The following is a 270,759-nucleotide window of genomic DNA, read 5'->3' as shown; positions in this document are numbered from 1 at the left end:
GCCAGTAATACTGTAACATCTAGTGTAATCTGTGTAAGAGGAAAAGAGAGAGATCCAGAGAATGGAAGCTGTGCCAGGAAGAAGCTAGATAGATAGATAGATAGATAGATAGATAGATAGATAGATAGATAGATAGATAGATAGATAGATAGATAGATAGATAGATAGATAGATAGATAGAATAACTTCTCATTTCTTTTGTGGCTGTGTTGAGGAGAGATAGGAGGGTACAAGAGTGAGGAAAAGGAGAGAGGAGCCAAGTTAAGAGGCAGGTAATGCATACAGCGAGGAAAGGCATTATTCAGTGACCAAATCCATCAAATGCAGGGACAGACAGAGTGAAAATGAAATATTGATCATTAAATGACAATAATTCCCTTATCAGTGTTAAACAGTAACATGCTCACTGGCAGCAGAGATATTTCTCAGCATGAGGACTAGGAGGTGTGGGAAGTGCTGCCCGTGTACCTAGCACTGTGTGAGCATACACTGCAGGTGTGAGGGAGAGAAGGAGGAGAGGGGACACAGAGATGGTTGCAGCAGGGAGGAGAGAAAGTGCTAAGGAGGGAGGCAGGAGACTTGTCAGCTGCTGGACATTATAAAACCAGGATTGTGACTCAGAGTGACAAAGCGAAGAACCGGTGTATTGATCCATGAGGGAATGTCTGTCAGGGAGAGAAAATGAGGGAGGGAAGGAGGGAAAGAACGGAGTTAGGGGGGAAGAAATTGAGAAAAATAACAGGTTGGTCATATGTAAGAATGGTACAGGGGCATAAAGGATAGACAGATGAGATAATGCCCACTCCTCAGCAAAGATCCATGTATCTGGATTATAATTAAGATGGTACTGCCCCCCAATGGACACACTTATAAACACTTTTTACAGTATATGTTTGTAGACCATGCCGCTTTATATGATTAGCCTTTTTGTAGTGTCACCATTGATATGCAATAATAAAAAGTCTTCACCATGATGGCATCTATGGGAATGTTGTGAACCCTGCTGTAAGAAAGCTGTAGAGGACATAATCATTATTACATATCCTTAAAGGGGTTGTTTATTTTGAAAAGGGCATATGGAGGTTATAGTGGGGGAGGTCCCTAAGAATATCCCCACCTATTATATAGAGCATCGGGTCAGTAAAGTGAACAAACACTGTTACCCTGAAGGACTCTGCTTCTTTACATTCTACCTCTTAGGCTACCCTCACACGAGCAATAAAATCATCAGATTTTGCGCGATGCGAGAGTGAGTAAGAAAGCAGCATTATGAAACCGATGATTTTCAATGGTTTCCTTCCTATTAGCGATGTTTTCACTGATCCGATGTTGTGAGAAAAAAAATCACTGCATACTCTATCTTTCTGTGATATGCGATTTTTTATCTCCCATGTTTCCCTATGGAGCCTCCTTTTTAACGCATCGCAACACACAAACTTTTTATGCAATGCGTTTTCAACATTAGGATGTCCGTTTGAGGGTGCCGTCACACTTGTGATCGCGATATCACTGCGTTTTTTGACGTAAATATCAACAGGACTTTCTAATGTAAACAATGTATCACAAAAATCGCAAGTTTCTGTTTTCCGATTTTTGTGTAATGCGTTTTTAACACTAGAAGGTTCCATTGACATTTGCGTTAAAAAAATGCAGCGATATCGCGATTTTAAGTATGAAGGCACCCTGACTTTTCTGATTAAAAAAAAAAATCACACAATTTTATCGCGGGCAGCAGCGATGTGATATAAGGTTACTCTCCAGAAAAAGCGCTGTTGATGCTCAAAAATCATGGGGAAAAAGACACGATTATGCCATAATTTTCGTCCATGTGAAACTAGCCTTACTCTTGCCTCTTTTCCTCTCCCCTGTCTACTTATTTCTTTTTTCCAGACCTGTGCATCCACTGATTTAAGTGAACATAAGCCTGGTGTAGACACGATTATCGCTCAAAAGATGTCTTTTGAGCGATAATCGTTGTGTGCCTTTAAGAGCAACAAGATCGCTTAAATGTTAAGCGATCACTTGCGCTCCGAGCGGGGGATGCAGAAGACAAGCGGGGCCGCTTGTCTTCTGCATCCAGCTGTTCTCTGCCTGGAGCGTCCGGCTGTTATACAGCTGAGCGCCTTGAGTGGGGGATGCAGAAGACAATTTTGGAATGCATGCAACTTTTTTATCGTTTATTATTGAATTTTTTCTTTGAGATGGGGTGACCAAAAAAGTTGAATTCTGGCATTGTATTTTTTCTTCTGACGACATTCACCATGTAGGATAAATAATGTGTTACTTTGATACACCAGTCTTTGATTGACACAGCAATACCAAATATGTTTTTTATTTTGAAAAAAAAATGTTTATTTTTGCAGTTCCTTTAGGAAACTTAAACTTGTTAAACCATATACTGCAATATTTCAGTATTGGAGTATATGGTATTCCTGCCACAGACACCTGAACAAAGATTGCAAGGGGGCCACTTGGGACCCACAAACATTGATTGGGGGCATTTAAAGGGTTAACAGCTGATTGCAGTTGTTGATGCCGGGTGTCAGCCGTCAAAGACAGCTTACACTAGATGTATATGGAGCAGGCTCAGTTCTCAATGCCGCTCTATACAAATCCTGGGCAGCCAGGATGCACATATACATTCTGGTGTATGAAGGGATAAAGATAATACAAAGGGTCCCCTGATCAGGAACTAACCCTCTCTAAGTTAAAGGGGTTGTCCAGTTGTAAACTATTGATGGCCTGAATTCAGGTTAGGTCATCAATAGTAGATCAGCTCTTTCCTGGATCAATGTGCTTGTACAAACTGATTTCTCCAGGAGACAGACAGCTCCTTTCCTACTGCAGTGCCTAAGCTTGGTATTGCAGGCCAAGTTACCATACATTTTAATGTCTGCAATACCAAGCCTTACCACTGCAATGGGAACAGAGCTGTCTGCCTGCAGAAATCAGCTCAGTGCCCGAACATTTCAGTCCCAAGAACGACTGATTGGCGGGGATCCCTGGTGATGAATCCTCGTTGATCTATTATTGATGACCTATCCTGAGGATAATTCATTAATAGCTTACAACTGAAAAAAAACCTTTAACAGCCACATTTATTGCAGCTCTTGATGCAGGAAGACTGTTGGTAGCAATGAATGTCCATTGATTTCACTGGAGAACTTCTATGAAATAAGAGAAACTGCAGAGCACAAATAACAGCCGACTCCAGGAACTCCCAGCAGTGTAACCCACCATGATCACATCATGTCAGGCTGTAAAAGTCTTCTCTAATTAGAAATATTTTTCAAACCATTGACATTTGTTCTGATTTTTTGATCAGTGGTATGAAAAATCGTTCCATATGTAATGAAGGATTTCCATCAGACTGATCAGAGCAGAGGAGTTTTCTGTCCCCAGGTAGCAGTTTCATGATTGCATGGTGATGGCCTTCACAACAGTTGTGCATCAGTCAGGCATATGTACTGTAAATGCCGCTGTGAGTAGCATTAAAGTGGTATCTTTATTCTTCCATTACAAAAATCATGTTTTACCCTATATCGGGTTTTTTCAAAGACCTGATCTAGTTCAAACAGTTGCAGGTTTTGTAACGGAAGAAAAAAGATACAACTTTTGAGACTACATGGAAGCTGTCACGTATTTCTGGAGTAATCGTTGTCTTTGTGATCTTAGATTTCACTCAAATAGAAGAAATAAGACTTCATGGTATAAAATGTTATATAGAGAGTTCCCATACATTACACTGGCAGTCACGACTACCAGGTTGCATGAAAATAAATTAATGTAAGCTAGCATGTCTGGGCTTAGCTATGTGCAACCTGCACAGTCACACAGGTTGCCAACTGTTGCATGCACACAAAAAATGCTGCATCATCTACTTTTGTGAGTATTCATGCACCAAAGCTTCCCATAGAAGTCTATTAGGGGTGGGCAAATACACAATGGGATGTGCAATTGCACAATAAAAAGAACACATCTGGAACTCATTAGGCTAAATAGCCATTTCAATTAGGGCATGGTTGTTTCCGGAGCGCAAAAAGTGCAAAAAGTACAGTAAAATACACTCACGCACGCACAAAAAAGATTTGTTCATAGTGCAAATGCGTTGCAGTGAATTGCGCGCAAAGACACATATGCTAGAATAAAGTGCACACCATCACTGTACTGGAGCTCTTTCAGCAGGCAGGGATTTAAAATCCCCGCCTCCTGAAAGGGCTGCATTTCATTGGCTGAGCGCTCAGCCAATCACAGGCAGCATTCAGCGATTCATTGAATGACAACTGAGCGCTGCCTGTGATTGGTCACAGTGCTCAGCCAATCGCAGGCAGCGCTCAGCCATTCAATTTGATTGAATTCAATGAATGGCTGAGCGCTGCCTGCGATTGGCTGAGTGCTCAGCCAATCAGAAGCAGCCCTTTTAGGAGGCGGGGATCTTAAATCCCCGACAGCACCAGAAAGGTGAGTATATATATTTTTTATTTTTGACACAAGCTAGGGATGATTTTCAGGGAAGGGCCTATATTTAAAGCCCTTCCCCGAAAATCATTGCAGGGGTAGCTGGCTGCCCCATTGAAAGCAATGGGAAAAAATTACGTTCCTTTGTCACAGCTGTGGCAGGGGATTCTTTACTCTCTGCGGGGAGTCCCATAATCAGTGAACTCTGTGACAGTGCTGTCACAGTGTTCAGTGATGAGGGGACTCCCCACGGGGAATATTTACGCGCAGCACGGACCTATGCAGTGCACGCATGTCTGTTTGCATGCCTGTAAAACACAGACATGTGAACACACCATAGGAAAACAATAGTTCTAATAGGTGTGTGGATTTGTACGCACATACGCACGTGCAAAACAACGCTTGTCTGAACGAAGCCTAAGGGCTTCTTCAGATGAGTGTATGTGCAAAGCAACGTATTTGCTCACAAACGAAGTTGGTTGAGGTACATTTGCGTGCGTGTCTGCATATAGTACTGTACTTTTTGCGCCCGCAGTGTCAGTTCACATGTGCACACGACACACACTTTTCATGGATTTAAAGGCTATTCAGCCTAATGAGGTCCAGGTATGTTCTTTTTGTTGTGGTTTTATGCAGTGTTTCTCACATTCCCTTGCATATTTGCACATCACCCATACGTTTATGAGGGCCTTTACTGCACAAAACTCTGAAAGATAGAGCAAGTCCTACTTTTTTCTGCTTGCATGAAATGTGTGTGAAAAACACATTCCTGAAAAAGAATCCATTGAAATCAATGGATTCTATTTTCTGTCTTTTGATGCCTTTATTTAACGTGCACAAAAACATGTGCAAATACAGTCATGAGAACAAGCCCTAATATTGTATTTTTAAGTGGCAAGAGTCACAGCAGAGAAGCCATAAGAATGGCGTTCACAGTGCAGAAAATGTCTGTGCTTTGAAATGACTATAATATGTTGTTTCTTCACAAAAAAAAAAATACTTTGATGAGAAGAACAAGGCCAAATTTGAGGGTGATTTATGAGATTTGCAGAAGTATTCAGCATAATGTTACACCTACTCACTGAAAGCAGTATTCAGTCATTTCTGGAAGAATATGTCCGTTTTATGAGAGATAAGGAAACATGAAGTGAGTGTGTAGTCTTTTGTAGTGACATGTAACATATGATGTCATGCGGGGAGCAATTCTCACTACTACCATTAGTAATTTACCAATAAACTATAACAATAGAGGCCATATGTGAAGTTTCAGTCTTCAGCACCCTGATGCAAAATCTCTTATTGGATTCCACAATTCATAGTATCCCTGGTGTCCTGCTATGTGACAGATTGTTGGTATTGATCTTGCAGAGTACAAAGTGCCCATGCTACTGCTATGGTTCACATATTTGTTGTAGAAATATCTGAATGGGATTTCTTCTGTACCTTCTGAATTGACTTTTAAACGCAAGGCCATTCAGATGTAGAAAATAGTCTGAGAGAGTTCTGAAATCTATAGCGTGTGAACATCAGTTCTCAAAAATGGTGGAAGACCAGTCTGTGCAAAACACCATATTTATAAACTGCACATATAATTTTACCAACAAAGAACATCGAAACAGCTGCAATCTACATAGGAAATTACTGCAATTCACTAACATTGCTGTTCTGACTGCAGCTGTAAAATACCAGAATGGCCAAACCATATCAAAAAAACATGTTTTAACATATTTAATAACAATTTCCATGTCTGAATTATCAGTATGAATCGTTTGTTTCCTTGAGACCATAAGAATAATTGCCCCATATAAAGACATAAAATGGTAAAACATAAAAGATTGTTAATTATTAGAGATGAGCGAACACCAAAATGTTCGGGTGTTCGTTATTCGTAACGAACTTCCCGTGATGCTCGAGGGTTCGTTTCGAACAACGAACCCCATTGAAGTCAATGGGCGACCGGAACATTTTTGTATTTCGCCGATGCTCGCTAAGGTTTTCATGTGTGAAAATCTGGGCAATTCAGGAAAGTGATGGGAATGACACAGTGACGGATAGGGCAGGCGAGGGGCTACATGGTGGGCTGCATCTCAAGTTCACAGGTCCCACTATTAAGCCACAATAGCGGCAAGAGTGCCCCCCCCCCCCCCCCCCCACTGTCAGCATAAAGATCGTCCTCCTCTGGCACAGCTGTAACAGCTGTAGCAGAGAAGAACGATGTTTGCCCATTGAATTCAATGGAGCGGCAATACAGCATGTTCCACTGAATGCAATGGGCTGCCGGCGATCGCAGGATGAATGGTCGGAAAGGGGTTAAATATATAACCCCTTTCCTGCAATTCATCCAGAAATGTGTTACACTAAAAATATATACCGGCGTATAAGGCGACCGGGCGTATAAGACGACCCCCCAACTGTCACCTTATACGCCGGTAATACAGTGGAGCAAAGAATAAAAAGCATTACTTACGTTTTTAGATGATCTGCGGCGCTCCTGCAGGCTGTCACTCCCTCCTGGTCCACGGCAGACAAGCTTTCTCCACGAAAGACTTTAAATCCCTGCCTCCAGAAGCACATGTGCCTTCAGCCAATCACAGCCAATGACAATGATGTCATTGAATGGCTGTGATTGGCTGTGTTTCTAGAGGCGGGGATTTCAAGCCTTGAAATCCCCGCCTCCAGAAACACAGCCAATCACAGCCATTCAATGACATCATTGTCATTGGCTGTGATTGGCTGAAGGCACATGTGCTTCTGGAGGCAGGGATTTAAAGTCTTTCGTGGAGAAAGCTTGTCTGCCGTGGACCAGGAGGGAGTGACAGCCTGCAGGAGCGCCGCAGATCATCTAAAAACGTAAGTAATGCTTTTTATTCTTTGCTCCACTGTATTACCGGCGTATAAGGTGACAGTTGGGGGGTCGTCTTATACGCCCGGTCGCCTTATACGCCGGTATATATTTTTAGTGTAACACATTTCTGGATGAATTGCAGGAAAGGGGTTATATATTTAACCCCTTTCCGACCATTCATCCTGCGATCGCCGGCAGCCCATTGCATTCAGTGGAGTCGGCTGTATTGCCGGTTCCATTGAATTCAATGGGCAAACATCGTTCTTCTCTGCTACAGCTGTTACAGCTGTGCCAGAGAAGAAGGATTTGTCTTCTATATGTTCTCAATGGGGTCAGCGCTGCTGCCGCTGGCCCCATTGAGCGCATATAGAATGCATCCATAGCGAGCAGCGGGAGGGGCAGATTTCAATACTCGGGTGACACCTTATCTCCCCAGCCACTCACAGCAGGGGGGTGGTATAGGGCTTAAACGTTGCAGGGGGAAGTTGTAATGCCTTCCCTGTCTTTATATTGGCCAAAAAAAAGCGCTAACGTCTCAGGGAAGAAAGTTTAATTTACCAGAACACCGCATGGTGTTCGTTACGAATAACGAACATCCCGAACACCCTAATATTCGCACGAATAGCAAGCTCGGACGAACGCGTTCGCTCATCTCTATTAATTATTGTTTAAAATGGACTATTCAAACTGTACATAAAAATGGCTTCTGAAATTGTATAATGTAAATACTCTTATTGAGACACATTAAAACTACAACCAGGTATGTGTATAATAAAAGTAGGAATGCTATTAAAAATGATAGAAATGATTGTAGTAATGTTTTACACAAATCACTCACCAGAGGTTTAACAGGCTTAAAGTTTACCTAAAGTTTCAGATGGCTTATGCTCATTTCATAGCATTTGTGTGTCTTATCAATCTTGTAAAATACTTTCATTAAAAATGTTTTTGTTTTACAGTTGCAAATCAAGTTTGAAGTACCAGCCCCTCTGCAATCACTGCCTGTCATACTGCTATGAGATCTGCAGTCAGTGTGTACGCAATCACTGCCTCTCCTGATATTTTATTTATCAAACCTGGTATGTTCAGTTAGCTTTATGTTATAGCATCATATGTGACTCCAGTTTTCTGCGAGCAAAGCAGCATTGTTCTTACTGAATTGTTCTTTATCAGCTAAATCTCTCTCTCTCTCTCTCTCTCTCTCTCTCTCTCTCTCTCTCTCTCTCTCTCTCTCTCTCTTTATATATATATATATATATGTATACTGTGACCATACAAGCACACAAGACCTAGAAAAGAAGCTGGTAAGGATCAATCAAATAATGATTATGTTGCTTTGCCTACAACATAAGTTGCACATACCAGGGCAGGTAAATCTAGCATCAGGAAAGAAAAAGATTGTGTACACACTGACTGCAGATCTAAGAACAGTGACTATGTGCAATGCAGATATCACAGTACAGAGTTAAAACCAATTACACATTTAATAGTGTAAGAACCATATACATCCAAGCAAAAGAAATGAGCAAACAACATTATTTAAATAAGATTGCCTGATTTATCATAGAGTTTCATAAAAGCAGATTCAGGGTGGCTTCACACGAGCGTGTTTTTGTGCGTACATAAGTGCGCACCCATGTACGTGCAAAAACACGTGTGAATGCAGGTCCGTGTATTGTTTTCAATGGAGCCGCAGTTGCTGCCAACGGCTCCATTGAAAACAATGGTCTACCCGCACCTCTGCATTCTTTTTCAGGGAAGAGCTTTACATATAAGCCCTTCCCTGAAAAAAAAAATGTAAGTGTAAAAAAAAAAATTCAAAATATTCTTTTTACTAGCGGGGATGAAGGAAACATCTCCCGCATGCGGCAGATGTCTTCTTCATCCCCACGGGGGTCATGGCAGCGGCGGACAGGTAAGTATATATTTTTTTTTTACACTAAAATTTTTCTTTTTCAGGCAAGGGGTTTTAAATGTAAAGCCCTTCCCTGAAAAAGAATGCAGGGGTGCTTGCAGAATGGCTCCATTGAAAACAATGCGTGCATTCCCTATGGTGCATGCATGTCCTATCTTTGCAGGCACACGCCTGTAAAGCACGGACATGTGCACACACCATAGGGAATGCAATGTTGCCAATAGAAGCGTCTTTTTGTGGATGCATGCTGGTGTGGAGCCACCCTTAGGCTGGTGCTAGAGGATTAATTCAGTGGAGTGCTATGGCTTTCTGGGTAAAAAACAGTAACATAGTAAGGCCAAAAAAAGACATATGTGCAACCAGTTTGGCCTATTACCCCCCAGTGTTGATCCAGAGGAAGGAAAAAAAACCACAATGAGGTAGAAGCCAATTTTTCCCATTTAAGGGAAAAAATTCCTTCCTGACTCCAATCTGGCAATCAGAATAATCCCTTTTTTACTGACCCTCCTGAAGTTATTAATGATTATAACATATAATATTGTATCGCTCAAGAAAGACGTCCAGGCTGCACATGAATTCTTTTAGCAAATTTGTAATCACCACATCCTCAGGCAGAAAGTTCCATAGGCTCACTGCTCTTACAGTAAAGAACCCTCTTCTATGTCGGTGTAGAAACCTTTTTTCTCTAGACAGATCATGGGAGAGATCTCTGTATTGTCCCCTGATATATTTATACATAGTTATTAGGTTGCTCCTAAACCATATTTTCTCTAAATGAAATAATGCCAATTTTGATAATCTCTCTGGGTATTGTAGTCTGCCCATTCTATTTATTACTTTAGTTGCCCGCCTTTGTTCTGATATGTCCTTCTTGAGTGCCGCTGCCCAAAGCTGTTCACAATATTCCACGTGTGGTCTGACCAGTGACTTAAAGAGGAAGAACAATGTTCTCATCATGTGCCCCTAGACCTCTTTTGATGCACGTCATGATCCTATTTGCCTTTGCAGCAGCTGCCTGACACTGATTGCTCCAGTTAAGCTTACAGTCAACTAAAATCCTCAAGTCTTTTTCAATGTCAGTGCTTCCCAGTAGTTTCCCATTTAGTGCGTAATGGTGACATATATTTCCTTTGCCCATGTTTGTAACTTAACATTTATGAGTGTTAAATCTCATTTGCCCCTTTTCTGCCCAAGCTCCTAACTTATCCAGCTCCTCTTGCAGTCTCCTGCGTTCTCTCTTGTGTTAATATCTTTACATAGTTTTGAATCATCTGCAAATATTGATATTTTACGGCACAATCCTTCTACCAGATCATTAATAAATATATTAAAAAGAATAGGGCCCAAAACCGACCCCTATGGTACCCCACTAGTAACAGTGACCCAATCAGAGTACAAACCATTTATAACCACCCGCTGCTTTCTATCACTGACCAGTTACTTACCCACTTACACACATTCTTGTCCAGACCAAGCATTTTCATTTTATATACCAACCGTTTATGCGGCACATTATCAAATGTTTTGGAAAAGTGCAGATACACAAGATCCAATGGCTATTCAGTCCAGTGTAGAACTTACCTCCTCATAGAAGCTGATCAGGTTGGTTTGACAGGAACGATCTCTCACAAACCAATGCTGATACAGAGTTTTACAGCTATTTTCCTTGAGGTACTCTAGGATGGCATTTCTTAGAAACTCTTCAAACATTTTACCCACAGTAGCCAGCTTACCAGCCTGTAGTTTCCAGGTTCAATTTTGGACCCTTTTTGAATATCGGCACCACATTGGCTACACGCCCATCCAGTGGAACCGCCCCCATCACTATAGATTCCTTAAATATAAGAAACAAGGGTCTGTGTATCACATTACTTAACTCCCTTAAAACCCAGGGGTGTATCCGGTCAGGCCAGTAATTTGTCTATTTTAATCTTGTTAAGACAGCTTTGCACTTCTTCCTGGGTTAGACTGGTGACATTTAGTGGTGAGTTTACATTATCACTCTGCATCTCATCTGACATTTCATTTTCCTCTGTGAACAACTGGAGAAAAAATGTATTTAATAGATTTGTTTTCTCCTCAGCACCAGCTACAAATTCTCCTATGTTATTTGTTAAAGGATCAACACTCTCAGTATTAATTGTTTTACTATTTATATAGTTAAAGAACAGTTTAGGGTAGTTTTACTTTCTTTGGTAATAAGTCTCTCTGTCTCCATCTTTGCTCCTTTTATTTGATTTTTATATAATTAATTTTTTTCTGTTATAGATTTTTAGTGCTTCTTCACTGCCTTCTTGTTTTAGTAGTTTAAACACTTTATTTTTGTTGTTTATTGCCCCCTTTACATCTTTATATGCCATATTATTTTTTCCCATTATTAAGTCTTTTATTACTGTAGGGTATGAACTGCTCTCAGTAAGTAACTACAATGTTTTTGAACGTTTCTTATTTTTGTTCGTATTGTTATATCCGTGCTCAAAAGAGAAGATTTGCTGTATGTAGATATCACATATTGTGTGGTAGTATTACATTAAATAGTACACAATTAAATATGTATAGAGGACTCACCTGGTATGGAGCCTGTCTATATAGACAAGACTCCACACCTATGGTCCCAGGGTCACAGTATAGTATCCTCATAGGTAATCCTGCTTGGGTGATATATTTCAGGAGAGCAGCAAAGGAAGAAGATCTGGTTTCAGATAGGCCTTGGTGTAACGTGATATAGTAGAAGTCAAAAAAAGACCAAAAAAAAAAGCTATCCTTGCGCTACTAGTACAGTGGAGGACCAAATACTGAAAAAATACTGAAAAAGTTATGACTTGCTTCACTGAGGGGGTTTGGACTACAGCCAACTCCCCCTCAAGCCCAGGTTCGCCAGGAAGTGGAGAAGAAGGATCGTGTCACAAGTCTTCATCCAATAGATTTATTTGGCAGTACACAGCAGTTTACATATAAATATAGTACATATACTGGGTATAATGGCAACGCGTTTTTGTGGTGCACTATGCCCCTTTTTCAAGCCTTACACAGAGGGATTTACTCACATGTATAGCATGGTGTTCCCAATAGTTAGTCTCATTTAGATGATATCACTGGGCTCCGTTGAGTCAGCTAGCAGTCTGGGACACTGCGTTCAATTTGCGATCCACTTGGCATATGCGTGATGACATCATACGCACACGTTGTACTACATGGTTGCCGTTGCATCTCATTTGCGTTCAATTTTGATGCCATTTTTGCTCATTCAATCAATAACATTATTAGACAGGGATAGAATAGTTCAAACATGTTTGTACTCAGTTTTAGTTTTATATGAACAGATTTTTTACAGCACTCTGGGAACAGTCTTATATTGATTTCAGTAGGAGGACGATTTAGTTGTAAAAAGTAAGCAATTCATTAATCAATTGATAATCTATATATGGGATCCAAATAGATAAATAAATGAATAGTCCCTGTGTGAAATACATATATAAAAATCACTATAAGGGCTCCTTCACACAGGCTTTTTTTTGTACCGGTGTTTGTGACCCAAAACCAGGAGACGGTCCAAAATATGGAAGAAATGCAAATCTCTCCATTATACTTTCTCTCTAAGTTTCACTCCTGGTTGTGGCTCACAAAACACTGATACAAAAAAAGCCCATGTGAAGGAGCCCTTAGTGATATATCCTGGATATCTATTTTAAAATCATGAGAGAAAAAAAATACTATGAATTTATTTTTAATTAATAATTAAATTAATAAAATTCTGACCATATAAATATGTGTTAAAGTAATCAATAAAATATATAATGCTGGTTATGAAGTCATTTTTTCTACAATCCTTAATGTCGTAGAACATATAAATATATTTAAAACGATTTATCATGTTCTCATTTAAAAATTCTCCAGTAGTCTATTTAGACCTTTTGGTTGCAGCGTATCTACAATGTATAATAATAATCTTTATTTGTATAGCACCAACATATTCTGCAGAGCTTACATAGACAGGGGGAATACAGAAAGACAAAAGATACAAAAATTACACTGTTACATAGTAATCAGTAGATGGAAACAATAGGGGTGAGGGTCCTGCTCCAACGAGCTTACATACTACAGATAATGGGGTGAAACAGAAGGTAAAGGGCTGGAGATGTGCACTGTATGACGAGGTGGAGAGTGAGGGATGCTATACATAAACAATGATCAGACAATCAGCCATGTTCCTGCCGAATCAGTATGACTGCAGGGGCAGTTTATGGTGGCTAGCAGGTATGGCAGTCAATAGGTCAGGGAGCATATTATCAGGCAGAGTACAGGGAGGTTTAGTTTAGGGGATATGGTATGCCTCCCTAAAGAGGTATGTTTTTAGAGCACGCCTGAAGTTTTGAGAGTCTTGGATTGCCCGGATAGCCTTTGGTAGTGCATTCCAGAGAAAAGGTGCTGCTCTGGAGAAGTCTTGAAGGCGGGAATGGGAGATTCGAATTAAAGGGGTGCTCAGTCTGGTTTCGTTAGCAGAGTAGAGAGCCCGGGCTGGGTGATGGATTGAGATGAGGCGGGCAATGTAGGGTGGCGCTGCGCTGTGGAGGGCTTTGTGGATGAAGGTAGTGAGTTTAAATTGAATTCTGTATTTAACGGACAGCCAGTGCAGTGACTGGTACAGGGAAGAGGCGTCCGAGTACTGGCTGGACAGGAAGATGAGCCTGGCTGCCACATTCAGAATGGATTGGAGGAGGTAGAGCCTGGAGAAGGGGAGGCCGATCAGCAATGAGTTGCAATTAGAGATGAGCGAACGTACTCGTCCGAGCTTGATACTCGTTCAAGTATTAGCGTGTTCGAGATGCTCGTTACTCGTAACGAGTACCACGCGATGTTCGGGTTACTTTCACTTTCATCTCTGAGACGTTAGCGCGCTTTTCTGGCCAATTGAAAGACAGGGAAGGCATTACAACTTCCCCCTGCGACGTTCAAGCCCTATACCACCCCCCTGCAGTGAGTGGCTGGTGAGATCAGGTGTCACCCGAGTATAAAAATCGGCCCCTCCCGCGGCTCGCCACAGATGCATTCTGACAGAGATCAGGGACAGTGCTATCTTGTTGGAGCTGCTATAGGGAGAGCGTTCGGAGTATTTTAGGCTTCAAGAACCCCAACGGTCCTTCTTAAGGCCACATCTAACCATGTGCAGTACTGTGGAGGCTGCTTTTTGCAGTGTTGCACTTTTTTTTTTTTTTGGTATATCGGCCGTGCAGAGCATTGCGCCCTGCAGTAATACTCCAGGGCCAGAAGTGCTTAGGCAGGGACAGAAGACATATTATTGATTGAATATAGGCAGTGCGCCTTTGCTAAAAAATTTGAGGCAAAAAATCTATTTCGCCTGCCTGTGACTGTGCTCAGTGTTCTGGGTCTGTCTGTGCTGGGTGTAGTAGTTCTACAAAATCATAGGCAGCCAGCTAAGTGTTACAGCAGGCTTGCGCCAAATTATTTCCTGGCTCTGTCTGGGCTGTGAAATCACTGCTGTATTGCAGTCCACAGTGCAACACTCTGCAGTTCTGTGACATACTCCAGGGACAGAAGTGCGTAGGCAGGGATAGAAGACATATTGATTGAATATAGGCAGTGGGTCTTTACTAAAAAATTTGGGGCAAAAAATCTATTTGGCCTTCCTGTGACTGTGCTCAGTGTTCTGGGTCTGTCTGTGCTGGGTGTAGTAGTTCTACAAAATCATACACAGCCAGCTAAGTGATACAGCAGGCTTGCGCCAAATTATTTCCTGGCTCTGTCTGGGCTGTGAAATCACTGCTGTATTGCAGTCCATAGTGCAACACTCTGCAGTTCTGTGACATACTCCAGGGACAGAAGTGCGTAGGCAGGGATAGAAGACATATTGATTGAATATAGGCAGTGGGCCTTTACTAAAAAATTTGGGGCAAAAAATCTATTTGGCCTTCCTGTGACTGTGCTCAGTGTTCTGGGTCTGTCTGTGCTGGGTGTAGTAGTTCTACAAAATCATACGCAGCCAGCTAAGTGTTACAGCAGGCTTGCGCCAAATTATTTCCTGGCGTTCCGTAAGCGAAGTCAGCCTCCAACCACAGGCCAATAAGCGGCACATTTAATTACAGCGTTCTGTTTCTGCATTACTGGTAATACACCATGCTGAGGGGTAGGGGTAGGCCTAGAGGACGTGGACGCGGCCGAGGACGCGGAGGCCCAAGTCAGGGTGTGGGCACAGGCCGAGCTCCTGATCCAGGTGTATCGCAGCCGACTGCTGCGGGATTAGGAGAGAGGCACATTTCTGGCGTCCCCACATTCATAGCACAATTAATGGGTCCACGCGGTAGACCTTTATTAGAAAATGAGCAGTGTGAGCAGGTCCTGTCGTGGATGGCAGAAAGTGCTTCCAGCAATCTATCATCCACCCACAGTTCTGCGCCGTCCACTGCTGCAACTCAGAATCCTCTGGCTGCTGCTCCTCCTTCCTCCCAGCCTCCTCACTCCATGAAAATGACACATTCTGAGGAGCGGGCAGACTCCCAGGAACTGTTCTCAGGCCCCTGCTCAGATTGGGCAGCAGTGGTTCCTCTCCCACCAGAGGAGTTTATCGTAACTGATGCCCAACCACTGGAAAGTTCCCGGGGTCCGGAGGATGAGGCTGGGGACTTCCGGCAACTGTCTCAAGACCTTTCAGTGGGTGAGGAGGCCGATGACGATGAGACACAGTTGTCTATCAGTGAGGTAGTAGTAAGGGCAGTAAGTCCGAGGGAGGAGCGCACAGAGGATTCAGAGGAAGAGCAGCAGGACAATGAGGTGACTGACTCCACCTGGTTTGCTACGCCTACTGAGGACAGGTCTTCAGAGGGGGAGGCAAGGGCAGCAGCAGGGCAGGTTGCAAGAGGCAGTGCGGTGTCCAGGGGTAGAGGCAGGGCCAGACCGAATAATCCACCAACTGTTTCCCAAAGTGCCCCCTCGCGCCATGCCACCCTGCAGAGGCCGAGGTGCTCAAAGGTCTGGCAGTTTTTCACTGAGAGTGCAGACGACCGACGAACAGTGGTGTGCAACCAGCCTCACCACCACCAGCATGCGCAGACGTATGATGGCCAAGCACCCCACAAGGTGGGACGAAGGCCGTTCACCGCTTCCGGTTTGCACCGCTGCCTCTCCCCCTGTGCCCCAACCTGCCACTGAGATCCAACCTCGCTCTGAGGACACAGGCACTACCGTCTCCTGGCCTGCACCCACACCCTCACCTCCGCTGTCCTCGGCCCCATCCAGCAATGTCTGTCAGCGCAACGTCCAGCCGTCGCTAGCGCAAGTGTTTGAGCGCAAGTACGCCGCCACGCACCCTCACGCTCAAGCGTTAAACGTGCACATAGCCAAATTTATCAGCCTGGAGATGCTGCCGTATAGGGTTGTGGAAACGGAGTCCTTCAAAAGTATGATGGCGGCGGCGGCCCCGGGCTACTCAGTTCCCAGTCGCCACTACTTTTCCCGATGTGCCGTTCCAGCCCTGCACGACCACATCTCCAGCAACATTGTACACGCCCTCACCAACGCGGTTACTGCCAAGGTCCACTTAGCAACGGACACGTGGACAAGCACAGGCGGGCAGGGCCACTATATCTCCCTGACGGCACATTGGGTGAATTTAGTGGAGGCTGGGACAGAGTCAGAGCCTGGGACCGCTCACGTCCTACCCACCCCCAGAATTGCGTGCCCCAGCTCGGTGGTGGTATCTGCGGCGGTGTATGCTTCCTCCACTAAAGCACCCTCCTCCTCCTCCTCCAACGCAACCTCTGTCTCGCAATCAAGATGTGTCAGCAGCAGCAGCACGTCGCCAGCAGTCGGTGTCGCGTGGCGTGGCAACACAGCGGTGGGCAAGCAGCAGCAGGCCGTGCTGAAACTACTCAGCTTAGGAGATAAGGGGCACACGGCCCACGAACTGCTGCAGGGTCTGACAGAGCAGACCGACCGCTGGCTTGTGCCACTGAGCCTCCAACCGGGCATGGTCGTGTGTGACAACGGCCGTAACCTGGTGGCGGCTCTGCAGCTCGGCAGCATCACGCACGTGCCATGCCTGGCCCACGTCTTTAATTTGGTGGTTCAGCACTTTCTGAAAAGCTACCCACGCTTGTCAGACCTGCTCGGAAAGGTGCGCCGGCTCTGCGCACATTTCCGCAAGTCCCACACGGACGCTGCCACCCTGCGCACCCTGCAACATCGGTTTAATCTGCCAGTGCACCGACTGCTGTGCGACGTGCCCACACGGTGGAACTCTACGCTCCACATGTTGGCCAGGCTCTATGAGCAGCGCAGAGCTATAGTGGAATACCAACTTCAACATGGGCGGCGCAGTGGGAGTCAGCCTCCTCAATTCTTTTCAGAAGAGTGGGCCTGGTTGGCAGACATCTGCCAGGTCCTTGGAAAGTTTGAGGAGTCTACCCAGGTGGTGAGCGGCGATGCTGCAATCATTAGCATCACCATTCCTCTGCTATGCCTCTTGAGAAGTTCCCTGCAAAGCATAAAGGCAGACGCTTTGCGCTCGGAAACAGAGCCGGGGGAAGACAGTATGTCGCTGGATAGTCAGAGCACCCTCCTGTCTATATCTCTGCACGGTGAGGAGGAGGAGGAGGAGGAAGATGAGGAGGAGGGGGAACAGACAGCTTGGCCCACTGCTGAGGGTACACATGCTGCTTGCCTGTCATCCTTTCAGCGTGTATGGCCTGAGGAGGAGGAGGAGGAGGATCCTGAAAGTGAACTTCCTAGTGAGGACAGCCATGTGTTGCGTACAGGTACCCTGGCAAACATGGCTGACTTCATGTTAGGATGCCTTTCTCGTGACCCTCGCGTTACACGGATTCTGGCCACTACGGATTACTGGGTGTACACACTGCTTGACCCACGGTATAAGGAGAACCTTTCCACTCTCATACCCGAAGAGGAAAGGGGTTCGAGAGCATTGCTATACCACAGGACCCTGGCGGACAAACTGATGGTAAAATTCCCATACGACAGCGCTAGTGGCCGAAGGCGCAGTTCCGAGGGCCAGGTAGCAGGGGAGGCGCGGAGATCAGGCAGCATGTACAGCACAGGCAGGGCAACACTCTCTAAGGCCCTTGACAGCTTTATGGCTCCCCAGCAAGACTGTGTCACCGCTCCCCAGTCACGGCTGAGTCGGCGGGAGCACTGTAAAAGAATGGTGAGGGAGTACGTAGCCGATCGCACGACCGTCCTCCATGACGCCTCTGCCCCCTACAACTACTGGGTGTCGAAGCTGGACACGTGGCCTGAACTCGCGCTGTATGTCCTGGAGGTGCTTGCTTGTCCTGCGGCTAGCGTCTTGTCAGAGAGGGTGTTTAGTGCGGCTGGGGTTATCATCACAGATAAGCGTACCCCCCTGTCAACCGACAGTGCCGACAGGCTAACACTCATCAAGATGAACAAAGCCTGGATTTCCCCAGACTTCTCTTCTCCACCAGCGGACAGCAGCAAAACCTAAGCAATACGTAGGCTGCACCCGCGGATGGAAGCATCGTTCTCTATCCCCATCAAAAACAGGGACCTTTTTGCTTCATCAATCTGTGTATAATATTCCTCCTCCTCCTCCTGCTCCTTCTCCTGAAACCTCACATAATCACGCCGAACGGGCAATTTTTCTTAGGCCCACAAGGCTCAGTCATATAATTTTTCTAAACAATTTTTATACGTTTCAATGCTCATTAAAGCGTTGAAACTTTCACCTGAACCAATTTTTATTTTAACTGGGCTGCCTCCTGGCCTAGTTACCAATTAAGCCACATTAACCAAAGCGATTAATGGGTTTCACCTGCCCTCTTGGTTGGGCATGGGCAATTTTTCTCAGGTACATTAGTACTGTTGGTACACCAATTTTTGGGGGCCCCTCGCCTACAGTGTAATCAAATTAATTTTTAGCCCACCTGCATTACAGCTGACGTTACATCAGCTGTGTTGAGCACTGCAATGGGATGTATTTATGTACCGCCGGTGGGTTCCAGGGAGCCACCCATGCTGTGGGTCCACAGGGAGTTGTAACTGCATGTGTCCACTTCTAAAGAACCCCAGTCTGACTGGGGCATGCAGTGTGGGCCGAAGCCCACCTGCATTAAACATGAATTTATTACCTCAGCTGTGATGGGCAATGCAATGGGATATATTTATGTACCGCCGGTGGCTTCCTGGCACCCACCCATGCTGTCGGTCCACACGGAGTTGTAACTACATGTGTCCACTTCTAAAGAACCCCAGTCTGACTGGGGCATGCAGTGTGGGCCGAAGCCCACCTGCATTAAACATGAATTTATTACCTCAGCTGTGATGGGCAATGCAATGGGATATATTTATGTACCGCCGGTGGCTTCCTGGCACCCACCCATGCTGTCGGTCCACACGGAGTTGTAACTACATGTGTCCACTTCTAAAGAACCCCAGTCTGACTGGGGCATGCAGTGTGGGCCGAAGCCCACCTGCATTAAAAATGACATTATTACCTCAGCTGTGATGGGCAATGCAATGGGATATATTTATGTACCGCCGGTGGGTTCCAGGGAGCCACCCATACTGTGGGTCCACAGGGAGTTGTAACTGCATGTGTCCACTTTTAAAGAACCCCATTCTGACTGGGGCATGCGGTGTGGGCCGAAGCCCATCTGCATTAAACATGAATTTATTACCTCAGCTGTGATGGGCAATGCAATGGGATATATTTATGTACCACCGGTGGCTTCCTGGCACCCACCCATGCTGTCGGTCCACACGGAGTTGTAACTACATGTGTCCACTTCTACAGAACCCCAGTCTGACTGGGGCATGCAGTGTGGGCCGAAGCCCACCTGCATTAAACATGAATTTATTACCTCAGCTGTGATGGGCAATGCAATGGGATATATTTATGTACCGCCGGTGGCTTCCTGGCACCCACCCATGCTGTCGGTCCACAGGGACTTCACAATAGGGAGTTGTACCTGCCTGTGTCTATGAATTAAAAACCCTGGTCCGGTTGGGGCATGCAGTGTGGGCTGAAGTCCACCTGCATTTAATCTGACGTTAGCTCTGCTGTCCAGGGCACTGCAATGGGATACATTTATGTACAGCCGGTGGGTTCCAGGGAGCCACCCATGCTGTGGGTGCACACGGAATTCCCATTGCGGAGTTGTACCTGCCTGTGACTATTTATAAAAAAACGCGGTCTGACTGGGGCATGCAGACACCTTGACAGAATGAATAGTGTGTGGCACATAGGTTCCCCATTGCTATGCCCACGTGTGCAGCTCCAGATGGAGGTGGCACTGGATTGGATTTCTCATTGCTTCTGTACAGCATTGTGGACTATCGCCCCGCCCCTTTTAAAGAGAGTCGCTGCCTAGCCGTGCCAACCCTCTGCAGTGTGTGCCTGCGGTTCCTCTGGCAGACACACTTATAAATAGACATGAGGGTGGCGTGGCATGAGTGCAGCTGAAGGCTGGGCAGGGACAGTTTGGTGTGCGCTGTGGACACTGGGTCGTGGGGGGGGGGGTTGGGCAGCATGTTACCCAGGAGAAGTGGCAGCGGAGTGTCATGCAGGCAGTGATTGTGCTTTGTTGGAGATAGTGTGGTGCTTAGCAAAGGTATGCATTGCTAGTGAGGGCTTTTCAGAAGTAAAAGTTGTTGGGAGGGGGGGGGGCCCACTCTTGCCGCTATTGTGGCTTAATAGTGGGACCTGTGAACTTGAGATGCAGCCCAACATGTAGCCCCTCACCTGCCCTATCCGTTGCTGTGTCGTTCCCATCACTTTCTTGAATTGCCCAGATTTTCACAAACGAAAACCTTAGCGAGCATCGGCGATATACAAAAATGCTCGGGTCGCCCATTGACTTCAATGGGGTTCGTTACTCGAAACGAACCCTTGAGCATCGCGAAACGTTCGTCTCGAGTAACGAGCACCCAAGCATTTTGGTGCTCGCTCATCTCTAGTTGCAATAATCAAGGCAGGAGTGGATGAGGGCAACAGTGAGCGTTTTTAGCGTACACATGGTGAGAAAAGAGTGGATTCTTGTGATGTTCTTGAGGTGCAGCTGACATGTTCGGGCCAGAGATTTGATGTAGGGGATAAAGGAGATATCGGCATCGAATATGACCCTAAGGCATCAGGCATGCTGTCTGGGAGTTATGGTTGTGCCACACGCTGAGATGGAGATGTCATGATGAGGTCGGTTAGTAGAGGGTGAAAATACCAGTAGGTCAGTTTTACAGAGGTTTAGTTTTAGGTAGAGAGAGGACATAGTGTTAGAGACAGCGGACAGACAGTCGGTGATGTTTTGGATGAAATGTGCAGAGATGTCATGGGAAGAGGTGTATAGCTGGGTGTCATCAATGTAGAGGTGGTATTGGAGGCCAAATGTCCTGATGGTCTGTTCGATAGGGGCTGTGTAGATGTAAAAAAGGAGGGGGCCCGAGGACCGACCCCTGGGGTTCCCCAACAGCAAGGGGAAGAGGAGGGGAGGTAGAGCCAGCAAAGGAGACGCTGAAGGAGCAGTCAAATAAATAGGAGGAGAACCAGGAGAGAGCGGTGTCCTTTAGGCCGATGGAATGAAGAATACTGAGGATGAGTTTGTTGTCAACAGTGTCGAATGTTGTGGAGAGGTCGAGAAGGATCAGTAGGGAGTAATCCAATACATTTCTTTTCTCTTCAATGTATGGAATTGACCTATAGGGTCTTGTTCTATTGGTGTGATGCACATTACTGAAGCATCTTTGTCATGTTAGTTCAGGAAATGTCCAGAAACTCCATGTTTAAAAAAAAACAACATTTTGGATGTTCCAGCGGTACTTGCTTACTCTCATTCTTAATGTACATACATATCTAAGCCCATAGGGCATTCTAGAAGATAGATGACGCATTTGAAACCACAGTTTAGTAGTTTATTTATTTTAAAGTTATTATAAGGTTTGTTTTAGTTTTTCTTTTTAACTTTATCTTCATCACCTTTCTCTTCTTTCAGCATTATGTCTTTGCTTCTATGACAAATATTTGTGCAGCATTTGCACTTATTTATCCCGTATTTGTATGCCTCACACAGAAGTTTTTTATTTATAAATCGATTATATGTTTGTTCTTATTTTGTTTTTTTAGAAGTAATGGTGCTAGTATATTTCCAATTGTTTTATTCTTTATGTACACAATAGAAGGTTTGAGTTTCCATTTTTTAAGATAACAGCTTTTAAAATCTAAAAAGCTGTCAAAATCAACAGTTTTGAAGTGAGTTTTTGCTTGAATGACAATTCTAAGTCTAAGAATACAATTTTTTTGTTGCTGATATTCTCTGAAAATTCCAATCCCCAGGCATTATTATTGATTTGGTTTATAAATACTTGAGCTGTGTTTCCTGGACCATCCCAGATTATCAATATTTCGCCTATAAACCTTGTATGTAGGACAATAGACAAATTGTTCATGTGCGTGTCTTCAAATAGGCCCATGCACAAATTAGCGTAACATGGTGCAAATGTGGTGCCCATCGTGGTTCGTCATTTTTCTCTTTCAATACTTTTTATTGCATTGTATAATAAGCAAAGAATAACAGAAAGTTTACATATTTGTTGCATTAGAATACAATTTCTGTACTGTGACAAATATTTTAAACATACAATGCATTGCTGAATAGTTTTGAAGCTAATGTTCCTTCTTGCAAAAGAAAAGAAAATAATTGTCAGGTTAATGCTGTGCGTCACTTGAGTACTAAATATCAACTATGAACCAGAAACTAGAAACTTGTGTGTACCACTTGAAGGCTTTAATCTTATGGCAAAACGATCTGTTAGGGAAAGGAAGGGGTTTAAGACATGGAGATATTTGAAAGGGTGGTATGTAGAGGGATTTGTATGCTTGTTAGTTGAGGGATGATTTGTCAGCCATATGTTCTATTTGGATATAAAGGGATTGAATGTTTCATTTTGGATCGCCAGCATTTTTTCATAGGTGCAGTCGCGTGTAGTATATGGCAGATAACTGTTCTGCATTCCAATGAGAAATTACGTATCCCTAACAGTAAAAGAGCCAAATCAGGTGTATTTTTAGTTGCATTAGGATGGAGTGTTTTTATGATTTTAAACACCATCTTGCATAGGGTGGAGATTAGGGGGCAACTCCAGAAAATATGGAGCAGTGACCCTATTTGTCCGCAGTTTCTCCAACATTGAGGGGAGAATACTTCATTGTAGGTAAAGTAATTATTTGTTAGTGTGAACTCTATGGCTTTAATTAGAAACTGTTTATGTGCTAGTGGCATTAATGGATCGAAATCCAAATAGTGATTAACTGATTGTAGGCCTTTCTCATGGGGAATAATGGTATAGAGCTATTTGACATCTAATGTTATCCACAGATAGGTGTCTTTCCATGTAGCATGTTTTAATAAGTTCAGCAAGAGTTTCGTGTCTTTCAGATATGTGGTAAGGTCAACCACAAATTTCTGTAATTGCCTGTCTATATAGGCAGATAGATTACTAGTTATAGAGCCTATTCCGGCAATGATAGGATGTCCTGGTGGATTACTGAGGGATTTGTGTATCTTTGGTAAGTAGTAGAAATATGGAATCTCCGGTGAGGTAATACAGATGAAATCCTTTTCAGCTTTAGTGATTACTCCTCGATCTAATGCATGCTGTATAAGAAAAATATTTATTGTTTGTACTCTTATTTTTGAGAACATTGTGCCAGTCAATAAGGTTAAAAGCATCACTAAACTGATAAAACTTGGCCTTCCTAAAGTTTAGTATTTTTGTAGCTCCCCTATAAAACTTTCTCTTGAAGCACAAGTTGAGATTTATTATATTATGGTCACTATTTCCCAGGTGGCCTCCAATCTGCACCCCTGTTATTCAGTTAGGTCTTTTAGTTAATATTAAGTCCAAAATGGCCGCCCCAGTCGGGTCCTGTACAAGTTGTGTAAGGTAATTATCTTTAGAAATAGACAAAAGGTGTTACCTTTATGAGATCCACAGGTTTCAGCTTCCTAGTTTATATCCAGATAGTTAAAACCCCTATTCTAAATAATCTGGTACAGGCCTTTTTATGTGTTTCTCTATCTTCTGGCTCTGAGGGGAGTGGTGTTAGGTGAGACATGCTTGGCCTCACCTGTGGATAGTTTGTCAGGTTTATTTAGCTTTACCTGGTGCTTAGCTCAGGGCTGTTTAATCTCAGTCTTTCCCTCGCTTTGCATGAAGTCACAACTTGAAGCTCGATGACGTGTTTGCCTGAGTCTTCTCAAAGCTAAGTACTGTGGTTATTATCTTTTCATTTAGTTTACTGTGGTTTTCTCCTATTCCACGTAGGGTTAGCTAGTGGCCAAGGTACATGACCATGTTTGCCTTTCTCAGTGTTAGGATGAGCTGCTTGGACCTATAGTACTATAGTTTCTAGCAACACAGCCCCACACGTGTGGAATGATTGAGCTGGCTGGGTGTGGTGATCTCCTGCTAGCCATTCCCCCAGGTCTTTGCTCACATATATAACCAGTTCCTGTCAGTGTCTGTTTGGTGTCCAGAGTGAGCAGTCATATATCCTTGTCTGTTGCAGCTTGCTGTGTGTTTGGTGTCTTGTTGGTTCATGTACGTTCTTACATTTATTTTCTGTCAGTTTTATGTCAATTTGTCCGGCTGAGTCATTTGCCATTGCTCGGCTAGTGTGTCCGTTATGGTCCTCTAATAGATGTTTCTTCCTAGTGTAGGGACCGCAAGACAGGAGGAGCCTTGTCATGGCCTTGCAGCTTACGTTCATTGGCCAATGTACGGACCAATACCTCATGCTTTCATAACTATTGCATCTGCTTATGTGTACAAGAATGCAATAGTGTTTTGGTCATTTGTCAGTCCCTATGTTATGTCTGTCCGTCAGTCCAGTCCGCAGTATGCAGTGCTCTGTCCAGTTGTTGTTTCTGTCAGCACATCCAGTCTGAATTCCATTTTAGGTCCCCGTTTGAGGTTCCCTAACCCCTGTCTGGGCACATCTGCGTAGGCCCTGTGCTTATTTGCCCACGCGAACATAACACGCAGGGTGGGTTACCTGCGAATAGACAGGTCCCTTCCCTGGGTTAGGTTATTTAGGGGCAGTGTTTTCCTTGTTGTGGTTGTCTGTATTGTTTACCACTGTTTGGTGTGTATTTGTGTGAGCATTTCAGGTTACAGATCCAGTGCGCCCTGTTTGAACGTGACAGTAGTATTTCAGAAAATACTTCTTTGGAGGTCCTTGCCCTAAGATTACATCCTAGTTCCCTGAAATTGTTTTTAAGGACCTTCCATCTACCTCTAACTTTGTCATTGGTGCCAATGTGTACCATGATCACTGGATCCTCACCGGCCCCTCCCAGTAATCTGTCAACCCGATCCGCGATGTGTCAAACTCGAGCACCAGGAAGACAACACACTGTTTGATAACCCCATTTTTTTGCGGCAGATTGCCTTGTCTGTTCCCCTAATAATTGAGTCTCCCACTACCAGGACCTGGGTAGCCTGCCCTGTGCTTCTATTCCCCTCCTTACTGAAGCAGACATCACACTGGCGGTCAGAGGGCATGTCGTGCTTCAGCAGTGCTAATCCTGTAATGGCATCCCCCTCATCTGCGAACTTTGCAAACTTGTTGAGCTGTGCCAGTTCAGGACTAGCCTCCATGGATCTTTTCTAACTGTGACCCAGCTAGCTGCCTGATCATCCTTCTCTCACAAACTGCCATCCATCCCCACATCTACCCCAGCAAGTGCCTGCTCAGTAAGCAGTAAACTACTTTCATGGTGCCAATGGATCTCAGTGTTGCAGGCTCCTTATTTAGATCCAGGATTTGGGCTTCCAAATGCTCAACACACTCACATCTCGTACGGCTATTCAAGGAACACATACATGGCACAAGATGTACACTGAACGGTAGAGATGAGCGAACGTACTCGTAACGAGTACTTACGCACCCGAGTACCGCCATTTTCGAGTACTTCAGTACTCGGGCGTAAAGATTCGGGGGGCGCCGGGGGGCGGGGAGAGGCGCGGCGGTGCGGGGGGGGGGGAGCAGCGGGGAACAGGGGGGAGCCCTCTCTCTCTCCCTCTCCCCCCCACTCCCCACTGCTACCCCCCGTGCCGCCACGGCGCCCCCCGAATCTTTACGCCTGAGTACTGCAGCACTCGAAAATGGCGGTACTCGGGTGCGTAAGTACTCGTAACGAGTACGTTCGCTCATCTCTACTGAACGGTATTGTCAATCATGGAGCACATTCTAAATGGGGATCGTACAGATAGATTAGATGAAAGTAAGATATGCAAAAATTCAGATAAACAGTAATAAAAAAAGAATGAGCTTCCCAAAGTTCCCGTTTCCAAAGTCACTAATGCTAAATCACACTTATGACACAGTACAGTTATGTCAGCCACACACACTCACTCTTACCTGTAGCACTTTATGGTGGTAATGTTGCCATCATTCGCTGTCTAAAAAAACAAATAAATAAATTAAAGGATATGGTGGAACAGGAATCCCCAAACTATCAGAAATAAGGTCTATTTCCTGACCCCAGAAGGTGCTTAGAGACAGACCATCCCAAATCATGTTCCAATCGGCATACATCAGCACACATATGATAACATGTGAAAAAATGTGATTTATATAATAGATGATGAGGATGACACATTCCCTTTATGTTGTAATAATGCACAAGTTATGGAATCCAAATTATCTCACCTTGTTAAGTCAATGATTTGTTTACTTCATGTGCGATCCTTTATAAAAATAAAAAAAGACATTTGAAAAAAAGAATTATCAGAATTTTAAATCCATAGACTGAAAAGAGACTGCCAAAACAGTGCGAATAAACCTGGTTAGAGCTGAGGATCTGGAATTACACATATTCACATGTGTACTATCAGAATCCTCCCATTGCTGAAGGGAGCTATTGCAGCAATAAGATTGTAATACAGATTTTCTATTTATGTCATTCACTGCTAAACTCTCTCTGGTTAGAACACATTTATCCAAATTATTGTCAAAGTCAATTAGAATTCTGAGGAGCAGATGCAATATGAATTCCAGCGATCTACAAATTTCAATAGGGAAACTCAAAAGGAACACGGAACACTGTTGTTTTGTGATGTCATTTATCTAATTTTGCGCTCCTAGTTTTTACCAAAGTGCATTATAAGATGACAGAGAAGAGGAAGGTAAACTGATGGGGAGTTGTTGATGATGGTGTTTGCAGGATTAGAGTTTTCCATTGACAAGTAAAAAGTTTTGCTTACGTAAACGGACTTGCAAGCATGAGCAGGCATTAAGTGCTGGGGATAGGTCATCAATACTATAGTCCCGAAAAACCTCTGGAAACAAGTGAAGACATACACAGCGAAGTAGTTGTTGCAATGACCACAATAATAATATTTATTTCCTATTCAATTAGCCCATGGATGTAATGTAACTGAATGCCATTGGTGACATAATGTGTGTGCACAGATGCGAATCGCACAATTAATGTTTAGTCCTATTCAGGTAGCTTATGGATAAAATACACAGGACTAATCTGTGGACTATATCATTCTACGGTACAGAGACAGGAGTCAGCTGAACTGGTACAGAAATTTATGTGAGCAAAATTTTAAACACATTAAGGGTATGTTCACACATAGTAAAAATGTATTATTGCATCAAAATACCATCCAAATCCGCATCATCATATACACAGCTGGTTTCAGCCTACACTGTGCTCCTCTCACCAGGCAACTGCTACTGAGCACCAGGGCTGGTGATGTTACATGATGCCGCTTCTGCATCACATGACCGGCGGTGGTGAAGCTCAGCAGCAGTTGCTAATGTGTGGCGCAGTCTGGCTGCAGCAACACACAGTATTGGGAGATGAGAAGAGTGCTGCACAGGTTGGGGGTTAATTCAGAAATGCTGCATATTTTGCTGCAGAATTTTCCTCTGCAGAAAATCCACTGCATTTCAGCTACACGTGAACATCGCCTTATGTTAGAAAATTGTATGCTTCCCAATGCTACGAATTTGGCTTTGGGCTGAACTGAAGAGCAGGGTTGAAAGGACACTCTGATATTGATCATTTAACTACAATGCGAGAATCTGGACTTTGTTGCAGGGAACCCCCAGTTAGTACACCAGGAATGGTATTTTATATCAACAGCCAACATGCACCGAGCAGATGACACCAAAAACAGTACCGAATCAGTACACAGAAGAAGTCAGATGAGCATGATCAAGCCAGGAGAAGTTGGAACACATAAGTAGACAGACTGGGGTTAGAACCAGCAGCATACCCTACAAGCTGTACAACAGTAGACAGGTGATAGGTTAGGATGAGCAGTGGACAGGTAACCATGATCAGAGGTCCAACTGGGAGAAATGTCAAGAATCAAAACTGAAGAACATCTATGCACTTCAGTACCTAAAACACTTTATTTCTCAGGCACAAGAAAATGTAGGAAGGGTCCTTATAACGTCTGTGCCAGCTCTGACATTGCTTGGAGAACTGGTGCATTGGCTTATGCTGGCCCCTTGAGAGCTGGGAATAAGCATGCATGGTCATAGACAATAACAGCAGCAGAGGACGCAGTAGAACCACAGGGAAGAAGAAACCACACTTGGAGGCCCTGAGCAGAAGGGATGCCTGGATGCCAGGCCTGGAGGCATATTTGCCATGGATGGCAAAGAAGAGCAGGAGGGTGGCTCTGGGCTGAGCAGGACACTTCATACCCCTTTAATCATGACCTACCATATAGCCAATGCATGCAAATATTTGCAGGTGACATCTAACTGATAACTTTATCATGTGATTGATAAAGTCTTTCCCAGATAAGTAAAAGGACTTGGATATTGATGGCTTATCCTTAGAACCATACAAATTCCGTGCTACATTGCTAATTGTACTTGCTACTTTGCAAAAGCTTTGCTGCTCTGAGAAACACAGGTGTTCAGTGGATCTTTAAGAACTCTTTTATACAACTTTGAGTGCCACTTGGGATGGGATTGGGGAAGTATTATATTAGGGCTAACTGTGGCAACATCTGATTTTTTGTCTTCAGTGATGGTATAGCTTTCTATACAGCCATACAGGGAAAATCACATCGGCCCAACTTCAATACACAGACTAGGAAATAGCTAAAACTCTTCTGCAACATAGAAATGGACATCTCCTCTGCTCGGACACTTGTTACTCACTGTGGCTTGCTAATAGTACTAACAACAACAATTGTAGTCTGTCAACAAAAATCAGCCGAACTTGTGGGAATTCAAATACATATTGGGGTCTAAAGGCCCATTTACACATAACGATTATAATCGCTACGTGTAATCAAATAACTGAAAATGAGCAATTTTGTGCACTTTTCATCTGAATGATGATTTTAAAGTGAACTTAAAATTAGAGATGAGCGAACGTACTCATCCGAGTTTGATGCTCGCTTGAGTATTAGGGTGCTCGAGATGCTCGTTACTCGAGACGAGCACCACGCGGTACTCGAGTCAATTCCATTTCCTTCCCTGCATGTTTAGCGCCATTTTCTGGCCAATAGACATGCAGGGAAGGCATTACAACTTCCTCCTGTGACATTTCAGCCGTATCCCACCCCCCTGCAGTGAGTGGCTGGTGAGATCAAATGACCGCCGAGTATTTAAAGCGGTCCCGCCGGCGGCTCGCCTCAGACACACGCTGGCAGAGATTAGGGAGAGTGCTGTTCCTGCTGTAGGGAGAGTGTTAGGCTACCGTTAGCATCTTCAAGAACCCCAACGGTCCTTCTTAGGGCCACATCTGACCATGTGCATTACTGTTGTGGCTGCTGAAAGCAGTTTTGCAGAACATTTTTTTTTTTTCATCAGTCTGCAGTCAATTATACAGAGTATAGGGGCAGTACTGGTGAGGCAGGGACAGTGGTAGTATAGAATCCTGTCAACAAGTACCCCAACGCTCCTTCTTAGGGCTAGATGTGACTGTGTGCATTACTAGTGGGCTGCTAGGAACAGTTTTGCACAATTTTTTTTTTTCATCTTGGGCTGTGCAGGCTATAGCGTTCTCAGTCTGCAGTCAATTATACAGAGTATAGGGGCAGTACTGGTGAGGCAGGGACAGTGGTAGTGTAGAATCCTGTCAACAAGTACCACAACGGTCCTTCTTAGGGCTACCTGTGACCGTGTACATTTTAGTGCGTGGCTGCTGGGAGTTGTAGTGGCTCACTATTACCCAGCTAGGCCTTTTTGCAGCCTTGCATATAATTTTTTTTGGACTACAGTGTGCATAACATAACCGCTGTCAGCCTCCAACTGCATAATTTATTACACCGCTCTGTGCGTCCCGTCAACTTCACGCACAGCGTGCGGTGACAGCCCCTTATAGAGGGAAAGACATATACATGCTATCTAGGATGTGTGCTTTTTCAAATAAATTTGAAAAAAACCCTCCTTCTTAGGGCTATCTATGACCGTGTGCATTTTACTGCGGGGCCGCTGGGAGTTGTAGTGGCTCACTGTTACCCAGCTAGGCCTTTTTGCAGCCTAGCGTATAATTTTTCGCGGACTGCAGTGTGCGTTACATAACCGCTGTCAGCCTCCAACTGCACGCCAATAATTGCATAATTACTCAGACCGCTCTGTGTCTGCTCTATTGGTAATACACCATGCTGAGGGGTAGGGGTAGGCCTAGAGGACGTGGAAGTGGACGCAGGCGAGGACGCAGAGGTCTAAGTGAGGGTGTGGGCACAGGCCGAGTTCCTGGTCCAGGTGAATCGCAGCCGGCTGCTGCGGGATTAGGAGAGAGGCAAGTTTCTGGGGTCCCCAGCTTCATATCACAATTTTTGGGTCCACGTGGTAGACCTTTATTACAAACTGAGCACTGTGAGCAGGTCCTGTCGCGGATGGCAGAAAATGCATCCAGCAATGTATCGACCACCCAGTCTTCTACGCCATCCACTGCTGCAACTCTGAATCCTCTCGCTGCTGCTCCTCCTTCCTCCCAGCCTCCTCACTCCATGAAAATGACACATTCTGATGAGCAGACAGACTCCCAGGAACTGTTCTCGGGCCCCTGCCTTGATTGGGAAAAAATTCCTCTCTCAGCTGAGGAGTTTGTCGTGACCGATGCCCAACCCTTTGGAAAGTTCCCGGGGTCCGGGTGATGAGGCTGGGACTTCCGGCAACTGTCTCAAGAGCTTTCAGTGGGTGAGGAGGTCGATGATGATGAGACACAGTTGTCTATCTCTGATGTAGTAGTAAGGGCAGTAAGTCTGAGGGAGGAGCACACAGAGGATTCGGAGGAAGAGCCGCTGGACGATGAGGTGACTGACCCCACCTGGTTCGCTAAGCCAACTGAGGAGAGGTCTTCAGAGGGAAAGGCAAGTGCAGCAGCAGGACAGCTTGGAAGAGGCAGTGGGGTGGCCAGGAGTAGAGTCAGGGCCAGACCGAAGACTCCCCCAACTGTTTCCCAAAGCACCCCCTCGCGCCAAGCCACCCTGCAGAGGCCTAGGTATTAAAAGGTGTGGATGTTTTTCAATGAGAGCGCGGACGACCGACTAACAGTGGTGTGCAACCTGTGTCGCGCCAAGATCAGCTGGGGAGCCACCAGTACCAGCCTCACCACCACCAGCATGCGCAGGCGTATGATGGCCAGCACCCCACAAGGTGGGGCGAAGGCCGTTCACCGCCTCCGGGTCGCACCACTGCCTCTCCCCCTGTGCCCCAACCTGCCACTCAGATCCAACCTCCCTCTCAGGACACAGGCATGAGCGCCTCCCGGCCTGCACCCACACCCTCACCTCCCCTGTCCTCGGCCCCATCCAGCAATGTCTCTCAGCGCAGCATCCAGCTGTTGCTAGTGCAAGCCTTGGAGCTCAAGCACAAATACGCCGCCACGCACCTGCACGCTCAAGCTTTAAACGTGCACATTGCCAAATTGATCAGCCTGGAGATGCTGCCGTACAGGCTTGTGGAAATGGAGGCTTTCAAAAACATGATGGCGGCAGCGGTCCCACGCTACTCGGTCCCCAGTCGCCACTATTTTTCCCGGTGTGCCGTCTCAGCCGTACACCAGCACGTCTCCCGCAACATCAATTGTGCCCTCACCAATGCGGTTACTGCGAAGGTCCACTTAACCACGGACACGTGGACAAGTACAGGCGGGCAGGGCCACTATATCTCCCTGACGGCACATTGGGTGAATTTGGTGGAGGCTGGGACCGAGTCAGAGCCTGGGACCGCACATGTCCTACCCACACCCAGAATTGCGGGTCCTTCCTCGGTTCTGGTATCTGCGGCGGTCTATGCCACCTCCTCTAAACCCTCCTCCTCCTCCTACGCAACCTCTACCTCTCAATTAAGAAATGTGAGCAGCACGTCGCCAGCTGTCGGTGTGGCGCGGCGCGGCAGCACAGCGGTGGGCAAGCGTCAGCAGGCCGTGCTGAAACTACTCAGCCTAGGTGACAAGAGGCACACGGCCCCCGAGCTGTTGCAGGGTCTGACTGAGCAAACCGGCATCTGGCTTTCGCCACTGAGCCTCGTGTGTGACAACGGCCATAACCTGGTGGCGGCTCTGCAGCTCGGCAGCCTCACACACGTGCCATGCCTGGCCCACGTCTTCAATCTGGTGGTTCAGCGGTTTCTGAAAAGCTACCCGCACTTGTCAGACCTGCTCGGCAAGGTGCGCCGCGTCTGCGCACATTTCCGCAAGTCCACCACGGACGCTGCCACCCTGCGCACCCTGCAACATCGGTTTAATCTGCCAGAGCACCGGCTGCTGTGCGACGTGCCCGCACGGTGGAATTCTACGCTCCACATGTTGGCCAGGCTCTATGAGCAGCATAGAGCAATAGTGGAATACCAACTCCAACATGGGCGGCGTAGTGGGAGTCAGCCTCCCCAATTCTTTATCGAGGAGTGGGCCTGGATGGCAGACATCTGCCAGGTCCTCGGAAACTTTGAGGAGTCTACCCAGATGGTTAGCGACGATACTGCAATCATTAGTGTCACCATTCCTCTGCTATGCCTGCTGAGAATTTCGCTGCAAAGCATAAAGGCTGATGCTTTGTGGTCGGAACAGAAGACAGGGGAAAAGAGTATGTCGCTTGATAGTCAGAGCACCCTCATGTCTATATCTCAGCGCATTTTGAAGGAGAAGGAGGAGTGGGAGGAGCAGAAGGAGGAGGGGGAAGAGACAGCTGGGCCCACTGCAGAGGGTACCCATGCTACTTGCCTCCCATTTGCTCAGCGTGTATGGCCTGTGGACGAGGAGGAGGAGGATCCTGAAAGTGATCTTCCTAGTGAGGACAGCCATGTCTTGCGTACTGGCACCCTGGCACACATGGCTGACTTCATGTTAGGCTGCCTTTCTCATGACCCTCGCGTTAGACTTTTTCTGGCCACTACGGATTACTGGGTGTACACACTGCTCGACCCACGGTATAAGGAGAACCTTTCCAGTCTCATTCCCAAAGAGGAAAGGAGTTCGAGAGGGATGCAATACCACAGGGCCCTGGTGGACAAACTGATGGTAAACTTCCCATCTGACAGCGGCAGAAGGCGCAGTTCCGAGGGCCAAGTAGCAGGGGAGGCGCAGAGATCAGGCAGCATGTTCAGCGCAGGCAGGGGAACACTCTCCAAGGCCTTTGCCAGCTTTATGGCTCCCCAGCAAGACTGCGTCACCGCTCCCCAGCAAGACTGCGTCACCACTCCCCAGTCAAGTCTGAGTCAGAGAGAGCACTGTAAAAAGATGGTGAGGGAGTACGTAGCCAATCGTATCACCGTCCTCCGTGATGCCTCAGCTCCATACAACTATTGGGTGTCAAAGCTGGACATGTGGCACGAACTTGCGCTGTATGCCCTGGAGGTGCTGGCTTGCCCTGCTGCTAGTGTCTTGTCAGAGAGGGTGTTTAGTGCAGCTGGGGGAATCATCACGGACAAGCGTGCCCGCCTGTCAACCGCCAGTGCCGACATGCTTACACTCATAAAGATGAACAAAGCCTGGATTTCTCCAGACTTCTCTTCTCCACCAGCGGAGAGCAGCGGAACCTAAAGAATCTTTTCGCTGCAACCGCAGATAAAAGCACTCTTCTGTATCACCGGGAAAACGGGGCATTTATCTTTGTCAATCTGTCTCTGACATTAGTCCTCCTCCTGCTACTCCTCCTCCAGAAACAACATGTCATCACGCTGAATGGCCAGTTTTTCGGCGGCCCAAAAGGCTCATCTACATCTACCAATGTTTTTACAATTTTTCTAAGTTTCAAAAGTATTGAGACTGTAACATGAACCAATTTTTTCAACAGGGCTGCCTCCAGGCTCTGTTACAAGTTAAGCAACAGTGAGCTGTATCTTTAAAAAAATGTTTATGGGTTTCACTTGCCCTCTCGGTTGATAAATTTTTCAGAGGTACACTTGTACTCTTGGTACATTAATTTTTCGGGCCCACGCCTACACTCTTATCCAACTAATTTTTCCGGCCTTCGCCTACGCTCATGGTATCCCAATGTTTCAGAGGTTGGCCTATACTATTACTACAGAAATTGTACTGGGGTCTACCTGCCTGCCTATACTTCTGCTACAAGAAAGTTACAGGGGTCTGCCTATACTGCTGCCACTTACATGTTACAGGGGTCTGCCTATACTGCTGCCACTTGAATGTTACAGGGGTCTGCCTATACTTCCGCTACAGAAATGTTACTGGGATCTGTCTATAGTGTTACTACTAAAATGATACAGGGGTCTGCGTATACTTCTGCTACAAAAATGTTACTGGGGTCTGCCTATACTTCAACAGCAGAAATGGTGGTGGGGTCTGCCTATACTGCTGCTACAGAAATGATACTGTGGTCTGCCTATACTGCTGCTACATTACTGTTACTGGGGTCTGCCTATACTTCTGCCACATAAATGTTACAGGGGTCTGCCTATACTGCTGCCACTTAAATGTTACAGGAGTCTGCCTATACTTCTGCTACAATAATGTTACTGGGGTCTGCCTATACTTCTGCCACGTAAATGTTACAGGGGGTCTGCGTATACTTCCGCTACAAAAATGGTACTGGGGTCTGCCTATACTTCTACTACAGACATGTTACAGGGGTCTGCCTATGCTTCTGCTACATAAATGTTACAGGGGTCTGCTTATACTGCTGCTACAGAAATGTTACAGGGGTCTGCCTATACTGCTGCTACATAACTGTTACTGGGGTCTGCCTATACTTCTGCCACATAAATGTTACAGAGGTCTGCCTATACTGCTGCCACTTAAATGTTACAGGAGTCTGCCTATACTTCTGCTACATAACTGTTACTGGGGTCTGCCTATACTTCTGCCACGTAAATGTTACAAGGGGTCTGCGTATACTTCTGCTACAAAAATGGTACTGGGGTCTGTCTATACTTCTACTACAGACATGTTTCAGGGGTCTGCCTATGCTTCTGCTACAGAAATGCTACAGGGGTCTGCCTATACTGCTGCTACATAACTGTTACTGGGGTCTGCCTATACTTCTGCCACATAAATGTTAAAGGGGTCTGCCTATACTGCTGCCACTTAAATGTCACAGGAGTCTACCTATACTTCTGCTACAAGAATGTTACTGGGGTCTGCCTATACTTCTGCCACGTAAATGTTACAGGGGATCTGCGTATACTTCTGCTACAAAAATGGTACTGGGGTCTGCCTATGCTTCTGCTACAGAAGTGTTACAGGGGTCTGCTTATACTGCGGTGACAGACACGTTACTGGGGTCTGCCTTTACTTCTACAAAAATGGTACTGGGGTCTGCTTATACTGCTGCTACAAAAATGTTACAGGGGTCTGCCTATGCTTCTGCCACATTAATGTTTCAGGGGTCTGCTTATACTGCTGCTACATAAATGTTACAGGGGTCTGCCTATACTGCTGCTACTAAAATGTTACTGTGGTTCTGCCTATACTTCTGGCATGTAAATGTTACAGGGGTCCGCCTATACTTCTGCTGCAGAAATGTTACAGGGGTCTGCCTATACTTCTGCTAATGAAATGTTACTGGGGTCTGTCTATACTGTTACTACAGAAATGTTACTGGGGTCTCCCTAGACTTCTGCAACATAACTGTTACTGGGGTCAGCTTATACCTTTGCTACAGGAATATTACAGGGATCTGTGTATACTATGAGTGCACTAAGTCTTCCCATCGCGGTGTTCTACCTATCTGGCCCGAAAAAAACCCAGACTGACTAGGGCATGGCGTGTGGGCCGCAGCCAACATGAATTTCCTCTCACATAACCTCAGCTATCCGGGGCACTGCAATGGGATTTCTTTCTGTACCGTCTGTGTGTTCCTGCTAGCCATCCAGACTTGCCATAGTGGAGTTGTACCTGTCTGTCCCCAAAACACTGACAGACTTGGGTAGGGTGCAGAGTGCAGATGGTTTACCCCTTGCGTTGTCGATGAGGTATCCGACACCCAAACAGAATGAGTAGTGTGTGGACACATGGAGTCCCCATTGCTATGTCACTCGCAGCATCTTGGGCCACACAAGGTGTTTGCTGGGACAGAGGCTGACCCAGGGCCCGCTCACATACTTCCCACACCGAGTATTGCTGCATTGTGGAGATGTGTAGAAGTGCTGGGCTGGCAGCAGAGTCCCCTTTATGCCCACGTTTGCAGCTCCTGACGGAGGTGGTAAAGGATTGGAATGACGATGGAACGTCAATCTATTATCAATTCTCAACAGCATTGTGGGCTATCGCAACCCCCCCCCCCTTTTGAAAAGGGTCGCTGCCTGGCCCTGCCAACCCTCTGCAGTGTGTGCCTCCGGTTCCTCCTCATGGCAGGCGCACTTATAAATAGACATGAGGGTGGTGTGGCTATGAGGCCAGCATGTGGCATGAGGGCAGCGGAAGGCTGCGCAGGGGCACTTTTGTGTGCGCTGCGGACGCAGAGTCATGCCCCCCCCCCCCCCCGTTGGGCAGCATGTAATCCAGGAGAAGAGGCAGCAGTGTGTCCCACAGGCAGTGATTGTGCTTGGTTGGAGGTAGTGTGGTGCTTAGCTAAGGTGTGCCTTGCTAATGAGGGTTTGTCCGAAGTAAAAATTGTTAGGGCAGGGGGCACTCTTGCCGCTATTGTGGCTTAATAGTGGGACCTGGGAACCTGAGATGCAGCCCTGCATGTTGCCCCTCGCCTGCCCTATCCATTTCTGTGTCGCTTCCATCACTTTCGTAGGTTTTGCAGATTTTCACAAATGAAAACCTTAGCAAGCATCGGTCATATACAAAAATGCTCGAGTCACCCATTGACTTCAATGGGGTTCGTTACTCAAAACGAACTCTCGAGCATCGCGGAAAGCTCGACTCGAGCAACGAGCACCCGAGCATTTTGGTGCTCGCTCATCTCTACTTAAAATCCATTCTTCAGCCGCAAAGAGATAAAGTATGTCTCAACAGACCACATGCTGGTGTTCTCTGCGGGAGTCTGGAGATTACATTGTATTTTGCTGGCAGACCGAAGGAAAACAATGCAGCTGTGTGCAGAGTCTAGCTCACACGCTGGGCTCTGCAAACAGCTCCTGGATGCCCTTTTACATGCAAATGAAGATGATAAAGTGTTAATGGGCATTTGTGTCCATTAACACTCTTTGCAAAATGATTGCTAAGACTTTCAATCTTTCAATCATTTGAAAGATTATCTTTGCGTGTAAATGGGCCTTAACTCCACTCATAAGCAGGGACGCTTAAGTCAATGTCACTTGTGCTTGGCGTGAGTATTTCTTCTTAATGAACACTGTACCCACATAATATGATATAACCCATGTCTAGTAACATATAGTATGTTACGAGACTTTGGCTGTACCACTGACCGACATATGAATTATATACCGTATGTATATATCAAAAGAGTAAAACATATATATAATTAATGTACCAATAAAATATACTTATTGCAGGGCACCTTATGTTTCCTGCACCAAGCATAAGTAAAACAGGCACCAGTTTAGAGAACTCTCTCAGACAGTAGAGTCGTGAAGTAACTACTGCCAAGGAAAGCTTTTCAACTGGTACATCCACTAAGCAATAGAAATATCCTCTCAAAGTGACAGTAGCATAAACTTTTCTGGCAGTATTGCCCTGGAAAGAAAACTCAGACGCAATGTATACAATACTGGGGGTGTTAAAGTCACAACCCATAAATCAGCACATGAGAATCAGTTCAAAATAATAAGCATATAAACACAACAATCCACATTTCATTACTGTCTCCTTTAAATCTGACAAAGGCCACCCCCTAACCTTACATTGGCATATACATTTAGCATTCTAGGTAGGATTGTGCCCAATGCAGTCGATTACTAATATTCATCATCTGTGTTAACACATCTTTCCTTGGACGTGCATGATGCTCACATTGATATAAATGCATTTAAAAGTCTTCTTCTAAATTATAGTGTCTGTCACCCAAAATTGTAGGTTTAAGACTATTTTTACTTGCACAAAATTGCCTACTCTTACTACCTGCCCAATGGTAAACAAGACCAATTGAATGTAATTGTAGATCCATTTTGCTTTCACGTGGCTGTTTCTGACAAATGGAAATAGGGCGTATGCATTTACAACTCCAAACTGTATCTTGAGGACTAAATACACAGAAAGAGGAATTCTGGCAGCTCATTTTCCATCCTAAATGAACTTTCTAGATGTCATGAGAATGTTCTCATAAACTGTAAAAGGTTTAGATGTACAAGCTTATGCTCTGAGTTATTCTTCTCTATAAAATCCTAGCTTCTTACTTGTTATTCACCCTTCCTTGTAACACATTTTGCAACTTTCACACGGCAACCTATGTTTATGAAAATTTACTTCTTAATATCAAAACACTTCCTGAGAAATAAATAGCTGAATTTTAACTAAGACATGTCCTAGTTCACAGTTTTCAGTTTTTTTTCTATTTTTTTGTTGTTTTTTTCAACAGCAGCTAGCTAATACTATCGTTGCATGTTGTACTTTAACGATTTTCAAACTTACTCGAATGAGACACCACATAGTGAACCCTGGTGACTTCTAGACTTCACTAGTAGCAATCGAAATATTAAGGCCTCCTTTTCACGAACGGATTTCCACCGCGTAATTCGTGGCGGAAATCCGCTGCGTTGCCAGCAGCTATTAGGTTCTATTGAACCTAATAGCTCAATGCTCACGGTGCGGAATTCCACCGCGGAATTCTGTACCGTGAAATCACCCGTCCTCATCCGCGGCATGCTCTATTTGCCGCGGGTGTCCGCGCGGACGGCTTCCATTGCAGTCAATGGAAGCCGTCCGTTCACGCTATCTACCTTATACACTGTCACTTGCCCACAAAAGACAACGAGTTAGCTGCTCAGCATAAAGCATGATGCATCTGGGCTGTACACTGAGTTAGTTGCAATGACAATGAATGTAATGTCTGGTGCATTGGTACTCTTTCCCCATGCAATAGTAGTGAAAGTGGCCACTGGATGCTCCATGACCACAGCATGACTTCCAGTTGCAAGTGATAGCCATGGGTCAGACAGCCCAAAACATATACTTAGGAACTGGCTTGGGGGGCTCCTATGTCACCTTTCTAACTAAATCTCTGCAGCTTTAGCTTTAACCCGACTACAATAGGTTAATTGTATTCATCCCATTTACAAATGTATTTATAGTTTATTTTCTTAAGGGCTTAGTCACACGGACGCATCCGGGCGCCGATGCCCGCGTCTTACTGCACGAAGAAGACGGACGCACCTGCAGTGCGGACGACTCTCCGCAGCGCTGGAAGAAAGAACACATGACCGGCAATGGATCACTGCTTTACACATATAAATACTTTTATTTTTATATAGTTATGCAGCAAAATGCATGAATGGTAAAAAGCATATAAAGACAGTAGTAACAAAAAAGAAAAAGTTTAAAGAGAGCCACCTGTCTTCCAGCTGAAGTGTATCTGAGTGTTAACAGAAAGATCATGTCATAATTATACTTCATTATTTAATGCTTTATTTAACAAAGGAAGGATGCCAATGCCGCAGTTAGTAACATGAAATAAAGAACAAGTACACTGTATAGCAATGAGACTGATGCAGAGAAATACAGAAAAAGATCAACTAACGACAATCTCCAAACAATTCACTTTTGTTTAAACATACAATTAAGTATCCATCCATAAGAAATATAAGCTGAAGCAGCCACCAAAGCCTCCTAGGTGCCATTTGAAGGAATATATGTGTTTTCCCACACTGCAAATCTCATCCTTAACCTCAAGAATGGAGCCATGTCTGATTAGTCATCCTTAGGCTTCTTTCACATGAGCGCATATCGGCTGGCCGTTTTCACGGCCGGCCCATATACACTATCTTGGGGGGAAAAAAACTGGTGAACGGGTGCACAAATCAAGCGTTTGTGTGTCCGTTCATATGACCTGGTGAGGCCGGCGCAAATGCGCCGACCTCACCAGGCCATCTCCCATTTCCCCTCCCTCCCCATTGCAGGCTTACCCTTTCTTCCTCCCCGCTCGGTCTGTGCAATGGGAGAGGGAGGAGAGGGGCAGAGCTAAGCGCTGGTCCGCCCCGCCTCCTCCCATTGATGGCTATGGACAAGGGATGGGGAGAGGGCGGACGCTTAGCTCCGTCCACACCCTGCCCCTTGTCAATAGCTATCAATGGGAGGAGGCGGGGCAGATCGGCGCTTAGCTCTGCCCCACCCTGTCCCCTCCCATTGCAGAGACCGAGCAGGGAGGAGAGGTAAACCTGCACGGGGAAGGGGAGGAGAACAGAGGGAGGTAGTTTAGCAGCCACACTGCTAAACTCCCTTTCACCTACAGCCGCTGCCATGGCCTTCCATTGGAGCCCATGCAGCAGCCTGACGTATTCCGGCCCAAACATCGTTCCAGAACTATGTTTTGGGCTCGACGTGAAAACGCCCGGTGCTATATTGGCCGGCCGGGCACTTTTACGTCTGGCAAATACGCCCATGTGATATGATGCATTGGAATCCAATGCATCAGATCACAGCGCATATCGGGCGGCTGTGAAAACAGCCGGCTGATAGGCACTTGTGAGAAAGAAGCCTTAAGTTCTGATAATTTAAAAAAAGGACAGCGGCTTGGAATCAACAAAACCAAAAGATATGTAAAAACAATGTGTAAAAGCCCATTTACAGGGACTGATGATCGCTCAAAGATCGCTCAAACAGCAGTTTGAGGGACAGCTTTGAGCGATTTGCATAAACTATTAAGTAGCTACTCAGCTACTTAGTAGCAATTCGGTGTGCAAATGAAGGCTTTAGCTGGATGCAGTTAATAGCCTGAGGGCTCTTATCTGCATTCAGATCCTTTGTTCTCCAAGGGGAAACAATGCTATCAGCACTACCTGTGGAGAACTGCTGATAAGGCTGACTGATGATGTTTAGATTGGACTGAATTTAATGATCAGTTAGCAGTGCACGAAAAGTGCATGATGGGCATACATTTGGGCGCAATGATTATCGCTAAAATGATCGCCTTTTAGCGATTTTTATCGATCATCTCTCCATGTAAATAGGCCTTAAAAGAGCACTCACCTGGTGTCAATAACTATGCCTAAAAATAGGCTAATTCTCACACTCAAAGTCTCCATTAGCTGACAACATATGTGATCCTTAGACCTTATAGATCCACAGGTAAGGACAGTGTCAGGAAAGGTCCAAAATTCCCAAGGAAATTTAATAGAGGAAGAAACAAACAATAAAAATTCCCATGCACAGGAAGATCCATAGGAGAGCAATCACATAAATAAGGAATTTTCACTTACATCGGGGGTGAGGTCTAAAGGTAGAATAGACCTACTCCTAATAGGATTCCCAGAGATGGGTGAACAACCAGTTAAACAGGTGAATTCCAATATAAAATAATTTAATGATGCAAAATACCATACTGTGGGACAACAACATTTATAACCATATGCGAGGTGTTTCAGGTTCTGTCCCTTTTCTCAAGCACAGATAAAGTATAAAACATACTTAATTAATGAGGAATTATATGGAGAAAAGGACAGGAGTACCTCATCCCGCTTGAAAAGCACTGTGCTGCTCAGAGCGAGGGAACACCGAGCCCCCACAAGCATGTGTCACACAGAATGAGGGGACGTAGGGAGTGCTGCACTCCTGCGTTCCACTACCCAGAAATGGGTGGATGCTCACGCCACCCTGGGAGCACTCACGTGATTAGAAAAACTTTATTAACAAATAGCAAAGAAATAAAGTTATAGTAATTATAAGGGGGTCAAGGAAGAGCAATGCAACACTTAAGAAGACATGAACAGGAGAACAAATCGTATATTAATGATAAAAGTACTTAAAAGAAATCATAGATAAACAGTGTGGTAATTGGGCTAAATCAGATTGCAAGAAGTAACTAATTAGCACATAAAAGAATAAAACAAAATAATAAGTGAAAAAATATATATAAAATACACTTTTTATATTCAATTTATTTTATCCCATTTCAAAATTGTCTTATGATTCTATAAGTGATATATTTTGTTGTTCCAACCTATGGTATTTGGCATCGTTAAATAATTTTGGAATTCAGCTGTTCAACTGGTTGTTTATCCTTCTTTGGGAATCTTATTTCGGGGTCAATTGTACCATTAGGTAAGTAAAAATGCCTTACTTATTCATGGTATTGCTCTGCTATGGACCTTCCTGAGCACAGGAATTTGTACTGCTTGTTGTTTGTTTCAGTCAAAACCTTTTCTGGCTAGCCAAGGAACGTGTAATTGTACACATGCAGTAGTACTATGTCCTCCATAAATCTAATAGTACCATAGTATACTTGTCCAAAAAGAGATATATGTCTATTTAGTTCAGCCTATCACCTCCCCTCCTCCCCCTTCTGCATGTGGGTCCATAGGAAGGCAAAAAAGCCTAACGATCTTCTTGAATATCATTGACTTGTCTTGTATCACTGTTGAAAGAAAAATGTTTCCGTTCAAATGCAGCTATAAAAAAGTAAAAACTAGTTCACTGTTAAAAAGGGTAGCCCATACCCCTTCCCTACTTTGCTTCTATCTGACTTAACTGGTGATTCAAGTCCATCCATCTGTTACTCAAGCTGGCTATCAGACCTTTGAAAAATCAGTCTAAGGGTGCATTCACACATGCAGTTTTTGTTCAGCGTTTTGATGCAGTTTTTGAAACCAAAGCCAGGAGTGGATCCTAACTACAGGAGAAGTTGCATCCGTCCATTACATGCATCTGTATGCTGTCTGATGTCAATATGGCCATGTGCCTTTGGCTTAAGGGGCATGACGATAATATGCAGCATTCAAGCGGGGTGTGCCAAAGTAGGTAAGACCATAGAGAAGCAAGATGGATGTCATGGGTGGCTTTGCGATCTCTCCCAGCAATGGCGGCAATAGTGCCCTACTCGGTCACCGCACAGTGACAAAAGGGTTTTACAATCTCTGGATATTAAAGGGTGGTTGGTTACATGATGCCAGCACTTCACCTGGGACTCCAAAAGTTAATGGTGAAATAACTGACACAAGTCCTTGTAGCTTTGATTTAGTAAACTGGAAGTGCACAGTTTTACCTAAGCTCAAATTTGTAAAGTAACACAACACAAATGGCAGTCTTGCAGTAGATAATAACATTGCTCCGCACTTCACTTTGGGATGCAAAGACAATTGACAACTTCAACACTCTCTCTCTTAGATGTTACTCAGAGAAATTCCTACAGTCCAAGTTATCTGTAAGGAGACTCTGGCACTTGTTATACAGCTAGCGCAGATAGGTTAAGCTATGGGCCACTTCCCTGGCTTCAATGTTAACAGGGTCTCATGCAACTCACTGTTGTATTGTTAGATCCCACAGTTTATCCTCCTCACTGCAGCTTGTTATAGAGTCCATATTTCTCTGCTGGAGCTCGCCAAATCTATTTCATGTTACTGCACCTCCTTTCATGTCCTCCGACGACTGCCTTCTCTTCCTGTCTATTTCCCACACTTTCTCTAATCACTCCCTCATCCTGTCTCGCTCTGCCTATTTTTCCCACTCTTGGATCTCATCATCCCCCTTTACCAATCAGGGTTTGACTGACAAACAGCCAATGAGGAGCCAGCTACTGCAAGCAGTTAAGCTGTAGCTTGAGAAGAAAGGGGAGAACGGATTTTCCCACGTACAGCACTTTCTATGTCTCCTAGGAGCACATAGCCAGGTATTACAGGACTGGTGACAAAATGACTACCCTGTAGGACCCCCGAGCCACTACAAATACTCTACCCACGTGACTGGAAAATAAAAGCCATGCCCATTTCTGTGCTGCAGAAGTTAAGAGAGATTATGGCTTATGTGTTTCTTCTCCTCAGTCATTAGCAGAAGGGCAACATCTGTATGGAGTTTTTATGTTCTCTTTGTGTTTTTTTTCATTCAAATCTGACCCAGGGCAACATCTGTATGGAGTTTTTCAAAGTCCATGCAGATGTTGTCCTTGATAAGATCTGATCCTAGTACCCCAGCATAGCAAGACAACAGTGCTAACATTCATTGAGGAGGTACTACCACCACTGTCGTTCAACATGCATTATGGGAAAGCCAATTTTCCACTGATTTTCGCCCAAAATCGGGTTAGGCTGACCCGATCTGATTGTGCAAAAATTGGCTGATAACAATGAGCAACCTTAATGAGGATACTCCAGCAGAGCTGCTGTTGAGATAGGACGGTCAGACAATCTCTTGACTTTTTAATCCTGTCAAGTACACAAAGAGATCGCTCATGTGGTGGTTAGTGCTGAAGTACAGCAAATCAGCGATGGGTGACAGTAAGCATAGAAGCAACTCAAATATTCTGGACAGCAGAAGTTATAAAGCCGTTTACCTAATAGAAAGGGAATGAGAGCTGTAGTTAATGACCTGTGGCATTTTCCTCATCTCCTGCAAGGTATCTTTTTAGTAACATGTTTCCTGGCATCTGTATTGGTACAAAACGCCACAGCCAGACGTAAGCTAGAAGTCAATAGGGAAATATTTAGCACTTTACAAACAGTGCAGTTTTTGTTCCATCTTTGTTTTACTTGTGAAGTTTTTAGGTCAGTAGTATATTTTTACACTTGCAGTAGACTGTCAATTTGGCATCTTTTTCTGGTGTTTATTACATTTTGGTGTTTTTCTTACTATATTGGGCTAGGATTTCAGGCAACCAGGTTTAAAGCGACCCTCCTGTTCCAGAATAAAATTCTGTCCTGGGACTGAGGGGGTAGGGTTTATTACTAGCTGTCATTCTTTTATGCTGATGTCCCCTGATCCACCAGATTTGGAGCCTGCTTTCAGCTATCCGAGATGGCCACTGCCATTTTCAAGCTAATTTTCTAATGTACACTTCTTTCTGATTGGCCAGCATTGATCATGTGAGCAAGTCTGGCTAATCAGAGAGCAGATGTAGTGAATTGATAAGCCTAACAATACGAATGCACTATGGGGATTAGGTAATAATAATAAACTTTATTTGTATAGCGCCAACATATTCCGCAGCACTTACATAGACAGGGGGAATACAGAAAGACAAAAAATACAAAAATTACAGAACCACGGTTACATAGTAATCGGTTGATGGAAACAATAGGGGTGAGGGTCCTGCTCCAACGAGCTTACATACTACAAGTAGTGGGGTGATACGGAAGGTAAAGGGGCTGGAGATGTGCACGGTATGGCGGGGTGGAGAGTGAGGGATGCTATGCACATAGACAATGGTCAGACATTTAGCCATGTGCCGGCAGAAACAGTATGACTGCAGGAGCGGTTTATGATGGCTAGCGGGGATTGCAGTCAATAGGTCAGGGAGCATGTTATCGGGCAGCGTACAGAGGAGCTTGTCTAGGGAATGCAGTATGCCTCCCTGAAGAGGTGCGTTTTTAGAGCACGCCTGAAGTTCTGCGAGTCCTGGATTGCTCGGGTAGCCTTTGGTAGTGTGTTCCAGAGGACTGGTGCTGCTCTGGATAAGTCTTGGAGGCAAAAATGAGAAGTTCGAATTAAAGGGGCGCTCAGTCTGGTTTCTGGGCTGGGTAATGGATTGAGATGAGGGAGGCAATATAGGGGGGCGCTGCACTGTGGAAGGCTTTATGGATGAAGGTAGCGAGTTTAAATTGAATTCTGTATTTAACGGGCAGACAGTGCAGTGACTGGCACAGGGCAAAGGCGTCCGAGTAGCGGCTGGACAGGAAGATGAGCTTGGCTGCCGCATTCAGGATGGATTGGAGAGGGTAGAGTCTGGTGCAGGGGAGGCCGATCAGCAACGAGTTGCAATAATCAAACCGGGAGTGGATGAGGGCAACAATAAGCGTTTTTAACGTGTCCACAGTGAGAAAAGAGCGGATTCTTGCGATGTTCTTGAGGTGCAGCTCACGTGTTCGGACGAGAGATTGGATGTAGGGGGTAAAAGAGAGATCAGAGTCGAATATCACTCCAAGGCAGCGGGCATGTTGTCTAGAGGTTATGGTGGCGCCACACACTGAGATGAAGATGTTAGGATGAAGTCGGTTAGTGGAGGGTGGAAATACCAGTAAGTCAGTTTTAGAGAGGTTTAGTTTTAGGTAGAGAGAGGACATAGTGTTAGAGACAGCGGACAGACAGTCGATGATGTTTTGGAGGAAAGGTGCAGAGATGTCACGGGAAGAGGTATATAGCTGGGTGTCGTCAGCATACAGGTGGTATTGGAGGCCAAATCTCCTGATGGTTTGTCCAATAGGGGCTGTGTAGATAGAGAAAAGGTAGGTAGTCTGAAGTCTGAAGATTGTGCTGGCTATCTTGGGCAGCTGAAAATGGGTCCCACAACCAGCGGATCAGGGAGGCATCAGCACAGAAGATGGACAGCAAGTTATATAACTGCCCCGTCTCTTCCCAGGACAAAATTTTATCTCAAAAACAGAGGGTTGCTTTAAGAACTGCCCTTGTGAACTTGACCTGGCAAGTTTTTAGGGGATTTATTAAAGTTACAGTTCTGGTAAACTGTGGCACTGGGGGCTTCATATGTAATTTTTTTCAAGTCTTTTGCAGTGGATTTGTACCTTCTCTTTTTATCACATTCCTACAGACCCAGTAAACTATTGTTCAATCTTTCTTTTATTTGGAATTTTTCAATATAACAAACATACAAACCAACAAATCAGGTCTTGCAGGACCTCATGTAATAAGCATCACAAAGTGCCATACATAAATCCAATGGGTGGAGCATGACCTCGTAATCCCTGTAATTATCCTCTTGTCTCAACATGTGATGTGTCCTGAGCACACTGCAGCAGGGCATGAATAGGTGACCTTGTCCTCACATATTTACCTCTACTGAGGGACAAAATGTGTTGGTCTCTACTCCATCACCAAGAAATTCAAACTGTATACTAAAAGAAGTCCACGTTCCCTGGTTATTGCTGGACAACAACCAAGGGGGAAGGTAATGTAGGTAAGAAGAAGAAAAGAAAAAGAGAATTTATAATTGACTTGTAGAAAAAATTAATTAAGTAAATAAAATGAAAGGATAGAGATTAATCATTAAGAAAGGGTTGAACGGAAGGACATGACAAGAGTATAAGGGGAGAGGGTAGGACACAGAAGGAGGGGGGAATGACAGTTAGAACCACTCCATATTTTAGGTGATAGACTTTTAATCCACATGGATTGCTATCAAAGTCTCCTTTCTTTCTAAAACCTTAAGGTTCATGAAAGCAGGGTCTCAAACTCCACCCATGGCTGCCAGAGTGTTACAAATTTATCCAATGCCCTGTTACATTGCCACTCACTCGTGGACGGCATGTGATCCGTGCGCCACTGCCGAGGAATCACCACCCTCACCGTGGCCAGACAGAAATGGAGCAGCCCCTTCTTCTGTGCTCCAATCAAGTAAGGAAGGATAGAAAGTAGCGCTATCTGTGGAGTATTTTGAATTGTTTTTTGACACATTGTATTATATACCAAGAACTCTGTTCCAGAAGGGCTTTACTCGATCACAGCTCCACTACACATGTAACATAGTGCCCCTCTCAGTTCCACAGTGCCAACACCAATCCAACACAGAGGGAAATATGTAGTGCAGGCGATCCGGGCACCTGTACCATCTTGTAAAAATTTTATAGCTTTTTCTTGGGCGGCACAAGCAATAGACAGCTTGTGAGTAAATATACACGCCTTCTGCCAATCACCAGGTGATATCATAGTCCCCAAGTCAGCCTCCCATGCCAGCTTAAACCCAGGATCTGTCTCACAGGTGTCAATTGTCAGTAAACTATATATCCAAGATATCGCATGGGCTGGGGGAGATTGCAAGGAGAACAACTTCTCAAATAGTGTTAACGCTCTTCCAAAGGAGCTGCCTGCTCCCTGCGTGGAAAAGAAGGAGAGGAGCTGATAGTACTCAAACCCATAGAGACCTATTCCCTCGAATCTGTCTCTCAGTTCCTGGAAGGTTGGCAACGAGGTTCCCTTGATGATGTAGTGTACCCAAGTGTCATCCTGCACCTCCCATCCCAGGAATCTATCTCTTTCCTGACCAAACGGGAACGCTGGGTTGAGAAAGAGGGGTGTGAGAGGGCTACCTATCGTTGATAAGTGACGTTTACCAATCGTCACGTCCCACAGCCCCAATGTCCTTTTCAGTAAGAAGTTAGGAGAGAAGGATTGGGTCCTGTCGCAGGCTCTGATCCATGGGATAAGACTTATAGGGATTGAGCAATCCTCCTGCTCGAGAGTTACCCATTGTTTGCTAGTGAAGTGAAAATACCAGTCTATAAGGTGCATCAGAACTGATGCTGTGTGATATTGCTTAAAATTTGGCAAAACTACTCCCCCCTTTATTTTAGGGAATGATAGATGTCGAATTCCTAGACGAGAACTTCGTCTGCCCCAAACTAATTTGATCATAGCTGATCTCAGCCTGTTTAAAAATTGTATCGGCGGCATGATGGGGATTGCTTGAAAAAGGTACAGGAACCACATCCATTTTGAGGGCGTTTATTCGCCCAAACCAGGATAGATTTCTGTTGGCATAGGAGGGCAAGTCTTTCAATGTATGTCATAGAAGGGTGAGGTAGTTTAGTGAGAACAGTTTAGAGTGGTCGGCCGGGATAAACACATCTAAATAATTTAGAGCCTCTTTTTTCCATTTAAATGAGAATTGTTCTTCAATATATTTTTCTTCTACCAAAGGTAAAGAAACATTTAGGGCTTCTGCTTTGGAATAATTGACTGGGTGGTGCGTGGTTGTGTTATGCAGAGCAAAAGATCGTCCGCATATAACGCAGCTTTGTATTGTACTTTCCCTATCTGTACCCCCATAATGGCGGTGTTTTCTCTGATCGCAATGACTAGGTGTTCCATCACCAGCACATATAACAGTGGGGATAGGGTTCAGCCCTGTCTAGTGCCGTTTTTAATATTAATTGGGCAGGACAGTCTGTCATTCACCCTGACCTTGGCTGTGAGACAAGTGTAAAAGGCAAGGATCTTGACCAAAAACTTGGGGCCCAACCTAATCTGCTTCAAGGTCTCAGTCAGGAACCTCCAATGTATCCTGTCAAAAGCCTTATCTGCATCAACAGACAGGCACATGGTGTTTGCTTTATTTCTGGCCTTAGAGGTTACCAATATTCTTTTAATAATATTGTCCTTGGCCTCTCTACCCCTGACAAAGCCCACTTGGTCAGTATGAATGATGGAGGGCAGGTAAGGCTTCAGTAAACCTATTGGCCGGAATTTTTGAGAAAAATTTTATGTAATTGTTCATTAGCGATATCTGCCTATAATTGGTGGAGACCGTGTGGTCCTTGCCTAGTTTTGGTATGACACTAATAAAACACCTCCAGAGATTGCTGTGGGAGGGGGGATTCTGAAGATATTTCGGAAAAGACCTTCACCAGAAAAGGAGCGAGTTGTTATCTCATAAACCTGTAAAAGGCAGGCGTAAAGCCGTCTGGTCCTGGACTCTTCCCTGCTGGCACTGTCCTAATGACTTCCTCAATCTCATCTGTGGTTATTTCTGACTCTAATGTTTCTCTAATAGTGGCGTCTATGGGTAGTAAGCCTGTCTCTGATATATATGTTGACATGCGACCCCGCAGCATGTCCCCCATATCAGCAAATTGACCTCTCAGGTCATATAATTGGAAGTAGTAGTTCTGGAAGGTCTGCAGAATTTCAGTGGGATTATGGGTATTAATACCAGCTGCGTTTTTGATGTGGTGGATAAAGGTGCCCACCGCTCTGGGATGTAATAAATGGGCTGTTTACTGGGTTTGTTGGAATATTCATAGTAAAACCGCTTGCTCTGATCTTTAAAGCGTAAAAATGTCTGATTTAACTTGGTTTTAAGCTCAGTTCTTGTCTTTACCAATTCAGCAAGAGTAGACGCGGACAGTGATTGTTTGTGTGTGGCTTCTAATACGTGTATCTGCTGGACTAGCGACACTATCTTAGCTGCCCCTTCTCTCTTTAATCATGCACAATGTTTGATAAACTGGCCCCTCAACACACACTTCAGTACCTCCCATTGAGTAGGCGTTGGTGTATCTTCCATGGCATGTATCGCTATAAACGTATCAATGTGCTCCTTTATTTCAGCGATACGCGCGCTGTCTCTCAGTAAATTGACATTAAGGGGCCAGGTCCATTGACGGTCAACCTGGTCTGACAGGGGAAGACTCAGAAAGACTGCAAGATGGTCTGACAATAATATGTCACCAATGCTAGCTGAGGGGTACCAGGACAGCGCACGATGGCTCAACAGGAAATAGTTAATACGACTATATGAGTTGTGTGGGTGTGAGAAAAAGGTGTAATCCGTTCTTGCAGATGTAGAATGCGCCAGACATCTACCAGCTGGAGTGCATGCAGTGCCCTCTTGAGTGCTCTCAACTGATTAGTGGTAACCCTCCTCCTGCCCACAGATATGTCAATGTCAGGATTTAGGGTCAAATTTAATCTTCCCAAGCCACTAACACCCGTTCAGCAAATTCGGCCAGGTCATTTAGGAATTTTAAGCAGGCTGTAGCTTGACGCTGGTTTGGTGCGTACCAGTTTGCTATGGTGAATTTGGTCACCCCCACCGTAATCTTAGCGATTGTATATCGACCCAGCGGGTCTAATTGTTGATCAACTAAACAGTGGGCCACTGACTTGTGCAGAGCAATAGACACCCCCCAGATCGCCCATCCGTGTTGGCGCTGTGGAACCAGTGTGTAAAGTAATGATCCCTGATGTGTCTTACTTTGAAATGTGTTTCTTGGAGCAGTATCACCTGAACCTGTTTTTTGTGCATATAATATAAGATCTGCGACCTTTCCTGGGGGAATTGAAGTACAGTTATGGGTGGTTCTAAGAAATCAAGGGGGAACCCAATACAGATAAATGGGTTAACACAGATATGTAGGTGTGGCGAGGATGGGGGAAGGAAAGACAGGGGAAAGACAAATGAGGCTAAACAAAAAGTAGGGAATCAATACAAACTTAGCGTCTGTATAGTAAGATGCTGGTTTCCAACTGGGTACCAAGCTTTCAACCAGAGGAGACTACCGCCCCCCTGGAGACCTGCCATATATCATATCTAGAAAATCATACTCAAGGCAAATGTTATGTAATAACATAGTGAAACTTCATGTTGGCAACAATTTAACTGGAGGCTCTGTAACCCCAGGGATCTCGCCTCTCCACTGCCCCCTCAACACACCCTATGCAAATGTCTATCACTGCTGTCATCAGACCCAGTCTGTGAGTGTGTCTGACAGGCCCACCTAAACGGGCCAACTCATGTGTCCATAGTAAAGTTCCATGATCCCCACAGATTCAGTGTTAATCTTCCTGTTGATCTGGTCCCTTATATCTCATAGGCTCATGGTACCTCATGTCCCTGAAAAAGAGAGAAACAACCCCACAAAACCAGCAGCTGCGAGGTGAGGGATCTCGTTGCCTGACTAACGTCCATTGATAAGAGACTGTAAACAGTTCCTGAGGTTCAGTAGGAGTCCACGTGTGATAAATCAGTGCGGATAGAGGCCAGCTCTGCTTTATATGACTTTTCTAGTCTGGTCACAATAGCCTCCATGTCTGCTTTAGTAGGTATCGTTTGGAGGTGAATGCTCAAAGCTTTATTTTCAGCCAGGGCTGCTGAGACTTGGGTTGGATCTTGGATGGCTGTGGCTGTGCTAGCTGCTCTGTTGTCTGTGGAAACCTCAGCCACCTTCTCCATACAAGGGGTCCCTCTGTATCTTCAGGACAGCGTTGGTGATAAGGGAGTCCCTGGAACTATTAATTGATCTCTAGCTGGTGAGGTGAAGTGAGCCAGAGGGCTGTCTGGTGTGTCCTGTCCTTTTCACACTGCTCACCTCCTAACATCCTGTTGTTTCTCTCTCCCTCCCAGGATGTGTCTCCTTCACTCACCATCTCCTGCTCTCTCTCCGGCCATGACAGCGAGCTCTGCAGTCTCTCCTTACTGTGTGACAGGCCTGGCGTTCCCTGCGTTGATTGCTCAGTCCTACTTTGATTGTTCTTGGGGGCAGCCCTGTATCTCCTGTCAGGGATTCCCTCCTCTGCGTGTGATCATCATGCTGCATCTATGCTGCCTCTCCTTCTGCTGGGAGCCTGACAAGAACCTCTGAATTCCCCGAGATGGCGGCGCCCCAGACAGGAAAGAAGTCTGTGAGCTGTTTCTGCGTATCTTGTTGCCTATAGAAGCTGTGTAAAGGCTGGTTTAGACACAACGATTATTGCTCAAAAAATGGCGGGTATCGGCCACTTGTCTTCTGCATCCAGCTGTTCCCCGCTCATAGCACCCGTCTGTTCTACATCCTCTGCTGGGAGCACCCGGCTGTATCAGACAAGTGGGGTGTTCCCGCTTGTCGTCTGCATTCCTGATAACTGATCGCTGATCTTTCAGCATACTGAAAGATCAGCGATCAGCGACGGCTTAACGAAAACTGCAGGATATCAGTGCAGTTAGACACAATGATTATCGCTCAAAAGATGTCTTCAAGCAATTTTTGAGCGAAAATCATTGTGTCTTAAAGCACCTTAAGTGTGGCTGATGTGAGTAGTAAGCTTTGTTCAGTCGCCGGGTGGCGGGAGCTACTTCTCTCCTCCATTGCCAGGCAACGCCCCAGACCTATGATTCACAGTATTTTACAATTTTTTGTTAGTATAAAAGTAAAATTTACCTATCGTAAAAAAGGCTCTACTCACATTTGCATCACTTTTTGTATGCCAAGTTCCCATTGCTTTTTGCAAGTCAGAATAAGGTAGCATGCACTATTCCTTTAAAACTTTGATAGACCTGAATATTCCATAATCTGTCAAGTTAGCAGTTTGGGGAAATCTTGATTATCAGAATTTTTCTGTAGATAGATACAGTGAATTTCACAGTACTATTAAGTCTCCGTTCACATCTGCATTCTGCTTACCATTTGTAACTGATCAGTCTACAACCCTATAAATGGATTTAAAAAGTGGTGCCATTCCCTCTTAATTCTTCCAACACCTTAATGGAAAATTTTATCTGCGCAGACAAACCAACTCGCATAGCTCGTTCCACATTGATAAAACCTAAATCAGAGGGAGGGTTGGGCCTTCCCGACAATAAGGCATACCACCAAGCATCTCATTTACTCAAGGGTAGTGTATTGGCATAGACACAGGAATACCGAACAGTGGATATGTATGGAAGGGGAGGCTTTGTCAATGTCCTTAATAAGGTTACCATGGATGCAAAGTGACTTTCCTGGATGTCTCTGTCATCCCTTCTCTGTTATTCCCAATTCTAGGAAACCCTGCCTTCCCACTGGAACTGGAGATTGAAGTCTTCAGTAGATGGATAGCAAACAAAATATTTAGGAGCAGGTCACTTTATACAGGATGGGTCCTGGATGTTAGCAAAGGAACGGAGTCAGCCCACTGACCTAATCCCACTATCATCGTGGCACATCATGCAGCTCCGTCACTTTCTTACATCTTTATCTCCTTCCTTTATCTCCTCCACCCGCCCTAAGACCCCTTTTGAACAACTTTGCTTAGCAGAGGGCCCAGCTAGGCACACTCTTTCTTGCATTTACAACCAACTAAATTCCCAACTGGATGCACCTGCCGCATTATACCTAAGTAACTTAGAAAGAGATCTGTCTATGTCGCTTCGTTCCCTTTCATTTCCCCAATGTGTTGAAGATGTGGAGTAGAACAAGGTACAATGCTGTACATATTCTGGAAATGCCCAATGTTGACCAGTTTCTGGACCAAAGTGTGGTCCCCAGGTTATGGCAATAGTCTGCTTCCTCCTCAATCTGGATGTGGTTCAATATAATAGGAGACGATTGAGGACCTAACTGCATCAATAAAAGGTACACATGACAGGTTCATGAAAACACGGTTTTACTGGATTGAATTCCAAAATTCTATGGAGTACCGGAATGGCTACAACTCCTAATTACACAAAGACTCCAGAATGTGGTCTTGGCAACAGGAAGAATAGATTCATTCCCATAAGGGCTATATCGCAGCCATACTAATGGGAAATGTGGCTACATGTAAGTTCACCTCCCTACTACTCTACCCTACATTAGGTGGGGGGCTTCACCTCCCCACTTCCCCTCCCTTCTAGATCTTTCTGGTTTCCCTTTCCCAACTAGATGCTTGTAAAATAAGGACAGTTTTCCTGCAGTAAGGAAAAGTTTTGTTCTTAGATAGGTTGGAGCCAACTACAGGTGGGAAATGATGGAGTGGAGCATAAAGTAGACAAATTTTCAGCACCTCATCCAGGCAAAACAGTGATCATATGGTGTGGGTTAGATTAACACTCATCTGGTGTTCGGCGATCCGCCAGCACCTAGTGTCCAACGGAGCTTATCATCCTCTTTTTCCATTCACATCCAGCCGTTTGGAGAGGTGACCCAGGAGGTAAAGCCCACTGGATAACCAGGGCTTGATCGGAATCAATACAATGGGTGAAAAACTTTCCCCGCGCTTCAAGGGTTGAAAGATTATAAAAGACCTTAAGATCCGTAGGTTTAACTAAACCAATATTTATTAATGCTACACATTTCTTTGCTTGAAAAAGGTGTATTACAAAATGCGTAGCATTATTCAATATTGGTTTAATTAAACCTACGGATCTTAGGGTCTGTTATAATCTTTTAACCCTTGCAGCGCGGGGAAAGTTTTTCACTCATTGAAATGGAGTGAAGCATGGATTTTCTTTTACCGGGACGCACCTTTCATTATTTAGAGGGGCGGACCAGCAGGTCCCTGTCAGGGGCTTGCATCCTCCCACATTACTGTATGTTCTAATCGACTATTTCCAAGGTCAAGATTTAGGTGAGCCCGTTTGGCTAGTTGCTTTATGTAACATAGAAGCAATGTAAAATGTGCATTAGCACTTCTGTTTTGGTTGGTTATCTTTACAATGTTAACCTAACAATGGTAACCATGATCTATTAAAAAAAAAAAAATAAAAATTCAAATAAAGAATTTATAAAAAGAGGGTGCCAATCTGAAACAAATGGAAACTAAGGTTTCTTTTTTTTGATTGATCACTTAGATAGGATCTGTTCAAAATAGAAAGATTTGCATCTATTTGTATCAGTTTGGCATGTGTTTCAATCACTTATAATGCATCTAATTTAATTGTAAAATTGTGTGCAATTCTTTTTATAGTTTCCTTCTGAACATGCATGTTTTCCCGTCACCTGGGCCATTCTGACCAGACTGTTGGAAGGCGTTGGGACCAGTGGATGCGTAAGGGCATGCACACAAGACTCAGAACGCCCTCGACAGACCACCAGTAGAGAGGATCATCTGATCATCCGACAAGGACAACTTCTTTGTTGGCACTATTGTTACAGGTCCCTGTTACAATTGGCTGAAGGACATTTTTGTTTCACATCACCAATTACATGTATTGGCTTTCACACCTACCATCGCCTTCTGCCGTAAACAATGAAACTGGACTGTCACAGCCTGGAACTGGGTTATCTTCAGTGATGAACTCAGGTTCAGTTTGGGCAACACCAGCAGCTGTATTGGTTGCTGGAGACCTAGGGGTGAGCACCTCAATGCTGCCCTTGATGAGGAGCAGGACACTGCCTTTACTGCTACTGGAATGTTTTGGGGTGCCATCGCATATGACAGTTGGTCACCCTTAGTAGTGGTACAAGGGACAACAGTCCAGTAATCTGTAGCCAAATATTTTGCCCCTCATGTCAGGGCTTCCAAGGGGAATTTTCCAGCAGGATAATGCTCGGTCACCCACAGCAAGGATGTCACTACAGACTATGCCTTTACAACATTGCCATATTTCTGTGGCCTGCCCCGGTGACAGATTTATCTCCAACACTATAAAGGGACCTTCTAGGATGCCAACTTCCACAGCCTACAGTTTTACACAAACTAGAGGCTCAGCTACAGCAAATGTGAACTGATCTGCCGCAGGACAGCATACAGAACCTGTATGCCTCCATGATCACATCTAGCATCGACGCTAGAGGCAGCCCAACAGGGTGCTAGAGCCTCCCTTCAAGTGTTCCGTTTTCTATAATAAATTATCATTTTTGCTCTGATATTATGATCACTTATATCAACATTACAGTCACACAAAGTTTCCTTCAATTATGACCACTCCATATGGACGCTTATTTTTTTTTACAAGTGCATATAGCCTTGCATCTTTTAACTGAACGGTGGTGATACACTCTGTAGATCTCTTGTGCTCATTGGAGTCTAGTTCTGTTCATCTTGTTTATGGTCTGCATGCAGTTCTCTTTGTAGTCCCATTCCATCATTAGGTGTGAGACTCTCAAATCTCCATCCATCTGTAGGTGTACACCAAACAGGACAGTGTGAACCAAGTCCTGCTGTTCAGATGCCCATGTCTGGACTAGGTCGTGTGTGATCTATTCCATGTCTTGGGGATTTGCTTGTGTTTCTGGTTGATGTTGCTCTATCTGCTGGAGTTTGTAGGATGTATCATCTGTACCACTGCTCCCTGCTATACATTTTTTTTTTTTAGGGAAAGAGTTCAGCCCTAGATTCCTGACATGTAGCTCTTCCTACTGGGACAGTTACTCTGCTTATAGGTAGTTTTTCCCTGTTGGTGTAGTCCATGGTCAGATGTTTCCTTGTTGGTGGTGTGACAATATATTTGTATTGTACACTTGTCTAATAAAGTATCATGTGTTTTGTATGGGTAGTTGAGTGGTGTCTATTTATGTTCAGATACTTACTGTCTGGTTAGGGGTTATGTACATTAATACAGGCAAGGTGAATAAGCCTTGTGTTCACAGTCATAGGAACTAAGTAATTACACACCTAGGGTATCTGGATACAGACAACGGTTTAGTTCAATTCATTTCCATTGAGGAGAAAGTAACCATTTTATTTTGGCCACCTTTTTCCCTCTCTCTATGCAGGTTGTAATGTCTGACATTGTACTTCAGCTTGGGAGGGTGACTTGGTACCTGATTTAGATTTAGCACTTTTGCAGTCTGCCTGTATTTGCCTATACAGTCCTAACAATCCTTTGCTCAGCTCCAATACCCAATAAGCCTCGCAGGTATGGTTTACTCAGTCCACACAATATGGTCCACTTTCTGAAAATCTGAACAAGTGCTGTACAGCAGTTTGCCTTATGCTCTCACCACTGCTTCAATCATCCCAGTTTGTGAGGATCATGCCAACTACTCATTTCTTGCACTGAAGACAATTATTTCATCTTCTTATATCAAACCATAATCGGATATCAGCAGTACTGTATCTATGCAATAACCATGTACCATATAATGTTCCCCTTATTATAAACTGACCATGAAGATTATACCAAATCACAGTGGTACGGAAATCTATATGCAGTTTGCTGAAACCCTTCACAGATATAGATTAAAATTTAATGACTTTTATTAGGATATTCTAAAAAATGTGGGCTCACATATAACACTTATAAACGATACATGAAAGAAAGACAGGTAACATGTAGACAAAGACTGGGCCCTAATAGAAGTATGTAGGGTGCCGTATTTCACAGATAGATTTTTGGAGATCGGTAACGCTCAGGAATGTGGAAGAGGATACAGGTCCAGATGAAAAGAGGGTAGTATCCAAATCCAGAAAATATTTATACCTAAACACTAGTGCGGTACGGGGGGTAGTACCTCTTTAGGGCACGATGTTATTGTATATTCATGTTGCTAAAACAATTATTCAATGACTTCCCATTAGTGGCACGGTTACCACATATCCGAGTGCTAGATGTATGGGCTCATTGCAGGTCAGTAATACAACCAGGACGTAAAAAGGCTCGCTCAATGCGTTTCCCTGCCCTTGTACGTGGCAGTTCCTCAGGAGCACGGGTACTGGTTGCCCGTAAGCATGTGTTTCTAAGAGTGTCGTATAGAAACAGTGGAGCAACAGGATTAGTACGTCAGGACGTGGTCCTGCTCCAGTTTAGTCCTGCTAAGGTGATGCCACCTGTTCAATATTTACCGTGCGATAACGGTTACCCCTTCTTACTTATCAGTTCCGGCGTGGTATCTGTGTTAGTACCGCTGTCGGACTTTCGGTATCTGTGTTAGTACCGCTGTCGGACAGCGGTACTAACACAGATACCGCGCCGGAACTGATAAGTAAGAAGGGGTAACCGTTATCGCACGGTAAATATTGAACAGGTGGCATCACCTTAGCAGGACTAAACTGGAGCAGGACCACGTCCTGACGTACTAATCCTGTTGCTCCACTGTTTCTATACGACACTCTTAGAAACACATGCTTACGGGCAACCAGTACCCGTGCTCCTGAGGAACTGCCACGTACAAGGGCAGGGAAACGCATTGAGCGAGCCTTTTTACGTCCTGGTTGTATTACTGACCTGCAATGAGCCCATACATCTAGCACTCGGATATGTGGTAACCGTGCCACTAATGGGAAGTCATTGAATAATTGTTTTAGCAACATGAATATACAATAACATTGTGCCCTAAAGAGGTACTACCCCCCGTACCGCACTAGTGTTTAGGTATAAATATTTTCTGGATTTGGATACTACCCTCTTTTCATCTGGACCTGTATCCTCTTCCACATTCCTGAGCGTTACCGATCTCCAAAAATCTATCTGAGAGATACGGCACCCTACATACTTCTATTAGGGCCCAGTCTTTGTCTACATGTTACCTGTCTTTCTTTCATGTATCGTTTATAAGTGTTATATGTGAGCCCACATTTTTTAGAATATCCTAATAAAAGTCATTAAATTTTAATCTATATCTGTGAAGGGGACCATGAAGATTATACAGTAATAATACTGGCAAAGCAATCTACTAATCAGCAACCACAGACTTGATTTCTCACATATCTCTAGTCAGATAGGACAACTAAAAAAAAGTCATTAGCAAAATTGTACTTGACATGGACCACCTTGTTAATATAATGAGCCAAGAAAATTAACCCACTTGGTTGCTTATGGATTTGGCTGAGGACTGATTATGCAAGAAAGTATGATCAGCTTCTAGAATAGTTCCCAAAAGAAACAGTTGAGCAGAGGTAGGACAGACCAAAAGAAAGGATACCAACAGATTTCAAAAGTTTTATAATAATCCAAGTCAGGCGCAGTGGAGGTCAAGGCATGCCGCAAAGAAAGGAATGGATGTTGTAGCTAAGACTCCAGTGTGATGTCGCAGTCTTAAAATATATGGAAAAGCTATGGATTATTTACCATTGTATCAGGATTTCCCGTAAGAGGGCCAACACAATGGTGAAGGTGGGCATAGAAGAAGCCAGGTGCCGACCAGTTTCTTACAGATGAAAAGGTAAACTTGGGGAGGTAGAAGGGGTGATGTTTTGAGGATGACTTGTAGAGAGGTAATAAAAAACAGCTAAAAGAAACAGTGTGATTTTTATAAATAAGGGTGAATTGAATCATGGATGTATTCAAAGTTACTCCAGTCTCTGATTATTATTTGTCGATTACAGTTAATAGCTTAAGCGTTAATAAAGCAACAACTGCTTAGCAGTGTTCTTACCTTTAATTGGTACTAAATACCATATAATCACCTATTGATGTATGCAGTCTTATTTGCTGTTCTGGTAGTTTTCATCAATCTCTGTCTGATTTTTCTTATATGTTCCAATCATTTCATTAGAGGTTTGCGTAAAATGAGGCAAACATAAAATGATAATGGAAAGTGATGGGTTAATCAATTGGGTAAACCGTACCAGTCAGCAGTAAATAAGAAATATCAGGCTCTGATGTTTGTAGCATTTATTTATCTCTCTCATAAACTAGGTAAAAGAAAGGACTGAGACAAAACTGATCTGTACATTTATTTTATGAGTGATTTGACAAGTACATCTCTTTTTATATTTATACGTTTTGGCAATATCTGCATTTCATCTGAAACACTCTGAATGTCATTGGAGTCTTCAGTCCTATAATAAATCAGAATACATTCGGATAGTTGTGACGTTTTCTCCAGTGATGAGTAGATAAGACAACAGTGCTTCAGAGTAAACAGCTCTTTGGAAGTTTCTCAACTGCAATAACCTGGATGAGTGTCCAACTTAGAATTTCAGCCACCTACAGTATTAAATATAAAGAAAGGTTTATCAATGTATAACATTTATACATGCGAAGGAGGAAAAGGAGAGAGCAGCTGCAGACAGAGAAGCACAGACACACCAAGCTGTAGCTGCTTGCTAGTGTTTTATTGTGTCACCCCAGTGCTAGATTCACAGCTACACTGCTCAGTACAGCTGTATAATATCCTCTATGCTGCTGCTTCTCAGGCTGCATTCACACAGGGCAGTTTGGTTGCAATTAAAACCTCACCAAAAAGTGCATCAGTAAAACCTTTTGTGTTTTTGACAGGGCTAAAATGTAGCACAAATCGCACACTGTTTTAAAAATGCACTTTTTGGTAACAGTTTTAATTGCAACCAAACTGCCAAATGTTAATGGAGCCTCAAAGTGCATACATAAAGGAGGAGCTCCTACTCTCTTCTCTGTAGCAGTGTATGGGAGCCATCATAGCAACTAGTCGCCACCCACCAGCTGAGAGAAGACTGAAAATTAGAAAGTCTGCAGAGGGAAAGCTGGTGATAAATGCAAGATACAAGTTATATAATGACCAGAGAACAGTCTTATTCCTCATGTGCACACTTGTAGTTCAAAACACTATGTGAATGCATCCTAAGCTACCATATTTATGGTCTCCATCTGGGGGTTCCATCTATAGTGAAAAAAAAAAGAGCCTTTAGACAGGTTCCCAAATGGAACTATATAGTATATGGCTTGAGACAGCGCCTATAGTAGAATGGGTGGGAAAGCGCGCAAGTGATTGTGAGCACGTGAGTGAAAGGAAAGGGAATTCATCTGGCACCGGCGGAAAAGACCCTAGTAGGTGTCTTTACCCGTTCGTACCGGAATCCCCATTCACTGTATCTCCGAGTGCCTTGCAACCCATAGGACCTCCAGTCAATGGAGTGCAGATCGAGACTTCGAGAACTCTACACCTAAAAGGGGTGTGGGTAAAAGGACAGCAGGAATAGGATGTGGCAAAAGGAATAATCTGTGCACTTGTAAAGATTTGGCAGTTGATATGCATGAACTAGAACAATCAAGAGGAGAATGTTCCACAAAGGTGTATTTTTATTTATTTCACACACAAAAAAAAAAAAAAAAAAAAAAAAAGAGGTTAAAACATATACCACAGACGTATAGGGTGCAACGCATTTCAGGACTAAACATGGCCCCTTTCTCAAGCACAAAATCTGTGTAGACTAAAGTAGAGGGATAGTAATTATAAGTGATGCATATATGGCTATGTTGAGGAGTTTACAGGAAAATGTCCATTTAAAAAGATATTTCTTAGGCATAATTGTATAATACATATCCCTAATTTTAGGTGTCACCAGATGATTTCCCTGTTCAGTGTTTTTAGTTATTTCTATACCTCAGTTTATTTTATTATCACATTGGGTATCATTGTATCATAGCATTTTATGCTTTAACTTATGATTTCATGGCTCAGCAAGTATGGAGACCTTTTTTGTGCATATTTGTACATTATCTAGTCCAGATTTTATATGTCAGCAGGTGATTTTTCTGCATGTGTCTATTGGTGTTTTCAGCTACTGTAATATTCCAGTTCATTTTACACCACCACACGGATACATTATTACATTCATTATGGCTCTTCAGATCCTACCCTATCATTTTACATGTCACTGGGCATAATCATTTTTGCATTTAATATGCGCCTATCAATGTTTCTATTACAGTACTTCATGTCATTTTATATAGTCATATGCATGCCTACCTTTTTACATTAACATGGCCCTTTATATTTTTACTTACCCTTGAACTAGATTTTACTGTAAACTCCTCAACATCAGCATATATGCATTACTTATTGCGTAATATTTTTAGGTAATTCACCACATATAATTAAGAATTTATCACCTCTCTTCCCCTTTCCCCTCTACGTTTCTCTATCCCTCCGCTTTAATCTACACAGATTTTGTGCTTGAGATAGGGACTATGTTGAGCCCCGAAACGTCGCACCCTATACATCTGAGTCACACCTATATGCTCAACCTTGTTTTTTTTGTTGTGTGGGATAAATAAAAATTCATCTTTGTGGAATATTCTTCTCCAGAATGTTCTAGTTAATCCACCTCAACCACTAAATGTTTACAAGCGCAGAGATTTCTCCTTTTGCCACATCCTATTCCTAAATGGAACCATAGGTTGCCATTATTGAAAGCTGTAAACTTTGGTCTCCATTTCAACAGATTGCTACTAATTTTCAGCATTTTAGCAGAACAGAATAGGGTAGTTGACAAATAGTTTCAGGCATTTTAGCACAGGGTAAAGTTTGCAGCTTTAGTCACCAATGTAGCATTGGGTTCCGTGTGAATAACGCTTTTGGCATTGCAGATGGAATTCTCAGACGGAAACCACAGGCTGGTGCAAAACGTCATGTGAATGTACAATAGCCTTGTTCTAAAAACTCAGCTGAAATGACAAGTCCGCTTTAAAACATAAGGGAATTATGATGTAATAGTCCATCAGAAATGTGTTAATAGCATGTTTTAGATCTTTTTCCTGCCTTCTGCTGGTTTCTCTGTGCCCCCCTGAATAGACAGGCTCTTCCTTATGTGATATAAGAGCTATGTCATGTGCTCAGAGCTAAATCAGAAGGTCTCTCTCCTGCCGCTCAACACCATCTCTCCCGCTCTTGCCTTTTTCTTGAAATAGTAAGTAGGAAACTGCACCCCTCCTGCCCATTTACTGTATTACTCTAGAAGTAGTTCTGGGTGACAGACCACCTGTTGCAGGAAAGTAAGGGAGATGCCACTTTCCTCTAACATATTACAGTATATAAGAACATCTTTTTATAATACAGTAGCTAGGGTCATTTCAATGCCTAGATTTGAAATCTGTAATCCTGGGGGAGGATGCTACGGTTAGGTTCTACAATATAGCAGCATGGCCGTGAACACGCAGCAACAGCCATTTCAGGCGGTGTCTGAAGATATAGAACAATCTTCACTCATCTATCTACCATCCTAGTCTTCCTCTACATTCTGCCAACAATTTACGACTAACCACCTCCATAAGCCAATCCTCCCATGGCTGTCTCCAAGACACTTCTTGTGTTGCACTAGTTTTCTTGATTGCAGTCCGAGACAATCATCCCCTTTTTGCATGCCCATAATATACATCTTTTTTTAGGCAGGCCTACTACGATTCCCAATCACCTCCTTTTACCCCCTCTACATTCTCCGTTAGAGCACACATATCAAGCACGAGGCCTGCGGGCGAATCCAGCCCACCACCTCATTTTGCGTGTCCCTCCGGCCGTGCAGCAATCCAACAGGCATTCTATTCACCCTGTCTACATTATTGCCACCAGACTGCTACTGCAGAGTCCGACCGCTGACCTTTCTCCCCACTGTCAGCATTTGAATACAGGATGGCGCATACAGACTGCAGCTGCCAGACTGGTGCTGCAAACCAGGTGTGTGGAATGCCGATAGGGATACTGCAAGAGGCCAATAGGGAAGTCACTAGTATTGCTGGGGCCAATATAGGGGACACTTACTGCTGAGGGATCACTATGAGGAACACAAATATCACTTGGGCAATCATGGGGGTTCCTATTGCTACTTGGGCAATTTGTCAGAAGAATTCACTATTGACCTTTGGCCTTGTACCTTGTGCACATAATATGAAAAGATTCTGAGAATCTAGAGAAATTTGTGTACTGTAGATGATGGAATATTCAAAGTCTTCACATTGTCCTGAAATTGTTCCACAATTTTTAGATGCAGTTTTTCACAGATTGGTGAACCTCTGACCATGTTTGTACAAAAAACATGTTAGAGAGTCATGTAACTTAGTAGAAAATTGACCATCCAGCTGTTTTTCACTAGTATCACTTACTTTTCCAGCCTTTTGTTACCCTGTCCCAACATTTGTGAGATGTGTTGCTGCCATCAATTTATAAAATGTGTTACGGTTTCTTAATGCAATTTTTTTTTTTAAGTCTGACTTTCAGTTTCTGATATCTGTTTAAGGTTTTACTGTTAATGATTTGGAAATCTCATATAACCATACTTTGTGTCCTTTCTTTGCCTTTTACATTTTACACAGCATCCTAACTTTTTGGGAATTGGGGGTTGAAACTTTATAGTAGTCTGAGCACTACTTTTCTGATACACAGCTCCAAATCCCCTGCGTAGACATATCTTAAGAGATAGTAGTTACTACTGAAGGTGGCTTAAGAGCTTTATACATTACACACTACATGCTGTTCTTTTGTTGCATCAGTATGCAGTTGGCTCCTAAACGCCAAAAGATTTACTGTAATTTACACCAGAAATTGGAATAAATTATAGTGCAAACCTATATCTGCCCATAGCAGCTACAGATTTCGATTTCTGGCATATGGACACTCAAATATGTGCCGAATCTATTATGAGACTTGAGCCTCTTAAGAAATTAAGCACATTTTACTTCAATGTACTGTGTGTCATAACTTGCCAGCCGCAAATTAAGATAGACACTGAGGTGAGGTTACTGCATCACCCCTGGCCCACATGATCATCACTGTCATGTCAGTGCTGGATTCAGACAGGGACTCTTCATTGCTGGTGTATGGACAAAATAGGCACAAGGTCTTATTTTCAGGGAATGTCTTACATAATTACTTAGCAGGCGCCTCCCTGGTCTCTTCTGCTGGTCTTCACAGTTCCGGCAGGCTTCCTTGCAGTTCTCAGACAGTAACACAAGATAGCTTGCTGGTAACGAGGTTTGTAAACCCTGCCTTCAGCAAGCGATTGCTCTGATTGGTTCTTGAGGGCTGCAGCTGAGCCAATCACTGCAGCACTTGATGAACTGAGCACAGCCATCGTATTGAATCGCTGTGATTGATTCATCGAGTGCTGAATTAATTGGCTGAGCCGTGGCGCTCGAGTACCAATCAGAGCAATCACTTGCTGAAGGCAGGGTTTACAAACCTCGTTACCAGCAAGCAATCTTCTGTTCGTGTCTGAGAACTGCAAGGAAGCCTGCGGTAACAGAAGGGACCAGGGTGGCGGCTACTAGGTAAGATTTTGCTTTTTCATGTAGTGTAGCCAGGGCTAATTTTTGCGGTAGGGCTTATATTTCAACATACGCACCCCCACAACAAAAAAAGGGTAGGGCTTATTTTAGGAGTAGGGCTTTTCGAGTAAACACGGTATGCTGTGCTATCTTATCCAGTGAACTGCTTTGCTGATTGTGCACTAACAACAGCTGTGACAGTGGCGGGAAATTTCAGAGGTTAGAAGTGTCAGACAGGTGTCTAGTCTACACACAGCATGCAGTGTTTAGGGAAATTCTGTGACTGGTGGCAGCCAGTAATAGGATGCAAAGGTTGTGAGTTAATAGAGGTGCTATGCAGGCAGCCTGGTTATAAGTTTCCAATAGGCTGCTATGCTAATTGTGCATAATGTGTGATTGTTCTCAGTGAGAGAAACCCAATAATCTTGTAGATATGATACCTTTTAACTGCTAACAAAAATGCATGATGTTTCGGCAAGCAAGATTTCGGGGATATCTCGCCCCCTTTGTGAGGCTATTGAATGCTATTGTGCATAAATCACAGTTGAGACACAGGCTAGAATTGTCAGAGAAGTCTGTCAAACTGCAAAGAAACTGCCTAAATGCCTAGCTATCTATAAGCATATTGCATAGTGCATAGTAAAGCCATCGCTAAATGTAATCTAAAAAAAACATGTCCCTCCCAACATGTTTCACCACAAGGCTTTATCAAGGGAGCTAAGGTAGGCTATAGTGTTAAAGAAAAGACTGCTGTTTTTTTCCACCTGCAGTGTTTTACACCTATTTTCCTGTACATTGTGTTTTGTTTTTTTCAGGTCATCAAGTTTTGCCACTGACATGAGGTTGCCCTCGAGAGCGAGCACTCTGCTGGTAGATAGGGTCCCTCATAGGATTTAGGGTTAGTTTTCTCTTTCAATTTTGTATTTCCTTCTGCCATTTTTCTCTTATCCACATATATTTTCTGCGTGTGTCTGTCTGTCCTTTTAGGACATAACCATTATGTCTGGTTTTGACATAACACTAGAGGTGGAAAGGCCTGGAGAAAAAAGTGAAATTGGGGGGGAAAAAACTGTAAAATATGTTTTTTCCCAATGATAAATAATATATTTATGACATGGTATTCAAACTATATAGCATGAAAATGGCTTTGGTAAAAAAAACAGGGGAAACCGTTTCCCAATTTTTTTATTTTTTTTCCAGGCCTTTTCATCTCTACATAACACTTCAGCTTAAGACTAGCATATAAACCCAAGTCTTGGTCGAAGATTCTGGGAAAAATGTTTACTTTTTGCTGTAGATAACAAGAATTCCAGGGTGGGCTTTGTACAATACTACTTCCTTGAACTATACATAAGCAGACATCACTTAGAATAGAAGCTTTGATTACCAGTAGAGATGAACGAGCATGCTCAGTATGGTCAGTTACTCGAGCGAGCATCGCTCTTCTTGGGTAACTGCCTTCTCCTCCGATCTCTCTCACTCTCTCCCCCGCCACCCCTTCCCGAGCACGCTCGAGGAGAAAGCAGTTACTCGAGAAGAGCGATGCTTGCTCGAGTAACTGATCTTACTGTGCTCGCTCATCTCTAATTACCATTCATATAAACAATAGTGTGTTCTGCAGAAAATTGCATGTAAAACTGAAATGTAATAGGGCATTCAGAGACATTTTTTCAGAGACATTTTTTCAGACATCCACTGGGTAGGTTAAAATTGGAAGATTGGTGGGGGTCTGACGACTGCTGGAACCCTCTCAGCTCCCGAGAACAGGAAGGAGGGTCCAGTTTCCCCATTCCCCCTCCCTACTTCTGGACAGCTTCTCCCATCCACAATGACGTCAGACTGAATGCATTTCTGGCTGAGAATGTGTGGCCGCCGAGCCATTCATTTCAATGTAGCTGATGGAAATAGCTGAGTGTTTTGTACTCTATCTCTGGAAGTCCCACTGAAAATGAATGGAGCATCACTGTTTATGTGCGACCAGCAGTCCATTCAATCTTCTCCTCACTGCAAGTGAGAAACAGGATCCCCGTTTTCAGAATCAGTAGGGGTCCCAGCAGTCAGACCTCCACCAATCTGAGCGAATGGGTAATAAATTTAAAAAATTGTCCAGTCTCTGGAATACTCCTTTAGGGCCACTTTAATGAGGTAGTATTTTGTATCAGTATTTGCAGGCCATTACCAGGAGTGGATTGAAAATACAGAAGAGGTTTAAATCTTTCCATGATAGTTATTCTCTGTAAGCCAAAGCCAGCAGTGGAAATACACAAATACTGATCAAAACACTGACATACGAAATGGGCCTAAGTCACATCATCTTAACATCTTTTGCATGGTAACTAGCATTAAAAGTGCAACTAAATATATTGCTTTTTTAAGATTTCACACATTTTCTATTTACATGTATATTAAGCCCCCTACAGTTTAGGACCAGCTCTGATCCCTCTAGAGAAAAAGGACATTACAGTTTTGGATGAACAGAGCTCATTCAAATTCAAATGGCTGCAGCTCTGGCTCCATCAGTGTGAAAATGACACCAGAAGCTTGTCCGTACCGCTGATAGAAATGGAGATGTAGTTGAGATATGAGATTATTATTTATATATATATATATGGGGGAGGGTGGAGCAGAGTTCAGGCAGGTAGCAGAGAAGATCTGCCATTCTCCTGCCTCTCCCCCTGTCCCACGGGCGGGGTAACATGGAGTTTTGTTTATGCAGTTACCACCCTTATCAATCAGAGAACATATTTGCTCTCTGACTGTCGCATATGAGTTTATCACAGAAAAGGAGTGAGAAGATGAGTAATTATTGATCGCGGCATCTAAACTTAACACAAAAACTTTGAAAAGTGATTTTTTTTCCCCCCCATTACCAATTTGTCAAGTTTGTCTTGTTTTTAATTTGTTCAATATTTAATGCACTGCATATCACCATATCTGTAATATCCCATACAATAAAACATTACATTATTTCGGTAGCACAGTAAATTCTGTACGAAAAAGCCAGTGCCAAAATAGCAGTTTTCTGATCATCTCACTCTCCCAAACAGGAAGAAAACCTAATCAAAAGTCATATAAACCTCAAAAGGAGACAAAAAACTACAAGTCAGGGTGCATTCAGATGACCGTATATCGGCCGGGTATTCACGCCGGCCGATATACAGCGTCTCTCTCTGCAGGGGAAGGAGGCTGGAAGAGCCGGGAGCAGTACTCAGAGCTCCTGCCCCCTCTCTACTGCCCTGCACTATTTTCAATGAGGAGAGGTGGGATGGGGCGCCTTCTTTCATTGCAAATAGTGCTGAGGGGCGGAGAGGAGGCAGAGAGGGGGCGGGAGCTCACTGCACTGCTCCCGGATCTTCCAGCTTCCTCCCTCTGCAGAGAGAGACGCCGTATATCGGCTGGGCATGAAAACCCAGCCGATACACGGTCGTCTGAATGCACCGTCATCCTGCAAATAAACAAGCTCTCCTACAGCTGTCACCGAAAAAATAAAATGCTATTGTCCTGGAATGTGGTGACACTAGAGATGAGAAGGCCTGGGGAAAAAAAAAACTGAAAAATTGTGGGGAAAAAAACTTTTCCCCCAAAACATTTTTTTGTGTTATATAGTTTAAATACCATGTCAGAGATATATTATTTATCATTGGAAAAGAACATTCTACACACTTTTTTTTTCAATTTTTCCAGAAAAAAAGCCTTGGGAAAAAATAGGGGGGGGGGGGGATGTTATTTTCCCAAATTTTTTTCCAGGCCTTTCCATCTCTATGTGACACACAAAAAGTCTATTTCTAAGGGGAAAAAAATGGATAGGTTGTGCAAAAGTAGTGAAACATAAAAAAAGTACTTTGATGTTGTCAGAATCGTAATGACCGATAGAATAAAGTTAACATAACATTCATACCACATGGTGAATACCTTAAAATACCACCCAAATAATACTGCGGTAAATGCTTTTTTCCAATGCTCCACTGCCCAAAATTAACAGAAGTCATTCAATACATTATATGTACCGGAAATCAGTTCCTATAAAAACTAGAACTCCTGCCACAACCTATAAGATCTCATACAGGTGCATTAACAAAAAAAAAATCAAACGGTTAGGACCGCTGGAATGTAAGTGAGAAAACAATCTACTGGTTTTTAAGGGCGGCTTCACATGTATCTATGTGCCAAAATGCTCGCCCCTGTGCAATGTTTTTGCGCATGAACGTGGTTGTTGAGGAAGATTTGTGCATGTATGTGCATATTATTGTACTTTTTATGCCAGCAGGGCCAGTTCACACGACGTGTAAAACTCCCTTTCAGTGGATTTAATGTCTTTAAGCCTAATCAGGTTCAGACGTGTTCTTTTCACAGTGTTCTGTGCAGTGTCAAACCCTTCCCCTTGTGTATTTGCACACCTCCCATAGACTTATTTGCGCAAGATCATATAATATATATTGCATACACACACTCACGACAAATAGAAACTCTACGATAGAGAGTGACATTTTCAGGGGGACTTTTCCAATTTTACTGTGACTTTTAGGGAGTTACTGTAGAGCACAAGTGTGTGTGGAGATATGTATACAGATTATACAGTATGTCGCTTAGATGTTCTGTATGTACAGTAGGTGCATGTCTAGGTGTTTAAGTTTGTGAATTTGCAGTATAGGTGCATCAATGTATAAGTCGGAATCTGCCCGCATTTGCGAGCAGGTGTCTGAGGATGTAAGTGCAAGTGCACAGCTCAAAATAAGAGTTGCACTTGCATTTCTGTCTTTTAGTGCCTTTTTTTTAAATTTCACCTTTACATTATTTCCACATTGCTGCCATGGACCCTCTAACACGTTGTATATTTATTTTGCTTTCATCACCATTGTCTGTTTAAACCCAAGGACTGTTCCAATAACACTCTCATATCATCTGCTACCCCAATCATTGCATTTCCTTGTCAATCATATTACTCACTCTTCTGGTTATAAATGATCATCAAAAACTCCATCATCCTCCACTTGTGCCTCTTCCTCTTTCAGCTCTAAACCACAAAAAAACTTAGTGATTAGCTGCACCGGAATACATTCCTATATAATGAGTTTATACGCAGGAACAATGCATAATGCTACAGTCAAGGTTAACCAGGTTAAAGGGGTTTCCAGTGTTCTGACTATAAAGCTTAAGGTCATGCAGTCTTCTAATAGAAGGCTGGATTTACACACAAACCTTTTCATCTCCAGAGATGGCAGCTGCCAGATGTTTCCAGCTCGGTCACTTCAGTCAATGGGGCAGTAATCAAATGAGTCAGACTTCTGGCGCACACGTCTTGTGACATTTGTTAATTGTTTTAGGCACTTTTTGCACCTTGCTAGGCAAGGCTTACTGGAAAAAGTGGTGTGGGCAATGGAAAGAGGAGCTATACTGTGCTAAAAACATGGGCTGAAGTTTTCAGCTGATTTCACCCTTTCCATTAAATTTAAACTGTATGGGTAAAATCTGCTGCAGATCTACACCAAAATCCACAACCAGCTATGTGTGAATATAACCTAAAGTAGATTCTACTGTGTTTTTTTACAGTTCACAGTGTTTAATTGGTTTTTCATTAAAACAATAAAAAAAAGAAGAATTAAAAGTACCAATAAGGAAACACAACAATATGACCAAAATAGGAGATCATTACCTAAAAACTGCAGAAATGACATATATACTGACCAGGCTAAATAACCCAGATACAGATAGCAAGAAATATGCAAAATGAAAAATAGCCTGTAGGTATCTTGAGAATCTCGCCATCTGATAATAGTCCAGTTCACATAATAAACTAAAACATAAGACAGACACAAGGGATAAGGAGAGGGAGAGAGGGTTAATGAGCCGAGGAGAGTAGGAGGTGGTCTGAGGCACCTTCCACACGGGATGGAACAAGCTACATGACACTCCACAAGCCATGGTAAATTGCACATCAAAAATTCACAGGCTACCTTTGCTTTTAATATGATTTCATTATAGAATTCCAGTCTATTTTCAGTCTCAGTCAATATTACCCAGGAACTTCCAGTGGCACGGAGAGTCACAGACACTACAGTTCTCAATGTACAAGTGTGCAAAATGACAGTGCGGTAGAAATACTAGCAACAATGAAATAATAATGATGTGTAGTGGGTATAAGCATAGAAGCCCACTGACTTCTACATTCTTCCTCCCTGCTGAAGGTCCTTATTATTTCTTTAGTTATTTGGGTTTTCTACAAGTTATTGTGCAGTGCTCTTGAGCTCCATTTAGAAGGTCTCCTGAGTAGCATTGGCACTTACCATGGAAAAAGAAAAACACAAAAGGACTGCAACAAATCAAAGGGAGCTGCATGAAGGTTAAAGGATGGCAAATTAGGAAAACACGGAAATAACAAAGACAAGAAACGACATGGACTCGCTATGAGGAGCTACCTGGTGGTAACGAGGATCTCTTAAACGATCTTGGAAGAGTGAAGGAAAAATGCCGTCCCTGGTGAGAACTTTCCCGCTTCTCACTTAGACTTTTACATCTTTTTTTGCACTCTACGGAGAGCCTATCTTTACAGTGCTTGTGACAAGTGACTCCACAGGCTGCAAAAGAAAAGGATTACACAGAAGAACTCAGTATTTTGGCAAGACTGCAAAACTACTAACTCTTGTACATTGTACGTTTTTATTCACTTTTGAGTCTAAGACTGTTTGCACATGTAAATTTACCCTTTTTCTTTAAGAGGTTCTGTCATTAGAAAACAAAAATTCTATACTTGCCTATTCCTCCCCCATCAGTCTGTTTACCGCATCTTCTCAACGACAATCTTCTCCTGGCTTCTGCAGATCCCCGGGTCACCTCACCGCAAGACGGCCGGCTTTTGCGTCTTCGGGTGACGAAGCAACCATTTTCTGTGGTCTCCTTCCTACAAGTCAATGTACACTACGTCACTAGTGACATAGCCTTCGTAGCCTAGTAGGGAGTGCCGAGCTATTGCAGAGACTGCGCATGCGTGGTGGCTCTCTGCAATAGTATATGAACTCTTACTGCAAGACAGTGGTGCATGAGCAGTCTCAGCAATAGATTATTCCTTCCTAGGCAGTGAACATTACGTCACTAGTAACGTAATCTACGCTGATCTGCAGGAAGGAGAATGCAGAGAATGGACGCATCATAAAAAGAAGAGGATCCAACCGGCTTGCGGTGAGGTGACTTGGTGGACTGGAGAAGTTCAGCAAAGAGAAGATGCTTGAAAGTGGCTGCCTAATGAGCCATAGGTAAGTATTTATTTTTTTTTTTTTTATGACAAAATCCCTTTAAAAGGCAATCTCTTGGGTCCTATGAGCAGCATCAACAAACTTTATGAGCTCATAACCCAGGGAGTGCCGAGTCCAGGAGAGTACCTTTTATACTTCCCTGCCTTCCAGCCTCTTTACTGTTGGCCTGGAAAGCCTCTGCTTAGTCTGTGCATCAGGCTCATCTCTGCATTTAGTTCGCACACACACTGACAGAAAACAGTATGAGTGCGCATGCACCAAGCACAGAGATGAGTCCAATGCATGTTCTGAGCAGTGACATCACAAGTGGATAGTAAAGGAATGGGGAGGCAGGCAAGTGTAAAAAGCCCACCCCTGTACTCAACGGTCACTGTCCTATGAGCCCATCAACTTAAACTCCTTTTACATGGAGCGATTTATTATTCGCTCGTGCAGCCCGTTTACAGAGGCAGATAAATCATTCACTTGCAAATCAGTGTACCAGTGAATGTGACTAAATGAATTTACTGGCAAAGATGTGCAAATGAGCAAACAATGATTTTTATGCCTATATAAAATCAATAAGAAACAAACGAATTCTCGTTCCTCATTCAATTGTTGGCAGTGTTTACACCGAACGATTGTTCAAATTTGCATGATCCACCGATTTTTTTGAATGCTAATCGTTCCGTGTAAGAGGGCAGTTAGTACGGGGGCTCAGAGGACCTGACAGATTTTCTTTAAATAAAAAAACACTATAGCTTTACGTCCACAGTTCTTCTACAGAGCTACAGTAGGAGTCTCAATTGTTAAAGACTCCAAAAGAAACCCTTGCTACTTCCAACTGACCCGTTTGCTGAGCTACAGACTGTAGGACAGGAGGGCAGATGTAAGTCTCCAGGTATGGCCAATATGGATCAGACTTGTTTTTTTAGCACACTCCACAGATACTCGAGTGGATTATGATCTTGGGAATTTCAGAGCCAAGTCAACACCTTCAGCAATGGTTTCAGGAGCATAACAATGGTTGAATAATTTTGCGGTGTTGGGGAGTGTATTATCCTTATACTTGTCAGCTTTGAAGACAACTCATCAAGGAGGTTTCAAAGAGGAGAACAAAAAGCAGACGGCACAGAACGCTGTTCAAAATTTTGGGGTTTTAGGCTTTTAGGATATTCCTAATATAAGGCGTTTGAATCACAAACAGTGCATATCATCCCCTACTACACACCACAAAATACAGACAACACACCAGATCCCCTAAGCATATACACACCCCTGACGAAATCCAACAAAGACAGACCCACAAGTAAATACAGATTCTTTCAGACCCTATAAACTAATAGGGAACGCAGACTAGACTGCAGCTACTGAGCATCACAACATTAGAACAGTCTTGCTTTCTTCTATAATGCGATTGCTCCCAGCAAGAGAAACCAAGTAATCCTTTTAATGGCTAACAAAAATTTCTTCTATAGTGCATCCTTTTTCCATCCCTTCCTCAGGTAAGCAATACACACACACCCAGCCATCCACAGAGTATAAAAGAAAATGTGATTATCCAGACCAGACCACCTATTGCTCGATGGTCAATTTCTGATGCTCACATGCCTACAATTATGGAAAGGGTCGACATAAGTATTCCTTTTCAAACCGAGGGGGAGCAGAAGTATTACACGTAAGTGCGCCTGCAAAGCAGTTTTTTAAGCCCGCCATTTAAGCACAACGTTTCTCAAACGCGCTCCATAATTGACAACGCTGTCCAGTGTACATCTTGTGCCATGTATGCAGTCCTTGAACAGCCAAAGTGTGAGCGCGTTGTGGATTTGGAAGCCCAGATCTAAATACACAGCTTGCAACACTAAGATCCATTGGCAACATGGAAAGAAGTGCAGTAGGTTTCTGGCTTGGCTTCATGACACGTCTATAGGCCAAGCCAGAAACCTACTTCACACTAATGAGGGTCAGTTAACCCGAAACAGTGGTCTGTGTATGATTATTTTGGCTTTAGCTTACAACTTCCAGTCATTGGTTGCAAGACTTGTTTAAAAAGTCTAACGTTAACTTGCAGGATTGCTGCCTTCTAATAGGTGGCGCTGCAGAGGCATAGTTCCATCTTCCCATTTTCTACATGGTCAAACATACCAAGTTTTAGGCAGAGTCATCAACATTCATTTCAAACTATATCATCATCCAAACACCCTGTGTTTTAGCGCTTCTAGGGGGAAGAATTTAGTGCAATACCTGGCACCCAGTATTTGCTTGCAGTTCTGCTTGCAATACATTAAAAATCGTTGTGGATACGATTTTTTTTTTTGAACACTTTAGATCATCATGATACATCATCCAGCAGTAATCTGCCATCATGCTCTCCAGGGAAAAAAATGATTGTGGTGGGAATGCAAAAAATGCATTTTTAAAGACATGCAACATCCCATTTTCTGAAAAATGTATTGAGCAACCTTTGAACACCAGCTTCATAAGCACAAGACTTCTGGTTGCCCAGAAGGTTTTCACAAACCCACCTGCCATCCTTATAATAATTACATAGTGCCCATATTACAACCAATACTGAAACATAAGCATCTCATCACAAAAAACAGATATGCTACAAAACAAATTTGAAATCAGCAGACAAAAATCTATATAGTCCACCTGAAACGAGCTTGGATGAAAAAACTTTGTTGACCAGTGTCATTATGAGAAGAGATATATATTGTACAAGTATGTCAAGCACTAGATGTTCTGACATGAGCTTCGAACATTAAGTCTTACCTCGACATTTCAATCCTTTCTTATATATTCCAAGTATCTGCAAGAAAAAGTTTTTATAAGATGTACTGCTGTGAATACAGTTAGATTTTAATATACCACTAAAAGAAGAGAAATTAAAATGAAGAATGTCCGTGCTGGAATCCCTGACAATGAAAGTAATCATATAAAATATCTAATACTCTAGAAACCAACGTGGTGAGGAACAGCTGACTGGTGAGGTGCCCCCCAGGGGTTGATGGGGGTACCTAGGCAGGTACAGTAGTTTTGACAGGAATGAGGTCTTCATCTGGCTGCAGCAACCTCAGGTTTACCAATTTAATTAACTTTATTCTTATTTTAAGTAATACTAAATGGTAAGTAACTTCAGCAAAAGAAACATCAGCCCATGTGGACCGCTGTCAACTCCTTGTGACCAGAAAGGAAGCACCCAAATAATGTGGGCTAAAGTAATCGGGACCAACAATAAAAAAAGTGGTAGAATCTTGACATGTTTATTGGACATTACACCATTGGACTGGATTGGACAGCTGCAATTAGCACTCGCCACACTGGATGTCCATATTGTACAAGGGTCATCTGCCACCCATTGAGGTTGTATACAAAAGGCTATCCAGGCTGTTGGGTGTTGCGGCGCACACCACAGGTGAAGGGGTGACCCCACTGTACCAGCTCAGTCTCTTCCTGTACATCCACTTTCTTACTTGGGGCACTGTTTTTTTTAGTTGCCCTGTCTACGGCAGTGTATTCGCTGGAGGTAAACTTGCCGGCGAATCACGCCGGCCGACCCTTACCATAGCATTGCTGTGGAAAGCGCTGGCACCTGTCCACGAGCGGAGAATCATTGCGATTTTTTGCTCGCGGCGGGCAACTCGCAGCATGCTCCGCGGTCAGCCTATCTATTAGATAGGCCTAACCGGCAGAGATTCAACTCTGATTCGCCGCGGGATACTGCATCGCCAGTGGACAGCCAGCCTTATGCCATTTATTTGTGCTTCCCACCAGGGTAAAACTAATATGTATAATCTGGTGCAGTGTTTTAGACTTGGGGTCATATAGGGATTGTAAGGGACAGTCTGTAGAATTGCCCTTTTTGTGGCTGGTACTCCACTTTTTGGGATGAATCAAGTGGTCAATAAGGACAGTTTATGCTCATGTATTACTTTGCTTTGAAACACACTGTGGAGCTGTATCCATCTGGCAATGCATGCGACATTAGTCAGTGGAGCGAGTCTATTTAGGGCACTCTATAGAAAGAAAATTGGGTCTTTCCTGTGATGCCTCTGTAGACATCAAGTGGGTAAGAGTATGTTTGGTCTTTTTTCGATAGCCTGATGATACAGTAGGATGCTCACCTGTATCTGTGCCGACTAGCCTCTAGGCTTATGTATGAATGGATTTAAAGCTCAGTTACCTCTGTTACATTTATATGGCAGGCAGATGAAAACAGGTTAACCCTTTCCAATCCAATTTGTATCTTGGTTTTCCTAGGGGCTTACTCTTTTTCTGCCGTTACACAGCGACGCTATATGCTGGCTAAAGCCAGTACTGCATGAGGTGACACGTTGGATAGGCTCCAACAGCAGAGAGGCTGGCAATATACAGTAAGAGAACCCCGAAGGATGTCTTCCAGCATTGGAGCTGTACAGCCTTAAATCATAATGTCTTCAGAGGTCAGACAGTGGATTGGAAAGGGTTAAGGAAGGGCCACTACTCAAGGGCCACTGCTGTAGGATTGCCCCTCAGGCTAAGATTTGCCAACCAGCCCCTAAATTGTCTAACTTGAGTGGAGGATACAGATGAGTGTCAATCACAGAACTGTAGCATCATACCAGTTCCCCGGCCCCGTACTTGTAACTGGAATATACCAACACCATATGGAAGATGTTTATTTGAGCTGAGAACATAATGCCTTCTATAAAATGAAAACTTGGTTTCAAAACATGACATTTATAACGGAGCTGGCTTTACATTATCGTTCTCACTGATATCTTACAGCACAGACACATACCAGATTTCCACAGCTCTGACATGACACAGGCCGAAGGAATGTCCTCTCACAGAAATTATGGATAAATCCCATTTTACAATCCAACACTGAGCTGGCTTTCAGAAAATATGAAGTCATCTCCTGTTTACTGATTTTTCCATCCCTGCACACAAGACAGAAAAGATAAAGCATTATTGCGCAATGGACGACGCGGCCCGCGAGTAGTTTTACATTTATCTGAAGAGGATGCTGGGAAGTACTAAGGCTGTAACACTAAGCAGAGAAACACAAAAATAACAAACCAGAAGTAGGAAGGTAAAAATAGAAAGGGTTATACTTACTAGCAAAACAAACATCTTATTGCAGAGGAAAGGGCAAAGGAAAAGGAAAGGCCTGTAAAGTCACAGAGTTGAAATGAAGAGGGACGGGCAAAACAATCTGGATGCTATTCTGTTCATTTATTCCAAAATATACTAATAGGATCAGAAAAGAAAGCCACATTTGTTTATATAACTACCAATGCATGAGACAGTCCTGTATTTCCAATACATTTCTAGTTAACATTGACAAGCAGATCAGAGTCAAGATGAGGGCTAGATGGAGTAGAAAAGGTTGATTAAAAAGAAAAAAAAAAGGTTTGCCATTAGAAAGTCTTGGCTACTTTGTTCCAGAAACAGCGCCTCACTTGTTCATTGGCTGTGTCTGGTATTGCAGCTCTGATCCACTGAATGGGACTAAGCTGCAATATTCGACCTACAGACAGGTGTGGCGCTGTTTCTGGGAAAAAAGCATGTATTTATTATGATGTTTTTATTCTGTGAAACTACTTGCGAAAGTATTAAGCCTATTATTCCGTGCGTGAATCAGTGTGTCCTTGATGCTCAGGAGGGGAAGGGGGTGGGGGGGGGGGGGGAAGCATTTCCTGAAGATATTTTTCCACTTTTTTTAGTCTCCATAGGATACTTAAATATTGCAATATATCGTACACTTCCATATTTAGAGATTATATCCAAATGTTTGCACTTTTTATGTACTTCTTGTCAAAGTAGCATTATATTACGCATTATGAAATTTTTATTTTGATTTGTTATTTTAGCACTGATTAATGGTGTAACGTAGGGCGTTGTCATTATCAAATGGTCCATTATATGCTTTGCTCTACTTTTTGCAATAAAACCCGTGAGTGAGCTTTTTTCCCCCAGAAGTGCTTCGGAACAAGACCCAATTGCTCCATGTTGTATTTTCCTCAGGAGCACCATACAGATAATTGGGCATAACTAGTTGATGAGGCTTCAATTACCCCCCTTTCCCCTTGAGTATCATCTAAGTTAAAGGATTACTCTGACAGTCTTTAAATCTCTTTGCAAACCAGTAGGATACAATAGGAAGCAACTGGAACATTACAAAGGTGGTACCATCCTTTCAAGTCTGGTGGATCCAATTTGAAAATGAAATACACTGTGTTGACAAAAGTAATCCTGTGCTGTCAGGTGAAAGGGATATGCAAAGTGGATGTGTGAGTATCAAGTATAAAGGAGAGTATCACACAGGCATATCTCAGTGACAACGGAATATCCCAAAGACGAGGGAACTTGAGCTGGTTCAAAGACAGGCAACTAAAGTAATAAATTGAATGGGTGGACTACAATGCCAAGAGAGATCAAAACTAGAGCCAGGGCCCTTTTACAGTCCCGTGATCCAGTGAGAATCTGAACAAAGATTCAGTGCAAATGTTGGCAGAAGCTGAATGACTAACGATAATTAGGGTCAGCTATTCAATGTGGTAGCCATGTATTGCTACAGAACTGGGTGGGTGCTTACTCTACACTCTATTTATGTCCCTTGGCGTCTGTTTCCATGGACATTTTTAATGACACACACGCAAATCACTGCCCACTGTTTTACCATTAATGTCAGCGCATGTGCATCCCGATTACCTTGACACAGGTCACCTGACTGCTACCGACTTATTTATTTGGAGCTACTTTAGTCAGTTGCTCCCATTACTTAGCTGCTATCCATGCCTTTTCCCACTGGCCACCAATGGTAAGCGCACTTTTTTTTTCTATTTTTATTTGCAGAACCCTTTCACATTACCTTTCCTTAAATTACTTTATCCATTAACCCAATAATGCCCTAGGTTTGGCCATGGACGTGAAGTATTCTGCATAATTACACTAATTACGCTCAAAGGTTTTATAATTGCCTCTGTTTATGATTTTTTTTTACATATATTTTTAAGCATATACATACACACAATTCTATATAAAATATTTTTTAATGAACTAATAGTGCTAATGTAATAATTTTATATGGCTGTAATATTTGAGTACATTTTAGCTGAGTAATCTGTTTTAGTTTTGATAACACCAATGCGAACTGCCGTTTTTATACAAAAAGTTTTTATTATCCTAGAGATAAACTAGTTTTATGTGCATGAATTTGAATTTTGTTATTTATTTGAATGATGACCATTTTTTCTTTCTTGTTCTGCATTCGGTTCGAAAATACTGTAGTTTTTATTTGAGCTGAAATAGTTTAAGGAGTTCTGTTATCTATTTTATTGCAAACTCTGATTATGACGAAAAAAGGTTCTCTTTTTGCTTTTCTTTTCATTTTTGCCTGGTGTTTCCATCGCTGTCATTTTATCACTTTTTTATCCATCTCTGGTTATCTATTGTATTGTAACAGTCCAGCTTTTGAAAAAAAGGCATTTTGTGACTTAAAACGCATTGCGAGCAGCCAAACCAATAAAAAAAAAAAAAAAGTTTTATTCACGGTCCATCTCTACGGCTCCTTCTGTGGTTAGCTTCCACGTCCAAGCTTTTCTCTTACTTTTACTGCATGTAACTGGTACCATTACAGCCCTCAGGCTTTAAGTGTCACTAGGTCAGCAGCAACCCTTTGGCTCCATTATATATATACACACACACACGTATATGTCGTTCCGGAATCACCACCAACAGAAGCTCTGCCCACCGCAATTTATCCTTTGTGTTTCACAAAACTACAGTTAGGGTCCTTTTATATTGAATAGTCATTCAGATTCTCGCTGGATCGCAGGAATCTGAAACAATCGTTCAGTGTAAATGCTGGTAGCTTCCGAACAAGCATCAATAATTTGTTCGCTGTTTAGTTTATACAAGCATAAAAATCAAATGACAATCAGCTGTGCAATCATCATCATTAACGAGGTCCCGTTTACTGTGAGTGGAGGCGGAAGAGATCTCTGGCCCCTACTCCACCCAATGTACTGAGCAATCCTCTGTACTGTGTGTAAGCACAAGAATGATTATTGCTAGGACATCTGTCGGGCACTGAAGCAATACTATGTTGGGTGCTGTAACACGCTAGGTTACATTCTCTAGCTTACATTGGCTTCTTTCTCAAGTACAAGGATGATATGATAGTACACAGAAGGGGAGTACTAGTAAAATGATCAGCATCCTTGATTACTGAAAAAACCTTAAAAGGTGTGTCCAGGAGGATACATTAATTGCCTGTTTTTAGAATATTTCATCAATGTGAGATCCATGGAGTCCACCACACTGGAACCCCACAAATCGGCAGAACAAAAGGGTAGAGGCATCCAACTACGCAAGCAGCTGTGCCTGGCACTATAGCTCAGGCACAAGTTTAATGGAGCGGCACTACAACACGGCTATATATGTAAGAATACACAATGAGGCGTCTAGGGTACTCAGCGGACCACCGCTGTACCCCCCACCAATCAAATAATGATGGCTTAACTGAAGATAAGCCATAAATGTGGACTCACAATAATTGACACACTGATACATTATTACAGATCTTTTCTCAACTAGAGCATTTGTGAGATGCTGTAATCCATATATTACAATTGCACCTACTAAAGTACTCAGAAGGGGATGGGGGGAAGAGACAATGAAGTGTACTACATAGTCAAATCATTCCTTCTCAGCCAGTCAGTAACACTGAGAAAGTGCTGGTAATAGACAGTCAGTGACTCTGTGAAAGAATGAATCACAGAGTAAATCAAGTGACCCCTCTCGTCACTGCTAAATGGCCAAGAGCGATTGCTGCACTATTAAGACTTTCACATACACTTAAACTGGCATTTACTTTTACTCCTTTTCTTAAGTGATGTAGGGTACGTAAAGGGTAAGATGTTGTATTACATGACCCATCTTAAAAGCAGCACAGCTGTATATACTCTTACTAGTTCTTAAAGGGGTTGGCCCGCGAAAGAAAGTGGGGTTATACACTTCTGTATGGCCATATTAATGCACTTTGTAATGTACATCGTGCATTAATTATGAGCCATACAGAAGTTATTCACTTACCTGTTCCGTTGCTAGCGTCCTCGTCTCCATGGTGCCATCTAATTTCAGCGTCTAATCGCCCGATTAGACGCGCTTGCGCAGTCCGGTCTTCTCCGTGTTGAATGGGGCCGCTCGTGCCGGAGAGCTGCTCCTCGTAGCTCCGCCCCGTCACGTGTGCCGATTCCAGCCAATCAGGAGGCTGGAATCGGCAATGGACCGCACAGAGCCCACGGTGCACCATGGGAGAGGACCCGCGGTGCATCGTGGGTGAAGATACCGGCGGCCATCTTACTAAGGTAAGTAAGAAGTCACCGGAGCGCGGGGATTCGGGTAAGTACTAAACGGGGTTTTGTTTTTTTTAACTGATGCATTGGGTTTGTCTTGCGCCGAACGGGGGGCCTATTGACAAAAAAAATAACCCGTTTCGACGCGGGACAACCCCTTTAATTCTACATCTTCACCCCCATTCTCCAACACAGGATTACTTTGTTCATAAATTGCTCTTGGCACTGCTGTGTTTAATTTTTCCTATCCGTTTCCTTCCCCAGTTGAAAAAGTAAATTCAAACTTACTGATTTTGGTCTATTTCATCAAAGGCACACAGGTAAGGAAAGTTACTCCTAACACTGCAGAACTCTTCTTGGGAGATGTGCCCATCACCATCTTCATCAAAGAGTCGAAACACAGACTGTGGGAAGAAGATCAGAGGCCTAATTTATACAGTGCCTCTAAACATTATTGGGTGGTTATGCCATGCATCATTTTGTCTTTTTAATCAGTGCACTCCAATATGGCCTAGTCATCTGGGAGAAATGAGTCTAGTATGTATTTAGGAATTAAATTTACATTAAAGTGGCAGACAAAACCACATTTGTAATAGATACCCCCATCCAGGGGAGCGTGGAGCAGTAATTACTTGGTCGTTCTTTGACTACATATTATAGAGCCCATGGTCTCTATTACAAACATGATTTTGTCTCTTGTCAAAATTTTCCTTGAGGGGTATTTTATATTCCACATCATCTACCCCTGATCATGTCAACAAATGACAGAATGCAGTTTACAGCAGTTTGCGTTCTGAGGATTACTACAAGTACTCTTGAAAGCAAAATGTATGTTGATTTACACCTTCAAATGATAAAACTAAGTAGTCATCATAGCAATCCGGGCCAGATGAACAAAATGAAAGAACGTTTATAAATCAGAGAAGACGTCAACTGTGAGTCAGTCACTGGATTTAACTTGATCACTTAAAGTACATTGTCTGCAGAGCACTTATATAAACCTGGTATCTACCAATACATGTCATTGTATCATGTAATACCATACCACCTCAGTCCCCATTTGCAAAACCATGCCCTTTATTTTTAGGAGTATTGCCATAAATATGAAGTTAACTGGAAAGATACTCCTGTTGCCATCTCCATATATAGCCTTGAAGGTTTTTGATGCATAACTATACCCCCCCTTACTTACCTCAACCATTTTCTCTATGTGCTGGCACAACATGGCCTGGTCTGGTTTTGCTTTTAAGGAAGCCCATTCCTCCAAAGGAGGCGACGGAGATGGAGGCGATTTTATATTGACTTGCTGAAAAAGATAAGAAGTAATCTAATACATAATTACATTATGATCATTAGGTATCTACAAACAGATTTTATATATTACTTCCTGCATTACCAAATCTATTTACAGTATAGAGTAGGATCAATTTTAAGTTGTTTAATAGAGATGAGCGAGCATCAAAATGCTCGGGTGCTCGTTACTCGGGACGAAATGCTCGAGGGTTCGTTTCGAGTAAAGAACCCCATTGAAGTCAATGGGCGACTCGAGCATTTTTGTATATCGCCGATGCTCGCTAAGGTTTCCATTTGTGAAAATCTGGGCAATTCAAGAAAGTGATGGGAACGACACAGCAACGGATAGGGCAGGCGAGGGGCTACATGTTGGGCTGCATCTCAAGTTCCCAGGTCCCACTATTAAGCCACAATAGCGGCAAGAGTGGGCCCCCTCCCAACAACTTTTACTTCTGAAAAGCCCTCATTAGCAATGCATACCTTAGCTAAGCACCACACTACCTCCAACAAAGCACAATCACTGCCTGCATGACACTCTGCTGCCACTTCTCCTGGGTTACATGCTGCCCACCCCCCCTGCACGACCCAGTGTCCACAGCGCACACTAAAGTGTCCCTGCGCAGCCTTCAGCTGCACTCATACCACACACTGGCCTCATAGCCACACCACCCTCATGTCTATTTATAAGTGCGTCTGCCATGAGGAGGAACCGCAGGCACACACTGCAGAGGGTTGGCACGGCTAGGCAGCGACCCTCTTTAAAAGGGGCGGGGCGATAGCCCACAATGCTGTACAGAAGCAATGAGAAATATAATCCTGTGCCACCGCCATCAGGAGCTGCACACGTGGGCATAGCAATGGGGAACCTATGTGCCACACACTATTCATTCTGTCAAGGTGTCTGCATGCCCCAGTCAGACCGCGGTTTTTTATAAATCGTCACAGGCAGGTACAACTCCGCAATGGGAATTCCGTGTGCACCCACAGCATGGGTGGCTCCCTGGAACCCACCGGCTGTACATAAATGTATCCCATTGCAGTGCCCATCACAGCTGAGGTAACGTCCGATTAAATGCAGGTGGGCTTCGGCCCACACTGCATGCCCCAGTCACATTGGGGTTCTTTAAAAGTGGACACATGCAGTTACAACTCCCTGTGGACCCACAGCATGGGTGGGTGCCAGGAAGCCAACGGCGGTACATAAATATATCCTATTGCATTGCCCATCACAGCTGAGGTAATGTCATGTTTAATGCAGGTGGGCTTCGGCCCACACTGCATGCCCCAGTCAGACTGGGGTTCTTAGAAGTGGACACATGCAGTTACAACTCCGTGTGGACCGACAGCATGGGTGGCTCCCTGGAACCCACCGGCTGTACATAAATGTATCCCATTGCAGTGCCCATCACAGCTGATGTAACGTCAGCTTTAATGCAGGTGGGCAAAAAATTGGATTACACTGTAGGCGAGGGCCCCAAAAAATTGCTGTACCAACAGTACTAATGTATGTCAGAAAAATTGCCCATGCCCAACCAAGAGGGCAGGTGAAACCCATTAATCGCTTTGGTTAATGTGGCTTAATTTGTAACTAGGCCTGGAGGCAGCCCAGTTAAAATAAAAATTGGTTCAGGTGAAAGTTTCAACGCTTTAATGAGCATTGAAACGTATAAAAATTGTTTACAAAAATTATATGACTGAGCCTTGTGGGCCTAAGAAAAATTGCCCGTTCGGCGTGATTACGTCAGGTTTCAGGAGGAGGAGCAGGAGGAGGAGGATGAATATTATACACAGATTGATGAAGCTAAAAGGTCTACGTTTTTGATGGCGATAGAGAACAATGCTTCCATCCGCAGGTGCAGCCTACGTATTGTTTAGATATCGCTGCTGTCCGCTGGTGGAGAAGAGAAGTCTGGGGAAATCCAGGCTTTGTTCATCTTGATGAGTGTAAGCCTGTCGGCACTGTCGGTTGACAGGCGGGTACGCTTATCTGTGATGATTCCCCCAGCCGCACTAAACACCCTCTCTGACAAGACGCTAGCCGCAGGACAAGCAAGCACCTCCAGGGCATACAGCGTAAGTTCAGGCCACGTGTCCAGCTTCGACACCCAGTAGTTGTAGGGGGCAGAGGCGTTACGGAGGACGGTCGTGCGATCGGCTACGTACTCCCTCACCATCCTTTTACAGTGCGCCCGCCGACTCAGCCTTGACTGGGGAGCGGTGACAGTCTTGCTGGGGAGCCAGAAAGCTGTCAAAGGCCTTAGAGAGTGTTCCCCTGCCTGTGCTGTACATGCTGCCTGATCTCTGCGCCTCCCCTGCTACCTGGCCCTCGGAACTGCGCCTTCGGCCACTTGCGCTGTCGGATGGGAATTTTACCATCAGTTTGTCCACCAGGGTCCTGTGGTATAGCATCACTCTCGAACCCCTTTCCTCTTCAGGTATGAGAGTGGAAAGGTTCTCCTTATACCGTGGGTCGAGCAGTGTGTACACCCAGTAATCCGTAGTGGCCAGAATGCGTGTAACGCGAGGGTCACGAGAAAGGCAACCTAACATGAAGTCAGCCATGTGTGCCAGGGTACCTGTACGCAACACATGGCTGTCCTCACTAGGAAGATCACTTTCAGGATCCTCCTCCTGCTCTTCCTCCTCAGGCCATACACGCTGAAAGGATGACAAGCAAGCAGCATGGGTACCCTCAGCAGTGGGCCAAGCTGTCTCTTCCCCCTCCTCCTCATCCTCCTCATCCTCCTCATGCTCCTCATGCTCCTCCTCAAAGCGCTGAGATATAGACAGGAGGGTGCTCTGACTATCCAGCGACATACTGTCTTCCCCCACCTCTGTTTCCGAGTGCAAAGTGTCTGCCTTTATGCTTTGCAGGGAACTTCTCAAGAGGCATAGCAGAGGAATGGTGACGCTACTGATTGCAGCATCGCCGCTCACCATCTGGGTAGACTCCTCAAAGTTTCCAAGGACCTGGCAGATGGCTGCCAACCAGGTCCACTCTTCTGTAAAGAATTGAGGAGGCTGACTCCCACGGCACCGCCCATGTTGGAGTTGGTATTCCACTATAGCTCTACGCTGCTCATAGAGCCTGGCCAACATGTGGAGCGTCGAGTTCCACCGTGTGGGCACGTCGCACAGCAGTTGGTGCACTGGCAGATGAAACCGATGTTGCAGGGTGCGCAGGGTGGCAGCGTCCGTGTGGGACTTGCGGAAATGTGCGCAGAGCTGGCGCACCTTTCCGAGCAGGTCTGACAAGCGTGGGTAGCTTTTCAGAAAGCGCTGAACCACCAAATTAAAGACGTGGGCCAGGCATGGCACGTGCGTGAGGCTGCCGAGCTGCAGAGCCGCCACCAGGTTACGGCCGTTGTCACACACGACCATGCCCGGTTGGAGGCTCAGCGGTGCAAGCCAGCGGTCGGTCTGCTCTGTCAGACCCTGCAGCAGTTCGTGGGCCGTGTGCCTCTTCTCTCCTAAGCTGAGTAGTTTCAGCACGGCCTGCTGACGCTTGCCCACCGCTGTGCTGCCACGACGCGCGACACCGACTGCTGGCGATGTGCTGCTGCTGACACATCTTGATTGCGAGACAGAGGTTGCGTAGGAGGAGGAGGAGGGTGGTTTAGTGGAGGAAGCATACACCGCCGCAGATACCACCACCGAGCTGGGGCCCGCAATTCTGGGGGTGGGTAGGACGTGAGCGGTCCCAGGCTCTGACTCTGTCCCAGCCTCCACTAAATTCACCCAATGTGCCGTCAGCGAGATATAGTGGCCCTGCCCACCTGTGCTTGTCCACGTGTCCGTTGTTAAGTGGACCTTGCCAGTAACCGCATTGGTGAGGGCGCGTACAATGTTGCGGGAGACGTGGTCGTGCAGGGCTGGGACGGGAAAAGTAGTGGCGACTGGGAACTGAGTAGTGCGGGGCCACGGCCGCCATCATGTTTTTGAAAGCCTCCGTTTCCACAAGCCTATACGGCGGGCATCTCCAGGCTGATAAATTTGGCTATGTGCACGTTTAACGCTTGAGCGTGAGGGTGCGTGGCGGCGTACTTGCGCTTGCGCTCCAACACTTGCGCTAGCGACGGCTGGACGGTGCGCTGAGAGACATTGGTGGATGGGGCCGAGCACAGCGGAGGTGAGGGTGTGGGTGCAGGCCAGGAGACGGTAGTGCCTGTGTCCTGAGAGGGGGGTTGGATCTCAGTGGCAGGTTGGGGCACAGGGGGAGAGGCAGCGGTGCAAACCGGAGGCGGTGAACGGCCTTCATCACACCTTGTGGGGGTGCTTGGCCATCGTATGTCTGCGCATGCTGGTGGTGGTGGCTCCCTGGCTGATCTTGGTGCGATAAAGGTTGCACACCACTGTTCGTCGGTCGTCTGCACTCAGTGAAAAACTGCCAGACCTTTGAGCACCTCGGCCTCTGCAGGGTGGCATGGCGCGAGGGGGCGCTTTGGGAAACAGTTGGTGGATTATTCGGTCTGGCCCTGCCTCTACCCCTGGCCACCGCACTGCCTCTTCCAACCTGCCCTGCTGTTGCACTTGCCTCCCCCTCTGAAGACCTGTCCTCAGTAGGCTTAGCAAACCAGGTGGGGTCAGTCACCTCATCGTCCTGCTGCTCTTCCTCCGAATCCTCTGTGCGCTCCTCCCTCGGACTTACTCCAATTACTACTACCTGAGTGATAGACAACTGTGTCATCGTCATCGTCCTCCTCACCCACTGAAAGCTCTTGAGACAGTTGCCGGAAGTCCCCAGCCTCATCCCCCGGACCCCGGGAACTTTCCAAAGGTTGGGCATCGGTCACGACAAACTCCTCCAGTGGGAGAGGATTCGGAACCATTGCTGCCCATTCTGGGCAGGGGCCTGGGAACAGTTCCTGGGAGTCTGCCTGCTCCTCAGAATGTGTCATTGTAATGGAGTGAGGAGGCTGGGAGGAAGGAGGAGCAGCAGCCAGAGGATTCAGAGTTGCAGCAGTGGACGGCGCAGAACTCTGGGTGTTTGATAGATTGCTGGATGCACTTTCTGCCATCCACGACAGGACCTGCTCACACTGCTCATTTTCTAATAAAGGTCTACCGCGTGGACCCATTAATTGTGAGATGAATGTGTAGACGCTAGAAACGTGCCTCTCTCCTAATCCCGCAGCAGTCGGCTGCGATACACCTGGATCAGGAGCTCGGCCTGTGCCCACACCCTGACTTGGGCCTCCGCGTCCTCGCCAGCGTCCACGTCCTCTAGGCCTACCCCTACCCCTCAGCATGCTGTATTACCAGTAGTGCAGAAACAGAACGCTGTAATTACATGTGCCGCTTATTGGCCTGTGGTTGGAGGCTGACTTCCCTTACGGAACGCACAGCAAATCCAGGAAACAATTTTGCGCAAGCCTGCTGTAACGCTTAGCTGCGTATTAATTAGGACTACTACCCCCAGCAGATAGATACTGTAGGCAGCGTATAATATTATGTATACTGTTTCCCTCTGGCGGGATGATGGCGCTGATGTAACAGACAGCAGATCCAGGAAACAATTTTGCGCAAGCCTGCTGTAACGCTTAGCTGCGTATTAATTAGGACTACTACCCCCAGCAGACACGCAGTAAACTGAAGACGGTCACAGGCAGCCCAAATATAGTATTTTTCCCTAATTTTTTGGAAAAACCTCACTGCCTGTATAGCCTGAATATCTCTTTCCCTGCCTCACCAGTACTGGCCCTATACTCTGTACAATGACTGCAGACTAAGGACGCAATGCTCTGCACGGCCGATATACAAAAAAAAAAAAAAAAAAATTGTGCAACACTGCAAAAAGCAGCCTCAACAGTACTGCACACGGTCAGATGTGGCCCTAAGAAGGACCGTTGGGGTTCTTGAAGCCTAAAATCACTCCTAACGCTCTCCCTATAGCAGCTCCGGCATCAGCAGCACTTTCCCTGATCTCTGTCAGAAAGCATCTGTGGCGAGCCGTGGGAGGGGCTGATTTATATACTCGGGTGACACCTGATCTCGCCAGCCACTCACTGCAGGGGGGTGGTATAGGGCTTGAACGTCACAGGGGGAAGTTGTAATGCCTTCCATGTCTTTCTATTGGCCAGAAAAGCGCGCTAACGTCTCAGAGATGAAAGTGAAAGTAACTCGAACATCGCGTGGTACTCGTCTCGAGTAACGAGCATCTCGAACACGCTAATACTCGAACGAGTATCAAGCTCGGACGAGTACGTTCGCTCGTCTCTATTGTTTAACTATAGAGATTACAGATTTTTACTATAAAGGTCTAAATGAATTTAAATATCCTTTGCCAATGTCCAGGAATGTTATGACCTCAGTACTAATATTTGTCCGAGACTGCAACTGTGTACACATATATATTGCAATGACATTTGGAAGACACAAGGCCACCCACTGTGGGTGAGAAAATGCCCTAAAGAATGCAGAAAAACGGTAGTTGTGAAACTAAGGAGGCAAAGCCACAAGATGTGGTACTAGCAAACCTGTAAATACCTGGATGTTTTCCTAACAGACTATAACACAAAACAATGAGTTGATCCAAAGATCTGTCCAAGTGCCAGCATGGGATCAAGATGGAATTTTCTCTTTTTAAAGACGAGCTGAACTAAGCTTTGTTTTCTCACATTTATCTTCTGGGGAATCCCATAGTGAATTTCTTTCAGGATGAAAGATTACACCTGGCAGACATATGTCTTTTTAACCTAAAGTACTATGTCATTAAAGCTGTACAGACTGTTTGTGGACGACTTCTTTTATGCAGAATTGCTGAGATTTTTACACCATTTGTATTGTTTCTGCTGTGAGATAAAGATTATATAGAAAATTCTACATATGCATATCAAATCTTGTAAGTGTATCTCAAATAAAAAGAGCGGAGGTTTAGCACTAACCTCCGATAGAATATCAAATAATACATAAATCTACATATACTGTGAGCATAAAGTTAAAATGCTGCCATTTGAAGCTTCTTTCAAATGGCCAAAATGAGGTCATATATTTCAGCGTCTACATTTTGGCCACAACATCCCAACCTACCATGGTGCAACTGAATTGAACTTGGATCACCATAGAACCCAATGATTATCTAAGTTTGGTTTCATTTGAGTGCAAGAGGTCTGGCTATTGTAGCAGTAAGAGCAGTTTCAGATGAGCGTAGGTGCAACTACTCAACATTATGGAGGGTAGTTGCACCTGAACAAGGGGAATCCCTAGCCCATCGGCAGCTTTTCAAACTCTGTGCCAGAGCACAGGAGTTTGAAAATAACTGCAGGAAGACAGATGCCGTGCGATTTTTCTTGCATAGTATTCCCTACATGCGGTAAAGATATGGGAGGTTTTATGTTTTCTTGAAATACAATTAATGGCCAAGAAAAGAGCTAGTGAATACGAAATCACTGAAATCCTATTGAAAACAGTGGTTTCGTTTTGCATTATGCGGCCGTGATTATCACAGCCGCATAATGGGAGAAAACCAAGTTCGCCTGAATCCACTCATAAGTGGATACTACAATGCAACCTTGGTATGGCCAGCTAAAAGCAGCCAAAAAAGGACAATTAATGAAGTACAATTTTTAGGTTTACATCTTACCGATGTACGTGCTCTTGGTTCTCTTTGAAGAGAAAGCTGGTAAATCTCTTCCTCTGATCGATACTGATCCAGTGAAACCTGTAGAATTAGAGAAAATGCATCGACAAAAAACAAAAAGTTAAACTGCTGCAAAATAAAAATTTAATTAAGTATCTGAAACAGAGTTCATTAATAAAATGTACCATCAATGTTCTACATTTTACTCCAATAGTTCCTCCAGATAAGTCAAAATGTGATCAAGTTCCGTGTTTCAGTCGTTGCCAGTGAATTTTTGCCAAAATAAAATATCAAACAGCAGGCTTAATTTATTAAGTGCCAACAATTAACAAATACATTCAAAATGCTAATCTTTTTATATTTGGTTTTGGGTGACAACCTCAATCTGTCATGTCTTGAAGTTTATTAATGATTTATTTAAGGGAGAAGTGTTAAGAACAATGGGGCAGATTTACTAATCAAAACGTGCCAAAAAATTCCCACACACAGGGCACCGAGTTTATGTGTTTAAGACACTTTGTGTCTCTTTAGACAGCTTAAGGGGAAAATATTAAGAAAATGCACTAAAAGTTTTTAGAAGTGAACCACAATTTTGGTACAAAATACTGGTCCAAGGTAAGCCAACTAAAACGTGGCACATGTAAAAGAAGTGCCTCACAGGTCTATCTAAATGCACTAAATTTACAAGTGTGCACCACTGTGATAAATTTGTCACATATTCTGATGGTTTCATCTAAGTGTATGCCATCCAAATTCCAGAAGGGATTTATAAGTGTGCCCTTATGTTTTGTAAGATTTGCCTTTCTGATTCAGTGATTCCAGAGAGAGTTCATGTGCTCCCTTTATAGGACGACTACAATGAAGATTACTTTCCCTTGTCTTGTTTTAACTTAGTGTTGTCATTTCGCTGCAAACATATTCTTATCAGCAGTCTTGATATGAAATGAAAATGAAATTGCAGGGTATATAAACAGCATTTAATTACCCAATTACAACATTTCAAGAACTATCAGTGTCTGACACATGGGAGATATAAAGGAGATGATTAGTGAGACGCAAGACAGATATGCTGCGTGATCCATCTTCCGAGTGATCACTGAAACAATGTATACTTAACATTAGAATTGTCCATAGCCATAAGGAAGTGATAAAATCTTAATGAGGCCAAGGCCACACGAGGCAGAATTTCCGCAGCAGAAATTCCACTGTACATTTTGCAGCTAGTGATGAGTGATTAGTGGAAAAATCGGTTTGTGTAGGGATCACGCTGGCTTCACCAAACTAATCGTGAATCAGGACAGAAGATTGCAACTCCTATTAAAGTCAATGGGAGTAAAAATTGAGTTTGTTAATTTGTCTTACAGAAGGTCTCCAATGCAACCAAAGCCCCCAAAGTGCATGGGAATACAGCCAAACATTTGGGGAACACTGTACTCCTCCAAATAAATTGTTAAAGATAGTGGTAGTGGTGGGGGGCCTCGTAGCACAGGAGTGTCACTGAAAACAAAAGGCCCATATAGCGTCTCCTACAGTAGATCAAAAATTGCACCAAGGAAGACCATACAGGAGCGCTGCTTGTTTTAAAAGCAATGCCACAAATTTTCAAAATCACAAAAATTCTACCAGGTGAACAGAAGAGCCCAGCAAGGAAAAGCAGCAGTGCAACCAAAAATTACAACAAGGCAGATAGTAGGTGTGATGCTTGTTTTAAAAGCAATGTCATAAAAACTTTTCAAGGGACAAATTATACTAGGTGAATAGAACACTCAAGCATGACCTGCTCCAAGGAATAGCTGTAGGCTGACTTTGGAAAATCTTTGTTTTGGGAGAAGGAAACATTGTGAATGCAGGAGAAGGACCACTAACCACCAGCAACAGCTCCTTGAGGGCAGAGTGTGCTTCTCGTGGAAGCATGAGAGTTGTTGCTCCATATTGACATTTTCATTTGAGGGGGAAGTAGAAGGAGGAAACCTGGTAGGAGCAGGAAAAGAACAGCAGCGGTAGCAGCACCACCGCCAACAGCACCCTAAGGGCACAGTGTGGTCTTTGATATAAATTTATGCTCAGTCAGATGTGCTTAAAAAATTGCCAGAGTGTTAACTAATCATCAATGGAATTTGTCATAGCGCTGCGGATGTCAGGTGGAATCCATGCCCGGTTCATGTCGAGTACATCTACACGGGAGCTGACAGTCTCTTGGACCATCATGGATAAGTGCTGCCTGTGAATGAGTCATACACTGTGCCGTTTGCTGTAGGCTGTGACAGGCTGAAAAGACGGTGTCACAGCTCTGTTAGGCTTAATGTCCACGGGAGGAATTGAATTGCGGAATCCGCCGTTCAACCGCCCATAGACAATCACGGGTGCCCACAGCTGAATTTAAGCATGCGGATTTGATTTGCGTTCTTCTGGTCAGGAAAACAAATGGCAGCATACACCATTTTGCTGCGGGTCCCGCACAGACGGCTTCCATTGAAGTCAATGGAAGCCGTCCGATCTGCGGCACTCCCGCAGCTGACATTGCAGGAAGTTGGAAAATTGGTATTCCTGTTCCTCTTCCTGTGACATGTCACTGTGCCTAAGGCCCTGTAGGGTTTGTATTAGCAGGCAGACAACAGGGATGGTCTTACTGATTAGTGTGTAATCCTAATTGACCATTTTTATCATCTACTCAAAGCAGGCAAAAATGGCACAAACATCTTTGATCTGCTGCTATTCTACAGGCGTCAAGTAACCGATCTCCATACAGCTCCTGAAAACGGCATACACCATCTGGTGCTCCATGATCGCTCTCTGCTGCTGGTTGAACCTCTGCAACATATGCAATGCAGAATTCCACCATGTAGGCACATCACAGATGAGGTCTTTGGGTGGTGCCCAAACTGTTGCTGCATCTCCGCCACATGAGAGGCAGCTAGGAGAAATGCAGAAAGTGTGAGCATAGTTTCCTGGCCTTTTTCAGCAGTGGATGTAAACTTGGGTAATTGGATGCGTGGCAATACCAGGTTCATCACATGGGCAGGCAAGGTACATGTGTGAGTGTCAAGGTGAAGGGCTTTCACCAGGTTGGCTGCATTGTCACACACAACCTTGCTTGGTTTCAGACTGGGTCAGCCTGAGCCTGCAGAGCCATCAACAGCACTTTGACCGTGTGGCTGTGCTGAGCTAAACATACGAGTTTTAGGACAGCATGTTGCCATTTACCACATGCAGCCTTGTATGGAGGTTTTGTTGCATACAAATATCTGTGCTGATGTGGAGGGTCGGTAGAGGTGGAGGAAGAGAACAAGTGGCGTAAGGAGGACATAGACATGGATGTATGTCCCGGAAGTCTTGGGGGTACCATGAAACGAGGATTACCACTTTCAGCTCCATGCCCCACCTACAGGACATTGACTCTGTGTGCTGTTAAGGATATGTGACGCCCCTGGCCATGCTTACTGAACAACATGTCTGGTCAGGTTTACCCGAGCACTGACAACATTCTGCAATGCCAGGGAAACGTTGTCACCAACATGGCACTGAAGGGCAGGGATGGCTTTTTGGGAAAAAAATAGGGACTAGCCTGCAGCCAGCATTTCCATTGCAAACAGCTGTGCTGGTGGAAAACACGGGTGGGCATCATGTCAATTTTTAGTTTGCGCGTTGTTTCTACTTCAAAATTCCCATCAGTGGGCAATATCTATGTGTGCCAAAAACTGTGCGAGAAAGCTGTGAATTTTGACACAGACGGAATTTGCGTGGAAAATTCTGCGGTGAATTCTACCGTATGAGTATACCATTAAACTCTCATCCACATGGCTTGTATTGTAAACACTGAAGATGTTCCGAAATTAAAACACATTTACAAAATATGAGAGCATATTGTCACTTCATATTTTTCCTTCGCTTTTGGTGCAGATTTACACCTCTCATTTTAAGGGCTGAAATTCAAGCTATTCTAAAATCTCATCCATTTGGACTGTACTGCAATGTTGCATAGAGACCATGTTTTAACATACTGTACTCTTAAAGGGGTTGTCTAACAAACAATTTCTTGATATTTTCTCCTATTAGGGCATGTTAAGTCCAATCGTTTCTCCTGTCTTATAAGTAGAGGCTCTTAAGGACCACAGGTGTCCTCAGAAATCAATGGATGACACAGAGAAAACACGCATTTACAGGGAAACTGAACAGTTAAACTGTGGATACCCGCTCAATAACTGCTAATTGAGGGCCTCCCATCAGCTGGGTACCAACACTCAGCTTCTCATAGAGAAACCATTTGTTGAAACTGCCGAGAAAAGGATCCAGTGAGCGAGTGACCGGGAGATCCAAGTTAGAAATCAACACGAGATAGTTGGGGAACTTGTTCGATGGTATGGGGATGATAGTGTTAATCACAGAACCAGTGCCACCTAATGTGGTAACAAAATGTGCTGGGATAGGCCAGGAAAGTATGTTAACATCATGAGCGATAATTACATTAAACCATTAATACATTAATGATACGCTGAGACGGAAACCAATGTGAAATAGATGTAGTTCACCAAGAAAAGTGGATCATTCAGCTATAGAACAGCCATCCTCTTGTGTTAGCATCACTTCTAACTGCCCATCTAGGGTTGGAAATCACTGCAACCACAAGGGAACATTACAGGCCACATACTGGTTTTCGACACATGCTATCTTGTCAGAGTCATCGTTTGCACCTACTGCAGTAGATATTAGCCTACATGGTACACCAATGGAAAAAACGTTGTTGTGGCATATTATATTGGACACCATATTAATAAAACATTCCTTCTCCCCTGGAAGCATTGTTCTGAGGAAAACCATCTCTATAATACACAGTGTCATACAGAACTCCATACAGAGACAAAGAGTACCTACAGCCCCATAGTATGGCTCCACAAGGACTTTGTCCTCCTATACAGCCTCCTGCATACAGTTCTTATGTGTACATGTGGCCTCATATTAAATCTGAAAGAACCCCTTTAATAACCAGTTACATCCAGCTCATTATCCAAATAGCAATTCCAATGATTATTACATTATTGGGATATTTGTATGTTACAGGGGTTTACTGGGAGTAGACTACATCCCTCAGGATAGGTCATCAGTATCAGATCGGAGGGGAATTGTTTGCTTAAGTTGCTGTCAGCTGGAAACAGCACAGCTCTGTACATTGTTCAGTGGGCCAGAATGGTACTGCAGGCTCACATTCAAATGACTACAGGTCAAGATCCTGAAAATGAATAATCAATAGCAAGCTTCTTAACCCCTTAATGCTACCGGACATTCGTTGACGTCCTGGGCTCATGAGAATTAATGGAACAGATTGTAAACTTTTGTCCTGTGGATGGCGCAGGCTCAGAAGTGAGCCTACGACATTCAGCAGTGGGAGTCAGCTGTAACTGATAGCCAGACTCCCACTGCAAAATCGGCGGAACAAAGGATTTTATTGTGCAAAAGTGGAAAAACCTAAAAACACATAATTTTGGCATAATCGTAATTATACCAGTATCGTAATTATACCAGTCTGCGGGGAAAAAAAATCCTGATTTCAATAATGTTGCATGATTAACTCTGTAAAATAAATACGGCGGGATTGATGTGTTTTCTAACTACGCCCTACAAAAATATATATATATTATATACAATGTACCGCTGCAAACGGACCTAGATAACCTAGGGGCTTGGGTAGAAAAATGGCAAATGAAGCTCAATATTGATAAATGTAAGGTTATGCACATGGGCAGGAGAAACAGATACTAATACACACTAAATAGGGTACTGCTAGGGAAAAGGGAGATGGAAAAAGACCTGGGGGTACTAGTGGACTGTAGATTTAACTGGAGCAATCTATGCCAGTCAGCTGCTGCAAAAGCAAATAAAGTCTTGGGTGCATTAACCCCTTGAGTGGCGGGTTTCCTACCACCCTGTCGTGCCCACCAGGGCAGGTTTTTTAAAATGGTCTAATCATTGAATTTCAACTAATTTTGCAGTTGCGTCTCAAGAGCCATAACTTTTTCATTTTTCCATTGACATGGCCATATAAGGGCTTGTTTTTTGCGGGACAAGTTGCGATTTTTTAAACAGGGGGGAGGAAAAAAAGAAATGGGGAAAAAAAAAAGGGGCCATGTCATTAAGGGGTTAAATAATGTATTAACTTCCTTCTCTGGGTCCTTACGACACATGGATACCACATGTGTGATTGTATTTTTGATTTTTTACAAAGTAAAGGGAGACAAGTGTTTTTATAATTTTTTAACTTTTTTTTTTTTTTAATTTTTTGTCCCTTTAGGGGACTTTCACAGGGACCCATCAGGACCCCTGATCACATTCTGGGGGTCCTATGGTGACAGCCCTTTACATGCTGCAGTGACAGCCCTTTACATGCTGCAGTCACATGGAGGTTTTCTCTGATCTCTGCTGTAAGAGCTAGTACCTAGCTGTCCTCTCACAGCCAAGCACTAGCTCTCCCTGCCACAGAGACCATCGGCTTGCTTCTGACAAGCCGATGGTCTCTATGGCAACCTGTAAACAAAGCAGGAGATTGCGGGCATATCGGCAATATCTTCTGCTGGTTTTTCAAAGCCCTTGCTTTGCTCTCTGTGGGACTGTGCAGGCAGAGCACACTGTCACAGCTTGTGGCATTGTGCTCTGCAGCTCCCATAGTGATACATAGCCCGGAAATCTTCCAGGCTATGTCGCTATGAGCAGTGGAGCTCGTCCCGGAAAATTTCCGGGCGTGCCACTCAAGGGGTTAAAAGAGGTATAGGGGCGAGGTACGAGAACATTATTCTTCCACTATACAAGGCACTTGTAATACTGCGTACAGTTCTGGACACCAGTGCTCAGAAAAGATGTTACAGTGCTGGAGGGGGTTCAAAGAAGGGCAACTAAACTAATAAACAGAATGGGAGGACTGGAATATCCAGAGAGGCTATCACAATTAGGATTATTTACCCTGGAAAAAAGACGCTTAAGGGGTGATCAAATAACTAAATATAAATACATTAAGAGAAAATACAAGGATCTCTCCCATGATCTGTTTACACCCAGGACTGCGACGGTAACAAGAGGGCATCCTCTACGTCTAGAAGAAAGCAGGTTTCATCACCAACATAGAAGGGGATTCTTTACTGTAAGAGCGATGAGACACTGGAACTCTCTGCCTGAGAACATGGTGATGGCAAAATCCACAGTGGAGTTTAAGAGGGGACTAGACGAAGGAAGGATATTACAGGATATAGACATTAGGTGACCAGCCGGGTTGTTGATCAAGGGTAACTCTGGCTGCCAATATGGAGTCGGGAAGGAATTTTTTTGCCTTCCTCTGGACCAACAAAAGGGGGATGGTGTTGAAATGGGCTGAAATAGATGGATATTAGTCTTCACTCAGCCTAACCTATGTTATAGATATAATATATAATCACACAAATAATACCAATAAAAACTTCAGTTTGGCCGCCTGCAGACGAGCGGAAATCCCGCCGCGGGATTTCCCGCGGGATTTCCGCCGCTGAAAGTCTGCATAGGAGTGCATTACAATACGCACTCCTATGCAGACGGCCGCGGTTTGGCCGCGCGAAATCTCGCGCGGCAAACAAACCGCGGCATGTTCTAATTTTGTGCGGAGCACGCACTCACCTGGCCGCCGGCTCCGGTCTGCGCATGCGCCGGCTGCGCGGCAGCCGGCACATCAAAGAGCCGGGGCCGCCAGGCGCGGGTGAGTACGCGCTCGCCCCTGCAGGCTCTGGGGTCGGATCGCGCGGCGAGATTTCTCGCTGCCGGATCCGACCCGCTCGTCTGCAGGCGGCCTTTGCCTTGAAAAAAACAAGCTCTCATACTGCCGTATTAACTGAAAAATGTAACAGTTATGGCTTTTGAAAAGTGAAAATGAAGATCCCCCCCCAAAATATTGCATCCTTATGGCCAAAATAGGCAGTGTCCCTAAAGGCAGGCTTACATGAGCGTAATTTCATTGCATATTTCGCGAGCATAATACGTAGTGAATGCAGTCAATGAAAGTACATTGATTTTCATTGATCCATTCACATGTGCATATGCATTGCGTATACTACGCACATAAAAAAAAGAAAAAGAACACAACATGTTCTATTTTACTTACCACGCATTACATGAGATAGGGCCCTATTGTTTTTTATGGGTGTGTATGAAAAAATTACATTGCATATGTGCAGCGTTTTATACACATGCTGCTAGTAAGCAAAACAAGAAAGTAAAAAACAAAAAGAAGAAACCAAGAAGTGGTGCCTGACAGCATGCATGAGATACACGGTCATGTGCAGGTATACGCCATCCCTATCACAGTGACCATTCACAGCTACACACGCTAGTAAAATACTGCGTTTTATGACCAGCGTTTTACCATACGCTTGTGTGAGCCTGCCCTTGATGATAAAACACCCTTAGGGCATGTTCACACAATAAGAATCTGCAGCAGTTTCTTCTTTTTATCGTGGAGTTTTCTTAACATGGATTTGAAATCTGTGTCACAGGAAAAAAACAAACTAAGTAATGTGTCACATCTAGAGCAAGTAGTGCCTTAGCCGAGTATCTCCCCGCTCGTCTCTAAAGATTCGGGGGCCGGCGGGGGCAGCAGGGGAGAGCAGGGAGGAACGGAGGGGAGATCTCTCTCTCCCTTTGTGCCCCCCCCCCCCCCCCCCGCAGCTCACCTGTCACCGGCACCGGCCCCCGAATCTTTAGAGACGAGCGGGGAGATACTCTGCTAAGGCACTACTCGCTCGAGTAATGTGCCTTAGCGAGTATACTCGCTCATCTCTAGACACATCTTAAACATTGATTCACACAGAATCCACATCAGAAATTCTGCACACGGGTTTAACCCATTCAAAAGGGCTAAATCTGCATGTGGAAACCTGGCAAAATCAGAATCAGACTTCTGCTGCAGTTTAAGGGGTGAAAACCCCTAATATATCAGTTGCAGGATGTATTGAGGTACTGTGACCGTCATAAGATCAAACAGCAGCTAGATTGCCCATTAATAGTTAACAGATATCAATAGATTTTTCCTAAGCTTCATGTAAAATGAAGTCGTAAATACAGCCCCCCAAAAAAAGGTAATAATGGCAATGCTGCTAAAAATGTTACATTTGATGGTCATATAATCTCCATTTTACCCTCAATAAATGTTCTCTTTTCCAATAACTCACCGTTAACAAGTTCAGAAGATCAGGATTTGCTTTCACTGGAGGTTCCAGCCTCTGGGTTTCTGTTAGTTCACGAACCACTTTATAGACCTGACGCATTTTGGACAGATTAATAGCACCTCTCGCCTTGTCCGTCCAGTCAGACAATGCTACATGCAATGCCATTAGGTCTTTTAAGTGAACTCCAAGAGCAGGAAACCGAAAACCTTCACAAAGTGCAAACCTTCGCCTGTATCGCGAGTAGTTATCTGAGGAGGTAAGAAGCTCCAGAAGAGAATCATAAACCTTGTAATGAGACAAAAGAGAACAGAGGATTTAGTAAGGAGTAGGTATAAAGTTACATTTATATATTTGCATAGTGGAGTACAAATATGTTGCATAATGTTTATGTTTCTTCCACTGGTTTTATATGCAGTTCATTTCTTTTGTACTCCAAGTGTGCTGTATGTTTTGGCCCATGGGTCAGTAATAATTCCTCCAAATTTAAGCTACAAATATATGCTGTGGTCAATAAGTGGTTAGAAAAAAAGGGAGAGGAGCTCCCTCTGTCAACTCATTTCTCACCCCATGATACGATTATAGGGTGCTGACGGCAGACCGACCCTAGGCCTCCAGCATCCATGACATCTCATCTTAGCACGTGTAGTAGGTTCTGCTGGAGGCTGGGCTTCATAGGATAATACTGACAAGCACAATGCACTGCAGTATAGAAGTGTTTTGGTGTATTATATCAAGTGATTGGATGTTCAAGTCCTCTAGTTGTACAAAAAAACTAAAAATGTTGAGATGTTTGAAAAGATTAAAATGTTAAAAAAAAAAAGCTTGACCAATTATGTGAAAAATATAAACAAAAAAACAAACATGATTGGTATATCCACAATCGGTAAGGATCTGAGGTATTAAAATATGTTATTTATCATACACAGTAAACACTGTAAAGGAAACATTTGCAGAATTTCTCTAATTTGGTTAACTTCGTTCCAAAAGAAAAAAGAATAAATGTGATCCGAAAGCCATCTATATATCACGACATGGTACCATATGGCTTGCCCTGCAAAAAGCCAGCTCTCATACAGTTCCATGGACAGAAAACGAAAATAGTTATGGTCCTTGGAATATGGCTACACAAATTTGTAAAAAAAAGGATGCACAGATGATTTTCCCATAAAGACAAAACCCATAAAAATATTCAAAAAAAATTGCAGAATTACTTTTCTGTATTCCACTACATAAACTTATTTTGAAATGCTTTCAAAGCTATTAAATCGTTGCATCAAAAAATACAACTTTTTAGAACTTTTCCATTCCCAGAATGTTATAGTTAATATGTCCATGGATTATAATTTACGAGGCATTTGATGTTTCATTAGGTTCAGAAGGATATACATACAGTAACTGCTTGCTTTGTAATATTCTTTATGCATCGGATTCTTTCTCTGACATTTTATACAATGTTTACCTGCCATATTCTTTTTCATTAAAAATCTACTTGACGACAAGAAACAATCCCTTATATGCCCATATCGGTGAAAAAATAAAGAAGAAATGGCTTTAGGAAGAAGGGATGAAAAAAAAAAAAAAAATAGATGTCGCCAAGACTGTCTGTAACACCGAGGGGTTAAAGAACATAATAAAAAACATAGTTCAATAGTTTTCCTTTGTATAAGAATCACAATGATGGGAAATGGAGATGGTGGTTATAGACTACAGAATATTTCATACATTTTTTGCATTTTAGAAAACAAATCTTGTTTTTGTGGTTGCTCAGTCCCATGTAATGGTCTTGTTCTTCCTAAAAAACGCTCAATTGGATTTATGCCACGTGACTGACAAGGTCACTGAACAACTCACACTGGATTATTGTCTATCCACTTTGTCGGCAGCTAAGATCAATGCTTTAGGTCATTATCCATGTAATTAATTTCCAATGATTTGACAGGGATAAGACAGTATAGTCTCTTCTGCAGTATTCTTGAACATTGCCGCATCTACCTGATATAGAGGAGTATGAAATGGGCGGACACAAAGGATGAAGCAAGTGTAAAAGGTAATATTCTGGGCATCTGAAGTTTACCTCATTTTGATAGTTGTTTTAATTGAATGAACATATTTTGATCTCATATAGGCCATCAGTACAAAAACAAAGCCTTAACAACATATGGGGAAAGAACAAGTATATATGATGTAAGGCTTTTGCTCTGAATTGTATCTAGGGAACACTCCATTGTGGAATATTTAGTACCCACCTTTGTAGTCTCTGCACTGACATGTGAATTTGTTTCTTTCAGGCGGGAGATAGAACTGTGGCTGAGACCCCCAACAACAGACATAAGTGTGTTGAAGTTTTGCAGCTCAAGAAGCCTCTGCAGAAAGGAAATATTTGGGGTATTTACAATTATATCATCTGATGGAACAGGTATAATATGAGCAATAAGGAACTTAAGCTTATAATTTATCACATGTGATATCAAATGGCTTAGCACATTTCAGAAGAATTCAATGTTCTCATTTAGTGTGCACACATTACATAATATTCCTACACAATTACCTAATGATACATTATGAAGCACTCCATCACATTCCATGAAGCCAAGAGATTCCAATAAAAGATACATGCTATCGTTGAAGCAGCCACTACTGACATACCATACATACCTCAGCCACCTGAACAAACTGTTTAATCACTGCGGCCCTCTGTTGTGGAGTAGGTTTGCTGAGCACCATAAGTTGGATCCACTGAGAAACACCATTGAAAAGGGCTATGAATCTTTCTAACACGGGGTTTCCAACAGTGCAGCCATGAAGGACAAAGCTGTGATAATCTTGAAACTGTAAAAGGAAGACATTGACAACAGTTATCATAAATGACGAACTAAATATTATCCCTTGCTGTCACAGTTCTTAGATATTCATTGTGTATTTGTATGTGGCTTGTAAAATGCACTTTGCAGATATTGGAGCCCCATTACAAAAAGAACATAGCATGACAGTTTCTTGCTGCCTAGCTGCAGCTTTTACAGAGAAGAGCTACCATGATGGTAATTAATCTGCAAACCAAACATTCTCAGATCCTTAACTGTTCCTCAAAGAAGACAGAAGAGACTTAATAGTGGTCTATTATTATCTGAAGGGCTGTCACAGTGCAGAGGGATCAGCCCTATTTTCATTTGCATAAGAAAAGACTAGATGCAATGGGACGAAATTTAAAAAGGGAGGAGACATTAGAAAGAAACTGATCAATCAGTGGAACAGGTTGCCAGGAGATGGAGGTTGTGAGTTCTCTTTCAATGGAAGTCTTCAAAACAGAGGCTGGACAGACATCTGCCTGGGATGATTTAGTTATTATTGCATTGAGCAGGAGGTTGGCCCCTTCCAACTAGGATTCTATGGACTGAATCCCACACTCTAGGAGTAATACTGCTCAGGGTCACTGTTTTTTATTTCTCTTTTTATATACTCTAAAACCCTGTGATTAGAAGGGAGAGAACTCAAAAACAATTGCAGATCACACAGAACGATGGAGATCTGCAGCACTCACTGCATACATGGACTATTGTTATCCAATGACCTAGCACGAAATCTTACATCATTTTCCTATGTCAATGGTCAAAATAAACAGCACTGCCTTCAGACGTAATGATTTCAGGTGAGAATACATATGGAAATTTCTGGTTACCACTGCAGTTACCTTTAATAACCAAGGCAGTATGAGATGAAGTATAGCACAACAGGGTTAAAACTTTAGGGATATAAGACACAGGTGGTACTGTCTAGAAGAAAGGAGAGAGAACATCTGAGAGTTGGTATTCCAAAGACAAGAGCTTATATAAAGAGGTTAAAGGGGTTGTCCCGCGGCAGCAAGTGGGTCTATACACTTCTGTATGGCCATATTAATGCACTTTGTAATGTACATTGTGCATTAATTATGAGCCATACAGAAGTTATAAAAAGTTTTTTACTTACCTGCTCCGTTGCTAGCGTCCTCGTTCCCATGGAGCCGACTAATTTTCGCCCTCCGATGGCCAAATTAGCCGCGCTTGCGCAGTCCGGGTCTTCTGCTCTCTTCAATGGAGCCGCTCGTGCAGAATGCCGGCTCCGTGTAGCTCCGCCCCATCACGTGCCGATTCCAGCCAATCAGGAGGCTGGAATCGGCAATGGACCGCACAGAAGAGCTGCGGTCCACGGAGGAAGAGGATCCCGGCGGCCATCTTCACCGGTAAGTATAGAAGTCACCGGAGCGCGGGGATTAAGGTAAGCGCTCCGGTAAGCTTTCTTTAGGTCCCTGCATCGGGGTTGTCTCGCGCCGAACTGGGGGGGGGGTTGAAAAAAAAAAAAAACCCGTTTCGGCGCGGGACAACCCCTTTAAGATCAAGAGGTGAGAAGAAAGGCAACAATGAAATGTTTGGTGACTAGGATAATGAAAGGTATTTTAAAAGTCAGTTTGCATCTCTTAATAAGTGTGTTATCAAGGTATTTCTTTGTACAGAGGTTCTCAAGATCAGAAAGGAAGTATTCTCTGGTTTTACTACCAAATAGACAGCAAGGCTTGATTAAGAAAAAAAATGAGAAAAAACACAAGGTTTCTGAGAATTTCTTATAGTGTTTATCATATAAGAAAAACTTTCTATGTTTGAAAATCTATGTAAGGAAAACTGACATTTAAAAGATTTAGCAAAAAATACGGCTGCTATGTGTCTTAGCAACTAGCATATTGCTGCAGCAAGGAGACGGCTAAGCAAAGAGCATAAGTAGCTTCGTAAAAAATTGAGGACTACAAGAAGTATTGCTGGGCTGACTGTATGACCCTGCACAGGTTAGGCTGAACATTCATATTCAGAAGCAAGTATGAAAACAAAAAATCTGAAATCCTTTAGTGAATCAATATTTGTGTCACATTTTGTAAGAAATCTTGGACACCAGGCAAGCCATGTGTGATACCGTAGTACTCTGGACAAATAAGTCAATAGCAGAACTCTATGGATAAAACTGGTTCTCTTGTGTGCAAGAAGAATATTTCACTGTAAAAGAAAACCATAATGCAGCACAACCACAGATGGGAAACTGTGTGCAATTTCCTGAAATTGTACTGTATAAGGTAAACCGACAAGTTACCTGTAAAAAGCACCTCTACATTTTAATACCAAGCAGATATCACACTTTACTCAAGCAACATTTTGGAGTTATTGGTTCACCACAGTGCAGAATCTACCAGGACTTGGCCACGTATGTATATGTGCTGTCTTCCACGTGCACAAATCAAAGATGTCTTCAAAGTCTCTGCAAATAGTTGCAAGAGACCTCAGAAAGAAGGTGAAGGAACTAGAAGCAGAGGTGGTCTTCTAATCCATCCTCCCAGTGGAGGGCCATGGAATAAGAAGATGGAACAGGTGAACAACTGGCTAAGTCGATGGTGCCATCAGCAAACATTTGGATTTCTAGACCATGGAGTGAATTACCTATATGATGGACTTCTTGCTAGAGACGGGTTGCACCTTACAAAAACAAGCAAGCATATATTTGGTGGGCGCCTTGCTTTATTCATTAGGAGACCTTTGAACTAGAATATGGGAAGGGAAGTGAAAGGCCAGGTAAAAATATACAGCTGATTAATACATTTGAGAACCTTGCTATTAGAAGTGGAAGGAAAGAACAAAGACAGAAAAATCTGAAGGAAAATAGAGGAGCAAGAGACACCGATCACAAAGTAAAATGTTTTTACACAAATGCCCAGAGGATGGGAAACAAACAAGGAGAATTGAAGCTCCTAAAACAGGAGGAGAAATATGTCATAAGCATCACGGAAACTTGGTAGAATGATACACATGATTGGAATACAAGGCTTGAATGATACAACTTATTTATAAGAAACAGACCAAATAAAGGAGACACGGTATTTCATCATATGCTAGGAAAAAATTAATCTCTACAGAGATTCAAGTTTCAGAGCATGGTAGTTCTGTAGAAACTGTTTGGGTAAGAATACAAGAAGAAAAGAACAGAAAGGACACTATTGCAGGTATTTACTAAAGGCCACCTGGGCAAGCAGAAGATATTGATGAACTCCTTCTACATCAGATGGCCAAGCTCTCAAAAAATCATGACATAGTGAGTGATCATGGGAGATTTTAACTATCCAGACATTTTTTGGGAACCTCTCAGGTAAAAGTAATGGGTCCAACAAATTCTTATCAGCTCTTGCTGACAACTTTATCTTCCAAAAAGGTAGAAGAGAAAACAAGAGGATCTGCTATCATGGACCTAATTTTTACCTTACGAGGCTGTGATCATGCAATCCTTGAATTTGGGATAAAAAGGGAGGAAGACCTGAGAAAACTCAGACCACAAGGTTGGATTTCAAAAAGGTAGATTTTAATGGACTCAGAAGGAGGGAAGAAAGAATCCAATTGCTGGATGTTCTTAAGGACACAAATGTCCAAGAAAGTTGGGAAATATTGCGAAATGAGATTCTCAAAGCAGAATCATTAACGATTAGAGATGAGCGAACACCAAAATGCTTGGGTGCTCGTTATTCGGGACGAAATTATCGCGATGCTCGAGGGTTCGTTTCGAGTAACGAACCCCATTGAAGTCAATGGGCGACTCGAGCATTTTTGTATATCGCCGATGCTCGCTAAGGTTTTCATTTGTGAAAATCTGGGCAATTCAAGAAAGTGATGGAAACGACACAGCAACGGATAGGGCAGGCGAGGGGCTACATGTTGGGCTGCATCTCAAGTTCCCAGGTCCCACTATTAAGCCACAATAGCGGCAAGAGTGCCCCCCCCCCCCTCCCAACAACTTTTACTTCTGAAAAGCCCTCATTAGCATGGCATACCTTAGCTAAGCACCACACTACCTCCAACAAAGTACAATCACTGCCTGCATGACACTCCGCTGCCACTTCTCCTGGGTTACATGCTGCCCAACCCCCCCGCACGACCCAGTGTCCACAGCGCACACCAAAGTGTCCCTGCACAGCCTTCAGCTGCACTCATGCCACGCCACCATCATGTCTATTTATAAGTGCGTCTGCCATGAGGAGGAACCGCAGGCACACACTGCAGAGGGTTGGCACGGCTAGGCAGCGACCCTCTTTAAAAGGGGCGGGGCGATAGCCCACAATGCTGTACAGAAGCAATGAGAAATATAATCCTGTGCCACCGCCATCAGGAGCTGCACACGTAGGCATAGCAATGGGGAACCTATGTGCCACACACTATTCATTCTGTCAAGGTGTCTGCATGCCCCAGTCAGACCGCGTTTTTTTATAAATAGTCACAGGCAGGTACAACTCCGCAATGGGAATTCCGTGTGCACCCACAGCATGGGTGGCTCCCTGGAACCCACCGGCTGTACATAAATGTATCCCATTGCAGTGCCCATCACAGCTGAGGTAACGTCCGATTAAATGCAGGTGGGCTTCGGCCCACACTGCATGCCCCAGTCACACTGGGGTTCTTTAGAAGTGGACACATGCAGTTACAACTCCCTGTGGACCCACAGCATGGGTGGGTGCCAGGAAGCCACCGGCGGTACATAAATATATCCCATTGCATTGCCCATCACAGCTGATGTAACGCCAGCTTTAATGCAGGTGGGCAAAAAAGTAATTGGATTACACTGTAGGCTAGGGCCCCAAAAAATTGGTGTACCAACAGTACTAATGTACCTCAGAAAAATTGCCCACGCCCAACCAAGAGGGCAGGTGAAACCCATTAATCGCTTTGGTTAATGTGGCTTAATTGGTAACTAGGCCTGGAGGCAGCCCAGTTAAAATAAAAATTGGTTCAGGTGAAAGTTTCAACGCTTTAATGAGCATTGAAACGTATAAAAATGGTTTACAAAAACAGATATTTTTGGTATAACTTACCGTAAAATTTCTTTCTCGTCACGTTCATTGGGGGCCACAGCCTAGACCATGGGATATAGCCACTGTCCTAGGAGGCGACACTAAGCAAAAAAGTGTTAGCTCCTCCCCTCTGGCTATATCCCCCCTGCAGGCACTCAGCTAATCAGTCTGTCTGCAAGCAGTAGGAAGCCAGTGGGAGTACATTTATACATTGTGTTATATACATACCAAAACATAACTCTGGCATAATTTTTTGCCACCAAGAAAATGACCGAAGAACAGAGAGTTCTGGCAACCGCCTAAATAATAAGGGGTGGGTGCTGTGGCCCCCAATGAACGTGACGAGAAAGAAATTTTACGGTAAGTTATACCAAAAATATCTGTTTCTCGTCCGTATCATTGGGGGCCACAGCCTAGACCATGGGACGTTCACAAGCAGTCCCAAAGAAACATATATTGGGTGGGCATTGAAAGTTCGGCTGTGCAGTCAAACGACTGCCGCCTGCAAGATTTTGCGTCCAAGAGCGGCGTCAGATGATGCAGCTATGTGGACTCTATAAAATTTTGCGAATGTGTGCAAGGACGTCCAGGTGGCTGCCTTACACACCTGGAGGGCTGAGGCTCCGTGGAGGACTGCCCAGGAAGCCCCTACCGCCCGTGTGGAGTGGGCCGTAACCCGAAATGGTGGCGAGCGTCCCGAAGCTCGATATGCTTCTGTTATCAGGGACCTTATCCATTTCGATAGGGTGACTTTTGAGGCTGCCAGGCCCCTTCGGGTCCCCTCCGGAATAACGAAGAGGGAGTCGGTCTTGCGGAATTCCCTTGTTCTCTTCACATAGGTTCTCAGCGCCCTTACTACGTCTAGGTGGTGTAGCAGTTTTTCCTTTTTGTGTACTGGATTTGGACAAAAGGAGGGCAAAACGATTTCTTCATTAATATGGAACTGCGAGACTACTTTTGGTAAAAACTCGTGTGATGGTCTTAGTACCACTTTGTCCTGGTGGAAGACCATATATGGAGTTTGTATAGACAACGCCGCTAGCTCCGAGACCCTCCGGATCGACGTGATCGCGACGAGGAATGCCACTTTCCAGGTCAGTAACCGCATAGGGATTTCCTTGAGCGGCTCAAACGGCTGGTCTGAAATAGTGTCCAACACGAGATTAAGCTCCCAAGTTTAGACCGGGGGTTTAAACGGGGGTGTTGTATGGGCGACTCCTTGTAGGAATGTCCGTACCGCCATCCTGTTTGCAATTGGTCTTTGGAACAGTACCGTTAGTGCTGACACCTGGCCCCTCAACGAGCCTACCCTTAATCCTACTTCAAGGCCTGATTGAAGAAATGCAAGGATTCTGGGTACCGAAAATTGCATCGGTTGTAACCGCCTCTCCTCGCACCAGATGAAGTGCTTCCAGACTCTATAGTAGATTGCTGACGAGGCTGCTTTCCTGGCTCGTATCATTGTCTGGATGACATTCTCTGCATAACCTTTTCTCCTCAACACCTCGGTCTCAACGGCCAGGCCGTCAAATGTAGAGACTTGGAATCCGGGTGAACAAAAAGGTCCCTGGGATAGAAGGTCTCCTCGCTCCGGAAGGTGCCACGGTGTGTCGAACAGCATTTCTATGATGGCTGCGTACCAGCTCCTTCTTGGCCAGTTTGGCGCTACCAATATCGCTGGTCGCCCTTCCTGCTTCATTTTTCCTAAGATCCTCGGTATGAGCGGGATTGGTGGGAAAACGTATAGGAGTTTGTACTCCCTCCACGGAATTGTCAGAGCATCGGTTGCCGCTGCTTGTGGGTCCCGTGCTCGGGACACAACAGGGCGTACCTTGTAGTTTAGCCGTGAGGCCATGGGGTCCACATCTGGTGTGCCCCATTTCAGGCATATCATTTAAAAGATTTCTGGGTGCAGGGCCCATTCGCCAGGATCTATTCTTTCCCGGCTTAGGTAATCCACCACCCAGTTCTCCACTCCGGGGATGTACACTGCGGATATTGCGCTTAGGTGCCTCTCCGCCCATGTTAGTATGGCTGCTACCTCGCTCATTACCGACGAGCTCCGCGTCCCTCGTTGCCGGTTGACATAGGCCACCGCTGTGGTGTTGTCTGTCTGGATGTGTACGCTTTTTCCCTCGAGATTGGACCCGAAGTGTCGGAGCGTCCGGTAGATAGCTCGCAGTTCTAGGATGTTTATGTGAAGCTTTGCCTCTCTTTGTGACCAGACTCCTTGAACCGATTGGTCCTTCAGTGTTCCGCCCCAACCCGAAAGGCTGGCGTCCGTCGTTACTACTGTCCACCGCCTGGGGCCCAAAGGTCGTCCCGCCTGAAGCCTGCCAGGTTTCAGCCACCATTTCAGTGACCCTCGGACCTGAGGGGTTATCTGGATCTGCTGTTCCAGAGTCAGCCGGGACCCATTCCAGCGCGACAGTATCAGGTGTTGTAACATTCTTGATCGGAACTGGGCGAAGGGGATTGCCTCGAACGCTGCCACCATCTGGCCTAGGATAGCCATGCAGTATCTGATGGTTAGTGGTTTCCTCTGCATTAGGAACCGGACGCCCTGCCGGAGCTTGTGTGCCTTCGCTTGAGGTAACAGGATCTGGTGGTGGCTGGTGTCGAATATCATGCCCAAGAATTCCAAACGTTGCGTTGGTATTAGGCATGACTTTTCGCGATTCACTATCCAGCCGAATTTTTCTAGAGTTTTTATCATGACGTTCAAGCTCCTGACGTTGTCGTCCCACGATGGTGCTTTTATTAGTATGTCGTCTAGGTATGGAATCGTCGATATACCCTCCGCATGAAGTAGCGCCATCACTGCTGCTAGTACCTTCGTGAAAACTCTTGGCGAAGTAGACAGGCCGAATGGCAGCGCCGTAAACTGAAAGTGCCTTCCCTGTGTTTCGAATCGGAGGAATTTTTGATGTGTTTCCCGAATCGGGATGTGAAGATAGGCGTCCTTGATATCTATCGAGGACAGAAATTCCCCCGGCTGCATGGATGTTATCACGGACCTGATTGACTCCATCCGGAAATGTTTTGTCCTGACGAATCGGTTCAACCTCCTTAAATCCAGGACTGGCCTCACTCTGCCGTCCTTTTTGGGTACTAGAAAAAGGTTCGAGTAGAACCCCTGCCCCTCCTGGGCTCCCGGCACCGGTTTCACAACCCCTTGCGCTAGTAGGTTCTATACTGCTTGTTGTAGGTTGGCTACCCCTTCCGGGGTAGTAGGCACTCTGGACTTGCAGAAAAAATTCCATGGGAGGGTCGTGAATTCGATTGCGTAACCGGATGTCACAATCTCCTGTACCCATTTGTCGTCCACGTGCCTCCTCCATGTCTCCCAAAATTGGGAGAGCCTGCCCCCCACCCTGGTGACACTGGGTGGGGGCAGTATCTCACGCCACGCTTTTTGGTCCCGCCGTTTTAGACGTTCCGGGTCAGGAACGCCACGTCTGTTTTGTTTTGAACGAGGGGCCCCTCCTTGACTCTGTCGGGGTTCTCGTAGAGTGGGACCAGTGCCCCGCCCCTGGGCGGGATGAAAAACGCCGAAAGGGCCTAAAAAGCGGCTTCTTTTTTAATGGGGCCTTGTCCTTTCTCGCCGGCATTTGTGGCAATGATGTGCTCTTGCCGCCTGTGGCGTCCTTTATCATGTCATCCAGTTTGGGGCCGAATAACCTGTCTCCTTCAAACGGCAATTTTGTTAGCGCCATCTTGGACGCTGTATCCGCTGACCAGCTTTTCAACCAGAGTGTTATCCTTGTCGCTACCGATGCGGCGGACGCCCGGGCCACAAATTTGGCTGCATCAAGCTGTGCTGTGCATACAAACTTATTTGCCTGTATGATATTATCTGTCAGCTCGAGCAACTCGGTTGGTGGAGCGCCTGCTATGATGTCTTTTCGTAATTGTTTGGCCCAGGCTGTGGATGCCTTACTGACCCATGCAGCCGCAAAAATTGGTTGCAAGGCTGTGCCTGTGGCTTGAAACACTGTTTTTGCCAAAGTGTCCAGTTTCCTGTCTTGTGGGTTAGCTAGCGTCGCTACTTCGGCTGTTGGCAATGCTGTGCTCTTAGCTAGTTGTGACACGAGTGGGTCGACTACCGGAGGTACCGCCCAACTCTTTTTCAAGCCCCCTGGGAACGGGTACGTAATTTCCCACGTTTTCCCGGGTTGCCTAAATTTTTTGTCCGGGTTCTGCCATTCCTTGTTAAGGGCTTCAGAGAAATCCGGGTGGTCAGGAAAGACCTGTCGTGATTTCCTCTGTCGTCTGAACGACACCGTGGAAGGCGCCGTCTCTACTGTTTCCTCCGTAACCTGGAGGATTTCTCTTACGGATATTACCAGGCTATCCATTAGGCTGGCTAGGCGCGACACTTGTTCTTCGTCTAGTTCAGAAACTGACGAGGCACCGGAGTGGTCGTAGTCTTCCGACGCACTATCCTCGCCTGCCGTTTGGGCCGTGTCATGGGACGCCCTTGAGCAAGACGCTCGTGGGGACTCATGGTGAGTCCGGGCCGGTCTTGCAGAATACCGGGATCGTGACGAGTGCCTTGATCTATGGTACGTATGCACGGATTCCCTGGAGCCGTGAGAGCCGCAAGAGTCCCTGGCCCGCCTGGGTTTGGGAGATCTATCTGACCTCCTAGAGTGTCGTGATCTCCGGGGGGAGTCCTCGCTGCTGCGGGACCTCCTTTTGCGTGCCCTCCCTCGCGCGTTTTCAGAGGAGGACTCGTCGGAGCTGGGCTCTAACCGCCGTAAAATTGCCGCAGAGGATGTGGCCCAGCCGGAACCGGCAGCGGCCAGGGACCTTGCCCATTGGGGTTCGGGCCCTGGCTCCACAGGGGCGGCGGGGGGCACGGGGGTCCCTGGAGCAGCGCGTGCCGTGGTACATCTCGCGCAGCGGGGGTCGGTTTGACCGCACGCAAACTTAACGCTGCATGTAGTGCAAGCGTAATGCTTCACCCTCCCCTTGGCCGGGCTGGAACCCTCTGATCTGGGGTCAGACATGGCAACACAACACAATTTGCAACTGGTGGGTAAGCTACGTACCGTTTACAGGAATGCCTGCAGGGGGGGGGGGGGGAGGGGAGGGCGAGGGGAGAACACCGCGAAGTGCCACCTTGGGCAGGGCTTACCCGGTCTAGCAGCTGTTTGTGCGGTTCCCCCGGTCCAGCTGGAGCCTCTGGTCCTGACGTTTGGATGTTGTCGGGAGTCGACGCGGGTACACACACCCGATCTCGTAGCGTTGGTGACCCGGCAGGCGTTGTGGCAGGGACTTGCTGCGGCGTTGTCACTGCTGCTGGTGCCCGAGACAGGAGGTGCTGCTGCTGTCCGGATGCTTCTCCGTAGCAGAGGGACACTGCAGGGCTGGATGGCTGGACGGCTGCTGCTCAGAAGGGCTGCTGTGCTCAGAAAGACTGCTGTGGGCTCAGAGAGCTGCGCAGTGCCGGGCTCAGACGTGCAGGCGAGCCAACACGATGTGCTGCAGAGAGCGGCCATTCCTCTCTCTGGCTGCCCCTTTTAAGCTTGCCGCGGTCGGAGGGGGCTTGGCCTGGCCGGGAAGCGTCACCGTGACCCGGAAGTGACGTCTTCCGGCCGTGACGATGGCGCTCCGCCCCCCGGAGCGCCGCGCCTGGAAGTGGCTTGCCGGCTGGCACCCCGTCGTCCTGACCTGCCCTGCTTCTATCCCTGCCAAGGGAGAACTGCCGCTGCTGCTGCCTCTGCCGTCCGGGAGTTGTGACAGGTAACCTGAGCCTGCTGCCGCCGCCAGTAGGGAGTCCCGAGCAGGCTGTTCCAGGTTGTGAATGCTGTCCATGTGGGGTCCCAGGTGGAATGCTGCCCTTGCCACCAGTCCCAAACGGGGTGTTGTCCTGGGAGCCACAGCCTGTCCATGCGTCGACTGTTCCAGCAGTGCTGCCCCCTATGCGTCACCGTCAGACAGTGCGCTACTCCAGGGAGGGGGAGCCCTATGGCTGGCGGGTAACCGACTCAGATGCGCATTGCATGGTCGGGCCCCTTTTTCTTCTCTGGGTGAGACGCCGCAGTAGTGGTGGAGACACCCCCTGCCTGCGTCTCCCCCGGGAGGCCAGTAGAGCCAGGGAAAAGCCCCGACTCCCCGGATTCCCGCGAATAGCTCTTTCCATGTCTGCCTCCTAGCAGACACTAAGCTAAAGACTGATTAGCTGAGTGCCTGCAGGGGGGATATAGCCAGAGGGGAGGAGCTAACACTTTTTTGCTTAGTGTCGCCTCCTAGGACAGTGGCTATATCCCATGGTCTAGGCTGTGGCCCCAATGATACGGACGAGAAATTATATGACTGAGCCTTGTGGGCCTAAGAAAAATTGCCCGTTCGGCGTGATTACGTGAGGTTTCAGGAGGAGGAGCAGGAGGAGGAGGAGGAGGAATATTATACACAGATTGATGAAGCAAAAATGTCCCCGTTTTTGATGGTGATAGAGAACGATGCTTCCATCCGCGGGTGCAGCCTACGTTTTGCTTAGGTATCGCTGCTGTCCGCTGGTGGAGAAGAGAAGTCTGGGGAAATCCAGGCTTTGTTTATCTTGATGAGTGTAAGCCTGTCGGCACTGTCGGTTGACAGGCGGGTACGCTTAGCAAGCACCTCCAGGGCATACAGCGCGAGTTCAGGCTCCTCCTCCTCCTCTTCCCTTCCCCTCCCCCCCCCAGCCCCCCCCTAGCTAATGATTGCAGCATCCCCGCTCACCATCTGGGTAGACTCCTCAAAGTTTCCAAGGACCTGGCAGATGGCTGCCAACCAGGCCCACTCTTCTGTAAAGAATTGAGGAGGCTGACTCCCACTACGCCGCCCATGTTGGAGTTGGTATTCCTCTATAGCTCTACGCTGCTCATAGCGTCTGGCCAACATGTGGAGCGTAGGGTTCCACCGTGTGGGCACGTCGCACAGCAGTCAGTGCACTGGCAGATTAAACCGATGTTTCAGGGTCCGCAGGGTGGCAGCGTCCGTCTTGGACTTGCAGAAATGTGCGCTGACCCGGCGCACCTTTCCGAGCAGGTATGACAAGTGTGGGTAGCTTTTCAGAAAGCGCTGAACCACCAAATTAAAGACATGGGCCAGGCATGGCACGTGCGTGAGGCTGCCGAGCTGCAGAGCCGCCACCAGGTTATGGCCGTTGTCACACACGACCATGCCCGGTCGGAGGCTCAGCGGCGAAAGCCAGCGGTCGGTCTGCTCTGTCAGACCCTGCAGCAGTTCGTGGGCCGTGTGCCTCTTCTCTCCTAAGCTGAGTAGTTTCAGCACGGCCTGCTGACGCTTGCCCACCGCTGTGCTGCCACGCCGCGCGACACCGACTGCTGGCGACGTGCTGCTGACACATCTTGATTGCGAGACAGAGGTTGCGTTGGAGGAGGGGGAGGGGGGGTTTAGTGGAGGAAGCATACACCGCCGCAGATACCAGCACCGAGCTGGGGCCCGCAATTCTGGGGGTGGGTAGGACATGAGCAGTCCCAGGCTCTGACTCTGTCCCAGCCTCCACTAAATTCATCCAATGTGCCGTCAGGGAGATATAGTGGCCCTGCCCACCTGGGCTTGTCCACGTGTCCGTTGTTAAGTGGACCTTGGCAGTAACCGCGTTGGTGAGGGCGCATACAATGTTGCGGGAGACGTGGTCGTGCAGGGCTGGGACGGCACATCGGGAAAAGTAGTGGCGACTGGGAACCGAGTAGCGCGGGGCCGCCGCCGCCATCATGCTTTTGAAAGCCTCCGTTTCCACAAGCCTGTACGGCAGCATCTCCAGGCTGATCAATTTGGCTATGTGCACATTTAACGCTTGAGCGTGCGGGTGCGTGGCGGCGTACTTGCACTCAAACAGTTGCGCTAGCGACGTCTGGACGCTGCGCTGAGAGACATTGCTGGATGGGGCCGAGGACAGCAGAGGTGAGGGTGTGGGTGCAGGCCGGTAGGCACTCGTGCCTGTGTCCTCAGAGGGGGGTTGGATCTCAGTGGCAGGTTGGGGCACAGGGGGAGAGGCAGTGGTGCAAACCGGAGGCGGTGAACGGCCTTCGTCCCACCTTGTGGGGTGCTTGGCCATCATATGCCTGCGCATGCTGGTGGCTCCCTGGCTGATCTTGGCGCAACAAAGGTTGCACACCACTGTTCGTCGGTCGTCAGGCGTCTCTGTGAAAAACTGCCACACCGTAGAGCACCTTGGCCTCTGCAGGGTGGCATGGCGCGAGGGGGCGCTTTGGGAAACAGTTGGTGGATTATTCGGTCTGGCCCTGCCTCTACCCCTGGCCACCGCACTGGCTCGGCAGTGCCCACACCCTGACTTGGGCCTCCGTGTCCTCGCCCGCGTCCTCTAGGCCCACCCCACTACCAGTAGTGCAGAAACAGAACGCTGTAATTAAATGTGCCGCTTATTGGCCTGTGGTTGGAGGCTGACTTCGCTTATGGAACGCACAGCAGAGGCAGGAAAGAATTTTGCGCAAGCCTGCTGTAACACTTAGCTGGCTGCGTATGAATTAGGACAACTCCCCCCAGCAGAGACCCAGTACACTTGTGGACAGGAATACAGCGGTGATGTAAGAGGCAACACAGAGGCAGGAAAGAATTTTGCGCAAGCCTGCTGTAACACTTAGCTGGCTGCGTATGAATTAGGACAACTACTCCCAGCAGAGACCCAGTACACTGAGGACGGTCACAGGCAGCCCAAATAGATTTTTTTTTTCAAATGTTTTTGGAAAGGCCCACTGCCTATATACACTAAATATGTCTTCTGTCCCTGCCTCACCACTACTGGCCCTGGACAATGTAAAATTACTGCAGGACGCAATGCTCTGCACGGCCGATATACAAAAAAAAAAAAATAAGTGCAACACTGCAAAAAGCAGCCTCCACACTACTGCACATGGTTAGATGTGGCCCTAAGAAGGACCGTTGGGGTTTTTGAAGCCTAAAATCACTCCTAACGCTCTCCCTATAGCAGCTCCGACACCAGCAGCACTGTCCCTGATCTCTGTCAGAATGCATCTGTGGCGAGCCGCGGGAGGGGCCGATTTATATACTCGGGTGACACCTGATCTCGCCAGCCACTCACTGCAGGGGGGTGGTATAGGGCTTGAACGTCGCAGGGGGAAGTTGTAATGCCTTCCCTGTCTTTCTATTGGCCAGAAAAGCGCGCTAACGTCTCAGATGAAAGTGAAAGTAACTCGAACATCGCGTGGTACTCGTCTCGAGTAACGAGCATCTCGAACACGCTAATACTCGAACGAGTATCAAGCTCGGACGAGTACGTTCGCTCATCTCTATTAACGATCCCTTAAAGAAGGAAGAATGGGAAATTTGCACACATGTTAAAAGGAAGAAAAAATGTTTTATCAAATGGAAAGAGGTGGAATATCTAAAGAAAAATATAATGCAGTCTGCAGAAACTGTAGGGCAAGTGTCAGAAAAGCTAAAGCTAATAATGAATTGAGGCTTGCAATAGAGGCCAAAAGCAATACAAAAGGATTTGGGGGTATGTCAAAAGCAAAAGAAAAGTCAAAGATGCTATTGGATGCTTACAAGATGAAAATGGTGAACTGGTTAAGAATGATGTTGAGTAGGCCGAACTTTTAAATTCCTATTTTGTAACCGGTTTCTCGCAGAAAGTAGATGTAACACCAACTGATCTTCCCTATGCTGTTGGGGGAATAAAAGAATGCAGGCTATCTATAAGCAGAGAAATGGTGAGGGAACGCTTAAAGGGGTTGTCCCGCGCCGAAACAAGTTTTTTTTTTTTTCAACCCCCCCCCCCCCCCCCCCGTTCGGCGCGAGACAACCCCGATGCAGGGACGTAAAAAAAAAACCCGCTAAGCGCTTACCTTAATCCCCGCGCTCCGGTGACTTCTATACTTACCTGCTGAAGATGGCCGCCGGGATCCTCTTCCTCCGTGGACCGCAGCTCTTCTGTGCGGTCCATTGCCGATTCCAGCCTCCTGATTGGCTGGAATCGGCACGTGACGGGGCGGAGCTACACGGAGCTACACGGAGCCCCATTGAAGAAAGCAGAAGACCCGGACTGCGCAAGCGCGGCTAATTTGGCCATCGGAGGGCGAAAATTAGTCGGCTCCATGGGAACGAGGACGCTAGCAACGGAGCAGGTAAGTGAAAAACTTTTTATAACTTCTGTATGGCTCATAATTAATGCACAATGTACATTACAAAGTGCATTATTATGGCCATACAGAAGTGTATAGACCCACTTGCTGCCGCGGGACAACCCCTTTAACTTAAATGAATTCAAGTCTTTTACATCCTAGGATACTAAAGGAAGCCGCAGAGCTAATTGTTGAACCAATCGCTATAATCTTTAAAAACTCCCGGAGAGCAGGAGAAATCCCAGAAGATGGGAACAACATTTGCCCTTTTCCAATCTTCAAAAAAGGAAAAAGGTGGATCCAGAAAACTACAGGTCTGTGAGCTTGACTTCTAAACTGGGAAAGCTCTTTGAACAAATTATTAAGCAGTATGTATGCAAGTACTTGGATAAAAATGGACTAATTAACCAGAGCCAGCATAGGTTTGTAACAAACAAGTCATGCCAGACGAATCTAATTTTTATCTATGACAGAATCACTGACTTAGTTGATTAGGGAAATGTGGTGGACATAGTATATCTTGACTTTAGTAAAGCAAGTATCTCATACTATCCTTATTGAAAAAAATGATGAAAAAAACTGGACCTAGATAAACTCAGGGCTTGGGTAGAAAAATGGCAAATGAAGTTCAATGTTGATAGATGCAAGATTATGCACATAGCCTGGAGAAACAGAGGTCACCAATACACACTAAATGGAGTACTGCTAGGGAAAAGTGATATGGAAAAAAAAACTGTGGGTAGTAGTAGACTGTAGATTTAACTGGAGCATTCAGTGCCAGTCAGCTGCTGCAAAGCAAATAAAGTCTTGGGGTGCATTAAAAGAGGTATAGGGGCAAGAGATGAGAACATTATCCTCCCACTATATAAGGCTCTTGTCAGGCCCCACATGGAATACTGTGTACAGTTCTGGACACCGATGCTCAGGAAAGATGTTGCAGCGCTTGAGGGGGTTCAAAAAAGGGCAACTAAATAATTAAACAGAATGAGAGGACTGGAATACCCAGAGAGGCTAACAAAATTGGGATTATTTGCCCTGGAAAAAAAGACAGCTAAGGGGCGATCAAATAACTATGTTTAAATACATTAGGGGACAATACAAGGATCTCTGCCATGATCTGTTTATACCCAGGACTGCAAAGGTAACAAGAGGGTATCTAGAAGAAAGCAGGTTTCATCACTAACAAAAGGGGGTTCTTTACTGTAAGAACAGTGAGACTGTGGAACTCTCTGCCTGAGGATGTGGTGATGGCAAAATCCATAAAGGTGTTTAAAAGGGACTAGATGTCTTTCTAGAGCGATACGATATTACAGGATATAGACATTAGGTGACCAGTGGGTTGTTGAAACATGGAGGGATTACTCTGGATGCCATTATGGAGTCAGGGAGGAATTATTTCCTCCGAACAAGCTAAATGGCTGCTTGTTTGGGGGTTTTTTTTGCCTTTCTTTGGACTAACAAGGGGGCTGGGGGGTTGAAACAGGCTGATCTAGATGGATATTGTCTTCATTCAGCCTAAAATACTATGTTACTATGTAAATATGCGATTGACAAGGTAATTGTTATGTGGATTCACAACTGGCTGAGTGATCATACTCAAAGAGTGGTCATAAATGGCAGCTCATCCAAGTGGAAGAATGTATCAAGTGGGGTACCACAAGGCTCTATTCTAGGCCCAGTAGTGTTCAACATTTTTATTAATTATCTAGGAGGAGGGAATTGATAGGGAACTGATCAAATTTGCAGACGACACAAAGTTAGAAGGAATAGCCAACACTAGGAGAGAGAGAGAGAGAGTATTCAAAAAGATGTAGAAAAGCTTGAGCAGTGGGCGGCGACTAACAGAATGGTATTTAACAAGGAGAAATGCAAAGTCCTACATCTGGGTAAGAAAAATGAAGAAAGCACATACAGAATGGGAGGAATTGGGCTAAGCAGCAGCACATGTGAAAAAGAGTTGGGTATACTAATAGATCATAGACTGAACATTAGTCAATAATGTGATGCAGCAGCCAATAAAGCAAACAATTCTGGAATGTATTAAGAGAAGCATAGAGTCTAGATCACATGAGGTAAATATCCCCCTCTACTCTTCCTTAGTCAGACCTCATCTGGAATACTGTTTCCAGTTCTGGGCACCCCACTTTAAAAAAGACAAACTGGAGCAAGAGCAAGTTCAGAGAAGAGTTACCAAGATGGTGAGCAGTCTGCAAACCATATCCTATGAGGAACGGTTAAAGGATCTGGGAATGTTTAACTTGCAAAAAAGAAGTCTGAGAGGAGACTTAATAGCTGTCTACAAATATCTGAAGCGCTGTCACAGTGCAGAGGGATCAGACCTATTCTCATTTGCACAAGGAAAGACTAGAAGCAATGGGATGAAACTGACAGGGAGGAGACACAGATTAGATATTAGAAAAAACTTTGAGAGTGAGAGTAATCAATGAGTGGAACAGCTTAGTATGGGAGGTGGTGAGTTCTCCTTTAATGGAAGGGTTCAAACAAAGGCTGGACAAATCTCTGCCTGAAATTTAGTAAATCCTGCACTGAGCAGGTGGTTGGATCAGATGACCCTGGAGGTCCCTTCCAACTCTACCATTCTATGCCTATTAAGCACAGATACTGAGAGGCCTGAGCAGCAAACCTGACATAACTGAAAGAACTTGAAAAAATAACTATGTGGGACATCATAAACGAACTTGTTCAAAGATACAAAAAATAAAAACTGACAAGGCAGCCAGCAAAGCAGAGTTAAAAACCCAGCCTCTCTAAGAGAACCAAGCTAGCATAACTCTACTGGTGTGTCTCCACTGCTCACATCACACTGTAGGCCACCCCCCGGACCCCTTTTAGACTGATTAAATGCCTTAATAGGCTTTTTCTTCTTTGCCGTTTCCTTTACATCTCAGGACATCTGGGAAGATGGAACAGCACTGCCTTTACAGGTCTGATATGGACTTGCAGGAATGCTTCCTTCCAATAGGTGGTGCCACAGAGGCATTGTCCCATCTTTCCATTTGCATATTTTCCAGAGGAGCATGGATGGCTTTATACGTCCCCTCACACCTTCTAGTTTCTCCTTGGGGAGAGCACAGATACCCTTCAGGACCCAGTATTGAATGAATTATGTTGTGAGAGGGCAGAGGATGCAGCACAGTGACCAGAGTTCACTAGCTGGAGACTACAATTAATATGATGCATTGCCGATTTCACTGCTCCCTTACTCCCCGTTGTCTGTTGACAGCATATTTGTCTCTCTCCACTTTAAAGTATAGTACCTGGAGATCAGTGTCAGCACTTACTACTAGCTAAATAAGTATTGTAAGCTGCCACTACGAACAATACTTTACAATGGCACTGCATGCCTGTTCTTTTTCTTTACTCCAGTTATTTCATATAAGAATGTTCTCTCTGTACATCATTCTGGCATCTTCCCTGAATAACTGAAATACTTAGAATCCAAGGGAAACCCAGCATAATGAACAACATGTCTTTATTGAAAATGACATAAGATGAAAAAAAAACACGGTCTTATGAGCTAGCGCCAATAATACCTACACATTTCAAATCTATTAGATTCTTGATCACAGCATAAACAGCAAGACAGACTTAATGAAAATGGACCAATGGAAAATTGTTGTAAATATGTAAAGTCCTATACACATTCAGAAACTATAATTTATAAATATTAGTTTAGACATACATTCATCTTTATATATAAGGCTAAACTAAAATGTACCGTATATACCGGCGTATAAGGCGACGGGGCGTATAAGACGACCCCCCAACTGTCACCTTATACGCCGGTATACAGTGGAGAAAAAAAAAAAAATTCATTACTCACCTCCCACGGCGTTCTGTCGCGCTCCGGCAGGATGTCGCTCGCTCCGGCAGGCTGTCGCTCGCTCCTCGTCCCCGGCGCAGCATAGCTTTCTGAATGCGGGGCTTGAAATCCCCGCTTCCAGAAAGCTAATACACACGCCGGCAGCCATGACAGCATTGAATGGCTGTGATTGGCTGAAGGCGCACGTGTTAGCAATCACACCCATTCAATGATGTCATTGAATAGTGTGATTGGCTGAAGCCACGTGTGCTTTAGCCAATCACAGCCATTCAATGATGTCATGGCTGCCGGCGTGTGTATTAGATTTCTGGAAGCGGGGATTTCAAGCCCCGCATTCAGAAAGCTATGCTGCGCCGGGGACGAGGAGCGAGCGACAGCCTGCCGGAGCGCGACAGAACGCCGTGGGAGGTGAGTAATGAATTTTTTTTTTTTACACTTTTTTTTTTTTTGTATTACCGGCGCATAAGACGACCCCCGACTGCAGAGCAGATTTTTCGGGGTTCAAAAGTCGTCTTATACGCCGGTATATACGGTAAATACAATATGAACAAGTATATATTTTTAACGTTTACCCTAATATATCAATTGGAATGTCTATCAAAACTAATATCTTTGTATAATGGTTTCTGAAGGTGTATATGACTCCAAGAGTGTATGAGTTTAAGTTCTTACTACAGTTTATTTGGTTTCTTTTCATTTCAATAGGTGTAAATGTTTTGCCATTTATGCTGAGCTGAAGAACCTAATAGGTTTGAAATACTTGAGCGTTATGGACACTGGCTCATAGGGACAAGCTTTTTATTAATTTCATGTCATTTTCAATAAAGACATTTTTTTCAGTGTGTGGATTTCTTTGGATTTTTGTTGCTGCCATGCTTCCTGATCAGCTTAGCAGTGCACTTGTTGATTTGGACCGGACAATTTTAGAAAAGTGAACTTTGTCTAAACGGTAGACTCCGCTTTTTTTCTTAACTTGTACATTTAATTGACATACTACATGTGTAAGGGGGATGGAAGGAGTTCTCCACCTCCCTCCATACTCCCTTGACAAGCAGCCCCAAGTACTGTTATGCTAAGCTCCACTCCCTCTGGCCTGCGATCCGGCTGAGCAGAGACGGGAGCTGTCTTAGGGACTTGGGGTGCCAGGTAGGGGCCCCTCTCCTGCTAGTGCAGCAGCAATGGGAGAAAGGGCTCTATAAAGGCATTGTACAGTGTTGGAAGGAGGCCCTGCCCCCTCCATGACATCATGCCACTAAGCCCCAATCCAGAACAAGCCTAAAGGCATGGGCCTAACTATAGGGGATGAAGGGGATGCGGTTGCACCCGAGCCCATGACCCTTAGGGGGCCTGTAAGGCTTATCTTCTCCATATATAGAGCCCAGTACTATGAATAAAGCAATTTGAGTTGTGGGGCCCTGTTACAGGTTTTGCATTGGGGCTCCGAATCTTCAAGTTATGCATCTGCCTAAAGGCTCAGGAATATTCTAGACACAGACATCATAAATGGTGTGAGCTGTGTCACAACTCTGGGCATTACTGCAGTGAGGAGGAAAGGATAGAGTATCAAAGCCCAGCAGCAGAGATGAGCAGCACAGAGGCCTGTCTTAAAGTGGGGTGAGGGGGCATTGTAAAGAGGCAGAGCATGGGGCAGTGTCCCTAAGTAGGGGGAGCTGAGAAGTGAGACCAGAAGGCAAAGAGACCACTGGGTCCTGATGACCTGGAGGCTGAAAAGTGACACCAAATGAAAAAGCAGCTGGAATACTAAGGTGAAGGGCCCCACAGCGCATGGGAGGAGTGGGAATCTTCCTCCCTGCAGTGATACCACGGTAGCGAAGATAAGCAACAGAAACTTTGAAAGGTCTGCAAGACAGAGACTACACAAATGAATAGAGAAGCAAATTTCAAAGCGGTTTTGGCAAAATGTGAGTGTACTATTATCTGCCGGACCGTGCAATGCAAAATCTCTGGCCAGGGTAGAAAATGAGGCCTCAGTGAGACTATGAAAACATTAGTATAGTGATGTTTATGTCACCATAGGTTACAGCATAGCCTTGCATAAAGGTTAATATAATTTGTGCTGGCATAATGGTTCATTATTAGAGATGAGCGAGCACCAAAATGCTCGAGTGCTCATTACTCGAGTCGAACTTTCAGTGATGCTCGAGAGTTCGTTTCGAGTAACGAACCCCATTGAAGTCAATGGGCGACTCGAGCATTTTTGTATATGACTGGTGCTCCGCTAAGGTTTTCATTTGTGAAAATCTTAGCAAATCACCAAAGTCATATAACAAAACACAGAAATGGATAGGGCAGGCGAGGGGCTACATGCAGGGCTGCATTTCGGGCTCTGAGGTCTCACTATTAAGCCACAATAGTGGCAAGAGTGAGACCCCCCCCCCCCCCCCGCACTGTCAGCATAAAGATCGTTCTCCTCTTCTCCTCTGTCACAGCTGTAACAGCTGTGGCAGAGAAGAATGATGTTAGCCCATTGAATTCAATGGAGCCGGCAATACAGCTGCTGAATACTACTCACAGCAGTTCAGGAGAACTGCCGGCCAGACGCGGCTGAACTCCGGCTGCAGCGGAAAGGTGAATTTTTTTATTTTTATTTTTTACACGTTTTAGGATGATTTTCAGGTAAGGGCTTATATTTTTAAGCCCTTCCCGAAAATTCATCCCACGCTCGCCGGCAGCCCATTGCTTTCAATGGAGCCGGCTGTATTGCCGGCTCCATTGAATTCAATGGTCAATGCTCATTTAATCGAGACGAGTACCGCGTGGTGCTCGTCTCGAGTAACGAGCATCTCGAGCACCCTAATACTCGAACGAGCATCAAGCTCGGACGAGTATGCTCGCTCATCTCTATTCATTATGTTATTCATGATGTTTGCTTTACAACGTGACTTGTGATGTAATGGCGCAACAACGCACTGGTTAAGGTGGAGCAATCTGTATGTGACAATGGGAGTGAGCTGCGATTGAGTGATGACTTGTGGGAAATTAGGTCTATGACATGGTGCGTTCTGAAAGCTCTGACAGGACAGAAGAGTCATGGCTCCACGGATGAAGAGGCTCCACTGCATAGCGAATGGGGCTCCATTAAAGTAGACAGGCACGATAAGGGAAAGCCAGTGGTACGTGTGCCTTTTTTGCTGCCAAGGAGGAAGTGTAGAGCTAGTATACACATCAGCGGATTACGCTTGAAAATGTAATATTCCATTTGGCAACTGTCACCTCAAGGACACAATATTGCTCTGTTAGGTGATGTGTGAAATATCTTGTGATGGGATGACAGGGTCCTCAGTGATGGCAATATGCACTGGTAAATGCTTTTTGGGTAAACAGAAGTAATGTGTTCAATTCTGCGTAGCACCTAAGGTGCATTAGGCTGCGGACTTTTGAGACATGATGATCCTTGTTAGGATGGTGAATTATGGGTAGTTGAAGTGCCTTGATGCCCCAACAAGAGTGATGGAGATGTATCCTGCAGGCATATTAGCCTATTAACTCCCCACTTCTACACGTGCCAACCTAAACAACCAATCACCATGAACCAGCCAAACCAAATAACCAATCACCGTGAATCAGCGGACCCAAGTAACCAATCATCGGGAATGAGTAAATCCAAAACAACCAATGAGGTCGCGAATGGTGTGCATCTGGGGAGTAATATAGATATATGCATCCTGCAGCTATGGTACGTTGAGTTTGCTTGCCATGGAATGCAGAATATAGTATCTAGAAGGTAACTGAAATATTTTGTAAGTGAATTTCCATTAAAACCCATATCGTTGTTAGGCTATTTTTGATAAAACGTTCTGCCTCTGCCTCAGTTGGTCACCGCCACTCCATAACATACGCACCCAGAAATTTGAAATGGACAGCAGAAAACCAGACATTATAAGCATTCTCTTCTACGGCTGGCAGTGTAACAGTGTACTACTGTGCAAACTGACAACCTCTGAGAAAGTCTATATACTGTACTAGAATCAAGAAGTCTTATTACTGCATAATTCATGGAGGATTCAGCAGAAAACCTAGATTCAACTGCAAATGTTTGACCATCGGCACAAAGCTTAGTGCATGGACATGCTAGCAGCTATACTTTTTAAACATCATGGGGAACAGTTTCAGGCCAGTAAAAGTTATACCCCAAAGGGAAAAAAAAAATACTTTGCAAAGTTTATCTATATTGCATTAGGAGTTTATTGCCCTTTAATGAAGGGATAACATATAAAAGCTACAATAAAAATGACTGAGGAAAATTTACATTAAAATTGCTGAATATTCTAATCGAAGTGCACCAAAGCTGCTGTGGTCAGACCGAAACGAGCGATGCACAAAACACTGCAAGTATAAAGATTGGCTAAACTCATGGAAAAGACCGATATTACGTTAAAGTCTTTGGTTATGCAACCAGTGAGGTTTTGTTCTATTTTTTTTATTCGGTCTCACACTGGTAACGGGTTGGGTTACTTTGTTCTTTTGTTATTTCAAGAAAGCCAGACTTCAAAACAATTTTGTTTACTCAAGTGCTCTTTGCTTAATATTACACTTTGCTTAAAATAAAGAACAATGTTTGTTTACTCAGATTGCCTTTATTATAATTGGTGAAGGAGCATTTAGTATTTCAGGACCACAGGTGAAGCAATATCTCCACAGCTTTGTAAAACAAGTTAACATTATATTGTAAAGTTACAGGTTATCGCCATATGTAGCATATAACTATCTTTTTGAATTGCCGGAATATTCTTTTAACCCCTTCCAATCCAATTTGTATACTGGTTTTCCTAGGGGGTGGGGGGGGTTACGCTCTTTCTGCTGCTATATGCTGGCTAAAGCCAGTACTGCATGAGGTGACACGTTGGATAGGCTCCGACAGCAGAGAGGCTGGCAATATACAGTAAAAGAACCCCAACGGATGTCTTTCAACATTGGAGCCATACAGCCTTAAATCGTAATGTCTTCAGAGGTCAGACAGTGGATTGGAAAGGGTTAAAGGGGTTCTTTCATAAAGACAATCCCTTCTCTTAACCCCTTAGTGACCACCCTATCGTGTTTTTACGTCCTGCCGTTGCAACCTCCTTCCATACATCGCAGATGTCAGCTGTTTCTTACAGCTGACACCCGCGGGCAACAGCCATGACAAGCCGCGGGGCTGATCGGGGATGTTAACCCTCTACATGCCGCAGTCAAATCTGACAGCAGCCCTTAAATCTCCCGTTCTCGTATGGCCCACCCCACGATGAGATCGGAAGAGCCGTGCGGGTGTCATGGCAGCCGGGGTCCTTCAGAAAAGCCCCAGAGCTGTCGTGGCAGTATGCCTATCAATCCATCCCCGAAGTATTAATTATGAAAAAAAAGTTTTAAGAGTTCAAAAAAAAACCTTTTGCCATATATACAATAAAATTATCTAAATTTAACAAATACATATTGGATATCGATGCATCTGTAAAAGTCTGATCTATCAAAGTAATGTATTATTTACCGTGCATGGTGAACGTCGTCCGAAAAAAAAATAAAGAACACCAGAAATGAACTTTTTTGGTCACCCTGTTGTCAAGACAATCTAATAAAGACATGAAAAAAATCATATGTATTCAAAATTCGTACCAACGGAAACTAAACGATGTACCACATAAAATGAGCACTCGCATTACCCCCTCGACTCTGGAATTTATACAAGAGCTGAATCAGCTAATGTACATGGAGGAATTGGGAGAAGAGGGCTCTAGTGTCGAGAGCCCAGGCCCGGTCAATATGGAACGAATTTCGCGACTCAGCGGAGTTTCAGAATATCACAGGGTGGTGAGGAGACAAGCCCCCCCAGGGCTCCCACGAAGTCAGGCCGCAAACACGGTTCCTGGGTTGACAGCTGATTGGAATAGAGCGGCCATACATTTATTCTGCGTGCCATGTAAGGGCCACCCCCCTTCTTGTTTGGTTACCTATCCCTGATAACTCCCCCCACCCCCCTTTTATTTTTATCATTATATACTTTTGTTATATCTTTTTATTTTAATTTTTTTTTTTTAATTAATTAAATTTTTTTTTCTTCCTCTTTCCCCCCTATCCTCCATGCTATCTTTCTTCCCATCTGCTTGTATTCTAGGTCTGTACGCTCCCGTGTTTTTTCTTTTTGGTGCTTTTTCTTCCCTTTTTTGTGGTCTTAAAGGGGTTGTCCCGCGCCGAAACGGGTTTTTTTTTTTTCAATAGCCCCCCCGTTCGGCGCAAGACAAACCCGATGCAGGGGTTAAAAATAAAAACCAGACAGTGCTTACCTGAATCCCCACGCTCCAGTGACTTCTTACTTACCTGGTGAAGATAGCCGCCGGGATCTTCTCCCTCGGTGGACCGCAGCTCTTCTGTGCGGTCCATTGCCGATTCCAGCCTCCTGATTGGCTGGAATCGGCACGTGACGGGGCGGAGCTACGAGGAGCCGCTCTCCGGCACGAGCGGCCCCATTGAGAAAAGAAGACGACCGGACTGCGCAAGCGCGTCTAATCGGGCGATTAGACGCTGAAAATTAGACGGCACCATGGAGACGAGGACGCTAGCAACGGAACAGGTAAGTGAATAACTTCTGTATGGCTCATAATTAATGCACAATGTACATTACAAAGTGCATTATTATGGCCATACAGAAGTGTATAACCCCACTTGCTTTCGCGGGACAACCCCTTTAACTATTCAAAATCTGTGGTGTTTTTGTTTTCTTTTTTTTTTTTTTTTTTCTTTTGTTTACAAGGGCTAAGCACATTGGTGGGTCCGGTTATGGAAAGACCCATGTGAAATGTATAACTACTGATGGGGCGCCAGCTAGGCACCGAGCATTTGAGAGTTTCAATAGACTTTGGTAGGATCGAACAGTTTTATAGCTCTTAGTTTAATGAAGCAGTCCTGCGAGACTAGCTACTTGTTATGTCTGTACTGTTATTTTTATGTAAAGAATTTCTACAAAAGTCCTAATAAAAACATATTAAACATAAAATGAGCCCTCACACAATTATGTCGACGAAAAAATTAAAAAACTTATTGTGCGCAGAAGATGGAGACATTTTTAAGATTTAATTTTTTTTAAATTATCCTACCGTAAATACAGCAAAAAAAAAAGACAGGAATTAGGTCCTACCTGTTAATTCCTTTTCTTGAAGTCATCCTGACAGCATACACATGGAGGTTGCCTGCTGGACACCTGTTGGGACAGGAAGCGGAAACTACAAAAGGCAACTCCCACCACCGGCTCACCAGTGTGTACCAAATAACTACAGTGACCCGGCTTTGCTTAACCAATCATTTCTAATATGGAAATCATAGTACAATACGTTACTTCATGTAAAATATAACCGAAGGGGAGGGAAAAGCCCCTATGCTGTCAGGATGACTTCAAGAAAAGGAATTAACAGGTAGGACCTAATTCCTGTCTTCCCCTCGTCATCCTGACAGCATACACATGGAGGAATACCAACGACCAAGGGCTTTAGGGAGGGACCACTGCCTGTAGCACCTTCCGCCCAAAGGCCATATCCCGGTTGGCCCCCAAATCCAGGCGATAGTGTTTAACGAAAGTATGTGTGCTCGACCCGTGGCGGCTCTGCAGATCTGGTCGGTTGTCGCCTGGGCTCTCTCCGCCCAGGAACAGGCGACCGCCCTAGTGGAATGGGCTCTAACGTCGCCCGGGAGTGGGATCCCCTGGGATCTGTACGCCTCTTCTATGGCCCTCCTGACCCAACGCGCTAAGGAGTCCTTAGTAGCGGCCCCTCCTCTGCGTGGACCTTGAAATTGAATGAAGAGGTTGTTAGACTTCCTGAAGGAATGTGTGAATTCCAAATACTTCAGGACTGCTCGTCTAACATCTAAATTATGGAACCTCTGTTCCGTGGTATTACGGGGTTCCTGGCAGAAGGAGGGAAGTACTATACGCTGTTCTCTGTGAAAGTCTGTGAGAACTTTTGGTTGAAAGAAGGGGTCAGGCCTGAACTCTATTTTATCTGGGAAGGTGGTCATGTATGGGGTCCTAATCGAGAGGGATTGGATCTCCCCGATCCGTCTGGCGGATGTGATGGCCACTAAAAAGGCAACTTTGTGGGGGGGGATCTTTACTGATAGATCTTCCAGGGGCTCAAAGGGGTGTGCGCAGAGGGCCTGCAAAACAAGGTTCAGGTCCAATGGGGGCATGGTTTCTCTTATAAAGGGATGGAGTCTGACTGCCCCTTTCAGATATTTCTTAATTAGCCTATGGTCGCCTAAGGGGAAGTCGAAGAAGGCCCCAAGGGCGGCCACCTGGACCTTAAGGGTACTAGGTCTTAGCCCCATGTCCAAACCATCCTGTAGGAACTCCAATATTTTGTTAATGTCGGGCTGTTGGAGGTCATGTATACTATGCCCCAACCACCTAGAGAAGGTATCCCACACCCTGGAGTATATTTTTCAGGTGGATTTTTTGAGGCTCTCACATAACGTAGTGGTCACCCCCTCTGATAGGCCCCGGCTCAGGTATTTTACCCGCTCAACTTCCAGGCCGCCAGTCTGAACTGTCGGACCTTTGGGCATATCAGGGGACCCTGCTGAAGGAGGTCGTCTCTCTGCGGCAGATGTAGAGGCGATCCTGTGTCGAGAGAGCGGCCAGGAGCGGGAACCAGGGTCTCTTGGGCCAGAATGGGGCCACCAGGATAACGGAGCCTGGGGACTCCTGAATTTTCCTTAGGACTCGAGGAATCAGGGGGATAGGTGGGAAGGCGTATGCAAGGTCCCAATCCCAGGCCTGGGATAGTGCATCTATTCCCAGGGAGCCCCCGTCTGCTCCCATGGAGAAAAACCGGGGACACTTGGTGTTCTCCCGAGAGGTGAACAAGTCCACCTTGGGTGTCCCCCATCTCTCTAAATTTAGCTGGAACGCGTGTGGATGTAGAGTCCACTCCCCGGGGTCTATCTTCCTGCGGCTAAGATGGTCCGCCATGGAGTTCTCTGGGCCCCTTACGTGGTACGCTGTGACGGAAGGCGTCCGCTGCTCTATCCACCCGAGAACTTTTGCCGCCAGGTCTTGGAGTCGGGGGTTCCGCGTGGATCCCTGGTGGCGGATGATGGACACAGTTGTTATGTTATCCGAAAAGATCTTAATGTGTCTACCCCTGATCTCTGTCTCGAGGCCCCGAATGGCCTTCCAGACAGCGCAAAGTTCTTTGTAGTTGGAGGATTGAGCAGCTTCCTCCCGGTTCCAGCCCCCTTGGACGTAATGACGGCCTAAGTGGGCCCCCCAACCAGTTGCACCTGCATCAGTAAAGATGCATACTGGGGATGCGGGGTACCAAGCCGTGGCTCTGGCAAGGTTAGAGATAGACATCCACCATTCCAAGGAGGATTTTATCTTGTAGGTAAGGACGACTTTCCGATCCAGGGAGGCGGGGGATTTATCCCAGTTGTTTAGGATAAAGTCTTGGAGGGTTCTACAATGTAACTGGGCCCAAGGGACTACCTGATGCAAGAGGTCATGAGGCCGAGGACCCTCATGCCTCTTCTAAGGGAGACTTTAGTGGTTAGAGAGAGTGCCCGACACTCATCCTGGATCGTTTTTTGCCTTTCTAGGGGAAGGGATGAGCACTGATGGTGTGAGTCCAGAATCACTCCCAGAAATTTTTATTTTTTTTCTTTCTGCTCAGGCAGATGACTGGATTTAGAGGAGTTGATGATCCAGCCTAATGACTCGAACAGACGGAGTGTGAGGTTGACCTGGAACTGGAGTTCTGAAGCCGATCCTGTTATGATCAGGAAATCGTCGAGGTATGGGACAATCAACACCTTGTCAGTGCCGCCACCATCTCTAACACCAGTTTGGAGAACACCCGGGGTGCGGAGGAAATCCCGAACGGCAGGCACGTAAATTGAAAGTGAGAGACAGAGCCATCTATCACCAGGGCAAACCGCAGAAACCACTGGGAATCTATGTGTATACGGACATGGTAATATGTGTCCTTTAAGTCCGCGGTGGCCATGACACTATCCGGCGCAATTAAGGGGATTGCTGACCGCACCGATTCCATTTTAAATCTTTGATACGTGATAGATTTATTCAGGAATTTCAGATTAATTATAGTTCCATAGGATCCATTGTTTTGTTTTGTTTTTTTGTTTTTTTGTTTTTTTTTTTTTTTTGATTAGGAACAAGGGGGAGTAGCACCCCTTGAATAGTCCTTCTGCGGGAACCCGAGTGATGGCCCCTAGGGACAACAGCTCTTGCACCCCCAACTGGAGGGCCTGAGCAGACGCAGGTGACTGGCAGGGGGTGACTATGAACCTCCGGGGAGGAAATTTCAATTTTGTAGCCATCCGAGACTAGGCGTAAGGCCCAGGGATTGGAGGTCGCCTCGTTCCATCTAAGGGCGAACCCTTTCAGTCTACCCCCTACTTGTAGGATCCGGGAAGGCAGATTCTCACCCTTTCCGCCTTTGGGATAGGACCAGCGTCCGGTTTTCCCTTTCCCCTTGTATGCTCTAGAGGGAACAAAAGGAGGAGGGTAGGAGGAGGAAGCCGCTTAAACGATTTCTCCGATGGTAGTCCCTGGCTCTTATCCGATGCCTTCTCTAGGAGAGTATCCAAGGAAGGCCCGAAGATTCTGTGTCCTTGGGAGGGCAGGGAACAGAGTCTATTCTTGGAGGCGTTATCTCCTGTCCGGGCCTTAACCCAGACAGCCCTCCTGCTGTGTTCGAGAGGGCTGCTGAACGGGCCCTGAACCTCACTGACTCTATAGAGGCGTCTGCCAGGAAGCCGGTTGCCCCTGGAGGAGGGGGAAGGCAGCTGGAGATGTCCTTCCTAGAGCCCCTCTGAGAAATCAGCGTCTGGAGTTGGTCTAACCAGACTGACATAGATCTCGCCACAGATGTGGCCGTGATGTTGGCTTTGACGGTCAGGGCCGCGGTCTCCCAGGCCTTTTCCATCGCAGAATCCACTCTGGTGTCTAGTGGATCCCGCAGTTGGGAAATGTCCTCAAAGGGGAGGGCTGCTTTTTGAGACCCTGGCGACCGCCAGATCCCCCTTAGGGACGGTTTCTAGGAACTCGATATCTTCTGGTGTGAAGACCATCCGATCCTTGAATTCCTTGGACAGGAAGAATTTCTGATCTGCCCGTTTCCACTCTGTCAGGATCAGCTGTTTTAAAGTGTCATTAACTGGAAATGACGGTTTTGGCTGTGGTAGGAGTCCCCGGAACAGGCAATCCTGAAAGGATGGCTGCTGCGGCACCTCTTCCTCCACCTGCATGGTGCGCCGGACTGCAGTTAACAGCTGACCCAAGTCCGCCGATAAAAAGAAATACTTCCTTGTATCCTTCATGGGCGGCATGGATTCTGAAGGAGAATCTTCTAGGACCTCCTCAGAGTCTGACTCTTCCATTCGTGCCCGCCTTACCCTTTCCATGGGGGGCGGCAGAGAAAGAGAGGAGAGCGAGGCTTCAATCTCCTCGCGGATCATGGATCAGATGTCCGACATGCCCGAGGAGCCCTCTTTGCAGATCACCTTCTCCGTAGGGTCCGCGCATAGTGGCTTGGCGTGGCCCTCTTCTAGCCGCCGCAAGCCAACTGGACATTTGCGCACTCGCTTATTGGCCTCTCTAACCTTTTGTGCATCTCTGTCCTAAGAGACGGAGACAGCAAAAAGGACTTCCAGCACCAGATCCTGATGTCTCAATCCTCCCTCCCCGGTACTCCCAAAGCAGTCTACTCACCAGCAGGCTGCTTTCAGTGTCCTCTCTGGCTGACATCTTCAGTAAGGTGCAGCCAGGAGAGATGCAGAGGAATCCAGTCCTTTTCAAATTTGGCGCCGACACGCCCCCTTTAAGTGAGGCCCCGCCCCCCGTGATGCGGCCGCGCTGACGTCACGCCGCCGCGCCGGACCCGGGGGATACACCGCATACACTGGGACACCGCCAACCAGCACACTCGTGGGGACGCACGCCGACCAGCACACACGTGGGGATGCCGACCGGACCCGCCGCCTCACACATGGCGCTATATGGAACGCTTCACGAATTTGCATGTCATCCTTGCGCAGGGGCCATGCTAATCTTCTCTGTATCGTTCCAATTTTAGTATATGTGCTGCCGAAGCGAGCACTTTTTTTTTTTTTTTTTTTTTTTTCCGAGCGCTGCTGGCATACCTCTCTAGACGTGGATCCCTGGAGACACCGGCGTCCGAGCCTGCAGGTACCGGGGCTGCTTCCTACCGGTACGACAACCCCACTGGGCAGCGTACCGGGGGAGGATTTTCCCACTGGGGGAACACTGCTGGGTAGATCCTGCGGGTGAGGGTCCCCTCGTAGGGTCTCACCCGCGCAAGCCCTGCCAGCCCGAACAGAGAGTCGTCCCCCCACGGGCGGACAGGCTGCATGGGAGTCTTCTTTCTTCATTCACCTCCAGGATACACCTGGAGGCCCGCTTGGACTGTCCTGTAGGGACAGGAAGACACTGGTGAGCCGGTGGTGGGAGTTGCCTTTTGTAGTTTCCGCTTCCTGTCCCAACAGGTGTCCAGCAGGCAACCTCCATGTGTATGCTGTCAGGATGACGAGGGGAAAAAACTATTCAAGTTTGGTATTGTAGTAATCGTACTGACCCATGGAATAAAGTTATCAGGTCGTTTTTGTTGCAGTTTGTGCGCCGTAGAAACAAGACGCACTGAAAGATGGCGGAATGTTTTTTCCATTTCTCTCCACTTGAAATGTTTAAAAACGTTTTTCAATACATTATACGGTACATTAAATAGCACCATTGAAAAATACAACTCGACCTGCAAAAAACAAGCCTCATACAGCTACGTTGATGGATAAGTAAGGGAGTTACGATTTTTTTAAAAGGGGGGGTAGAAAGGAAAAACAAAATGGAAAAAAGGGTCACTAAGGGGTTACGGGTGCTTCACTGACCATCAGCTGATTGGGGGGGGGGGGTGAGAAGGGGCGTTTATCGTCTGGACGCTCCAACAATTAGCTCCAGCTTATACAGGTGAGCCCTGAGTGGAAAACCCATTTCTATGATGCCCATCTGTCATAATAGTTCATATAGGCCAACAGTGACGTAGTAGTCAGCACCATTGCACTAATGGGATCCAGGGTTCAAATGCAATATTGCAAGGTGTTTGCATGGGCTTTCGCCTACATTTAAAGAAAAAAAAACAAAAAAACCCAAAAACTTACTGATGGGCTAAATGAGCCCAAAGCCCAACGTTAAAGGGGCTTTTATAACTTCTGTGATTTTTTCTATTGCCGATTGGCGGGAATCCACCACTCGGGATCCCTGTTGATCAGCTCATTGGCACCGCTGTCAGTATGCATAGTGCAGAGAGCAGATTGCAGTGTCCATATTGCAACGGCCCAGTTTCCTGCGCTGTCCATACTGACAGAAGTGCCAAGAGTAAGCTGATTAGCAGGAGACCACCGCTCAGGATCCCCCACCATCTATTGATGATCAATCCTGAGGAGGGCTGGGTAGTTCTCATTAGGTCTTAAAGGGGTTGTCCCGCGCCGAAACGATTTTTTGTTTTTTTTTGCATAGGCTCAGGACAAACCCAAGGGATGTGGTGAAAGAAAAAAAATTTTACTTACCCGAATCCCCTCTCTGCATCTTCTTTCTTTTCCTCCAAGATGGCCGCCGGGATCTTCACCCACGATGCACCGCGGGTCTTCTCCCATGGTGCACCGTGGGCTCTGTGCGGTCCATTGCCGATTCCAGCCGCCTGATTGGCTGGAATCGGCACACGTGATGGGGCGGAGCTACGCAATGACGCGTAGAAGGGGGCGGAGCCAGAACGCCACTCGTGCCCGGGAGAAGACCCTTCTGCGCAAGCGCGTCTAATCGGGCGATTAGACGCTGAAATTAGACGGAGCCATGGAGACGGGGACGCCAGCAACGGAGGGGGTAAGTGTATAACTTCTGTATGGCTCATATTTAATGCACGATGTATATTACAAAGTGCATTAATATGGCCATACAGAAGTGTATAACCCCACTTGCTTTCTCGGGACAACCCCTTTAACTAGTGTATTTTAAGTGTGAAACATTTTAGTATGGTTTTATACACACTGCATAGTTATTGCAAATCTACATTAAAAAAGCACCAAAAACTAGTGTAATGAACTAGAAAATTTCAAGCAAGGAAAATGCCTTACAGAATAATGCAAGCTTTTAAAGAAAGCAAAAAAGGAGACAGCTTGCAATTGACTACAGTTGGTTATTTTGTTAAACAGATTGTTCTGTCATGTAAGCTGTTTACACATGGTGTACATTCCATGAAAAAATCAGATTAGTACAGAAACATGAAATGATAGCTTGAGATAAAATAAAAGCAAATGTGTTTGTCTGAGCAAATACTTGTCCTACATGCTGTGTATACAGTAACACTGAAATATATTGTACTATGCTGAACACGTCTACAAGGTTAGGGTAAGTACAGTATTAGAACACTACTAGAGCTACAAAAAAATGTGTTGAGAAAAAGGACAAATCAAGGCATAAAACCTGAGAAAACATCATGATTAGAGATGAGCGAGGATACTCGTCCAAGCTTGATGCTCGTTCGAGTATTAGGGTGCTCGAGATGCTCGTTACTCGAGACGAGCACCACGCGGTACTCGTCTCAATTAAACGAGCACTGACCATTGAATTCAGCCGGCTCCATTGAAAGCAATGGGCTGCCGGCGATCTCAGGATAAATTTTCGGGAAAGGCTTAAAAATATAAGCCCTTACCTGAAAATCATCCTAAAATGTGTATGCTGTATTGCCGGCTCCATTGAATTCAATGGGCTAACATCGTTCTTCTCTGCCACAGCTGTTACAGCTGTGGCAAAGGAGAACGATCTTTATGCTGACAGTGCGGGGGGCCCACTCTTGCCGCTATTGTGGCTTAATAGTGGGACCTGGGAACTTGAGATGCAGCCCAACATGTAGCCCCTCGCCTGCCCTATCCGTTGTTGTGTCGTTCCCATCACTTTCGTGAATTTCCCAGATTTTCACAAATGAAAACCTTAGCGAGCATCGGCGATATACAAAAATGCTCAAGTCGCCCATTGACTTTAATGGGGTTCGTTACTCGAAACGAACCCTCGAGCATCGCGAAAAGTTCGTCTCGAGTAACGAGCACCCGAGCATTTTGGTGCTCGCTCATCTCTAATCATGATCATTATTAAATATTGCTGTATGCATTACTTATTAGGACTATTAGTTAAATATATATTTACATCATTCATTTATGTGTATTAACTATAACCTGTCATTTAGCACTTTTAAATGTTCATTTATATAATTAATTGGGAATTTAAATTTAAGACAATCCGGACTACACATTAAGTAGCGGCACATTTTTTAGAATACATTATATAGTAAGAGACTCGTCCTCTTCCCCTTTCTCCTAAATATAGAAGCACTGTATTTTGTACTTCCTCTGCATTCATCATTAGCTAAATGGCCTTCAGGAAAGTTTACCAGATTACAATGTAATGCACGACCCTCCCGCCATCAGCACAATGCTTCCTTGGCAGACCACAACCTTTCAGCTGATTTTCCTTCAGTTTTTTATACTTTATTATAAACATTTTCTTTTCAATGATATTTTGTAAAAAGAGAAATTACCTTTGAAAACATTTGGGTGTCAAATTAAGTTGTGCGATTACAACCCAACAGCCATGTTATTTATGCGCGCAGGTAAAACGCCTTTGGTCTGTCAGCGCTGACAGTCAAATTAGATATGTCAGGGACCCAGTGCAAAATTATTGGATCTCCAACATCCACACCATTATAAATTCATATGCTCCTCACGGTCTACTACATCGCAGGGCTAATTGTATTATCTGTAGTCTGGAAATCTCATCTGAATTAAATCATCTTTATTTGTCAACTCACATAACTATCGGAATCCATCAGTACACTGTCACAGCATATTGGTACAATTCAGTAAGTTCATCTTTAAGAACATCCTTCGTGCCATTTAAGACATCTTTAACGAAGGCCGTATTTACACATCCGATACGGAGTCGAATCCAATATTCTTGAGCGTGACTTGCATCGCACAAAACATGGAAACCGCGTCCGTGTTCTGTGCGATGTGTGGGACACTGCACAGTTGCATGTACTATTCTCGTGCGTGACTCGCACGAAAATAGGAGATGCTAGGAAAGAATTTTCCTATGTAAATAGACCCGTTGGAAACAAAGGGGTCTATTTTCATGAGTTTTTCGTGTCTTGCAAAGCACAAAAAGTCACACAAGAGTATCAGCCATGTACACACAGCCTAAGGGAAGTTTCTCAAGTGGGAAACCACTTCCATTTAGCTGCAGGTAGGAGCAGCAAAACAGACTCAGCAATTACACAGAAGATTTACCAAAGCATGAAGTGCAGCCACGGTAAACCTGGAACAGTTCTGACGGACAAAGGGGGCAATTCGTAAACAAATTTATGGCATCAAATAGTCACAATTTTTTTGAAAGTCCCACTTGCATAAAAATTTGTGACTTCTGTTTTTTATGCTGCCCTTGCCACATTTGTAAAAAAAAGAAAAAAAAAAAAGTGTACAGGTCTTGATGGGAGGAGCGGGATGATCAAACCCCAAACGCCACTATAACATACACCAGAAACTGTTGCAAATAGCATAAATCCACGGCAGGTTTCAGCGAGTCAGGATTGGCCAGCACAAGATGCACCAAATGGAATGAGAGTTATCCAAAACACCGGTCTTCGATAAATGCTCCCTACTGTGTTTAAAGTGGATCTCCACCTTTTACCAATCATGTCATTTTTAGGTTTTACATTCAGTGCTGATCAATTTTTGAATGCATATTTATATGAAAAAAATCAGACTAGTTGCTAACAAATTGCTCCAAACCACCCACATAGAAACATTTATGAAATAACAGCAAATATTAAAAAAAATATAATATATATATAGCACATTTTTCTACAAGACTAACTTGCACAAACCTTTTGTGATTTTTTTCCCCAGCCCGTCAGGAGGGGCATGGCTGCCCAGGGCTGACGCATTTATGTGCAATTTAAGCCAGAAAGGGGCTTAAAGGATACCAGAAATCTGCTCCAGCTTCTAGTGGGCATAAATTTGTGTGCGAGAGCAGGGATGGCTCGAGACAATACATCGTGGGGGGAAACGATGTCACAGAGTGAGCACGCTCCTTCTGTGAACCCTTTACATGTTGCAATGTAAGGGGTTAAGGAGCAGGGATCTCACTGATCACTGCTGTATCAGTGGGAGGCTGGCTGACTATCACAGCTGGCTCACTTCTGAGCGCGTGCCACCCACAGAACATAGGTTTGTCCTGTTGCGTTAACTACCACCCTGCCAGGACGTAAACGGTGTTGTGCTTAGAGGGAACCTGTCACCAGCATGCAACTTGTGACACCAATGGCAACTAGGAGAGAATCAGTTACAAGACAGTTTAAAGATGGTTGTGTTAGGGATCTTTCACAAGGTACAGGATTAGTCCACATGGACATTTCTGCCTCCCTTTATGGGGCTTAAATTCTGCACCCATTTAATTCTGTGCTTTCGAAGTAAAGGCACAGAGATTTTAATTTCACAGTGAAAAACTTCCTGCTTCAGAGTTAGGGTCGTCTTGCAAAATTGTTGCAGATTTCCAACACACAGGAGATGTAATTCCATAATTAAAGTCTGTGTAAAAAAAAACTTCTAGAAATTCCACAAGACGTCCAGAACAGTTTCTGCTGTTAAAAATGCAACATAATCTACACCAATTCAAAAACCTGCACTGCGTCCTGCAGACAATTCCATCCCGTGTGAAAGGTCACTTATAGCAGAAAATGCCCCTCTGTCTTGTATATAAATTAAGCCTGGAAGGTCCCGCACTCCAGTCCTTGGCCATTCTGCCTTTGCGTGATATGTGAGGTGGATGACGTCTCCTACATCTACAGTCCCGTCCAAATCTGTAACCAGACCAGCCCTGCGCACACTGTTTAGCCTTACTGAGGGCAAAATAGGTTTCACATATCATTCAAAGACAGAATGTCTAAAGGCCCATTTAGACACACAATCATCGCTCAAAAGTAGAGCTGAGCGAGCATACTCGCTAAGGCAAACTACTCGAGCGAGTAGTGCCTTATTCGAGTACCTGCCCGCTCGTCTCTAAAGATTCGGCTGCCGGCGTGGGTGAGAGGTGAGTTGCGGGAGTGAGCAGGGGGGAGCGGGGGGGAGAGAGAGAGATCTCTCCGTTCCTCCCCGCTCTCCCCCGCCGGCAGCCGAATCTTTAGAGACGAGCGGGCAAGTACTCGAATAAGGCACTACTCGCTCGAGTAGTTTGCCTTAGCGAGTATGCTCACTCATCTCCACTCAAAAGCCATCTTTTGAGCGATAATCGCTGTGTTTAAACTCCTGCCCATCGTGCACTTTTCATGCACCATTCGTTCATCTGACTTCCAGCCAGCCTGAAGTCAGCAATGAGCTTTATCAGCGCCTCACGCCGAGTTCTCAGCAGGATAACGCTGATCGTATTCTCTCAGCTGCTATTCCGCTCGGAGTTCTCAGAGGGATGCTGCTGACAGCTTCAAGGACAAAGCAGCTGAATGCAGATAACAGACCTCCAAGCTCTCATCTGCATACTGCAGGAGCCTTCATTTACATGCCAATAAACTCTTAAGTAGCCAATTAGCTACTTAAGAGTTTTGCGAAGTGATCGCTCAAACTACCGTTTGAGCGAATTTTGAGCGATCATCTTTCAGTGTAAATAGGCCTTAAGAATTGGAGCTAACCATGAGCAGCAGAGATGGCTATATCACCATTTAGACTGCTCTGTAATTGATTTATTTCATAGTTGCCATTGGTGTTACTAGCTCCAAGACGGTGAAAGGTTCCCTTTAAATCTCTCTGGATCAGAAAAACGAGCACTGATCCCTAGAAATATATATTTGTAATGAATCATTACTACATTATAAGTATAATTCTTTGTGGTAAATCAATGAGGGTTTGACTTTATGTCTATGAATATATACAGCTGGAATGCTAAAAGCCAATTTTCTTACCAAGATCTTGGAAAATGAATGAAATTCTAGATGTGTTAGATGTTCTGCCAGTTCAGCTGGATCCAAATGATCAAACAACAGAGATGTTTTCCTTATTCGACCACCACATTGTCCTCGCTGTGTTACTTGTCTTTTCCAGCCATAAGAGGGACTGTAACACAGAATGCCATGGCTTAATTCACACAGAGTGCACTTTTGCAAAACCTTACATCTCATACAGATTTTTCAAAAGATGATGCAATACCTCATGACATATTGAGAATGATGCAGTTCGTATAAGTATTTCTCTAGAAAGGACCCAGGCAAGGAAAGACCCAGAACTCCTAGGCGTTTGTATTAAATATCCTCTTATAGTGTTCTCTAACAGTAAGGCCTCATGTCCACGGGCGAATCGGATTCTGCATGTGGGAGCCCACAGCGGAATCAGACCCTGTCCGTGGCAGAGGACACTGCCTACCTGTCCGGGTCTTCTATTATCTTCACTGCGCATGTGTGCGAAAGCACTGGACGCCGCACCGCCACACATGCGCAGTGTTTTTTGTTTTTTTTTAAACTTCCTACTTTCCCACGAAGTCTGCAGGCCGTCTGCAAGTCAATTGTGGACAAGCCACAGATCCAACGGCTTCTATTGACTTCAATGGAAGCAGTCCATGCGGGAACAACATTGAAATGGAGAATGCTGCAATTTGTTTTCTGCACCAAAAGTGTCCGCAAAACAAATCCGCATGCTTTAATTCATGTGTCGACGCCCGTGCTTCCCTATGGGCTGCTTGATTTGTGGATCTTCTGCACAGGTGACCCATGCGGATTCCGCAAATCAGATCCATCCATTGACATTGGGCCTAAGTGCAACACACAAAATACTGTATAGTAGGCTATCCATGCGGGGTGATGAGTTAGTCACCCCAGAATCTTAAAAAAGTTCAGGAATAGAATATTTTCTGTTCAAGTCAGAATGCAGGAAGGAGTATTTTTCATTACAAACATAAGATAAATGGACAACAAAAAGATCATAAAATATACTCCAATACCAGTTCTAGTGAATAACCCCTATTAAATATTGGGACAAAACACGTAATAGAATAAATCTGTGCACCGCAGTAGTCCTGAGAGCTTTTATTTAAATTGCCACTGAAGAGTGCAAAACTAACATCTCCCACAATGCCCTATTGCCAGTTACTGATGAGCGGGGGTGGGGGACCACAGGTAAAGCATTATCACGCCAGCATATAAAATAGGTTATAACATTACACTGCAAAATTACATGTTATCACATTAAGAAGCATATAACTTTGAATCACCGGAACACCCCTGTAAGCATATACGTCTCAGACATACACTATCCTACCAAAAGTATTTGGACACCCCTATTAGTAGAATGGATCATGTCTTATTAACGTGTCCCGTGACCTAAACCATGCTACATAGCATACAGACCCTCGGAGGTGTCAGCCATAGTTTTTACTTTGTTTTGCTTATCATACCTTGTTCCAAGGACCTTACACTTGGTATTGTTGGTTGTCACATTAGTGGACTATCAGTTCATGACATTTCTGCTAAAATCCCAATTGCAAGATCAATTGTGATCATAAGATGGAAGAGAGGGACGTACCACACCTAAACCAAGAACCAGACAACAAAATATTTTCTACTCCCCAGGAGTATCACATGGAATATCTGCAAGGTGGAAACTAAGTCAGTGTCAGCGCTATACAATGGGAATTGCATGCTACTGGATATACGGGTTATGCCGCTGCACACAATCAGTTCATCAGGAAGCCATCATGATTTTTTTCTCATTGGCCCAAATACTTTTGGTAGGATAGTTCATAAAAAGTTGAGCCATCTTTGATAATCAGCATGTTGATTAGTCAATAAACTAAAATACAGGCTTCCTGAATCAGGCTTGTTTGGTCAGGTGGATAGCCTTCCAGACAAGACAATATGGATGAAGGTCTACATGCTGTTGAATACTGCCTATAACTTGTCTACTCCTCACTGTAGCCAGAAATAGCATGTTCTATATAAAGGATTGTGCGATTAACCTTTTCAGCAGTTTATAGGTTGGCTTCTAGAGATGTCTGAGACAAATCCCAAGTGAAGGATTAGTTTGTTTTTTTTAAGAATGAATGAGCAGCAATGCTAGGAACCACTTTGTTTACTGCTGCATCCTCTAAGCTTTCTCCCAAGTACTCCAGAGCAGCCGATGTCTAGTGCAGCAAGCACAGAGCGAAACTTTAGGCTTCAATGAGCACAGCCCAAAATATTCTTCTTACGTCAAATTTACATAGAAGCGCGCGTTAGGACTTTCCTTCTTTCTGATCCATTTTTGGAACAGAGAAATGGAAATGAACACTTGTTATCATCTACATTGATTTCAATGGGTTTTCAGAAAATGGAAAACAAACGGAAAGCTTTCCGTTTGCTTCCATCCATTTTTGGCTTCTGTTTTTCTGGATGGAAATATAGTGCAGCCTACAGCGGTTTTCTTGATGCAAATGCAGGAACCCTGTGAGAAACTTGACAGACCTCATTTTATGTTCAGCAATCCATAAAGATCATTTAAAAAATACACCATATGATATATTATGTTGTCATTGCATGTAAAATCATCACATATGGCGGATGTGTACAAATGCAAAACTCCACAATAAAGTAAACTGGCTTTTTGGGAAACAGACTGGTACTTGGTATTACATTGGCCCATCATTCTCCTATATAACAAAATATAGTCAATAAAATGATCATGCCTTAAAGGATCAGAAGAACACATTCCAGCTAATCAGAGTCCCAACAGGAACGCTGAATTTTATGGTGAAAGGTGCATCCTCCTTTCAGACTGTAAATTCAAAGATAGATTTACTAGTATGTATAAAGAAGCCATATAAAGGGCCAGCTTCACTCATTGCCTTGTTTGTAGAGCCATGCGTTTCGAGATAAAACCAAGTACACATCAAAAAGTTCACTTCTCGTTGATTTTTGCATTTTTATGGTTTTTAGTGGTTCGGGTGGTTTAACACACAGTTGGTTTAACAAAAAAATAAAAAGCCTCCGTTCTTGTAGATTCTTTGGGGCAGTTTTTCAGCCAAACCCAGAAGTGGATCCAGCAGGAAGGAGTAGTTTAAGTCTTTCCCTTATACTGTCCATATATTTTTTTTTTATTCACTTCTGGCTTTGGCTACAAAGAAAAAAAATATGCTACAAAAAAATTGTTTTTTCTTCCAATAAAAGAGAGGTTCATTATTGGAATGAGAGAAGCTGGATTGCTGAATCGACAAATTGCCACCACCTGGGCTGTTCTGGCTAGACTGTTATGCATCTACTGGTCCCAACACGGCCTGAGAGCATGTACGCAAGGTAACTGGGCTCAGGATGCCCTCAACAGACCACCAGTTGGGAGGATCGTCTGTATGGCAGACAAAACAGTTGGAGCTGCTCATGCTTGTTGGACAATCAGAGAGGTGGCACCATCATTACAAGACCCTGCATCTGTCGGAACAATTTCCAGGTGCTTGGTTAGAGGACGTTTAGTCTCACGGTGGCTTTGATACCTACTGTCGCCTCTGTTTGCAGTGGTGTCATAAATGACGAAACTGGACTGCTATGAAATGGAACTGGGTTGTCTTAAGTGACTAATCCAAGTTAAGTTAGGGTACTGACAACAGTTTGTGTCTGGAGACCTTAATCCTGCCTTTGTTGTGAAGCAGCACACTGCCCCCACTGCTGGTGTGGTGGTCTGGGGGCCATCATATATAAGAGTCGGACACCCCTAGTAGTGGTACAAGGGACAATGACAGTTCACTGATATGTTTAGTCACCAGACTTAATGGCAAACAGAATATGTATGGGACCATCTGGAATGCCAACTTCGACAGTCTATGAGTTTACATTATCTAGAGGCTCAGTTATAGTGAATGTGGACTGATATGCCGCAGGATACCATATGGAACCTGTATGTTTTCTTGCCCACCCATATTACATCTCGCATCCAAGCTAGAGGCGCCCAACAGGGTACTAGAGCCTCTTTTCCCACCTGTATCACATCTTGTATCCAAGCTAGAGGTGGTACAACAGCGAACTAGAGCCTCCATGCCTGCCCGTATCACATCTTGTATCAAAGCTAGAGGCGGTACAACAAGACACTAGAGCCTCTCTTCAAGGGGTCAGTTTCCTGCAATAAATTATCCTTTTGCTCAGATATTGTCACTTACTTATAACAAACTTTACAATCACAGAGAAAGTTTCATTCGATTCAAAGTCCTTGGTGCTTGATGTTTTGCTCGTATACAGCACTATGCAAAAGCTTTAGGTGGGTATAGAAAACAAATACTGCAAAGTATAAAAACTTGCAAAAATAGAAGCGTTAAGGCCCATTTAGGCAGGATAAGTGTCAGGCAAACAATGCCTGACACTCGTCCCCGCACATACTAGCTCCCGTGCACCTGTACGGGAGCTAGTATCACTTGCTCACAGTGGGAAGGCTGCAGGAGATTTCTCTCCTCGCGCTCCCCCGCCCCTCTCCATTGCCTTAACATGGTGGCCGTTCAGTACTGAATGGCTGCTATTTACACTGAGTGATCTGCTCAATGTCCCTCGTTTATGCAGCATAAAAGATTGACGATGAGCTGATCACTCATCGTTCAGTGTAAATAACCATCCAGTATTGAACAGGCGCTGTGTTATGTCAATGGAGAAGGGTGGGGAGCGCGAGAAGAGAAATCTCCTGCAGCCTCCCTGCTGTGAGCCAGCGATACTAGCTCCCGAACATGTGCACGGGAGCTAGTATGTGTGGGGACCTGTGTCGGGCATTGTTTGCGGACACTCGTCCCATCTAAATGGGCCTTTAGTTTGTCAATTAACAAAATGAACAAAAAAAAAGATATCTAAAGGAAATCAGTATTTGGTGGGATCTCACTTTGCATTCAAAACATCTTCTACGCATTTTTTTAAAGTAACTCAAAAACATCTTGGAGAACTAACCACTTCTGTGGATATAGGCTTGCTCAAATCCTCCTCTCCTCAGGTTATTCCAAACAGACTGGATGATGTTGAGAGCAGGGGTTTGTGGAGCCATATCAGCACTTCCAGAACTCAGGCCAGCTGCACAGGACCAGGACAGGTTCTACATGTGGGAGCCCACAGCGAAATCTGTTCCTGTGTCTGGTCGGCATCCACGTGTACTTGTCACTTTGTTTCTTCTTCTGGACTGTCGATGGACTCGGCAGCTCACCGTCGGACATGCGCAGTACAGATTTTTTTTTTCCTCGAGCACCTACTTTTCCCGCCTCATCGCCTAGCGATGACACGGAATCAGTGACCTTTACGCAATGTCAATTGCGGAAGGGCTGCAGGTCGGACGGCATCCATTGACTTCAATAGAAGCCGTCCGTGTCGAAACCGCTCAAAAATATAACATCTCCTGTGCGAGCGGAAAACTGCAATTTCTGCCCGTGTGCAAGAAAAAGTGCTTCTCCATAGCATGCTATGGAAGGTATTTGCTGCAGAATCAAGGCAGATGCCTGCTCTGGATTCTGCAATGCAAATCTGATCATGTGAAGCCGGTCTTAGATTTGGAGTCATTGTCCTGCTGCAGAAAAAAAAAATTGGAGTAAAATTGGAGGCATTTATTTTTTTTTTATTTAAAAATGCTTACTTGAGAGCATTTTTTCCCACACCTGCCTAAATCTTTTGCACAGTATTGTATAAAGTACCCTTTCCAATTGATTGTGCTTCACATTGTTTTGGGGGGAAAAAAAACAAAACATGACTGCTGTGCCAAACGATTATTGTACAAAACCCATGTTTTTAGCTCCAGCATGCCCTCTCCTATCCATTTTTAAGAATACTCTCAAATGACAAGAGCTCATTTTCTTAATCCAGAGCCCAGTTATTTTCACAACAGGCAGTAAGAATGACCTTTCCACTTTAGCAGAAACATCTTGGCACTCAGCCGGTGAGGGGGTTTTCGACATGTGGTATGAAGCATTTGTATATGTTGTAGCAACCGTTACAAGTGTGATTTTTACACTTTAACTCCACACGTTTCTAGAGCTCAAGACAACCATTACGTACACACTCTCAATGTCTATGAGGCTGCTCTCCCTGCGGTTTCCTTTGTTTTCCAGTGCCCTCTTCAAGTCTCGTATCTGCTCTCCTAGTTCCGGATTTAAGTCAAACTCAGCTGGGTACTCCGCTATCCAGAACCTGTAGATACAATAGATTAATAGTGCGTTACGTGAATGGGTGAGGTTATAATACAATGAGCAACAGATTTAATTATTGCTAATAGCGTAAAAATATGGCGCTACCTGACAAGGTGACAGATTCGCTCTCGTTCTGCATTATCGCCAGCCTCTGAAGTAGAAAATGGTCAAGGAAAATATATTTTTCACGGGAGCACTCGTACGAAAGGAGAAATGTGTGAAATCTAACACTTGAAATATTGTACAAGTTGTATTTCCTTAGTGCAACTTAATTAAACACAATTTTACTATAAAATATAGATAGCACCACATAAATATATAAGGAAACAGATGAAATAGAATTAGATGTCTTTGTAGGAAGGAAAAATATCAATAGATATAAGACTTACACGATGCGAGTGACAGATCCAGGGGACCGGGCTGGCAGTTGTAGAGTCAGAACACAATACTTCTTTCCTTTGAGGCAAAACAGATGGATGGCTCTCTAAAGCATATCTCATTTGCCTTCCTCTGGATCAACACTTAGATGTAGTAGAGCTGAAATTGTCACATTAGTACTTTGTTTTTTTTTCCAAGAGAACTCGAGTTAAATTACAATACTTCATTATTAGAGGTTAGGATTATTTTCCCTTTTCATTTAGGGTCTGTACACTAATGCCCCTTTTACATGGGACGATTCTCGTTTGAACGAGCGAGTGACGTCACCGCTACTTCGTTCACGAGTCTTTAGACAGGCGGATCATCGATGAGAATTGTTCACTTCTCGTTCAGGGCTTCACAGTCTATGTACAACACTGAGTGTGAAGCGTTTAGACGTAACGAGGAGTGAGCAAACCAGCGATAATTTTTATGCAGGCTGAAACTGAGCAACTAATGAAAAGCGCACGATGGCATCGTGTTTACGTAACTACTATCGTGCACTTTCGTTTGAGCAAATTTTGAGCGAAATTCATTGCATGAAAATGGGCCTTAAGGCTCAGAGACTGAAAGTGACTATAGGTATAGATTGTAGAGTATCATATGTGATGACAGAACAATTAAAACTACGATCAAAATACTAACTACCTGCCTGTGAGTGACCGAGTGAGTTACATGTGATGTCACCATCATATAATCCATCACTGGGGCTCTGAGCTCCATCCTGTTCACATGAACGTGATGTCACCACAGGTCCTTCATCCCTGTGCACCAAATGAGGGATTATGGGTGGACTATATCTGCAACAAATCCCCATGGCCTCAGTTGCTATGGATACAGCAGTACTCAGTCTGGCAGTTTGTATGCTGCAAGACAGCTGGACACCTGTGTGGAGACTCCAATCAATGACACCTCACAAATGTCCACATACATAGCTGGCGGTGCATATTGACCAACAACATTGAAGCATAGTCCTTCCCCACCATCTTTACAGTCTCATGAATGTGATATGTCATTTCAAGTGCCGCCAACACCAATCCAGCCTTCATCTAACAGTCAACTGTTGTCCAGTGTTGAAAGAAACCATCGCTGTCATGCAAACATGTCACCACAGAGGGTTCAACGCCGCAGTGAAGCTAATGTTGCTTACATGACACAGCAACAAGCCACAATGTCACCTCAGCCACCAGCTAAAGTTTGTATATCTCATGCAGCAAATATGTGAAAGCTACGAGTGAACATTAGAGATGAGCGAACGTACTCGTTTCGAGTACTTACGCACCCGAGTACCGCCATTTTCGAGTACTTCAGTACTCGGGTGAAAAGATTCGGGGGGGCGCCGGGGAGCAGGGAGAGGCGTGGCGGTGCGGGGGGTAGCAGCGGGGAACAGGGGGGAGCCCTCTCTCTCTCCCTCTCCCCCCCCACTCCCCACTGCTACCCCCCGTGCCGCCACGGCGCCCCCCGAATTTTTTCGCCCGAGTACGGAAGTACTCGGAAATCGCGGTATTCGGGCGAAAAAGGGGCGTGGCCGAGCACGTTCGCTCATCTCTAGTGAACATGTTTCCTCAGCGAGCTGCTGAAGTTCGTAAATCACGCACAGCACATTTTAACATCAAGCTTTTAAATTTTTCATATGTAAGGCTAAGTGCACATTGGATTTATGCACTACATTTATAGCATAGGCTTGAAAATTATAGGCTGGTATGTGTTGGCATACCGTTTTCCTAACTGTAAGGGCTCATTCACACTGGCGATCACAATATCACCGAGAAAAAAATCGCGGCAAAATCGCGAATTTACTGCAATTTGAGCGTCAGCACTAGAGATGAGCGAACGTGTTCTTCCGAGCTTGATATTCGTGCGAATATTAGGGTGTTCGGGATGTTCGTTATTCGTAACGAACACCATGCGGTGTTCTGGTTATTTTCACTTCCTTCCCTGAGACGTTAGCGCGCTTTTCTGGCCAATTGAAAGACAGGGAAGGCATTACAACTTCCCCCTGTGACGTTCAAGCCCTATACCACCCCCCTGCTGTGAGTGGCTGGGAAGATCAGGTGTCACCCGAACATAAAAGTCGGCCCCTCCCGCGGTTCGCCTCAGATGCCGTGTGATTTAGATGAGGGACAGTGCTGTTTGTACCGGAGCTGCTGTAGGGAAAGAATTGGTAGTTAGTGTAGGCTTCAAGACCCCCCAAAGGTCCTTATTAGGGCCACTGATAGCTGTGTGTTGGCTGCTGTTAGCAGTGGCAATTTTTTTATTCTCAAAATCGCCTCTGCAGACCGTTGCACCTGGCATTAGGGACAGAAGTGCTGCATAGGCAGGGAGAGTGTTAGGAGTGAGTGTAGCCTTCAAGAACCTCAACGGTCCTTTCTAGGGCCATATTTATCCGTGTGCAGTACTGTCCAGGCTGCTGTTAGCTGTGCTGCATTTTTTTTTGCTTCTCAAAATCGCTTCTGCAGAGCATTGCACCCTCCATTGATACTGCAGGGAAAGAATTGTATAGGCAGGGCCACAACACAGTTATTATTCATTGAATATATGCAGTGCTGCCTTTTGCTTGTAAAACAAGTGAAAATAATTCTATTTGTCCGGCCTCTGTCCGTCCTAAGGGCGGTGGACACGTGTCGGCTGCGTGTGACACCTTTAAAAATCATACGCACCCAGCTACGTTTTACTCCTGGCTTCGCCATTTGCTTTCCTTAATTGGGAAAAAAAATACCTGCTCTGCCACAGTTAATAACTCTGCTACCCTCACGTTCTGTGACACATTAGCAGGGACACAGCACAGTTATTAAACTTCTCATGTTCATAGAATATACGCAGTGCTGCCTTTTGGTGCCAAAAAACGGAAAATAATTCTATTTGTCCGGCCTCTGTCCGTCCTAAGGGCGGTGGACACGTGTCGGCTGCGTGTGACACCTTTAAAAATCATACGCACCCAGCTACGTTTTACTCCTGGCTTCGCCATTTGCTTTCCTTAATTGGGAAAAAAAATACCTGCTCTGCCACAGTTAATAACTCTGCTACCCTCACGTTCTGTGACACATTAGCAGGAAAACAGCACAGTTATTAAACTTAGATTATTCATTCACTAGAGGCAGTGGGGCCTTTCGTTTTCAAAAAAGGGAAAAAATTATATTTGGCCTGCAGTCTTGCGCCAATTTATTTCCTGCCTGTGAAATCAAATCACTGGTAATACAGCATGCTGAGGGGTAGGGGTAGGCCTAGAGGACGTGGACGCGGCCGAGGACGCGGAGGGCCAAGTCAGGGTGTGGGCACAGGCCAAGCTCCTGATCCAGGTGTGTCGCAGCCGACTGCTGCGCGATTAGGAGAGAGGCACGTTTCTGGCGTCCCCACATTCATCGCCCAATTAATGGGTCCACGCGGGAGACGGTTATTAGAAAATGAGCAGTGTGAGCAGGTCCTGTCCTGGATGGCAGAAAGTGCTTCGAGCAACCTATCGTCTACCCGCAGTTCTGCGCCGTCCACTGCTGCCAATCCGAATCCTCTGTCTGCTGCTCCTCCTTCCTCCCAGCCTCCTCACTCCACTACAATAACACCTGCTCAGGAGCGGGAGCACTCCCAGGAACTGTTCTCGGGCCCCTGCTTAGATTGGGCAGCAGCGGTTCCTCTCCCACCAGAGGAGTTTATCGTCACTGATGCCCAACCATTCGAAAGTTCCCGGGGTTCGGGGGAAGAGGCTGGGGACTTCCGCCAACTGTCTCAACAACTTTCTGTGGGTGAGGAGGACGATGACGATCAGACACAGTTGTCTTGCAGTGAGGTAGTAGTAAGGGCAGTAAGTCCGAGGGAGCAGCGCACAGAGGATTCGGAGGAAGAGCAGCAGGACGATGAGGTGACTGACCCCACCTGGTGTGCAACGCTTACTCAGAAGGACAGGTCTTCAGAGGGGGAGTCAAGGGCATCAGCAGGGCAGGTTGCAAGAGGCAGTGCGGTGGCCAGGGGTAGAGGCAGGGCCAGACCGAATAATCCACCAAGTGTTTCCCAAAGCGCCCCCTCGCGCCATGCCACCCTGCAGAGGCTGAGGTGCTCTAAGGTCTGGCAGTTTTTCACAGAGACGCCTGACGACCGACGAACAGTGGTGTGCAACCTTTGTCGCGCAAAGCTCAGCCGGGGAGCCAACACCAACAGCCTCACCACCACCACCATGCGCAGACATATGATGGCCAAGCACCCCACAAGGTGGGACGAAGGCCGTTCAGCGCCTCCGGTTTGCACCCCTGCCTCTCCCCCTGTGCCCCAACCTGCCACTGAGATGCAACCCCCCTCTCAGGACACAGGCACTACCGTCTCCTGGCCTGCACCCACACCCTCACCTCCGCTGTCCTCGGCCCCATCCAGCAGTGTAGTTCAGCGCACCGTCCAGCCGTCGCTTGCGCAACTGTTGGAGCGCAAGCGCAAGTACGCCGCCACGCACCCGCACGCTCAAACGTTAACCGTCCGCATAGCAAAATTCATCAGCCTTGAGATGCTGCCGTATTGGGTTGTGGAAACGGAGTCCTTCAAAAGTATCATGGAGGCGGCGGCCCCGCGCTACTCAGTTCCCAGTCGCCACTACTTTTCCCGATGTGCCGTCCCAGCCCTGCACGACCACGTCTCCCGCAACATTGTACGCGCCCTCACCAACGCGGTTACTGCCACGGTCCACTTAACTACGGACACGTGGACAAGCACAGGCGGGCAGGGCCACTACATCTCCCTGACGGCACATTGGGTGAATTTAGTGGAGGCTGGGACAGAGTCAGAGCCTGGGACCGCTCACGTCCTACCCACCCCCAGAATTGCGGGCCCCAGCTCGGTGGTGGTATCTGCGGAGGTGTATGCTTCCTCCACTAAAGCACCCTCCTCCTTCTCCTCCTCCTCTGTCTCGCAATCAAGATGTGTTAGCAGCAGCATGTCGCCAGCAGTCGGTGTCGCGCGGTGTGGCAGCACAGCGGTGGGCAAGCGTCAGCAGGCCGTGCTGAAACTACTCAGCTTAGGCGATAAGAGGCACACGGCCCACGAACTGCTGCAGGGTCTGACACAGCAGACCGACCGCTGGCTTGCGCCGCTGAGCCTCCAACCGGGCATGGTCGTGTGTGACAACGGCCGTAACCTGGTGGCGGCTCTGCAGCTCGGCAGCCTCACGCACGTGCCATGCCTGGCCCACGTCTTTAATTTGGTGGTTCAGCGCTTTCTGAAAAGCTACCCACGCTCGTCAGACCTGCTCGTAAAGGCGCGCCGGCTCTGTGCACATTTTCGCAAGTCCCACACGGACGCTGCCACCCTGCGCACCCTGCAACATCACTTTAAGCTGCCAGTGCACCGACTGCTGTGCGACGTGCCCACACGGTGGAACTCTACGCTCCACATGTTGGCCAGGCTCTATGAACAACGTAGAGCTATAGTCGAATACCAACTCCAACATGGGCGGCGCAGTGGGAGTCAGCCTCCTCAATTCCTTTCAGAAGAGTGGGCCTGGTTGGCAGACATCTGCCATGTCCTTGGTAATTTTGAGGAGTCTACCCAGGTGGTGAGCGGCGATGCTACAATCATTAGCGTCACCATTCCTCTGCTATGCATCTTGAGAAATTCCCTGCAAACAATAAAGGCAGCTGCTTTGCGCTCGGAAACGGGGGCGGGGGAAGACAGTATGCCGCTGGATAGTCAGGGCACCCTCCTGTCTATTTCTCAGCGCGTACAGGAGGAGGAGGAGGAGCATGAGGAGGATGAGGAGGAGGGGGAAGAGACAGCTTGGGCCGCTGCTGACGGTACACCGGCTGATTGCCTGTCATCCTTTCAGCGTGTATGGCCTGAGGAGGAGGAGGAGGAGGAGGAGGAGGATCCTGAAAGTGATCTTCCTAGTGAGGACAGCCATGTGTTGCGTACAGGTACCCTGGCACACATGGCTGACTTCATGTTAGGATGCCTTTCTCGTGACCCTCGCGTTGCACGCATTCTGGCCACGACGGATTACTGGGTGTACACACTGCTCGATCCACGGTATAAGGAGAACCTGCCCACTCTGATTCCCGAAGAGGAAAGGGGTTCGAGAGTGTTGCTATACCACAGGACCCTTGCGGACAAGCTGATGGTAAAATTCCCAGCCGACAGCGCTAGTGGCAGAAGGCGCAGTACCGAGGGCAAGGTAGCAGGGGATGTGCGTAGATCGAGCAGCATGTACATCCCAGGCAGTGCAACAGTCTTTAAGGGCCTGGCCAGCTTTATGGCTCCCCGCCAAGACTGTCACCGCTCCCCAGTCACGGCTGAGTCGGCGGGAGCACTGTAAAAGGATGGTGAGGGAGTACGAAGCGGATCGCACGACCATCCTTGGTGACGCCTCTGCCCCCTACAACTACTGGGTGTCGAAGCTGGACACGTGGCCTGAACTAGCGCTGTATGCCCTGGAGGTGCTTGCTTGTCCTGCGGCTAGCGTCTTGTCGGAGAGGGTGTTTAGTGCGGCTGGGGGAATCATCACAGATAAGCGTAGCCGCTTGTCAACCGACAGTGCCGACAGGCTAACACTCATCAAGATGAACAAAGGCTGGATTTCGCCAGACTTCTGTTCTCCACCAGCGGACAGCAACGATACGTAAGCAATACGTAGGCTGCACCCGCGGATGGAAGCTACGTTCTCTCTCACCATCCAAAACGGGGACATTTCTGCTTCATCAATCTGTGTCTAATATTCCTCCTCCTCCTCCTGCTCCTCCTCCTGAAACCTCACGTAATCACGCTGAACGGGCAATTTTTCTTAGGGCCACAAGGCTCACTCAAATAATTTTTCTAAACAATTTTTATAAGTTTCAATGCGCTTAAAAGCGTTGGAACTTTAACTTGAACCAATTTTTCGTTACACTGGGCTGCCTCCAGGCCTAGTTACCACTTAAGCCACATTAACCAAAGCGGTTAATGGGTTTCACCTGCCCTCTTGGCTGGCCATGGCCAATTTTTGGGATGTACATTAGTACTGTTGATACAGCAATTTTTGTGGGCCCTCGCCTACAGTGTAATCAAATTAATTTTTAGCCCACCTGCATTACAGCTGACGTTACCTCAGCTGTGTTGGGCAATGCAATGGGATATTTTTATGTACCGCCGGTGGGTTCCAGGGAGCCACCCATGCTGTAGGTGCACACGGAGTTTTTAATACATGTGTCCACTTCTAAAGAACCCCAGTCTGACTGGGGCATGCAGTGTGGGCCGAAGCCCACCTGTATTATGCACGACATTACTACCTCAGCTGTGTTGGGCAATGCAATGGGATATTTCTATGTACCGCCGGTGGCTTCCTGGCACCCACCCAGGCAGTGGGTCCACAGGGAGTTTAACCTACGTGTCCACTTGTAAAGAACCCCGGTCAGACTGGGGCATGCAGTGTGGGCCGAAGCCCACCTGTATTACGCACGACATTACTACCTCAGCTGTGTTGGGCAATGCAATGGGATATTTCTATGCACCGCCGGTGGCTTCCTGGCACCCACCCATGCTGTGGGTCCACAGGGAATTATAAATGCATCTGTTTCCACTTATAAAGAAACCCAGTCTGACTGGGGCATGCAGTGTGGGCCGAAACCCACCTGCATTAACCCTTTCCAGTCCACTGTGTGACCTGTGAAGACATTAGGGTTTAAGGCTGTACAGCTCCGTTGTTGGTAGACGTCCGTCGGGGTTCTCTTACTGTATATTGCCAGCCTCTCTGCTGTCGGAGCCTATCCTACGTGTCAGCTCATGCAGTACTGGCTTTAGCCAGCATGTAGCGCCGTTGTATAACGGCAGAAAAAGAGTAAGCCCCCTAGGAAAACCATATACAAATTGGATTGGAAAGGGTTAAGCACAACATTACTACCTCAGCTGTGTTGGGCAATGCAATGGGATATTTCTATGTACCGCCGGTGGCTTCCTGGCACCCACCCATGCTGTAGGTGCACACGGAGTTTTTACTGCATCTGTACACTTATAAAGAACCCCAGTCAGACTGGGGCATGCAGTGTGGGCCGAAGCCCACCTGCATTAAGCACGACATTACTACCTCAGCTGTGTTGGGCAATGCAATGGGATATTTCTGTGTACCGTCGGTGGGTTCCAGGGAGCCACCCATGCTGTGGGTCGACAGGGACTTCACAATAGGGAGTTGTACCTGCCTGTGTCTATGAATTAAAAAGCCCGGTCTGACTGGGGCATGCAGACACCTTGACAGAATGAATAGTGTGTGGCACATAGGTTCCCCATTGCTATGCCCACGTGTGCAGCTCCTGATGGCGGTGGCACAGGATTCTATTTCTCATTGCTTCTGTACAGCATTGTGGGCTATCGCTCCGCCACTTTTAAAGAGGGTCGCTGCCTAGCCGTGCCAACCTCTGCAGTGTGTGCCTGCGGTCCCTCGTCATGGCAGATGCAATTCTAAATAGACATGAGCGTGGTGTGGCATGAGGGCAGCTGAAGGCTGCCCAGGGACACTTTGGTGTGCGCTGTGGGGGGGAGGGGGTGCGGTTGGGCAGCATGTAACCCAGGAGAAGTGTCAGTGGAGTGTCATGCAGGCAGTGATTGTGCTTTGTTGGAGGTAGTGTGGTGCTTAGCAAAGGTATGCCATGCTAATGAGGGCTTTTCAGAAGTAAAAGTTGTTGGGAGGGGGGGGGGCACTCTTGCCGGTATTGTGGCTTAATAGTGGGACCTGTGAACTTGAGATGCAGCCTAACATGTAGCCCCTCGCCTGCCCTATCCGTTTCTGTGTAATTCCCATCACTTTCTTGAATTGCCCAGATTTTCACACATGAAAACCTTAGCGAGCATCGGCGAAATACAAAAATGCTCTGGTCGCCCATTTACTTCAATGGGGTTCGTTGTTCGAAACGAACCCTCGAGCATCGCGGGAAGTTCGTTCCGAATAACGAACACCCGAACATTTTGGTGTTCGCTCATCTCTAGTCAGCACTGATTTTCCTCACAAAAACATTGCTGTCATTTGCCATTTTCTTGTGTGATTTTGCTGCGAAAGTCAATAGGACTTTTTAATGCTCAAAACGCCTCGCACGAAAATTGCAAGTTCGTGCTTTGCGATGCGATAAAAAGGAGGCTCCATAGAAAAACATGACATTAAAAAAAAGGTGAAATCGCAGAAAGATAGGACATGCCGCAATTTTTTTTCACCCCACATCACGAGTGAAAACATCGCAAATGTGAAGGAAACTATTGAAAATCATTGGTTTCACAATTCTGCATTCTCACTCTCACATTGCACGATTTTAATCACCAGCATGAAAGCACTGTGCCCCATGAATCCCACCACCATATCTACTGCCCATCCATGTAAATTCCCATAGGATTCAAGGCGTTTTCATGTTAAAATCATGATGCGATGCTGCCTCCATTGAAAACAATGGGTGGTGCGGTGCGATGCAAGAACACGAAGATAGAACATGCCACGATTTGCTTCCTGTATAGCATTGCGGTGCCATGCAGGAAAACATCGCTTGTATGTATGACTCCATTCAAAAGAATAGGATTCATACTTGTGTGTCAACGCACAAATATTATGCGATTTTCTCGCCAGTGTGAAGTCGGCCTAAAGAGATAAAAAGCAGACTGTGCTTTTATATGCAAAGCATCACCACAGAAAATGTATACTATGCGTTTTTCTTTTTACATTTGGACCCTAAGGGGTGAGAGCTGCTGCTATAAGGCAGCTGATAGTGGCCTTTGTCAAAACGTACAGTAGTGTGTAAAAGTTGTAGGCAAGAGAAAAAAATGCTGCTGCTAAAAAAAAAAAAAAAAGATTTTTTGCAAAAATAGGAGTTTTATTGACTCTGAATTTATTCTGCACCGGGACAATAACCCTGAACGTCCAGCCAATGTATTTAACAATGAAGTTCAGGGTAAATAACAATATACTGGAAATGATGATATAGCCGCACAGAGCCCTGATCAACATCACACAGTATATACAGGATTACATGAAGACAGAAAGATTTGAACAACCTTACATCCACAGAAAATCTGTGGTTAGTGCTCCAGGATGTTTGGAAAAAAAAAACTACCAAGTTCCTTCAAAAACTGTGTGTAAGTTTACCTAGAAGAACTGGTACCTCTTTGAAGGTTAACCCTTTCCAATCCAATTTGTATCCTGGTTTTCCAAGGGGGCTTACACTTTTTCTGCCGTTATACAACAGCGCTATATGCTGGCTAAAGCCAGTACTGCATGAGGTGACACGTTGGATAGGCTCCAACAGCAGACAGGCTGGCAATATACAGTAAGAGAACCCCGATGGATGTCTTCCAACATCGGAGCTGTACAACCTTAAATCATAATGTCTTCAGAGGTCAGACAGTGGAAAGGGTTAAGAGCGGTTACAATTAAACATTGACTTGATTTAGATTTCTGTTTTGTTCATTCATTTTGCTTATTGATCAAATAACTATCAATGCTTTATTTTCTTAAAGCATTTTTACTTTGCAGTATTTTTTTCACACCTACCTAAAACTTTTGCACGGTACTATATATCTCAAGTGTAGGTCTTTGAAGGAAGACACAAATGCAGTGTATAAATACCCTAAAAGGATGTCTGCCTAAACCTATGGGAGTTGGCTAGCTAGTTATTCATAAATCAAGATGGTGCAGCTGTCCTCAAAGGAGGAGAAAAAAAAGCATTTCTAATATACGCTCCACTTTAAGAAACATTTTAAGTCTGGAGCTTAAAGGGGTTGTCCCGCGCCGAAACGTTTTTTTTTTTTTTTCAATAGGCCCCCCCGTTCGGCGCGAGACAAACCCAATGCATGTGTTAAGAAAAAAAACCGTTTAGTACTTAGCCGAATCCCCGCGCTGCGGCGACTTCTTCCTTACCTTACTAAGATGGCCGCCGGGATCTTCACCCACGATGCACCGCGGGTCTTCTCCCATGGTGCACCGTGGGCTCTGTGCGGTCCATTGCCGATTCCAGCCTCCTGATTGGCTGGAATCGGCACACGTGACGGGGCGGAGCTACGAGGACCAGCTCTCCGGCACGAGCGGCCCCATTCACCAGGGAGAAGACCGCACTGCGCAAGCGCGTCTAATCGGGCGATTAGACGCTGAAATTAGACGGCACCATGGCGACGGGGACGCTAGCAACGGAACAGGTAAGTGAATAACTTTGGTATGGCTCATAATTAATGCATGATGTATATTACAAAGTGCATTAATATGGCCATACAGAAGTGCTGAACCCCACTTGCTTTCGCGGGACAACCCCTTTATTTCCTTAAGCTTTTGGTTGGGGAGCATTTTCAGCACAGATCAGTTCATCTCTTTCATGAATGTGCACAAGCTCTGTCCGCGCCCCCAACACCCTCATCCTTTAGAGACTGTATATAGCATACCTATGCCCACTCATTTCTGGATTTGTCCTCCTATCCCATCCTCAGTAGCTGCTGGTCCTTTCCCCCTCATTGTTGAGAGCAAAAAATTCATTCCAAGTGGATTACAGCCCTCTGTAATAGTGGCATTCTCTGCTCTATTAGGCCGCCTGCACACAGGCGGATTTGCTTTACAGAATCCTGAGCGGGCGTCCACCTCTAGATTCTGCAGCAAATCAAGCCCATAGCATGCTATGACAATATGCAATTTTCAGCCCAGGAGCAGAAATCGATTGCCATGTTCCGCTTGGGGGGGAATGGCAGCATGTCGTGATTTGGTGCGTGCTGCGCACAGCCGGCTTTCATTAAAGTCAATGAAAGCTGTCCATCTCGTGGCCATTCTGCAATCATTGCAGAATGGTCACAGGAGCCGCGTTATCGCCATAGCGACGACATCTCTACAGCGCATGTGCGCAAGAAGAGGACGCTGGCGAGGTATACTGGGGGTTGCCTGCCAGCCTTGTTTGCCTCTTGATTTCCTCTACCATCCCCCGACAGTCATACAGCCCTCTGTAATAACTCAGTAGAAAGGCAGTGAATGCATAGCAGGGGAGCAAGCTGGGGAAGGAGCTGTCAGTTTACGCTGGACAACTGAAAACGTAGCAAATTCTGTCTGCAGTGCCATGGAAAACAATACAAACAAAAACCAAACATTTAATAAAAACCAATGACAAAACGTCTTCATTTTTACAAATCAATGGATTAAAAAGAAAAAAAGTGCAAAGGTGTACACAGCCTTTAACTGGCCAATGCCAACAAAAACCAGAGTGACAGAGCCAATAGGCCCAATGCCGATGGACAGAAATGCCGCATCGAGATTTCGCGTGGAATTTCCACTGTTGCACGCTACCATAGGATTGCATGCGTGCACACAATCCTATGCAGATAGCTGCGATTTTGATTGCGGAAAATCTGTGCAGTAACAAAATCGCGGCATGTCCTATTTTGGTGCAAGCCGATGCGCCAGCCCTGCTCTGCGCATGTGCGGCTGTGTGCCAGTCGGCACATTGCAGAACAGAGAGAAAAGACGCTGGACAGGTAAGCAAGATATCACTGCAGGGGCACGGGTCACATCCCGCTGCAAGAATCTCGCAGTCGGAATATGACCCAGCCGTGTGTATGAGGCCAAACTGAGGTTTATATTTACAGTCACATTGTAACAAAATAGAATATATCAATTACTTTGAAAGGATATAGAGCAAAGAGCTTCTTGGCAAGATCCCCAGATGGAATGTACCAAGGGTGCATCATGAGAAACATCTGAACCAGTTCCTGATCCTTAGGATTCCCATCTGAGTCTAAATAAAGCAAATATAAGGTCAGATTACTGAAAAAAACAATACAGTCAACATAACTATGGAATATCTATCTGAAGTATACCTCAAACTTTGAGCTTTACTATGCAAGAAAATAGGAAATGGCTCTTATAAGCAATGCACTACTATACCAACAGGTATGCTTTGGTAATAGTCACAGAAAGTACTGAGCATTGTCCACTAAATTGCTGTAAAATTAGGCTCGGCTCACTTCCATTTCTGACTCATTCCCTTGACTTATATTTGGGACCTTCGGAATCTGTCGAGATGTCTGTTGTCAGTTTTAACAGGAAGAGTTCAGCTACTTGCAGCACTATTTTTCCCATAAAAAAAAAATAAGATGTAAACTTACCCTAATAAGGATTGACTAAATTGACAATCTTTCAACCAAAACAATGCACTTCCCTCATTTAGAACAATGGTGGCTAAATAAAGATCTGTGGAGTTTCCGAGGCAGATGTGAAGCTCTAAGACCAGACTGGCTGAAATGACAGGAATTAGGTTTACCTGTTAATTCCTTTTCTGGAGTCATCCTGACAGCATACACATGGAGGATGTCCACTGGACCCCTGTTGGGACAGGAAGCGGCAAAACATACAAAAGGCACCTCCCGCCACCGGCTCACCAGTGTGTACCAAATAACTACAGTGACCCGGCTTTGCTTAATCACTCATTTTTAATACCGAAACCATAGTACAATACGTTACTTCACGTAGAGAAGGATAACTGAAGGGGAGGGTAAAGCCCCTATGCTGTCAGGATGACTCCAGAAAAGGAATTAACAGGTAAACCTAATTCCTGTCTTCCCCCTCGTCATCCTGACAGCATACACATGGAGGAATACCAACAACCGAGGGCTCTAGGGAGGGACCACTGCTTGCAGAACCTTCCGCCCAAAGGCCGTGTCCCGGCTGGCCCCCACGTCCAGACGATAGTGCCTTACAAAGGTATGGGTGCTTGACCATGTGGCGGCTCTGCAAATCTGGTCGGTTGTCGCCTGGGCTCTCTCCGCCCAGGAACAGGCGACCGCCCTAGTAGAATGGGCTCTAACTTCGCCCGAGAGTGGGATCCCTTGGGATCTGTATGCCTCTTCTACGGCCCTCCTGACCCACCGCGCTAGGGAGTCCTTAGTAGCGGCCCCTCCTCTGCGTGGACCCTGAAATTGAATGAAGAGGTTATTAGATTTCCTAAAGGTATGTGAGACCTCTAAGTACTTCAGAACTGCTCGTCTCACGTCTAGGTTATGGAACCTCTGTTCCGTAGTATTCCGGGGTTCCTGGCAGAAGGAGGGAAGTACTATTCTTTGCTCTCTGTGAAAGTCCGTGAGGACTTTCGGTTGAAAGAAGGGGTCGGGCCTAAACTCTATCTTGTCCGGGAAGATGGTCATATATGGGGTTTTGATAGAGAGGGCTTGGATTTCCCCGATCCGCCTGGCGGATGTAATGGCCACTAGGAAGGCAACCTTATATGAGAGGGTCTTAACTGAGAGTTCTTCCAGGGGCTCGAAGGGGTGTGCGCAAAGGGCCTGTAAAACAAGATTCAGGTCCCATGGGGGCATGGTTCTTCTTATAAAGGGGTGAAGTCTAACTGCTCCTTTAAGGTATTTTTTGACTAGCCTATGGTCGCCTAACGGGAAGTCAAAGAAGGCTCCTAGGGCGGCCACCTGGACCTTAAGGGTACCAGGTTTTAGGCCCATGTCCAGTCCATCCTGAAGGAACTCTAGAATCTTATTAATGTCTGGTTGTTGGAGGTCGTGAATGCTGTGCCCCAACCACCTAGAGAAGGTGTCCCACACCCTGGTGTATATGTTCCTGGTGGACTCTTTGAGACACTCACATAAGGTGGTGGTCACCCTCCCTGATAGGCCCTGGTTCAGGTATTTTACCCGCACAGCTTCCAGGCCGCTAGTCTGAACTGTCGGGCTTTTGGGCAAATCAGGGGACCCTGTTGTAGGAGGTCGTCTCTCCACGGCAGATGTAGGGGCTCCTGTGTTGATAGAGCGGCCAGGAGCGGGAACCAAGGTCTCTTGGGCCAGAACGGGGCCACCAGGATAACGGAGCCCGGGGACCCCTGGATCTTCTTTAGAACCCGAGGGATCAGGGGGATAGGTGGGAAGGCGTATGTCAGGTCCCATTCCCATGCTTGGGATAGTGCGTCTATTCCCAGGGAGCCCCCGTCTGCCCCCCTGGAAAAGAACCGGGGGCACTTGTTGTTCTCCCGAGAGGCAAACAAGTCCACCTTTGGAGTCCCCCATCTTTCTGTAATCAATTGGAATGCCTCTGGATGTAGTGCCCACTCCCCAGGGTCTATCCTCCTGCGGCTGAGGAAGTCTGCCATGGCATTCTCTGGGCCCCTTACGTGGAACGCTGAAACGGAAGGCATCCGCTGCTCTATCCACCCGAGCACTTTCGCCGCCAGGTCTTGTAGTCGGGGGTTCCGTGTGGATCCCTGGTGGCGAATGAGGGACACAGTTGTTATGTTATCCGAAAATATCTTAATGGGTCTACCCCCGATCTCTGTCTCGAGGTCACGGATGGCCCTCCAGACCGCGCAAAGCTCCTTGTAATTGGAGGATTGAGTGGCCTCTTTCTGGTTCCAGACCCCCTGGACATAGCGACAGCCTAAGTGGGCCCCCCAGCCAGTTGCGCTCGCGTCGGTGAAAATGGATACTGGGGATGCCGGGTCCCAACTTGTGGACCTGGCGAGGTTGGAGATAGATGTCCACCACCCCAAGGAGGACCTTACTTTGTGAGTGAGGGTGACTTCCTGATCCAGGGAAGCTGGTGATTTGTCCCAGTTGCTCAGGATAAAGTCCTGGAGAGTTCTACCATGTAACTGGGCCCACGGGACTACTCCAATACAGGCTGTCATGAGACCGAGGACCCTCATGCCTCTCCTAAGGGATACTTGGGAGGCTAACGAAAGCGGGAGGGAAGAGCACTGGTGGTGTGAGTCCAGGATAACCCCTAGGAATTTTTTCCTTTGTTCGGGCTGAAGATTGGATTTGTCGAGGTTAATGATCCAACCTAGCGACTCGAACAGGTGGAGGGTGAGGTTGACCCGGTGCTGGAGTTCCGAGGGTGATCCTGCTATAAGCAGGAAATCGTCGAGGTATGGGACAATTAGTACTTTGTCCGTCCTTAGTGCTGCTACCATCTCCAATACTAGTTTGGAGAATACCCGCGGTGCGGAGGAAATCCCGAACGGCAGGCATGCGAATTGGTAATGCGAGACTGACCCTTCTATCACCAGGGCGAATCGAAGAAACTGTTGGGAGTCTGAGTGTATGGGAATATGATAATAGGCGTCTTTTAAGTCCACCGTGGCCATGGCGCTATCTGGTGTGATTAGGGGGATCGCTGATCTTACTGATTCCATTTTAAATCTTCGGTATGTTATAGACTTATTCAGGTATTTCAGGTTGATTATAACTCTGTAGGCCCCGTTAGGCTTCTTAATAAGAAACAAGGGGGAGTAGCAGCCTTTGAACCGTTCTTCTGCGGGAACCGGGATAATGGCCCCCAGGGATAGTAGGTCCCGTACCCCCGACTGGAGGGCCCGGGCCGACGCGGGTGACTGGCAGGGGGTAACCACGAACCTCCGGGGAGGGGGGGCGGAAAGCTCAATTCTATAGCCCTCTGAGACCAGGTGAAGGGCCCAGGGATTGGAGGTTATTTCGTTCCATCTATTGGCGAACCCCCTAAGTCTGCCCCCCACCTGCCGGATCCCGATGGGCGGATTCTCACCCTTTCCGCCTTTGGGGTAAGACCAGCGTCCAGTTTTCCCCTTCCCCCTGTATGTTCTCGGGGGGACAAAGGGAGGAGGGTAGGAGGAGGAAGGCCGCTTGACGGGTCTCTCTGCTGGTAGCCCCTGACTTTTGTCTGAGGCCTTCTCCAGGAGTGTGTCCAGGGAAGGTCCGAAGATGCGATGTCCTTGGAAGGGCAAAGAGCAAAGCCTGTTCTTTGAGGCATTGTCCCCTGTCCAGGCTTTTACCCAGACAGCCCTCCTGGCTGTGTTCGAAAGTGCCGCCGACCGGGCCCCGAACCTTACTGACTCCATCGAGGCGTCCGCCAGGAAGCCGGTGGCCTGTTGGAGGAGGGGAAGGCAGTTGGAGATATCTTCCCTCGAACCCCTTTGCGAGACCAGGGCCTGGAGTTGGTCTAGCCAGACCGTCATGGATCTCGCTACCGACGTGGCCGTAATGTTGGTTTTCATGGTGAGGGCCGCCGACTCCCAGGCCTTCTTCATTGCCGAATCCACTCGTGAATCCAGTGGGTCCCGCAATTGGGAGATGTCCTCAAAGGGGAGGGCAGCCTTCTTCGAGACCCTGGCGATCGCCAAATCCACCTTCGGGACGGTGTCCAAGAACTCAATGTCTTCCGGGGTGAAGACCATACGCTCTTTAAACTCCTTAGGCAGGAAAAACTTGTGTTATGCCTGTTTCCACTCGGTCAAGATAAGCTGTTTTAGGATATCATTGACCGGGAATGATGGTTTGGGCTGAGGTATGAGTCCCCGGAACAGGGTATCCTGGAGGGATGGCTGCTGCGGCGTCTGTTCCTCCACCTGCATGGTGTGACGGACCGCTGTTAGTAGCTGCCCCAGATCCGCCGATGCGAAGTAGTACTTCCTCGTGTCTTCCATGGGCGGTATGGATTCTGAGGGGGAATCCTCTAAGAACCCTTCCTCCGAGTCTGATTCTTCTATCCGTGACCGCCTTACCCTTTTCGTGGGGGGCGGAACGGAAAGACGAGAGAGAGGCCTCGATCTCCTTGCGGATCATAGCTCGGATGTCCGATATGCCCGAGAGGCCTTCCTCACGAACCACTTTCTCTGTGCAGGCTGCGCATAAGGGTTTGGTGTGTCCCTCGTCCAGTCGCCGCAGGCAGACTGGGCACTTGCGCACGCGCTTCTTGGCCTCTCTGCCCTTTTGTGCTTCACTGTCCTAAGAGACGGAGACAGCAGAAAAAAAGGGGGGGTTTTCCAGCACCTGATCCTTCCTTACCCCTGGTGTGGGCCCCCGGAGGTTTACTCACCAGCGGGCTGCTCTCCGTGTCTTCTCTGGCCGACATCTTTACTTAGGTGCTGACCGAAGACATGTGGGGAATACCTGCTTTTCTCCTCTTTTTTTTTTTTTTTTTTTTTTTTGGATTTTCAAATTTGGCGCCTTTTTCCCTCGAGGCCCCGCCCCCCCGTGACGCGGCCGTGCTGACGTCATGCCGCCGCGCCGGACCCGGGGGATACACTCTGCGTCGGGCTCTGAGGAGGGCGCATAGATGTCCGGGGATGTCGGATCGAGCGCAACCGTCGGCCCGCGCCGCGCGCTCTTCCCCCCCCCTCGCTGGCATACCTGCTCAGCCGTCTGCCGACAGAGGATCTCTGGAAGCCGGGTCCCGACGTCCAGAGCGGGTGCCTGATCCGGAGGGCGGCTTCCAAGCCCTGCAGGTACCGGGCTGTATCTTCCCAGTGCGACAACCCCACTGGGCAGCGCGCTAGGGAAGGGTTCCCCGCAGGGAACGTGGTGCTGGTCCTTGGGATCCTGCGGGTGAGGGTCCCCACGTAGGGTCTCACCCGCGCAAGCTCTGCCAGCCCGACCAGAGAGTCGTCCCCCCACGGGCGGACAGGCTGCATAGGAATTTTCCTTTCTTCTTTTTCCTTTGCCTCCAGCATACACCTGGAGGCTTCCGCTTGGACTGTCCTGTAGGGACAGGAAGACACTGGTGAGCCGGTGGCGGGAGGTGCCTTTTGTATGTTTTGCCGCTTCCTGTCCCAACAGGGGTCCAGTGGACATCCTCCATGTGTATGCTGTCAGGATGACGAGGGGGAAATGTAATTTATAGGTGTTTAAGAATAAAAAAAAAATGGCTGCTGTCCATGAAGCTGGTTGAGACCTGTCCTAAGATGGGAGGATGCATTTCTAGACTGTAGGTCAAAGATGAGCCAGCGCGTTCCTTTATGTGAACAATAGATGCTGGCTCCCATCTGATTATCAGAAATTCCTCCTTTACCTCCTGTTTTTGGGGGTTTTATACTGCAGAGTCTATAGTGGGGTAAAAACTACCAGCAGGAGTCTTCCCGTCACATGAAAAAGGGGTAAGGGCTGACTATCTGCCGTTTTGTCCTCCACCTGTCTCTGTATAGCCTACAGAAACAAGCAAAAAGCGTGGACAACCGTAGTACAGAATGAGGAAAATGTTCAAAAGCTGAAAGCCAGCTGTTTTTGTGGAGGTGAGCTAAATGATTTTGCTCACCAAAAAGGGCCTGAAAGCCCATCACTACTAGACTGGAAGGGAAGGGGGCAGGGCTGGTGATGGGACCACAAGCGGGGCCTAAAGACACACTAATTTTTTCTGTTAGTCACACCATTCAGCTTAGCAGGATCGATCAGTATAGCATTAGGCTCTGCCCCATGTAAGTCTCGTCCCCTTCGTGCTCCTGTCTAGAGATCCATTCTCCAATCCTAGTATGGGCATCTGCTCTTTTGTTGAATTCCTAGACAACTCCTTTAAAGCCTGCCAACAAAGCCACATACATTTTCAGAATTATGAATTAAATATCAAGACAGTGTGCCTGCAGAGCATGAAGGGAATACTAGCTACTTAGTAAAAACGTGATCTCCTAAAAACATCTTGTAATAGGCTGATGACCAGCTGATTCATTGGGTCTGGCTTCTGAAATCCCTAATATAAGCAGTTACTAAATCAAGGCACTCATGCACTACATGGACTGGTTGGGCCCACTAGAGCTACTGATTCTATAGGGCATATGGAAAAGGGCTCATCTTAGTGCAACAACCACTTTAATTAGCAATTATTGCAGGTTATTGTTGGAAAATTCATGTTTCTAAAGGATGCAAGACAGCATGTCTTTCTGTAAAATAATCTTTAAAGTGTTCATAAACTGGAGCTCCCCTTCAATGCTAATGTTCAGCATTGATATGCATGTATACTTCACTAAATGCTGCCAGTCAACAGCACATATACTTTCCCACATCATCCGCATAAAAACAAATCAATTTTATACTTCAGCTAAACAATTACATCACTAGCAAAATATGTCCACCATGCTCGCTACTACTCCGCTGCAGCAGAACGACAGTTTAGAAGAAAAAAAGCTTCTCCAACTAAGCAGAACAATTTCACTGCGGGCTATAGTGAGTTACAGTAAATAAATTTAATGAAGGGACTAATGATATCATATCAAGTCATTCTCCTCTACTTCACTTCTGATGGATCCCATCATGACACTGTCCTAAAAGTCTAAGTGGTTCACTGTCTGGAGAGGAGCAGGGAAGAAATATTTTACTTTTACAGAGGTGCAGTTTAAAGTGCGGTTAGCCTTATTGGTTACTTAAAGGAGATTTTCCACTAAATGTAGTTAGAGTATTTTTCTCTGTGAGGCTTGCCTACTTCATGTAGAATTGTCTTTGTGTCACTGTATGTGTATTTGTGTCTGTCTGTGTACTGTGTTGGTGTTACCCATCCTCAGTGTGTTCTGCCCCCCTAACCTGCTGAATCTGTGACCTGGGTGGGTAGGAACTATGGGGGTCGAGTTTAGTAGGAAGTGGCGAGTGTGAAGATGTAGTCAATGGAGGACGACTTGTGAGCAGGGGGCTGAAGCTACTGCCCGGGCAGAGCCTCAGATCTATCCCAATGTCTATGGGATATCTCCATTCCAGGGAGTGCAGAGTTCAGATCCTGTTACCTAGAGTCAGCGGTAGTGATTGCATATCCCATCCACATAACTACCGCAGTTCTGAGAACAAATGAGCAGTGAGTCACCAGAGCATTTGAGTGCGACTGGGATGGAGAAAGAAAAAGGTCGTAACATGAAATGAAAGGGTTTGTCGTGTGTTCCCCTACGTGTCAGGAATTTATTTTCCTGGAGGCTGTCCATCAGATAACAGACTGAGGATGTTCGTATGTCAGGAGGAAAAGAGTGACTTCTAGATACAAATGTGTTGGAGATTCTGAGGAGGCAAGGACAAACATGCGTTATGCCCAAAACTGTTGTAATGTTGTGTTCTTGGAAAATCAAAGTTGAATCTGTGAGTAAAGGAAAACTTTTAGCCTTAAGATCCAGTCAATTGTATCTCCTTTTGTGCTCCAGTGGTCTTAACTTTATTTATTTTTATCATTGTAGCTGTATAGGGCCTTTTATTTTGCCAGAGGAGTTCTAGTTTTTAAAAAGGTGGCTACTCTTACATGTAGCCCTCTTTATTGAACCCTATGGGACTTCGAGAAATGCCCTATCAGGCATTTCTGGAATATGTAGTTGATATGCCATAAATATTGAATGTGGGACTACTTTAAACTTTACCAACAAATGCATTTCAATAAAACGACAAATACATGATCTGAACAGGATAAAACTCCGTTAACTGAGCAGACATACAAATTTAACATACAATCTTAGCCCATCTAAACAAAGATGGGCCTCATGTGGCTCAGTGTTAGGGCAGCAGAAATGCACTCTTGCTCACGACCCAAAGGTTGTGGGTTCAATCCCCATGTGGTTCAGGTACCCAACTCAAGGTGGACTCAGCCTTCCATCCTTCCAAAGTTGGTAAATGAGTACTGGGGAAGAGGACTGTGAAAGAGAATAGTAAACCACCCCACAAAAAAATCACGATGTGACGTCACCCTAGGTGTCAGTCGTGACTCTGTGCTTCCACCAGAGTACTTAGAAAAAAAATAAAGACAGAAAATGTGTCTTTCAGCTACTTATTCAGTTTTCAACTCTTGCCAACATTTATTGTCAAAGTTAAAGGGGTTTTGGGGGCAACTATTAATGAGCTGATCGCCTGGCTTGTCAGTGCAGCGGACCGGATGTGCGTCATATGGGGATGAGAGAGTAAGTATCCTAGCTGGCTTGACTCATTGTAATAAATGGGACCCGAGCCTGGCTATTTCTTGCATTTCCACCTCTGACACCGGGGACAACCGAGGAACAGTAATAGTTGCGTCAGGTTCCATTGATTTCAATGAGAGGGAAGCCAGCTAGGGCACTTCCTCTCCCGCCCCCTATGACACATGACAATACGCTCATAGCCGGGGATTCCAAGCGGCGGGTCCCTGGTGATTACCTATTGATAACTTATCCTGCAATAGTTTTTGCCCAGAAAAGCCCTATAAACTTCACCTTTTAGATTCTTTTTAACACATTTTCTTGACACTTCAGCCACAGTTCATTTTACCATTATAGTGTGGCTCCACAGCAGTTGGTCAACCACTGGAGTTTTGGATTTCTGAAGTTCTCAGTACAGACAGCTGTTATTTCAGGCATTCTCTTTAAGCTCATTCAACTGTTAGCCCGATAAAACCAAACTAAAGGTGTTGTCTCAGAGGCAAACCCTTCAAAAATTGGCTGTTGGTGTGGTCAGCTGATTAATCCCTGGTCCCACTCTGGACATCACCAGCAAACAGCTGATTCTGCTTTCATGGGCACTGTAGGGAAAATGTAGTATAACATGGCGGTCATGCAGTAATTAAAGGAGCAATCAATTCCTTGGGAATGGGACACCCTCCATGATGCCCTTATGTCCTATTGGACAACCTCTGTAAAGATTTTTTTTAATAACATTTTACACTGAGGGTTGCAGCATGTATCTATACTAGAGATGAGCGAGCGTGCTTGTTTAAGGCTGCTGCTCGAGCGAGTAGCAGTCTTATCGAGTAACTGTGTACTCGCCCGAGCAGCATGCGGGGAGGTGGCGGGGGCTAGCGGGGGGAGAGCAGGGGGCAGCGGGGGGAAAGAGATCCGGCATGCTGCTCCAGCGAGTACACAGTTACTCGATAAGACTGCTACTTGCTTGAGCCCCAATAGATGTGTATAGGGTCCTACTGTATCTCCTTATGCTATCAGTTTTATATTGAATCACACAGAGGTTGTTCCTATTGTATTCCATACAAATCCAACTGAAAAAAATAATGCCATGTTCCATTGACACCAAATTATGGTGATTTGCACTTGTAGCACTGCCGTATGTCAGAACATGAACTATAATAATAAATCTTTATTTGCATAGCACTAACATTCCACAGCGCTTACAAAGACAGGCGGAAAACAAAGATAAAAGTACAAACATTACAGAACCACGGTAACATAGTAAGCAGTTGATGGAAACAATAGGGGTGAGGGTCCTGCTCCAACGAGCTTACATACTACGAATAATGGGGTGATACAGAAGGTAAAGGGGCTGGAGATGTGCGCGTTATGGCGAGAGAGAGTGAGGGATGCTTGCACATAGACAATGGTCAGACATTTAGCCGTGTGACGGCAGAATCGGTATGACTGCAGGGGCAGTTTATGATGGCTAGCAGGGATTGGAGTCAGTAGGTCAGAGAGCATGTTATCAGGCGGCGTACAGGGGGGTTTGTTTAGGGAATGCGGGATGCCTCCCTGAAGAGGTGCGTTTTTGGAGCACGCCTGAAGTTCTGCGAGTCCTAGATTGCTCGGGTAACCTTTGGTAGTGCGTTCCAGAGGACTGGTGCTGCTCTGGAGAAGTCTTGGAGGCGGCAATGAGAAGTTCGAATTAGAGGGGTGCGCAATCTAGTTTCGTTAGCAGAGCGGAGAGCCCGGGCTGGGTGATGGATTGAAATGAGGGAGGTAATATAGGGCGGAGCTGTGCTGTGGAGGGCTTTGTGGATGACGGTAGTGAGTTTGAATTGAATTTTGTATTTAACGGGCAGCCAGTGCAGTGACTGGCACAGGGCAGAGGCGTCTAAGTAGTGGCTGGACAGGAAGATGAGCCTGGCTGCCGCATTCAGGATGGATTGGAGGGGGTAGAGTCTGGTGCAGGGTAGGACGATCAACAAGTTACAATAATCGAGCTGAGAGTGGATGAGGGCATCAATAAGCGTTTTTAGCGTGTCTGCGGTGAGAAAAAAAAACGGGTTCTTGTGATGTTCTTCAGGTGCAGCTGACCTGTTCAGGCAAGAGATTGGATGTAGGGGGTAAATGAGAGATCAGAGTTGAATATGACCCCAAGGCAGCGGGCATGCTGTCAGGGAACTATGGCTCTGTAGTCTGAAGCTTCAGTGACTCCATGTGCCAAAATACACTGAATAGCCACTTTATTAAAGACACCCATATATGCTTGTGCGTTGGACCTCCTTTGGTCCTCAGAAATATAGCAATAACATGGGGTCTAGATTCCACTAGGTACTAATATTGTTCAGCAGGAATATTGCCCCATGTAGACAGGAGAGCTTCTTGCAATGATCACAAATTCGACTGGAGGTACTGATGTCCTCTTAACAGCTGATAAGAGTTTATGGATTTATGTTGCTTTCAATTTGAACCCTCCAATCAGCATGATGCAACAGAAATCTGGATTCATCCGACAAGGCGATGTTTTTCCACTGCTCAGTAATCCAATATTTGCACTCTTTTACTGACTGGAGTTTTGCATTTCAGTTTCTCTTAGACAGCAATGGTACTGGAACTGCTGTTATAGCCCATTCAAAATAAGGTCCAAGGATTTATGCATTTGGGGTACATTAACTAGAGAACCAGTATTGCATTCAGCTGTTATTTGCTTGTCTGCCCACTGATGGTTCATCAGAATAATTTTGGACATGGTGTTCTGACCACTTTCATCAAGTTTTTTACATCCACAGACCACACTTCGCTGGATGTTTTTACTCTAAATCACATCCCTCTGTACACTCTGGACACTGTTGCACAAGAAAACCTCATTAGGCTGCCTGTCCACGGGCGTTGCAGTATCCTGCGGCAGATCTCCGCCACGGGAGCCGCCACCCGGGAACAGGAGCCGACAGACGGATCTCCGCCGGTTAGCCTATCTGACTAGGCTGACCGCAGAGGACCGTGGAGAAATCAGGGCAAATCGCAGCATGCTGCGATTTGCTGGCCGCGAGCGGAGAATCGCAATGATTCTCCGCTCGTGGACAGGGGGAAGCGTTCTCCATAGCAACGCTACGGAGAACTTTCACTGCGTTCCCCGCGGCCGGATTATCGCCACGGGGATGCAATTCAAACTTGCACGTGGACAGGCAGCCTAATGCAGTCTGAAGTCTTGCCCATTAGTACAGCACAGATGGCCAACACTCATTGGAAGTTACTAACGACCTTCAATTTTCCTATTCTAATGTGGATTCACATTAAAACTGATCCACAGAAACCTTGCCCACTTCATTTTATACTCCACTTTCAGGGGGATAAAACAGGGTGGGGGAAAAGGTGTGTGTGTGTGAGGTGGGGGGGGGGGGGGGGGGAGTAACAGGTCTAATTTCCATACAGGGAAGCTTTAATCTTGAAAAGGGCACATATCTCGAAGTATAGCATAAAGTACATTTAGTGTACAGCCACAGTACACACGATGCTATTGTGTACTTGAGACCTCAGAATGAAAGTAATAAAGAATAGCAGCTGAACAGGTAAGATGAATTTATATAAAATGTTGTTTAGTAGTAGAGATGAGCGAGCACCAAAATGCTCGGGTGCTCGTTACTCGTGACGAAATTTTCGCAATGCTCGAGGGTTCGTTTCGAGTAACGAACCCCATTGAAGTCAATGGGCGACCCGAGCATTTTTGTATATCGGCGATGCTCGCTAAGGTTTTCGTTTGTGAAAATCTGGGCAATTCTACAAAGTAATGGGAACGACACAGCAACGGATAGGGCAGGCGAGGGGCTACATGGTGGGCTGCATCTCAAGTTCCCAGGTCCCACTATTAAGCCACAATAGCGGCAAGAGTGCCCCCCCCCCCCGCGCGCACTGTCAGCGTAAAGATCGTTCTCCTCTGCCATAGCTGTAACAGCTGTGGCAGAGAAGAACGATGTTTGCCCATTGAATTCAATGGAGCCAGCAATACAGCAGGTTCCACTGAAAGCAATGGGCTGCCGGCGATCGCAGGATGAATTGTCGGGAAGGGGTTAAATATATAACCCCTTCCCCGCAATTCATCCAGAAATGTGTTACAATAAAAATATATACCGGCGTATAAGGCGACGGGGCGTATAAGACGACCCCCCAACTGTCACCTTATACGCCGGCAATACAGTGGAGCAAAGAATAAAAATCATTACTCACTTCTTCTGACGTTCTGCGGCGCTCCTGCAGGCTGTTGCTCCCTCCTGGTCCATGGCAGAGTATTGCTTTCTGGACGCAGGGCTTGAAATCCCCGCCTCCAGAAACACAGCCAATCACAGCCATTCAATGACATCATTGTCATTGGCTGTGATTGGCTGAAGGCACGTGTGTTTCTGGAGGCGGGGGATTTAAAGCCCTCCGTAGAGAAATCAATGCTCTGCCGGGAACCAGGAGGGAGCAACAGCCTGCAGGAGCACCGCAGAACACCAGGAGGGAGTGACAGCCTGCAGGAGCACCGCAGAACGTCAGAAGAAGTGAGTAATGATTTTTATTCTTTGCTCCACTGTATTGCCGGCGTATAAGGTGACAGTTGGGGGGTCGTCTTATACGCCCCGTCGCCTTATACGCCGGTATATATTTTTATTGTAACACATTTCTGGATGAATTGCAGGGAAGGGGTTATATATTTAACCCCTTCCCGACAATTCATCCTGCAATCGCCAGCAGCCCATTGCTTTCAGTGCAACCTGCTGTATTGCTGGCTCCATTGAATTAAATGGGCAAACATCGTTCTTCTCTGCCACAGCTGTGGCAAAGAAGGATTTGTCTTCTATATATTCTCAATGGGGTCGGCGCTGCTGCCGCCGGCCCCATTGAGCGCATATAGAGAAGATTTATGGCCTTAAGAAGGACCGTTGGGGTTCTTGAAACCTAAAATACTCCTAACACTCTTCCTATAGCAGCTCCAACACGATAGCACTTTCCCTGAACTAATGTCAGAATGCATCTGAGGCGAGCCGCGGGAGGGGCAGATTTCAATACTCGGGTGACACCTAATCTCGCCAGCCACTCACAGCAGGGGGGTGGTATAGGGCTTGAACGTTGCAGGGGGAAGTTGTAATGCCTTCCCTGTCTTTCTATTGGCCAGAAAAGCACGCAAATTTCTCAGGGAAGAAAGTGAAAGTAACTCGAACATCACGAGGTACTCGTTACGAGTAACGAGCATCTCGAACACCCTAATACTCGAACGAGTATCAAGCTCGGACGAGTATGCTCGCTCATCTCTATTTAGTAGTTTACGATAAATTCTGCTATTACGTCAGTCTACTAGCTGAAAACAGTTGACTGAAGATTTTCCCTTTCTTCCCACCTTTCTGTTAAATTCATTCATTTTTTCATTTTTCAGGCGGAGTTGAGGGCATCTAGTATTAGTAGGCAGAAGTAAAAGGGGGAGATTGACTTTAAAAGGAAATATCGGCAACAATCCATACCGTTCAGGAAACCACACAAGTACATATCCATGTTCTTACCAAAGTTTTGGATGCATATGTCTATCATTTCATCAATGGTATGGCCCTTTTCCATGTCCAAGTTATCCATTTCTGCCTTTTCATTGACTGCTGCAAAGATGGTGTAAACGAATGCCCAAGTGGTGTATGGAGGATTGTCAATCTATCAGATTAAAAAAAATGTAGTTACTTTCAATTTTTAAATGAAACCCATAAAGATGTGCATAATATAGAGCGCAATGAGCCCCGAGCACCCCACGTGACACATGCCGTGTAATTGCTTGACACAGAATGTTATTTCTCCTTCAAAAAGGTGAAGTGATGTGCAAAACTACCCCTCCCAAATTTTGGGTAACCTCTTCCTCTGTCAGTTGTGATCTGTCTCATGTATGCTATGAAAACAGGAAGATACTACTTCTGGCAGTAGAAAACGCACACATTTTATCCCATGGGGCTTTCTGGAACATCAATTATATTTCATATGATAGTTGTGTTAATAGGGTTAGGTAATTCTAATAGTGTTTCCTATTGCTCACATTTTATGAAGCGTTCTGACCAACTATCTTAAATGTATACAACTGACAACACCTGTGCAAATGCCCAGGTTTTACACAGTAAATAAGGCTGCAGAACATTATAAGGGGCATTCCCATCCCGGCTTCTCATAGCAGAGATGGGAAATCCCTTCCCTGTCATGGCTACCATCCATCCAGCCAGAGCCTATGGAAACAGACAAGCGCTTGGAGCGCCGTTTCCATAGCTCTCATTGAAGTGAATGGGAGCTACGGAAACAATGCAGCACAGTATGCTATGCTGTTTGCGCAACTCTCCGAGCTATAGAAACAGCGTAGAACGATGTGCTACGCTTTTTTGTAGCTCCGATTCACTTCAATTAGAGCTGCGGTAAACAGCAATGCGTTAAGTGCTAGACTGTTTCCAACAGGTGGTTGGAACAGAGTGGCAAGTTTTTCTCATTTTGGCCATGAAAAACTGAGATGGTAATACCCCTTTAAATTCAATCTACAATCCTCAAGTGTTTGCAGCTCTATGAGGCAGATGACAATCGCTTCATATAAAAAGCTCAACATTCTTTCCCTACTCCAAATGCAAGAAGAGTAAACTACAAGTGCTCTACACTTCACCTATAAAACTGCACTAAAGCATTACAGATATTGCTCTACCCACTTTGTGAAAATATTACTGTTTAATACCGCGCTTCTCTGAAAATAGGTCTTACTATCGGGGTAGGACTTATCAGGATCTAGCTCACGTGCCCTACAAAAAAAAAAAACATGCACAATACTCACCTGCCCAGCAACGTCCCGATGGTCTTCGGCGGCGCTGCGGTAAGCTGTGTCCTCCTCGTCTCACAGCGGAGCTTCTGGAGTTATGTCATTCAATGAATGGCTGTGATTGGCTGCTGGCACTACATTAGCCAATCACAGCGCTCGCTTTGCTGGAGGTGGGGTATTCAAACCCCCGTTACCAGCAGAAGCTCCGCTGTGAGACGAGGAGGACGCAGCTTACCGCAGCGCCGCCGATGACCATGGGGAAGCATTGGGATGCCACAGTCCAGATGAGTATAAGCCCTTCTCTCCTGAAAATAAGACACTGTACGCTTTTTGGGGCAAAAAATAATATAAGAGTGTCTTATTTTCAGGGAAACACTGTACTGTACTCTGTTTTATGCCATGTGTACCACGTAGTCCAAGAACCCCGTCACAAGTAATAGGATCCGATGAGTTATTGCCTCAATGGTGTTAACATGTGTTAGTTGATGACACTAGAAACAGAATTTCCAAATGTTATCCTACAGGAGGTGGCGTCAGGCTGGGTGCCCTGTACGTACTTGACGATGGACATTATGGTACATCTATATAACTCTGTGTTCAGAACCTGAATGTGTGCACAATAGCATAAGAGAAATTAAGACCTGTGAGATATTGAGCAGAGATCAGAGCCTAATCAGCCACTCAGTAGCACACTGGGGGGCTGTGAGGTAGAGAGAGAAACTGAAGCTTGCAAAAAGAGTGGGGCTTGAGCTCCCACCGTGTGAGGACCATGAAATACAGAGTATGAGGGGTCCTGTAGCCGGAAACTCAAGATCACCCTGTTACTAGGGAGACTATGGCTATGTATTGTTCAGAGATTCATGAAAGCCAACTAAGGCCTCATGTCCATGGGCGGATTGCATTTCACATGCGACCTTGACCCATGGCCTAGGACACTGCGGGTCTTCTACTAACCAGTCCAAGTCTTCATTTTCTTCACTGCGAATGGGTGTGCAAGCGCCAGCCGATGCACCACTGCACATGCGCAGTGGAGTTTTGCTTTTTTTTTAAACTTCTGCTTTCCTGCGGATTCCAGGGCCCGCATGCAATTCAATTGCAGATGGGCCATGTATTGGACGGCTTCCATTAACTTCAATAGAAGCCGTCTGTGCGGAATTCACACTGAAATGGAGCATGCAGCAATTTTTTTTTCCAGACCAAAAAGGCCACAAATCAAATCCGTATGCTTTATTTCATTTGCAGATGTCCATGCTTCCCTATGGGTGGCTTGATTTGCGGATCTTCCGCACGGATGCCCTGTAAATCCAACCCGCCCGTGGACATTGGGCCTAATTCAGCATCGTTCTATGGCTGATTGCCCCACACAGCCTTGTCCAAGTCCCAAACAAAGATTCAGTCAGTGCTATCATAGAAAAAACAGGCACTGTTTAAGGAGACTGGTGGAACCCCATAAGAATCACCTAGGAAGAGCAAGCTGTGGCAGGGGGTAACTACCCCCTAAGACCTACAGCGGCATAGTAGATTCAGATAAGAGTCATTAGCCATCTGGAGCAGAGCCCTTGAGTGTGTGGGGTGTGGGGCACAGTGCTCCAGGCCTCAGCAATTGTTCAATTGTTCTGTTGAAGTGCATTCACCCTCCAGGTGTGCGAAACCATCAAGCATATTGGGCAACTTCACTTAGCATGAAGTTGCCCAATATGCTTCATGGTTTTCACACACCCAATATTACTTAGCACAAACCAGTATGTTTCATGTCTGTCCCCCTCACCTGATTGCCTGTCACTCGAGGTCTCTTCTGTATATTTCTGTCACTTCCTTGCACTGTAGCCCCCTGTCAGATGCTGGTCAGGCACTATTTTAAGGGCTCATGCCCATGGACGGAGCGGGATACGCCCGTGGATTTTCGCCATGGGAGTATTGTGGTGGTAAACAAAAAGCTGGTGATTGTGGAAAAGGGTGCGTTTTCCAGTGGTCTCCATTAATACTATAATAATGGAGACCTACGCTGCGGAAAAATGCAGTGAAATAAAACACGGCGCGGTAATCAACGGCAGAATCACGCATGTGGGCACTGACAGGAAGAAAAGCTATTAGGTTCAATTGAACCTAATAGAGGATTTCCGCCGCGGGGAACACGGCAGAAATCCATACATGGGCATTACCCCTAAGGGCTCCTGTCCACGGGCGAATTTTCACTGCGTTTCCCGCAGCGATTATCCGTCCGCGGGGAACGCAGTGAACGATTTCCATAGCAACACTATGTCCACGAGCAGAGAATCATTGCGAGATTCACCGTGGGATTTTGCAACGCAGACAGGCAGCTAGTGTGAGAGATTTTTTACTCTTACAATCAATTTCATGATGTATCAACATTAGCTGAGGTTATACCATTTTTGCCTGGAGGGGGAACAATTTAATTATTGTCTATATTCACTTAAATCATTTACAGACCATAAGTATACAGTCAGGAGGATGAGCTGTGATTTCCTCTATTATAACTGTGGCATCAGCGTCTATATCCCCTTCTAGGCAGTTTCTGTGGTAGATCCATATAACAGCATGACACAGAATCTGACTAGAAAATGAATCCATAGCCCCCAAGTAAATCTGAGCTGGTCAGAATTGAGATCACATGACCATCTGAGGAAAAAGAGAGGCTGGGAGTCTCAGGCAGACAGAAATAAAAAAATCATTATGTAGTTGTTGGTTAAGTCACCAGAGTGGCCTTTTAAAGATACATTAACCATAAGCCTTGTGTTTAGGGGGATTCACACTAGTGTTTAATCTCCGTTTAGTTTTCCATCTATCTGTTCAACTTTTGAAGCAGAGACACAGAAATAAAACGGAATGAAACTGATCCATTTTAACCACCATTGATTTCAATGTGTTTTTTTTTAAACTGGAAAGCAAACCGAAAGACTGAACTATTTGTTGTATTTAAAAAAGGAAACCTGACGGAACAGAAGAAAAGTGAAAGTTTTCAATTTTTAAAAACCCCATTGAAATCAATGGCAGCAAGAACTGATCCATTTATTTTGGTCTCTGCTTCAAAAACAGAACAGAGAGCCATAACAGACTAAGCGCTAGTGTGAATTGACCCTTAACCGCTATGTGTTGCGTCACACTGAGAACGTAAAAAAGATCAACATGGCACAGTACAGCTTCATGTGTTCTCCTGCAGATAAGTTATAGTACATAAAACTTCAGTTAAATGAAGTGAAGATTTTGTTATCCTATTTGAATATAGCCTGAACTACAGCAGATTAGTGGAGTTTCATCGAAGTCAGTGGTAATATAAACCCCCTATGTAATATTAACCCCACAGTAGCTCCAGTAATAACAGCCCCCAAACCCATATACTTACCTTCTCCTTGTAGTCAGCGCCACTCTTCCTCTGCTCAGCGCTGATTCGCAGTACACACTGACAGGGGTGTGCACGCCTGGAACGCTTACTCCCCAAGCCCCCCCTGCGGAACGGAGGAGGAGAGGGCTCAGGGGAGAAGGACCCTGGGTGCCCACTGACATCAAAGTATGCACTGGGATCAGCGGCACCTTGTCGGTAATCACTACAGTAGTGAGCAGCCGTTGGCCGCTCACCACGGAAACTTGGTAGGAGTCCAACTATCGTTTGCGGAGCCCCAAGAGCTCCACTGAGCATTTTGGAAACCACTGATCTACAGTAAGTCAATGACTTCTTGTATTTTTCAAGAGAAGCTGTATGTTTTTCAGGCTCAATTTTAAAGGGCCATATAATTTGTATATCTACATACAGGGGGGAAAACAAACTCAAAAAAAAACAACAAAGTTGTTGCCATTCTTTACATTGTTCACCGACCAGCTCTATCTCTATAAAGGCCCTGGCTGACTGGCCACTTGTTCTCTAATTTCCCGGTGTCGTACAAACATGAAATTTGGCACAACCATTCTTTAGGTCCTAAATAGAAATAGTCAACGGGTTGCAATTCGATTACTCAATTCTAGGAGCAAAATTACGTGAGCTATGTAAATTCCCGATATCGTACAAATGTAATATTTGGCATGAGCATTCTTTGAATCCCAAGTGGGAAAAGTATAGGGGGTCACAACTTGATTATTCAATTCCAAGTGCGAAAGTAAGTAATCCCCTATGTAATGTATTCAAACATTTGAACCGCACTAACATGAAATTTGCCACGACCATTCTTTACGACCTAATAGGTAAAGTAAAGGGTTGTAACAATATTTAATTCTAAGCGTGAAAAACTGTGAAAATCCGCAATACATGTGATAATTCTTTTCTCAGAAGACATAAAGCCTAGGGAAATTTGTATACCGAGGGGAATCTACCTCACGTGTGTGTGTGTGTGTGTGTCTGTCTGTCTACCGAGGGGAATCTACCTCACGTGTGTGTGTGTGTGTGTGTCTGTCTACCGAGGGGAATCTACCTCACGTGTGTGTGTGTGTCTGTGTCTACCGAGGGGAATCTACCTCACGTGTGTGTGTGTGTCTGTGTCTACCGAGGGGAATCTACCTCACGTGTGTGTGTGTGCGTCTACCGAGGGGAATCTACCTCACGTGTGTGTGCGCGTCTACCGAGGGGAATCTACCTCACGTGTGTGTGCGTCTGTCTACCGAGCAAAATCTACCTCCCGTGTGTGTGCGTGTCTGTCTGTCTACCGAGGGGAATCTACCTCCCCTGTGTGTGTGTCTGTCTACCGAGGGGGAATCTACCTCCCCTCTGTGTGTGTCTGTCTACCGAGGGGGAATCTACCTCCCCTCTGTGTGTGTCTGTCTACCGAGGGGAATCTACCTCCCCTCTGTGTGTGTCTGTCTACCGAGGGGAATCTACCTCCCCTCTGTGTGTGTCTGTCTACCGAGGGGAATCTACCTCCCCTCTGTGTGTGTCTGTCTACCGAGGGGAATCTACCTCCCCTCTGTGTGTGTCTGTCTACCGAGGGGAATCTACCTCCCCTCTGTGTGTGTCTGTCTACCGAGGGGAATCTACCTCCCCTCTGTGTGTGTCTGTCTACCGAGGGGAATCTACCTCCCCTCTGTGTGTGTCTGTCTACCGAGGGGAATCTACCTCCCCTCTGTGTGTGTCTGTCTACCGAGGGGAATCTACCTCCCCTCTGTGTGTGTGTCTACCGAGGGGAATCTACCTCCCCTCTGTGTGTGTCTGTCTACCGAGGGGAATCTACCTCCCCTCTGTGTGTGTCTGTCTACCGAGGGGAATCTACCTCCCCTCTGTGTGTGTCTGTCTACCGAGGGGAATCTACCTCCCCTCTGTGTGTGTCTGTCTACCGAGGGGAATCTACCTCCCCTCTGTGTGTGTCTGTCTACCGAGGGGAATCTACCTCCCCTCTGTGTGTCTGTCTACCGAGGGGAATCTACCTCCCCTCTGTGTGTGTCTGTCTACCGAGGGGAATCTACCTCCCCTCTGTGTGTGTCTGTCTACCGAGGGGAATCTACCTCCCCTCTGTGTGTGTCTGTCTACCGAGGGGGAATCTACCTCCCCTGTGTGTGTGTGTCTGTCTACCGAGGGGAATCTACCTCCCCTCTGTGTCTATCTACTGAGGGGAATCTACCTCCCGTGTGTGTGCGTGTCTGTCTACCTACCGAGGGGAATCTACCTCCCGTGCGTCTGTCTACCGAGGGGGAATCTACCTCCCCTCTGTGTGCGTCTGTCTACCGAGGGGGAATCTACCTCCCCTCTGTGTGCGTCTGTCTACCGAGGGGGAATCTACCTCCCCTCTGTGTGCGTCTGTCTACCGAGGGGGAATCTACCTCCCCTCTGTGTGCGTCTGTCTACCGAGGGGGAATCTACCTCCCCTCTGTGTGCGTCTGTCTACCGAGGGGGAATCTACCTCCCCTCTGTGTGCGTCTGTCTACCGAGGGGGAATCTACCTCCCCTCTGTGTGCGTCTGTCTACCGAGGGGGAATCTACCTCCCCTCTGTGTGCGTCTGTCTACCGAGGGGGAATCTACCTCCCCTCTGTGTGCGTCTGTCTACCGAGGGGGAATCTACCTCCCCTCTGTGTGTGTCTGTCTACCGAGGGGGAATCTACCTCCCCTCTGTGTGTGTCTGTCTACCGAGGGGGAATCTACCTCCCCTCTGTGTGTGTCTGTCTACCGAGGGGGAATCTACCTCCCCTCTGTGTGTGTCTGTCTACCGAGGGGGAATCTACCTCCCCTCTGTGTGTGTCTGTCTACCGAGGGGAATCTACTTCCCCTCTGTGTGTGTCTGTCTACCGAGGGGAATCTACCTCCCCTCTGTGTGTGTCTGTCTACCGAGGGGAATCTACCTCACTTCTGTGTGTCTGTATACCGAGGGAAATCTACCTCACTTCTGTGTCTGTATACCGAGGGGAATCTACCTCACCTCTGTGTGTCTATACACTGAGGGGAATCTACCTCACCTCTGTGTCTACATACTGTGGAGAATCTACCTCCCCTCTGTGTCTACATACTGTGGAGAATCTACCTCGCCTCTGTGTCTACATACTGAGGTAAATCTAACTGACCTCTATGTGCATATACTGAAAGGCTGTAAAAGTACATAAGGGAAGCTGCCATGGACTGCAGGGACGGAGCATGCCTTTAAAGGCCAAGAAGGGGCTGCAACCTTCAGTATGGGAGTAAATTTGAATAAAAGGGGGCGTTACCGTTAATAAAAAGTGAAAAAAGTGGGAGAGGTGGCACATTTATAGTGGCCCATAGAGTGTACAGGGTAGTCAACCAATCTCCAGTCTTGTAACACCTAGCTATGTGCTCCTCGTAGACAAAGGGTGCCATATGTCGGAAAGACCCCATCATTGCCCTTTCTTCACAAGCTTAAACTACTTGGAAACAGCTGGCTGCTGATTGATAGAGGAGGAAGGGTCAGAGCCAAGAACAGGAAAGTGAGCAGGGCGAGGCAAAATGTTGGGAGTTTTTGGAGAAAGTGCGGGAGAGAAGACAGGAAGTGGAGGAGGAGTTAGAGGGATTAGTAAGAAGGTTGTCTTTGGAGTAGGATGTGAGAGGAGGTGCACAGCAGTGTGGAGAGGATTAATTTTGTCTGGAGGAGGAAGTACCTACAAGCTTCCCAATTCAAGCGCAGCATGAGGGGAAAAGTGTGGGTCCTATCTTTTTAACACAAGCCCGTTAAAAGTAAAGCCAGGGAAAGTGAAAGAGGCCCACCTTTAATCCAACTTCATCAACTACATAATTGTCTTCTAGAAGTCAACCCCCAGATAACTAGGACTATGGGAATTCTACTGAGTAATCTTTCAATGCACAAAGAGAGCGTGTTATATTTTAACTTGTACTAAACTGAAACTTGGAGCAACGTTATTTAACTGCAAAGACCTCTGCACATTAATGAACTGTACCTGTTTTCTCCAATGTTACAAAAGCTAAAGTAAACTGAGTACCTTCAGTTTGCAAATCAAAGCTACCATGACTTGTGTCAATTATTTCTTTATTAACCCTTTGAGTCCCTTAAGGAAGAGGTACTGGTGTCACAAGACAAACCACTGTTGATAATTGCTAACCGTAGTAACCCTTTTTGCCACTGTGCACTGCCAGGCCTCCACCGCCAGCCATTATAGGGAGAGATTGCAGACCCACCCATGACATCCATCTTGTTTACCTGTGGTCTCCCCACATTGGCGCGCCCTGCTCAGATGCTGCATGAATGCTTTGGCATTACAAACAGGATGAACTGCCTCTGTGACCACATGCGCATGGTTGTGTTAATGCTGAATATTTAAAGAAACCGCGTCCAACTAGAAAACGCGCCAAAAAGAGAAAAACCTGTTTAAAGAACTGTTAACATGTCTAACAGTGGGGCCAATCAATCAGGAAGCGCTTGCTACTGCTCTGGAAGTTGCCCTGGATCCCGCTCTTGCCGCGGCTTCAGTTGCCGCTCCGATAGCCCAATCGTGTCTGGGTTTGTGCCATTAACCATGCCGTACTGTTTAGGTCTTCCATGGCTGCCAATGTATAGTGGAGAGAAACATACACTCATATTTTAAAGGAAAGATGGGAGCTGTATTTAGACTGTATCCGTTAGCAGTAGAACGAAAAGTGAAGATTCTAATGGGACCATTGGAAGGAGCTGCTCCTAGATGTTAAAACTTGTCCGCGAGAACATAAAGTCTGTAGAAGATATTTTTGAAAAACTACAGAATATTTTTGGTGTATACAATGTCTGAAATTAAAGGGGTTGTCTCGTGAAATCAAGTGGGGTTCAGCACTTCTATATGGCCATATTAATGCACTTTGTAATATACATCGTGCATTAACTATGAGCCATACAGAAGTTATTCACTTACCTGCTCCGTTGCTAGCATCCCCGTCGCCATGGATCCGTCTAAATTCGATGTCTTCTGGCGTTTTTAGACGCGCTTGCGCAGTCCGGTCTTCTCCCTGGTGAATGGGGCCGCTCGTACCGGAGAGCTGGTCCTCGTAGCTCCGCCCCGTCACGTGTGCCGATTCCAGCCAATCAGGAGGCTGGAATCGGCAATGAACCGCACAGAGCCCACGGTGCACCATGGGAGAAGACCCGCGGTGCATCGTGGGTGAAGATCCCGGCGGCCATCTTGGTAAAGGAAGAAAGAAGTCGCCGCAGCGCGGGGATTCGGGTAAGTAATAAACTTTTTTTATTTTTAACCCATCCCTTGGGTTTGTCTCGCGCCGAACGGGGGGCCTATTGAATAAAAAAAAAACCTGTTTCGGCGTGAGACAACCCCTTTAAGTAAAGGTTCTTTAATAAGAAACAAAGTTGGTGAATCTCTTAAAGAGTATGCTTTGTCCCTACAGGAGGACATAAAGGCAACAGTACATGCCAACCCTAAAGAAGCTGATAGCCCTGATCAGGCTCTGGGAAAGCAGTTTGAAAGAACTTTAGCTGAAACCCTCCAGAGCCAATTCAAGATGTTGCCTGTGCAACATCCAGACAGCAGTTTCATAAAATCCAAAGAATTAGCGATATAGATACTGGGTACAGAGCCCCAGGCGGTTGAGGCAGAATCGAAATGATCTAGTCTTCACCCCCACAAATGAGAATTATACTAGCAGGCTGAACAGGCTAGTGTACCTGCGGACAAGCGCCTGCTAGAGGTGCAGTGGCAAATGGCAGAATTAATCTGCAGTGTGGTAAGCTCTTTGTAAAAAGCTGAGCGAGTTAGAGGGCCAGACTTTCACCCGGGCCACAAGTCCCTAAACGAAAATTACTTACCGAAGGCTCCTCTCCCGCACCCTGGCCATTTTGTGAACATTGCTGCAAGTATGGACATCAAGAAAACACTGCTGGGCTTTAAAAACGGGCGCCCACTGGGGACTATTCCCTGAGTGGACAAAGAAAAGGTCCAAAACTCCTTCACGGCATCTCTAAATATGTCGGCCCACGACCCAAGGTAATCCTCTATGTGGACAGCATGCCTTTGCCTGCATTATTGGACACAGGGTCGCAAGTGACCACAATCCGTAAAATTGATTTTGAAAAATACTGGTCACCAGATGTGTTAAGTTGCCTGCCAAACAGTTACTTAATGTTGTAGCCAGCAATAGACTATCTGTGCCTATAGTCGGGTACTGGGAGCCCATAGTCATTGCGGGAAAGACAGGAATTAGGTCCTACCTGTTAATTCCTTTTCTTGAAGTCATCCTGACAGCATACACCTGGAGGTTGTTCGCTGGACACCTGTTGGGACAGGAAGCGGAAAAATACAAAAGGTAACTCCCACCACCGACTCCCCAGTGTGTACCAAATAACTACAGTGACCCGGCTTTGTTTAACCAATCATTTTTAATACAGAAATCATAGTACAATACGTTACTTCACGTAAAAATAAGTCAAGGGGAGGAAAAAGCCCCTATGCTGTCAGGATGACTTCAAGAAAAGAAATGAACAGGTAGGACCCAATTCCTGTCTTCCCCTCGTCATCCTGACAGCATACACCTGGAGAAGTGCCAACAACCAAGGACTTTAGGGAGGGACCACTGTCTGTAGCACCTTCTGCCCAAAGGCCATATCACGGCTGGCCCCCAGGTCTAGGCGAAAGTGTTTAGTGAAGGTATGAGTGCTCGACCATGTGGCGGCTCTGCAGATCTGGTCGGTTGTCGCCTGGGCTCTCTCCGCCCAGGAACAGGCGACCGCCCTAGTGGAATGGGCTCTAACATCGCCCGGGAGTGGGATCCCCTGGGATCTGTACCCCTTTTCTATGGCCCTCCTGACCCAACGCGCTAAGGAGTCCTTAGTAGCGGCCCCTCCTCTGCGTGGACCCTGAAATTGAAGAGATTGTTAGCCTTCCTGAAGGAATGTGTGACCTCCAAATACTTCAGGACTGCTCGTCTAACATCCAGATTATGGAACCTCTGTTCCATGGTGTTACGGGGTTCCTGGCAGAAGGAGGGAAGTACTATTCGCTGTTCTCTGTGAAAGTCTGTGAGAACTTTCGGTTGGAAAAAGGGGTCAGGCCTGAACTCTATTTTATCTGGGAAGGTGGTCATATATGGGGTCCTAATAGAGAGGGATTGGATCTCCCCGATCCGTCTGGTGGATGTGATGGCAACTAGAAAGGCAACTTTATAGGAGAGGATCTTCACCGATAGATCTTCCAGGGGCTCAAAGGGGTGTGCACAGAGGGCTTGCAAAACAAGGTTCAGGTCCCATGGGGGCATGGTTTCCCTTATAAAGGGGTGGAGTCTGACTACCCCTTTAAGAAATTTCTTAATTAGCCTATGGTCGAGTAAGGGGAAGTCAAAGAAGGCCCCAAGGGCGGCCACCTAGATCTTAAGGGTACCAGGTCTTAGCCCCATGTCCAATTCATCCTGTAGGAACTCCAATATCTTGTTAATGTCGGGCTGTTGGAGGTCATGTATACTATGTCCCAACCACCTAGAGAAGGTATCCCACACCCTAGAGTATATATTTCTGGTGGATTTTTTGAGGCTCTCACATAAAATAGTGGTCACCCTCCCTGATAGGCCCTGGCTCAGGTATTTTACCCGCTCAGCTTCCAGGCCGCCAGTCTGAACTGTTGGACCTTTGGGCATATCAGGGGACCCTGCTGAAGGTCGTCTCCTCTCTGCGGCAGATGTAGAGGATCCTGTGTCGAGAGAGCGGCCAGGAGCGGGAACCAGGGTCTCTTGGGCCAGAATGGGGCCACCAGGATAAGGGAGCCTGGGGACCCCTGAATTTTCCTTAGGACCAGAGGGATCAGGGGGATAGGTGGGAAGGCGTATGCAAGGTCCCAATCCCAAGCCTGGGACAGTGCGTCTTTTCCCAGAGAGCCCCCGTCTGCTCCCCTGGAGAAAAACCGGGACACTGTGTTCTCCCGGGAGGCAAACAAGTCCACCTTTGGTGTCCCCCATCTTTCTATAATTAGCTGGAATGCGTGTGGATGTAGAGTCCACTCCCCGGGGTCTATCTTCCTGCGGCTGAGATGGTCCGCCTTGGAGTTCTCTGGGCCCCTTACGTGGTACGTTATGACAGAAGGTGTCCGCTGCTCTATCCACCCGAGAACTTTCGCCGCCAGGTCTTGGAGTCGGAGGTTCCGCGTGGATTCCTGGTGGCGAATGAGGGACACAGTTGTTATGTTATCCGAAAAGATCTTAATGTGTCTACCCCTGATCTCTGTCTCGAGGCCCCGAATGGCCTTCCAGACAGCGCAAAGTTCTTTGTAGTTGGAGGATTGAGTAGCTTCCTCCCGGTTCCAGCCCCCTTGGATGTAATTGCGGCCTAAGTGGGCCCCCCAGCCAGTTGCGCTCGCGTCAGTAAAGATGAATACTGGGGATGCGGGGTACCAAGCCGTGGCTCTGGCAAGGTTGGAGATAGACATCCACTACTCCAAGGAGGACTTTATCTTGTGGGTAAGGACGACTCTCCGATCCAGGGAAGTGGGAGATTTATCCCAGTTGCTCAGGATAAAGTCTTGGAGAGTTCTACAATATAACTGGACCCAAGGAACTACCCCGATGCAAGATGTCATGAGGCCAAGGACCCTCATGCCTCTCTAAGGGAGACTTTGGTGGTTAGAGAAAGTGCCCGACACTCGTCCTGGATCGCTTTTTGCCTTTCTAGGGGAAGGGATGAGCACTGGCGGTGTGAGTCCAGAATAACTCCCAGAAATTTTTTCTTTTGTTCGGGCAGAAGACTGGATTTAACGGAGTTGATGATCTAGCCTAATGACTCGAACAGACGGAGTGTGAGGTTGACCCGAAACCGGAGTTCTGAAGCCGATCCTGCTATGATCAGGAAATCGAGGTATGGGACAATCAACACCTTGTCAGTCCTTAGTGCAGCCACCATCTCTAACACCAGTTTGGAGAACACCCGGGGTGCGGAGGAAATCCCGAACAGCAGGCACGTAAATTGGAAGTGAGAGACAGACCCATCACCAGGGCAAATCGCAGAAACTGCTGGGAATCTGTGTGTATAGGGACATGGTAGTAGGCGTCCTTTAAGTCCACGGTGGCCATAACACTATCTGGTGCAATTAAGGGGATTGATGACCGCACCGATTCCATTTGAAATCTTTGATATGAGATAGATTTATTCAGGAATTTCAGATTAATTATGGTTCTATAGGACCCGTTAGGTTTTTTGACAAGAAACAAGGGGGAGTAGCACCCCTTGAACAGTTCTTCTGTGGGGACCCGAGTGATGGCCCCTAGGGACAACAGCTCCTGCACCCCCAACTGGAGGGCCTGAGCAGTCGAGGGTGACTGGCAGGGGGTGACCACGAACCTCCGGGGAGGAGGGGAGGAAAATTCAATTTTATAGCCTTCCGAGACTAGGCGTAAGGCCCAGGGATTGGAGGTCACCTCACTCCATTTAAGGGCAAACCCCCTCAGTCTACCCCCTACTTGTAGGATCCTGGAAGGCGGATTCTCACCCTTTCCTCCTTTGGGATAGGACCAGCGTCCGGTTTTCCCTTTCCCCTTGTATGTTTTAGAGGGAACAAAGGGAGGAGGGTGGGAGGAGGAAGGCCGCTTGAAGGATTTCTCCGATGGTAGTCCCTGGCTCTTATCTGATGCCTTCTCTAGGAGTGTATCCAAGGAAGGCCCAAAGATTCTGAGTCCTTGGAAGGGCAGGGAACAGAGCCTGTTCTTTGAAGCATTATCCCCTGTCCAGGCCATAACCCAGACAGCCCTCCTGGCTATGTTCGAGAGGGCTGCTGAACGGGCCCCGAACCTCACCGACTCCATAGAGGCGTCTGCCAGAAAGCCGGTTGCCTGCTGGAGGAGGGGAAGGCAGTTGGAGATGTCTTCCCTAGAGCCCCTCTGAGAAATCAGCGTCTGGAGTTGGTCCAACCAGACCGTCATAGATCTCGCCACAGATGTGGCCGTGATGTTGGCTTTAACGGTCAGGGCGGCAGTCTCCCAGGCCTTTTTCATTGCAGAATCCACTCTGGTATCTAGTGGATCCCGCAGTTGGGAAATGTCCTCAAAGGGGAGGGCTGCTTTCTTTGAGACCCTGGCAACCGCCAGATCTACCTTAGGGACGGTTTCCAGGAACTTGATATCTTCTGGTGTGAAGACCATTCGATCCTTAAATTCCTTGGACAGGAAGAATTTCTGTTCTGCCTGCTTCCACTCTGTCAGGATCAGCTGTTTTAAGATGTCATTAAATGGAAATGACGGTTTTGGCTGTGGTAGGAGCCCCCGGAACAGGCTATCCTGAAAGGATGGCTGCTGCGGCACCTCTTCCTCCACCTGCATGGTGCGTCGGACCGCGGTTAACAGCTGACCCAGGTCCGCCGATGAAAAGAAATACTTTCTTGCATCCTCCATGGGCAGCATAGATTCTGAGGGAGAATCTTCTAGGAGTCCTTCCTCAGAGTCCGACTCTTCCATTTGTGACCGCCTTACCCTTTTCGTGGGGGGACGGCAGAGAAAGATGAGAGAGAGGCTTCAATCTCCTCGCGGATCATGGATCAGATGTCTGACATGCCAGAGGAGCCCTCTTCACGGACCACTTTCTCCGTACAGTCCGCACATAGTGGCTTGGTGTGGCCCTCTTCTAGCCGCCGCAAGCAAACCGGTCATTTGCACACTCGCTTTTTGGCCTCTCTAGCCTTTTGTGCATCTCTGTCCTAAGAGACGAAGACAGCAAAAAGGACTTCCAGCACTTGATACTTGTTTTCTCCTTCCTCCCCCCGGTACAAGACCCAAAAGCGGTCTACTCACCAGCAGGCTGCTTTCAGCGTCCTCTCTGGCTGACATCTTCAGTAAGGTGCAGACAGGAGAGATGCAGGGGAATCCAGCCTTTTTAATTTTCAAATTTGGCGTCGACACGCCCCCTTTAAGCAAGGCCCCGCCCCCCGTGACGTGGCCGCGCTGACGTCACGCCGCCGCGCCGGACCCGAGGGATACGCCGCATACACCAGGACGTCGCCGACTAGGACACACGTGGAGACGCTGCCGCGCGCACGCCGACCGGACCCACACCCGAGTGCCTCCATCAACGCTGGCATACCTGTCTTGCTGCGCTGGATCCCCGCTGGAGACGCCGGCGCTTCCAAGCCCTCCAGGTACTGGGCTGCTTCTACCAGTACGACTACCCTCTGGGCAGCGTACTGGGGGAGGATTTTCCCACAGGGGGAACAGTGCTAGGTAGATCCTGCGGGTGAGGGTCCCCTCGTAGGGTCTCATCGGCGCAAGCCCTGCCAGCCCGAACAGAGAGGACGGGCGGACAGGCTGCATGGGAGTCTTCTTTCCTCATTCACCTCCAGCATACACCTGGAGGCTCCGCTTGGACTGTCCTGTAGGGACAGGAAGACACTGGTGAGCCGGTGGTGGGAGTTACCTTTTGTATTTTTCCGCTTCCTGTCCCAACAGGTGTCCAGCGGACAACCTCCAGGTGTATGCTGTCAGGATGACGAGGGGAAATCTGAGTTGCATAAACAAGGCATTCTAGTTGTTGATGTGCCTGATAAAAATGCCTCTTATGCTTGGAATGAATATCCTTTGCAACCGCTACACAGAAATGTTAGAAGTAGAGATGAGCGAGCACCAAAGTGCTCAGGTGCTCGTTATTCGAGCCAAGATTTTTGTAGTGCTCGAGAGCTCTGTTCGAGTATATGAACCCCATTGAAGTCAATGGGAGACTCGAGCATTTCTCTCTGATTAATATAGGAAATGTCCCTATCCAGTTAAAAAAAAATTAAAAATAAATATATATATATCCGTTGCACAAGTATTCTTACTGTCACCAGAGAAAAGTAGCGTACAGCATGGGGTGCAGCAAATCAAGTTAGAGCCATGCAGTCCGCAGTCTTTGGTCAATGACCCTCACATAGGAGATACCCAGACATCTGCAACCCAAATTCAAGGTGTGTGAGATGTTGCTGTAGAGAATCAGGCTGCCTTTAGCAAACATAGTATGGATTTTGGTAGAGTAAAAGGCATCTCCCACACAATACCCACCAATGGCCATGCCCCAATCAAAGAGGTATCGTTCTATACCCTGGCTGCACCCATTGTGCTAGTGAGAAAGAAGGATGAAAGATTCTGTGTAGATTATGGCAAAATAAATAACACAAATATGCTTACCCACTGCCACACATAGAAGAGTCTTTAACAACCCTAGGTACTGCTGCATATTTCTCTACTCTAGATCTAACCAGTGGTTATTTGCAAGTCCCCTTGAGTGCGTTAGATAGAGAGACCACCACTTTCACTACCCCCTTGGGTTTATTTGAATTTAATTGCATGCCGTTTGGACTTTGCAATGCCCCGGCGACCTTCCAAAGATTGATGGAAAGATGCTCAGGCCATAAGAATATTGCGTCAGTTCTATTATACCTAGATGATGTAATTGTATACTCAAAAAAAACTATGAAGATCACTTGCAGCACTTGAGAAAAGTTTACCAAATTCTAGTCAATTACAGCCTAAAAATCAACCCCTTTAAGTGTCACTTTCTGCAAACGCAGGTGCGCTACCTAGGTTACATTGTTAGCGCTGATTGAGTGAATCCTGACCATGACAAGACTAATTCAATAAAAAATTACCCCAAGCCCAAAATGCTCAGACGTCTGACGTTTTTTAGGGTTTGTAGGCCATTACTGGCACTTCTAATTTCGCCCGTGTATCCGCCACTCTACAAGATGTCCTGAGGGGGCATTCAAAAGAATTTCACAAAAGACCCTTACCAATTGATAGGGAGAATGAGTAAGAACAAGCATTCCAGACCCTTCAAGAGACAGATCAACCCTCCTATCCTAGATTATCCAAATTATACTCTCCCCTTCAATTTGTACACAGAAGCTAGTTTTAAAGGGCTAAGCGAAGTACTAAATCAGGTCTAGGAAGGCAAAGAGTAGTTGCCGATGCTAGTCGCTGGCTGAAGGAATCAAAGAAATTATCAGAATTATAGTTCTTCCAAGTTGGAATTGCTTGCATTAGTTTGGACAGTATCAGAAGATCGAAGATTATTTAGCAGCTGCAACATTCATCGCTTATACAGATAATAATCCAATGGCTCATCTAAAGTCTGCGAAATCAGAGCACTAAAGCAGAGATGGCTCTCTAGACTCACAAGCTTCATCGTCAAATACAGATCTATAAAAAACAAACAAACGCTAACTCTAGGTTACCCAAAAGTAATAGAGTATTTCCCTGAGGAAGACCAGTGGGAAGAAATAGAAATCCCCAATTTTGACGTTCATTAAGCTCAACAATGTTATTCCTCAACTAATGATTCTAATCCTACAAGTGATTCCACTGATATTCATTAAAGATGGCTCCGGTTACAACAGGATAGCAAAACGGTTGGTGAATTACAGGAATAATTGTTATCTGGAATTATACCAAAAAGGAATCCTTCGCAAGTCTTCTGATCCAGAACTGCAACATCTCTGGAGACAAAAGAAAGACCATTTCTAAAAAAGAATCCCATCCTCAAACGTTCCATTGATCCTGCATCTGGAAACAGTGTTCAGCAAATTCTCATTCCTCGTCGAGATGCAAGTAAAGTACTGTTAGCCTACCCCAATCAGTCAGGTCATTTTGGAGTATATAAATCTGAAGCTACAATAAAACATTTTACTGAATTGGCATGCACAAAGACATTGAAAAATGGTGTCAGGAGTGTACTGTTTGTAAGACCCGCAGAACAGCTAAAAATTACCAAACAGCCACTCTTCATCCAATTGTTTCTAATAAGCCTCTTGAACTTTTGGCAATTGATCTTAAGATAGAGACTAGTTCCTCTGGATATAGTTATGTATTCACCCTAATTGATCACTACACAAAATTCGCAGTAGCTGTTCCAGTGAAAGACTTAACTACAAAGACCGCAGCAGCTATTGTTTGGAAACACTTCATTCTAAACTACGGATGCCCTGACAAAATACTAATCGGTCAGAGGTTCTGCATTCGAGTCCCAACTATTTCAGGAACTATGTGAAGTTTACCATTGCAAAAAGTTGAGAACCACAGCATATCATCCCCAAAGGAATGAACTATGAATAATCTAAATCGGAATCTTAGAACTGTTGAGAACCATTGCTCAGAGACAACGAGCTCATTGGCCAGCGTTGTTACCTGAACTAGTGTACACATAACATGACTTAGTGCTCTACTGGCTATGCAACATACAATCTTATGTTTGGACAGCAAGGAAGACTACCTGCTGATTTGAAGTTAGGTGTTCAAATTTTTGACGATACAAATCCTATGCCTAAATCAGAATGGGTTAAACACCATCAGCGTCACCTCAAAAAAGCTCAAGATATTGTGGATAATCACTTGGAAGGAGTGCGGAATAAGCAATTTAGAGACTTTAACAAGAGTGCACTCGCCACAGATCTTCAAAAAGGAGACAGTGTATGATTAAAAAAAAAAAAAAGCATCGTACAGGGAAATTAGACTCAAGATGGGAATTGCAGCCCTATACTGTTGCTGTTGTAATATCCACTGAAAAAGGACTGTACCGTATAACATAGCCTAGTGGACATGTTCAAGTGATGCATCGCAACCATTTAAAAGTTTGCTTGGACCCATCACCACCAAGATCTACAGATTCAGGAACTTAAGAAATGGAGTCTGAAACTGAGACAGATGAGTGTCAGGACACTGAATGTCCCTCACCTTTTGATTTAAAGAATCAGATATTGTTGTACAAAAATCCTTTTTCTAGACTGTTGCATCAGTGACAAGCATTTGTACCACCACCATTAATGCTTCATCAAACTCTAGCATCTGCATCATCACAACCATCACCATCTTGTTCACCCATGGTCTCCCCCACATTGGCGCTCCCCGCTCAAACGCTTCACATTCTGCAGAGGGACATCGGTACATGCAGCCTGAGAAGAATCTACCTCACCTCTATGTGTATATACTGAGGAGAATATAACTGACCTCTGTGTGCATATACTGAAAATATAAAATATTCAGAGGGCAGATTAGAGGATTAATATACATGTAATCTACACAAACATCAATATGCAGCATTATATAGAAGCTGTGTAATAATGGAGCTGGAAAGTTCTCATTTTCTTCTCACTCTGTCTACAAAGAAACTTGGCACAATAGACCTGTGTTTATTTGTGTGGAAATAACTTTGCAAAGTCACAAAAAAATTTTCCTACCCCCTCTCTTAAATAGACTTTCCTTCCTCTTTCGGCAGAGTGCTGACAGGGAAGCAGAAACAATGGAAGGTTAAAATATTCTGACAAACGTTGCAGATATTGCAGCATGTCATGACACGGATAAGTGCTTTAATATGCAAGATAAAAAAGATGTACTGATTTAGTAAAAGTTAACTTGACACTCAGCGATTTAAATACACAGATGTAGCAAAGTTTATGGAAACTGTTTAAGATATTAAGTGTCAAGATAATGTCTGATACATCTGTGATCTTGGTTCAAACTGATCTCCTGATTTTGGTGGATAAACTTAGTTGAACTTAAATTTAGTCGGCGAAATTCAAGATGGTGGACTAGGCCAATAGCCCATTAGACTTTTCCTGGGTGTTGAAGTTACACCCACATGTTTTTACTATCCCTCTAGCCACTGGGAAGATCCCTCTAGCCACTGGGAAGATCACCTGTCAACAGTCACCAATCACCACGTGTGATACATTTCTTCTAGGTTCAACCTTTGAAAACAGATCAAGTGAAGTTGATTTTGCAAATCTTAGCTCAAAAAGTTCAACAGCTGGAACAGCCCAGTTGGTGCAACACACCCTGTAACAATGAACTGAAATGGCATTTTAGCTCTGTGGTAATGATTTCTATTGTGTGTCTACCTTGACATCTGAATGAACTCTGTTTTTCACATGTTTCTTGTTCACCTCCTGTTCCAGAGAAGAACAATAAACAAGCATGGTGGCCTTGCAATGCTGGAGTTGAAGGTTCAAGTCTGACCAAGGGTGAAGTGTGTATTGGTTTTCATGTTCTGTTTATTCTTCTCGCTCTTCTCTTTCACTGGCAATGAAAGAAGCATGGTGGCTCAGTAGTTAGCATTGCTGCCTGGCAGTGCTGGAGTTGTAGGTTCAAATCTGACACTGGGTGATAACTGTATGGAGTTTCTCAAAGTTTATGTAGTCCTTGATGAGATGTGAATCTAGGACCTCAGCATTGCGTGGCACCACTGCAAACCATTGAGCCACATTCATGGAAGAACCACCACACAAGACAAACAAAACTGGAAATGAAAAAAACGGTTTGCCTTTAAGTTTCATCTGCCTCCCAATCGAGAACAAATAAAAAAAGGATCCATCCGTTTTCAAAACTAAAAACAAAAGTGCAGCAGTTTGTACTTTTGATCCAATGCAAAAACCGGAATGAAGGCAGAAAATATTGAAATTGAAGACCTTCTGCTTCAATACATTTCTATGGACTTGAAAACAAAATGTTTTGCTGTTTTGTGGGAACCGCAAAATGGAAAGAAAACAAATCAAAACGCTAGTGTGAAAAGGCTAGTGTGAATACCAGGGTTATAAGCGGTGCTGTCTATCTTCACCTCTCCTGAGTAACCTCTAATTCCCTTGACTTTAACAGTCTGAGCACATTGTAATTCTTTCTTCTGTTATTCTAACTTTGAAATATGCAAGTGCGGTTCAACAACCACAATAAAAGGACTATGAGACTCCTATGACTGAAGGGACTGAAATATATAGGGATTGTGACGTAGTGCGTACATTACTGGGTTAACGATATAGTGAGTGATGTTATGAGAGCTAAGGACATTTATTGATGTGGTGTATAAAACTTGATGAGGGGGAACGGGGAGACAGGGCACTTTGGCATTACAGTGCTATGCTCAGAAGTATGGGAGACAGTGATGCTTTGCTGGAAAGGTTGATTTGCACCCCACGGTGCAAATCTGCAGTGATGCAGAGTTCCTAAATTTAGTGGCGCGCTTTGGCATCTACACTACAAACTTTCGGCAATACGGAGTACGGTGATTATGAAGCAATTCAAGGATGATGAATAGTAGCTATAGTGTTCGGAGTGCCTTGTCACCTTGTGGGAAGTAGAGGAGATGTACCTTGCACCCACAGAGCATTATACCTACATGTCGCAGAGTTTGAGAGAAAGTAATCTGGAAATAGTTTACAAATATGAATTCAGTTTACACTTAAACTGGTTATACATCACTCCATGAGAGGATACCTTTAAAAGAAAAGTCACTAAGTAAAAGTGTTGAACCTATGTCGCTTCTCCACCCGTGAAAGTCACTCAAAGTTTATTTAAAGAGAAAGCTCCTCTGGGCTGCTGGGGTGTAGAAGGAAGAGGCCAATGTCAAGCTTGCTCTGGGTTTGGCTGGTCATGGAACAGAGAAGGGAAGATCATTCAGAAAATAAGGTGCAGGGACACAAACAAGATTTATTCTTGCTAAAAAGGACTCTTATGGTCAGAAAAACATGGTAGCTTTTCTCCAAGAAAGAAAACTCTTAAACCAACCAAACCAGAGATTCCTCCCAAAGCAAGATACGAGGCAATGCTGATAAGTCTTTGGCTTTACCCAGAAAGAAACGAGATAGGAAGATGAAACTTTACATTTGTTCCACATACTCTCCACTGATGTCAACACACTTCTTACATCAGTATTCCAAGTTCTGTAAGCCTTGCAAAAAGGACAATTTTGGTTGTGCTTCAAACCAGTCATCCGTAGCAGCCATGGCATCAGAAATGGTGTGAAATTTGGTCCCCCTTGAGGTGTTTCTTCAGGTTTGGAAACAGATGATAGTCGGAGGGAGCTAGATCTGGTGAATAAGGTGGGTGGTCAACCACCTGCAAGCCTAGCTCCACCAGTTTTGCCATGGTCGCTTGTGCAGTGTAAGCGGAGGCATTGTCTTGCAGGAACAAGATTCCTTTGGACAGCTTGCTGCGCCTTTTGGCCTTCAGAGCTGCCTTCAATTGGTCCAAAAGTTCAATGTAATACCTTGCATTGATGGTGGAACCATTTTAAAGGTAGTCCACTAGCAGCACGCCCTCCTCATCCCAGAACACAGATGCCATCACCTTAGTGGCTGATTTTTGCACCCTGAACTTCTTTGGGTGAACACTGACTCCCCTCTTGACTGCTCCTTGGTTTCAGGGTCATACAAATAAATCCGGGTCTCATCCATAGTGACCAGTCGATCCAGGAAGTTCTTATCAGTCCGGAAATACTGACAAATGGACCGGAAGTTTTCACTCGCATGCTTTTCTGATCTGTTGTCAAACATTTGGGGACCCACTTTGAAGATAGCTTCTTCATGTTCAAATGTTCATTGATAATGACACACATGTTCACAAGAAATCCCCATGATGTCTGCTATTCCTTTAGCTAAAATTCACCAATTTTCCAGTATGAGGTTGTGCACAGCATCGACGATCTCCGGAACAACCACCTCTCTCGGTCGTCCAGGACGTTCCTCATCATTGGTGCTGAAGTGGCCCGTTTAAAATTTGGCAACCCAGTTCTTAACTGAAGAATATGAAGGGCATTGATCCCCCAATGTCTGCGACATATCACCATGAATATCCCTTTCAGACTTTCCTTGCAGAAACAAGAATTTTATCACTCCTCTGCTCTCATTTGCTGTGAATATCGCCTTAGCCTCCACCATTTTGTTTTCCCGCGTGCCTAGATCCCTGTTGCCATAAGCTACAAACACAAAAACATATTAGACACATATGGCTTTCATGTGATATAACATTCGTTACTATAGAAACCAAAAAAAGAACACAAAGCCAAAGACTTACCAGCACCCCCTCTTATACCCATTGGCAGGCAGCTGTTTCGGGGGCTCTTGCTCATCGTCCGTACAGAGCAGAGTACTGGTTGGCTAAGTGAGGTGCGAAAAGATGCTCTATGCCTCAAGTTTCCATACATTAATTGTGTTCCTTCAGTGAGAAGCAATACCCCCATTCAGAGTTGATGTTGAGTTACAATTCTGAGCCACGTTTTAACACTGCTCCACTAAAGTATTCCCATCCACTAAAAAACCTATAAAGACATGCTGTCTCATGTAGTCCTTACTATCCAAGTAGTATGCAAGTATATATGCTTTAAGGGCAATAACTAGTCCCTTAACTAGGACGCAATATACCCACTCCTGCTGCATGGCCGAAGTTACCTCAGCTATTTATTCACTTTTCATTTTCATTTAATTCCCTATTAGAAAATTCTTATACAGGAAGCCTTACATGCCAACAGAAGACTAATATTGAGCGATTGGCTGGACCTTTTTAACCACATAGTAGGTGAACACACAAATGAATAAAATTGCTGTAATAAAATAGCTTTTTAGTATAAATGGCTAATACATTGAGCAGAAAGCTACTAACGAGAGAATGGTAAATCAAAGTAGAATGGTAGAGGTAGGATGTAGTAAGCGATGGATATTCAATGTTCCTGGGTTTAGCAATTTAGACAGCGAGTCAGTCAAATATTTCTGATGTGGCCACATTCATTCACGACTATGTACTTATAGATACAGTACATATATATATGTAGGTCTAAGTACATATTTGTAAATATCTTATACTGTATATTATATGCTTGGATAAGTAAAGAGTCCCCTAAACTGAAGTGTGCCAAATAGGTGCACACATTTTAATAAACAAGTGTCTTATGCAGTCGAATGATGCAGTTTAACAGCGCATTTACTAATATTCATCTACCTTCTCTCTCACCAACAGGTATATCCCACTCATCCATTGTTTCACTCCATCTGAATTTGATTGCTGTGCCTCCCCTCTACTGAATCTGCTGTAAAATCTTTCATTTAAGTCATAGTCTGTGCGCAATGGTATGTCCCATTGCTTCATATAAACGGAATTGACTATTTGTTACCATATGTAATTTTCCCCACCACCTCCCCATATAGTCTCATCTCAGTGTTGCTGGGCACATTTTGTTTAAGAGGGGAATAAACCTCTTCACCTCCCCTCATATCTTGATTCCTTAGCCATGCAAAGACAGGCTAGCTGGTTGACTAGTGAAATGTAACAAGCCACTCACAGCTGAAGTCCTTCAGCAAGAACTTTAAAGACAGTTATAGCCATATTGCCTCGCATGTCGTGTTCAGCCATAAGTGTCCAGAAACAAGAGTCTTATGCAGTTGAATAACGCAGTTATACAGTGCCGTTCGACAGAGCAGGAGACAGGTCAAATCCATAATCGTTCATAGTCTGGAGGAAAATACTCTCCTTTGCACTGATCACCACCACTATCCCCCTTTCAAGCATTCACACTTTCTTCCAATGCCCAGCCCCAACAGACTCCATCCACATCAGCCCCTCCCTCCTCTCCTCACCCATGCACGGCTCCCATGCACTTTTCAACTTCCTCAGACGCCTCCAACCCCCCCCCCCCCCCATACCGCCAAGAAACACTTCATCCACGCACACAAATTCCCTAAGCACGTGCTCCCCTTAGCTACCCTGCTACTTGTAGCCGCAGGGGACATATCCGCCAACCCAGGCCCACCCCGTACTGCTTTCTACCAAATGCCCCCCCCCTATCCTATTCAAATGTGCCCTATGGAACTCCCAATCCGCATGCAAACTCCCAACTATCCATGACCGCTTCACCAAACACTTACCTGCTCGCCCTCACCGAAACCTGGATACAGCGGTCCGATTCTACCTCCCCCGCTGCATTGTCCTGTGATGGCCTGCAGTTCTCCCACACCTCCAGATCAGACGACAGGCGCGGCAGAGTAGGAGTCATCCTCTCGCCTAACTGTACCTTCCAGGTCATTCCCTCAGCTCCCTCGCTTACCTTCCAGTCATTCGAAGTCCACAGCCTGCAACTCTTCCACCCACTGCCCCTACGTGTCAGTTATTTATCGGCCTCCAGGTCCCAACCACCTGTTCCTAGTCCACTTCGTCGCCTGGCTCCCTCACTTCCTATCCTGTGAAATCCCACCCCTCATCCTTGGTGATTTCAACATCCCTACTAATGATCCCAGCTCATCATCTGACTCCCGGCTTTTAACGTTTACCTCCTCCCTCGGCCTATCACTAATCTGACTCCCCCACTCAGAGATGGCAACACTCTTGATTTAATCTTCCTCCATCTCTGCCTCTCACTTTACTAACTCCCCCCCTCCCCTTCCACTCTCAGATCGCAAGCTTCTCTCTTTCTCCATCAGGCACTCCAGCATCTCCCCTGACCCTCCTATCTATTGCACCTCTAGGAACCTCCAGTCCGTCCACACCCAACAGTATTCAGAGACCATCCAATGCTCCCTGTCCGCTCTCTCTCTCTCTCAACTGCCCTAACCTGGCAGCCGAACACTACGACACCACCCTAGATGAAGCGGCACCGCCCGTGACCCGAGCTGTCAACCGCAGACCACGCAACCTTGGCTCACATCCCAAATGCGCTTCATCCGACGGTGCTCTAGGTGTGCTGAGCAGCTGTGGAGAAAATCAAAGCTGCCCACAGTCTTTCTCCAACTCAAATTCATGCTTAAAGCTTATAACCTAGCCCTTTACCAAGCCAAACAAGTTTACTTTACCTCCCTTGTCTCCTCACTATCCCACATCCCCAAAAGACAACATCGACAACATCTGAAAAGAAATCTCCAAAACTGCATGGCTAGCCCCAATCCCACACTCCTCAGCACTGCATCCAGCACCTACTCACTTTCTATGTTAGAACCAAAGACAGAGGAAGAAGTCTCTAGGCTGCTTTCCACTGCCCGCCCCACCACCTGTGCTAGCGACCCTCATCTCCTCCAGTCCTCTCCCCAGCTGTCATTACTTACCTCACCACAATCTCCAACCTCTCACTTATCTCTTTTTTTTTCAAATCAAATTTTTATTGTAGTTTTCACAGAATATACAGGGGTATCAGATAACAACAGACAATGACAGACAATCCAAAGAACTATAGGTCCAACGCGTACCGACGCTCCAAAGGAAGTAGTACCGCAACACACGTAGTATTCTCAGCTTAGTAAGTCTACGCCATCTATAGCTATACGGGTGACACGGAGGGGAGACTGTCGTCTCGCATCGGGTTAAACTAAACAGTCATCCTTTTCTTGTCTGATCATAGTAAGGAGAAGAAAAAGACCAAACTAAATAACCAACATTGAGGTGGGGGAATGCACAGGGGAAACGGGTGGGGAAAAAAGGGGGGGGGATGTAGTATGGAGAGCCTGCCGTAGAGGGGGTTTAGAAGGACCACGTCTCACTCGTCCCACAAAGCCGAGGATCTCGCCTCACGCCACGGAGCCCACGTCACGACGAATTTATCATAAGTGTTATTTGACCAGCTGTGCAGTTCTTCCAAGGAATATAAGTTGTCAACTCTCTCCCTCCATGGACCCAGGGACGGAGCCGTACTCTGAAGCCACAGACGGGGAATCAGGGATTTGGCTGTGTCTACTAGCAGGGCGACCAGTTTGTTCTTTTTCGGGTGAAAATGTTTACTAGGCCTCCAAAGAAAAACTAGGTCTGGGGAGAGGAGGGTATTAGGCGCAATTTTCTTATTGATTTTATCTACTTCCCTCCAGAAAGGGACTATCATCGGGCAGGACCACCAAATGTGCAAGTATGAACCTACATCATTCTTACATCTCCAACAGAATTCCTGGGGAGAGAGCTTGTGTTCAAATAGCCATTGTGGAGTCCGATACCATCTGACTAATAATTTATAGTGTGCCTCTTGGGCTAATACACATGGAGTGAGGTCGAAGGATGTATCGAGGATCGTCTTGGTCTCCTCCGTAAGCCGGATACCCAGTTCCCTCTCCCATGACGTAAGAAAATCTGGTTTGTAGGGCTGGTGGGGAGAGATAAAAGATTTGCGTATAAAGGAGATCTTTTTATGGGAGGGCTTGTTTTCTGACCAGGCCTTCTCAAATACGGTGAGAGGTCTGGTCGACTTGTATACACTGAGAAATTCTTTAAAGATACCCGATAGTTGGGCAACCTCTAAAAAGGAAAAGGTCTCCGTGGGGAGTAGTTTTTGAGGAATCGTCGAGGGGACCAGATGAGAGAGAGCCTGTATGTTGGCTATGGAGAACGCCTTGAAATTCTTCCATACTGGTGCCAAGGACCGGTTTACTTGAGGGTTCAGGATTCTAGGGATGACGTCTAGGGGAAAGATAGGCGAGGGAGTTGGAGCAAGTTCCGCTCTGAGCTTATCCCAAACCTCGCAAGGACCTCTGAGAAGGGGATTGGAAGTTTTGGTCCGATAGTGGAAGCCTGTGGGCAACCATATGACCTCCGATAAGGGGGGTTGCTATAGCCTGCAACCATCTTTGTGAGTAGTTCGTCGCCCCCTGATCGGGAGAGATCCCACCAGTAGCGGAGATGGGAGGCGCAGTAGTAGTCGTAAAGGTTGGGGAGATCAATTCCTCCATCCCTTCTCCTTCTGATCATCAGACCGTGCGCCAGTCTGGGTCTCCTCTGTCTCCACACGAATGCCGAAAAAAACGAACGTAATAGTTTGAAAAATTTTGTGGGGAGGTGAATGGGGAGCATTCTGATCTTATAGAGTATCAAGGGGAGAATATATGTCTTTATAATGTTCTTTCTCCCTAACCAGGAGATGTAGGGGATGTCATATCATTTGAGGAGTTGTTTGACCCGCGCAATGAGGGGGACGAAATTGGTGACGTAAAGGTCCTCAGCTTTTTTGGTCAATTTAATCCCTAGGTATTCCAGATGGGACGATGACCAAGAGAAGGGGGAGTTACTTCTCAGACTGTCATTGTTTTTGTGGTATGGAGATGTTCAGTGCCGTTGATTTCGCAAAATTAATCTTAAAGTTCGAGAACGTACCAAATTCTTCGAGAAGCTCTGAGAGTCTGGGAAGACTGAGGGTCAGTGACTAGAAAAGCTATATCGTCGGCGAACGCAGCAGACGAAAGCTGCTGTTCTCCCATCCGCAGACCCTTAACCCCTGGGTCCTGCCTGACTTTCAAGGAGGGGTTCGAGTGACAGAATGAAAAGAGAAGGCGAAAGGGGGCATCCCTGCCGAGTGCCATTTCTTATGAGGAAGGGAGGGGAGAGGATCTCATTAATTTTGAGTCTTGCATGTGGGCACGCATAAAGCGAGAAGATCGCCCATGTAAACTGCAACGGGAGGCCAAAGTGATGCAGAACCCTCTCCATGTAGAGCCAGTTGACCCTATCAAAAGCCTTTTCGGCATCCATACCTACTAGGGCAAGGGATATCCCATGGTGTTGAGCATATCTAGCCGCATGGAGGAGTCTGAGGCAATTGTCTCTCCCCTCCCTTCCTCTGATGAAACCCGCCTGTTCTGAGTTAATCAATCCAGGCATGAACGGTTCCAATCGTTTTGCTAACAATTTGGCCCATAATTTCATATCTAGGTTGATCAAAGATATGGGGCGGTAACTCCCGCATAGTTCTGGGTCCTTATTATCCTTGTGGATTAGCGTGATGTGGGCTTCCTGGGATTGCCGCGGCAGGGATGCCCCCCCCTGCCCCCCAACAGGTCATTAAACAAAGCTGTTAGTCTGTTTTAGTACAGGGAGGAAGGCTTTATAATATTGTACCGGGAGTCCGTCCGGTCCTGGGCTTTTATTAGGGGGACTAGAGGCTATCAAAGCCTCCACCTCCTCTTGTGTGACCTGTGTGACCAAAGATGAAGCCTCTGTCGGGTTGAGTCGGCATCTTGAGTTGTTGAAGAAATTCGTCTATATGGGCCGCGGGATTCTCTGCAGGCGGGGTATTATGGGTGTTTCGAAGGTTGTACAGATTTGAATAAAACCTTTGAAACTCCTCTGCAATGTCTTTGGAGGTAGTCAGAGTCGACCCTGTGGGGGATTTAATAGCCCTGATCTGGTTTTTGGCCCGAGCTTTTTTTAAACAACGCCGACATGAGCTTACTGCCCCTATTACCCTGAGCATATATCTTGTGCTTAAAATGAAGCTGCTTTTTGTTAAATTTAGAATTGAGTAAAAGTTTCAGGTCTGCTCTTGCCGCCGCAAGTTCAGCCATATTTTGCTTCGCCTGAGAGAGTTTCACAGTCAGCTCCAATTTGGCAATCTGCGAAAGCCTCTCAATAGCTTTTTGATTACGTTTCTTGATACGTGAACCCAGGGCTATAAGTAGGCCTCGCATATAAGCCTTGTGGGCTTCCCAGACCAGCGGTGACTCTGACCCTTCCGTTGAATTGAGACAGAAGTATTCTTCTAGGAGTTTAGTTAAGTACTCTCTGTTCTCTATTTGGTCAAGGAGGGAAGTATTCAGTGACCATCTCCATTCCCTGGATATTGGCTGAGGCAGACGCAACGACGTATGCACCGGGGCGTGATCGGAGATCGTCATTATGTCAATGTCCGATCCGATCAGGGACGAGAGGAGGGAGGAGGAGACCAAGACGTAATCTAACCTCTGGAACGTGGAGTGCACAGAGGAGAAAAATGAGAAATCTTTCGTGGTGGGATGTAGGGTGCGCCATGTGTCCACTAAGCCTAGTTCCTGAAGCCGTTTGCCCAGTTTATTTAATTTACCTTGGGATATTTGAGAGCGGCCCGAAGGAGTCTAAGGTGGGATTGAGAGTGACGTTTAGGTCCCCCGCTGAAGTGTTTTAGAGTCTCAAGCTGCTTGAGCAACCACGGTTATCTGCTCTGTGTTTGGGGCATAAAAATTGGCTAAGGTCAGTTTTGTATTGTTCAGGGTGCCTTTAATGAGCAGGACTCTACCCTCGTCGTCCCTAAACTGAGCCTCCTCGACAAAATTAATCGTTCTGTGAAGGAATATGGAGACCCCTTTCGAGGCCGACGAGGGGTGAGTGCAGTGGAATACCTTGGGGAAAGACTTCCCCGGTAAGGGAAAGGATTTATCTCCTTTAAAGTGGGTCTCTTGGAGGAAGAGAATTTTAGTGTCGCACCTCCTCAGTAGCAGCTCGAGGTTGTGGCGTTTGGAAGGCGAATTAAGGCCCCTGGTGTTGAAGGCGAGACGCAGTCCATTCATGGCGATATTCCTGTACTAAAGATGAGAAAAAGCACACGTGAGCAAACGACAAGATAATAGCAATCGCAGAGAGAAAAGCGCCTCCGTTGGCACTCTCCCGCGCGGCTCCCAGACTTGGTGGATGGGGGTAAGGCGTGGGAAAAAGGGGAAGGTAAAGAAGGTAGGGAAGGCAGATACAGGTAGGTGGGAATTGACACAAATCTAGTAAGCAAAATAGAATTTCAATGCAGCAGAGCCTCTGCTGGCAAAGATAACCTTATTTGAGTGCGCCCCGGGGGGGGGTCCGTTGACTCCCTACCGCGGGCCCACTCGTGGGGCAGCCTACTGAGATCCCGCAGAGCAAACGGCCCTGTCGGGAGGTCAGAGAATTAGTTACGGCCTGGACGGTACAGGCACGCACTAGCCCTCAAGAAGGAGAAAAAGGAACATGAAACCAGAAAAGAAAAGGGGCTAAACGCCCTAAATACTTGCATTACCGGTTAACATTCAACCGACAATACAGCATGTATAGCACTCTTATTCGTCGGCCTGGGCAGCATATTATGAAGAGTAAAACCCCAAAATAGGGAGCTGAGTCGGGAAGACGAGAAGACATCCGTTCAAGTTTCCCTGGGACGCTCCACGACGGACCTATAATGCTACACACTGTAGGAACAAATGGTTAAAGAGAGGAAGTGGGTAAGGTATATATTATAGTGGGGCTATCCTTAGAACCACTGATGGCTAGGCAACTGGAGGATAGAACCCACCTCGGCGGGCTTGTTTCAGCACATGGAGAAGAACAGGAGAGATCACTCTCCAGACTGAGCTTCACGAGTCCTGCTTGGGCTTCTTTTTCCCTTTGGGGGATTTTGCACTGCCCGCCAACAGCCAGTCTCCTGGATTCTCTAGAAGCTGAAACTGAGGGAGTTCCAGGAGCGGTTGCCAATTTGGAAGTTCGATTGGTTCTATGTCTAGGAGGTTCCACAGTCTCTGCATCTCTTCTTGGGTGCGTATGTTAACTCTCTTGCCCTTGATGGGAATAATGCCAAATGGGAATAACCATGCGTATCTTATCTCCCGGGATTTCAGGACTTCCAGCAATGGTCGAAGGGCTCAGCGCTTTGCTAAGGTGGAGGGCGCCAGGTCCTGAAAGATCAAAATAGGCGCGCCTTCAAATTTCAGATCTTTGTGGGTTCTGGCCGCTCTTAGAACCGCGACTGTATCAGGGAAAGCCAATAATTTACATATAACATCCCTGGGCGGTTCAGGGGCGCCCGACAGTGGTCTGAGGGCCCGGTGGATCCTTTCAATGCAGATGGTGGACGCTCTCTCCTCCCCCAATAAGGCGGCAAAAATAACTTTGGCAACTTTATCTAGGCATTCATTTGCATAGGATTCGGGAATACCTTTAAAGCGAAGGTTATTGCGCCTGTTCCTATTTTCCAGATCTTCTTGAAGCAGGAGAGTTCTATTTAAATACAGGTGCTGTTCCTTTAAGGCTTGTTCTATTTGCAGCGAGTGTGAAGTCATGGCAGCAGATGAGGACTCGAGATCTTCCACCCTGTGCCCTAGTTGTTTAAATTCTTCCTTTATCTCTGCTAGGTCGGAGCTAATAGGGCACAGGGCTTGTGAAATTAAGTTCTTCATAAAGCCCCTGGAAACAGACTCACCATCTTCTTCCTCAGAGAGCAGCTCTTCTTCCTCCTCATGGCTGAGTGCAGGAGTGAGCGCTCGTGCCGGCGCCATCTTAGACGGGGGCCGCGGGCAGTCCGATCCCTGAAGAATCTTTGCATGTCTGCCTGCATTTTGGTTGGGCGAGGGGTGCTCTGCAGGTCTGTGTTCTTCTCCTTGCTTGTTTTGCCCATCTTTATGTCGGATAGCCGTTGCTGTGAGGTGCCGTGGATGCCCATTAGGAGCGCAGCTTTCAAGCAGCCATTGCGCTCGGCGTCCAGGCTCCGCCCCCACCTCTCCCTAATCTCTGGCATTATCCCCTCCTCATTTAAACACTCCATCATATCCCCTCTACTTAATCCTTAACCCGACTGATGCCGCCAACTACAAATTACTATAATGCCTGGTCTACTCCCACCTCACACGCTTCCTCTCTGACAACCCTCTCCAGTCTGGTTTCCGCTCTCTACACTTCACAAAAACTGCCCTCACAAAAGTATGAAATGACCTGATGACGGTAAAGTCGAGAGTCGACTACTTCCTATAAATCCTCCTTGACCTCTCTGCTGCATTTGACAATGTCGACCATGACCTCCTTCTCACTATGCTCTGTTGGTCTAAAGCAGTGTTCCCCAACTCCAGTACTCAGGGACCACCAACAGGTCAGGTTTTCAGGATTTCCTCAGTATTGCACAGGTGATGTAATTATTGTCAGTGCCTTAGACATTGCCATAGGTGTTCTTACCATAGAATATCCTGAAAACATGACCTGTTGGTGGTCCCTGAGGACTGGAGTTGGGGACCCCTGGTCTAAAGGACACTGCTCTCTCCTAGTTCTCCTCCCTCTGACCGCTCTTTCAGTGTCTCCTTTGCTGGCTCCATCTCCCCTCCACTTCCTCTCGCTTTTGGAATACCCCAGGACTCGGTCCTTGGTCCCCTTCTCTTCTCTATACAGCCCCAATTGGACAAACCATCCACAAATTCAGCCTCCAATACCATCTCTACACTGATGACACCCAACTATACACCTCTTCCCATGAGTTCTCTGAACTATTCCTCCAAAATATCACCAACTGTCTGTCCGTTGTCTCTAACACAATGTCCTCCCTTTTTCTCAAACTTAGCCTCTCTATAACGGACCTTCTCATCTTTCTGCTTTCCAACTGACCTCCCCTCGACATCTCCATTCCAGTGTCTGGCACCATCATAACCCCCAGACAGCATGCCAGCTGCCTTGGGGTCACACTGGACTCTGACCTCTTCTTTAACCCCCACATCCAATCTCTGGTTCATACATGCCACATGCACCTCAAAATATTGCTAATACACGGCCGTTCCTCACCATGGACATGCTAAAGACACTCGTGGTCACCCTCATCCACTCCCGACTCGACTACTGCAACTCGCTACTCATCGGCCTCCCCTGCACCAGACTTGCTCCACTCCAATCCTCACTAAATGCAGCAGCTAAGCTAATTTTTCTATCCAACAGTTATTCAGACGCCTCTGCACTATGCCAATCGCATTGGCTGCCCGTCCACTGCAGAACTTAATTTAAACGCTTCAACCTCACCCACACAGATCTGCATGGCGCTGCACCACCATACATCACCTTTCTCCTGTTTGTACATCACCCTGCCTGCACACTCCGTTCTGCTAATGTACTCAGGCTAAACACCCCTCTAATACGAACCTCACATGCTCGCCTCCAGGATTTCACTAGAGCAGCACCCATCCTCTGGAACGCTCTACCGCAAGGCATCCAGACAATTCCTGATGCATGAAGTTTCAGACGTGCCTTAAAAACGCACCTCTTCAGGGAAGCATATGAAATCCCCTGACCTAGTCCCCTGCCCCTTCCTATGGCTCCTCACACCTTCCACCCTGCCTATCACATACAACCTCTACCCCTGCACCTCCTTACTGTCCCACCCAGTTTGCTTTCTAATAACAGATTTCCACATGAAATCCCCTGCCTGTGTTCCCCACGCCTCGCCCACCCCTTCTTGTACCCCATTTCTCCCCCACCCCATTTGTTTCAAACTGACTGTCTCATTTACCCCCATGCCTCAAAGCGCTGCGAAATATGTTGGCGCTATACAAATAAAGAATTACTACTATTACTACTACTATTACTACTACTACTACTACTACTGTTACTACTACTATTACTATTACTACTACTACTACTAGTGCCAAATAGATGCACACCTTTTAATAAATTTGGGGCATTTATCGCAGTCCATGGGACGACTGGAGTCTGTGCCAGCTTTAGCTGGATTAGAGTTCTACTAGAATTTATACTAATTTCTGGCATAAATTAGAGTAAATTCTGATAGACAGCCAGAGGACATGACCAATTTTTTATTGAGCTCTCACCACTTTTAGAGAGGTACCAAGCAGGAAAAACATTTTTACAAAAAAAAAATGGTTCAAATCTTTAAGCATGTCTTGCACAAAAACTTCAGACTTAGGCTTAATGCACTTAGGCTTAATCTGTTGCGATTTTCCGATCGCGAAGGGAAAGATCGCAGTATGTCCTATATTAGCGGAATTTCCACGCAGCTTTTATTGAAGTCAACGGAAGCCATCTGATCTGCGACCCGTGGGCAACTGTCACTGAATAGAATCCGTGTCATCGCCTAGCGACAGCACTGTGTCATCTGTTCTGTGCATGTGCCGGCCGACCCTCCGACCCGCACATCTGCATCACTGATCAACACCACTGCGGACAGGCGTGCAAGGGTCATCGACCGGATACAGAGTCAGATTCCACTGTGGGATCCCGCATCTGTAAACCGACCCAGCCGTGTGCAGGCTGACCAGGACCTGTGACTGCTGCAGCCATCTACTGTTCACAGCAGTGACCTCCCATAGCCAGTGATTAGCTGCAGCAGTCACATATTCCGGTCAGCAGCAACCAGGAGGGACAGAATGATTGTGAAACAATTTAATTTAAGTTGTGGGAAACAGCTTTTAACTAGAGATGAGCGAGCCTACTCGCTAAGACAAATTACTTGAGCGAGTATTGCCATTTTCAAGTACATGCCCGCTCATCTCTACTTTTAACCCATTGATGTAATTGCCATACATGAATGCTCTCTGGCAAAAAGATCCCCTCCCACACATGGCAGTTCTGGCTCTGACAGCTGAACCTGATGGCAACAGCCGTAATAAGCGCCGACACTGATCGTGGCTGTTAACCCTTTAAATGCCCCGATCAGCATTTGGGGGTCACTAATGCTTCACGCGATAAAACCGCAAGATGTTATTCGGTTGTCAGCCACCCAGGGCCCTGTGAAGGCCCCTAGGACTGCCATGTATACCTACCTATTCAGACGTGCCCGTGGCCTTTCCTACGGGAATGTCGGCAGAACTATATTGTAATGCTGATATATTGCAATATGTAGTATAAGCGATCGTACGATCACAAATTTCAAGTCCCCTATGTGGACTAAAAAAGAAAGTGAAAATAAGCGGAAAACATTATAAAAAATAAAGAATATTAAAAGTTTTTTAAAAATTATGATTTCGAATATTCATTAAAAAAAACTCAAAACAAATAACCTAAAGCAACCATAAAAGTCTAGTCTTTGAAAATAAGGCATTATTTATCTCACATGGTGAACGTCAGCAGAAAGAAAAATACATAACACCAGAATTGCGCTTTCTGGTCACCCTGTTTGCAAGAAAAAAAAGTAATAAAATGCAACAAGTTGCATAATGGTATCAATAGAAACCATAGGTCATTCTGCAAAAAATGAGCCCTCACATAACCTTGGACAGAAATATTTAAAACAAGCTATGCTGGCCAGAAGACGGCTACAGAAAATTAGATTTAAGATTTTTTTTTTTTTTTTTAAATAGTACAGCAAAAAAAAAAGCTAAAATTGTAGTAACCTAAAGAATTAAGTTATGTAATTTTTTTTTTTTGCAGTGTGTATGCTGTAAAAACCAATACCCCCGCAAAGATGGCGAAATAGTTTTAATTGAGAACACTTTCAGTACATTATGTTACTTCGAATAGTACCATTGAAAAATACAACTAGTCCTGTAAAAAACAAGCCCTCAGACAGCTACATTAACAGAAGTTTGAAGATTTTTTGAAAGTGGGGAGATGAAACAGAAAATAAAAATAAAATGTAAAACAAAAGGCTGCATCCTTAAGGCCTCATGTCCACGGGGAAAATCAGATCCGCTGCAGATTCTCAATGGAGAATCTGCAGCGGGTCCCTCCTGCCCCGCGGACATGAGCGCCGAAAATAGCAATTTAAAAGCATTTACCTATCCGTAGCGGGCGGGGACGCTCTGCTCTTCCTCACGGCCGGATCTTCATTTTCGGCCGGCGGATGAATTCCTGACGCCGGTGGCACGTCGCCGGCACGTCGCCGACGTGCAGCGCGCATGCGCCGGGCACATCCGCCGAGCCGAAGCAAGGGAGATGCGGCCGTGAGGAAGAGAAGAGCTTCCCGGTCCGCTGTGGGTGAGTAAATGCTTTAAATTCCTATTTTAGGTCTCCCGCGGATCCGGACGGCTTCCATAGGCTTCAATAGAAGCCCGCGGGAGCCGTCCCCGCGGGAGACCCGCATGAAAATGGAGCATGGTCCAGATTTTTTCATGCTCCATTTTTTTTTAAATCACTTTTATTGACGATCCGCGGGTATTTATGTACCCGCGGGTGGTCAATGCATCCCTATGGGGTGCGGATCCGCGTGCAGGGAATCCGCTGCGGATCCTAAATCATATTTTCCCCGTGGACATGAGCCCTAAAGGGTCAGGGACTAAAGTTAAGAAACCCTTCTAGAAAAGCAGTGTTTTTAGCAAACTACATAATGTATGTACCCAACACAGATACAGTCCTATTCATATGGCCAGCCACATCGGAAGAAACGCAACATCTGCACATAACACAATGTAACACAGGGATCTACCATGGGAAATGAAACGCTATGAAACTCATAGCAGCTTTAATTATGTGAAGGAACACATGGTGAAATCTTAGTCTGAAGTAGCTGGCAATAGACATTAAATGAAAGTCTGCCATAAAAAGGATTGTGACGGTTTTGCCAGCTTTTAAGCAACATTTTTATATGAATTAATTGTTTTTCTCCTATCAGAACACCTGATAGGAGACAAATAGACCAACCAGGTTTCTTGTGCACCTTGCCTGTATTTGTGGTGGCCTTTTATCTACAATCATTACCTAAAGATCCAAGCGTCTTGGGGCGAGGCAGTACAATTGTTTAATGGTCACTCAATGCACCACCGATAGCTCCTCTCGTAGTGCCAAGAGTGTCCCAGCTGTGCTAGAATCCGTCAATAGCCGTGCTATATACCACCAAAGGCACATAAAACAAGGCATTTCATAGATTACATAAAGCTACAGAAAAAAAGCAAACAGTACATTCAGTACTTCCATTTTCCTGCAGTGCTTTCTGTCACTTTCTACTTTTACTGCCAAACAGCAATCCTTCACTTGGATAAGTTTTCTCTCTAGTGTACTGTAGCAAAATGTACATTTCAAGCTTCAAGATTACCAACTGCTTCACTACCAGCTCTGCAATTTAAATATTCCTGTATGTGTATACACAATGTGTACATTCTAAGCTTCAAGATTACCAACTGCTTCAATTTATATGTACGTCACTGGCGTAACTATAGGGGATGCGGTTGAATCCAAGCCCAGGAACCTTAGCGGGGCCCATAAGGCCTCTCTTCTCCATATAGGGAGCCCAGTACTATGAATAAAGCATTATAGTTGGGGGCCCCGTCACAGGTTTTGCATTGTGGCCCAGGAGCTTCAAGTTACGCAGCTGCGTTAAGGGGTTAAGAGAAGTTGGGTGGCCCCCAAGATAAACTTTTGCACCTGGGCCCATGAGTCTTTAGCTACACACCTGATTTTTTTATTATATATATAAAATTGAATGTATGTCTGTCTGCGTGTCTGTCCGTCTGTCCTTTATGCGCTACTACACCATTCATCCGATCGCCATGAAACTTTGGGAAGTTGTTGAGTACACTCCTGGGAAGATTATAGGCATAGTACATTTATGCTACGATAAATGGAGCGCGTGCTTGCGTCGACAGTTACGCCCCCCCACGTAGATTGTTCGATTTCCATCATTGCCACTAATTCTCTCACTTCCCGATGTTATAGAAACATGAAATTTGGCACGAGCATTGATTATGTCATAAATAGGAAAAGTTAATGAGTCCCAACTCGATTATTCAATTCTATGCGCCAAAGAATTAGCGTCCAAATTTTACGTACGGAATGTAATTTTCTCACATAGAAACTTGAAATTTGGCACGGGCATTGATTATGTCATAAATAGGAAAAGTTAATGGGTCCCAACTCGATTCAATTGTAAGCGCCAAACAATTAGCGTCCAAATTTTACGTACGGAATCTAATTTTCTCACTTCCCGATGTCATAGAAACTTGAAATTTGGCACGAGCATTGAATAGGTCATAAATAGGAAACGCTAATGGGTCCCAACTCGATTATTCAATTCTATGCGCCAAAGAATTAGCGTCCAAATTTTACATACGGAATGTAATTTTCTCACATAGAAACTTGAAATTTGGCACGGGCATTGAATATGTCATAAATAGGAAAAGTTAATGGGTCCCAAGTCGATTATTCAATTCTAAGCGCAAAACAATTAGCGTCCAAATTTTACGTACGGAATCTAATTCTCTCACTTCCTGATATATATAAATGAATGTATATCTGTCTGTCCTTTATGCATTACTACACCATTCATCCAATTGCCATGAGACTTTGGGAAGTTGTTGAGTACACTCCTGGGAAGATTATAGGCATAGTACAACTATCCTATGATAGGTGGCGCGCGTGCGAGCGTCGTCGACAGTTATGCCCCCCAGACAAAGATTGTTTGATTTCCATCTCAAGCACGAAAGCAAAAGGCATTACGAGCAACGGGATGAGTGTTCAACCAGAAAATAGATGCATCCGCCGAACGTTTCGCAAGACAATTGCTGGATATTGAGAATGCTGAGGTAAAATGAAAGCTGTGCTGTGATTGGTTGCTATTTCTTATACTGCTGAGGTAACATGAAAGCTGTGCTGTGATTGGTGGCTACTTATACTACTGAGGTTGCATGAAAGCTGTGCTGCGATTCGTTATATATTATACCACTAAGGTAACATGAAAGCTGCGCTGTGATTGGTTGCTATATATAATACCGCAGAGGTAACATGAAAGCTGCGCTGTGATTGGTTGCTATATATAATACCGCAGAGGTAACATGAAAGCTGCGCTGTGATTGGTTGCTATTTTTTATATTGCTGAGCAGAATAAAAGTTGCGCTGTGATTGGTTGTTATTTCTCTTACTGCTCAGGTAACATGAAAGCTGCGCTGTGATTGGTTGTTATATTTTATACTGCTAAGGTAACATGAAAGCTGCGCTGTGATTGGTTGTTATATATTATACCACTGAGGTAACATGAAAGCTGCGCTGTGATTGGTTGTTATCTAGATATATAAAAACGAATGAATGTCTGTCTGTCTGTCTTCGCAGCAACGCGCGACGGGTAAGCTTATATATATATATATATATATATATTTAAATTGCAGAGCTGGTAGTGAAGCAGTTGGTAGTCTTGAAGCTTGAAATGTATACACACACACACACTTCAAGCTTCACTACCAGAAATGCAATTTATATGCACGTCACGGGAAACAGCCCCAATATGACGTGCAGCCGATCAAGGCTGTTAACCCTTTAAATGCCGCTGTCAGGTCCAACAGCATTTAAATCCCCGAATGATGTTTGGCAGTCCAGTACGTCCCCCCGCGGTGAGATTGGGGCAGCAGTGTGGGTGTCATGGTAACCGGGGGCCTTCTGAAAAGCCCCAGGGCTGTCTTGGCAGTATGCCTATCAAGCCATCCCCATGGGGTGGCTTGATAGACTGCCTGTCAGAATGCAGTATGATGTAATGCTATAGCGTTACATCATACTGCAGAAGTAATCAAAGCATACCTAGTTGTGGTCCCCCTGGGGACTAAAAGAAAATGTGAAAATAAAAACAAAGTTTTACTAATTAACAAAAAAAAAAGTTAAAAAACCCTTTTGACATATTTACAATAAAAGAATTGAAATAAAGCAAAAATAATGAATGTTGTCCAAAAAATATAAAGAAATGCGTTTTTTGGTCACCCAGTCTCCAAGAAGAAAAATGTAATAAAAAGATCAAAAAGCTGGATTGAAAAATGGTACCAAAAGAAACTACAGGACATACTGCACAAAATTAGCCCTCACACAATTACGTTGATAGAAAAGTTAAAAAGTTATTGTGTGCAGAAAAGTTTTTCAGTACATCATATGGATCATTAAATAGTACCATTGAAAAACACAACTCGTCCGCAAAAAACAAGCACTCGTATAGCTACAGCGATGAATAAACGCGTTATGATTTTTTATTTTTTTATTTTTTTTAAAGGGAGGAGGAAAAAGCGAAAATGGAAAAAACCAAAAAGCTCCGTCACTAAAGGGTTAAGAACTTCATTCCTTTAAAAAACATAGTTTTTATGAAATTACAAAAATTGTGATCAGTGCGCCTGGTAAATGACAGATATTTCTGCTTGTGAAAGTCCTATCAGGCTATGGTACAATTTGAAGACCGACAGAACGCTCATGTGAAAAGCTTGACAGTCTATATATAGATGTGGCCTCACACCAGCACACACGGGGTGCACAGCTACAGTATTCTAAAAAGCCACAGAAACTTCAAACTTTAATAGAGTTTCACATATAGGCTGATTGCTTATTCTAGTGTTTCCGAACCTTTTCAGCCTTGGAGCACCCCTAGGAAAATTCTTTTATCGTAGGGTAACTACCAAATAGGGTGTGGGGTCAGGGGACCTGTCTAGGTGTGCAGCTTATCACGATGTATGATTTTACCTCCATTATTCCAGTAGCCCTTATATTAGTGCCCCCTCTCAGTGCGCCCAGTAGTAATAATGCCCCACATATATACATACGCACACATTTTTTCACCTCCTTTGCAGTCTAAGTTGCTCCACTCCGGTGGTCCTTTTCTCCACTTGAGTCCTTCCCAACTTTCATATTGCAATCACACAGGACTGCTGTGTCCATACCATACGACCAAACAACTGAAAGTCAGGCAGAACCGGACTGGAGGGAAAATGAAGCCAAGTTTAGGTTTGTTTTTTTTTACTTTATAGCCCCACCCAGCCACCTTGTAAATTGGATGCCTGTAGCAGTGGTAGTTGCGGGTGGCCCAAAAATGTGACTGGACAATCAGGAATTTTTCCCCGGAGGAGTGAATGACCAATCCACCCCAATTTCGCAGCAGCCCTGGCAGGCTTTACCAGCACACCAGGGTACCACACTGCACCCCAGTTGCCATCACTGACTTATACAGTCTGAAACATACTATTCCTATTAGGCTATGTGCTCACAAGTAGACAGTGTGATGATTAGGAATGATGGACTGTGAAAAGACAACCTATTCAACAAGAAAATGGTAACTTATTCATACATGCAGCTGTGCAAATCCCTATATCCCATATTAAAAGAGAAACTATTAAAGTGTTTTCATAATCCGCACCTAAAGACGCAGAAAATTTGCAGCTGGATGTTTTTGGTTTGTTTTTTTTAATTCTACTTTGCAACATTTTTTCCTTACCTGCCCAAAACTTTTACACAGTACTGCATATCACTTATAGGCAAAATGATATGCTTTTGTAATTTGTGTTTTTTTTTCCCCTTATAGCAGATAGTTGCTTTTGTTTTGCCAAGTTCTCCTGAAAAAGACATTATGGGTTGACAACGCCGCATCCCACATGCGATGAGCAACTGGCGCATACATCGGGAGCTCGTTATGCATCAACCTGCCCACGGACTTATTAGCAAAACTTATACCAAAAGAGCGCCCTTTTGTCTTAGGCTTGACTGGCCGGTAATTGGTTTTTAAATTGTATTGAGAACTGTAGTCGAATAGGCTTTTCAATACAAATGAATTCCAAAGAAAAAAATGCAACATTATGGGGAAGATTTATGAAACTGTCTAAACCAAAAACTATCTTTGGTGCCCATAGCAAACAATCACAGCACAGCTTTCATTTCTCATAGTGCTCTTAGGAAAATGAAAGCTGGGCTGCGATTAGTTGCCATAGGCAACAAAGTTTTTCTTTTAGACAGTTTTCATAATTCTGGTACAGTTTTTTTTTTTACACATACTGGGCAGTCAATGACATGGTAAGGGCTCACACACTTGCGTTTGCGTTTTTTGTTAACGCGATTGTCAATGGGACTTTCTATTGTAAAAAAAATGCAATGCACGCAACTGCGTTTTTAGTGCATTGCGTTGCGTTTTTAACATTAGAAAGTCCCATTGACAATCGCGTTAACAAAAAACGCAAACGCAAGTGTGTGAGCCCTTACACAGATACTAGTGTGCCAAAAAGAGCAGCACTTGTTACCATATGGTGTTTCTCGGCCACACGGAGCTTGGAGTCACATTCTCATTCTGGCATAGTGGTGATAAACAAACATGTACAGACATCACCCAGGTTGTATATTGTTCCTGGAAAAATTACTAAAAACTTACAATGTTCCACAAGTAAAAACTACTGAGTTCAACAGGCCCATTGGCCTTCTCGAAGTTTACTCCAAATTCTTATGACATATTAGGTGTGTTGATTCAGGAAAGCACTGACCACCCCCCTTAGAACAAATATACTTCCCCTACACTCTAGGTGAAACTATATCTGCAAAACTTCCTGTTTAAGTGTAGTGTCACTACAGTTAGATTTTTCTCTAAAAAAAATTTATAATATATATATATATATATATATATATATATATATATATATATATATATATATATATATATATACACATACACACATACACACACACACACACACACATTATTACACACACGCTTTCTGAAAGCTGCTCTGTTTTTAATAAGAGAAGCTTTTAATTAAGTTAAACTTCTTAATTTTACAGACTTTGTAGAATTCATCGAAGCGCCCATAGAGTTGTAAAGACCAAAAATGGAACGGAAAGGCATATGAATCCGAAAACGTAAACTATTTCATAACGGAACTAAAACCAGTGCCAGCCACAGTACTGTCAGCAATGTGATTCAGTGCCCTAGTTGAGCCAGCTAAGGTGCCCTGAGATCTTATCCAGGCACACTACACCCTGTAGCAGTTTTAACCGCAACACAGTGCCATCATAACCAGACAGAATACACTTTCATAAGGCTGTGCTCCTCTCCTTCTCCACTAAGAGGAAGTTACAACTGAGCAGCCAATCAGAAACTTTCACTTCCTGTGCCAGAGAAGAGCCCAGCAGAAGCCATGTATATAAAAGAAGCCATGTATATAAAACATATATATAGTTTCAATTTTTTTTTTTACAAAGCCTCAGAACAGTAACTGGTTGTTTAGATGTAGAAAGGCTATTTGCATTTACAGCTTTACACAAGTTGCTTATGAATGATTGGGCTGATGCCAGGACAGAACATGTTTACAAAGACATTCACCTTTGTGCCAACCCCACGTTCCTACATTGTTAGTACACTGCCTTCCAAATATTAGTCTGTGAAATAGAATTGGAATTACTACGTTTGGGCACAATTGAAAATATGTTTCTATTATCCTTTGTACAAATGCAGATTTAATTTAACATTCCACTTCTCACCTTTATGCATAGTTAAAGCCTGCAGATTTGTTTCGATGTTCAGTTTAATTATATACAATTATTTAAACAAGGCTGCCCGTGCTACAAACACACGCATTTACACCATGGAAATGTAGTCACACGTTTTAAAACACTAGCAAGTACTCAAAAAGAGCATAAGGATCTACAGAGCAAATACAAATAGGTCCATTCTTTGCACAAACTGATAACATTGCTGACCCCTCCGAGGACTACAGAGCCAACACTTGTCTAGTAGAGATGAGCGAGCATACTCGTCCGAGCTTGATGCTCGTTCGATTATTAGGGTGCTCGAGATGCTCGTTACTCGAGACGAGCACCACGCGGTACTCGTCTCGATTAAACGAGCACTGACCATTGAATTCAATGGAGCCGGCAATAAAGCCGGCTCCATTGAAAGCAATGGCTGCCGGCAATCTCAGGATGAATTTTCGGGAAGGGCTTAAAAATATAAGCCCTTCCCTGAAAATCATCCAAAACTGTGTAAAAATAAAAAAAATATATATACTCACCTTGTATAGGTTCAGCCGCGGGCGGCCTGCAGTTCTCCTGAACAGCTGTGAGTAGTATTCAGCAGCCGGGGATTTAAAATCACAAGCCTCACCAATCAGAGGCAGCTCTCACTCACCCATTCATGAATTCATGAATGGGTGAGTGAGTGCTGCCTCTGACTGGCTCAGCGCAGGGACCAATCAGGGGCAGCTCTCAGCTGAATGGACAAGGTGAGTATATATATTTTTTTATTTTTACACAGTTTTGGATGATCATCAAGTAAGGGCTTATATTTTTAAGCCCTTCCCGAAAATTCATCCCGTGCTCGCCGGCAGCCCATTGCTTTCAATGGAGCCAGCTGTATTGCCGGCTCCATTGAATTCAATGGGCTAACATCGTTCTTCTCTGCCACAGCTGTTACAGCTGTGGCAGAGGAGAATGATCTTTATGCTGACAGTGCAGGGGGGGGGGGGTGGCTCACTCTTGCCACTATTGTGGCTTAATAGTGAGACCTCGGAGCCCAAAATGCAGCCCTGCGTGTTGCTCCTCGCCTGCCCTATCCATTTCTGTGTTTTTTACATGACTTTGGTGATTTGCTAAGATTTTCACAAATGAAAACCTTAGCGGAGCACCAGTCATATACAAAAATGCTTGAGTCGCCCATTGACTTCAATGGGGTTCGTTACTCGAAACGAACTCTCGAGCATCACTGAAAGTTCGACTCGAGTAACGAGCACTTGAGCATTTTGGTGCTCGCTCATCTCTATTGTCTAGCTTTACTCATTAGTCCTTGTAGGAGAGATGCGCTGCCCATGGCTCATACTCTTGTTTGCTATTGTTGTACAGCCTGTGCAGAGGGTGAGCAATATCAATTGCCACTGTGGGAAAAAGGATGGTGGCAACCCAAGCTGGCTCAGCACAAACAATGCCCTACAGTTTAGTATAACAGTTTACAGTATACGTTAAAGATAAACCCATCCACATGCAATGGAAAAAATCTGTACGTTATAAATGCTAAAGGGATTCTGTCACCAGACATGAAATATTTGCAGGCATCATAGAACACAACATAGATCAAACTATCAATGACCTCTGGTCCGTTTGTATTTATGTATGTTGGTGCTTCTCATGCTCCTCCCCTGATCACATGGTGATGTCATCGCAGCTCCTACAGCATGAAACATACAGAGCATGACAGCAGCCGTGAGCTCACAGGAGCTTTGACAATGTCACCGTCGCGTGATCAGCCACCGGCAATTAGCTGTGCCTCCTGATCACATGACGGTAATGTCATCAGTCACATGGTGTCTGAGCTCCGCGACACATTGCAGGCCCTTCTAAAGCATAAATATAAAACACACAGCATGCCAGCAGCCCTGTGCTTGTAGGACCTGTGATGTCACCACATGTCATCAGATACATGTTCTCTGAGCTTTGCCCTGTGATGTCATCGCAGGTCCTTAAACCCTGTGATCTCAGTTGCTATGAATACACTTGTACTCACTTTGCAGTTTGAGACAGCTGCACACCTGTTTGGAGACTCCAACACCTCACAAATATACACATACATAGTTGGCGGTGCATATTGACCAACACTGAAGTATTTCCTGAACGTGATATCATGTAATATCAATTGCTAATGCCGCCAATACCGTTATCATATTAGTAAGTGGCCACCATTAACACTGGTACTATAAATTCTAACAACTAGTATCTGTGTAAGGGCTCACACACTTGCGTTTGCGTTTGTTAACGCGATTGTCAATGGGACTTTCTAATGTTAAAAACGCTGCGTTGGGTTTTTAGCATTAGAAAGTCCCATTGACAATCGCATTAACCAAAAACGCAAACGCAAGTGTGTGGGAGCCCTAAGGGTGATTACCCATTACAGTTCTTTTTCACTGCAAAATTCGCAGTTTTTTTCCTCCAGGGGTTTATGGGACTTGTTAATGTTAAAATCGCATTGTGCAAAATCGCGATTTCGCAGTAAATTGCGATTTTGCCGCGATGCGTTTTTAACATTAGAAAGCCCCATAGGCACCTGGAAAAAAATGCAGCAAATTTGCAAACGCTAGTGGGTAGTCACCCTAAAAAGCAAGAACTGTATAAGAACTTTAGAAACTCGCTTATGTTTTGGTGCCCTATATGCAAAACAACCTGTCTCGAGTCATGGAGGAGTGTCACCAGCACCCCAATTCACACGGTTCTGCCTTTGTTTACACCCCTTCATTCACTCTGCCACTTCCTCTAGCTACTGACATTAGCGAAAGCAGCAGTGAAATCCCTTGCTTGCACTGTGCGGCACTGAGCCCCAGTCAGAAACGGACATGAGTACTTAGGATTTATGCAGTTGAATAAGCATACAACTGAGCACTCCTAGGGCATAAGATTTTTTTTTTAATCAGAGCATTACTATTGAAATGAAATTTTGGGATTATCACTAAATTTCATGACATTGCTACATGCATATGTATAATGAACATTACATTATTCCACCCAAATACTACAATCATAACTATAGTTAAGCAAATCCTAATCACCCCCATCAAAAAAGAAATATAAAAAATATTTAGGCGCACAAAAAACCCCCAGCAACTTCTCACCTTTATCTTCACCCCCACCGACTTTACCACGATACTGCAATGTAACCAGCACTCGATGTGAACTATTATATACCAGACCATCTTCCCCAAACTCAGCCAGTCTTTTTTGATACATCCCCCTTTCCAAAGATATAACCTCATATTTTAGCAACAAAATCTCCTACTGTCGGTGTGTGTGGGGGGGGGGGGGGGGGGCTGCATTCAACAGGCAGTAATCAGCTGTTGCACCTGATTCTCTCCGAATTCCCAAAAGAGTATGCCCATCAAGCCCATCAACATTATTGAATATATAAATTCAGGGATTAAGACCAATGTCGACAAGCTATATATATTTTTTTATTTACCTTTAGTACCCCATTCCAAAATTCAATATAGCTGCGATAGAAAAATCCTCCTGCGCTCTTTTACGGGGGTTTTTTGCAATCCAATAAGGGAAACTATAAAGTCTCCACAATAGGGAAAATATATTTAATTGTACAATTGTACATAAAAAACATATATAACATTACAAAGTCCTGCAACGCGTTTCGGCACTAATATCAGTGCCTTTTTCAAGCATCTACAGGCGACCGGGGATCATCGGTGCAAGCGGGTTATTCTCCCCGAGGTGGAGATCCCGCTTTGCACCAGGTGAGTAAAAAACCCCCTTATTTTACATTTCGGATCCCTGTGTGGTGGCGCGGATCTACTCTGAGATTATTCCAAAATTCAAGAAATTTTGCACAATCCCAGACCATATGCATTAAATCTGCTCCATCCATATTACATTTCAGACAGTCTGAGTTTACTCTAATACCCATATCAAACAACTTTAATAGAGAACAAACTTCACGCATTAAATACAATTGCGATACTTATTGACTTTCAGATATATCATTGGAATCATACACATAGCCATTTATCTTAGCTAATATGGCCTAAACCTGAAGGAACTGCAAGAAATAACTATGGGAACATCATAAAGCTCTGGACATTGTTCAACACCAACAAAAATCAGACCCCCCAGAATTCATATGCTCCAAAAAGATTACCCATCTCTTCTCCCATGCTGAAATTCCTTCCAACTTAAAAAAAAAACAATGTAAATCTGTCCAATTGCAAGATCTGCTTAAAATTTATTCCATAATTAAATTAACGTAGCAGTCTTTTTTCCTCCTTTCATCCCTTTTTTACATCTCATTATAGGGAACTACAACCTGCAATTTTAAAAGCCAATCTGCCGTTCAGCCCTACCCAATTTCTTTTTTTTCCACCCCTTCAACTGTTGCAATTGGGATGCAAGAAAATACGCTTAAGAATAAAAGATTTCCCTTACCAACAATGGGAGACTATTTCAGACCTTGACCTTATCCCCACCCACCCACCTCCTCCATTTCCAACAAATGCATTAAGGTGGTGATGGGAAAAAATATATATTACAGTAAGGTCACTAATACTAAGGAGCAGTACCCTGCTTCATGTTCATCAATCCAGGAGGCAACAAAGCCTCCCCCACCCGTCATCACAACTCTGGACTGTGCTGGATACAAAATAGCAAGAGACTCCTCTAAACCCCACAACCTTCTCTAAACAGCTCGAAACTGTATATCCACTGAATGATCTGGAAAGACCGCTATATGCTGACTGTCTATAGTTATCTTTCATTTATTTTACTTTCTTTAAAATGTCCCAATTTTTATAATGCAGGAATTTTATCAAAACCATTCTCGGCGTGACACCGGGTGGGGGTAACAGGAACTCTGAGCCCTTTACACAGCAAAGAAAGCTGACAGTATTTTCTCCCACTAGTTGCTTTCAGCCATCCCTCAAATAATCCTCTGATGCAATACTGTCACGTTTTCTGGATCCCCACCAGTCTCAAATTATTTCTTTTAAGTCTATTTCCAGATCACCTACTTTATAGTGCAAAGTATTGAAAGAGTGCTCACATTTACTAATTGTATCCTGTATAGGAACAGTTTTTTCCTCCACTTCATTAATAAGGGTCTCTGGTTTAGATAATCTCAGTATCTTTCTGCAAATTGTGTCTTCTAAATCCAACATCCTCTTTCAGGCTACCAACCTGAGCAGACAGAGAAGCCAAAACAGTATTGCTTTTAGTTTAATCTAATACCCATATTAAACAGCTTTAATGGAGAACTCTAAACTTCATGCATTAAATACAATTGCAATACTCCAATGTTGAATGGTCAGTCTCCTGGTGCAAAGTATTCGCAGATGCCTGTACCTGAGTACATCTCCAGCCTCTTTCCCGCTAATTATTGCACTTTGATTAAACAATACAGGTCTCACAATAGACCAGCCTCAGCCATCACTGTTCAGCACTCCTCTACAACAGGAACCATTGTGCAGCACAGCCAAAGGCCCAGGGACTAGCAAGGCAGCCAACACAGCAGAGTTAGAAACACTACCCCAGGAAAAAAACAAAAACAAGCTAGTGAGCTAGCATAACAGGTGGGAGCAGGGCATAAGTTAACAGCTTTGTCATTGCAGCTTTTAGCAGTTCTTCGGGCTGAAACCTCCAGTGTGGGGGTAAATTTGAATAAAAAGGGGTGTTACATTTAAGAGTAAAAAGTGAGGAGAGTGGGAGGGGTGGTACGTTCTACAGAGGGACATTGGTACATGCAGTCAGAGAAGAATCTAACACTCCCATATGTGTATACATATTATGTTCCTCAGCTCCTCTGAAGTAACCATTTATAAAAAAAATTCATAACATTTTCAATGCGAACAGATAAACACTGGTACCAAATTAACTTGGGTGAAGTTGGGTATATAAGCATATATCATATATACCACTTGATATGAACATTCCTTAGCAACGCTTAACCCTACCTAGCGACGCTGTTGGCTGAAGCACAACGGTGCCGCTAGACTTAACATAGGAACTTTGACCTGGCCTGACAGGTCACTCAATGTATCAAACTCAAATTTTTTTATTTTATGGCAGTGATAAGGATGTCACAAATCTAATGAGACCAAAATCATCCACCAAAGATCAAGAGGTCAAAGTGTGGTGCAAGAAAAAGCCTGTAGGCTTCTTTATATTAGAAGATATAGTTTTCATTTTCTTTTAACAAATATGGGTTGAGTTTTCAGTAGCATTTTGTGTTTATATTAGCAGGACTTGATGCTGAGGAGACTGAATTTCAGGTGCTACTCGTTGACAGGGAGAAGAGTGAAAGAAGAGTAGATATCTCAACACGGGGAAACAAGCCCACGCCTTTCTTCACTACTAGATATAAACAGAAGGGCTAGTGGGCATGTTTATAGCGTGAAAATGAAGGTGTAAAACCTCTTTTAAGACAGATTTCTCCTCAAAAAATGAGAACTTAGCTGTGTTTTCTCTTGTTTTTACTGTGTGCTGCTTTGTCAGACAGTTCTGCTAACAACTATCTTATTAGATCCAGAAAGTAGTGTGATATAGCAGCCGCCTTTGTTCTGGGACTTCGGGCATTTTTTGTATTGAGGATCTAAAGTCAGGACAGGTAATCGATAACCAGCAGGGGTTACTGATTCAGTACTGCTGTTTGTACTGATCAGCTGATTCAGTACAAACAGCACAGGAAGTAGATCATGCTGTCTGTATTCGAGCGGCCCAGGTAAGTAGTAGAAGCACAACTCCTATTAAATTCAGTGGGATCTGCGCCTGCACTACCAACCTGGACTGCTACAGTACAGACAACACAGTCTGCTTCCTGCACTGTCCATATTGAAAATGGTGCCAGTAAACAGATATTTGGCAGGGATCCCATGCAGCAGACCCTCACCAATCTGTTGATGACCTATACTGACAATAGGACATCAATAAAAAAACACCAGAAATCCTGGAACTCCCCTTTAAAGAGCTTTCCTGCAGCTTCTAGTGATGACTTATCCTATACATGCATGTATTTTAATTTTATTATACTTTTTTTCAATTTATCTCACTTTTATTATCTTTGATTATTCATTATTCCTATATTTTTCTATTATACCCTAAAATCTTACAATGAACTCCCGTGTTTGGAGATTAACCATTTTTTAGATAACACGTATATTTAAGATATTTTAAAAAATATATATATTTTTTTTTTTAAGATAAAAACAGAGGGAGGGAGTTTAGCAGCCACGCTACTAAACTCCCTCCCACTTACGGCCGCTGCCATGGGCTCCCATAGGAGCCCATGCAGCGGCCAACGTATTCCGGCCAAAACATAATTCCAGAAGCATGTTTTGTGTCAGACGTTAAAGGGCACAAATACGCCCATGTGATCTGATGCATTGGAATCCAATGCATCAGATCACAGCGCATGTCAGCTGGCCGTAAAAACGCCGGCCAATATACGCTCATGTGAAAGAGGCCTAACATACAAAGAATCTTATGGGTAGATCCTGGATGTCAAATGACTTTATACCAAGATTCCACATAAGTGCATGCAGGCAATCAGATACTTAACCCGAACCCCCTAAGGCTTGAACACCAAAGGGTTTATTATGTTAAAAGAAAATTTTACGAATAAATTTTACCTACAAAACAAAGAAACCACTATGGGATTCAAATTTTCACCAAGTTACGCTAATCTATAAAAAATAATCCTAGCATTTACTTATAAACCTTTTACAGATTTTTTTTTTTTTTTTTACCGTACCAGAAGAATAAAATAAGTTAAATGCTTTTATTCAAAACCTAAATACCAATAATTGGGGGATGGATTTTTCTGGATCCACGGACTCAACTAATTTTCCTGGATGTACACTTGTACATATCCAACAACCAGGTGCATAAAAATACATTTTAACCCCTTAGTGACGAAGCCTGTTTGCGCCTTAATGACCAGGCCAAATTTTGGAAATCTGACGTGTCACTTTAACATAGAATAGCTCCGTAAAGGTTTTGCATATCCAAGTGATTCTGACATTGTTTATTCACCACATATTGTACTTAATTTAGGTGGTGAAAATAGTGCGATATAATTTGTGTATATATATTAAAAGTGCCAATATTGGGAAAATTTTGAAAAAATTATCGTTTTTTCACATTTTCAATTGTAATATATCAAATATGTGCAAACATACTGTACAAACTTTTGCCAAGATATAGATTTCCATCTGTTCACTTTATTCTGGACGCACATTTGAAAAATGTTTGTTTTTTTAACCATTTAGGAGACGTACAAATTTAACATTACTTTTCAGCTTTTTGAGGAACACTGTTTTCCTACACCAAGCCAAGATTGCAAAGGCTCATAGGTGTCAGAATGATCGATACGCCCAAAAATTACCCTATTTTAAAAACGACACCCCTTAATGTATTCACTGAGGGGTGTCATGAGTATTTTGACGCCACAGTTTTTCTTCAGGAATTAATCCAATTTAGAGAAAAAGTAAAATTTCATATTTTTGCAAATGTCATTTTAAAGACATTTGTTTCCTATAGTTTACATGAAAATGAGGCTTTACACCCCAAAATGGATCCCCGTTTGTCCTGTGTTCAGAAACATACCCATTGCGGCCCTAATATTATGTCCGCATGCACAACAGGGCCCAAAATGAAAGGAGTAGTCCGTGTCTTTCAGAACAGAAATTTTGCTTGAAGACCTTTTAGGCCCCATAGCACACTTGTAGAGTTCTTGAGTGCCCAAAACCATAGAAAACCCCCACAAATGACCCCATTTTGAAAACAAGACTCCTTAACGAGTTCATCTAGTGGTGTACTGCGTATTTTGAGCGCACAGTTTTTGAATGAATTTAAGCAAAGCAAAGGGAAAAAAATTGTGATTCTTTTTTTTTAGCAATTCTGTCATTTTAAAAACAGCTTTTTGTGTACAGCACACATATGAATGAAGACTTGCACCCCAAAATGGATACCTCCATTTGTCCCGTGTTCAGAGACATACCTATTGTGGCCCTAAATCTTATGTCTGGATGAACATGGCCCAAAATGAAAGGAGTAGTCGGTGGCTTTTAGAACAGATTTTGCTTGAAGGCCTTTTATGCCCCATACCACAGTTGTAGAGTTCTTGAGTGGCCAAAACCATAGAGAACCCCTACAAATGACCCCATTTTGAAAACTAGACCCCTTAACAAATTTATCTAGGGTTGTACTGTGTATTTTAAAGGGGTTGTCCCGCGCCGAAACGTTTTTTTTTTTTCAATAGCCCCCCCGTTCGGCGCGAGACAAACCCGATGCAGGGGTTAAAAAAGAAAAACGGAGAGTGCTTACCTGAATCCCCGCGCTCCGGTGACTTCTTACTTACCTGGTGAAGATGGCCGCCGGGATCTTCACCCTCGGTGGACCGCAGGGCTTCTGTGCGGTCCATTGCCGATTCCAGCCTCCTGATTGGCTGGAATCGGCACGTGACGGGGCGGAGCTACAAGGAGCCGCTCTCCGGCACGAGCGGCCCCATTCAGAAAAGAAGACCGGACTGCACAAGCACGTCTAATCCGGCGATTAGACGCTGAAAATTAGACTGCACCATGGAGACGAGGACGCTAGCAACGGAACAGGTAAGTGAATAACTTCTGTATGGCTCATAATTAATGCACAATGTACATTACAAAGTGCATTAATATGGCCATAAAGAAGTGTATACCCCCACTTGCTTTCGTGGGACAACCCCTTTAACCCTACAATCTTTGAATAGATCTAGGCAAAGCCGTAGGAAAAAATTACGATTTTCATTTTTTGGGCAATTGTGTCAATTTAAAAACAGTTTTTATGTACAGCACACACGTAAATGAAGACTTTCACCCCAAAATGTATACCCCCAGTTTGTCACGTGTTCAGAAACATACCCATTGTGGCACTAATCTACTTACAGGACACATCGCAAGGCCTATAATGGAAGGAGCACTGTTGGATTTCAGGGTACAACTGAATAAATTCCAGGCCTCATTGCCCACTTATAGAGCATTGAGCAGCCAAAAGGATAAGGAACCCCCTCAAATGACCCCATTTTGAAAACTAGACCCCTTAACAAATTCCTCTAGCAGTGTACTACACATTTTGACCCCACAGCATTTGAATGAATTTGAGCAAAGCAGAAGGAAAAATTTACAATTTTCATTTTTTTTGGCAATTTTGTCAATTCAAAAATGTTTTTTTTGTACAGCGTACATAGGAATGAAGACAGTCACCCCAAAATGGATACCACCATTTGTCCCGTGTCAGAAACATACCCATTGTGGCCCTAATCTACTTACAGGACCAATGGCAAGGCCTATAATGGAGGGAACACCTGTTGGATTGCAGGGCACAACTGAATAAATTTCAGGCCCCATTGCTCACTTGTACGGAATAAAAGTCGACTCCCTAAAGTATCCCCACCCCCCCTCTGTGCCCTTTTCGACGTTCCCCAACTCTTAGATAAAAGTAATAATGTGAACTGTGTGGTATTTCCGAAGACAAGGGTAATTACGGAGGCTGGTTGGGATGGGTACATGGGACAATAAAACCGAGTATCCCCCTCTTCTCCTGCTTTTTGGGGGGTATTTTTTGACCTCAGGGGCGGGTATGGGGTGTAAAAAGTGGTGCTCCATGAGTCTTCATAAGCTTGCTGAGGTGCGGCGGTCTCACACAGAAGGCACTCAACAAGCTGCTCCTGGAACAGCAGGAAGGCAAGTGTTCCCAGGGCTTCTTGTAAAATACATATTACAGGTAGCGGTCTGAATAATGCCGGGTTGGAATCCGCTTGCTGTGACCCTGCGTACGGCTGTGTAATGTACTGCGCATAACTGCCTACTCTCACACAGGCGGGCATGCGTAGTACACTTTTTTTTGTTTGTATTTCCCACACCTTTGATTAGCGATGACGCGGGTACCCGCAGCCCGTACACAACGTAGTTGCGTATGGGCTGCGGGTATATCCACGACCAAAGAGAACAATGGGCTCTATGTTGTGGATATCCACAGTAAAATAGAACCTGCTGCGTTCTCTTTTCTGCGAGTGGATTAGGCAATTCCGACCCACTAATGTGAGCAGAATTGTGTAATCCAATGCGATTGATCTGCGTATTACCGCAGATCAGACTCATGCGGAATCTAATTCCTGTCCGGTTATGCGATACCGACCTATGTTAGATCGCTACTTTTTTATCACGTGACCAGAGACCGCTCAACGAGGCCACCGGTCACTGCTCCACTCAGCGACCGTTGGTTGCTGGGAGCAAGGAGATTTTAAATTTTCCGGCATGTGTCCGGCATTTTGCCGGCGGTCGCATGTGCAGAATCCGGGAAGGTTCATGGAGGAGGATTTTACTTTTACGTGACCGCCATTATCCATTGGATAATAGCGAACCTTTTTTTTTTTACTTTAAATGATCACTGTTATCCATTGGATAACAGTGATCATGTCCCCGGTGAAATCTCTCTGCTCCTGGCTACACATGGTAGCCAGGAGAGGGATTTTGAATTTCTCAGGGCCTGAGCCGCTCTGTGCATGCGCCCGATGATAGACGACGGGCGCGCATACGCAGAAAGGGACTTCAGGTCCCGGAACACCGGGACATCGCTGAGGACCCGAGGTGAGTATTTTCACCTCCCCTCATGGATCCGATCCCTGAGGGGAGGTGAAACTTGTAGTTTTTTTACTTTTTGAAATTTTTAAAACTTTTTCGTGATCGCCGCTATCCATTGGTCCCCGGAAACATCTCCCGGTTCCCGGCTACCTTCAGGAGCCGGGAGATTTTGAATTTGCTGGGGCTCCCAGCCTTCTGTGCATGCGCATGACGTCATTCGTCTGGCCCCCATGTGCAGAAGAGCGGCGACGGGTCCCAGAGGACCCCCTCACCGCAGAACACCTCGGAGAAGGCGGGTGAGTAATTTCAGCTGTCCTGATGGATCCGATCCATTAAGGCAGCTGAATCTAACTTTTTAAAACTTTTTTTCCACTGTATTGCGATCGGCGCTATCCAATGGATAACGTCGATCGCATTGCTGGGGGGACTGTCCGCTACCCAGGATGACAGCTTCATGCTGTCGGCAACCTGCGGGCACTGACAGCATGGAGCAGTCATGTTCATAGCCCACGTGGCTTTCTTCCCTGCAGGACACGTTTTCACGTCCTCAGGGAATAAAGCCCACTTGGGCAGGACATAAAAACACTGAGCTGGTCACTAAGGGGTTAAAACAGTAGACAATAGTTAATTGGAATTCTCAAGCTGCCATGCTAAAAAGTGGAAGATAAATGTCCCATTTGAACAGTTAAGAATTAGAAGGAATTGTATCTCTGGTCAGGATTTTAAATACCAGTCTGAAACACTTAAAACATTGCTTCAGCTAAAAAGACTATCCAGACAGGGTTATCCAGTCAGCGTTCAGATGGGTGAAGGCAAAGGAGAGAAGAGCAAGCCAGTAGAGATCTGAAACTAGGGACCACAATCCCTGGGCAATGTTTATCATTTGCTTGAATTCCCAACAGTCTCAGTTGAGCAACATTACTAGACATTGGGGGATCCTGTGGGAAAACCCCATCCTAACCATGGAACTCCATAAAAACCCCTCAGTAGTCTTTAGGGGGAAAAGAAATGGACTCTGAAGAATATCTCGGCCTCTTTGTCCAAAGATATCTTCTATTTTAAAATAGTACAGCAAAAAAAAAAAAAAATCTACATAAATTTGGTGTCGTAGTAATCGTGCTGACCCATAGAATAAAAGTTATGCCATTTTTGCTATGTGTACACTAGAGGAACAAAACCACCAAAAGACAGCGGAATTACACTTTTTATTTAACTTCACTAAAAAAAAAAAACACAACTTCACGCTTTTCAGTACATTAAATAGTACCATTGAAAATTTCCAACAAAAATCAAGCCCTCAGACATCTACATTGATGGATATGATGATTTTTTATAAGTGGGAAGGAGAAAATGAAAAGGAAAATGGGCCATTACCTTAACTCCTTAACGACCGGGCCATAGCCTTTTTATGTCCTCCCTAAGTGGGCTTTATTCTCTGAGGATGTAAAAACATGGGTCCTACAGAGAATAAAGCCCCTCGGGCTCTGGACGTGCTGTCAATGCCCGCAGGTAGCCGACAGCATTGAGCTGTCATCCTGGGCTGCGCCCCCCCCCCCCCCCCCCGGCAATGCGATCGGCGCTATCCAATCGATAGCGCCGATCGCATAAAAGTTAAATGAAAGTTTTTAAAAAGTTAAAGATTCAGCTGCCCTGATGGATCGGATCCATCAGGGCAGCTGAAATTACTTACCTGGGTCCGCCGCACTGCTCCCCGCTGTCCTGGTCCTCCGGGCCCCGAAGCCGTCCTGCGCATGCGCGCCAGGCGGCATTATGTCAGCCGATGCGCAGAAGGCCCGTAGGTGCGGGAAATTTAAAATCTCCTGGCTCCCGGCTCCTGTAGGTAGCCGGGAGGCAGGAGATGTCAGTGGGGACCGCGATCGCCATTATCCAATGGATAACGGCGATCGCGGAAAAGTGAAAAAAGTTTTTAAAAAAGCAAAGTTTCACCTCCCCTCATGGATCCGATCCATGAGGGGAGGTGAAAATACTCATCTCGGTCCTCCCCGATGTCCCGGGACCCAAAATCCCCTTCTGCGCATGCACGCCCTATGATTGACGTCGGGCGTGTGCACAGAGGGGCTCGAGCCAGGGAAATTCAAAATCCCTCTGCTCCTGGCTGCCATGTGTAGCTAGGAGCAGAGAGATTATACTGGGGACATGATCACTGTTACCTAATGGATAACAATGATCATGTAAAGTAAAAAAAAAAAGTATAAAAAGGAAAAAAAAAAGTTAAAAAAAGGTTTCATCTCCCCTCACGGATCATATCCGTGAGGGAGGATGAAAGTACGTACATAAGGCCCCGGATTAATCCGCGGACCTTACCCCAGCTTCTGCGCATGTGTCCATCGCCGAAATGGCGGACGCATGCGCAAAAGCTGTGGATTGCCAGGATAATTTAAATTCTCCCTGCTCCTGGCTACAAAACGTAGCCAAGAGCCTGGCGATTTCACGGGGGGCCGCGGTGAGCGGTTCCTGGTCACAGGTTCGCTGTTATCCAATAATGGCGATCACGTAAAAGTAAAAAAAAATTGAAGTTTCATCTCCCCTCACCGATGCGATCGGTGAGAGATGAAACTTTTTACCGGAGGCCTCCGTATTTGCACCCCGACGCAATCCTCCTTTGTGAACCTTCCCGAATTCTGCACATGGGATTGCCGGCAAAAAGCCGGACACATGCGCAGGAGTGGGGGAGCCCAGGAAATTTAAAATCTCCTTGCTCTCAGCGCCAAGAGCCTGGAGCAGTGACGGGTGGCCTCATTGAGCGGTCGCCGGTCACGTAATAAAAAAGTAGCGCTCTACCTTAGGTTGGTCTCACATGACCGGATGGGAATTAGATTCCGCATGCGTCTGATCCGCGGTATTGCGCAGATCAATCGCATTGGATTACACAATTCCGCTCACATTAGCGGGTTGGAATTGTGTAATCCACTCGCAGAAAAGAGAACGCAGCAGGTTCTATTTCACCGCGGATATCCGAAACATAGAGCCTATTGTGCTCCATGGTCGCGGATATACCCGCTGCCCATACGCAACTACGTTGTGTACGGGCTGCGGGTACCCGCGTCATCGCTAAGCGACGGTGCGGGAAATACAAACAAAAAAAAGTTGTGAGTAGGTAGTTATGCGCAGTACATTACGCGGACGTACGCAGGTTCACAGCCGGGCTCACAGATGGGATCCGCTGCGGACCTCCGCAAGCGGATTCCACCTATGGCTGCGTGAGCCCAGCGTTATTCAGACCGCTACCTGTAATACATATTTTACAAGCCGCCCCGGGAACGCTTGCCTTCATGCAGTTCCAGGAACACCTTGTTGAGCGCCTTCTGTGTGAGACCGCCGCACCTCATCAAGCGTACGGAGACTCACGGAACGCCACTTTTTACACCCCATACCTGCCACTGAGGTCACGAAATACCCCCAAAAAGCATCAGAGGAGGGGGGGATACACGGTTTTATTGCCCCATGGACCCATTCCAACCAGCATCCGTAATTACCCATCTTCGGAAATACCACAGTTCACATTATTACTTTTATCTAAGATTTGCGAACGCCGAAAAGGGCGCGGAGTGTGTGTGTGGGCGGGGGGGGGGGGATTTTTAGGGAGTCAATTTTCATTCCGTACAAATGAGCAATGGGGCCTGGAATTTATTCAGTTGTGCCCTGAAATCCAACGGGTGTTCCCTCCTTTATAGGTGTTGCCATGGGTCCTGTAAGTAAATTAGGGTCACAATGGGTATGTTTCTGAACACGGAACAAACGGGGGTATCCATTTTGGGGTGCAAGTCTTCCTTCATATGTGTGCTGTACAAAAAAAGCTGTTTTTAAAATGACAGAATTGCCAAAACACGAAAATCCTAATTTTTTCCTTTTGCTTTGCTTGAATTTATTCAAAAACTGTGGGGTCAAAATACACAGTACACCCCTAGATAAATTTGATAAGGAGTCTAGTTTTCAAAATGGGGTCATTTGTGGGGGTTCTATATGGTTTTGGGCGCTCAAGAACTCTACCAGTGGGCAATGGGGCCTAAAAGGCCTTCAAGCAAAATCTATGTTCTGAAAGCCACTGACTGCTCCTTTCATTTTGGGCCATGTTCATCCAGACATAAGATTAGGGCCACAATGGATATGTCTCTGAACACGGGACAAACAGTGGTATCCATTTTTAGGTGCAAGTCTTCATTCATATGTGTGCTGTACAAAAAAAGCTGTTTTTAAAATGACAGAATTGCCAAAAAAACGAAAATCACAATATTTTCCTTTTGATTGGCTTGAATTCATTCAAAAACTGGGGGGGTCAAAATATGCAGTACACCCCTAGATAAATTCCTCAAGGGGGTCTAGTTTTCAAAATGGGGTCATTTGTGGGGGTTTTCTATGGTTTTGGGCGCTCAAGAACTCTACATGTGTGCTATGGGGCCTAAAAGGACTTCAAGCAAAATTTCTGTTTTGAAAGACACTGACTACTCCTTTCATTTTGGGCCCCGTTGTGGACTCAGATATAACATTAGGGCCACAATGGGTATATTTCTGAACACGGGAGAAACAGGGGTATCCATTTTGGGGTGTAATTCCTCATTTTCATGTAAACTATAGGAAAAAAATGTGTCTTTAAAATGACAGATTTGCAAAAATATGAAATTGAATTAATTCCTGAAAAAAAACTGTGGGGTCAAAATACTCATGACCCCCCTCAGTGAATACACTAAGGGAGTGTAGTTTTTAAAATGGGGTCATTTGTTGGGGTATCTATTATTCTGACACTCATGAGCCTTTCCAATCTTGGCTTGGTGTAGGAAAACAAAGTGTTCCTCAAAATGCTAAAAAGTTATGTTAAATTTGTACGTCTCCTAAATGGTTAAAAAAAAACACGAACGTTTTTCCAATGTGCGCCCAAAATAAAGTAAACGGGTGGAAATATAAATCTTAGTAAAAATTTCTATATTATGTTTGCACATATTTAAGATATTGCAGTTGGAAATGTGAAAAAAATGACGGTTTTTTCAAAATTTTCGCAATTTTGACGCTTTTAACAAACATGAAGTACAATATGTGGCAAAAAAGAAGCAATGTCAGAATCGCTTGGATATGCAAAACCTTTCTAGTGTTTTTCCATGTTAAAGTGACATGTCAGATTTGCAAAATTTGGCCTGGTCATTAAGGCACAAACAGGCTTGGTCACTAAGGGGTTAAGCAGCTAAACCCATTGAGATAAATGACGGAACCATTTATTTCCATTTTAATTCTGTTTCTCTGCTCCAAAAATGAAAAAAGGGAGTTATAACTGACAACCTTAAAGTGACTGGACAAACAAAGATGGCCAAACCAGCTTCTGTCTGCCTAATAGACTAACGATGCATATTAATGCCCAGTGTACAAGATACTACACCTGCTTTGGATTGACCAGTGCTGCCCATAGAGCCGTGCTGACCAGTCAGATCAGCATGTAGTGTTTAGACTAGTCATGTATAGTAATAGTGTGCATCAGGTGGTCAGAGAAGTCACGCGGACATCTATGTTTCTCCAGGACCAGGGGGTTGCTTTAAATGAAGTGTGCAGCCTTTCATATTGTTGATGTCCAGTCTTATGTTGCAGAAAGAAAAAGTTAACATTTTTATGAAGAATTCACACATTGCTGAATTGCTGTGTTAGCCGATTCATGTGAACTGCATAATCTGAATTTATCGCTTCCTGTTTTGGAAGCCGAAAGTCTGCAGCTCATATGACAAATAAGATATAGTGTATAATCAATGATAATCTACCAGTCAAATATTAGCTTGTATAAACAAGTGAGTAGCTGACTGTAATAAAAGGTGTTATAACATCGACCAACAGGTACACCCAATTTATAGCACTTGTCATTTCTATATACGGATGTTAACTGACAACTACATTCAGAAGACTACCAGCTCCCAAGCAAAAAGTAAAGAATAGGAATCTAGTTCAACCTCTGAACTGATTACACTATGTCCTAACGACATACGAAAAATAGATTATACCTACCCGATAATCGGGTTTCCAGGAGTCTCCACGACAGCACCAATTGAGATTGCCTCCTCCTTATAGGACAGGAACATACTGAGAGGTTAAAAGCCCCCCCCCCCCCCCTTCCTTTCCTCAGTGGATTCTAACGAATTGCCGGGGTAGGAGCGCAACTTAAATTTCTTCCCTAACTGGGTTTTTTTTTTGTGGAAAATTATATTCTATAATTTCTTTCCTAAGTTCTTAGGGGGGGGAAGGTACAGGTGCTGTCATGGAGACTCCTGGAAACCCGATTATCGGGTAGGTATAATCTATTTTTTCCCCAGTCGTCTCCACGACAGCACCAATTGAGATGTACCAACTAAAGTTTTCCTAGGGTGGGATTGCAGCCGAGAGGACTTTGCAACCGAAGGCCATGTCCTCGTCCTGCTGCACTTTTACCCTATAGTGTTTAATGAACGTGTGGGGCTTCTTCCAGACTGCGGCTTTGCATATCTGCTCGACCGAAGCTGAGCTATGTTCGGCCCATGAGGATGCTACTGCCCTTGTTGAATGGGCTTTAGGAGCTAAGGGGATTTCCTTCCCGAGTGCCCTATAGGACTCTATAATGGCCAGGCGGATTCACCTGGCTATGGAGCTTTTTGCTGCTTTGCTCCCTTTGTTTGGGCCACTGAACTGGACGAACAGGTTGTCGCCCCGTCTCCAGTGGCTTGTCGCATCTATGTAGCCTAGGACTGCTCTCCTAACGTCCAGGCAGCTTAGGGTTTTTTCTTCCTCGTTTTTAGGCTTACTAAAGAATGAGGGAATTATTATGTCTTGGGACCTATGAAAATGGGATACTACTTTCGGCATGAAAACAGGGTCCATTTTAAATACTAATTTGGTGTCCGAAATTTTCAGGAAGGGGTGGCGAATGGACAAGGCCTGCAGCTCGCTTACCCGCCTTGCAGAGGTGATGGCTACTAGGAAAATGGTCTTGATCGTAAGCATCTTTATCGGTAGTGCTTCGATCGGCTCGAATGGTTCCGCTGTCATGGCCCTTAGGGCCCAATTAAGGTTCCAATCTGGAAAAAGGTTTATGGGCCTAGGTCGTAGTCTAGCTGCTGCTGTCAGGAACCTGCTCACCCATCTGTTGTCCGCAAACTTTGTGTCACATATGGCGCTAAGGGCTGCGACCTGGACCTTCAGGGTACTTGGAGAAAGGCCCATCTCTAGACCCTCCTGCAAGAACTCTAAGATCAAAGGAATATCCGGGATAGAATCCCGGGAATCCCTACCCTGTGTCCATGAGGAAAACCTTCTCAAACCTTCTGGTAGATAAGGTGGGTCGTCTTTTTCCTGCTGGACATTAACGTTAATCGACTACTCTCTCTGAGAATCCCTTCCCTCTTAGTGAGGATTCCTCCTCAAGAGCCATGCTGTTAAGTGGAGCTGGTCTATGCCCGGGTGGTTCAGTGGCCCCTGTGATAGCAGATCTGTCCAGGTAGGAAAGGTGACTGGGTCCTGGACGCTCAACGTTGTCAGAAGACCGAACCAACTTCTCTTGGGCCTGAAGGGGGTCACCAGGATTAGCGTGCATACCTGGGTTCTGAAATGTTGTAAGACTCTGGGGATCAGCGGTATCGGAGGAAAGGCATACGCCAGCCCCTCTCCCCAGTCCTGGCCTAGGGCGTCTATTGCTGTAGGACGATCTCCTGGCCGGAGGGAGAAGAAGTTGCTTACTTTGGCCTTCTCCCTGGTTGCGAACAGGTCCAATTGTGGGGTCCCCCACCGGTTGGTCAGGATTCTGAATGCTTCCTGGGAGAGAGACCATTCTCCTGGGTCTATTTGCCTCCTGCTGAGAAAGTCCGCTTTTTGGTTTAGCGTCCCCTTCAAGTGTGTTGCCGTGATCAAAAGGATCCGGCCCTCTGCCCAGTGGAAAATTTTCTGCGCAAGGTTTTGCAGGGCGGGAGACCTTGTGCCCCCTTGGTGCCGAATATATGGGCAACCGCGGTGGTATTGTCCGACAGTATCTTTATATGCTGGTTCTGTAGCGAGTTTGCTAACTGCTGTAGGACCCGCCATACGGCCTGTAGTTCCCTGTAATTTGAGGATTGTTCCTATTCTTTGTGGCCATGGGCCCTGAAGGAACTGGTTCCCCACATGCGCTCCCCATCCCAAGGCACTTGCGTCCGTTGTGATGTGCATGGCTGGGTTCTGTAGCCAGTGGACCCCTCTCTGCAGGTTCGCTGGGGATGTCCAGCAATGCAGGGATGTTTTCACTGTTTGGGATGTACATTCTTGTCCCACGTGGATAGCACTGAGGCTTGCAGAGCTCTGGTGTGAGCCTGGGCCCATGCTACTCCTGGAATGCATGACGTCAGGCTTCCCAGGAGAGACATGGCTTCCCGAATTGTGCATGATAGTCTCCGTAGGAAGGTTTTGACCAGCCCTCGGATTTTTTGTTTTTTTTCCTCAGGCAGGCAGGAGCATTGCGATTCTGAGTTGAGTGTTATGCCAAGAAACATTTTTTCCCTGTCGGGGTCTAAACTGGATTTTTTCCAGTTTATGATCCATCCTAGGGACTGGAGAAGTTCTAGCACTATCTCCAGGTGTTTCGTTAGGAGTTCTCTGGACTCTGCTATTATCAAAATATCGTCCAGGTAGGGTATTAGGACCGACTTCTTCCTCAGGTAGGCAGCTACCTCTGCCATAATTTTGGTGAAAATCCTGGGAGCTGAGGAGATCCCGAAAGGCAGGCATCTGAATTGATGGTGCTCTATTCCTTTGCCCATATCCACTGCGAACCTTAGGTATTTCTGGGACCACTCGTGGATTGGTACGTGGAAATAAGCGTCCTTTAGATCGATTGAGGCCATGTAGGCCCCTTTGGGAATCAGCTTTATTGCTGAGGAGATGGACTCCATTTTGAATTTCCTGTATTTGACGCAGGCGTTCAGAGGCTTCAGATTCACTATCTGCTGTTTCCTGCAGGGTTTTCTTACTAGGAAGAGCCTGGAATAATGGCCCTGGGTCTCCTCGTTTCACGGTACGGGGAATATTGCATTTAGTTGTTGCAGCTCCCGAACGCTTTGCCTTAGTAGGTGTAACTGTTGCCCTGAGCCTCCCGTGGTAACGAATTTCCTTCTGGGGAGGCACACCAGTTCTATCCGGTATCCCTGCTGTAAGATCTTTGGGATCCATGTGCCTTCGCAAATCGCGGCCCATTGATCCACAAAGCTCCCCAGCCTTGCCCCCATGGGGATGGCGTCAGGGTCTCTGCTTTGGCTCCCCCTGGTGAGGGTTAAAGAGGATATTCCTTCCTCTGCCCCCCCTTGGGGTAACTCCAGCATCCTGTCTTGCCTTTGCCTCGGTAGGTCTCGGGCTGTTGCACTGGAGCCCGGAAGAAGGTCTTCCCTCTGTGGTTTTTCTTCCGGGAATCCCCTCTTTCTGTCTGCCGACTTCTCTTGTCCAAGTCCGGTCCGAACAGAAACTGACCGTAGAACGGGAGGGCGCATAGTTTGTTTTTAGAGGCTAGGTCACCTGACCAAGACTTCAGCCATAACACCCTTCTGGCTGAGTTACACCGGGCTGTAGCTTTCGCTGAGAGCTTGACTGTTTCGGCCACGGCATCTGCTAGGAAATTTGTTGCCATCCGCAGGATAGGGAGAGAGTTTAGGATCTGTTCCCTTGGCGTCTTATTGGTTAAATGTAGCTCCAGCTGTTCTAGCCATACCCCCAGTGTTCTGCGCCACGCAGGTGGCTGCGATCCCTGGCCTAAGTATGTTTGCCGCTGCCTCCCATGATTTTTTCAGGAGGCCTTCAGCTTTCCGATCCATGGGATCTTTTAATTGTGTGGCGTCCTCGAAGGGCAGGGTCGTCCTCCTAGCTACTTTGGCCACTGGGACATCTACCTTGGGTACCTCCTCCCAGCTTGCGCAAACTTCCTCCTCGAATGGGTACCTTCTTTTTACCCCTCTAACGGAGAAGGAACCTGCGTCGGGTTTCTTCCACTCTTTTTGGATGATTCTAGTGATATTTTTGTGGACAGGGAAGGTATGCCTACGCCTCTCTCCCAGTCCCCCGAATATCTCATCTTGCAGGGTGCGTGGTTCTCTGGTCTCTTCTATTTTTAGTGTAGCCCTGATCGACTTAATTAGTTCCGTTAAGTCGTCCTGATGAAATAGGTACTTTTTGTAGTCCTCATCTGAGGACTCCTCGGCCGCCGGTTCCTCTTGCTCCGACCCGATTGAACTCTCGGAGTCGGAAAGGCTTGTCGGGAACATACGCCTTTTTCTAGCGCTTAGCTGGCGGCGCTATCTGCAACGTTAGGGCTGATCGAACCTCCTCCTTCACCAGCTTCCTAACGTCCTCCATGAATCCCCCCCCGATTCCTCTTTGACTAGCCAAGCTACGCACGCCTTGCATAGAGGCCTCTGGTACGTAGCTGGCAGTCTCGTCCCGCACGCCACGCGCTAAGCCCCGCCCCCTCCGTGCGCCTCCTGATGCGAGCGCGATGACGTCATCGCGCTGGACACGTGATGTGACGCCCTGCCCCCCTGCCGTCAAAGGGCTTCCTGGAGCGCCGCGCTGTAACTCTGCAAGGAGGAGGGGGACTGAGGCTCCCGCTTTGTACCCCCCATGGGCCGCCCCGGGAGGAACCTGGCCCGGGGGTTACCACCCCATGTGGCGTCCCGGGAGTCGTCTGGCTTTGAAGGGAGGACAGGCTGACCCACTGCCTTCCGATCCGCCCGTGAGTAGATTCTGGCTGGCTTCTCCACCAGCCCCTCAGAGATCCTGCCTCCTGGCAGGACAGGAAGACACTGAGGAAAGTGGGGAAGGGGGGGAGCTTTTAACCTCTCAGTATGTTCCTGTCCTATCAGGAGGAGGCAATCTCAATTGGTGCTGTCGTGGAGACGACTGGGGAAACATGGATACCCACACTGCCTTTTAAAGAGGTACATTGAGAAAGGCATTCTACCAAATCCACAATTTAGAAGAAAAAACTGCCACCCAACTTTTCCTCTTTGCAGAGTCTTAGGGCTCCATGGGCGAATTTTCACTGCATTCCCTGCGGTGATAATCCGGCTGCAAGGAACGCAGTGAACGCTTTCCATAGTGCTGCTATGGAAAGCGCAGCCCCTCTGTCCACGAGTGGAGTATCATTGGATTCTCTGATCGCGGCCGGCAATTCGCAGCATGCTGCGAATTGTGGCGATTATCCGCAGGGAGCCTGTCAGATAGGCTCAGCGCAGACATCCGTCTGACAGCAGCATCTTCGCCGTGGGATTTCACAATGCCTAGACAGGCAGACTTAGAATACTGGTGGCATATAGCAATCATACATATGAGACAGCTGTCAGAAGGACTAATATTTTCTCCCCACTAAATTTGCATGATAATCTTGGGTGGAGCATGTATATTTATTTCAATGCGCAGAGAGCAATAAGCCTGTGGCAGAGCCCACTCAGAATGGCTTATTTCCAACAGAAACATACAACATCTGGAGGCAATCAGGAGGGCCCCATACCTATTAAAGGGGTGTTACTATTAAAGACAATTGGGGATAAGTGTCTGTCAGTCTGACTGGAAGGACCCCCAGCAATCCAGGGTCTGGCACACCCAAATGCCCCAAGTGAATGGAGTAGACATGTGTATGCTCCACTGTAAGGTCGCCAGATATTCCAATTTAGGCAGGAGAGTCCCGCTTTGGGAACCCGTGTCCCACGGGTCTCAAGTGGGACAGCCATTTGTTCTGCTTTCGGGACTTCTATCCCACTTTTGGGATGTCTGGTGACCATAAGGGTGATTACCAGCCAGGGTGCTGTGACTCTCCGGCTGGTAAGCGCTCTGTGGCGCCGCTGCCGGATACACACACTGACGGTAGTGTGTGCATCGGGGATCTTCCTCCCCTGACCTTGCTTCCACGGGAGGAAGGGGGGGGGAGAGGGGAGGAGGGGGGAGGAGAGGAAGTGCTGCAGTGGGTGCACACACTTCTGCTCGCAGCAGCACCAAGAAAAAGAGCAGTGGTGCTTTAAAGACCAAGAGAAGGTAAGTATATGGGTTTCAGAGGGGTTCTATTACTACTGGGACTACTGTGGGGGGGGGGGGTGAATTACTACTGGGATAGATATAGGGGTCACTGACAGGGGTTGGCCTTGGGAGAAGGTGAGGGGGGAGGCGCTGCATAGCATTTCCAGTTCAAATCCACACCAATGGTACATATTTTGACTTTTTTGGACGCAGAAATGTTGCGGAATTTGCTCCCCATCTTTTTTTACATAGACATGTACTTTATAGAATGGCAGTAGAATCATACATTGTGATAAGCCCCGCCGAATAACCACATCCCTTTGTCCCGCTTTGACACTGGGAAAATCTGGTCACTTTATCCACTGCTGCTCCATTCACTTGATGCACTCGGTACCCATTCTAGGATTGCTAGGTGTGCCAGTGGTCAGGCCCCCAGGGATCATTCATTCTCTGTCCTGTTGATAGGGGATAAAAGTCTAGTGGAAAAACCACTTTAACCCCTTAATGACGCAGCCCCTTTTTCTTTTTCCATTTTTTCCTCCCCCCTTCAAAAAAATCGTAACTCCTTTACTTATCCATCGATGTTAATGTATGAGGGCTTGTTTTTTGCAGGACGAGTTGTATTTTTCAATGGTGCTATTTAAAGTAGCATATAATGTACTGATAAAAACTTTAAAAAAATTCTAAGTGGAGTAAAATGAAAAAAACGACATTTCGCCATCTTTTAGTGCCTCTTGTTTCTACAGCGCACAAAAGCGACATGATAACTTAATTCTATGGGTCGGTACGATTACTACAATACCAAACTTGTATAGGTTTTTTTTCTTACTATACTGTTTTTTTTTTTTAATGAGCAAGGGCTCATTTTTTGTGGGATGTCCTGTAGTTTCCGATAGTATCAATTAGGAATACATACGACTTTTTGATAGATTTTTATTGTGTTTTTTTTCTGGGAGACAGGGTAACTCAAAAAGTGCATTTCTGGTGGGGTTTTTTTTTTTTTGGACAACATTCACCGTGCGGGAAAAATAATGCGCTACTTTGATAGATCGAACTTTTACGGATGCGGCGATACCAAATACATGTTTTTATTTTATGATTTAGATTTTTTAATAATAGATGTGGCAAAAGGGGGGTGATTTAAACTTTTGTAACTTTTTTTTTTACAATTAAAAAAACTGTTGATTTTTTTTAAACTTTACTTTGAAGTCCCCCTGGGGGACTTTAACATGCGATGCTTTGATCGCTCCTGCAGTATGACGTAATGCTATAGCATTACGTCATACTGCAGTTTAACAGGCAGTCTATCAAGCCACCCCATGGGGATGGCTTAATAGGCAGTCTAGTAAGGCAGCCCTGGGGCCTTTCATTAGGCCCCCGGCTGCCATGACACCTGCACGGCTCCCCCGATCTCACCGCGCGGGGGCCGTGCAGGACCCCCGAACATCGTTCAGGGGATTTAAATGCCGCTGTCAGAATTGACAGCAGCATTTAAATGGTTAATAGCCATGATCGGCCGATTGCGGCTACTGCCCGTGGGTGTCAGCTGTTATAAACAGCTGACGCCCGCACTGTATGAAGAGAGGTTGCCAAGCAACCTCTCTTCATACATACCCCGCCGCTCAATGACGTACCGGTACGTCATAGAGCGGGAAGGGGTTAAGGTCACAGACCAATCTTGTAGGTTCAAATGAATTAAATCTGAACTATATGGCCAGCTTAAGGCCCCCTGCACATGGGCGGAAATTCCGCGGCGGGATTTTCCGCAGGATTTCCGTCTGTGGAAGCTGCCATAGGATTGAGTTAGAAAATTCAATCCTATGCAGATGAAAGCAAATCGCGGCATGCTCTATTTCTGTGCGGGTCTCGCAGAGGCCTGCACAGAAATTTTACTCCCCGGCTGCTGGCTGGACTCTGCGCATGCGTCGGCTGGGCGGCAGCTGGCACATCACAGAGCCGGAGCCGCAGGAGCAGGTGAGTGCTGCTCTGGTCCCTGCAGGGGTTCGGGTTGGGTCGCAGCGGGATCCGACCCAGCCGTTTGCAGGCAGCCTAAGCTATACTGCCAGAACAGATGCAGTACAAGTATGAAAAGACATTAGAGGTGTGTTGATAGTCAATCTTGGTGGAATCTACTCTGAACCTTTGTCCCACAGATATGAGATCATTCTTTAACAGATCCAGTTATGTGTGGAGGGGGGTAAATGCCAATTTTAGATCTGTATGTGACTATATTCACAATTTGGATCTGTTGTTGACTTCAGTTATAAAAAATAATGAAAAAAGGTATCTGGAGAAAAAACCCAACAAACATGTGTCACTTTGGCATATGCCACATATGAACTTATTAGCAAAGTTTGCACGCGCAATGCAGATAAAATTCATTTATTTAAATGGGTTTGTTCAGAGAAGCATATTTTTCACACACATTTTGTTCTCACCAAATAAAAAAAAAAACGCAGCATACTCAATTTTCCTGCTTATCAGCACACAAACAAAAATTGCTCATTTGCGTTTGTGTGCACAAATGCGCACAATTTGCACACAAAGTACAGTAAAACACACAGATGCGCGCGCCAATACACAATGGCCATTGCACAAATACACAGCGCAAATGCATTCGTAAATGTGCATACGATCGTGCAACACTGACCTAAATATTTTCCAGTAAACATTTGTACTCACGGTTTTGCAATGTTGTGTGAACAAAGCCAAATTTTGGCAAAAGTAGATATGAGAAAACCTAAAGCCTTCCTAAAAACCGGTTCTATTGTTTTTAAAGACTAAAGGCCCATTTAGACGATTAGTGTTCAAAAGCCATCTTTTGAGCGATAATCGTTTCTAAACGCGCTGTCATCGTACACTGTTCAGGCACTATGTGGTCTGTTGCAAGCTTTATCCAAGAGAAGGGGTCCTGACTTATTCCCTGACCCTCTGAGCCACAATACTCTACCCAATTTATTGACAAGCGGTAACCATTTGCCAAATATTAGGATGAGCCATTTGAGTCATAGTAAACATAGTAACATAGTATGTAAGGCCGAATGAAGACAATGTCCATCTAGTCCACCCTGTTATCCTTCTGTGTTGTTGATCCAGAGGAAGGCAAAAAACCCCAAGAGGCAGGAGCCAATTAGCCCTTTTGGGGGTAAAAATACCTTCCCGACTCCCTAATGGCAATCAAACTAATCCCTGGATCAACCCCTAATAGTTCCTACCTGCCTGTATACCCGGATTAACAATTAACCTAAGATTTATATCCTGTAATATCCTTCCGCTTCAGAAAGACATCAAGTCCCCTTTTAAACTCCTCTAAGGATTTTGCCATCACCACATCCTCAGGCAGAGAGTTACACAGTCTAACTGCTCTTACAGTAAAGAACCCTTTTCTGTGTTGGTGATGAAACCTGCTTTGCTCTAGACGCAGCGGATGCCCTCTCGTTACCGTCGCAGTCCTGGGTATAAACAGATCATGGGCGAGATCCTTGCATTGTCCCCTCATGAATTTATACATAGTTATTTGATCACCATTTTTTTTCTAGAGTAAATAATCCTAATTTCGATAGCCTCTCTGGGTATTCCAGTCCCGTCATTCCATGTATTAGTTTAGCTGCCCTTCTTTGAACCCCTCCAGCACTAAACAGTAATGGTGTCCGTTTAGGCTGCTGCTCAAGCATCCCCCACAGGGCTGATAAAGTCTACATATGGCTCCCCAGAAGGCAAGCTCACAAGGAGGTGAGGATTCTCAAGACAACTCATCCAAGAAAAATGCCCATCCAGGCACTGCATCCTATAAAATCCCCCCAACCCACAAAAAAGTGTCTAAAAGTAAACAAAGGAAAGTACAAAAGAGCTGAGACAAATCACAAGTTTTCTAAATATTGCTTGTGTTAGAGCCTAGCTAATAGCCCAGTCTCAGATGGAAGTAGGTGCTGAAAAGTCTGTGTGCATGTGCAAGAGTACGCGCTCATTTTCATGTATCCACTAGGTCTTCATCCAAGAGGCACTTCAAACTACCTTACCTAACGGCATTGATAAACCAATCTATTCATAATGTATCTGCCTAATACTAATGACCCCTATCAAAGACAGTAATAAAAATAGATACCACATTTCATCTTAGCCAAAAGTCAAAGATGCAATTAACCAGTTACTCGTTCCAAGAAATTTTTTTTTCCCTAGAATTAGAAAGAGCAAAGAAAATTAAATCCGGACCTCTAGGAGTACCAATAAACCTATTGACAAGAGTTATAGGGGTTCTGTCATTAAAAAAATTCTGTACTTATCCCACGTCAGTCTACTTACCAAATCTTCACCTCACCTACATTCTCCTGTAATCCAGAGGGTCATCTAACCTCCAGCAAGCTGATTCCTCTGTTTCCTGTGAGGTTATGTACATTCACAGGCAGTCTCCTTCCTGCCTGGCAATGTCCATTACGTCACAGTTCACAGTCCAGCACAGGGAGTGCTGAGCTATTGCAGAGACTGCTCATGCATGCTGTCTCTGCAACAGATCAGCCCTCTTTCCAAGCCAGCAAAATCTACATCACAGGAACGTGACCTTCACTGACCTGCCAGAAGGAACACGAGGAATGCCAGCTCCATAACAATTCGGCGATATTAGTGTATCTTGACACCACCACGAAATCCAGGAGGAGTCAAGATTGACGGGGAGGCGGGGGGGTGACGCCCCCTGTACTTGATCAGCTGCAGAGCCGATGGGGGGCGGCAGGTCCTGGAAGGGCACAAAGCACTTTGTCCAAAGGCATACAGTGGTGGCCGCATCTGCAAGGGGCTTCCCTGCTTGCACCACACAAGGACGAATCCCAGTCTGCGAAGATCCGCACTGCGGCCTCGGCAGCAGGGACTGCTAAGCTCCGTGAAGCATTTTTAGCCGCGGTCAGCGACAAGCGCTGTCCTTTACCCTTCACCGCTGAAGTGCTGTACTGAGGAGTGCCGCTGCTTTGGGAGCTCTGAGCGGGGGAGCGCTGGTCACGCAGCACTGCGGTGCCGGTCACAACCAACGTGACAGAACACACCCAGCACCCATAACGGAGTCTCCAGATGGAGCGGAGGAGCAGCAGACAAGCAACACTGAAGTGGCGGGTGGGACAGAGGCTGGACATGCAACGGCAGCAGAGGACCGGCGGTCACAAATCACTGAGCCAGCGCCCAGCACCTAGCTCAGAGCAGAGGCTGGAACCGAGGCTTCAGATCCAAGGGCAGATGGCTGCAGCAGTCACACTGAGGGATGCAGCCTGTGGATGGCTTTTGGCGGCCCGTCCTGGCTTCTGGTGAGAGTCAATTTATTTGCCTTACACTATAAAATGTCAATGCTGCCTTGTTATTGGCCAAACATGGCAGTATTTACAGCTACTCATGTTAGCTCCTAGGACCTTTGTCTCTTCACCCTATTAGGAGCTGGGGGTGAGAGGGGTGTTCATCCTGTCAAACCCCTAGGTTCCGGTGGCGTCAAGATACATTAATACCCAATTCGCCTGGCTGGAGGTGAGGTGACCCAAGGCACTGCAGAAGATTAGGGAGAAAGATGTCGTAAGAGGACTGCCTGTGGAGGAATAGACGAGTATACAATTATTTTTTTTAATGAAAAAAACCCTTTTAGTTTTTTAATCAGACTTTTTTATTCCGAAAGTCTGGGGAAAATTTATAACTGCAAAGAAAACTCCTTATGTACTACATTATACTGAGAGACAGTTTGTCCTTCATATTTGTGTACATTTGTTCAGCTGCAGGATCATATATAAAGCCCACAGAATAAAGGAAACATTTCACTTACTTGACCAACTGGGTTGGTTAAATGAAAGTAATAGATAGAAATTTCAATAAAAATTCTATTTTGCCGATTTATGAAATGGTTCTGACATTTGGTTTTAAACTGTTAAAAGGAACTTGGGAACAAGACGAGACATTGCTACATGTGTGCTACCGAGAATAGACAGGAAATTATTCTAAATTGCAAAATGTAACCATTCTGATTTACTCAAGGGTTGAGCTGCCACTGCCTGTACAGACTCCCTATTCAAGCTTACAGAAATGACTCCACAGCTTGTACAGTTATACACAAACTGGGACACATACCACGGGATATGTAAGAATTCAACACTACCCATGGAATTAAGGGGATGGGTGACCAGAGTCATGGCCCCCTAGGTACTCTGGACTCCTTATATAGCCACGCACCGTGTAGCAGCTTCCTGTATAACTAGATGACTTATCCCGATGTCTCCTCCCCTACAGCATTCAGGTCAGAGGGAGGAAGTGGAGCCAACCAGTCATCCGCCATGCCATTCTCTTGCATGGGATCAGACTAGGCCGTCTGCAGGCTGCCATAATATGGCTCTGGATTTCTCTGCAGATAACAGCTCAGTTTACAGCAGTTTGTATATACAACTCAACTAGTCATAGGCCACAAACCCTTAAACATATTAGACCTTCACCCTGGGTCAGTGTCAGCATCCAGCAAAACCAAGCAGACTGAGAGACCCACTCAAGCCACTTTTGCAGTGGTACAGCCATCACTAGAACACAATGCCTGGGGAACCCAAGCTGCCTGATCGAAATTAAAGGGGCACGCCTTCACCACTACAATGGCACCTGCCCACCTGTAAACAAATAACACTCCTAGGAAACAGGTTGGTCATTGTCCGACAGTGCCGCCTTATATGTCCCAGCTGAAGTTCCCCTCTACTCTCCTCCTGAATCAATCTGACTTGTGGGAAGGGGAGGAGAAAAGGAAGCAGAGTCTGATATTTTTAGCTTGCTTTTCTTAACAAGTGGATGAAAACTTCAAGCAGCAGGAACTGAGGAGCAGCAGCAGTTATGAAACAGTGCACAGAGGCAGGTTGGCCAGTGAACCCACTGGGAGAAATTCTAGGAGGGTGGTCGGGTTATAGGGCCAATGCAGGTTGGATAAATATTTTTTAAATCTAATTGGGGAAGTGCGCTAAAATAATAAAACATATACTCACCTTTGTCACGCCTCCTGGCCTGTGCAGTCCATGCCACACTGGTCACCAGCTGACGTCCAGCAACAGCAATTGAAGTCACGAGGTCCATCCTGAATGCTGCAGCCAGGCTCATCTTCCTGTCCAGCCGCTACTTGGACACCTCTGCCCTGTGCTAGTCACTGCACTGACTGCCCGTCAAATATAGAGTACAATTAAAACTCACTACCTTCATCCACGAAGCGCTCCACAGCACTGCGCCACCCTACATTGCCTCCCTCATCTCCATCCACCACCCAGCCGGTGCCCTCTGCTCTGCTAATGAAATCAGACCAAGTGCCCCTTTAATTCAAACCTCTCATTCCCGCCTCCAAGATTTCTCCAGAGCAGCACCAGTTCTCTGGAACATGCTACCCAAAACTATCCAGGCCATCCCTGACACACACAAAACTTCAGGCTTGCTCTAAAAATGCACCTCTTCAGGAAGGCATACCATATCTCCTAAACCAAACCCCTTGGAACTCCGCCTGATAACATGCTCCCTGTTCTACCGACTGAAATCCCTGCTAGCTGCAATCAACCGGCCCCTGCAGTCATACTGATTGAGCCACCACACGGCTTAAGTCCAACCCTTGTCCATGTGTATAGCATCCCACACTCTCCCCCTCCCCACACTGTGCACATCTCGAGCCCCCTTACCTTCTGTATCTCATTATCTGTAGTATGTAAGCTCGTTGGAGCAGGACCCTCACCCCTACTGTTTCCATTAAAAAACATGTAACCATGGTTTTTGTATCGGTTCTCCCATTTTGTAAGCGCTGTAGAATATGTTGGAGCTATATAAGCCCACATTCACATGGCTGGGTTGGCTTCCGGCTTCGAGATCTTGCAGCGAAATCCGACCCTAAGCTGGCCAGTGACCCTCGCGTTTCTTGAATGGCTATGATTGGTGCATCCAGCGCTGGCTGTGATTAGCTGAGCTCCCTAGTTCCGCCAATCAGAGCAATCTCTTGCTGGAGGCGGGATTTTCAAACCCTGTCACTAGCAAAAGATGCTCTATCAGCAATGACAGGTGCCAGTAAGCCTGCCAGCAGATCCAGAGAACAGCGTTGAGGCCCCAGGCAGCGGCAGTTAGGTGAGTATTGATTGTTTTTTTAAGGTAGTGTAGCTAACACTTGTGTTTAGTGCTGCCAAAAACGTGGTACCAAGTTGCGCCACGTTTTAAGCAGCACTGAAACCGCTGCCCATTCATTTCAATGGGCGATGAAGGGCTGAAAACAGCCAAAGATAGAACATGCATCGCTGGCAAAGCGCAGCGTTGAAGACTGAAAAGGCAGCGCTAAACACTACAAAAAAGTCTGTGTGAGAGGGGCCTTAGACTACCACCTAAAAAAACTTGGGATATTCGTGGGCAAATTAAACTCAAGATGCAGCAGTTGTCCAACACTGCTCAAAGGCAAATAAACACACATGACATGGACAAACATTTGCCTCAATCCAAATCACTAGTCAGGGAACACATGGAATATTGTGTACAATTTGGGGCACCTGTATAAGGACATTGCTGAGCTAGCACAGGTGCAAAGGAAGAAGACTAGAGATGAGCGAGCACCCAAATGCTCAGGTCCTCGTTATTCGAGTCAAGCTTTTCATAAAATTCAAGAGCTCTAATCGAGTAACAAACCCCATTGACTACAATGGGGGACTCGAGCATTTTAGTATGCGGGACGCCAGAAGCTGAGGTTTTTTTTTTGGTTCTCTCTCAATAGCAATACCTTTTTAATGGGTTAAGAACTTTCTGCACCATGCTATTACAATCAAGGTAAAGATTTGTCCCATCTGTATATGAATGGACAATAGAGATTTTTCTGCTGTAATTATCTTTTTACACTAGAGTCCTTCAACATTTCTGAGCCTGATGTAACAAACGCCAATCAACATGCACATCAATCAGCAGTCTTCATTTTCTAGAATCTGCTAATGGGGACCAACGATTGTAATTACGATCATTCACCCCTATGGGTCGACTGTACATCTTCCTGTTCACACTACAATGTAAATTTGTTAGATGCGCGTTGTACACAGCCTGATTGTCAGGCAAACAAGAATTCAGAGGAATGTTTGGCCTGATCATCAGCCTAGGTAAAAGGACCTTTAGGCAAAGAACCATGATAATGGGGAATCTTCTAGGTCTAGAAGAAAGAAGGTTTCACAATCATCAGACTAGAAGACTATAGAGTTCTCTGCCACAACACGTTGTGATGGTGGATTCACTGAATGAGTTCAAGAATGGCCCGGATTCCTTTCTTGAAAATATATCACAAATTATGGGTAGTAGATTGCTTAAGGTTGGGACTTTGACTAGGGATTTATTTTCCTTGCTGCATTTGGAGTCGGGATAACTTTCACCTACTGTGGGTCAATTGGTATTTGCCGTATAGGTGTTTTTCTTTCTCTGGATCAAAATGATGATTATAGGATGGACTAGATGAACCTGTCTTTTTCAACCTTATCAACTATAACTTTGCAACCTTCTACCCAAGACATATGTATGCATCACTGTGCTGGAAAGAGTATCAAAAGTCAGGATTCTAGTTTGTGTGCAGTCTGCTGCTCCACTACTGAAGTTGGAACGTACCCTTTCACAGATAAAACTATAGTGTAGAGATGAAAATTAAGCCATGGGAACTGGCATAGAAACCTGCATACTTAGATTTAAAAATCCCTGTGACTACTCAGAAATTAGGGGAATTCATCCAAGACTGCCAGCACTTTATTCCAGTGTCAAGTTTGTTTCTCATGCCAGACTACATATAAATATTACTGTACTTCAATAAACCAAGATTCAGTATATGGACTTCTATTATCTATTAAGAAAAAAGAACCTATAGCAAGATGACACTGGAGATAGTCACACAAATGTGACTGTCATGTACAGAAAAGGTGCCCGGACATATTAGACCAAGGTTTATAAAAATTGACAATTTCAACCAAAATGGTTATTTGATGGGTGAAACCATGAATGACCATTTCAGCTGACCAATTACATATCATCTGGAAAGAAGTCTGCTGCATCTGAAATGGTCGATTGTCAGACAAATCTTTCTTTGCATGAACATTCCTTGAAAGAAATGTTCATTGACACAGCGCGAGTGACTATTATTCTTTAGTCACTGGGTGTCAATGAACATGTTCAGTGTGACCAGTTTGAACAACTTTAGCAGCTAATATGCACTAAAATGTGTATGGCTATCTGCAAAACGAACAAATAGCTAGGCGATTGGTCAACAGTTTTTCAATCAACCAATTTCTATCAAATGTGTATGAGCACCTTAAAAGGGTTTTCCAAGGAAAAAAAACAAAACTACTGATGACTAAACCTCAGGCTAAGTCACTAATAGCAGATCAGCCGGGTCTGCTGTTTAGGACCCCCGTTGATCAGCTGAGAAGCTGCTAGGGATGTCTGGAATTATCAAAATGCCATCGGTATTAGTGTATCTTGGCGCCACCAGGAAGTCCTGGTGGAGACAAGATAGGCAGGAGGGCGACACCCCCCCTTACCTGATAGGCTGCTCAGCTCGTTAACTAGCAGGTCCTAGCAGCGCACAAAAGTTTGTGTAAAATCCAAAATGTGCAGCCCCATGTGCAATGGAAAGGAAGAGCGGTGTGTAGAGCAGGGATTGCACAGCCTCATTCGGCGGCGTTACCAGCGGACGGCCCCCCCACCCGTCACTATCATATTGCGGATCACTTGCCAGCAGCAACGCGCATCGGCCCCAACTGATTTTCAGCAGGGCTTGTTAGGCTTATATTATAAACTTAAAATTATATCATGTTACAGCAGTCAGGGTAAACCTGCAGGGAAACAAAATTAATGTACATGCTCCTAGGACCTTCCAGCTTTGACCCGATCAAAAGCTGGGAGTCAGACAGGGGCGTTCCTCCTGTTAAACCCCTAGCTTCGGTGGCGTCAAGATACACTAACACCAATGCCATCTGTAGTGCTGTGGCATGGTTTGGTAGTGAAGCCCTCTCATTGACAGAATCAAGAAAACAGTTTTGTAAATTGTGTAACACAGAAATGCAAAATAAAGACCTTCCTTTAATAAATTCCTCTCAACGTGAAAAGTAACAAAAGTAAAAAGCCTTAACTGGAAAACCTAACTGGGTTTGTGGCTTGTCATTTCTACTAGATAGATAAGTCACTATTTGGTCAGTTTTCCAAGGAATTAGAATAAGGAGAATGAAAGCTGAATAATGACTTTCATGGTGGAAAGTCCAGTTGAGAATCCTCTACACTGCACTCAGCCAAACATTATACTACATTTCCTCTGACACAGGTCAGGTAGTCACTACATTACTTATATTTCCCCAGTATCAACTGACTGACACCATGACATCATTATGGCCGTATTCACACCTGCACTGGAAGTTATGTTCATAGCATCCCGCACAGAGCCAGCTCAAAATCCCAGATGAAATACTGCAGCATTATACTCAATGGGCACCATTTAGATCTAGCATGTGTTCGATCTGGCTGCTCTGAGGATGGGATCGAACAGAAATATTAGCTCAGGTGTGAAAGAAGTCTATGATGAGGTAAGGGTGGTTTCACATCTGCACTCAGGGTTCCATTTTCATGCTTCACTTCGGGAGCAGAAAAAGGGAATCCCTACTGCCAAACTGTTACATCTCTGGATGGAACTGAACATCAGGTGGGCCCCGTTAACTATACTGGGGTCCGCCTGCCTTCCGAAGCAAGCAGGGTTTCCGCTTCTGGCATTTTAAGCCAGATCTGGACAGAGGTTCTGTTGCAGAGGTTCCGACAGATGTGAAGCCACCCCAACCCCTTTGATATATTTTTGAAATATAAATTTCACTGAAGGAATTAAAGAAAACAAATAGGGAGAGAAGTCAATTCACCTGCGTTGGGCTGGGAGAAGGAATGGAGGTGCAGAAATTATTAAAAGGATATCCTCTGTTAAATGTTGCAGCATTTCAGAGTAAAACAAAGTCCAGTGTTGTCAGAGCACCTGTCGCTATTTCATGCTGCTTGCAGCTTTAATGAAGACTTTTGGCCCAAGTTGCTTTACTTTTATTTTGAATAGAGCAATTAAAAATAATATTGTAAATATGTACACAACCTACAAATGTCATAATTCTGTCTGTCTGCAGTCACAAGTAGGTGGATCTCATTGTAAAATGATTTCTAGAGCTCGCTCTCTAAGATATACATGTCTGTATACAGTAAGCGTTGTCTAGTGGTAAGCCACAGGCAAGGGTATGGTGAAGTGAAGCAGCTGAGTACTTGACCTAACAAAGCATTTACACCGTTATGATGCTAATGGGGCATCAAAGTATGCAATGAACTCCTTGTAATAACTGCACCCTCAGGAACACCAGGGGACCTGAAGACATGCACTTACAGGGATCATAACTACCAAATAGCCACACAGGACACCTTATGTAATGCATTCTTATTTGCAGGTACAATCACACACTTGCCAACACTGTAAAATGTCCATCGTATAGCAATCTGCAAATATCAGCCTGTATTGCCCTCCACATTACACACGACCCCACAGCGCTCATGGTATATGTTCTAATATAGACAGTAGCTCCAAGTCACAACACAAGAGGTGCTGATTCATGACAATGCTGAGCGCTGACCCCCTATACTGGGGTGATGGCTATTTCCAACTGAACTCATCTATTTTCTGTACCAGTAATTCCCATGAAATCGCTGCATGGAGAGAATTGTGACAAATTGGAAAGTTCTTAGAAATAAAAAAAATAAAAAAACAACTTGTAATGTTGATACACAATATAGAATGTATATGTAGAGATGTAGCAGAGCTGAGCGTCATCTGGTAGAACTTTGTCATATCACATTGTGCTGGCTGTGGTTTTACATAGGACTGCAGGTAATAAGTGACAATACCTAAGACCTTACAAAGATGATGCCACCCAGAGTTAAATTACAAGCTCAGCTCTGCTACTCCTGGATATAATAGAAGCAGCTAAACATTTAGCATCTGTCCTGCAGCCTCCAGCCAGCCATGTACATAAAGCAGCCTACAGACAAGCCTCAGTATGCCCAGAAGTGGCACAGCGGGCAGCATTGTACCTACCTCAGCCCCGAGCTTGTGACAGCACTCAGCCCCTCGGTGTCACTCTTCAGCGCCCAGCCCCCTCCCTGCTGTGCTACAATGTTGCACTTCCTCCTCAGCATCTGGCAGGAAACAGCAGCTGATAATGAGCGCACTACGTCTAACCCACCGAAATACATCCTTTTGTGGCATGTGCCCAGCCGGCGACACCCATGAAATGCCACTCATACCGATACCCCCAGCAGCAGGGTCCCTCCCAGAAGAGCCACTATAACTCTCAGTTGTCACCCAGAGCCACTGCCCACCATAGGCATTCCTGCTTACTAGTACATGGATGCTACTAGCTCTCCCATTCACAGGAGAAGTTTCAGAAAAGTTAACCAAATATATAAATAAGAATCTATAGTGATTAGATTGGTAGGATATAAAGTCAGGTTTTTGTAATGTTAAAAAAAATCCAATGAAGATGAATCATTTCAGATTTTTTGCCACCTTTAACGTGACCCGTTATCTGTGCAACTCCATCGGAAAATAAAAGGACTTTAGGGTGGAAAAATATAATATAAAACTTAATTATAGTTGATGTAGCAGTGTTTACAATTAGCCATATTGAGGGCTTATTCAGACGTCCGTATGTCGGACGGGTTTTCAAGTCCGGACGATATATGGTGTCCCTCTCTGCAGGGGGAGGATGCTGGAAGGGCTGGGAGCAGTGCACTGAGCTCCTGCCCCCTCTTCACCCTCTCTCCGCCCCTCACCACAATTTGCATTGGGAGAGGGCGGGACGGGGGCAAAACTAAGTGGTTGCAGTCAGTAGGACAGGGAGCATGTTATTAGGCGGAGTACAGAGGGGTTTGGTTTAGGGGATATGGTATGCCTACCAAAGGTGCGTTTTTAGAGCATGCCTGAGGTTGTCAGGGATTGCTCAGATAGTTTTGGGTAGCGTGTTCCAGAAGACTAGTGCTGCCCTGGAGAAGTCTTGGAGGTGGGAATGAGTGGTTCAGGTAAAAGGGGCACTTAGGCCGGCTGCACACAGCTGTGACGGCGCCCCCCAGAGACCCCAAATACTTACCTGCAGATCCCGCGTCCTACGACCCGCATGACGCTTCGGCGTCACACACCGCAGCATCATGTGACACGCAGGCCACGTCACATGACACGCCCACAGCGTCACATGACGTGGCCGGCCATGTCATGACGCAGCGGCGGTAGGCGGGGAAGCTGTTTCACGCTATCTTCCGCTGTGCTACAGCAGAAGATAGTGTGACGGACGGATTCCATTGACCTCAATGGAAGCCGTCCGCGCGTACACCCGCGGCAAATAGAGCATGCCACGGGTGAGATCCGGTGATTTCACGGTGGAATTCCGCACAGTGAGCATTGAGCCATTAGGTTCAATAGAACTTAATAGCTGCGGACAACGCAATCCGTCTGTGGGAAGGAGCCCTTAATCTGATTTTGTTAGCGGAGTGGAGGGCGTGGGCTGGGTGGATTGAGATGAAGCAGGCAATGTAGGCGGCACAGTGCTGTGTAGAGCCTTACGGATGAAGGTAGCGAGTTTGAATTGTATTCTATATTTGACAGGCAGCCAGTGCAGTGACCGGCACAGGGCAGAGGTGTCTGAGTAGCGGCTGGACAGGAAGATGAGCCTGGCTGCCACATTCAGGATGGATTGGAGAAGGGAGAGTGTGCTGCGGCGGAGGCCATTCAGACACAAGTTGCAATAACTAAGCAGAGTGGATGAGGGCAACAGTGAGCGTTTTAAGCATGTCCACGGGGAGAAACCGGCGGATTCTTGTGATGTTCCTGAGGTGCAGGTGACACATTCGGGCAAGAGATGTAGGGGATAAAAGAGATCAGAGTCGAATATAACCCCAAGACATCAAACGTGCTGTCTGGGAGTTATGGTGGTGCCTCATACTGAGATGGAGATGTCAGGATGAGGTTGGTTAGCAGAGGGTGGAAACGCCAGTTGGTCTAAGTGATCCAATTGTTGAACAGTATCAGTCAGAAGAGGACCAAAAAGTTTCCAAGGCATTGCATATACGATGGAACACAGTGATCAAGAAGCAAATTAAATTTGGCACAACAGTGACATTACCAAGAGTGGTCCTTCAAAAATTGATGGAGACCAGAGTTAAATTAGTCCCAGAGTCTGCCAAGAGGCCTACAGCAACATTAAGGCTGCCTGTCCACGGGCGAGTTTGAATTTTGTTCCCCACGGCAATAATCCGCAGGGCGACCTCTCTTCACACAGCGTGGGTGTCAGCTGTTTATTACAGCTGACACCCGCGGACAATAGCCGCGATCGGCCGATCGCGGCTATTGACCCCTTAAAGGGGTTGTCCCGCGCCGAAACGGGTTTTTTTTTTTTTCAAACCCCCCCCCGTTCGGCGCGAGACAACCCCGATGCAGGGAGGTAAAGAAAGCTCACCGGAGCGCTTACCTGAATCCCCGCGCTCCGGTGACTTCTCTACTCACCGCTGAAGATGGCCTCTTCCTCCGTGGACCGCAGCTCTTCTGTGCGGTCCATTGCCGATTCCAGCCTCCTGATTGGCTGGAATCGGCACGTGACGGGGCGGAGCTACACGGAGCTACACGGAGCCCCATAGAAGACTGCAGAAGACCCGGACTGCGCAAGCGCGGCTAATTTGGCCATCGGAGGGCGAAAATTAGTCGGCACCATGGAGACGAGGACGCCAGCAACGGAACAGGTAAGTATAAAACTTTTTATAACTTCTGCATGGCTCATAATTAATGCACAATGTACATTACAAAGTGCATTATTATGGCCATGCAGAAGTGTATAGACCCACTTGCTGCCTCGGGACAACCCCTTTAAATGCCGCTGTCAATTCTAACAGCGGCATTTAAATCCCCCGATGAGATCGGGGGAGCCGTGCAAGTGTCATGGCAGCTGGGGGCCTTTCAGGCCCCAGGGCTGCCTTAGCAGGGTGCCTATCAAGCCATCCCCGTTGGGGTGGCTTGATAGACTACCTGTAAAATAGCAGTATGACGTAATGCTGTAGCATTGCGTCATACTACAGGAGCGATCAAAGTAAAAAAAAAAAGTCAATAAAGTTATTAATTGTAAAAAAAAAAAAAAAAGTTATAAAAGTTTAAATCACCCCCCTTTTGTCATATCTATTAAAAAAATCTAAATCCTAAAAAAAAATATGTATTTGGTATCACCGCATCCATAGAAGTCCGCTCTATCAAAGTAGCACATTATTTTTTCCGCACGGTGAACGACATCCGAGAAAAAAAGAATGCCAGAAATGCACTTTAGTTACCCTGTCTCCCAGAAAAAGCGCATTAAAAAGCAATCAAAAAGTTGTATGTATTCCGAAATCAGAAACTACAGGACATACTGCAAAAAATGAGCCCTTGCTCAACTACGTTGACAGAAAAATAGAAAAGTTATTGTGCGCACAAAATGACTGCAGAAAATAATTTTTAAAAAATTAAATGTCTGAAAAAAGTTTGCTATCTTAGTAATCGTACTGACCCATAGAATAATGTTATCATGTAGCTTTTGTTGCAGTTTGTGCGCCGTAGAAACAAGACGCACTGAAAAATGGCGGAGTGTCGTTTTTTTTTCATTTTACTCCACTTAGAATTTTTTAAAAGTTTTTCAGTATATTATATGGTACAGTAAATGGCATCATTTAAAGATACAAGTCGTCCCGCAAAAAACAAGCCCTTATTCAGGGACGTCGATGGATAAAGGAGTTACGATTTTTTTTTAAGAGGGTAGGAAAAAACGAAAATGGAAAAGAAAAAAGGGCCGCGTCATTAGGGGGTTAAACTCCTGCTTTTCCCCGCGAGTCAGAAGGCTTCCATTGACTTCAATGGAAGTTGTCTGTGCGGGAAACAGGAAAACAGAGCATTCTGCGATTTTTTATCCATGAGCGGAAACAGAAATTGGTTTTCGCTCATGTACATGAAAATCCTTTTTCCATAGCATGCTATGGAGGGTTATTGCTGCAGAACCCGGGGGTCGGATGCCCACTCCAGATCCACCTGTGTGCGTGAGGCTTAAGTGGGAGTTTAGAGGTTGGGAGGCGGAGCCTAGAGCAGTGAGAAGGTGCAGAGATGTAGTCGGTGGAGGAGGACGTGTTAGTGGGAGGCTGAAGCTCGCTTTAGCGCAGAGCCGTGGGCCTCATTTGCCGTGGTATATTTTCCCTTCCGGGAATGAAGCTCAAAGTAACTGTTCCTGCTTTGAGAAGTTTGGAGGAGTAACCAAGCAAGAAAAGGCAAGAGTTGTGTGTTAACTCACGGTGTCAGGAGTGTACCCCCGAGGATCGTCTTGCAGATAACAGACTGAGAACACCCAGATTTCTTAAAGAGAAGTGTCTCCTAGAAGAATGCGTGTGAGACAGGCCTCTTGCTTTATACTCATGTGGCGCAGAGTGTTAAAGGGGTTGTCCCGCGCCGAAACGGGTTTTTTTTTTTTTCAACCCCCCCCCCGTTCGGCGCGAGACAACCCCGATGCAGGGAGGTAAAGAAAGCTCACCGGAGCGCTTACCTGAATCCCCGCGCTCCGGTGACTTCTCTACTCACCGCTGAAGATGGCCTCTTCCTCCGTGGACCGCAGCTCTTCTGTGCGGTCCACTGCCGATTCCAGCCTCCTGATTGGCTGGAATCGGCACGTGACGGGGCGGAGCTACACGGAGCCCCATAGAAGACTGCAGAAGACCCGGACTGCGCAAGCGCGGCTAATTTGGCCATCGGAGGCCAAAAATTAGTCGGCACCATGGAGACGAGGACGCTAGCAACGGAGCAGGTAAGTATAAAACTTTTTATAACTTCTGTATGGCTCATAATTAATGCACAATGTACATTACAAAGTGCATTAATATGGCCATACAGAAGTGTATAGACCCACTTGCTTTCATGGGACATCTCCTTTAAGCTCTCGCTCACAACCTGAAGCTTGGTGAGCTAGGTTCAATCCCTGCATTGTTCAGGTAGCTGGCTCAAGGTTGACCCAGCCTTCTTACCTAAATGGTAAAATGAGTACCCAGCTTGCTTTCAGGTAATAAATAATTTACCTGAAAGCTCTGTGGAATAACAAGTCCTCCCCTTTCCCCCTTATACTTGAAAAATCAAAGTTGGACTATGAATAAAGAAAACAGTGTACCTCCGGTTTGAAAACTCTTCGCATGTGGACTCTTATTTAACAACTCCTTGAACAGAGGTCACTTGACACCATCGTTTACATCTGTCTGGTCATTTTGCACCACATTATGCCATTGTTGGGGAGAGATCACAGAGTCACCAGTGACAACCCTCGAGAGCCCCGTGGTCTCACCTGCAACGGCCGGTCTCCTGCCAGACACCGCAAATACAACCACACATCTGGGGAAGACTTTATCCAACAAAACAATTGATAAAAATAATGTACAGTGGTGTGGAAGTCACTCGGAGCACAAGGGTGGCACTGAAAACAAAAGAGCCACATATGGTCTGAGGCTCTGTAGCGTCTGTTCCAGCAGATAGACAACATGAATGGTCATACTGATCACTATGGCATCATGACTGACCATTTTGCTCGCTTATTCAAAGCAGGCTAAATTGGCACAAAAATACTTGTTCTATAGCCATTCAATAGGTGTTAAGTGCCTGACCTTCATACAGCGTCTGCAAATGGGATACGCCATTTGGCACTTCATGATTGCCTTCTGCAGCTGGCTTAACCTTTGCAACATGAAATTTCAATGTGTAGGTATGTCACAGATGAGGCAGTTGGACTACCAGGCTCATCACGTGCACCAGGCAAGATACGTGAGGCAAAGGGCTGCCAGCAGGTTGGCCCCTTTGTCATACACGACCTTGTCTGGCTTCAGTTTGTGCAAGGTCAGCCACGCGTTAGCCTGGGCCTGTAGAGCTGTCAACAGCCCTGTGGTGGTGTGGCTTTTAACACACCACGGTAGTTTCCTGTGGGCAGCACTGTATGAAGGCTGGGTTTTGTGAGATACAGATATCAGTGTCAATGTAGAGGGTGTTAAAAGGGAGTAAGCTTGTAGAGAGCTGATCGCACTCACTGGCCAACCGTCATCTTCCTCTTTAGAGGAAAATAAGTAAAACGTATTAAATGTATTGGTCTTCTCCCTCTTGTTGTTTGGACTACCTGGTTGACATTCATGAAAAAATGATTAAACAGCTCCTCAGACTGATCTATGTGGACTGCTTTCAAGTATCTGGGGCATTTGGCATGGGGTGTAGTAGAGGGTGGATGCTCATGGCTGACTAGTACAGACTGACTGCTGTGTAGCTGTGACTGGGAGGGAGAGATTGTGGTGGTAGTTGAAGCATGTCATCCAATCTGCGACCTGTTCTGTGTGCTGTAGATTTAACGCAACGGCATAGCCACTTCTAACAGCAGCAGGCTTGCCTCGCCGCCTTGTGTGGAATCTGGAGCCATTGCTTCAGTGGGATCCGCTTGAGGTGCCGATTTGGCCCGTCCTTTACCATTACAGAAACGTTTACATTACTAGTCCTTGTTTTCTTCATTTTCCTTAAAACCCTTAACACCACTGGATGCAAGTTTACTTTCTTGCTGTGGAGTACTTAATGCAAGAGGATACAAACTTACGTCCTGTGTAGGCCGAGTTATCCCTCTGTGGGAGCCGGCTGTGACTGATAGCCAGCCACCAGCTGAAACCGCGGAGGATCGATAACAGCGATCCCACAAAACATACTAGGTTATCTGCGGGTGAGCCCAAAGGTAGGATCCTGCAACCAAGACGGGCCCTGACTTCCCACTCATCACAAATCAGCCAGGCACCACGGAGGGGAGGTGTGCTCAAAGGGGCTGCTGCTGAGAACAAAGGTAGAGCCCGCAAATAGATGAGTTACAGAGGGAGAAGCCTATACCTTGCAACAGATGCTCCAGGGAGCAACACCTTTCCACATGATCCCTGGTAATGAAGATAGTGAGGGCAAACACTCCACAGTCCTTCTGACAGAAGGGATTCAAACTTTAACCTATAGCACACCTGAATATGGGCCCACACAGTCTGGTGCTAGTGTCAGGAAGATCAAGAATAGGAGGGGTGAACCAAAGGGCCCAGGGCTGAATTATGGTGGATATGTCTGACCATTTAACCTCACTGGAGGACCCCATCGCACAGAGGTATATGGACAAACTCAATAGGCGATCCCCCACCATAGGCCCATGTCTCCCCCATCTGTGCCGCCCAACCCAGAGCCACAGGAGCATTGAGCCAAAAGGCATATATAGAGTGGGTCCCTCACTCCAACCTCACAGACATGACACGCTGTCCAAGTACCCTAGAGGGGCCCCACAGATCAACAGGGGAGTACCCAGATCTACACCCGCCCCTGAGGATCTCTGGTCTCTATTACTAGCATTACCCACCCAAAAAGACCTTGAGTCCTTAATTCAACAAATAGTATCCAAGCAAAAGAAACAAGTTTTCACATTGCTCAAATCCAAACTAAACTGTCACAGTTTCAACTACTGAATAATCTACATAGTTAATCGATATCCGAGTATCTAGATTCGAATAAACACTAACCATACAAAGTGCCTTTAACAAAACAATCTCGTTACAAATCGATGACCAAGAGAACAGAAATTGTGGAATCGTCAAACTGTGTGGAATCCTGGAAACTGTTCCCCCAGACTTTCACAACATTATCCTTAAAGTTCTGGCAAGAGCAGAATCCAAATTGACAGAGTCCATAGGGTCTTGAGTTGGAGTTGCCCTGACACCACCTCTCCAACAAATGCCCTGTGCAGAATCCACTCTTAGGGACAAGGATGAGATCATATAGCAGGCCTGGAGGCTTGGATCTATATCCTTTCAAAATAGCACCATCCAGCTACAACTAGATGTCTCCCGCCAAACCCTTGGGATGAGACACTTGCTGAAACCTCTCCTCAACCAGCTTTGTGAACTGGGAACATCCTACAGGTGTGGTCACCCATTTCACCTAATCATACAGGATGGGACCACCTTTAGGGCTCCTGCACACTGGCAAGAGCAATAGCTGGTTGTGATTCACAGCCTGATATCACCCTTGCAATCTATCTGAGAATCCCTGGATGTGAGTTTTCACATGAAAACAACCTTGCATCACTGCGGGGGTTCCCTTCATCACAGCCACGGCAGAAGATCGCAATGTTCTCCCATTGTTTTTAATGGGGCCAGTACTGCTGGGAGATTCCCATTTGTGAAGATTGGTAGGCCACACATACACTTTTGCTAATGTATATTCACCAAACTCCAATGAACTTACTGTCTTAGACTGTATTCTATCCCAACTGGAGGAATTCTCTGAGGAAACCTTAGGAAGGATGGGGGGGGGGGTTGTATACACAACTTTAATTTCGCCTTGAACCCCCTCTGATGTCTTGAGAGGAATATCCCACATGGCCTTATATGTCAGACCCATTAAAAGTCTTCTGCAGTCACATCAATTAGTGGATTTGTCGCCAACCACTCATCCGAAGAGACTACACATTCTACTCCAACATACACAATGTATACTCCAGAATATACTACTTTTTCATTAGACATGCGATCCACCCAAATACATGTTCCTCTACAATTGATCCCATCACATACATTGATCACGCAATGTTACATGTCTCACTGACTTCCTCCACTACTCCATCTAAACCCTGGCACTGGTGTCTGAATGAATCACTGCTGAATATATCGGTTAGTCTGTCAATTCACGCAGACTTAATTACTTTGAGGGAAAACCCTTTCGGGAGACACTTCCCCCTATCAGTCTGGGCAGTGCACAAGGGTTGTTCAAAGACTCCCACGAATTGGCGACCATCATAGCCGAAATTAAACACTAGAAAAAAGGCAAACTCATGTGTTTTCTATCTGCTCAGCTCTCATTGGAGCCCAAAATTTGTTAAGACAAGTTAGCCTTCCAAACTAAAATCCTTTTAGCTAGAGGTCATCATTTCTTTGAATTTGGACATGAATACAGCAGAACCCTAGCAAAATCGCTGAGAGAACAGACTAACTTTATTCGGGGGATCTCCCCCCATGGTGGGACCCTCACCAGCAACCCGCAGAGAATTGCAGCTAAATTTGTGCAGTTTTACCATGACCTGTACAATCTGCCTCCTCCTTTGGGATCACAAGCTGACATGCCCGAGGACCCAAATACAACAGTATCTGGAGTGATCTCGTCTGCCTGCAGTGTCCTCAGAGTTGGTGAGCGTACTTGATGGTCCCATTTCAGGGGAAGAAATAATGCAGGCCCTAAAGTGTATGATCTCAGGCAAAGCACTGGGCCCAGATGGTCTACTGGCCTCTTATTTAAAAAAACAAAATTCATATTTGCTCACCAATCCACTAGAATCCGCTCTGAACTCAATAGTGGAGGGCTGCCCTCTACCCCTTGATATGACCAGCACCCAGATTGCAGTAATACACAAAGACAAAGACCCCACCCTATGCTCAAAATACCACCCCATTTCCCTACTTAATGTTGACCTTAAGCTAGTTACAAAGTCTTAATGCGCCTTAAGTGGGATTTGTCTCTTCTAGGGAGGCTAGAGATAACACTACCAACGTATTGAATATCCTACACTATGCCAAAATTAAAAATCCATCCCACTATTTTCAACAGATGCAGCCTGGCTCTTCCTTTTCAAGGTACTTCAGCATATTGCTCTTGGTCAAACCATGAGGACTTAGATACAGTCCTTAAATTTGAATCCTACAGCCACCGTCAGGGTTAACAGTGTTTTCACCCGATCGTTTCCCATAAGGAATGGTACTTGTCAGGGTTGCCTGCTATACCCCTTTTCTTTGCCCTATCATTAGAACCGCTATTAAGAACCATTAGAGTGAATCCTATAATAGGACCCCGGATTGATCAACAGGAATTCAAAATAGCTGCATACGCAAGGGACCTGCTGTTCATATCTAATCCGCTAACAACCTTCCAAAGCCTACTGCAAGAATTTTGAAAATTCTAAATAATCTACTTTAAAATACACTTCCAGAAATCAGAAGCCCTAAATATATTCCTTCTGCAAAATTTACAAAGCTCCCACTCCTCCTTCCAAGTGGTCCCATGACGACATCAAATACTTAGGTGTGTGGATCCCGAAAAATCTAAAGGAACTCTATGTACAATTATGTTGCTATTCTCAGGGCTATCAGAGGACTTAATTTGTTGGTTCAAGGGTCTATATACATGGTTTGGACAATGTGCAATCTACATAATGAATGTCCTACCACGTATTCACAAGCATTATCTATGATATACTCTATTGATCTCACAGACACAGGACTTCAGGCCTCCATACTTGAGCAAATGGGAAAGAGCTTGACTACACCTTCTCCGAGGCCCAGGTGGACAGAATATTCGAGTTCACACAAATCCTCCATTGCAAGTAGATATCAGGAAGCAAGATTTAAACTTCTCTCAAGATGGTACCTGGTCCCCCACAAACTACACCAAATTTACCCCTTATTCTCACTGTGTTGGCACTGACACTGGAGTAGGAGCTTTACTGCACATATTCTGGGAATGTCCACTACTACGTAACTACTGGAAGGCGGTTTACAATACCATCGGGAAGTTCTTACATGTGCATACCCCACAGTCACAGTCTATCGCCTACATCTCTTGAACATACCCATATGTACATACCGCTAATGTATACTTAGACACATTAACACAGAACGGGCTAGTTTCCCAGCATGCAGAAAGTCCCCAACACCCCCTTCTCTACCAGTGGGTTCAGGGGGTAGAGGAGATCCATTTGATGGAGGAACTCACAGCTTCCCTTCAGGATAAACATGATGCTTGGTCTCAGACATGGACCCCAAAGGGTTAGCTTCCAGGGCACTCTGAAGTGCTGAGCAAACATGGGCCTCTGTTAGGGTAACTGGGGAAGGTAGGAGGAGGTGAGTTCTACAATACATTATATGTACCCAAAAATGGTACCAATAAAAACTCCAGTTTGCCATGCAAAAAAAAGGTAAAGCCAAATATTTTCAACATTTTTCTGCACCACAGTTGTAGTGGCTTAGTAAGTCCATTCCAGGCCTCATTATGTCATACATGTCATGTCTTATATTGATGCGCTGTGCAAAAGTGTCTAGTCATTCTGTTATATTTATTTCACAGCTGTAGAGTGATGGGTCAAGCATTTGCAAAAACCTGGAGATTGCCTGTGAATGTATCAGTTTATGTCCTGTCATGTGGTATGAGTGATAAATAGTGTCTGAAAGCAGGAAGAGGTCCATGTCTTCTGGGTTCCTGACCAAGAGTGCCAGCTGCATGAGGGTACCTTCGACCCTCATGTAGTGAAGAATGGAAGAACAGAAGTTTCCCTGGACTGACTGTTTTAGCATGAGAGAAGAGTGAGCCCCAAGTAGAGAGCGCACGTGAGCAAACCATGAGTTCTTCCCAAGGCCTAGTGCAGAGGTACCAGTCTTGAATTCACACATCCGACGTCTTGAAGTCTGGGACCACCGGGTGGAGGTACGAGCCTTCAGTTGTTCACACACAGCATCCTAAGGTCAGGGTTCACCATGTGGAAATACTCTTACTCAAGTCTGTATTAATGCCTGCACTTGGAACATTGTTTATTCTGCCTTGTACTGTTGGGAGTTTTATTCAAATAAAGTTTTGCCAGGCCCTGACCGTTCCCAGGGACCTGAGGTACGTTATATCTGTCTGCAGCTCCTTTATTCTCCGCCGAAGGTAATTACGGTGTGTGACAGAACGGTGGCGTCACCAGTGACAATACGTATGCCTGTTGTATGATTTATTGGGTATCCCACTCCTAGGGATGTTCGGAAGAGACCTGGGCTCTGCCCTGGCCGAGGCTACGTGCGTCCCTCCGGGAGGGAGCGTGGTGAGTGCCGCCGTGACAAGCCAGCACAGTTCTTATGTTTTCTCGCATAGTTGAGTCATTTGGCATGGTTTCTACATCAAAAGGTTTTTTGGCTGCAGTTCTTCCAAGGAAACCACATCTGGCCAGACTTCTTGGAACAGTACATAAGTGTACCTGGGTCCCACTGGTTTCTGCTAGTTCTGAGGTGATAGCACTGCTTGACATCTTCTGATTTAGAAGGGAAGAATGAATAATTTCTCCAAGTTTTCTTGACCAACCACTGTCTACAGTCCTCACCATTGTCAGTTTCTTTGTTCTTTTTCAAAAGAGCGTATCTTGAAGCCCCCAGTCTGCTTTGAAATCTTCCACAACCTCACTTTTGTAGCAGATTTTGGCCATTCCTTTTTTAACTTCGTTTTATTGATCACTGAATGAATTTGGTATACAAGCACATTCCATACATCATTGTTGGTATTATGATAAACTCAATTACAGTTATTTGTTTCCTAATACAAGTGTATGGGCTTTATAAAAAACCTGTGCAGTGTATTACAGTCAAACAAATGGCATACCTACCTGCACTGTGCCTAACATATACCTATAGGTGCACATTCAGCATCATAGTCCATTAACGTGTTTTGAGGCGGCTGTATGGCCATATGGGCTCCTTCTACATTTTTGCGAAAACCTCAGTATTTTTCTTTTATGGGAACAGTCTATTCTGATATAAAAAAAAATCTCAGACCTCAAGATTTGTCCCAACTCAGTATTAGCTGTGCTGTCATTAGGTATTGAGAAAATTCCCATGGAATATAGAAGAGTTATATGCCATATTTAGTTTCCTCTAAACCGTCTTATTGCTGAAAACTGGAAACATTCCATTGCGCTCTCTAAATTCTAACTGAGATGATCTCTAATCATTGCTTATATGAAAGGTTATTCTTGCTTTGCGAAAATAAACTGCCAGCTTTTATTTCTTGTTGGAAATCCTGGATCCAAAATATTTCTCCATGAAATGTATATCTTTCCATATCGTATAGTGCTTACTCACTTTTAAAAACGAGCACTTCATGTAACTTCAGTTAAATGGACTTGGCCTCCTCCTCCTCATTGATCTATGCATGGAATATGTAAATACCCGTGTTTGTACATCCCTTACGGCTCCTTCACACAAGTGCATTTGCGTACATTTTTGCGCACGCTAAACACAAAGAATAGAACCCATTGATTTCAATGGGTTCATTCTTATATGTGCTGTTTTCCTGCATTTTGCAGAGTGAGCCTGCCATAGAAGTCTATGAAAGGTTCAAAAGCCTTATTAGTAGAGATGAGCGAGCATACTCGCTAAGGCAAACTACTCGAGCGAGTAGTGCCTTATTCGAGTACCTACCTGCTCATCTCTAAAGTTTCGGGTGCCGGCGAGGAACGGAGGGGAGATCTCTCTCCCTCTCCCCCCCCCCCCCCCCGCTCCCCCCTGCTTACTGCCACAACTCACCTCTCACCCGCACCAGCAGCTGAATCTTTAGAGATGAGCGGGCAGGTACTCGAATAAGGCACTACTCACTCATCTCTACTTATTAGGCTTAAATAGCCATTAAATTTCATGGAAGGGGTGCATCATGTGAAAGTGCCCTGCATGCGCAAAAATTACAGTAATATGCACAGACACGCACACAACTTCTTGATTATGGTACTCTTCAAACCTCGTTAATGTGCAAATACGCTGTGGCAAGTGTATTTGTGCATATGTCCTTGTGAAGAAGCCCTTATATTTCTATATCTATAAAGAGTAGGCATTGGAAGAAGCTCAGTACATAATCCAGCACTAGAATCAAGCTCATATCAAACACAGCTCCAGAAACACGCTTAAAGCATTAACCTTTTCCAATCCAATTTGTATTCTGGTTTTCCTCAGGAGGCTTAAAGGGGTTGTCCCGCGCCGAAACGGGTTTTTTTTTTTTCACCCCCCCCCCCCCGTTCGGCGCGAGACAACCCCGATGCAGGGGTTAAAAAAGAACACCGGACAGCGCTTACCTTAATCCCTGCGCTCCGGTGACTTCTTACTTACCCGGTGAAGATGGCCGCCGGGATCTTCTACCTCCGTGGACCGCAGCTCTTCTGTGCGGTCCATTGCCGATTCCAGCCTCCTGATTGGCTGGAATCGGCACGTGACGGGGCGGAGCTACACGGAGCTACACCGAGCCCCATTGAGAAGAGCAGAAGACCCGGACTGCGCAAGCGCATCTAATTTGGCCATTAGACGGCGAAAATTAGACGGCAACCATGGAGACGAGGACGCCAGCAACGGAACAGGTAAGTGAATAACTTTTGATAACTTCTGTATGGCTCATAATTAATGCACAATGTACTTTACAAAGTGCATTAATATGGCCATACAGAAGTGTATAGACCCACTTGCTGCCGCGGGACAACCCCTTTAATCTTTCTGCCGTTATACAACAGCGCTATATGCTGGCTAAAGCCAGTACTGCATGAGGTGACACGTTGGATAGGCTCCGACAGCAGAAAGGCTGGCAATATACAGCAAGAGAACCCCGATGGACGTCTTTCAACATCAGAGCTGTACAACCTCAAATCATAATGTCTTCAGAGGTCAGACAGTGGATTGGAAAAGGTTAATAGAGCACCAGAATCAAGCTAGAAACAAATGCAGCAGCAGAAGACAGCTTGTAACATACATATGGCATGAGAACCAGAATCAAAACATACAGCAGAGCTTGTCTTACACACAGTACCAAAACAAGAAAATACAACCCCCAAATTAACCCCTTTGTGACCCGTTTGCACCTTAATGACCAACTAATCTTTCAGTTTTCTCATTGTCGCATTCCAGTAGCCATAGCTTTTTAATTTTTCTGTTGACAAAGCCAGATAAGATGTTTGAGAGACAAGTTGTATTTTTCAATGGCATCATTTTTGGGTATATATAATGTATTGTATAACCTAATTTTTTTAGGGGAATTGAGGAGAAAAAATTCTGCCATTTGTTTTTTGAATTTCATTTTTACGATGTTCAGTGTGCAAAATAATGTGATAACATTACTCTCTGGCCGACATGATTCTGGCTACACCAAGTTTAAATGATATGTTGAGTTAACTCTGCAGATCAGTACGATTGCACCAATACCAAATTTATATAGCATTTTTCTGTTTATTGCTGCATTCAAAGACTCCTGACATTTTCTCTTTTTTGACAGCGTTTTTATGCGGGATGAGTTGTACCTTTTAATGGTACCATTTGTTGATCCATGGGGCGTTTAGATCATTTTCAGTTTTTTCTTCGATA

The 270,759-nt window shown here is 45.5% G+C and overlaps 1 protein-coding gene and 1 non-coding gene across 4 annotated transcripts; both read right to left on the bottom strand.

Moving 5' to 3' along the window:
- Positions 1-60,471: 60,471 nt before the first annotated feature.
- On the bottom strand, positions 60,472-255,762 carry RASGRP2 (RAS guanyl releasing protein 2). 3 transcript variants are annotated; one of them, XM_066582605.1, is made up of 17 exons: positions 255,626-255,762; positions 174,928-175,069; positions 160,441-160,543; positions 147,543-147,593; positions 147,307-147,438; positions 141,235-141,385; positions 103,057-103,230; positions 102,648-102,764; positions 100,405-100,686; positions 91,226-91,303; positions 83,543-83,656; positions 82,639-82,754; positions 77,787-77,928; positions 75,779-75,815; positions 72,191-72,349; positions 70,722-70,788; positions 60,472-60,743 (listed from the first exon to the last, which is right to left on the bottom strand). In XM_066582605.1, the coding sequence occupies exons 2-16, from the start codon at positions 174,995-174,997 to the stop codon at positions 70,730-70,732; spliced, it is 1,785 nt and encodes a 594-aa protein (XP_066438702.1). In that variant the 5' UTR covers positions 174,998-175,069; positions 255,626-255,762; the 3' UTR covers positions 60,472-60,743; positions 70,722-70,729. The 3 variants fall into 3 exon arrangements, with proteins under 3 accessions (XP_066438702.1, XP_066438703.1, XP_066438704.1); XM_066582606.1 differs by lacking the exon at positions 255,626-255,762 and adding an exon at positions 200,209-200,297; XM_066582607.1 differs by lacking the exons at positions 147,307-147,438; positions 147,543-147,593; positions 160,441-160,543.
- LOC136582913 (U6 spliceosomal RNA) lies at positions 134,213-134,319 on the bottom strand. The gene has a single exon (XR_010787240.1). It is a non-coding gene; the product is annotated as a U6 spliceosomal RNA (small nuclear RNA).
- Positions 255,763-270,759: the final 14,997 nt, after the last annotated feature.

The sequence above is a fragment of the Eleutherodactylus coqui genome, chromosome 11 (assembly GCF_035609145.1).
Source record: "Eleutherodactylus coqui strain aEleCoq1 chromosome 11, aEleCoq1.hap1, whole genome shotgun sequence".
NCBI classification, from domain to species: domain Eukaryota; kingdom Metazoa; phylum Chordata; class Amphibia; order Anura; family Eleutherodactylidae; genus Eleutherodactylus; species Eleutherodactylus coqui.
The sequence above is the reverse complement of the archived record's forward strand: the minus strand, read 5'-3'. Positions and strand labels throughout refer to the sequence as shown.

Bases quoted from the DNA above. Each gene is read 5' to 3' on its own strand.
- RASGRP2 (XM_066582605.1), bottom strand. From the start codon at position 174,997: ATGGATAACTTGGACATGGAAAAGGGCCATACCATTGATGAAATGATA. The intron at 147,594-160,440 runs ATATCCTTTCAA...ACCATTTTCTAC, and splicing joins GCCAAGAAGCTCTTTGCTCT to TTCAGAGGCTGGCGATAATG. The intron at 91,304-100,404 runs GTGAGTTATTGG...CTAATTCTACAG, and splicing joins ATCTTCTGAACTTGTTAACG to GTTTCACTGGATCAGTATCG.